At 44.3% G+C, this 248964-nt stretch overlaps 3 protein-coding genes and 11 non-coding genes across 15 annotated transcripts; all 14 read right to left on the reverse strand.

Moving 5' to 3' along the window:
- Positions 1-23459: 23459 nt before the first annotated feature.
- On the reverse strand, positions 23460-25730 carry LOC117357196 (zinc finger BED domain-containing protein 5-like). The gene is made up of 2 exons (XM_033937569.1): positions 24002-25730; positions 23460-23515 (listed from the first exon to the last, which is right to left on the reverse strand). Exons 1-2 carry the CDS (start codon positions 25728-25730, stop codon positions 23460-23462), a joined length of 1785 nt encoding a protein of 594 aa, XP_033793460.1.
- A 9649-nt stretch (positions 25731-35379) lies between these two features.
- Positions 35380-169766, reverse strand: TRAM2 (translocation associated membrane protein 2). 2 transcript variants are annotated; one of them, XM_033939725.1, is made up of 11 exons: positions 169417-169766; positions 110784-110847; positions 100907-101016; positions 97530-97646; positions 96872-96930; positions 90748-90823; positions 75543-75613; positions 60317-60421; positions 47641-47784; positions 43726-43910; positions 35380-35732 (listed from the first exon to the last, which is right to left on the reverse strand). In XM_033939725.1, exons 1-11 carry the CDS (start codon positions 169534-169536, stop codon positions 35659-35661), a joined length of 1125 nt encoding a protein of 374 aa, XP_033795616.1. In that variant the 5' UTR covers positions 169537-169766; the 3' UTR covers positions 35380-35658. The 2 variants fall into 2 exon arrangements, with proteins under 2 accessions (XP_033795616.1, XP_033795615.1); XM_033939724.1 differs by having other exon boundaries at positions 90739-90823; positions 169417-169764.
- Positions 169767-201280: 31514 nt separating this feature from the next.
- On the reverse strand, positions 201281-229475 carry XKR5 (XK related 5). Its single transcript, XM_033937570.1, has 7 exons — positions 229256-229475; positions 227917-228100; positions 216705-216883; positions 213455-213664; positions 211509-211678; positions 206359-206470; positions 201281-203191 (listed from the first exon to the last, which is right to left on the reverse strand). Exons 1-7 carry the CDS (start codon positions 229473-229475, stop codon positions 201969-201971), a joined length of 2298 nt encoding a protein of 765 aa, XP_033793461.1. The 3' UTR covers positions 201281-201968.
- A 13526-nt stretch (positions 229476-243001) lies between these two features.
- On the reverse strand, positions 243002-243074 carry TRNAV-CAC. The gene has a single exon. It is a non-coding gene; the product is annotated as a tRNA-Val (tRNA).
- Positions 243075-243366: 292 nt separating this feature from the next.
- On the reverse strand, positions 243367-243439 carry TRNAV-UAC. Its single transcript has one exon. It is a non-coding gene; the product is annotated as a tRNA-Val (tRNA).
- Positions 243440-244195: 756 nt separating this feature from the next.
- TRNAV-AAC lies at positions 244196-244268 on the reverse strand. The gene has a single exon. It is a non-coding gene; the product is annotated as a tRNA-Val (tRNA).
- A 304-nt stretch (positions 244269-244572) lies between these two features.
- Positions 244573-244645, reverse strand: TRNAV-CAC. The gene has a single exon. It is a non-coding gene; the product is annotated as a tRNA-Val (tRNA).
- Positions 244646-244937: 292 nt separating this feature from the next.
- On the reverse strand, positions 244938-245010 carry TRNAV-UAC. The gene has a single exon. It is a non-coding gene; the product is annotated as a tRNA-Val (tRNA).
- A 746-nt stretch (positions 245011-245756) lies between these two features.
- Positions 245757-245832, reverse strand: TRNAV-AAC. The gene has a single exon. It is a non-coding gene; the product is annotated as a tRNA-Val (tRNA).
- A 301-nt stretch (positions 245833-246133) lies between these two features.
- TRNAV-CAC lies at positions 246134-246206 on the reverse strand. Its single transcript has one exon. It is a non-coding gene; the product is annotated as a tRNA-Val (tRNA).
- A 292-nt stretch (positions 246207-246498) lies between these two features.
- On the reverse strand, positions 246499-246571 carry TRNAV-UAC. Its single transcript has one exon. It is a non-coding gene; the product is annotated as a tRNA-Val (tRNA).
- Positions 246572-247329: 758 nt separating this feature from the next.
- Positions 247330-247402, reverse strand: TRNAV-AAC. Its single transcript has one exon. It is a non-coding gene; the product is annotated as a tRNA-Val (tRNA).
- A 304-nt stretch (positions 247403-247706) lies between these two features.
- TRNAV-CAC lies at positions 247707-247779 on the reverse strand. The gene has a single exon. It is a non-coding gene; the product is annotated as a tRNA-Val (tRNA).
- A 292-nt stretch (positions 247780-248071) lies between these two features.
- TRNAV-UAC lies at positions 248072-248144 on the reverse strand. The gene has a single exon. It is a non-coding gene; the product is annotated as a tRNA-Val (tRNA).
- Positions 248145-248964: the final 820 nt, after the last annotated feature.

The raw sequence follows: 248964 nt of genomic DNA on the forward strand, positions 1-248964 counted from the left end.
CACCATTACGCCACTGCATCTACCCCTTTTCCTCATAGCTGTCTAGTCCTAGCACACCCATCCCCCACTAATTTAGACTGTAAGCCACTTAGACATTTTAATTGATAAGCAGGATAAACCTGGAGACTTGGATGAACTGATAACTGTTGAAATGTAAAGCTTGGATTTAATTTAGAACGTAAAACTATTATAAATTTGGATGAGGTTGGGTTTCAGTAAGGTGGAGAGAATACATTTTGCTATTTTTTTAGCTAATAGTTTTTGTTGTTGCTATCTTGGATGGTTTTTTGGGGGTTGAGGCTTGAAATAAATAGAAAATGTCAGTGCTGTTCTGAATTACAAGCAAAATTTGGTTAAATGCAGCACTGTCTAAAAACTCAAGGATCAATATTCCACTTAATTTAACCGGCCAGAAACGGCTCCTTGCTGTTTAAATTGCCTATTCAGGACTAACTAGTCATTTTCAGTAGCACTTAACCAGTTAGCGCCACACTTAAAACCATCTATTTTGGGTGCGCTCTGGGGGTGGAGTCAGCCTTTGGCTGCTTATGTGCCGATATTCAGAACTTAACTGGCCAGATCATAGGTGTTAAAACACTATGGCACACCTAAAAATTTCCCTCTCCTTCCAATGGACAGCCATGTAGCAGAGGCACAAGACAGTCTCCACCTCCTTGCTCTCACTGCTGTGATTTAAATTAAGAGCAGCAACAGCGAAACAAAGTACCTGTTCCACAGGTCTCGCCCTCCTTCAGATGTCGCTTCCTGTTCCTTGCAGCCACATCTGTGCAGAGTGGTCCTGCAGTTTTGCCGCTGCTGCTCTTAGTTTAAAGCAGAAGCAGTGGAGGTGGCAACAAGAGGAGTGAGTCAGAGATGACGCTGAATGGAAGTGGGAAACAAAGAAAGAACAGAAGCTGGGTGGAGGAAAAAGAAGATGCTGGATAGAAGGGGTGAGGGAGGACAGTTGCTGGATGGAATGGGGGAGAGAGCACACATGCTGGATATGAGAAAAAGAGGAAAGCTGCTGAATAGAAGGGGAAGAGAAAGAAGGCAGATGGATGGAAGAAGCAGAGTGGGCAGATGCTGGATAGAAAAGAGAGAGCAGATGCTGGATGGCAGGGGGAAGAAGCTAGAGTTAGAGACATGGGAATAAGAGGAAATGGTCCTGCATTGATTTGCTACTGCTGTTCTTGGTTTAAAGCAGCAGCAGTGGAGGTGGCGACAAGAGGGGTGAGTCAGAGATGACAATGGATGGAAGTGGGAAAGAGGGCTACATGGTAAAGAAAGTGGGTGCGCGCAGAGTAGAAGGGGAAAGAAAAGACAAACACTGGATGAACAAGGCAGAGAAGGTAGCTGCTGGATGGGAGAAATGCTGGATGGGATGGGAACAAAAGAGGGTGGGCACTGGATGGAAGGAACAGAGAGAAGATAAATACCGGATGGAAAAGAGGAACGAGAGTGGATGCTGAATGGAGAGGACAGCTGATGTATGGGGGAGAGAAGACACTGGATGGGAGGGGGTATGAGAGAAAGGACAAAATCTGTATGGAAGAGGGAAACAAAGTGGATGCTGGATGGAAAGGACAATTGCTGGATGGAGGAGAAATAAGATGCTGGATGGAATGGGGAGACAGGGCAAATGCTGATAGAAAAAGAGGACAGCTGTTGGATAGAAGGGGAAGAGAAAAAAGGCAGATGGATGGAAGCAGAGTGGGCAGATGCTGGACAGAAAAGAGCAGATGGTGGATGGCGGGGAGGGGGGGGGCAGAAAGCAGCTAGAGTTAAGAGACATGGGAATAAGAGGAAGTAGAATAGAAAGCTGGGGTAAGGGAAAGCTAGAGGTAGACAAAGTATAAAAACATGATGGCAGATAAAGGTCAACTGGCCCATCAGGGAAACTGAAGACTAGATTGTAAGAAAAAATTAAACCTGCAGAGGCAGAAAAATAAATTGAAGGAGGGAAAAAATGACAAATGGACAGGAAATTCTGGCAAGAAACAGATACCAGAAACTGAGAGCAATAAAAGTAGAAAAAGTAAATGGCCAGGCAACCAATGTAGAAAAAATAATTTTATTTTTAGTTTAGGATAAAGTAGTGTGGTAGCTGTGTTAATAAACATGAAAATAAATAATGCAGTATCTTTTTTATTGAACTAATTTTAATACATTTTTGGCTAACTTTCTGAGACCAAATCTCCTTCCTCAGAACAGGACACCATAATAGATGTTCTTACCTGGGGAAGGTAGATTTGGCCTCTAAAACTAATTGAAAAATGTATTACATCCAATAAAATGGTACAATTTTATTTTCCATTTTTTTGTTTTATTTGTATTTGTTAATTTGTAATGTAGTGATTCGAATATGCCAGTTTTTTAAATTTATGTCTGCTACCTTTATATTTTGCAAAGTACAGATAAAGAAACATTGCTGTTTCTTTCCCTGGTGCTCAGCATTTGCAGAGTCTGGCTTCTTAAGTGTTCAATTTAACTTTTATCTATATATTTCTATTTTTAGTTTGTGATTACTTATTCTATATTGGGTAGGGAACTATCTGTATTCTACATTTGCAAAAGATATTTTTTTGTATTTTTTTGGACAGGGTCCATCTTTACAAATGTGACTTGTATAGTTTTCCCAATAGGCTTATAGATGTTCTAGTATCCAATACAGTGGTTATGGTGCTGCTTTTTACTTGGTAGGTTCTTGTATGACATTTGTATGTTTTGGAACCACATATTTCTGTTACAGTGATATTGAACAGTACTATTCACATGGTCAATACGCTAATGCTGGACTGGGGAGCTAGGGCTGAATGAGAGCCAAATGTTAAAAGTACCTGTGTACATTCCCAGAACACTGCAAATACAAATATGTTGCATTATTTTGCTGTGCTTTGTTTTTTGGGGGGGGAAATAACACACCAATGCCAGAAAAAAAAATTATTTTAAAGCGAAAGAAAAGCCTCATACTAACGGAGAGGTGTGCCCACACTCTTCCACCCAAGCATCATCGGCAAAAAACTTTCACCTACACTAATTGCTGGCAGGTGGGAGCATGGAAATAGTCAAAAATAACTAGAGTAAAAAAAAAACCACTACAGTAGTTAGTGAAAAGCCAGGCTGATGATTAAGCCACTGCTTCAGGGCCTTGACACCAGTGCTCCAGACTATCAATTAGTGTAGGCAAAAGTTTTTTGCCGATGATGCTTGGGTGGAAGAGTGTGGGTACACCTCTCCGTTAGTCTGAGGCTTTTCTTTCACTTTAAAAAATTTTCTGGCATTGGTGTCATTTTCCAAGGAGTGACTTTTTTCTATGGTGTGATTGATTTCCCACCATTCCTCCTTTTTCTTTTTTGTTTTTTTTTTTGTACATAATGCCTAGAGTGTATCCAGTGTGTATAATACCTTCAGTAACAGAGGTACTGGGATAGGTAGCTGGTAGACAGTGAAGGAATCCTTCTCTACTTTGTTTAGAAGTGCCCCTACTATCCATTATTACTATTTTTTTTTTTAAGTTTGGTGGTGCTCATACAGGGAGAGTAATGTTCCATTACTGCATTAAACATCTAGTAGCCAAGTAAAATTCAGTGTATTTATAGTTAAACTTCAGACAAACAAGTAGGGAAAGCATGGAGCGCATGGCTCATGAAATTATATTTATCCCAGGACAAGTAGGCAGCCTATTCTCACATATGGGTGATGTCATCCACGGAGCCCGGATGCGGACAGCCTCGCAAGCATACTTGCTTGTAGAAAACTTTAGAAGTATCAAGTCAGCTGCACCACGCATGCGCGAGTGCCTTCCCATCCAGCACAGGGCGAGTCGCCTCAGTTCTCAGTTTTCCGCAGAGCCGAAAAGTCTGTACTTTAACATTCTGCGCTGAACTTCGTTCGCTTTGTGCCTTCTCTCACAGTTTGTATTCTTTTTGGTCGCAAATCGTTGTGCTACTTATTTTCTTTTAATTAAAAAAAAGAAGACTTTATTTTATTTTTCTTCGTCGACTGACTGGCGGGGCAGGCCACTCGGCCGCAGCCTGCGGGCTTCAACTTCGCAGTGGCTATCTTCCCTCCTATGTTCCGGCCAGTAACGGGCTTCAGGAAGTGTAGCTGAGCCAGCATGCAATTTCTCTCACAGACCCACACTGCTGGTGCCTCAAGTGCCTCAGGCCTGACCATAGTCCTAAGTCGTGCGAGTGCTGTGCTACTCTTCAACCTCGAGCCCTTAAACGTCGTCGGGTTTTAGTGGAAAAACTCTTCAGGATGGACTCTTCAATGACACCCTCGACTTCGAGTGCTGCCTCGGTCCCAACTTCTACCGAGGGTCCAACTGCTTCCACGACTCTGACCTCGAGTGTCATCAGACCGTTCTTGTTTGGATCGTCTTTAGCCTCGAGTACACCTGCTTTATCTTCCCCTGAGCTCCCCTCAGGTCAGATACCTAAGCAGAAAATTCCAGCGGTGGTCCTCAAGCTCTGAAAGACCTCCAAGTCGAAGCATATCTCCACTGTCACCTTGGAGCCTTTAGCCTCAGCAAGTGGTCTGGTTTCAGATGCAGATCCACATTTGCAGGCTTCTCTCCAGACCATGTTGGAGCAGCAATTTGTTCAATTACAGAGCAAATATGGTTCTGTCTCAACAATGCCTCCTGTAATCCAGCCTGGGCAATCAGCAGTCTCCCACAAGGTTGAGTCCCTGCTTGTGCCTCGAGCTGAAGTTTCACACTCTATGCAAGGAGCAGAGTCTTTGCGAGTGTCTGGTCTGGCATCTACACACTCAATGCAAGGAGTAGATTCTTTGCGAGTGTCTCGACAGGAATCCTCACACTCTATACAAGGAGCAAACATAACACAGTAACATAGTAGATGATGGCAGATAAAGACCCGAAAGGTCCATCCAGTTTGCCCAACCAGAGATTTGGGAGTGCTTCGAGATTCCTCGATCCAAACCACCGAGTTTCGATCTACAGCTTCCACCAGCAACATTGCCTGTTTCCATACATAGGGCAAAGTCTCCTCGATCCTACTCAAGACCTGTTTCCAGGCATCACTCTCGTCATCGATCGAGGCCCTCATTGAGGCATTCATCGAGGCGCAGATCTCTTTCCAAAGAGCAGCCTTCCTTGTCCAGACCTCATTCCAGACCTTCCAACTCTTCGAGGCCTCCAACTCCTTGATCGAGGTTGCCGCTTCCAGACACAGTCAGCTGCTTCCATTGCCTCCTCCAAGTCTCCATATTCTTTGGATTGCCACTTCTCCAGAGAGGCTTCACCTTTGTTCTCCACTCGAGGCACCTCGAGGTCATCGAGTCCCTCTCGAGGCAGGCCCTGGTGGATTAGCTCTCCTTCTCCTCTTTCCTTCGTCAGATGGCTGATGACCTGGAAATTCAATTAGATGCTGGTTCTAAATACTCTAAGGAGTATCTCGAGGTCATGTATCTGCCTCAACCTCCTGCGGTCACTTAAGCTTCCTCTTCACAAGCTTTTGTCTCAAACTTTCAAACGATGTCTGGAGAATCCTTATGCTATACCTGCTGTTCCAGGCAAGTTGGACGCAAGGTATAGAACTCTATATTGCAAAGGATTTGAGAATTCACAGTTATCTCACCAATCCCTCCTTGTGGAGACTTCTTTGAAAAGAACCCATCCTTCCAGGGTCTATGCTACAGTTCCTCCTGGAAGAGAGGGTAAGACCATGGACAAGTTTGGACGTCGTATTTATCAAAATTCTATGATGTCCTCCAAAGTCCTCAACTACAATTTTATCTTCATTATTTATCTCAAGTTCCTCATTGATATTCTTCCAGGCTTTCTCAAGAACCTGGATCAACATAGGCATTTCGAGTTCCATGAAGTCACTACTACTCTGTCACAGCTCAGACTGCATCTTCTCCAGTCATCTTATGATGCCTTTGAACTGTCTGCTAGGGCCACTGCTTTCTCTGTAGCCATGCGCCGCTTGGCCTGACTTCATACCATTGACATGGACCCTAATCTTCAGGATCATCTGGCTAACATTCCTTGTGAAGGCAATGACCTCTTTGATGAATCCATAGAGGCTGCCACTAAGAAATTGTCCAAACATAAAAAGTCTTTTGCTTCCATTGTCAGACCAAAGCCAAAGCCAGCTCCTGCAAAACCTTCACACTCTACTCCAGTTTTCCAAAGGCGCTATACTCCAAGGGCGCCTCCTTACACTCAAGCACCTCCCATGAAAACAACAGCAGCAGAAGCAACAGAAACCTCTGCCTTCTGCTGCGCCTAAGGCTGCGCAGCCTTTTTGACTGCTTAAAACAGAGCATAACCTCCATTGTTCTGCCTCTGTCCTCCCTTCCTCCCATAGACGGTCGTCTCCATCATTTTACCATCGATGGGAGACCATTACATCTGACCTCTGGGTGCTCTCAATAGTCAGGGAAGGATACTCTTATTTCATCAGGTTCCTCCAGAGAATATCCTTCCAATCCATCCCAGACCGCCCTTCTTCTTCAGGAAGCTCAAGCTCTGTTTCGTCTCTATGCCATCGAAGAAGTTCCTCTGGAACAGCAGAGCAGGGGTTTTTACTCCCGTTACTTCCTAGTTCTGAAGAAGACGGACGATCTGCAACCCATTCTGGATCTCAGGGCTCTCAACAAATTTTTAGTCAAAGAAAAATTTTGCATGTTGTCCCTGGCATCCCTTTACCCCCTTCTAGATCACAACGATTGGTTATGTTCTCTGGATCTCATGGAGGCTTATACTCAAATCCCCATTCATCCAACCTCCCGTCAGTACCTCAGATTTCGGGTGGGGAATCTGCATTACCAATACAGAGTGCTACCCTCTGGCCTGGCTTCATCTCTCAGAGTGTTCACCAAGTGCCTGGTGGTGGTAGCAGCAGCTCTAAGAAACCATGGTCTTCCCTACCTAGACGACTGGCTCAAAGATTTAACATCTCAGGGGGTTATTGTAGCGACCCAACAGACTACGTGGTTCCTACAAAGCTTGGGATTCGAAATCAACTTCCCCAAATCCCAACTTCAGCCCTCTCAGAATCTACAGTTCATCGGAGCTGTTCTGGACACTATCCAACTCAGAGCATTCCTTCCTCAAAGTCTGGATGCTCTTCTTCAACTCTGTCGTGCAGTGTCTTCCCGCTCTTCAATCTCAGCAAGACACATGGCCTCCACAGTGCACGTGATTCCTTTTGCCAAACTTCACCTCAGAATTCCTCAGTGGACCCTGGCATCTCAGTGGACGCAGGCTTGCGAACCACTCTCTTGACATATGACAGTCACTCCTTCGTTGAGACAGTTTCTCCACTGGTTGATGCTCTCTTCCAATCTCTCCAGAGGCTTGCTGTTTCAAACGCCCCCTCATCAGAAGGTCCTCATGACAGATTCCTTGACCTACGCTTGGGAGGCTCATCTCGATGGTCTCCATACTCAAGGCCATTGGTCCAGCATGGATCGTCAGTGTCACATCAATATGTTGGAACTCAGAGCGATTTTCAGTGCTCTCAAAGCTTTTCAACATCTTCTTCACAACCAGGTAGTCCTCATTTGGACGGACAACCAAGTCGCCATGTACTATGTAAACAAACAGGGAGAAACGGGATCTCCCTCCCTTTGTCAAGAAGCTCTGAAGGTTTGGGACTGGGAAATCCTCCACAACACCTTCCTGAAAGCTGTCAACATCCAAGGGGCGAAAAACTGTTTGTTGGACAAATTGAGTCATCTGCAACCTCATAAATGGACACTCGATTCTTCGCCTCTTCATCACATATTCTAACAAGATGGCGGACAGTTAAGTCATCTACTGTTCCGTCTCCTTCCAACTACTTTTTATTTTTTTGCTTTTCTTTTGTCTTTTTATAATTTTTATTGTTGATTTCTAATTTTTGCTTGTGTCTTTGATCATAGTTTCTTTTTCTGAGTTTCTTTTCTATTGTAATATATTTATTTTTCAAATTACTTATTGTTTGTGTGATTTGACCGTTGGTCCAGCCCGGCAGTTGAGGGGCCCTGCACTTGTGGTTTGATGGACCTTGAAGTGGCGGCGACTGAGACCTTGTTCTGATTGGGTGGTGGAGGACCGGATCTGGGTCCTTTGCTCCTGGGCGCCGACGGTTGCATGTTTCATTTTGCCCTGGTTTGGGAGTTTGGGAGGTGACAGGTTTCAGGCGGATGGCCGGAGACAGCGATCGAGCCAGGCTCCTGAGGTGAGAGCAGCACAGACGCCGCACTGCAATCGATGGACTGCATTTAGAAGAGCTGAAGGGAGCTTCCCAAAAGATCCACTATCTGGACGTACTGGATGGATCGTGCCCAGCTCCGGCGCCAATGGTCATTGCGGTCCTCTTCGCCGCCTCCGCTTGACTCCTGCGCACCCGGCTCCGAAATCCCAACATCTCCAAAGTTTCCTGCCGGTGTCGCTGTGGGGAGCGCAACAACAGCGTGGCAGAGGATTCCCTGTCGGCTCCTGCGGCGCCGGCGCACACCGGGATCGGCGCAAAGTGACTTTTCAGCAGAGGAGGAACTCTGACAGTCACTGCAGGCCTCGTCTGATGCAGTCTCCTTGGAACGGCCATTCGGGGAGGCGGCTGGAGCGCAGGCAGTGTGTCGTGTGGAGGATTGCATGGGGGAGACCACCACAGAGGAGGAGATGTAGGCATCCTGGGACTATCAGCCAGGCCTCTTCCCTGGAGAGGTCTTTTATATGAAATCATCACCATTCCTCCAGAACTGACTTGCTCTACTTCATCACCGAAGCCGAAACCGTGGATTGTAGACATTGTTTTATTTTTCTTTTTTTCCAGTTTATGAATTTTTCTTAATCTTATTCATTATTTCTGTTTTTGTCCTATTTCTCTCATTTATATTTCTCTAGAATTCTTTTGTACAACGATTCCTCCTTCTGCATCTATTCCTTTCTCCCCTCTACCTTCCAAATTACTAGGTATAATACAATCTTGTTAGAATGCTTATTTTCTTATTTTACCTCTATCTCTACTTTTCATTTCTTTATTACTCTCTAGGTACTTTAGTTAGATTGTGAGCCTTCGGGACAGTAAGGGAATTTTTAAGTACCTTTCTTACTTATAATTTAATGTATATTTTCTGTAAACCGCTTAGAACCTAACGGATGTAGCGGTATATAAGAAATAAATTACATTACATTACATTTTTTCGCAGTGGGGAACTCCTCAGATAGATCTCTTTGCATCTCCCCACAACCACAAACTGCCTCAGTTCTGTTCCAGGATATATTCTCTTCATCGCCTCGAGACAGATGCTTTTCTATTGGAATGGACGAATCTCTTCCTGTATGCATTCCCTCCATTCCCTCTCATTCGCAAGACTCTAGTCAAGTTGAAGAACGATCATCCCACCATGATTCTGATAGCTCCTCGATGGCCGAGACAACCTTGGTATTCCCTTCTACTTCAACTCAGCAGCAGGGAGCCATATCCTCTACCAGTTTTTCTGTCTCTGCTTACACAGAGTCAAGGATCTCTACTTCATCCCAATCTGCAGTCTCTGCACCTGACAGCTTGGTACCTCTCAACATAAATCCTTTTCAGTTTTCTCAACCTGTAAGAGACATTTTAGAGGCTTCTAGAAAGCCTACCACAAGACAATGCTACCATCAAAAATGAACTAGATTTTCTACATGGTGCATCTCTCTTGATAAGGAGCCTCAAGATTCCTCCTTATCCTCTGTTCTGGATCTTTTGCACTTATCCACCTCTGGCCTCAAGTCTACATCGATCCGAGTCCATCTCATCTTGCAATTGCTGCTTTCCACCAGCCTATTGAAGGGAAACCCCTCTCTGCTCATCCGGTGGTTTCCAAATTTATGAAAGGACTTTTCAATGCTAAACCTCCTCTCAAACCGCCTCCAGTGGTTTGGGATCTCAATGTTGTTCTTGCTCAATTGATGAAGCCCCATTTGAACCAATGTCATCCATTTTTTTTCCAGTGTTTTTTCCAAAGCCTCATTCTCACCCTGGAGAATCAGCTCTTCATACTCTGGACTGTAAACGTGCTTTGGCCTTCTACTTGGAACACACCAAACCACAAAGAACTGCTCAACTTTTTGTCTCCTTCGATCCAAACAAGTTGGGATATCCAATCTCTAAGCGTACCATCTCCAACTGGATGGATGCTTGTATCTCTTTCTGCTATGCTCAGGCTGGACTACATCTACAGAGTCAAGTCACAACCCATAAAGTCAGAGCCATGGCGGTTTCAGTAGCTTTCCTCAGATCCACTTCTATTGAGGAAATTTGTAAAGCTGCCACCTGGTCCTTGGTTCATACTTTCACCTTTCATTATTGTCTAGATGTTTTCTCCAGATGGGATGGCCATTTTGGCCAGAGAGTATTACAAAATTAATTCTCCTACTTTGCCAACGGTCCCACCATCCCATTCTGGTTAGCTTGGAGGTCACCCATATGTGAGAATAGGCTGCCTGCTTGTCCTGGGATAAAGCACAGTTACTTACCGTAACAGTTGTTATCCAGGGACAGCAGGCAGCTATTCTCACAACCCACCCACCTCCTCTTGTTGGCTTCTCTGCTAGCTATCTGTATTGAGGAGACTCGCCCTGTGCTGGGTAGGAAGGCACTCGTGCATGCGTGGTAAGGCTGACTCGAAACTTCTAAAGTTTTCTACAAGCAAGTATGCTTGCGAAGCTGTCCACATCCGGGCTCCGTGGATGACATCACCCATATGTGAGAATAGCTGCCTGCTGTCCCTGGATAACAACTGTTACGATAAGTAACTGTGCTGTATGTACATCTGTGAGAAGTGCTCACCAGAAAATATAAAGGAAAATTTTGCTCACGTCAACTCAGTCCTTAAGAGGTAACATTGTCTTCTTCCTTCCCTGTTCTCCTACAAGGGGTTTCCTATTTTACTTCCTTCTCTTAGCTCAGCAACACTATAGGACACTGTTACCAGCCAGCAAGGCTCCTTGAGCATCTGCACCTGACAGGTGAAACATGACGTCAAACATATGTGATAGTTTGAATTAAAATCTCTGTCTTTATCCTATATATTTGTTGGTCTGCTGTTTGTCCTGCTACAAATTTACCTCTCCCCCTTTTACGACGTCGCGTTAAGGCTTTTTTTGCTTTTTTATTTTTTTTTTTAAATCGACGGCCACAGCAGTATTAGCTTTGATGCTCATAGAATTCCTGAGTGTCGGAGCTAATACCGTCGTGGCCGGTGATAAAAAAAAAAAGCTTAATGCAGATTTGTAAAAGGGGAGACTAGCTACTTACAGCTTCTGTATGGGAAATACCTCCAGCTGTTATCTATCCATTTTTTATGCTGTGCTCAAGATCAATGGATGAAGAAAAGCAGAATTTGCTATCAATGGATGAAGAAAAGCAGAATTTGCTAACATACTTACCTTGAATTTTTATCAAAAGATTCCCGAAAAAAAAGATACAAATAACACAAAACTTTGAACAAATTTTATTGTATAAAATAAAACACTGAAAACTGAAGAGCCCTACCAATTTTGTACCAAATGGTGAGTCTTTTGTACGGACAGGTTTCTTGTTCTATAAATCAGTCTGTATAGATGAGGCATTGATCTGTGGATCTTTTATCATCTGCTGGCTTCCATGGCAATTAAGACAAGGTGATGTTCCTGCAAGATGTCCAGATTGTTTTGCTGCATCAGATGAACATCATATGCCCAAAAAAAGGCATATACAACTTGAATGCCCTCTTTGCTATAACAAAATAAAGGCACACATGGAGTGCTACATCTCCCAAGAAAGTACACTCTCCCAACAGATCACCTGGCACTATGATGGTTACAAAACTTGCCAAATTGAAGGGTGAAGAGGGGAGAATGTTCAATCTCACATTCATGACCAATCCAACCCAGATCTTAGCAGTGAAAGTCTTCTGAGTTTAGTCATTTTGTTTCTTTTTCACAGCATAAAATGTGAAAGGTACACATATTTAAACATTCACACATGATCAACTGAACACTTAGTTCTCTGAATTCACAAAACACAAACGAGATTACAAAGTATTCATCTAATTTACGTAATGGACACTACTTCATGTTTCATTGACATCAAGGTACGGTGGTCTCAGTTGTCACAGAAAAACAACACACATTTGAAAAGAATGCTTATTGCACAACCCAAGTTTCAAAGACTAAGCGATGCAAGGTTTGCAACTCAGTTTAAGCACCAAAAATGAACCAGACTTAAAACATATTACTTTCTGTCTATCAGACAACCACTGAAAACATTCAGCTTTTCAATTTCCATACTCAAGTCTACATCAACACCAGGGTCAAGAGTGGAGGAAAATGTGATTCAAATTCAGATTCATCTTGTCCAAAAAAGAAAGGACATAAATAGCCAAAGTGAATAAAAATTATAATGAGAGCACAAATCTGACTCATTTAGCTCTAGAGGCCAGCTGGAAGAAAAATTGTTAATGTCTACAAGTAAACACTTTTCTATATATTTTAAAAAAAAAAATTAGAAAACCCAATCAGCATAAAAAAATTTTCCCTTTTACAAGTAGCTATAAAACATGTTTATATATATAATACATACTTCCCTATTATACACTCACATACAAGATATAGATATCCACAAAATACATGACCTGTATATAAAATATATGGCAATGTAAAGGCACTTGTTATTACACAAAATATATTGCTATCTAAAGAATTAGAGATTGTGCAAAGAAAAAAAAAGCTGAGCACTTAAAGTCCTTTTATATCATTCCATGTATTTAAAAAAGAGAAGATATTTGGAATACATGGTTTTAGAAGACAGGCTTTTTTCCCCCAAAAGCCTGACTTCTAGCAGCTACAGTTGAAAGAACCAGTCATTGCACAGAAGTGCAGTTGGATAAACCTTTTCTCCAGTGAAACAATGCACATGAGGGATATACACAAGGAAAAATAAATTGGTTTTGTTTTCAAATTTCTGCTCTTTGTTCCTAATTTTTTAAAATCTGGTTCAATTAAACATTGTTTTTAACATGTGCAAATTGACATTATACCCATCATCTATGACGTGAACATCTAAATGTACACACCATTGCACATTTAGAATACTAACACTTATATATGTGAATGTTACAAACACGCACAAGTGTTAGCCGAGTGCTAAGCGGTACTCCATAATCTTAGCATGCAACTTGCATAGTGCACAAATGAAAGGCTGGCATTCACATGAGTCTCTCCCCCAATTATATGCACATGATATAGAATAGTATCGTTTATTACGCACTTTCATTTACACCTGCCAAAGACATGGCATTAAGTGGGCACACCTAAATGCCAGCAAGTAAATGGCAACTTACAATAGTATTCTGTAATTGAATCAGGGCACCCTGATCCTGTTACAGAATTTGCACTTTGCTCCCTAGCATTCTGGCACACTTTATAGAATTACTCCTCTGCATGCTAATTCATAGGGGGGAAAAAAAGCACACATTCTGTTTATTATCATGCCTTAACAAAAACTGAGTGCATGCAAGATTAATTTTAATGTTAAACAAATGCACATAACTGCATGTTTGTCTAACACCCACAAACCTACTCCTCCAAAAGGGGAAAAACATTTGTGACAAAGCAGGAGCCAAGGAAGACAGTTGTAATGGAACACTAATATTCTCCAATAGAAAGGAGTTTATTTACTTCAGACTGAAGTATTCCTGACTCAACATTCAAAGATGGACAAGTCTTAATAGAGAGCAACAAAAAACCCAAGGTTTTCAGTTTTGGCCAAAACCATTGACCCCAGCAGACAGCAGGTGTTTGAGCCACACCCCAACTACAAATTCTGCCCTCCCCAGGCCTAACTTTAGAAACCCTGGTAGTCTAGTGGTCTCTTCAGGGCTGGAGTGATTCCCAAGCACTTCTGCCCATGCCAGCTCTGCAATCAAAATGGTTGATGAGGCCTCTCATGGCAGTCTGTGAATCTGGCATGGGCAGGAATGACTCAGGTTCACTCCTGCCTTCAGAGGCCACTAGACACCAGGGTTTCGAAAGGCAGGCCTGGAGAGGGCCTTTGGGTGGTGGAAGGGCAGCAGGCAGATAATGGTTGCAGGGAAGGGTGTTTTAGTTTTGGCTGAATATGCACTTGCATTTTTGGCTAAAACCAAAGCATAGCTGAACCCTGATTGTGGGTGGGTTTCGATGCAGAAACTGAAACCATAATTTGATTGGATGGCCCCTAAGTCTGAAAGTGAAACCTTTTTCACATCCAAAATGGAAGACTATGGATTCAAGTAAGGCATTAGGATTTAATTTCTTTTCCAAATCCAAGCTTATTGTGATCTGCACTTAGGTACAGTGTGTGGTTTGTAGGTCCTCTTGGGCAGGAACCTATCTAAATGACTGGATTTACTAACATGTATTACCACTCAATTTGCATTTTATGAATGTTAATGCAATTAAAGTGAATTATAAGATGAGTTATTAGTAAGTACCATTGACAATAATGGGGCCTGTGTCACATAATGCAAATTCAGTTGCATTAATGCCTAATAAAATGTTCAATTCAGATTTACTAACACAAGTTAAGTAGGTGCCTCAGGCAATGGAAAGAGTTAAAGGCCTAGATGCACATAAGTTAGTCGGCAATACCGACAGGATCGCTGTTGGCTGATTCTCTAACCAATTCTGGCCAAGTGATTGATGCTCGACCGAGTTGGCATGCAAATTATTTGAGCTGAGGCTCACCCTAATCTCATCCAATCGATCGCTGTGAGAGCGATTTAAATGCATGCGCAGAGTATTCCTGTTGGTTCTTGATGAAATGTACGCATGCGCCTGTTGTTCATAGTTCATAGGCATGGTTTATTCACGCGTGCCATCAGCGTGCGTCAAAGGTGTCAGTCACAAAGCATTGTTGTCATAAAATGTGATATAAGGAATACTGGAAAAGATTTCCCTTGTCTTGGGAGTTGTTGGAGGTAGCTGTTGGACGGAGGCAGGCCAAAGTACACGCAGTTAACTTATACAGTTAACAAAAGCTGGCATTACATCGCTTTCATCGCACGATGCTCGCGGCTTCTCGTGCTGTGAAGCACGAAGAAGACAATGTGACCCGGTGATGTCACATACACGTGAGCATTGAGCATATATGGAAGGAGGTGGGGAGGTTGCAGTTTACTACGGGTAGCTTAGACGAGGGTGTTATATACTGGCCTTACACATTGATATCTTTGGAAAGAAAAGAATTGTGAGCACCCCTTATTCCATCACCACCCTTACAATTTTTTTGTGTACACTGAGATTGGGTCTGTATTAAACAGAACTTAAAACACGCGCTTTAAACACACACACTCACAATATGCATATGATAACGATATAAGACATAACACACACATAAGTTCCACTGCATATCTATATTTGTTTTTATAGTTTTATAGTATAACTTCGATACTGATTTTATTACTTTCAGGGCAGAAGAGTCGACGCTTTAAACACGTGCTCGCAATGCGCATACAACATGCATAATTCCACGGCATATCTATATTTGTTTTTATAATTTTAATAATTTTATTGTATAACTTCGATACGGATTCTATTACTTTCAGGTCAGAAGAATTGGCAAGGATAGTGAGCGACTAGTCACGAAATCACTCTTTTTTGGATCGGCAAACCCAATTGGTATTTCTTCTTCTGGTAGAAGCCATTTTGTGCATCAATCGTTCACCTACTTTGCATGGCATTTCAATACTAATCCCCTCATTTGCATGCTCGGAATGAAGAATGAGTGATTGCTTGGAAAAGCATACAGACAGAAGTTTTGTGCATCGGGTTGGGGAATCTGATCGATCGCAAAACTGGTCAAACTGGTTTAGTGACGATCATTAAGTTTAGTGCATCTAGGCCAAAGGGACTTGCCCATGATTACAAGAAGTGTTAATGGGGTTTGAACCTTGTTCTTAATTCTCAGCTCACTGTTTCAACTACTTGGCCATGCCTCTTCTCCAAGCTGGCTAGACAAATGCTAAACATATAAAGCACACAGTCTATAATTATAAATTCTTATAAGTCTTTATTACTTATCAAAACTTTATAGAAAATGTAGACATATCAGTCATTTTGACAAGTACATGCCTGCACTATGGATCCATGTTCCCCTTTCCAGAAAAGTGTCCCATTTGAGAGCAATTTATTTCTGAAAGCGGCTAAGGATATTAGAAGAACATGAATCCGTGATGGATGCAGAACTGCTGCTGCTTTCCATGAAATGCAATTCGGTGCATACTGAAAAGGACTTTTTTTAAAATAACGGAATTTGATTACAGATGTGCTTTATTTTTACCACTCTTGTTGAACTTGTCTCCAATCATTTGACATCACTTTAAAAAAAATGTTCTCATTTAAGGTTAGTGGGCAGCATAATTACTTTTGGGATTTAATCAACCCTTAAAAAGTATAAGACATTTAATCAAATGCATCCAAATTTATCATGTTTTTTACTGTTATGCTAATTGTTCTGTCTGAGAATGTTCACTGGTTGCTAGTAAAAAGGAGTAAAAATAATAAAGAAAACTCACACCACAGCCCAAGACCTGACCCACTATCCCAGTGTAATACAAAGAGGATCAAAATACACATGCTCACAGGACAACACATGCTTACAGCGAAAAAAGTAACATGGGAACAAAGAAAGCAATTTGGGGGGGAAGAGTCAATCCCACAGAATCTCTACACAAGAAAAAAGTGGTCTTTAGAGACAGATGACCTTTGAGGTAGATTTTTATCACTGTTCCCATCAACTGGAAGATAATTTCATTTTTCTAAACTTCATACTTATTCAAGCTGCTCAATATATGCTCTCTCTGATTGGAAGTCCTGCAATATCGTAATATGTGAACTGCAGTATCTCCGAACATGTGAACTACTAAGAATGTACACCAATGGGCACCTTCACCAAACTGTGTCAACTACCACCCTCATTTTACAAGCAGATCTTTAGGTTCAAGTAAGATGTAGTAATGGATTTAGTACAACCAGTAAGTATATAATGAGCTGCAGGGCATTTAGTGCCAGATTCTGTAACTGGGTGTCTACAAAGATAGATGCCTAAAGTTAGACATCTATTACATTACATTAGTGATTTCTATTCCGCCATTACCTTGCGGTTCAAGGCGGATTACATTATTACAGTATTACATATGAGGTATTAGGTCCTTTGGAGATACATAAGAAGTAGTCTGGAAATTTACTAAGATGGTAAGGATCAGAGTATTGCAGGTGGTGCATGCCAATCACACTTAGGCGACTATTACAGAATCGTGCTTAGTGGCACCTAACTTAAAACTTAGGCGCCTGTAATGTAGGCCAGGGTTTTAAAGGCCTACATTATAGGCACCTAAGTCCTTTAGAGAATAGCACCTAAGTCTAATCTCCACCCCACCCGATAGGCGCCATGAGATAGGTGCCTATATTTTGTAGATGCTATCTCCCAATTCATTTTTATTTTTTTGAATTATGAGCTTAAACAAAAACCCTATTCTTCCAAAAATACAGAAAACCAATATAACACAACCAAACATGTTCCGAACACCTCCTGCAATTCCAACTACTCCTTAGCAAATTAGAAAATGTCCCAACCTATTCCTTAAGTACTTCTTAATATCTTAACAATATGTACCTCTTATTGTCACAATTCTTATGTAATCCGCCTTGAACCGCAAGGTAAAGGCGGAATAGAAATCACTAATGTAATGTAATGTAATTAAAGCTCATAACTTGAAGTCAATTTACCAATTAAGTTAGGTGACTATTTATTTAGGCGCCTTATATAGAATTTCCCCGCTAGTGTGTGCTAATCCTTAGTGTGCCTCAGTAAAACAACCCCTTAGTTGAGCTGCATTGCCCAAAAGGAATACAGCTTAATTTCTCCTGTTCCTTCTATAAGTACTACAGAAAAAACAGAGTAGCTGGGCTTAAACTGAGGAGGAGGGGGGTCCCATTTACTAATAGTATGCTGTATCTGCTGAGGGCCCCTTTTTTAACTTACAGGCCTTGTGATAAATGGCATGAGCTTGCTGTTAATAAATGACACCCCTCCTCCTGGTGTTTAGCCCAGCACTTCTCAGCCCAGTCTTAGGGATACTCCCAGCCAGTTAGGTTTTTACAATACCCCATCATAAATATTCATGAGATATTTTCATTCATTGTGGTTATCGTGAAAACATGTCATTTGCCTTGAGAATTAGGTTGAGAACCCCTGGTATGGAATGTTTTTTAGGAAACTGGATCGAGTGCTTCATAACAGGCAGACTTTGTGACTGCTGGCTGAAATACAGAAAGAAATGTGGGAGAGGCAGGGGGGCCTCACACATCATATATAATAAGCCCCTCACAAAAGCAATATAGAAAAATGCAAGCAGAAAGAACTTGGTAAGAGAAAAAGGTACATCAAAACTCGTACTTTGGATTTATGATTCTGAAAGCCCATCAGCTATATGATGAGAAACAACTTCTAAACCACCAAACAGTTTCAGAATTAAAATCAGTTCCCTAACAGATTTTTTTTTTTTAAAGTCCTGATTTTTCATGGTTGGAAGTGGCTCCTAATGGAAAAAAAAAACTAAGGCCCTTTTCCAAGTGATCACAAAAAATGCAACTACTCCCAACAGCAAGCAGTCTCAGAGTACTGTAGGTATACCATTAATAATAATAATTGTTTCTATAGCACTACAAGATGTACACAGCACTGTATACATTATATTAAGGTACTTTCTGTCTCTAATGGGCTCACAATCTAAGTTTTGTGCCAGCAGCAATGGAGGGTCAAGTGACTTGCCCAGGGTCACAAGGAGCTGCAATGGGAACTGGACCCAGTTCCCCAGGATCTTAGTCCACTACACTAACCATTAGACTACTCTTCCATTCCAGATACATAAGAGGGGCACTCAATAATTTATCTACCTCAGTAGGAAAGTTTTCAAAAAAAATTTTGTTTTATTTTTCAAAAGAGACCTCTGATAGCTCCATATACTTCATCCAATTTTCCTGCAATGACTTTTAACCCCTTTGAAAAGAATTCTGTTTGACCTTCAAACCAGGACATCACAGCTTCCTTGAACGTCTTCATCACTTGAAAACCACTGTCCACAAAGAGATTTCTTCAAAACTCGGAACAGAAAATAATCTGTGAAAACCAGGTCAGGACTGTAGGGTGGATGGTTCAGCTGCTGAAACTCACATTCTCAGATGGTAGCCTGCGATTGTGACATGTGCACCGGCGCAATGTCATGAAAAAGCAGCATGCTTGCTGTTGAGTTTTCCTCATCTTTTCTCCTTGATTGACTCCCACAAAGCGATCATTGTGTTGGCGTAACTCTCCCTGGTTATGGTTTTCTTGTGTGGAATGAACTCCAACAGCAAAAGTTCTTCATCATCCCAGAAGACAGTTGCCATGACTTTGTCTGCAGATTTTTCTGTCTTGAACGTTTTGGGGGTGGGGATGACTTGTGCTTCCACTGTATTGACTCCATTTTGGACTTAGGATCTCTGTGATAGACCTATCTCTAGTTACCAAACGATGAAAAATATTCACTTGGTCTTCATGGAGCATCTCCAAGTTCTCCTGACAGCTCTGGAGCCTTGTGGCCTATTGACATGGCATCAGCATTCTTGGAAACTACCTTGCACTAACCTTGAACATGCCCAACTTTTCAAGAATTATTTTCTAAACGGTACCAGCTATTCAGGAAACCTTAATTCATTTGTCTGAGAAAATTAAATCCTCAAATTTCTTGCACATTTCTGTGGAAGTTGCTTCCTCAGGCCGTCCAGTGTGAGGGTCATCTTCAATGGATTCTCTATCTCACTTAAACTGCTTGCTCTAAAATTTTACTTTTTAGGATGATAGAGAAGACACACCATAAACTACAGTTTTCATGGATCTCCTTTGGCTTTTTCCCTTATTTTGTGAGAAATGTTATCACTGAATGGTGCTCCAAATCTAGCAGTTTCTTACGTGATTCACACGAGGACTCTCCTGACATCACATCTCTTAGAATGTTAGACTCGCACTGAGATGCAACTATGCTTGAGTAACCATGAGACATGTCATAACATTCTTGCTACTTTCTTTCATACTCGGATACACACACACAAACTTGTCATAGCTTCAACTGAAGATCTGGTTGGCACTGAAAATTAGAAAAATAAATGGTGATACTGAGCTGGTGGTATTTACTGTCAGCATACAAAAAAAAATCCCAGTTTCACTAAGGTGTGTCTACAACTGCAGAATTTCACTCACTGTTTTCCATGCAAACCAAAAGAATACTGTGATAAAAGGGAAACCTGCAGGCACTGAAATAAATCACCTTAAGCCTATTTCATGAGAGCACACCATACATATGCGCACATAGGGTCAGATTCTATAATTTAGGTGTGATTTAAAGAGTACAAATAGTGACTGGCCCAGTGACTACAGTTTAGGCACGCCCATTTACGCCAATTAACACCGGGTGTAAACGCCCACACCTAAATGAACATGAGAATAGCCTTACTGGGTCAGACCAATGATCCATGTGTCTGAATTGAAGAGGGCCTGGGATAGGCACTTGGGATCTCTCATAGAGAGAAAGAGATAATGGTTACTGTGGATGAGCAGACTAGATGGGCTATTTGGCCTTTATCTGCTGTCATGTTTCTATCAAGCCCAGTAGCACGTTCTCACGGTGGCCAATCCAGATACCTAGTACCTGGTCAAAACCCAAGGAGTAGCAAAATTCCATGCTACCGATCCAGGGCAAGCAGTGGCTTCTCTCATGTTTTTCTCAATAACAGACTATGGACTTTTCCTCCAGGAAAATGTCCAAACCTTCTTAAAACCAGCTACACTATCCACTCTTATCATAACCTCAGGCAATGCGTTCCAGAGCTTAACTATTCTCCGAGTGAAAAAATATTTCCTCCTATTGGTTTTAAAAGTATTTCCCTGTAACTTCGAATGTCCCCTGGTTTCTGTATTTTTTGACGGAGTGAAAATTGATCCACATGTACCCGTTCTACTCTACTGAGGATTTTGTAGATTTCAATCATATCTCCCTTCAGCCATCTCTTTTCCAAGTTGAAGAGCCCTAACCTTTTTAGTGCGCGTAATTTATAGGCATACACACAGCCTGCCCATGCCTTTCACATGGCCACGCCCCTTTTCAGATCTGTGCCTTAGAATTTATGTGCTACACTTTATAGAAAATTGTGCGTGAAAATTATAATTACACTTCTCCCTCAGTATTCGCGTTTTCAGCAATCGCAGTTTCGATTAGTCACGGTTTTTAGCTTGTTGGCTCCTCCCCCCCCAAATTACATCAGCTTGCATAGAGAAATTGCTGATTCCAAGCGTTTACAGAGAAAATCGCTGATTCCCAGAACTTTCTTCACTGAGTTTTGCCTCTCCTTCAGGAACAAGCCAGGCCTCCCACCATGTTATTCGCGGTTTCACCATATTCACAATGGTTTTTAATAGAAAACAGCGAATAGCATATTGTAGCGTGGCTGGCCCTTGAGGCTTGCAGTAACCGGCCCACGCTTACAATATTCTCACAGCGTGCTTCCCCAAGAGGGAGGAAGACCCTGTTGTGAATAAACTATCCTTTGTGAAAAAAACAGAATGGCCTCCCACAGGTAAGTTATCAAATAAGGAAAACAAATTTATTGTGTATCCGCACAAGTCCAAACAAAAAAGGCATGAAGGATCACAGTCTCGAAAAGGTAATGGCAAAAAAAATAGTGCAAGAAAAATCATACTATGTTTACCAGCCTGGTCTGGTTAATTCTTCCAAAGTTCTTTTACTAATGTCCCAGGTATAGCAGAGTCTCTGGCAGTCTTTAACTCTCAAAAGTCTTCCTTGCCAATTGAAAAACAAACTATGGCACGTGGCAATTTGCAGCACTGACTTTTCAAATGCAGTGGCAGAAGGCTGGCGGATTTGCCAAAAACGGCTCCTTGTTGTAAAGAGCTAATAACCCGCAAACCCTCCACTAAGGTGTTGGGCAAATCCTGCCCCAGCCTTCAGGATATTCCCATCTTATGGGAGATACGGCTGAAGCTGTTTCACTAAAGTCCAGTCATGGTTTGCAGCAGCCATCTTAAACCAAACCCTTCCAAGCACACAAAATACTGGGCTTGTATGCTCAGGACAAGTCTTAATTGCCCCACAGAAAAAAACATTTCATCAATGAACTCAAACAGAAAAGTTCCCCTCCAAGCCAGGAATGCCAAACATAGATTCAAACTTGACTCACTTCCATTTCCTCAATCAAATCCACCTCTGGTAAGGCAGTCTAATCCATAAGTTCTGGCTCAGCATTTACCAGCGTGGTTTCTTCTGGCTCCAAGTTCAGCATTTCTACATCATTTGGTTCAGGAGGAATTGGAGGCTCCTTCCACCTGAGAGCTTCTCCTGCCTCTCTCCTTCTCCTCGACAGCCAGCTTTCCAAATGCTGCAACGCTGCTGTACCACGCCCAGTCCTACTCAGGGGCCGGACTTCTTTCAGCTGAGGCTGCCTTCTACCCTGTTTAGCCAGCTTCTCACAAAAAGGAGTATTTAAAGGGGCCCTATCAGTTTTCACCAGGCTATGTTCTGCAGCAGGTCTGAACACAGCCTGTGCTTCCTGATCCTGTTCCTGCCTATCAGGAACACAGTGATTAGCCCGGACTAGTTTCAGTGGACGTTTCCTCCGGGGTTTAACTGGCACAAGGCTGGCATTGGGCTCGGGTTTGTGACATACCCTCCCCCTTAAACCATGACCACCCGGGCATGGTCTACCTTCCTCTGGGTTTTCCTGTAAACGGGAAAGCCTATCCACATTAGTGCTTAGATGCCCTGGCCTATGCACTACCTTAAACCTGAATGTTTGTAGCGCAAGATACCACCGGGTCAGCCTAGCATTGTTGTTTCTCATCGTGTTTAACCACTTGAGTGCCGCATGGTCTGTCACCAATGTGAATTCCTGGCCCTCTAGGTAGTGAACTAGGGTCTGCATAGCCCACTTTGCAGCCAGGCATTCTAGCTCTACTGTGGCATACATCCTTTTCTAGTGAATTCGCCCTCATCACATGTCCAAAATAGGTCAGTTTCTGTCTGGTAATCTTGCCTTCCAGGGACAACTCTTGGTTTATATCAGTGCTCCCCAACCCTGTCCTGGAGGATCACTAGCCAGTCGGGTTTTCAGGATAGCCCTAATGAATATGCATGGGTCAGATCTGCATTCCTATCATCTTCATTACATGCAAATCTCTTTCATGCATATTCATTAGGGCTATCCTGAAAACCTGACTGACTGGTGGTCCTCCAGGACAGGGTTGAGAACCACTGGTTTATATGATCAAGAACGCCAACGAAAGAGGAATCTCCAAAATTATAAGCTATACTTAACAATACCAAAAGAGATCAAACATTACAAAGACACGATAGCGATTCCTGCACAGCAAATACCACACAGGCTATCCAGTTCCTGTGGGCTGCATTTCATTTGCCATGTCAGAACTCACTACAGCAGCTTTATAGAAAGGGCCCTTAAAGCATTATTACAACATGGAGTACTACAAATTAAGAAAATAAAATTCTAGACTATTCTTCTAAAATTACAGCAGTATCCCTAGGCCAGTGTTTTTCAACCTTTTTTGGGCAAAGGCACACTTGTTTCATGAAAAAAATCACGAGGCACACCACCATTAGAAAATGTTAAAAAATTTAACTCTGTGCCTATATTGACTATATATAAAGTAATTCTCTTGAATAGGAATCAAATAAACACAAAGAAAGTATTTTATAATTACTTTATTATGAAATATTAAGTAAACAGAATAGTGAAAAATTATAAAATACTTTATTCAGTGCGAAACCTGGGCCTGTTTGGCTGAACACAAAGCTGATATTCTGGCTGGAATCAAAGAAAGACACACACGTAGCTCTTCGTCAACAGCTCTCAGTCTCTCTCTGTATTTGGTTTTTATAGCAATCATGCTTGAAAAGCTAATCTCACACAGATATGTAGTGGAAAATGGGAGCAATGTCAAAATAGCTTTGTTTGCCAGAAGGGGGAACTCCTTGGCGGTATCCAACCAAAAACTGTCCAAAGGTAGATCAGCAAATCTTAGCTTGAAACCACGATTTTGTCTCAGTTCAGTTAGTTCCTCCTGCTCCTGTAAAGTCATGTCCTTTCCACCAACTGATGCTGAGCTATAAGGGTCTCTAACCCAGTCAAGGCATTCAGTGGAGACTGAAGAGAAATAAAATGACAACTTCTCCTCAAGAGTTTTTAAATGTTTAACTATTATCTCACACAGTGCAGCAGTGTGAACACCTTGCCATTGCTTGGTGAGTGTGAACATTTCAAGATTGCCACTTTCCACGTGTTGATGCCAGAGTTGCACCTTTGAACGGAATCCATTTATTTTATCTGTACTTGTAAGCAGGTTTTCACTTCGGCCTTGCATTCGTGTGTTCAGTTCATTCAGATGATAGAATATATCTGCCAGGTATGCCAGCCTTGCACACCACTCATCACTTGCAAGCTGCTTTGCGTAATCTGACCTCTCATTTGTCAGAAACACTTTAAGTTCCTCCCGCAGCTCATACACACGAACCAAGACCTTGCCACGCGACAACCACCGGACCTCCGTATGAAACAGCAAGGTTTTATGCTTCGCTCCCATCTCCTCACACAAAGCTGCAAATATGCGACTTTTCACGGGTCGTGACTTTACAAAGTTTACCATGCACACAACATCATCCAACACATGAACTAGGACTGCTGGTAAAGTCTTGGCTACGAGGGCCTCGCGGTGTAAAAAACAATGCGTAACAATCACATCTGGATTTCTTTCCTTCACTCTGCTTACAAAGCCTTTGGTGCGCCCAACCATGGCTGCAGCTCCATCGGTGCAGACACTTGTGCAGTTTTCCCACTTAAGTCCTCCTTTTTCAAGGTATTCTGATGTGACCCGAAAAATTTCTTCTCCTGTTGTTTTTTCTGGCAATGCCTTGCAAAAAAAGAAGTTTTCTCTAATTGCATCACCATCAACAAAACACACATTGGCCAAGAGTTGAGCATGTCCACTGATATCAGTAGACTCGTCAAGTTGCAATGCAAATTTCTCACTGATACGGATCTTTTCCAAAACCACATTTTCGATGTCTGCAGACATGTCATTAATACGTCTGGAAATTGTGTTGTCTGAGAGAGGGACTTTGGCTATTTCCTTAGCTGCTTCAGGTCCGAGCATCTCCTCTACAATAGCTTTGCAGGCAGGAAGTATTAATGTCTCTGCCACAGTGTGCGACTTTTTTGACTTGGCTATAAGTTCAGCAACTTGATAGCTAGCTTTAAGAACTCTTTCATTTACCTTTGTGGTTTTTCTCATGAAAGTTGCCTGTTTCTCCGTGTTGTCACGCAGGCGAACAAAATAGTCCGCATTCTTGTTTTGAAGCGAAGGGTGTTTCGTTTGGAGATGGCGTTTAAGTTTGCTTGGGACCATAGCACTGTTAGCTAGCTTTTCACCACACACCACGGACAGTGGAGTTGGTTTGTTTGCATCTCCAGTGAAAGTAAATCCAACTGAAATATAGCTTTCGCTATATTGCCTTGCGCCAGAGAATTTGCTTGCGCTAACCATCTTTGCTTTCTTTTGACCCCCACTCATACTTGGGCTCTCATCTGGCTCCAAATTTTGTTCAGAGTCTAGTTCTTTCCTTTTCAAAAACTTGTCCATCACTGCAGTATCTCACTGTCACTCAGGACTTACTGCGCTTGTCTCCTCCAGATAGCCGCTGTCCGTCACACTCAGCACTCTTCTGATCGATCCCCGATGAGCCGGCGGATGACAGCTCCAGATGACAGCTCTGTAAAACTAAACAAGCCAGACCAGCACAGATCAATCCTACACCGTCAATCCTAACAGAAAACCATGTCTTTCAAACACACAGAACACAGAAAACACCTTCGCCTAGTATGGAATATGTCATCACAAACTAACCCCTCACCCTTTTACAAAACTGTAGTGTGGATTTTAGCCACAGTGGTAACAACCCTGACACTCATAGAATTCTGAGCATCAGAGCTGCTACCACCACGGCTGGCACTAAAAAACGCTCCACAGTTTTGTAAAAGGGGGGATAAAATAGAAATACACAGTTTCAACGCTGTAGCTCAGAGGTGCCCAAACTTTTTGAGCTTGTGAGCTACTTTAAAATGACCAAGTCAAAATGATCTACCAATAATAAAATTAAAAAACACAAAGCACACTATACGCTGAGAAAATGTTAATTATCATTCCTATTCTGGGTTTTTTTCAAAGAGGTCAAGGCAGATGACTCTATGCATTGTCACCTCAGTAACAACCATACAAAAATAGACAAATATACCCTCCATCCTTTTTATTAAACCACAATAGCAGTTTTTAGCGCAGGGAGCTGTGCTGAATGCCCAGCGCTGCTCTTGACGCTCATAGGCTCCCTGCACTAAAAACCACTATTGCGGTTTAGTAAAAGGTGACAATATTGTAAAATATAGACAGCAGATATAAATTCAGAACTGTGCATAGTAAGTGAAGGGAAGTTTTCATCTCTGGGAATTTACCCAGTTAACTATTAAGTTATTTGGGCAAATTCCTTTGAAAACTGTGGTAATACTGCCTCCACTTTGCTAAATTTAAAATAAAATCATTTTTCCTACCTTGTCTGGTGATTTCTGGTTGCACTTTCTTCTTCTGACTGTGCATCCAATCTTTCTTCCCTTCTAACAGCCTGTATGCTTTCTCTCCTCCACACCTCATTCCCTCCCCCAACTTTTTCTTCCTCTCTCCCTGACCTTTCTTTCTTTTTTTCTGTTTCTCTTCTTTCCTTCTGTTTCCCTGCCTGCCCCCTTTCTTTCTTTCTCCCTGCCGTTCCCCAAGCCACTGCCACTGCCGCTGCCATCGGGGAACAGGACCCACCAATGGATAACAGGCCCCAAAGCCGACGCCGACGCATGCTCTCCCTGACGTCAATTCTGCAATCGGAGAGGAAGTTCCGCCCAGCCAGGCAGCGATTGGCTGACCCGAACTTCCTCTCCGACTGCAGAATTGACGTTGGGGAGAAGAAGACTTATCGGCTCGATAGATTAGATCGCCAAGACAAAGTGAGTCCTGGGTGATCGACTCACTTTGCCTTGGCGAGCTACTGGCGCCCCTGCCTTAGAACACTGCCTAGGACCCTGGGGGAGCCCGGGCCCCCTGTCAGCTCCAGGCCCCTGAATGCAGGACTGGTAGTACTGCCCTGATGGCGGCCCTGCGGCACACCAGGCAACATCTCGTGGCACACTAGTGTGCCGCGGAACAGCGGTTGAAAAACACTGCCCTAGGCAACTTTCTCAAACACATGTAGAGCCACCTGGCCCCATCATCTTAGCAAACTGCCTTAGGTTTCCACTTTCTTCCTGTTCTGATTTATGAACAAGGAATCAAGTCTAATCCATTTCTAGTTTAGATTTCTCCCACATAGACAAACATACATTGAACAGCTGGAGTTGGCTGGGATTGTTTTGTAATCCAATAGATTATAGCAATGTACTTGACCATCTAATAGTTCTGGCATTCAGGAGAGTGTTTCTTACATAACTTTTAAGACCTGGCACATTGATTTGTTACAAAATAGACACTGGCCCTGGTAATCTAGCTGCTCAAAAGATTAGCACACACACAGTTGACTAATCAGTGCTCTCATCTAGTAAAACAATACTTGTTCCTCGTTTTACTCAGGATGCTGCAGAATCTGATATTGCAGGAAGAGGTGTTTTTGTATATTCTATCCCTTAAGATAATAATGCATGACAGCGCATGCAGCAGGGAAAGTAGTTTGACCATAAAATCTACATTTAAAAACTGACCCCACACCTTTATGCACCATGTAACACGGTCAACTGAAAGCTTAGGGGCTCATGCTCAAAAAAGATAGATGTCCAAAAGATGGCATCAACCGGAACTTGGACGTCTTACTAGTCAAAACGTCCAAGTGGCCATTTTCAAAACTGACTTTCTAGATGTCTTTCTGGCTGTTTTGTCTCCAGTGCATCTAAATCTTAAGGGGGCATGTTAGAGGCGTTTTGGGGAGGATTAGGAATTGGATGTTCTGCAGAGATAATCTAACTTAACCTATTTTAAAAATAAATAAGGGTAAAAAATGTGCCAAAACTGACCAGATAACCCCCCTCCTTACCCAAAAATGTAAAAGAAACAGTACATTACAGTCTGTATTACAGCTTCAGATGGCCACACAGACACAGCTCAGCACTCAGAGGAGCACTCTAAGGGGTACTGCGGTGAACATCACATTAAAAAGTCCCAGGTACACATCACTATAAACTGCTTATATTTTATGCCACCCCAAACTTACTGTACCTACATAAATGTGACAACTGCAGGCGTAAGGGTTATTATTGTGGTGTACAGTAAGCATTGGTTGGGTTTTGGAGAGCTCACCATACAATATAAGCAGGTTATAGTGACATGTATACCTGGGACTTTTTAATGTGACATTCACTGCAGTACCCCCAGAGTGGCCCTCTGAACTGCTCAGCTATCTGTGTGGCCAGTTTGCTAAGAATGCTGGCTGCTTGGATGTCCCAATGGCTTGTTTTTGAAGTTTTCATTTGAACATTTTTGCATTCGAAAATGGCCAAAAATGAGAGATGCACTAAGGGACAAAACATTTAGATAGGTCATTTTCAAAAAGAAAAAAAAAAAAGATAAAGACGTCTTATAGTTTTGAAAATGGCCATTTTCTCTACTGGATTTCTGGACATTTTTCCCAAGACGTCCAAACTCAGACTTAAGACACCCTATAGAAAATGTCCCTGTTGGTGTATTAAAAAAAAAAAAATTATATATACACAAAACACATACACATACACACACACAAGGGGGTGCTGAAATGTTCTCATCCCAACCAACCAGCTCCTAAATTCTGAGCGTTATTTTTCCATTGTAGCTGAAAAGTGTTATTTTATTTAGTTAAGTGCCAATTTGCAGAAACAAAATTCTATGTCTTGACATTGTTTTAGATCATTGATTAAATCATATTCACATCATTCTCTTCTTGGTTGAGCTGAGAACTTTTCAGCGTACAGCTTCAAGGAACACAGGCTTCATGACTGTCCACCTTTAATATCAATTCACTAGCTATTTTTTTTTTTGGTCGTTCTTGGTTCTTAAATGCTCCCACTACCAATATATATGCTAGAAAAATGTGATGCCTGTAAGGTAGATGCAGGAAAAGATACAGCTTAGTTACCATTCTCACTGAAGGGAAAGTGCTTATATTAAAGTATGGATTAGTTCAGACAGGACCCAGACACGGAGTTGCTTAGTGCAGACGTCTTTTCAGAGCCCTGAAGCAGCGATTACATGATTGTGAAACAATGGCCACCATCGGCAACAGCACGGTTTACGTTAGTGGAAAGAGCTGAACTTCTGGCAACGGCAAAGATCATTCAGACTAAGAAAATTGAATCTTATGATTTACTGAAGAACGATCTGCGAGACATTGTCCAGATAAGAATTTTTTCTTATCATTATAGTTTTGTATTCTACAAGCTATGTGACAGTGACATATCAAAGTTAAGTTAAAAGGAGGGTTTTCTTGGCCCGTGATAAAAGTTTGGAGGGTAGCTAGTGTATACAGTTCTTCCCTTCATAACCACAGAAGAGGCATACTCTTTGTAGCTTCTGAGGCCTTTTATCCTCCTTTAAGTATGATTCAGGTAGAACTTAATAGGGCAATTATACTCAGCTTTTAATGCTGGAGGATATATTGTGTTTATTAGTTCAGACAGGCACATTATTTCTAGCACAATGTATACCTTTTGCTGCACTAGAACCACTGACAGCCTGAAGCTGAACTACCAACAGCTTAACTTATACCTGAAGACGACAAAGCAACCTGCAGGGTACTCTATAGATACGAAACATACTCCGGAAAAACTGCCACAACCTAAACTAGATACAACAAAAAGGCAGAAATAGTCAAAAAGGTTCAAAAAAGGGGGCGCTCAGGGTCAGAACTGTGCACACCACGCAAGCCGCGTAAAAACTAGCATGGATAATACCATAATTAAAGGGTTCTCTCAGTGTGAGCGAGCAGCGACAGGAGACAAGCTCCAACGCTTCCCAAATCAGGTAGAGGTAATATATCCCCCAGCCGACTCTATCCTCTACAGTTGTGATTATGGGTTCCTGAAGAAGGGTTCATCCCTGAAACCAGCCTGGTTGAACCTGGGATCCTGAGGCGTCTGTAATCTTGTGCCTCAGAGATGTTCTTTCTATCTCACTTTTCAGCTAAGTTTACCATTTTTTGACTTTTTGCTGGGGTGTTGGCTGGTAGGGTTCATTTAGGGGCCGCTCAGGTTTCACCTGTTATTCACCTTAGTTGATTTATTCCTTTTGATTTGTGAATTTTCTCATTTTGATTTATTGCACACTTTGGGTGCTCAGTGATGGTGTGCGGGAGAGGGTATATTACCTCTACCTGATTTGTGAAGCATTGGAGCTTGTCTCCCGTCGCTGCTCGCTCACACTGAGAGCACCCTTTAATTATGGTATTATCCATGCTAGTTTTTACGCGGCTTGCATGGTGTGCACAGTTCTGACCCTGAGCGCCCCCTTTTTTGAACCCTTTTGACTATTTCTGCCTTTTTGTTGTATCTAGGGTACTCTATAGATAGCAGGATAAATTGTGGATGACATCAGACAGCATCAACATGGAGTTTTGCTGTAGTTGGGTACCAAACAGCACAGGCTCACTTTGTGCAAGTCACTGAGACATCTTGGCCTTGCAAGAGCACTGCCTGAAACTCAAGGATCTGCCATACAGCCTATTTAGTCTGCCTATCCACACCAACTGCTTAACTTTACAATCCCTTCTGCTCCTTTGGAGATCTGCCCTTGTTCCATGCTTGAATTCAGATATCTGTCTCCACCAGGAGGTAATACTCATCTACCACCCATTCTTTAGATTATCTCTGTAGATTATGTCCGAATCTACCCTCTTTCACCCTCAACTTATGGCACCTTGCTCTAGAAGAGTAGTGTCTCTCAAACTGTGTGCCCCAAAGAGATTCCGGGTGTAACATGAGAGATTCCAGAATTTTACCTTTTATTTTTTCAATTCCCTTCATAAGTATACACTAGAATAGATACATGTATGTCGCATATGCAAGACTCTTGTCAATGTTATGAGTGTCTGTGTGCATAAGGATATGACCGCCCAGACGAGCATCATTCTTTGATGTGATTGGTCCTTGAAAACTAACGGCAAATAATTTTATTTTTTATGCAGTAGTTATCCTAACTTGACCAACAAAACAATCAAGGCTTTGTTATCGTTTGGATCTTCTTATCTTTGTGAACTTGGATTTTCAGCTGACAGAAATTAAATCGAAAAGAACGACTGTAGATGATGAATGATGAAATGTGTGTTTGCTTGTCGACTATCGAGCTGCTGACCTCAAAAACAAGCACATCAATCACATTAATTAGCAATTCTATCTACTTTAGTTTCACTGTTGTTACAATTACCCATACAAAGCTTAAAGAACTTTGAATAACTCTCAAATTTAATTTTTTGTTGGTTTTGCAATTTTATTTCAATTAAAAATGTGCTGTAAAAAAACATTTGCCCCGTTTAGTGTGCCAGAGCTAAAAAAAAAGTTTGAGAGACACTGCTCTAGAGCCTTACTTTCCTTTGAAAGAGGCCTGTCCCCTTTGCACTTATACCCTAGAGAAATGTAAACATTTAAACTGAATCGCCCATATCCTGCCTTTCCTCCATAGTAAACATATTTATATCTTTAAGACTGTACTTATATGGTTTATGATAAAGGCTGTTGGGCATTTTAGTAGCCTCCCTCTAAACCAGTGGTCTCAAACTCAAAACCTTTGAAGGGCCACATTTTGGATTTGTAGGTACTTGGAGGGCCTCAGAAAAAATAGTTACTGTCATTAAAGAAATGACAATTTTGCCTGCAGTAAAACTCTTTATAGTTTATAAATCTTTCCTTTTGGCTAAGTCTTAATAATAATATTGTAATTTATAGCTAAAGAGACATATGATCAAGAAACTGTTTTATTTTACTTTTGTGATTATGATAAACATACCGAGGGCCTCAAAATAGTACCTAGCGGGCCACATGTGGCCCCTGGGCTGCAAGTTTGAGACCACTGCTCTAAACTATCCTGCTTATATCCTTTTGAAGATACAGTTTTCAGAAATATACGCAGCACTCCAAATGAGGTCTCAGACTTATACAAAGGCATTTTCATCTCTCTTTTCCTGCTGGCCTTTTGCACCCAAACATCCTTCTGGCTTTTGCTTTCATCTTATCTACCTCTTTCCACTGATAATGAAAGCAAGCCACATATTCACCAGTCGCCTGACTGTTAAAATTGATAAGCAGTCTAATAATTACCCATATATAAAATAGGAAAAGAAAGGAAAGGAAAGGGTGAAAAGGTTCTCTTGACAGTGATATTCAGCCACCATTTGGATAAGTTAGTTATAGACAGCCAACAGTACCCATAAATTCGGCACGGCATATATGGATTAAGTTACACATCATGGCTATCTTTTACTTAAATGGAATTGCCAAAATAGAACCAGACAAATACCTCCATGACAAAAACGAAAATCCAAACACAAAAGTTGTGAGGAAGAGAAGCCACCAACTAGGAATATGTCACCAAATGGAATCTTTAATAGGTCTGGACTCAACACGGCCAGTGTTTTGGCACCTAAGTGCCTTTTTCAAGAGTCAGCTACTTGACTTTAGCACACTTAATGATTATGTAATGAATAATATGGAATTTTTAAATAAAATGTTGTGCAGTACAATTGTGTAAACAGCCGAAAAAAACACCAAATCAGCAAAGCAAAACGCCAAACACTGTACTGGCTCAGAACTGACCCCATTCAAAACAGACTGGAGAACCACAAAGAGCCATTTTAAGGGCAGTGCAGTACAGCCGCAGAAGACAAAAAAAAAATGACTTCCTGCCCATTGTCTCCCCTGCAGTGACTGCAGCACAGTGGATAGGGTGGGAGAACTAGGGGTGTGTCACATAGGGCATGATTCTGGCTCGAGGCGCTCACACAAGCATTCCTGTGACTGACTGAATGACATCACTCCCTTGTGTGGGTGGTTTCATCTTGCTTGTCAAAAGAGTCCAGTTATCAAAGGATTTACTCAGAACTAGTGCCATTCACGACGGTTCAGTGAAAGGAAAGCAATACGGAGGCATCTGGAATTAGGGTGACGAAAGAGACAAACAGGCTTCACTCTATTTCCAAGCTCATATCCCCATTTTAATTTTTTTTTCCATTTAATTTAGTTTCTAATCCTCTCTGGATTTTACTAAAATTTTAGCTGGGTGCTGGGCCATTTCATTTGAAATGAAGACTACGGATTTATGTCCACATGTATCAGTGGGAAACCCCATAAGATTACTATCAAAACCACATGTAGTAGTTCACCGTGCCCAGTATGCACCATGTCAGAACCTCTGTCCGCTTTGTCCAGTGCAAAGCCAATAAATGGTGGTTCCAACAGAAGGGAATGTTGAATGGACTTTGAACCCGGTGATTTTTAGATGATGCTCAACAGGCATCAGAACTATTAAAAAGCAAAACTAACCTATAAGAACTAAATATGATGAGGTGTTTCTTCCACTTTTTGTCTGACTACAGTACTTACGCCAGTAGTTCCCAAACCTGTATTGGGGGATCCCCAGCCAAACAAAATTTCAGAATATCGACTATGAGACTTCCACTTACCCCGATTTCCATAGGTGGCAAAATAGCTGTGGAAATTGCAAGTCCACAAATACTGCAAAGAAATTCCCCGAAGAGCTTCCTTTGAAAGTGCGGGACAGAGGAATTAATACTTTTGTAAATCATGCATTGTACACATTCTTTGAAGGAGCACACTATGCATGCTGGGGAATTTCAAAATGAAATCCTCAAACATACTTTCACCTGTACCAAGAGGGTGGGTGGGGCAATTTTCACATACCATTTTAAACCTTTTGAAAACTGCCCTTAGAGGGTCATTTTGTAACAGGATGCCTAGGCAGGGAGGATGCATAGGATACATCTGTTTTCACAAAAGAAACACATGATATGCACCTTTAACCCAAAAAACCTCTCCAAAAGCTCCTGCACAAAGTTATACCAATGCCAGACTAATTTTATAAGGGTAATACTTATGTATATTGATAAAACACATATGCACTAAACACCAAACCCAACCCCTCTTGGTTCATTCTCACCCTTGTGAATGCTTATGGTGTGGGAGGGGTATCTATATGCTTAGATGTAGGCGCCATCTTCCAAGCACCTACGTTTACACATATTATATATACCTGGGCAGTTTTATAAGTGCCTACCTAAAATAACAGCCATACAAAAATACACAGATAGCAATAGTTTTGGGGGTAGGGTGGGGTGGTAGGGGCTGAAGGGAAGCAGATGCCTTTCCACACTTACATAAGGAAATATTTCAAGATGTATTTTCATTAATATCAACACACCTTTAATTTCTTCCCAGAATCAAGCTTTCCCCCCTACCCTTTATTTTAACTACTCCTGGCAGGTCATCTGTAAATAAATCCCCCTCCCTCCAGAAGTTTCATAGGAGAGCATCAAAGCTCACACCAAAGGAGATTATGCTGCTCCGCGACACAGGACATTTTCCTGATCCCATGAAACGAGACACACTGACATTTCATTGGCTACATTAAGCACTTTTCTTTAATGCTGGAATCAACCAGCTTTTGTCTAACTTGAAAATGGAATCTCCAGGTTCTGTTTTGTGACAACACAATGACTGGGCTTCTATATATGCTAGGGAGGGAAGGGACTTAGCCTGATGAGAGAAAACAGTCCCAGGATGCTCCACTTCAGTTGCTGCTCTAAGGAGCAGCTAGAATCGTAATCAGAATAAGAACAAAAACAGGGTTAAAAGGTGCTTATTCACAAACAGCTGCGCAGATCCTACAAGGCAAACAATGCTCATATTACAGCATCTTGGAATTCCCTTAAGGTACCCTTCATATGTGCAAAGGTGTCAAGTATATACATGGATAGCCACCAATGTGCAAGGGATAGATACTGTATATGCAAAAAAAAAAAAAAAAAAAAGGGCTCGGCATGGCATAAAGTCTGCTACCACTATGTTGCTGCTTTTACTGTATAACTGCACCCTCAGCCTCCCACCCCATACCCTTCCCCTGTTTCAGGGAACCAAAGGAAGTGGTGAATTGCAGAATCCATCTCATTTCTTTGTTTTTGGTTTTAAACAATGTAATAAGTTTAAAAAAAAAAAAAAACCAACCAACCTTGCGTATGTTCTGAAATGTTTTCCATAGTGTCAAGAACAAAAATGTAACATCTCCAGGTTCTAACACACTGCTAGGTGGGATAGACTGGATTTGGGAAACAGGTTTGGAAGGTGGGAGTGAGGAGGACAGAATGTAAATTATTCTGAAACAAACTTTTCAAAGGCACGTTTCACCCTTGGAATGCATAGGTTGCAAGAACAAAGATACAGGGTTGGTAATTAGTCCAGGGGAAGGAGGTGGCCCTCCCCCTTTTCTGTTATTCAGGTCTTTGGCTTTAAGATGACTTCGGTTTTTTGAGTCTAGGAGAGGTTCCATTCTCAGCTTTTAATAGTCCATTTTCATGATAGCCTGGAATGAGGAAGAGAATCAAAAAGAATGTCTGTTAAACAAGCACTCATCTCTGCTTTACTCCTGTACACAAAAATAAAATTATCCCAGGACAAGCAGGCAGCATATTCTCAACATATGGGTGACGTCAACCACGGAGCCCCGATGCGGACAGCTTCACAAGCAGACTTGCTTAAAGAACTTTTAGAAAGTTCACAACTGCCACACTGCGCATGCGCGAGTGCCTTCCCGCCTGACGTAGGGCGCGCATCTCCTCAGTTCTAGTTTTTCCACTGAGATGAGAAGCGCTTGTTTCTAGCTCTGTGCAAATTAGTGCATTTCTCACACCGCGGCTTTTGTTTTTTCTTCATTTTTTCTTGTTTTTAAAACAAGTCGCTGTGTGGCGCATCAAAAAAAACAACTTAAATTTGTTGGTTTTTTTGACGGCGGGGCTTGGTCTGTGGCCCCAGCCGCCAGTCTTCGACTTGGCTGAGGCCGTATTTTTTTCCATGCCTCGGCCTCTTACGGGATTTAAAAGGTGTAGCCAGTGTAATTGTGCAATTTCCATCACTGATCCACACCGTTGGTGTATTAAGTGTTTGGGCCCGGAACACCATCCAGAATTATGCGCAAACGAGCTCTGAAGAGATGTTCAGATCCAACAACTTTTCGGGGTCATGGATCCCTCCACAGAAAAGACTTAAGTTTGACCTCGGTCTCGCTAGCGAAGTCCTCGGCCTCGATAAAATCACCCTCACTAGTGAAACCCTCGACCTCGACTACACCTAAAGCCTCGTCTTCGGACAAGTCTGCGCTAGTCTTTTCAGGTACGCTGCTAATAAGCCCCCAGTCCTTCAGGCAGAGTCTCAGGCAATCCAGGCAACGAGTGTAATCGTGCCGGCCTCTTCGAGACTTCCAATGAAGCATGCCTCCAAATTTAGGGAATACTCATCCTCGAGGTCGCCCTCTCCAGAGCGCACTGCTGAACCCACATTATCAGCCTCATTGGTAACGGTGCCTGCTTTCCAGGATATGCTGGAAGCTATTCTACATAAAGAATTTAGCACTATGTTTGCCAAATTCACTCCAGTCTCGACTCTGCTCCCTGCAGTCCAGCCTGAGCATACACTTGAGGTGCAAGCAGCTGCTTCTGGAAGACCTTGTTCTTCGTCCTCCAGTCAGTCCTCATCTAGACACTCCAGATTCAAGACTCCAGCTCACAAGTCTCGACCTTCAGCTTCATCCAAGACTCACAGGTCTCGGTCCCCTGCTACCACTACAGTCATAAGGTCTCGATCTCGTTCCTCACGAGGCATCTCTCACCATCGAGATGCTTCTCCCATTCAAAGCAAGCCATGGATCCCTATCTACCTTGTTCTTTGAGGCCAATCAGGGATTCTCACACTGCTTCTTCCAGGCAGCATAGCCTGTCCAGGCATCCTACTCGACGCAGGTCTTTGTCTCGTGACCGGTGAGCTCGCACACCTCGTTCCCCAACAACTCGAGGCTCTTCGAGGCTCCATACACCTCTCTCGAGGCATTATTCGGGGGACCCTCGTCAACTTCAAAAGTCTAGTTCCCAGCAGCCTGTTTCTGCGAGGCATGAGCCGGAGCATTCGGTCTCTCAGGCTCCTCTTGGATCTCCAGCACACTCTGCCAAGCACAAGCACTCCATTACCCCACCTTCTTCACATATTGGCAGCTGTTTTGTGTCTCTGACTTTGGATCCTGATAGTCAATACCAGTACTCCAGGGAAGCTTCATCTTCTTTTTCTGTAGCACCTCACTCTCGCTCTTCTTCCCCTCAAAAAGAATACACATCTTCTGGGCCAGTGTCTTTTTCCAAATTTATTTATCAGATGGTAAAGATCTTCAGAATAATCTGCAATCTGATTCTAAATATACACCTGAATATTTGGCAGTTGAAGATGCCACATCCTCCCAAAGACACTTTGTGGCTACCCATAAAGGGCATCCTTTGTCAAAATGGAATCTCGTTACCGCATGATACATTGTAAAGGGTTTGAGAAACCACAACTATCTCACCAATCTTTAGTGGTTGCAGTGGCGTACCTAGGGTATGTGGCACCCGGGGCCCATAATTTTTTGACACCCCCCCCCCCATGTAAAAAAATATTTTTTGTAATAACCATGAAACTGAATAAATGGTCATAATAGAAACAGGCAGTGAAAATTTTATTTTATTGAACCTCATATATGTAACCATTATTCCAAACATACCATAACATAACATAAATTATGTCTGAATTGTCATGACATCAGAAGTAGTTGCAGGTGATGCTTGGGACAGTTCTGATTGTGTTAGTTCGGTTTTATGTGTTTTTTGAAGGTTTTGTAGTTTGTGGTCGAGGTCAATAGGTTGTAGAGTTGGGGGTCTGTAGAGTTGGGGGTCGAGTGTTAGGAGGTTGTCGAACTGTTTTTTTCTTTGGACGTTTTTGGTTGGAGGGTGTGTGAATGGTGCGTGAGTTCTCCTATGTCTGGTTGAGGTGGATTGAATTATTTAGCTGAAGAAATTAGTTACCCCCCCATTCCACACACACATTAATTCTCTTCCATTTTTGTTCCCATTATAAAAAACACTGCTAAGTTCTCAGAAAAAAAATACATTAAAATAAGAAGTGAAGCGCTGGGAGGCGTACTGTTCTCTCTCACAGCTAGTTCTAAGTTCTCAGCGGGAGTGCGTTACGTCAATCTAAACTGCAATCTCATGATTCTGTAGGTTTCTACCTCTGCACAGTGTTATGATGTATAGCACTGCATGATCTCTGCTATGTTTTCTTGTGTACCAACATTACCTTTGTATTGCTGACGGCAGTGGCTGTCCCATTGTTTCTTGTCTTAATAAACATGATATTAAAAAAAAAAAAAAAAAAAAGAAGTGAAAACAAAGGCCCCTTCAGATGAGAACATAACATAAGAATAGCCTAACTGGGTCAGACCAATGGTCCATCATGCCCAGAGCCCATTCTCATGGAAGCCAATCCAGGTCACTAGTACCTGGTCAAAATCCAAAGAGTAGCAACATTCCATGCTACCGATCCAGGGCAAGCAGATGTTTCCCCCATGTCTTAATAACAGACTATGGACTTTTCCTCCAGGAATTTGTCCAAACCTTTCTTAAAACCAGCTACGCTATCTGCTTTTACCATAACTTCTGGCCACTTCATTTTTAAGCTGAGATCTTTCCTTCCAAACAGAGACTTTGCTAGATGTCAAATACAGCACAAGGTAACTTCACACAGACTTAGCTGTGCAGGAAATGTGAATCTCCTCATACACCCACCATATAGTGCAAAAATGTGCAAAGGTCTGGTTTTTTTCTTTCGATCACTACATAGACTAATGCCACACAAGCAGCGCTGTTACAAACATATTCTGTAGGTCAGTGCTAAGGTTAACAGAGTTTCCTTCCTTGGACCAGAAGGAGATACTGACAAACCCCTGGAAGAGATCCCAAAACAACTACCCAGGAGCAACACCCAAAGACCCACTCAGTGTGTGAACCAGTTGAGTTGAGTGGACTAACTGGGGGGTGGAAATGGGCCCGGAGTTTGCTCAGCAGAATTTCCCAGATCACCTCTTCCTCTCAACACATTGACACGCTGCCGCCACCAACGCTAGGAACACCTCACCGGGTAGGCCAGCAATGCTATAAACTTTATAAAACACATTATTATATTTTCTTATAAAGCACATATTTTAACTGAACTCTCTGACATCCTCAGCCTTTCCATTCACAAAAATAGAAGGAAGAAAAGTTCCCATTTCCTGCTGTCTCATGTCCCCGGCCTATACAATATTTTTCTTCTGCAGAGTGCAGACCCTTCAAAAATCTGACCAAATCCTCATTTCACTTGCATTATAAAGTACTGAGGATGCCATCTGCTACTAAGACAGTAGCGCAAACTAGTGCTGCCAGATTCAGGAAAAAAAATTTCGATTCGATTCAGCCTATTGAATTGGTTTATCGATTTGATTTTCCTGCCCAATTGGGTGTTTTTTTCAAACATCCTGGTGGGTTTATTTTATAGCTTTTTCATCCCCCCCCCCCCCCTTTGGCTTCTCCTAACCACACTAGCGCTGTGGTGTAAATAAAATAAAGAAACAAAAAGGACTTTTCCTCTCTCTGTTAAATCCTAGCTCACGTTTGCGGTCTAACACCAGCTCTGGCAGGATACACATTTCAAATCTGACATATTGTAATCACAAAACAGAAAATAAAATTAGTTTTTCTACCTTTTTGTTGTCTGGTTATTTTTCTAATCTTGTTGGTCCAAGGCTCTGGTTGTCTTCTGATAACTTGCTTGCCAGGGTCTCCTTCTTTCTTCTTTCTCCGTGCTAACCATTCATCTGCCATCTCTGTCCTCCCCTTCCGTTTCCCTTCCCTCCCCCGGATGTCTGGCATCTTTCCTTTTTTTGTCTCCCTCCACAGATCCACATTTTCTTAACTACCCTTTCATCCAGCAGCTCTCCCTCCTTCCCCACCACCCCAGGGTCCACCATCTCTCCCTTTCTTTTCCCAACTACCCTCCTAACCAGTATCTCTATCCCCCCCCCTCAACACCATCCCTTGTGTCCAACTTCTCTCCCTTTCTGTTCCTTCCCTCCCTAAAAACCATGTCCATCATCTCTCTCTCTCTCCTCTATTTTCAGACCCATTATTTCTTCCCACCCAAAGTCCGGCATATGCACGTCTCTTTGAACCCCTCTCCCTTCCCTCCGTGTACTTCTACACCAGGGCCCCCCCTCCCCTGAAGGCTTGTCCCCCCCCCTTAAAGGTCTGCATCCCACCCCTGAAGGCCTGTCTTCCCCTTGAAGACCTGCCTGCACCCCCCCGAAGGCCTGCATCCCCCTTGAAGGCCTGTCCCCCCCTTTGAAGGCCTGCTTGACTGTTCCCCTTGAAGGCCTGCCCTCCCCTGAAGGCCTACACCCCCCTCGAAGGCCTACACCCCCCTCGAAGGCCTACACCCCCTCGAAGGCCTACACCCCTCGAAGGTCTGCACCCCCCGAAGGCCTACACCCCCCTTGAAGGCCTGCCTGTCCCCCCCTTGAAGGCCTGTTCCCTCCCTGGAAAGCCTGTCCCCCCCCCTAAGGCCTGCACCCCCCCCCACGGCCTGTCACCCCCCCCGAAGGCCTGCCTGTCCCCCTTGAAGGCCTATCGTCCCCCCCTGAAGGCCTGCACCCCCCGAAGGCTTGTCCCCCCTTTGAAGGCTTGCCTGCCTGTTCTCCATGAAGGCCTGTCACCCCCCCTCCACAAGGTCTGCCTGCCCGCCCCACCCTGAAGGCCTGCTGCCCCCCCCCCTACCTCGAAGGACCGCTCGGCCCCACCACCACCACGAAGCACTGCTTATTCCTCCGGCCTCCCCGCTTCATTTCTCTGGGGAAACAGCCTGCAGCAAGATCGCACGATGCCAGCGATCTTTGCTTGCTTCGGCTGTTTCCTCCGCTGCGGTCCCGCCCTTCCTCTGACGTCAGAGGAGGGGCGGGACCGTGGCAGAGGAAACAGCCGAAGCAGGCAAAGATTGCTGGCATCGCAATCTTGCTGCAGGCTGTTTCCAGACGCGACACCCGGCGCAGGGTGGGGGGACCGGACCGGACCAGGAGCACCCCCTCAGGGCTTGGCACCCGGGGCGGACCTCCCCCCCCTTGGTACGCCACTGAGTGGTTGAATCTTCTTTAAAAAAGACTAACCCGACTAAAGTATATGCAGCAGTTCCTTCAGGTTGAGAAGGACGGACCATGGACAAATTTGGCTGTCGTCTTTATCAAAATTTATCAAACAGAATTTTGAATTACAACTTTGTCTTTACCTCTTATCTAAAGTATTGGATTAAGATATTGCCTTCTTTTTTCACAGACTTACCAGAACATCATTTGCCTGAGTTTCAGCAATTACACCATACTTTGTCCCAGCTTCGTATTCACATGGGCCAAGCAGCATACGATGCATTTGAGATGTCATCACGGTTCACTGCATTTTCTGTGGCTATGAGACGTCTGGCTTGGCTGCGTATCGTAGACATGGATCCGAATCTTCAGGATCATCTCGCCAATATCCCATGTCAAGGGAATGAGCTGTTTAACGAGTTCATCGAAGCAGCCTCAAAACGCTTGTCGGAGCACGAAAAGTTTTTTGCCTCTTTTATTAGGTCAAAGCCTAGGTCCTCGGCTGCTAAAGGTTATAAGCCACCCTCATCTTATCAACGCCGCTATCCGCAGAAGTCTACACCGGCTTATTCCAGACCACCACTTCAGAAACAACCACAACAGCAGCATCATAGAAAACCCCAGACTCCTGTTGCAACTAAGCCAACGCAGCCTTTTTGACAATCTTGCACAGAGCATAACATTAATCTGTCTGCCTCTATCTTCCCCTCTTCCCATCGGAGGTCGGCTCCATCATTATCAATGATGGGAACTGATTACATCCGACCTCTGGGTTCTCACAATCATCAAGGAGGGTTACTCTCTTCAAGTTCCACCAGATCTCCCCCCCCCCCCAAGACAGTGTCCTTCCAATTTATCGCAGCTCCCCCTTCTTCTTCAGGAAGCTCAAGCTCTGCTTTGTCTACTTGCCATTGAGGAAGTTCCTCTGGAACATCAGAGCACGGGGTTTTACCCCCATTACTTCCTTGTCTCGAAGAAGATGGGAGATCTACAACCTATACTGGACCTCAGAGCTCTCAACAAATTTCTGGTCAGAGAAAAATTTTGGATGCTGTGCATGCATGGCGGTTTGTGGCGAATGCGCGCGTGGCGGTTTACATCACTTGCAGCACTTTCCTGAACTTCCTCCAGTTGGAACCTGCGGCAGTTTGTATGCGCCGGTTGCCCTTTTCACTCTACACAACTTGATTTAAAAAATGGAAAAAGGTAGGTGGGAGAAGGGGCATGCTAAACAGACAGGCAGGGGGCAGGGAGATAGATAGACAGACAGAAATAAAGACAAACACACAGAAAGACAGGGGGCCAGGGAGAGAGATAGAAAGAAAAAAACAGACAGCGGCCAAGGAGAGAGAGAGAGAGAGAGAGAGAGAAAGAGAAAGAAAAAGAAAAAAAAAAGACAGACTGACACATACAGCGACCAAGGAGAGAGAGAGAGAGAGAGACAGAAAAAAAGACAGACAAGGCAGCGGCCAAGGAGAGAGACAGAAATAAAGAAATACAAGCGGCCAAGAAGAGAGAGAGAGACAGAAAAAAAAGACAGAAAGACAGATAGCGGCCAAGGAGAGAGACAAAAAAAAAAGACAGACAGCAGCCAAGGAGAGAGAGAGAAACAGAAAAAAAAGTCAGACAGAAAGACAGTGGCCAAGGAGAGAGACAGAAATAAAGAAAGACAGACAGGCATACAGCGGCCAAGGAGACAGACAGCATAAAAAGACATACAAACAGACAGGGAGCCAGGGAGAGAGACAGAAAGAAAGACATACAGAAAGAAAAGGGGCAGGGAGAGAGAAAGACAGACATACATACAGAAAGAAAGAAAGAAATTAAGAAATGCCTAAGTCTACACATCTATTCTAGCATCCGTTAATCTAACGGGCTTAAACACTAGTATTAAAATATATTTATTAAGTCACTCAACAAAGTTAAGGATATTTTATGTGGAATTTCATGCAAATTTTTGAGGCAACTTATGCAGACAAACCTGAACACTGAAAATGTTGGCATAACTATTTCTGCAAGCAGACTCAAACACAAGCTAGATGGACAGTGGCTGAATCATGCTGCGCCTGCCTTAAAATCTTTCAACCCTTTCCTCCAGAGTACCCCCAAATCCTGTCCCAATTTCAACCATACAACTCTGGCCATATTTATGTCAGAAATTTTAAAAATAAATAAAAATATTGCTGCTGACCACGGAAGTGCTTGAAAAACTAGTGGGCCCAAAAACAAAAAAGAAAATAAGGCAGAAAGTCAAGTATCTTTATGGTGGAACCAAACCTCCCCTGTCCCCTCCCCTCACAGAAGTGCCGAGGTACTCAGAACTCACCAGATTCTTTCTTTGTGGGTTTTGTTTGCTGTTTTGTCATGGCAGTGGTTGTAGTGGTTGTGGCAGCAGCTCTCCTCCTGGCACTCTGTTCATTCCAGTATTCTCGCCAGCGTCGGAGCTGGAAGTGAATGAAACGCCACATCACCCAGGCCTGGGATAGGCAAAGGAGTAACAGCACGAACATTCTATAAAAAAACAGGGTCAGCACACAAGCTCAGAGTGAAGAAAAAGCTCAGTCTACCCCCCCTAAAGATAATTTATTCACACCAGATTTAATAAATGGCACCCAAAGTTATTTATTTAGATTTATTTCCCATCCTCCCCAAAAAGCTCAGAATGGGTTACAGCAGTGTATCTCAAACTGTGTGTCTCCTGAGATTCCAAATGTGCCACTGAGGAGGAAGAGAGGTGCCTGCCAGCTGACTTCCCTACACAGTACACAGTACAACGCAAGCACTGCCCGATTCGCCGAAAGTCTGCATGTTTTCCCCTTCTCTCTAGTGTTCTCTGGCTTCCCCCTGGCCTCCCGGTCTCACCTTTAAAGCTAATTACAGCAGCCTGCAGAGGATTGCCAGTAGGTAAAATGATTTTATTTTCAATATAGTGATTGAAATGTGTCAGTTTTGAGAATTTATATCTGCTGTATATATTGTGTGTATATGAAAAATGAATTGAAAAAATTACATTACAATTATTAAAGGGGATGGGATCTGTGGCAGAGCTTGGGTGGGCCTAGGGAGCTCTGTGGTTGGGGTATTCAGTAGATATTTGTTAGACTTAGGGGGTACTTAGCTTGAAGTAGTAGAGAAACACTGTTGTAGACAATCAGCTGGCGCCAGTGCCTCTCCTTCTCTCTTGCCCTCTTCCCTGTTGGCACCCCCTACTGGCGTCTCAGGGCCCATCTGGAGGGCCTCTGCACATGTGCGGACGTCGACGTGATGATGTCAGGCATATGTTTTATGTCATCACGGCGACGGCTGCGCACTTCTAGGTGCCTAAAGCTGTGGCCACTACGTTTAGTGTGCCTCGGCTCCAGAAATTTTGAGAAACACTGGGTTATAGTTTACATTCACAGTGTTAGAATATAGGGTTTCCATACCGTGTGTTGCAATATATCTTCATATAGGATTACTTACTGATGCTGATGTAGGGTTGAGGGAGTGACTAGGTAAAAAGGTAGGTTTTTACTGCTTTTCTAAAGTTAAGACGTCCTTTAAGGTAGAGAATGACATGGTGGTTGTTATCCGCAGGCCTTGAGCATGCGCAGATGCTCAAGGCCCAGCAAGAAGAGGAGGCCGATCTTCGGGCACCGGCACCAACGCACAGGACATGCCGGTGCTGGTGCCCAGATGATAGTAAGCAGCGGCGGGGGAGGGTGCCCAAACGCGGTGGGGGATGCCGGATCGCAGGGGGGGGGTGCCGGATCGCAGGGGGGCCTTCGGGGGGAGGGAACGTATCAAAGCAAGTTTCCATTATTTCCTAAGGGGAAACTCGCTTTGATAAAAGAGCATTTTGGATTACGAGCATGCTCCTGGAACGGATTATGCTCGTAATCCAAGGTACCACTGTATATATATATATATATATACTTTGGAGAAAAACTCTTTCAAAAGCCTTCAGAAGTGACACTCAAACAAACGACTCTTTAGGTTGAGTTATCGCCGCTAAGCTTGATATTGCTTAGAAACAACTTTATGAGGAAGACTAGCTGCAATAACTCAAGCTAAAGAGTCGTTTGTTTGAGAGTCGCTTCTGGAGGCTTTTGAAAGAGGTTTTCTCCAAAGTATATATATATATATATATATATATATATATGGTTAAATCTGCACTGCTGGTTTACTATTATTATTTATTCTAGCCCAGTTGTGAAGAAATCTGACCAAGTTTATAGGATCAATTGGGCACAAGCATTTAAATCAGCTTTTGGCAGGCACAAGGACCCTGATTCCATAAATGGTTAAATCTGTACTACTATTGATTTATTATTATTTGTGCCTAATTGATGGCAGTTAGGCGCACAAATACAAGTGTTCTATAACATTATGTCTAATTTCTGGGAAGCCCCCGACTTGCCTATACCTTTCCCAGGGCCACATCCCCTTTTGAGTTGCAGGCTATGAAATTTCAGCACATGCATTATAGGTAGGGTTGGAAAAAAAAAAAGAAAAGACACATGTTCCCACCCAATCCCATCCCGCCCCAGCTCTGCCCCGTTTTGCCCCCCCCCCCTCACCCACACGAACCTCCCTGAGCTTGGGACCGCATCTGCGTGTGCGTTGACGCGATGATATCATACGCATACATATGATGTCATCTTGTCGACGTCCGCACATGCGCAGACGCCCTCCAGACGTGGCCCTGAGGTCAGGGACTTTCAAAACCTGGAAAAACTGCTGAGTTTTTGAAATCCCTCCAGGCACCCATATAGTCCTCTAAAAAGAAGACTTGTCCGGGTTTTCCCAGACGTCTGGTAAACCTAATTATAGGATGTACAACAGATTCATGCAAAGCTCCTAATTACTGCCAATTAAGTGCTTGATCGCACTATTAATGATTAAGGCCTAATTGATTAATTAGTTTACATGTGCATATGGGATGTGAACAGAAACAAAAAGAGGGGAGTCCAACCTTGTCTGCAGTGAAAAAACCAACCAGGAAAAAACAAGCCAAAACTGCAGATATGTACAACAATGTAGGCAAAATTTATTGTGACAACCAAACTATATATTTTTATATGGTTAATTCTTGATGCCCTGTTATGGATTTTTAATATGATTACTTCTTATATATGTTGATGTAATATGATTGTTTTATATTCTTACGGGCAACATAAGAGACCTCTATATATATATTGATGATATGTCTTTCAAATGTGATGACTTAACATTTACTTGTTTGTGTTCATATAATAGTGGGTCATATGGTATCCCAATGGGGTTATTATTAAGGCTTTGATACGTGATGCCTATTTATGCGATGATCCAATATGTTAACCATTTTCTTATATATACATTTTTTTAATTTAGTACATGTTGTAATTGATTTTAACTCAATATATTAATTGTTTTCTTTTTTTCCTTTTCATTTTCTCCCTTTCTGCTGCATGATAGTTTCGCTTTATTATATACATTTGTTGTGACATATGTTTTTTCCTTTTTCTACCATGGTATGTATTCTTATATTTATTAATTTTTTTTATCAATAAAAAAATTTTTTCCCCTCTTTTCTTCCTCTTTGTTGTTTCTGTCTTTCTTCTTTTAATTTTTTTATCATCTAAACTTAATGTTATTATTTCTGTATTATCATAGCACCGTTTCCCCTTTTTCTTTTTTCTCTCCTTTCTTTGCACTACCATAATGGCTTTTTATTTCGCTCAACTTTAACACTAGTAGTCACTTATTTTCGTATTTTGACTGTTTGTTACCTTTTGTGCATGCACTTTAGTGACATTGCATGCGCACTTATCCCCCCTTGTTTTTATAACATATATACTTGTCCTCACGTTTTTTAGTAATTTATAGTTTATGGTCACAAAGATCATCTGGTTGTTTTACTTTTATTATTTGTTATCTTTTTACCTTTATTATCATTATATCTGTTTATAATATTGTATTTTTAATATTGTGTTTTATGTTATATCTGTACCTAATAGGACCCCTGATGAAGGTTGTCCGAAACACAGACCGTGTTGGGTCCCCTGTTTGGTAAAAAGGTTTTAATATATAGTTTGGTTGTCACAATAAATTTTGCCTACATCGTTGTACATATCTGCAGTTTTGGCTTGTTTTTTCCATATGGGATGTGAATTCAGATTCATGGGACCTATACAGAATCTGGGGCTTAAATGGACAAAAAATACCCATTACTTTATTAAGATACAGTTTTCAGTCTGAGCCAGCAAACCAGCATCCTCACCTGAATGGCAAACTGTTGAAATTTCCTCTTTCTGGGTCAAAAGTGTGATTCTCTGCCCGCGCCAATCCAAAACCAATGGCCAGCACAGAGAGGGTAAGGGTGAAGAGACGGGTAACCACAAACACTCCTGCCCAGGCGTTAAACCTAGAGAAGATAAGAGGCATTGATCTATCTGAACCAAACAGCACATAATACTGACAAGCATGTGTCCAGTAAACAGGTATTCTCACCAAGCACAATGGAGGAAGAGTTTATACACTGATGGCAGATACAGATAAGACCTAAAATTTGGTTTATGCTTTGTTGGCATAAAATTGATCATTTTATGTGAGAGTCAGATCTTGCTAGTGCTTGAGCCGGCTGGAACAATGGACGCTCCTGAGACAGCACTTAGAGCTCCAGGGAATGAACGAATGAGAGATTCCCAGCCGTTACATCATAATCGCACCTACCGGCTAGGTTCTGAAGCACTGCAGACTGCAGTTTCCAGCCAGTAAAATATGCTACAGTGACTTAGCTACAGACCCAGTGCTAAACTACGTAGTGTTCTAGGCAGTCTTGAAATGGAAGGAGGCTCCCTTAAGTTCTCAGCTGCTGCAGGGTGAATCTCCCTCTGATGATGCAAGGCAAAAGTCTCTCCTGAAAGTGGCTGTACACTAGCAGCTGTATAAGGCAGAGCTTTCCAATCCTGTCCTAGGGTCACCACAGCTAGTCTGGTTTGCAGAATATCTACAATGAATATGCATGAGATGAAATCTGCATGCAGTACAGATCTAGCATATGCAATCTTATCTCATGCATATTCATTGTAGATATCCTGAAAACCAACTACAGTCCCCAAAATAGGCTTAGGACTTCCCAAAGCTAGTAATGGTTGCTGTAAAGACTATGGTAGTATGGATTACTAACCTTGATGCCTCTCAGACCTCACAATCGGAAATCACCTACATCTGACAGCCTGGCTGAACTATATGTGGTTAAAAATGTAAAATTGGGAAGTTGGGAATCAGGATCAACATTCAGAGTATGTGCAAATAATACTAAAACAGCTCATCCAGTCTGCCCAGCAACCATGTGTCCACACAAATTTTCACACAGAGCTCAACACCTGTGAATGAAGGGGCCACAGTGCACAGCTTCAGTAAGACCTGGTTTTAACAGAGCCGAGGGTCAAAAGAAGAGAGCTGCCAAGCAAAATAAGAAAGAAAACTAGTAAAAGTATGCATTTACTTTCTTCCAAGACTGTCCCCATGCAATTCACTATACAGTTCAAAATTTAGCCTTTTCTCTTGTAGAGGGAACTCAAGAATACATACTCTCTGCACTAGGATCATCCGTGTATACTTTTTACATACAAGCTAAGCATGTGAGATGCTTGCCCTTCAAAATGTATAGCCAAAGACACAGGTTAGTAAAAAACAAAGTCAATATAAAAAATATGCTTTCACCAAAATAACGTGCTCGATGCAGATATCACTACTATATCTACCCAAAGGTTAAAGCATGTACAGGCTGGTTCAAACTCAAAAGGAGGAAAAAGCCTCAGAAACCAGTACTAACCAGCCACAAAAATGCCTCAAGGTAAGAGCAACAGATACCTCATTGGTATAAAAAACCCGGTGAAGATCTACGTTGCAGCATTATTGACCATATTCCGGAAGGGTCTTACGATCGTAAAAGACATTTAGCTCAGTGGGAACAGTTCTGGATTCACAAGTTGCACAGTGAGGAGCCTGAAGGGCTCAATGTAAAACTGGAATGGAATCAGTTAATTAAATCCCTTTTTTGGAGTGTTTTTCATTTGACTACTTTGTCACCAGCCCCTCTGGTTATTAATTCTTATGTACAACAAACACGCATAAGATTTACTTTTATTTTCTGTCTTTTTGGATTCCCAGTTTGGTTTTCAGTGCATCAAACTTCTGCGCGTTAACTTGCGGGTTGCTACATCACACTTAGGTGCCTTTAAAACCAACCTGTCAATCTGTGTTGCTCATCTCATGGTGCAGGGAGATATGTTTGTTCGTGCTCCCATGGAGAGGTGTGTCTTTCATGATGTTCTACTGAACAACCATCTATATTCAAGATACAGTCAAACCTCGGTTTATGAGTGCACCGGTTTGCGAGTGTTTTGCAAAACGAGCAAAACATTCGCAAAATCGGTGCCTCAGAAACCGAGCTTGACTCGATTTACGAGCGTCCCCCCCCTCCGCGATCCAGCATCCCCCCTGTGAACTGGTATCCCCCCTGCTCGTGTCGCCGCCCTCCCCCATGATCCTACATCCCCCACCGAGTACCCAAATAGCATCCCTTGCCCAGCACCAATGCACAGGACATGCCAATGCCGGTGCCCGAAGATCCTCTCTCTTGGCTGGGCTGGACTGGGCCTTGAGCATTTGCGCATGCTCAAGGCCTTCTGGTTTCGCTCTCGAATCTCGGAGAGAGCGAACTAGAAGGCTTTGAGCATGCGCAAATGCTCAAGGCCCAGTCCAGCCCAGCCCAGCCAAGAGGGAGGATCTTCGGGCACCGGCATGTCCTGTGCACTGGTGCTGGTGCCGGTACCAAATCAGGGTAAGGGATGCTATTTGGGTGCTCGGCGAGGGATGTAGGATCGCGCAGGGGGGGGGGGTGCCGGATCACAGGGGGGATGCTAGATCGCGGGGAGGGGGGATAGAGCAGCGCAGGTGGCCTCGAGGGGGGGAAATGTATCAAGTGAGTTTCCATTCATTCCTATGGGGAATCTCACTTTGATATATGAGCAATTTGGTTTATGAGAATACTTCTGGAACGAATTATGCTCGTAAACCAAGGTTCCACTGTATATATTTTCTTGAAAGTATTGGTTTTCTTCAGAGGATCGATTGGCAATTACACCCTGAGGCAGAATGGATTTGTGAAAAGCTGGCCATCATTGGTGCGCTGATTCCTTGCACAAGATAAGTATTTTTATATTTCTATCTTCTTGTTCTCACATTGCATTGCACAGAGCTGTTTTTTTTAAGGGCTCCTTTTACAAAGCCGCGCTAGCGGTTTTAACGCACGCACCGGATTAGCGTGCGCTAACCGGAAATCTACCGCCTGCTCCAAAGGAGGCGGTAGCAGCTAGCGTGTGTGGCAATTTAGCGCATGCTATTCCGTGCGTTAAGGCCCTAGCGCGGCTTTGTAAAAGGAGCTCTAAAATACAAAGGAGGTGTTTTGTGCCACTGAGGTATCTATTGGTCTTACCTTGAGCCATTTTTGTGACTGGTAAGTACTGGTTTCTGAGGCTTTTTCTTCCTTTTGAGTTTGAACCAGCCTGTACATGCTTTAACTTTTGGGTAGATACAGTAGTGAAGTCTGCACCCAGCACATTATTTTGGTGAAAGGGTATTTTTGATATTACCCTTTCCAAATTGTGCCATGAGTTCAAAGTACCTGTAGTCACTTGCAACTGCTTCTTATACAGGTAGAACTTTGCTGGAAGAAATAAGTGTGAAAATGGAATGAATTCATGTGTTCTTTTCTTCTCCGACTTGAACGCGTCCCTGGAACACTACTTCTCAGTACCATGACGAGCATATGCAATTCACAGTACACACTTATTTACAGCTGCCATAGTTATAGAGGGCATTTCCACATGAACAGCTAACACAGGCGAACGCACTTACCACCTCCAAAAAACCAATCCATTTTGCAACACTGACTCATGTCACACAGAAACCTCACACCATGGCAAATGCAAAACGCAATGAGTTCTGTCTGTAGCAGTCTAGCTGGAATATTATAGGAGCAAAGTTCTCCGACTAGGACAGTGTCCTTTGACACGGATTTCAAGATAAAGGCTTAATACCGCACTGGTGTTAGCTATTAAGGTGTCTGCAGGATGCACCCTAAAGAAAGAAGAACCCAGGGCAACACCTCAGTCATCTCACTCTGGCCTAATTCCTAAGAACATCCTGGAGGATTTCTATCTGGCACTAAAGTGTCATCCAATTAGACTTTTTTTTGTTAAAATATGGGATCTAGAGCACTTTGGGTTTCTACTATCTCATTTGTAATTACTGAGTTTAGCTTTGCAAGATCTCCCTTCTCAGAACACACACAGAGTGCTCACAATGCAAGCAACACGGAAACCTCGTGCACCGGATCCAATCAGTGGGCGCACAATTCATGAGGATCCAGTGCATTCATCCTTCTCCTGCATCCCAGTCATTTCTTTAGATGATTCAGGCATCTTCAAGGTGATGAGTAGAAAAGTTGTAATGGAGAGCTGTAGAAAATCCGACCGATGGGAACGGGCGGAAAGCACAGTTACTTACCGTAACAGGTGTTATCCAGGGACAGCAGGCAGATATTCTTGACTGACAGGTGACGGCACCGACGGAGCCCCGGTACGGACAATTTTAGAGTGATTGCACTCTAAGAACTTAGAAAGTTCTAGTTAGGCTGCACCGCGCGTGCGCGAGTGCCTTCCCGCCCGACGAAGGCATGTGGTCCCCAGTTAGGATAAGCCAGCTAAGAAGCCAAACCGGGGAGGTGGGAGGGACGCAAGATATCTGCCTGCTGTCCCTGGATAACACCTGTTACGGTAAGTAACTGTGCTTTATCACAGGACAAGCAGGCAGCATATTCTTGACTGATGGGTGACCTCCAAGCTAACAAAAAGAGGGACGGAGGGAAGGTTGGCCATTAGGAAAACAAATTTTGTAAAACAGATTGGCTGAAGTGTCCATCCCGTCTGGAGAATGCATCCAGACAATAGTGAGATGTAAAAGTATGAACTGAGGACCAAGTAGCAGCCTTGCAGATTTCCTCAATGGAAGTGGAACGGAGGAAAGCAACAGACGCTGCCATAGCTCTAATCTTGTGGCCCGTGACAGAACCTTCCAGTGTCAGGCCCGACTGAGCATAACAGAATGAAACGCAAGCAGCAAGCCAATTGGACAGGGTGCGTTTAGATACAGGATGACCCAACTTGTTAGGATCAAAGGACAAAAACAGTTGAGGAGATGATCTGTGAGGTTTGGTGCGTTCAAGATAGTAAGCCAGAGCAAGTTTACAATCCAAGGTATGCAAAGCCTGTTCACCTGGATTAGAATGAGGCTTTGGAAAAAATACAGGTAGGACAATGGATTGGTTAAGATGAAAGTCAGACACAACCTTAGGGAGAAATTTTGGATGTGTACGGAGGACCACCTTATCATGGTGAAAAACAGTGAAAGGTGGATCGGCCACTAGTGCATGCAGCTCACTGACCCTCCTGGCAGAAGTGAGAGCTATAAGGAAGACCACTTTCCAAGTAAGAAATTTGAAATGCGCTGTGGCCAAAGGTTCGAAAGGAGGCTTCATTAAAGCAGAAAGAACCACATTGAGATCCCAGACTACAGGAGGGGGCCTAAGAGGTGGTTTCACATTGAAAAGGCCCCTCATGAAGCTAGAAACCAAAGGATGAGCTGAGAGGGGTTTTCCATGGACCGGCTCATGAAAAGCAGCAATTGCACTAAGGTGAACTCTGATAGAAGTAGATTTAAGACCAGAGTCAGATAACGAAAGAAGTTAGTCCAACACCAGTCCCACTGCTAGAGACATGGGATTATGGTGAGAGCAGAAAGGACTACAGGGTGAAACTGAAAGAAGCCAAGAGAGAGATACGTTTGGCGAAGGCACAGGCGGAAGAACAAATGGCTAAAAATGTAAAAAAGGGAGATAAAAATTTTTTCAGATATATTAGTGAAAGGAGGAAGATAAAAAATGGAATTGCTAGGCTAAAAGATGCTGGGAACAAATATGTGGAGAGTGATGAGGAGAAAGCAAATGTGCTAAACAAATACTTCTGTTCTGTGTTCACAGAAGAAAATCCTGGAGAAGGACCGAGATTGTCTGGCAAAGTTACACGAGAAAATGGAGTAGATTCTGCGCCATTCACGGAGGAGGGTGTTTATGAGCAACTTGAAAAACTGAAGGTGGAAAAAGCGATGGGACCAGACGGGATCCATCCCAGGATACTAAGGGAGCTCAGAGAGGTTCTGGCGAGTCCTATTAAAGACTTGTTCAACAAATCTCTGGAGACGGGAGTGATTCCTGGGGATTGGAGGAGAGCGGATGTGGTCCCTATTCATAAAAGTGGTCACAGGGATGAAGCAGGAAACTACAGGCCGGTGAGCCTCACTTCAGTTGTTGGAAAAATAATGGAAGTGTTGCTGAAAGAAAGGATAGTGTATTTCCTTGAATCTAATGGGTTACAGGATCCGAGGCAACATGGCTTTACAAAAGGTAAATCGTGCCAAACGAACCTGATTGAATTTTTTGATTGGCTGACCAGAGAGCTGGATCGAGGACATATGCTAGATGTAATTTACTTGGATTTCAGCAAAGCCTTTGATACAGTTCCTCATAGGAGGCTGTTGAACAAACTTGAAGGGCTGAAGTTAGGACCCAAAGTGGTGAACTGGGTCAGAAACTGGCTGTCGGACAGACGCCAAAGGGTGGTGGTTAATGGAAGTCGCTCGAAGGAAGGAAAGGTGACTAGTGGAGTCCCTCAGGGTTCGGTGCTTGGGCCAATCCTGTTCAATATGTATGTAAGTGACATTGCTGAAGGGTTAGAAGGAAAAGTGTGCCTTTTTGCAGATGATACCAAGATTTGTAACAGAGTAGACATCGAAGAGGGAGTGGAAAATATGAAAAAGGATCTGCAAAGGTTAGAGGAATGGTCTAATGCCTGGCAACTAAAATTCAATGCAAAGAAATGCAGAGTAATGCATTTGGGGATTAATAATAGGAAGGAATCGTATATGCTGGGAGGAGAGAAGCTGATATGCACGGACGGGGAGAGGGATCTTGGGGTGATAGTGTCCGAAGATCTAAAGGCGAAAAAACAGTGTAACAAGGCAGTGGCTGCTGCCAGAAGGATTCTGGGCTGTATAAAGAGAGGCGTAGTCAGTAGAAGGAAGAAGGTGTTGATGCCCCTGTACAGGTCATTGGTGAGGCCCCACTTGGAGTATTGTGTTCAGTTTTGGAGCCCGTATCTGGCGAAAGACGTAAGAAGACTTGAGGCGGTCCAGAGGAGGGCGACGAAAATGATAGGAGGCTTGCGCCAGAAGACGTATGAGGAGAGACTGGAAGCCCTGAATATGTATACCCTAGAGGAAAGGAGAGACAGGGGAGATATGATTCTGACGTTCAAATACTTAAAGGGTATTAACGTAGAACAAAATCTTTTCCAGAGAAAGGAAAATGGTAAAACCAGAGGACATAATTTGAGGTTGAGGGGTGGTAGATTCAGGGGCAATGTTAGGAAATTCTACTTTACGGAGAGGGTGGTGGATGCCTGGAATGCGCTCCCGAGAGAGGTGGTGGAGAGTAAAACTGTGACTGAGTTCAAAGAAGCGTGGGATGAACACAGAAGATTTAGAATCAGAAAATAATATTAAAGATTGAACTAGGCCAGTTACTGGGCAGACTTGTACGGTCTGCGTCTGTGTATGGCCGTTTGGAGGAGGATGGGCAGGGGAGGGCTTCAATGGCTGGGAGGGTGTAGATGGGCTGGAGTAAGTCTTAACAGAGATTTCGGCAGTTGGAACCCAAGCACAGTACCGGGTAAAGCTTTGGATTCTCGCCCAGAAATAGCTAAGAAGAAAAAAAAAAAAAAAAAATTTAAATTGAATCAGGTTGGGCAGACTGGATGGACCATTCGGGTCTTTATCTGCCGTCATCTACTATGTTACTATAGTGATGTAAGAGGCACCAGGAAGAAAACCGAGACCACTTCTGTTGATAACACTGAGAGTGGCCGGTTTCCTGGAAGCATCAATGATAGAACGGACAGGCTGAGAAAGGAGTGAATGAGCCGAAGTCAGCCCGAGAGAAACCAAGCTGTCAGGTGCAGAGACTGCAGGTTGGGATGCAGAAGGGACTTTTGATGCTGAGTAAGCAGAGAAGGAAACAGTGGAAGAGGTATGGGTTCCCTGGAACTGAGTTGAAGTAGAAGGGAGAACCAATGTTGCCTGGGCCACCGTGGAGCGATGAGAATCATGGTGGTCCGTTCCCTCTTGAGCTTGAACAATGTCCGCAGCAGGAGCGGTAGAGGGGGAAATGCATATAGGAAGAGACTGGTCCAATCCAGGAGAAATGCATCGGGCGCTAGACGGTGAGGAGAGTAGAGTCTGGAGCAAAACAGGGGCAGTTGATGGTTGTGGGGAGCTGCAAAAAGGTCCACTTGAGGAGTGCCCCATTGAGCGAAAATGGACTGAAGAGTCATGGGATCGAGAGACCATTCGTGAAGTTGAAGAATTCTGCTGAGATTGTCTGCTAAGGAATTCAGTTCCCCTTAAATGTAGACAGCCTTCAGGAATAAGTGACGAGCTGTCGCCCAAGACCAAATCCTTTGGGCTTCCTGACACAACAGGCGGGAGCCCGTCCCTCCCTGTTTGTTGATGTAGTACATCGCAACTTGATTGTCTGTGCAAATGAGTAGTACTTGAGGGAAGAGAAGATGTTTAAATGCCTTGAGGGCATAAAACATCGCTCGGAGTTCCAGGAAATTGATGTGGTGTTTCTTTTCCTGGGTAGTCCAAAACCCCTGAGTTTGGAACTCGTTCAAGTGAGCTCCCCAGGCATAGGGGGAGGAATCCGTGGTGATGACTAGTTGATGAGGAGGTAGATGGAACAGCAGACCTCTGGATAGATTTGAGGATGTCAACCACCAAAGAAGCGACTGTCGAAGAGACGAGGTCACAGATATGTGTTGTGAACAAGGATCCGTCGCTTGGGACCACTGGGTCGCTAAGGTCCATTGAGGAGTACGCAGGTGGAGACGTGCGAAGGGTGTGACATGTACTGTGGAGGCCATGTGTCCCAAGAGCACCATCATGTGATTTGCAGAGATGGAAGTTTGCTGAAACACCTGCTGACAGAGATAAAGGATGGTTTGAAGGCGGTTTGGTGGAAGAAACGCCCTCATCCAAATAGTGTCCAGAATGGCTCCAATGAATTGAAGTCGCTGAGTTGGAATGAGGTGCGACTTGGGTAGATTGATTTCGAACCCCAACAGTCGAAGGAAGTGAATGGTCTGATTGGTGGCAAGCTGAACCGCCTGAGGAGAATGAGCCTTGATCAGCCAGTCGTCCAGATAAGGGAAGACTTGAAAGTTGTGAGAGCGGAGATAGGCCGCAACCACAATCAGACATTTGGTGAACACCCTGGGAGAGGAGGCCAGGCCGAAGGGTAACACCTTGTACTGATAATGATGTTGGTTGATGAGAAAGCGTAGATATTGCCTGGATGTCAGATGGATAGGAATGTGTGTGTACGCCTCTTTGAGATCGAGGGAGCATAGCCAGTTGCCCTGAGAGAGAAGAGGGTATAGGGTGGCAAGAGATAACATTTTGAACTTCTCCTTGACCAAACATTTGTTGAGATCTCTGAGATCTAATATTGGTCTGAGGTCTCCGGTCTTTTTGGGTACTAGAAAGTACCGGGAGTAAAATCCCTGGCCTCGCTGATCTTGAGGAACTTCTTCGATGGCGTTGAGAAGAAGGAGGGATTGAACCTCTTGAGCGAGAAGGAGGGACTGAGACTTGTTGGAAGCAGACTCTTTTGGGAGGCCTAACGGCGGAGGAGTCTGGAAGTTTAGGGAGTAGCCGTGGGCTAAGATCGAGAGCACCCACTGGTCGGTGGTGATTACTTCCCATCGAGAGAGAAAAACGTGAAGTCGACCTCCTATGGGCTGTGGAATAGGACAGGAGGGAGGAAGACTGGCAATACCCTGGAGAAGGGAGTCAAAAGGGCTGCGTCGGCTTAGTTTGAGGGGCAGGCTTTATGGTAGGCGGCTGTTGCTGACGAGCCTGTTGGTGCTGTTGGCGTTGCCTCCGAGGTTGAGGAGGATGAGGCTGAACCGGCCGAGCAGAAAACCTCCTCTGATACGATGGTTGTTGTCTAAATGGACGAGGAGGAGGAGGCTTCTTCTTATTTTTCAACAAGGTGTCCCACCGTGTTTCATGGGCAGAAAGCTTTTGCGTGGTGGTATCCATGGACTCCCCAAACAGCTCATCCCCTAGGCAGGGCGCATTGGCAAGCCGGTCCTGGTGGTTCACATCCAGGTCTGAGACTCGGAGCCATGCCAACCGTCTCATCGCTACAGACATAGCAGTGGCCCGTGATGTCAGTTCAAAAGTATCATAAATTGAACGGACCATAAACTTCCTGAGTTGCAAAAGGCTGGAGGTGCATTGTTGAAATGCAGGAAGTTTACGGTCCGGAATATACTTTTGAAAAGAGGCCACCTGTTGGATGAGATGTTTCAGGTAAAAAGAGAAGTGAAACGCGTAATTACCTGAACGGTTGGCCAACATCGCATTTTGGTAAAGACGTTTCCCAAATTTATCCATGGCCTTGCCCTCTCTGCCAGGAGGGACAGAGGCATATACACTAGCTCCCGTAGATTTCTTCAGGGTCAACTCCACCAGCAGAGACTCATGGGGAAGTTGGTGTTTGTCAAACCCTGGAATAGGAATCACTTTATAAAGTGATTCCAGTTTACTAGGGGCTCCTGGAATTGTTAGAGGAGTTTCCAAATTTTTGTAAAAAGTTTCCCTCAAGATGTCATGGAGGGGTAACTTCAAAAACTCTTTGGGAGGTTGGTCAAAATCCAAAGCATCGAGAAATGCCTTGGATTTTTTAGAGTCAGACTCTAGAGGAATTGAAAGGGTGTCTGACATCTCCTTTAGGAACTTGGTGAAGGAGGAGTGCTCTGGCTTACTAGCAGGATCCTGCACCGATGGATCATCCTCATCAGACGAATAATCTTCCTCGGTACCGAGGGGATCGTCAGAGTCATCCCACAAGTCAGGGTCCCGTACCGATTGAAGACGGCCCTGAGAAAGGGGAGTGGAGGATTCGGTATGCTTGGTCTTGCGTACTGAACGTGTCGATATCGTACCTGGTGACTGCACAGCGGTACGGGTGTCAGAGAACGGTACCGGATCAGAAGCCGAGTAAGCAGTACGCCGAAGAGACTTCGGCTCTGCCGACAGAACAGGCATAGATATAGATTTTTGCGGTGCCGATAATGTCGATGCCGATAAAAGAGGCTGGTCGACAATCGGCACCGAAGGCTCAGTAGGTACCGACACTGGAAGGTTCGGAGTCAGTAGAGCCGGGAGCAATTGTTGCAGTTGCTCCTTAAGTTGGACCTGTAGGATGGAGGCAATACGCTCATCCAGAGTCGGTCCCGATGGCACCGGTACCGCTTTTTTCTTGCTCGGTACCTGCAGTGCAGCTCGACGCTCAGGCGAAGTCGATGCCGATGAAGAGGCAGTAACTTCAATGGGAGCGGAGTGCTTACGGGGCCGGCGCACAGTCTGCAGGACTTGGCTCACTGCATGCTCGACTGGCGGCCCGAGAACAGTAGGGGAAGGCTTCTTAGCCGGCTTACCTACGGGGTGCGACACCGGCGATGGATCTTGCGGTGCCGACACTACCGGTGTCGATTTGGAGGAAGTTGCAGGAGTCGATACCGGTGGAACTTCCATAGCGGTACCGAAAAGGATCCGCTGTTGTATTTGCCGATTTTTTAAAGTTCTCTTTTGAAGAGAACTACAGCGGGTGCACGTTTCTGCCCTATGGTCCGGACCCAGACACTGCAGGCACCACTTGTGCGGGTCGGATAATGATATATTTTTTTTTTTTTGAACACAAACGAAATAAAATAAGAAAGAGAACAATTCTCAAAGAAAAAGAACGCGCGAGCGGGAAGGCGAGTAACAATGAAAAAGTTTTCCAACAGCCGTTGGAAACACGCGTCTTCTTAGCTCCGCGGAAACTAAGAAACTGGGGACCGCGCGCCTTTGTCGGGCGGGAAGGCACTCGCGCACGCGCGGTGCGGCCTAACTAGAACTTTCTAAGTTCTTAGAGTGCAATCACTCTAAAATTGTCCGTACCAGGGCTCCGTCGGTGCCGTCACCCATCAGTCAAGAATATGCTGCCTGCTTGTCCTGGGATAAACTAAAGACTGGGGATTAGGGGGAAGCAGGGGGAAATGGGTAGGGCTCGGGCATACCCAGTGGGGCCCGGGCACTGCACGTGCTCAGAGAAAAAAAAAAATATCTCTCTGAGCTATTGGAGAGCTTATCCGCAAATTGGGAGCTGTTGGAACAACACCCATATGTGGCTGACTCATCCTGCTTGTCCTAGGAGAACCACATTTTTGATAGCAAAGAACAAGCTGCTTGATGGCACCACAGTATTCAGACACGTTCTGGGTGGAGCCAGCAATATTTTACACTAGTTGTGAATTTTCCTGTGTATGTTTGATATCCTCTTCCTCGTCACCAATTAATATATTGCATTAAATCAGTTCCAACGCTGAATTCAGAGGAGCTTCATCTCAACTGACATGTCCTAAGGGCCCAACACTAAGGGCTCCTTTTACGAAATTGCGCTAGCATTTTTAGCACACGCACCGGAAAATTACCGCCTGCTCAAGAGGAAGCGGTAGCGGCTAGCACGGGGGGCATTTTAGCGCGTGCGTTATTCCGCGCCTTAAAGCCCTAGCTTGTCTTCGTAAAAGGAGTCCTAAGTCACTGATAAAACAACTTGAAGTACACACGACAGTACAATCTATATTGCGTAACACAGAGTCAAAGACCTAACTGAAATTGAGATACATCACATCTACTGCCTCCATCACAGCACTACTTACAACTTCTGGTTGTTTTCATCTGTGAAGTAGAAGAGACGGGCCACATGGAAGAGGAATTCTGCCACATACTGTAAGAGCAGCAGGATCAAACCCAAGCGGGTCAAACTGAGGAAAGAGAACACAGCTGAATCAGTTTCCTGCAGGCAGTGGATGGTTAAGGATCATCCTTACATTGCTCCAAAGGAAAGGACATTTGTAAATTTAAATTAATTTTCTAGATTTGTATTCTGCTTTACCCAATGTGAGCTTGAGTCAAATCACAATCCTAACTAGTTCAGATCTCAAAGCAAATGCATTTACAGAATCTATATAAATACAAAGTACAATCAAAGCACATAACACATCTAAAAAATAAAATCACAGATCAATACAATGAATGTTGCAACAAAAAGAATCCTCCTCAATATATCCCACGTTTAAAATATCTCACATAACACTAACATACATCTTAATAACTCAGGGGTCCTTTTACTAAAAACTGCAGTAAATGCTAGCATACGCTTACCACACATTAAAAAAATATTACCGCAAGACGTGCACTGGTGTCCTGCGGGAAAATGGTCAATTTGCGTGTGCACACTACATAATACAAAAATATTTTAAATATTCTGGGAAGAGAGTGTGTTAGGGAGTGGAGAGTGGGTGCAACAGTGCTAAATCAGTTAATGCGTGAGGCACTGCCATGTGCTAATTGATTAGCACAGGGACCCTTACCACTTATAAAATAGGTGGCAGTAGAGGCTCATGCGATAATTTTTTTTTTAATGGCCATGCATCAATGGTGAAATTAGCATGTTGCCATTAATTAGGGAAATCAGCCCATTTCTGGCTGCAGCAAAAGTGGCTTGTTTGGCAAAGACCTGCGGTAAGGATGCCCTAAGGCCACTTTTACTGAGGCTTTAGTAAAAGGGCCCTCCAGTTAACACAATTCTAACCCACCCCCTTTTACATTAGCTGTGTTGGAAAGGTTTGGCTCACTGGTAGAGTTTTTCCATTTGAATATTTGGGGAGATTGTAAGCAAACTGGCAAACTGAAAATAATCTTAACTGCAGTCATGGGAATTTTTGAAGCGGTAGCTCTTTTTCTAAAATATTCCCCTGATGCAGCAATTATGCAAAACAGGGCCTAAAAGGGAAATCTAAATCATTCCCCCGTGTGTTGTAATTATATAGCACTCGGGTTCAACTGCAAAGATTTATTCAATATCAGAAGATATAGAGTGATCACCTAAGATAAGTGCTTGTTTCCTACTATTTTGTGAAAATCTAATTTATAAAAAAAAGTTTTGTGATTGTAGCCCTTACAACGGAGTTTTTCTCAGACCGAGGATGTATTTCTCTGTGGCAATTGATTACTTGCCATAGAAAGTGTCCCAGGTATGCTCCTGGGAAACACTGAGGTCTTTTCTCATTTCTCACTGAGGTTTTAGATTGGAAACGTGCCATATAGAATCTCTGATGTTGATTTATCTTATGAATATTTTTTTGTGGTTATGCATAATGTAACAAACCACATCATGTAATCCGTATGTCAAACCATGTAGATTCTTAAAAGTAAATAACCGTACCAAAACCAGGGACGTTAAAATAGAATCAGGGTAATAAAGAACTGATTTTCCAGCAAATACAACTGCAGTTGTTATCATAAAAGAAAATAATTCTGAGCTAAGGGAGGGGGGAGGGGCCAACATGGCTGTGTGAATCGGCATGGAAACAGTCTGTGAATCTGGTTGCTTGCTTCGGTGTAACCTCAAGCCCAATGCCGGATACTAAAAGAAAGGAGGTGGTGAAGGTGGTTCCCTCTCCTACCTTCACTTATTCCCCCTCGCAGCAGAGACTTGACCGGTTCCTAACCACCGCCCACAGTCTGACGCCATTGGGGAGCAAGAGCCCTGCTGTGAAGTCTGGCGATGGAACACGCTGTTTCCTTCACTCGTAATTCAGACGCCATAGAATTTTCGAAGCTATTTTTCTCCTATATGGAGCTGCAATGAATTCCTGTTGAAAATTTTGAAACGGGGACTTCGTCGGATGCACGCTATTATTTGTAGTTAAGATATTGACAAAGGAGCTTTAAAGAAGATAAGTTGTTTATTTTCATGACGTTTATGAACAACAGTGCTTGTCATTTAATCTATATCAGTTGACAACAGCATCTTTTTTCTTTTGGATTGTTTCTCTTGGGACATGGTTCTCCTTTATTTATTCATTAGTGTCACAGAGTTTCTTATGAGATATATAAATACACATTGAGATATGTACTTTCAGAAGAGCAAAATGATGTGAATTGTTTGTGACAACCGAGTTCATTGAGGCTCATTATGGTCTCACAATTAGTGCCTGGTGTGCACTTACATTCACTGAACAAAATTCATTAATATTGAACCATCTCCCTGGCATTACTTTCACATGTATAGGGGAATTTTTCAAATTGCTGGATAAATCATACGGGGACAGACGGGAGAGAGGGGATATGATAGAGACATTTAAATATCTCCATGGCATTAATGTTCAGGAGTTGAGTCTTTTTCAAATAAAGGAAAATTCCAGAAGGAGAGGGAATAGGATGAAATTAAGAGATGATAGGCTCAGGAGTAATATAAGAAAATACCGTATTTTCACGCATATAACGCGCATACGTGTATAACACGCATACGCGTATAGCGCGCAGGAACAAAGCATTGCTGTAAAAAAAAATCTATATAGCACGCACACGCGTATACCGCGCATGCTGCTATAACCTCCTCCCGCCACCCCCGCTTACTCCCTCTTCTGGCCTGCGAACCGGCATCCTCCCCCCCTGCTCGCGTCACCCCCCTTCCCCGCTCTCTCCGAGATTCTAGGATTCAGAATCTCGGAGAAAGCGAGACCAGAAGGCTTTGAGCATGCGAAAATGCTCAAAGCCCAGCCCAGCTCAGCACAGGGAAGAGGGAGGATCTCCCTCGCACCGCCCAGCCCAGCCAAGCCCAGGCGAGGAGGATCTTCGGGCACTGGCACGTCCTGTGCATTGGTGCTGGTGCCCAATCGGGTAAGCGATGTCTTTGCGGTGTGGGGGGATGTAGGATCGTGGGGGAGGGGGGTGACGCGAGCGGGGGGGAGGATGCCGGTTCACAGGGGGGGATGCCGGATCGCAATGAGAAAAAAAACCCCGCATATAACGCGCATGGTTATACTCAGTTTGTAAAATCATATATAACGCGCGCTTTATATGCATGAAAATACGGTACTTCTTTACAGAAAGGGTGGCAGATGCATGGAATAGTTTCCCAGTAGAGGTGGTGGAGACAAAGACTGTATCTGAATTCAAGACAGAAATCCCACATGCCTGTCCCACACTAAGGGAAAAGAGGAGATAGTGGATGCTGTGAAGGGGAAGACTGGATGGGCCGTTCAGCCTTTATCTGCCATCATGTTTCTATGTGGCACAGAGGGCTTATTAGCATAACAACTGAAGGCTAAACAGATGCAATAATTTACAGTGGTACCTTGGTTTACAAGCATAATCCGTTCCAGGAGCATGCTCGTAACCCAAAGTGCTCGTATATCAAAGCAACTTTCCCCATAGCAAGTAATGGAAACTCAGACAATTCGTTCCACATCCTCAAAACAGGTCTATGTTGCAAATAAAATCTCACCCTCCCCTGCAAACTTTCAGTATCTACTGCAGTACTCCCCACCCCAATACCTCGGGTTTCTGCATCTAATCCAACCGTATCGGAGAACACAGCATCAGCTGCTGGCCCCCGAACAGCTTTCCCTCCTCCCCCTGTGCATTATTGCTCAAGAAAGCCTTCCTCTACCTCCAGCCCGCCTCTTTCTTTCCTGTCTCTAAGCACAAACCAGCCCCTCGCTGCCAAACCCACCTCCCTGGCTCTGGTGCCAAACTGTCCCACAACTCTGGAAAGAATGTCAGCCGCACACTTACCCTCGGCAGCTGCCTGCGCTCGTGCGATGGGCGGATGGTTTCTCCCCTCCACATTTAAGCACTCTCATCATCAGGCTACCATTACCGCGCTGCCAACATTCCAACCTAGCGCACAAAATTACCAGGGCGACGTCAGGAGAAACGCTCCAATCTGGCAGCGGGGGAAGCTCCCGTGCTTCTCTTCAACGTCCAGCTAACGCGTTGTGCGGAGAAGCCAGCCCGACGCACCAAGCCACATCCGTGATGTGGGCCAATGGGAGAGAGGCCGGAAGAGGTGGTTGTAAACAGTCGCAGTGTGGTGGAAAGAGAGCTCGGAATCACAGCCGGCATGCTGCAACTGAAGGACTCGGAGAGCAGCCCTGCTGCCAACTGAGGCCGATAGCATGGAGGTGCCCTTTACTCCCCTGCCCCCCCCATCTCCACCCTATGGTCCTTAAACATTTGTGACCCACCCCTGCAATAGTACTTCCGGGTGCTACTGCTCTCTGCCGCCAGCCTCCGGCTCCTCTCATCCGGTGCCGGTGTCTGCTGGAGGTAAGGGTTTGGAGGTGGGCTGCGAGGGAAGAGAAGCCGGTTCCTGGGGTGGACTCACTCGCTAATTGAGTCAATGCTCGTTTTGCAAGTTAAAGTTTGCTCAAGTGTTTTGCTCGTCTTGCAAACACTCACAAACCGCGTTCTCGCAAACCGAGGTTTGACTGTATTTATATGTTGAAAGGTTCCCAGGGTCAATTCATTATTGATCCCCCTAAGCTTAGGGAGTTTTTGTTTTGTTTTTTTACAATTTCATCAGTTATATCAGTCTGAGGTTCATCCTCATTCTGAAGAGATTGACAAATATTTGGAGGAGGCTTCTCTTCCTTGATTCATTAGCGAGCAAATACTTTCCCTTTGTCAGCCAATCAAATTGTAGGAAATTAAGGAGGCAATTTTGACCCTGAAGCCGGGGAAGTCCTCCTGATTGAATGGCCTCACTGCAAAATTTTATAAATGTTTGTAAGGCTATGTGGCTCCAATATCAGTAGAGGTTTTTAATGACATCCTTCAGAGTGGTAAATTGATGGGGTAACTATATTACCAAAATTGGGGTCCTACTGACCAATATCATCATTAAATTTAGATGGTCAATTTACTGGCTATAATACTGGCTAACAGACTTAATAGTTATTACCATCTAGTGGGGGAAGATTAAGCAGGTTTTATTTCTGGGAGATCCACTAGTGATAATGTGGGGAGGAATTTGGATTTAATCTGGTATGCCAAGCAGCTATTGACGTAGAAAGGGTCTTTGACAGGGTGAGTGGAATTTCATGCTGCAAATCTTGCAGCACTTCTGGCTGGGACCTAATTTTAGGAGTTGGATTTCTGCGCTTTACTTTGTACTCAATGCTAAAATTCGAGTAAATGGGATATTCTAGTACCTTTGGATTGCATAGGGGAACAATGCAGGGATGCTCCTTGTCCCCGTTATTATTTGCCCTAGTTACTGAACCTCTCACAGTGAAAATTCATAGTCACCATTTCATAACATAGTTCAAAAGGAATATAAAATATCCCTTTTTGCAGACGATAATCTTGTTGACAGTAGGGAACCCTAGATTTTCTCTTCCTAATATGCTTCAAGAGTTGCTCACATATGGGGACTCTATCTGGGTTCAAGATGAACACATTTAAATCAGAACTTCTTAATATTAATCTGGACTCTCTCACAGGATTTTCCCTTTGGTTGGGCTCACAAATATATTCAATATCCAGGAATGAAATTAACTGGAGATCTATCCTTAATTTTTAAGCTTATTTATGGTAAGCTTCTTGCTGAGTTGTACATAGCATTGGATCACAGGCACGGTTCATCAATCTTGGTTTGAGAGAACAGTGGTCTGCAAAATGATGCTCTTGCCAAAATTATTGTATTTATGTCAAACTTTACCAACTAGTATTCCCGGGTCACGCTTACAGGCCCTCCAGAAAAAAAGTATAGTATATGATTATATAAGGAGAAGACATCCACCCCGAATAGCTCTACCTGTAACGGATACATTAGTCAACACCCTCACCACTGTCAAAAAATATATCCACATCATAGAAAACTATGTATTTGTAACTATGACCTAACTGTATGAATAATTGTACTGATCTATCTGTACAGTACTAGCAACCCTATTGAATGTCCATGTTAAATTGTCCATAGGTAACTGACCCAACCTCTTGTAATGTAATCCGACCTTGAACTGAATAGGTAAAGGTGGAATAGAAAACCTGATTAATTTAACATACGCTAAAATTGCAACGGGAGAGATAGGAAGAAAGCCCTGAGATAACAGAGCCCTGGAATCCAAGTGAGAACAGCGTATTGATGAGGGCGGTGATCTATAGTATAAAAGAGGATGAGGACAGAGTAGAGGCCTTTGGCTTTGGCCAGAAATAAGTCACTGGAGATTGTGGCATGCCTATAACCTTAGCAAACTTGAGAGCTATTCACCATAATCAACTGGCCATCTTTAAGAAACATTGGCATTCTTTTGAAATATGGTATCACTCTAAGAGAACTTCTTAGTTGATATCATTAGCTTTTTGAACTCAAAGTCTTTGTATTGATGGATATGCCTTATGTTTGTAGCCCTCTGGATCTTGTGGGTAATATTAATGCTTATTTGGTATTAAGTTGAGGATGGTTTGGTCTGTTGGGTTCAAGTACTATGTGCTATTTGAGTTGAGGATTAGGGTAGGGTGGAGTTTGGACGGGACCGGGGTTCGAGGGAGTTAATGTAAAATAAAGTTTTGTTTTTGCTATTGGACCTATCATGCTCCATCCGCAACTAGAAATCCTCAAATTACTCATATTTTAATCACTGATGCAGAATGAACTAGAAAAGCTGCTCGCAGCCCAAATACAGCCACCCTCCAATACCAAACAAACTCCTTGACTGTGTCCAGGGAGAGATCATTTCCACTGGGTTTAACATCCCCAATAAATTTTGAAAAAGTTGGCTCATATGCCCTGAAATGTATAGCACAAATACAAACAGCAGAGCACTCCCTGAATTCTATAAAGGGTGCCCAAAATCAGGAACGGATTCCAGTGGCGCATAAAATATGTTTATTAAAAGATTTATATACTGCTCCTTGGGAACCATCGTAGGAAAATAAAAGAACTCCAACACCGAACAGGAAAGCATCTAAAAACAAACAAAAAAATGTGCCGATACCATTCCAGACCTCCGACTACAATTAAAATTCCTTTAAAAAAAGCCTTGAGAACATAACATAATATATAACATAACTTTATTCTTTTATATCGCCATAATCAAACAATTTCTAGGCGGTTTACACAGTAGAAGACTGGACAATCAGCGAAATACAAATAATTAAAGTCAATCAGTGAAATACAAATAATTACAATACAACAGTTTTCCTAATATATTCAATGTAGAATTTTGATTAACAGTAATATCCTCATTTAGGAAATAAATTTATCAAACAACACTGACTTAATTACTTTTCGAAATGCACCATTAGACAACATAACTCCACCAATATAATTACCCCACCAGGACTGCCGCTTACTTGCTTGAAATGCAAGGGTCCTATCCAAAAAAGTCTTATATCTGCAGCCAGTAATTTTTGGATAAGCAAATAAATTGGAATTCCTGGTTATCCTCGTTGGACTGTATAACACAAAATGAGATAAAAGGTAATTTGGGGCAAATCCCCAGACCAGCTTAAAACAGATGCAAGAAAATCTGAATAGTACTTGTGCCTCCACCGGGAGTCATTTTCCTTCAACCCAAATATCAATCGGACAGCCGTATTTTATACTATTCTCAATTTTCTCAAGATTTTCTTTGGGGCTCCCAAATAAACAATATTACAGTAATCTACTATGGATAAAACTAGTGCCTGAACTTCAAATAAGAAGATTCAGTCCAGATTCTGTATAGGACGGGCGTCCTATACAGAATCCGAGCCAGCATTACTCATCAATGTATGGACAGATCTAATAAGTTGAAGCTCCAATGATTTAATTACTGGCGCTAACAAGCACTTAATTGGCACTAATTATCATTTAAGTGATGATCTGACTTTATTGCTACTACGATTTATAATTTCTAAAGTGCTGAAAGGTGTATGCAACGCTGTATATGTACATTTAACATGTAATAGATGGTCCCTGCTCAGAAGAGCTTACAATCTAATTTAGACAGACAAGCAGGACATATTGGGGTTGGGGAATTTCTCACAGAGGGAATGGTAAGCTGGGCATAGGTATCTTATACTGAGTGGGAGGAGTTAAAAGCAGTCTCGAAAAAGTGAGCTTTTAGCTCAGATTTGAATATTGCTCGAGATGGAGAATGATGTAATGAATCAGGCAGTCTGGTCCAGGCATATGGTGCAACAAGATAGAAGGGATGGAGTCTGGAGTTGGCAGTGGGGGAGAAGGGTACAGATAGGAAGGACTTATCCAATGAACGGAGTTCGCAGGAGAGATCTTAGGGGGAGATAAGTGAGGAGCGATATTGAGGGGCTGCCGAGTAGGTCAGTAAAAGGAGTTTGATCTGTAATCAGAAATGGATGGGGAGCCAATTAAGTGATTTGAGCAGAGGGGTAATGTGAGTATGGCGGCTCTTGTGGAATATAAGTCATTGGGCAGAATTTTGGATGGACTGAAGAGAGAACTGGACTCTCTTAGAGATCACACTTCACAGGTGACCCTTTGAGGGGAGGAATGCTGGTCTAGTGTCTAACCCTCAGTAAGCCTGGTTCTAAGAGAGAGGTTGTAGAGGCTCAGCGTTAAAGATAGTTTTCACAGCAACCTGCCTCTTCCCACCCACCTTCCCCACAACCCATCCATCCCTAGGCTCAAAGTACTCTTATACTACTCTTAAATTAACCACCATAACTCCCCAGCTGATCTTAACAAGGATAATCTCCACAAACCTGAAACATACCAGTCTAACATTCCTAGTACCCTAATAGGATTTAATGAAGCAGCTCAATAATAAGATGCAGACAGTAGTCCAGCAACAAAAGATGAGCTATCCAGTCTTTTGTACAGAGTGTCACATCTATGATTATTTCCCAATTGGCGAGAAATTATGTGTGTGCTCGCTGCAAAGAGCTCCGGCTCTCAGAGAATGAGTCCATTCCCTTGAGGCTAAAGTTGCAGACTTGGAGGAGCTGAGGGAGACAGAGAGGTACAGAGAGGAGACCTATAGGGATGTTGTAGAGAAGTCCCACCTCTAGTCAGGCAGCCCCTGTGCAGCCTTGGAGGAGGGAGGTTCCTAAAAGGAGAACATCAACCTGGTGATGCAGGAAATGATCCTTTAGCCATGACCTGCCCACCAGGAGATGCAATATCCTCTTGTACCGAGGATCTATCTCCAGGAGCTTCTGCCCAGAAGGGAGGAGTTAGGACAGCTGTTGCAGTGGGAGATTCAATCATTAGGCATGTAGTTAGCTGGGTGGCTGGTGGGCATGAAGATTGCCTGGTCACTTGCCTGCCTGGTGCAAAAGTGGCGGACCTCACACATCACTTGGATAGAATATTAGAGGGAGGGGAGGAGCTGGCTGTCTTGGTACATGTAGGTACTAAAACCATAGGAAAATGTGGGAGGGAGGTTCAAATTTAGGCTCTTAATTAGAAAGCTGAAATCCAGATCCTCCAGGGTAGCATTTTCAGAAATGCTCCCCATTCCACACGCAAGACCCAAAAGGCAGGCAGAGTTTCAAAGTCTCAATATGTGGTTGAGAAGATGGTGCAAGGATTTAGATGTGTGGACTCCATCTTAACCGGGATGAAACCAGGCTGCTGGCACTAACATTTATAAAAGAGATAGAGCAGCTTTAAACTAAGATGGGCAGGGGGAAGCCGACACTCGCCCAGGAGCAGATGGATTGGTGTGGAGTATCCTTGAAGGTTACTGTTGAATCAGAACATTTAGGGAGATCCAACAGAGAGGTTTCAAAAATGGTGAAAGAAAGCCAAGAGTGCTTAAGAGGGAAGCAGAGTAAAGATGTGAAATTATCCCTGTCATCTTCTCAGCAGCCTGTAGATACAAGGAAAAAACACACAATTTGAAGTTTCTGTATACAAATATTAGAAGTCTAAAAAAATAAAGTAAGGGAGTTAAGAGTATATGAGGTAGATATAACAGGCATCTCAGAGACCTGGTAGAAGGAGGATAATCAATGAATGGGACACTGTTACCTGGAGCGGGGTTGTGCTTTTTGTTAAAGAGGGAATTGAACCAAACAAAATAGACATTCTGAGCAATACAGATAGCAGTGTGGAATCCATATGGATAGAAATTCCATGTGGGAAGGGAAGGAATATACGTGTGGGGTTATACTACCATCTCCCTGGACAGAATAAGCAAAAAGATGAAGAAATGTTTTCAGAGATTAGGAAAGCTGGTGAATTGGGCCATAGTATAATAATGGATGATTTCAACTACCACAAAATATTAGGGAGAGAGCATGTAAATCACTCATTCAAACACATACATGCCCTATATGGCGCCATGGGCAAACACTTCTACACTAGAAGGACCCCCATAATAAACCAAAAATACAACATATATCTCTGGAAAAAATTTGAGAAGTGGAGAAAAAAAACCTCAGTTTGGCTTCATTAATAAAAAATATCCACTCCTCAAAATAACATCCAAGTTGAAATCCTCCAATAGTCCTTGAGTAAATATCAATGTAAATAGCATTAAATATCACTTGAGGCACAACAGCAGTCAGAGAGAAAAACTTCCAGATTTCAAAAACACTGGCACAAGCACACCAAAAACAAGCACGCAAGTCTACTTCCAGATGAAAATATGCCCAGAGCCTGCATCACCTCTGGAGTACAGATTGAAGCAGAGGCATTGTGTAGACTCCGGTTGAGCAGCAAGTACAGCTAAGTGGATTGTTTCTTACCATTCAGGTAGTTTGTACTGGGCATATTTTCAACTGGAAGTAGACTTGCATGCTTGTTTCGTGCTTGTGCCAATGTTTTTGAAATCGGGAAGTTTTTCTCTCTGACTGCTATTGTGCCTCAAGTAATATTTAATACTATTTACATTGATATTTACTCAAGGTCTATTGGAGGATTTCAACTTGGATGTTATTTTGAGGAGTGGAGTTTTTTTTTTTTTTTTACACCAATCAAGCCCAACTGAGGTTTTTTCCTCCACTTCTCAAATTTTTTCCAGAGATATATGTTGAATTTTTTATATATTTGGGGGGGGGCCTTGTAGTGGTACCACATAGGGCATGTGTGTGTTTGAATGAGTGATTTTAACTACCCCAACATTGACTGGATAAATGCTGTATCAAGGAGTGCTAGGGAGGTAAACTTCCTAGACATCATGAATGATTGCTTCTTGGAGCAACTGGTCCAGGAACCGACAAGAGGGGGAGCTATTTTTGATATTGTTCTTAGTGGAATGCAGGACATAGTACGGGAGGTAGCTCTGTTGGGCCCACTAGGAAACAGTGATCATAACATGATCAAATTTGAGCTGATAACTGGAATGACATCGCTAATGAAATCTACTGTAGCGGCATTTAATTTTCTCAAGGGCGACAATGATAAAATTACATTACATTAATGATTTCTATTCCACCTTTACCTAGCGGTTCAAGGTGGATTATATAAGAATTGTTATGATATTAAGAATTACATATTGTTAAGATAATAAGAAGTACTTAAGGAATAGTTTGAACATTTTCTAATTTGCTAAGAAGTAGATAGTATTACAGAAGGAGTTTGGGACATGTCTGGTTGTGTTATATTGGTTTTATGTATTTTTTGAAGAGTAGGGTTTTTGTTTCTTTCTTGAAGGTTTTGTAGTCTGTGGTCGAAGTCATACAGTTTTCTTCGTTGGCGGGTGTGTGAATATTGTGTGGGTTCTCCTGTGTCTGGTTCAGGTAGATTGAATTAGTCGACTGTTCCAGTAGGCTGGGTTGTCTCCGTTTATAGCTTTAAATAGTAGGCAGTGGAATTTGAAGTGAACTCTTGCTTGTATTGGGAGACAGTATGCGTCGTGGTATGCCTCTGTGATGTGGTTGTATTTTTTCAGTGAACAGATGAGTCTTAGGGCTGTGTTTTGAATTGTTTGAAGTTGTTTTATCATGGTTGCAGGGCAGGGGATATATAGTATGTTGCAGTAGTCTATTAGGATTAGTGATTTAACCACGAGTTGGAATTGTTTTCTGTCGAAGAATTTTCTGACTTGTCTTAGGTTTCTCATAGTTGCAAATGATGTTTTTATTATTTTGTTTATTTGTGGTTACATGGAACACTCTCTGTCTATCAGCACTCTGAGGAGTTTTAGCGTGGGTTGAATGGGGTATGAGATCGAGTTAATTACTAGGTTAGTCAAGGTTGGGGGTTTGCTGTTTTCTAGGAGGATGAAGTTTGTTTTGTCAGGGTTAAGCTTTAGTTTGTGTTCTTTCATCCATGTTGCTACTGTTTCCAGTGTTCTGTGTATTGTGCCTACCATGGAGGGAGCTGGTTGGTCGAAGGGGGGGGAGTATGGTGATGTCATCTGCGTAACTGTAGGAGGTAATGCCTAGTTTGTCTAGATAGAAGCTTAGGGAGGCAATGTATAGGTTGAAGAGTGTGGGAAAAAGAGGTGATTCTTGGGGTACTCCACATGGGTTGGACCATGGTTCTGATTTTTCTTAGTTTGTTTTGACTCTGCAAGTTCTGGATTGTAGGAATCCTTTAAACCATGTTAGTACCTTGCCTGTAATTCCTATTGAGTTTAGTGTTTGTAAAAGGATGTCATGCTCTACTAGATCACAGGCTGCGGAGAGGTCGAGTTGTATGATCAGCATTTTTTTGCCTGTGCTGAGGTGTTGTCTCGCGATGTCCAGGAGTGTTCCTAGTAGAGTCTCATTGCTGTAGTTGGTTCTGAAGCAAGACTGTGTGGGGTGGATTAAGTTGTGGTTTTCTAGGTATAAGTTTAGGGCTTTAGTTACGAGGCCTTCCATTAGCTTGACGTAAAGTAGGATTGAGGCTATGGGTCTGTAGTTGGATGGTTGGTCTATTGCTCCTTTGGGGTCTTTTATGATCGCTGTTATAATGATTTCGCTGAGGTCTTGTGGGAATTGGCCATCTGTGAGTAAAGTTTGTATCCACTGTAGGAGCAGAGTGCGGAATAGAGTACTGGAGGTTTTCAATAGGTATGGGGGGCAGTGGTTAAGGTCATAGGCTGCGTGACTGTCTTTGTTATATAGTTTGTTGAGGTCTAACCATTGTATAGGTGAGAAGTGGGATCAGGTTCTGTCTGCTGCTACTGAATTTTTCTCTATGGAGGGAGTTGTGATCTCTTCTAGGTGAGTAGGTGTTCCATTAAATGAGGAAATGGTTAAAAAAAAGCTAAAAGGGTCTGTGGCAAAGGTCAGAAGTGTAAACCAGGCGTGGATGTTGTTCAAAAATACCATTGTGGAAGAGCAGACCAGATGTATTACACGTAATAACAAAGGTGGAAAGAACAGAAAACGAGAGCAGGCATGGTTTAAAGGCAAAGTGAAAGAAACTATTAGAGCCAAGAAAACATCCTTTAAAGAATGGGAAAAGGATCCCAATGAAGAAAATAAGAAGAGACATAAGCACTGGCAAGTTAGATGCAAAGCTAAAAAAGACTTTGAAGATCAACTTGCCAAAGAGGCAAAAACTCATAGTAACAATTTTTTTAGGTACATCAAAAGCAGAAAACCTGAGAGAATCCGTGGGACCGTTGGATGATCAAGGAATAAAAGGTGCACTCAGGGAGGATAAAGCCATAGTGGAGAGACTAAATTAATTCTCTGCTTCGGTCTTTACGAAAGAAGATGTAAGAAATCTACCTGAACCGGAAATGTTTTTTAAGGGTGATGAGGTGGAGGAATTGAAAGAAGTCTCGGTGAACCTGGAAGAATTGCTAAGCCAAATTGAGAAGTTGAGGATGTGGTAAGAGCAGTTAATGTAGCTGGTTTTAAAAAAGGTTTGGACAAATTCCTGGAGGAAAAGTCCATAGTCTGCTGTTGAGACAGACAGGGGACAGTAGCATGGAATGCTGCTACAATTTGGGTTTTTGCCAGGTACTTGTGACTTGGATTAGCCTCCACGAAGATGGGTTACTGGACTAGATGGATCATTGGTCTGACCCAGTAAGACTATTCTTATGTTCTTATGAGCAAGACCTGAGAAAAGCAAGTTGCAGTAATCTAAGCAAGAGGTGATAAGAGTGTGGATAAGGGTTTTGGGTAGTGTGCTCACAGGAGAGGTCGGATTTTGGGATGCACTATTCTGTAGCAATGGGCATCTAAATTGGGTCATATACAACTCAAAAGGGGGTGTGGCCATAGGAGGGGTATGGGCAGGTGTGTTCACAAAAGGTGTGCACAGTGTTACAGAACAGTGGGTAATGGTGCCCAATCTGTGCACCAGGTTTCACCTAGTGCAAGTCCTTGAGCCCAAAGTTGAATGCCGAATTCAATGCTATTCTATAAAAGAATGCTTATCCTGAAGCGCCACTTATAGAAAAGCATTGAGTGTCAAATTTTATCAGTGCTGAATTATTAATGTCATTTATAGAATCTGGCCCACTATGCACTTCCCCCCCAAATCTCCTCCCTCCCCCCCCCAAAAAAAAACCAAGCCCAAAAAAACCATATCATGCAGCACTCATATGTTGATTCAAATTGCAGGAGGCAAGCTGGCTAGCTCCTGTGATTTACACTCACCACGGATATTCAATGCCAGGCCATCTCCAGCAAGTAGCATTGAATATCCAGGGGGTTATTTTTGGCCATTAAAAAGTTAACCAGCTAAGTCAATATTCAGCACTGGCCAGTTAAGTTTATAGTGGCCAAAAACAGGACTGCTATTTACATGGCCCGTTTTGGCTGCTAAACTTAGCTGGTCAGAGATGAATATTGCCCGTTATCGCGCAATATAGCTGGTTAGCTTTTAGCCACTAACTTTGAATATTCAGTAGAGACAACTGGTTATCTCGTGCTGAATATTTGCATTTAACTGATCAGCGCTGTTTCTGTACGGTTAAATAGTGCTGAATATTAGCTAGTCAGAGTTTGAAGGTGAAACTGCAATTTAAATATTCTTCCTAGTAGAAATGAGCATTATTAATAGTAAAGTGGTTCTCTATATGCTATTCAGTAAAAAAAACACACAAACATTACATTTTTCTTCATCTCATCCACCCCAATATTGGTTGACAAATGATCTGGAAAACACTAATGAACCACAGACCCTGTTTCCAAAGGGGCTCCCATACTTATAATATAAAAAAGTAGGAAACTTACTTTAGGACATATGCACCAGCTATGTGGACCAGGTACAGACAAATATACTGCAGCTGACGTGGGATCTCCTCCTGAAGAGTGGACAAGGTGACAAAAAAAAAAGATAGATCACCAAGGTTTCCAACATGTGTCTGGATCTTTCACTAGCAGAAAAATGAGGCCCTCAAGCAGCCCTGGAATACATCTGATCTCAATTTGACAAAGCTGAATTTTTTTTCTGTTCTCCCAAAACGCCAAACCCATAAGTCACTGTAAATGCATGGAGACTGGGCTATACAAAACAGCTTTATAACAGGGCACTTATGTGGGAAGTGCAAAAAGGCCCCTATTTTAAAAAGGCAAAATAGGTACCTACAGTATGAACTTTTATAAAACAGACTCTAGGAACCAGCTCCAACAAAACACAAATGCCAGTGCAAAATTTATACCTGCTCCAAAAAAGGTGCAAATTTGTGCATGTATTGTTGTGCACCTGCCTATTCCATAAAATACTCTTGTGCATCACAAGTCACAAGTCAAATTCAGATTAGTGCTGTCAGGGCCTGAATCCCCGGCTCAAGAGCCTTGTTTTTTGTTTTTTTTAAATATCTCTATTCATTTTGAAGCTATAAGTAAGTGTAACATATAATACAATCATATTACACTATAAAAGTGGAGCACTATGTGAGATCCCTTGACAGAGCACAATTGAGATTGCATATGGGGGCTAAATTACAAGAGTTGTTACTCGGGAGGAGGGGGTGTCTCTTTCGGTATCTTGTATACATGCTAGATTGCAAAAGTTGCTACCTGAGAAGAACTACAAGTATATTAAAGGCAAATGGGAAAGAGAACTACAGCTTAATTTGGGACATTGGGATATAGCTCGAACTCTGAGGTCGACACCAGGGGTGACCCCGTGTACATGGTTAAGCGAAACATACTAAAGGGTTACATTACATGCTTATTACACTCGTACACAGTTATATTATAGTGGAGGTCTCCCTACACCATTATGTCAGAAATGTAGAATTGGGAGTCATACTTTGGGATGTGCATTTTGGACTTATCCCATTATTCAAAATTTTTTGAAAAGAATAATATCCTATATGTCAAAAATAATTGGGAGATCTTTATGTAGTTTTCCGACCCATTTTGTTTTAGATTTGCCAGAGGCTTTCAGACATTTGCCTAGGGGTCTTCGGGTGCTGTGTAGGAAGATGAGTTTATTGGCCAAAAAATGTATTTTACAATATTGGACGGTCCCTGACCCCCTAAAGTTTTGGCATTGGCGAAACCAATTACATCAGTTGGCCATCTGGGAGGCGAGAGATGCTGGAAAGCCTGAGAAGCGAAAGTTGATGTTTATGAATATATGGGAACCTTACTTACAAACCTTGCATCCTAAGGGCCATAGTGCGGTCTTAAGATGGGTTTCCTAGAGTGTATTGATGTGTCATAGTGAGGTGAATTAGAGAATACCATTGGGGGGAGGGAGGGTTTTGGGTGGGGAGGTGGAGGGTATTTATGCTTCTTATTTTATATTATTTGATGCATTGTTGTATTATACATAATGTGATACTCTTATGTTGTTTTTGATATTGTATGCATCAGTAAAAATTGTTTGAATCTAAAATTGTAATCTATGACAAATAGATATATCACCCCCCACCCCATAATTATATTCAAAAAGTACACTCAAATTAAGAAATTAAAAATATGTTCCAACTCACCCTCCCACCCTGGACGTGTATGACCAAAGAGCAAAATCAACAATCAGTCTTTGCAAAATTTTGTCAATGGCTCCCAAATCTTCAGAAACTTTTTGTAATGTCCCTGTTGTATAGCCAAAATACGTTCCATTTTAAAAACGTGACAGAGAGACTCCCACCAAAAGGTATAGTTCAATCTATCCCAGTTTTTCCAATTCCTTAGAATAAACTGTATGGCAACCCCTGTCATAATAAAGAGAAGTTTATTATTGTGAGATGATATTTGGCTTTTAGCTCTCATCATAGTGTCAAATAGCACAGTGTGGTATGTTAGTGCCATTGGATTTTCCATTACTTTGTTTACCTGATCCCAAATGGATCTCCAAAATTGATGTATTAAGGGACAATAATATAATAAATGATCCAATGCTCCAGGTTCAAGATGGCAGTGCCAGCATCTATTAGACTTGGAACTATCTAATTTCTGTAATCTAACCGGAGTCCAACACACTCTATGTAACAAGAAAAAACATGTTTGTCTCATTGATGTAGACACCGTACATCTCAACCTCCAAGTCCAGATTTGTGGCCTTTTGTTTACTTTTTGTCTGATGCAGTTTGACTGGTTGAGCAGGCTGCCTACCCAACAAATCAAACTGCGTCAAGCAAAAATTAAACCAAAAAATTTAAAAAGCAGGGCTGTAGAGCTGGGAATTATTCCCCAGTGCCATTCTGTGCGCAGTGTGTATTTGCAGTTTCTGCCTTGATCGATATTATCAGCTATTTATTGCTGAAGCAAGATCCCTGACGCAGCTCTGGCGAAACACGGAAGTTCCCTGTTGGGTCTTGTGCTAACGGCATCGGTTTAGCATGAAGTATAGCCTGTGCTTGTTCCAGGCTCTTTGGGAATAGTGGCAGCAACGGCAGCGCTTTACAGCAGCTAAGGGCTCCTTTTACAAAAGTGAGCTAAGCGTTTTAGCGCACGCACCGGATTAGCACACGCTATAGCATGCGCTAGCCGAAAATCTACCGTCTGCTCAAAAGGAGGCGGTAGTGGCTAGCGCGCGCTATTCTGCGCCTAAAGGCCCTAACGCGCCTTCGTAAAGGGAGCCCTAAGTGTTTGTGGTTTTTTTCTTGCCTTGGACTAACTGCGCTTTGTTGATTTTGAACTGTGCCTTTGTGATATTCTGAGCCTTTCCCTACAATTGTTAAAACAGCTTTTTGCACTATTTGATTGGAAGAAGAAACAGCTGATTGTTTGAATATTATTTGAGAAAGTGGAGGGGTTTTTTTTCTCCACTTTCTTTCTTTTCAAGTTTTGTTTTCATTTCTAGTTTGATGTATGATTGTGTGTGTGATTGGCCTTTCTATCATTCTTCCTTTTTTTGTGCATTTAGGGTTGTGTGTGAGTGTAGGGGGGCTTATGGAAATTAGTGGATATAGAGTAGGTATACTGTTGCTTTGATGATTTAACTTACTCTCTCCTATTATTTTGGTAGTGTTACAGATTCACTGAATCCCCTGAAAGCCCCCACCGCATGCCACACTTACTCTATAAACTGCCACCCTCCCCATGGAATTCCTAAATGCAAAAAGCACAGTTCTTCCACCAAGTTTGGGGGCTGCACAATGTTATAAAAGCCTTTTTCTACATGGAAAAATAAACAGGCCTCACACATGGAAAAAGCTTTATAAAACTTGCCCTCTTAAGTGTAAAATGTATTAAAAGCCCTTATTTTCTTACTCTTGTTCCTGTCTTATCTGTCTATATGTTCCACCACCACTTACACCCCCATGCTTTCTAATAAAATGGTTTTTTAAAACACGTAATATGTTGACATTGCAAGTAGCATACTATGCCATAATGTGTACTGTTATTTGAACATGTCCTATGTTTGGCTTATTCTAGCTGTATGTCACCTTAGGTGAATTATTATAAAAGGCGGTAAATAAATCCAGATAAATAAAGTACAAGCACACTTGTTTCATGTATTTTCCATCTAGATTTTCAAAAGCCAAATTACCTGGGTCATTCTTCTTTGAAAATTCACTAGGGTGAAGCACATGTGCTAGAAACATCCTGCTACTTTATACCAATATTTGTGTACATTACATTACATTAGGGATTTCTATTCCGCCATTACCTTGCAGTTCAAGGCGGATTACAAAAGAATTATCCAAGATGTATTACAACAAGAACTTACAAAAAAAAAAAAAAATTGGTCATTTTCAAAAAGAGTAAGAAATGGGTAAGGTTATTTGTTTGGGGTAGTTGGCTTTAGTGAGAGGTGGAGTTTGAGACTTGCGGTATTATTTCTTTTTTCAGAGTTTTCTTGAAGAGTATGGCCTTTATTTCTTTTCTAAAAGTCTTGTAGTCGAGGGATGCCGTCAGTAGATTGGCGATTTGGTTGTCTAGTTTGGCTGCTTGAGTGGCCAGGAGGCCATCATATAGTTTTTTCCGTTTGACCTCCTTAATTGGGGGGTATGAGAATGGGATGTGAGTTTTCCTATGTCTGGTTGCGGTGTTGTGGATGAGGCAGTTATTCAGGTAGTTTGGACAGTCTCCGTATAAAGTCTTAAATAGTAGGCAGTAGAATTTAAATTGTATTCTTGCTGGGAACGGAAGCCAGTGCGATTGGAGATATGCTTCTGTAATGTGATCATGTTTCTTTAATGAGTAGATGAGTCTTAGTGCTGTGTTTTGGATAGTTTGTAGTTGTTTTGTTATGGTTGTAGGGCATGGGAGGTAGAGGATATTACAGTAGTCAAGTAGGCCTAGTATTAAGGACTGAACTATGAGCTGGAATTGAGTTTTCTCGAAGAATTTCCGAACTTGTCTTAAGTTTCTCATGACTAAGAATGACTTTTGTATTGTTTTATTGATTTGCGGTTGCATGGTGCAACATCTGTCAATAGTTATTCCTAGCAGTTTTAGAGTGGTTTGTATGGGGTAGTTGATTGCGTTGATTTCAATGTTGGTTATGGTTGGTATTTTGTTGTTTTCTAGGAGGATGAATTTCGTTTTATCTGGGTTCAATTTCAGTTTGTGATCTTTCATTCAGGTTGCTATTGATTTTAGTGTTTGGTATATTGTGTTCGTCATGGAGAGTTCAGGTTGATCGAAGGGTATGAGAATGGTAATGTCATCGGCATAGCTGTAGGAGGTTATGCCTTGTTTGTCCAGGTGAGAGCTGAGGGAGGCTGTATAGAGATTGAAGAGAGTCGGGTATAGAGGGGATCCCTGGGGAACTCCGCAGGGGTTTGACCAAGGTTCAGATTTCTGTTTGTCTGATTTTACTCTATAGGTTCTTGATTTAAGGAATCCTTCAAATCATGTGCATACTTTATCTGTGATACCTATTGTATCCAGGATTTGTAGTAGAATGTTATGGTCCACCAAGTCGAAAGCAGCGGTAAGGTCTAGTTGTATGAGCATCATTTTTTTTCCTGTGCTGAGATGTTGTCTGGCTGTGTCCAAGAGAGATCCTAGTAGTGTTTCCATGCTGAAGTTGTTTCTGAAGCCGGATTGTTTGGGATGGAGTATGTTATGGTTTTCTAGGTAATTGGAGAGGAATTTTGCAACTAGTCCTTCTATTATTTTGACGTAGAGTGGAATAGAGGCAATGGGTCTGTAGTTGGCTGTTTGGTCTATCGGTCCTTTGGGGTCTTTGAGGATTGGGGTGATGATGATTTCGCTGAGGTTGGTAGGGTAGTGGCCATTTATTAGCGAGATTTGTATCCAGTTTAGAAGAAGAGCGCGGAATTTTGTGCTGGAAGTTTTTAGGAGAAATGGTGGATAGTTGTTGAGGTATGTGATAACCTCTCTCTGTAACAAAGCAGCGCCACCAGCTGAACCTTGAGGAAATTCAACGCCAAGCCTTTTGTAAGGCCTTCTTGCAAGAATTCAAATCAGAGGCAGCTTGGCTAAAACAAAGCAAAGCCACCCACTCTGCACACCAGGCCTCAAACAGCCTCCAAACTCGAGCTAATGCCAAGGAAGTGGAGTGCTTCTGAGCGTGAAGCAAGGTGACAATTATTTCAACCGAATATCCTTTCCTTAACTGTGACCTCTCAATAGCTAAGCTGTAAGACCAAACGGGGACGGATCCTCCATGCAAACTGGCCCTCGCATGAGTAGGCCTGAATGAGACAGAAGGCGGAACGATCTATCAGCTAAGAGCTGCACTAGATCTGTGTTACCATGGTCTCCTGGACCAAACTGGGGCAATGAGGATCATAAGCCTTAAGGGATGACGAATCTTGTGAAGCACCTGACCTATCATCAGCCGAGGTAGGAATATGTAGAGCAGTGCATCGCAAACTGTGTGCCTCCTGAGATTTCTGGTGTGCCGAACACACTGGCGAGGAGGAGAATCATCAGTGCCAGCTGCCTACCTACAGGACATGCCTCTCACAACGACAGGCACATCCTGTAGGAAGTCAGCCGGCACAGAAGACTCTCCTCCTCTCTCCGCAGCTCCCGGATCCCTCCATCGACGGGTCGTGGCTAGATGGGCCTCTGCGCACATGCACGTGACATCATCACGTTGACATCCACGCACTTTCAGGTGACTTCCGTCCAGGGCACTGGATTTAGTGTGCCGCCGGCCGGAAAGTTTGTGAGATACTGATATAGAGCAACCCTCAACATGGCCAATCCTGAAGGAGAGCATCCAGCCCTTCTGAACCATGCTCCTTTTGTCTGCTGAAAAACCTGGGAACTTTTGCATCGTGAAACAACTAAAATATCAGGGACCAGCTTCAATGAAGCAGTTCGCTAGCAAAACAAAAACAGATGGCTTACAACCACTGAAATTATAATGATAGAAAAATATTACTGGTTAGGGGGGTAATCATTAATCACAATTATAAGCATAGCCTCAAAAAAAACCAACAACGAGCATTGAACCAACACAAGGTTGCTACAGCGGTGTTCTTATGGAGTCTAGCAATATTATCATTGGCTTAATTAGACTGGAAAAAAGTGAGCATAAACCAAAAACTGGAAAATGCCTTTGCTCAGAAAAAAAGTCGTACCAAAAAACAGAAGACACACCCCAAAACAGTAATATATACAAAACTTGTTGCAGCAATTTTTCTCTTTGGAGTGTCACTAAAGTGGAAGAAATTGTATCTCGTTGCCCTGTAAACCCAGCTCATAGATCCCTACCAGGCAAGAGATAACTGACAGCTAAGTGACTGTTTTTTTAAATGCCAGCTATCAGCCAAGTAACTGCTTTTTTCTGAAGTGTGCTTGATGCATTTTTGATCTACTTGAGACCAGAACAAGACACGCAAATAATTATGGTGAATTTAGGAAACACCTAAAAACATACCTGTTCTTGAAGTACCTAGGTAACGAATCTGGAGAATTGCTCCCATCACAATCTCTCCCATAAATTGATCCCTTAATCTGTTAGCCACTAATCTCTAACTACGGTATATATGTTCCACTCAATTTGTAGCATCTTTCTAACCATTGTAAACCACATAGAACTTCATGGTCCTGCGGTATATAAACTGTTATTATTATTATTGTATATATTACTGTTTTGTGGGTCCTTCTATTATCTTTTTTGGTATGACTGCATTTTTTTGGGTGTGACTGTTTTTTTCTGAGCAAAGGAATTTTCCTGTTTTTTTGCTCATTTTTTTTCCAGTCTAATTTGGCCAATGATAATACTGATGAGCTCCATAAGAGCACCACTGTAGCAACCTTGGCTCGGGGCTCATTGAGTTTTTTGAGGCTGTGTTTATAATTGTGATTAATGATTGACTCCCCTCCCCCAACCAGTAATATTTTTCTATCATTATAATTTCAGTGGTTGTAAGCCAGCTGTTTTTGTTTTGCTAGTGAACAACTTTTGCATTGTGCCAGGTTGCCAAGAGATCCTATTCTGGTGTCACCCACTGGCGTGTGATCAACAGAAACATCTCTGATAGCTCCCACTTCCCTGAGTCAAATGATTTCCTGCTGAGATAATCTGCCTGAACACTGAGCTTCCCACAATGTGGGCCATTGAAATCATACACTAGAACATGCTGTTCCACCCACTGAAGCAAGAGACAAGCTTCCAATGCTAGAGCTGCACTGCGAGTCCTTTTTTTGCCTGTTGACGTATGCCACTGTGGTCACAAATTATCTAAGAACACCCTCACTGGATGTCCAGAGAGTACACTGCTGAAAGCTACCAGGGCCAACTGAACTGCTCAGAGCTCCAGGTGACTGAAAGGAATGCTGTCCTGCATCAGATTCTGTGAGCAATAAAATGAAGACAGTGAGCCCACTAACCTGAAAAGCTGGCATCCGTTGTTACTATGATCTTGTCTGCAGCAACCACAGAAGACACAGCTCGTAGTCCTAAGACATCAGGAGCCAATGAAACAAGATGGATTGCTGAAGAGGTCGCATGTTGAGTTTGACCCACAGAACCACCTCCAGAGTTGCTGCCATTGATCCGAGTACCTGGACAAAATCCCAGACCTGGGGATTCCGCAGCTGCAACAATGACTGGGATCTGGTCTTGGAGCTTGAGTCTCCTAGCCTTGAGAAGAAACACCTTGCCCTGCAATATGTCAAAGCAAACTTCCAAATACTCCAGAGCCTGAGAGAGGCTTCAGTGGCTTTGGCAAAATTGATGGCCTGCCCAAGGACTGAAGAAAAGAAATCACTTGAGATGTAGCTGTTCTAACAGGAGTCAGCCCTGATGAACCAGATGTCTAGAATGGCCGCCTTTATCACCATGACTTTGGAGACAGCCCTGAGGGTTGTAGACAGACCAAAGGGCATAGCCAAGGATGGCAAACTACAAAAAAAAATGCTGCTGAGAGGCCCAGATTGGAAGATGAAAATACGCTTCTTTGAGATCCATGGACATCAAATATTCTCCTGGACTTGCTCCTGCAATGACAGAATGCAAGGTTTCTATCCGGAAATGCTTGATATGCAGGAAGCAGTTTACTTTATGAGATTGAGCATCAGATGAAAGAAACCTCCCTTTTTGAGAACCACAAAGTAAATGGAATAGCAACCTGTTCCTCACTCCTGTGAAGAACAGGAACAACTGTCCCTAAGTCAAGAAGACTCTTTAGGGTGGAGAGAATTGCACTGTGCTTGGCAGAATGCTTGCACAGGGATTCCAAGAAAAAATCTTCTGGTTGAACAAAGAAATATCTCCTTTTACTTTTTCTGACAATTTCCAAGACCCATTGGTCCAAAGTGATTTTGACTCACTCTTCATGAAAGTGGAACAGGCGCCCCCTATCACTGAAGAGATTAGTGGACCGGAATCCCATTATTGTGGATTATGGGAGGAGGAGTGGATCTGGCAGCCTGCTGGGATGACCACCTGTCTCCCCAAAAGGACTGCTTGGATAGAAACTTAGGTCGCTCTGAGGTCTGTATCCCTTAGAGTTCTTAAGGTGAGACCTAACCTGGGAGGACCAGAAGAATGGTCTAGACTTATCCTCAGACAGACACTGCATTTTGAGACCCCCCAAATCCTTGACCAGCTTCTCCAAATCCTCCCCAATGAGGAGCTTACCCCTGAAGGGAAGTTTCGTGAAACGTTACTTCGATGCGGCATCAAGCAGATCAATGGCAGAACAAAGCAAATCACTTAGCTGCGACTGCTAAGGATATCTGCTTTGATGATCCCCTAATTATAAGATCAAACAAAGTAACCACCAAATAGGCCAATCCAGATTCCACACTGGGAATGTCAAGGAAGGCTGAAGAATCTGAATATAAAAGCATATCAGCTGCACACTGAACTCAAGATAAACACGCTTGAACACAAATAAAAGCATGCAGAGATAATTGCAACCTCAAAGGACAGTTTCAATGAAGATTCCAACTTCTATCCTGCATGTCCTTCAAGACTATACCACCTTCCACTATTTGGTCTAAATCAGTGGTTCCCAACCCTGTCCTGGTGGCCCACCAGGCCAATTGGGTTTTCAGGATAGCCCTAATGAATATGCATGGAGCAGATTTGCATGCATGTCACTTCCTTTATATGCAAATCTCTCTCATGCATATTCATTAGGGCTAACTTGAAAACTTGATTGGCCTGGTGGTCCTCCAGGAAAGGGTTGGGAACTACTGGTCTAAATAACTACATGAGCAGGCTTCATACCGCCTCAGCTGATAGAATAAGAGCTGAGGAGGTATTTTAAACATCAAGGCCTTAGGAGTGTTTTGGCATCCTACTAACTGGTAGGATACCCAATTACAAGTTACTGGCCATTTTATTGGGATTATGACATCATCAATTAATTTAAAAATACGTACATCTTCCAATTAAACTACAATTGCTTCACTAGGATCAAATGATAACTTGTATACTCTAGCAATGTTCTATTGGTTCAATTCAAGTCACATGGTTTCTGGTTAATCATACTTCATTAGTAATTTTCCTTAGCAACAATAATGACTTAGATATCACATGCTATTGAATCACAAGACATCCCAGCTGGCCTATGTGTGATACTAGGGATCTCAAAGTAAACAGCTAAGTTTCACTTCCCAAGCATTATTAAAGGAACAGTGTGAAAAATATGTTAGTTCTTATAAACAGATATTATCAGGTCAGCCTGTGCTTTCTGTTATTCATAAGTTGTTTTTATGACTTTTAGCTACAGTCGACTATTATGTTATGACTGTCACACACTTCAATATCTTGCTTTTCCAGACATTAGACTTTGTCCTGTATCAGATATTTTCTCTTTGATTCACTGTAACAAGAAAACATGTACTCTGTATACCATGTCTATACTATGCTGTGTCCAAATCTCTGAAGCATTTCTATCTTACAGCTTCACCTTTTTATATATACATATTAGTGTTTTTTAGGTTCCCAGGCAAAGGGTGTCTCATACATATAGGATTATAGGTCCCCTCATCATATATCCTGCTCGATACAATTATCACCCACACCACTAGGTGGGTAGTTTGCTTCAACATCATTCCTACCAAGGTGTCCACCCTAGGCAGCTTCAGCTTCTCTAATTTGCCCTAGGAAAGAGGGTAAAGACGTGCCAGGTCGGCCACCCTGACGTCAGCATCTGGCATCTCTCACTGTGCTATTATGAGTTCTTGCACTGGACAAGTCCTAGGTAGACACCTAGTACTGGAAGAAAGAGGCTGAGAATCAGAAGAAGAAATATTCAAAACTTACAAAGCTTTTGTTATAAAAAGGAAGACAATTCATGTCTGTGGAACATGTTTTAAAGCCATGGGATCATCAGTCTCATCCAGATGTCATGCAAAACTGAGGACACGGATTATAGACAGACCAGGATCCAAAACAGGAGGTGACAGGGGAGAATTAGGAGCCAGACCCAAGATAGAATCCAGCCGCCTTTTCTTAGGTCCAGCAGCAGGAAGACTCTACATAAGTTGGACAAATTCTGGTGAAAAAGGCACCTGAGAAGGATCAGAAGAAATCATCCCAGGAGAGACAGAAACAATATGAGCCTGAAGAATAGAACCAGAAGCTTTAGAGGGCCCTCTCTTCTCTATTAAGTGCTTCGAGGCTCGCAGGCTATGCCTGACACCCCTCCATCCTGGGCTTCTGGATGCAGCTCCTGAAGCCCCCAACCCCCTACCCTGTCCAACCTGGGGAATGGAAGACTAACCATATAAACTAAAACCAGCTTTTCTGGATGGCAGTACGCTGTGCTTCCACAGAATCACTTGATTGGCCCCAAACTGGGTTTGATTGTGCCGTTCTTATCCCCAAACAAGCATTTCAAGTTGGCAGCTATAACTCTCTCATGCATTGTTGGTATATAGCCCTAAACCACACTGTTTCACACCTCTGAACTGCTTAATATAAAAATACTTTCCTATGTCTTTCAATTTTTGTAAGCGAAAACTACATTCCCTCCCCTCCACTGATCCAGCACCACATGAACCTTAGTCATGTACCAGCACACTCCTATTGCGATCAGGAGGGGAAGCAAATCCAAGTAAAAAAATAAAAATAAAAATGCTTGGACTTCCCAGCAGTCAGTCAATATGATGAAAATATTTTTATGGCAATTAAAGATACATCTAATATAATAAAGAGCTAGCCGCGCATGCGCACTCCTATTTGCGTGTTCTGTGCGCTGTAGGTCTGTGGCCGAAGGAGTGCGCATGCGCGCTAATACGTCACCAGCCTATTGCCTCCACAAGCCGGACTGCAGCCAGACGACGATCTCCGTTCCTCCTGCCGCCGCCGATCTCCATTCCTCCTTTGCCGCCCACCCCCTTCTCTTCCCGCGGGCCCGAATGACGATTCCAGGAGCGTGTCTTCAGGGACGTGCCAGAGTAAATCAGGGCAGTAGAAGGGCCCGAAGCAGCGTGTGGAGACTGATGCAAGCGCTGCTGGAATCACCACGTTTGTAGTCCGGACCGCGGGAAGGGAAAGGGGGGGGATAGAGGAAACGCTAATGCTGTTGCACAGGGAACTGGGGGGGGGAGGGAAATGGAGGGGAAGGGAATGCTGCTTTGGACAGACAGACAAAGAGAGGAAGGGAAACACAAAGAAAATAAGAAAGACACAGGGGCAGGTGCACAGGGAATTGGTGTGAGGGGAGGGAAATGGAGGGGGATGGAATGCTGCTGTGGACAGACAGAGAGAGGAAGGGAAACACAAAGAAAATAAGAAAGACACAGGGGCAGGTGCACAGGGAACTGGTGTGGGGGGAGGGAAATGGAGGGGGATGGAATGCTGCTTTGGAAAGACAGACAGAAAGAGGAAGGGAAACACAAAGAAAATAAGAAAGACACAGGGGCAGGTGCACAGGGAACTGGTGTGGGGGGAGGGAAATGGAGGGGGATGGAATGCTGCTTTGGACAGACAGACAGAGAGAGGAAGGGAAACACAAAGAAAATAAGAAAGACACAGGGGCAGGTGCACAGGGAACTGGTGTGGGGGGAGGGAAATGGAGGGGGATGGAATGCTGCTTTGGACAGACAGACAGAGAGAGGAAGGGAAACACAAAGAAAATAAGAAAGACACAGGGGCAGGTGCACAGGGAACTGGTGTGGCGGGAGGGAAATGGAGGGGAATGGAATGCTGCTTTGGACAGACAGACAGAGGGAGGAAGGGAGACAGAAAGAAAAGAAGAAAGACACAGGGTCAGGGAGATACACAGAAAGACAGACAGGCAAAGGGGGCCAGGGACAGAGACAGACACAGACAGAAAGGACAGCGGGAGCCACGTCAGGAGGGGTGCGGGATGCGGCAGTGGGAACTTTTCCAATGGGTGCAACTGGGCGGCTGTCGGGAACCTCTGATCAGGGGCAGAGCAAGGTAAGAGTATCATAGGGATAAGAAGGAGGAGGGAGGATAAAAAAGGAAGGGATGCCTACTGCTGGACAGGGGGAGAAGGAAAGAGATGCTGATGGACAGGGGAGGTGAAGAAAAAATAACGGAGGACTAATGTTGGACAGGGGGAGAAGGAAAGAGGTGCTGCTGGACAGGGGGGAGGTAAAACAAAGGGAGAAGGGCTGCTGTTGCATAAGGAGAGCAGTGAAGGAGTGGTGGTGGACACAGTGGAGGTAAAAGGAAGGGAAAATGGACAGGGGGAGCAGGCAAGGGGTGGTGATGGACAGCCAAGGAAAAAGAAAGGCAGAGAGAAAGAAAGCGGCTAAGGAGAGAGAGAGAAAGAAAGACAGACACACACACATATGTTCTAGCACCCGTTAATGTAACGGGCTTAAAGACTAGTACATATATATGTACATTGTCTGGACACAAGGTTTTAAAACCAAAAACACCTCTAAAAATATAGAGAGCATAATCCCGGGGTAGACATATGGCTTTTGTTAGATAAATGAATGGTTTTAAGAAGAAAGCTGTTTTAAGAAGAAAGGGTTAGGGTCTATTACTTGGGCAAGACTGTGTGAAAACCAAGAGACCTCCGAGTACCGAACACTAGCCATGTCCTCTCTGTTCCTGAAGAAAACTGGTGGTGGTGTCAAAAATAGTGACAGAAAATAAAAAAGCATGGCATAAAAAACAGATGTTCCATATATGACATACAGATGGAATAAAAGTATGAAGCATTTGCACTCATGCAAAAACTTAAATCACTTTCTTCTCTAGCAATTCCTAACTTCCACTTACCATATGATACTTATCATTCTCTCTGTAAGAAACTCCCCAACCCCTATACTGTATGTCCCATTTGCTCTGCCTGTCTGTCCTAATTAGATTGTAAGCTCTTCTGAGAAGGGACTGTCTATTACTTGTTGAATGTGCAGTGCTGAGTATCCTTTCAGCGCTATAGTAGTAATATTGGGTTCATGGGGCACTACTGACTTTGTGCAAGCCTTATGCGTCCTTTGGAATATCTTGAGCTATGGGATCTCTATAATGCACTGGAGTCACACAGGCTCTTTCCTGGATACTTTCAACCAAGTAGCACATCTTGATTTTCTGACATCACTAGACACTGAATTTGCATCTGGTACTACAGTTTATTCTGTTCACAAATACATACAGACTGTATCTTGCAGTTAATAACCACTGTACACAAAGGTGAATTTGCATGACCATTTCACTAACTGAAATTGTGTCCAATGTGCTCTTAGCAAGTTACGGATGAGATTTAAGGGGAGGAAATTCGATGAAGGCTTTCCCAACTGCAAAGCTCGCTTTATACATGGAAATATAAGATTGCATTGTGGTATATGCATATAAGGATCACTTGTTCTGCGTGTACCATATATATCACTTGTTCTGCGTGTACCATATATCCTTGTTCTGCGTGTTCACGGTTGCATGGCTGTGGTATGTGCTTGTACTTTATAATACATGAATTTTACACATGTTGAATACACACACATTTACATCAACTTTGGAAGAGGTGTCAAGGCATGTATCGGCATTTGCATGCTACCAGGGCCAATTCTAGGAGCCTAGTTTAGAAAAAGCACATGTGTTGCCTTCGTAAAGTATGCTTAAAACGGGCACCTGTTTTTCTACTTGGACATAGGCATTGTCGCATAGTACAAGGGTGGGCAACCTGTGGTCTGTCATTGAATTTTATGCAGCCAGTGAGACCATTGGAAGTACACACATAAAACAATATTAACTAGAGTTTGGGCGATTTTAAATACTGTACTGTATTTTGCAAATGTTTTCAGAACAGCTACTCCAGCAGTTCCCAATGTTTTAGCTACATTTTTAATTATTTATCACAAAAGGTCTCTGGAGCTCTGTACATTTTCCAGTTCCAACTTTGGGTAATACTGTGGTCTGCCAGGGATATAATGACATTCATGTAGTTCTCTGTGTATAAATGTTGCCCACCCCTGATATAGTATTACTCCTCACGTGTACATGTAGACAATTCTCTAATTGATAGTCTTTGTCCCTGTCTGTCTGTCCTTCCATTAGGCTATCATTCCCATGCTATACCACAAGCGGAGAAGGGGTTTTCAGCTGGATTTCTCAAAGGCATTACATAGCAGAATGAAGAAAGAAAGAAAGAAAAAAAAGAACACTCACCTTCCGCACCTTCTGAAAATAGAGTTCAGGCAGGGCATGCAGCCAATACGCCAACTGACACAGGTAAAAAAACTTCACTTGAAAACTAAAGAAAAAAAAAAACAAAAACCATGAGAAATGAGCAAGGATCTCAAGCACAACTGGTCAGACAACTGAACTTACAATCCAACACCATGCCAAATGAACTCTCAAGAGCCCCGACACAGGAAATCCCAGTGCTAACTTCATAACTTCAGCCACCTTTACGAGAATAATGCAAAGCTTTCTCAAGACATATGGGAGGCTTTTACCAAAAAAAAAAAAAAAAGTTATAAATTTTGCATCCAAATTTAGTGCTTGTGAAAAGTGGTGGATTGAGGTCACCATTATATCATCCTCTCTCTAAGACAGTGGTCTCAAACCCGAGGCCCACCAGGTACTATTTTGAGGCCCTGGGTATGTTTATCATAATCACAAAAGTAAAATAAAACAGTTCTTGATCATATGTCTCTTTCGCTATAAATGACAATATTATTATTAAGACTTAGCCAAAAGGAAAGATTTATAAACTATAAAGAGTTTTACCTCATGCAAAATTGTCATTTCTTTAATATGACATTAACTATTTTTTTCTGAGGCCCTCCAAGTACCTACAAATCCAAAATGTGGTCCTGCAAAGGGTTTGAGTTTGAGACCACTGCTCTAAGAGATCCCACGTGCCTATCCCACACCTTCTTGAATTAAGACACAGTCTGTCTCCACCACTTCTTCCGGGAGACTGTTCCACGCATCTACCACTCTTTCTGTAAAAAAGTATTTCCTTAGATCAGTTTCTCAACAAGCAGTACGCGTACCCTTAGAGGATCGTGAGCCGCTTGTTGGGGTATGCGGCACTGAGCGGGTCTCCCACCCCCTTCCTCCTTAATGGATGCCACTGCCACCGGGGATCCCATGCCCTCCTTCCTACCCTCCAGCTTCATTCCCCCCTCTGCCAAAGCCAACTCGGGAGGCTTCCCTCCGATGTCAGAGCTGACATTGGAGGGAAGCCTTCTGAGTCAGCGGGGAATCCCAGTTACCTCCTTCAGGGCTGTGCAGCTGGACTGCTCCTTCCTGCCTTCAGTCACACAAGGACGTGGGCAGCGGCTCTTGCATGCTGCACGTGGCTGACCTGGAAGCCTTTTATCCGACGTCAGAGCTAACATCCAATGGAAGACTTGTGGGTCAGCCACGTGCAGCGTATAAGAGTCGTTGCCCACGTCCCGGTGTGACTGAAGGCAGGAAGGAGCAGCCCAGCTGGATAGCAATGAAGGGACTGAATGCAGCCCTGGAGCGAGCAAGTAAGGAAGGGGACATGATTGTGGGATAAAGAGAGAAAAGAAGGGGGGAGGGGGGGAAGGAGCATGTTGGGATATGGGAGGGGCATGAATCTGGGACAAAGGCTGGAAGGCAGGGAAAGGGGCACAAACTTGGGACACAGAAGAGAAGGGGCATGAACATGGGACAGAGAGGGGAGGGAGGAATGGAGCACTAACTTGGGACATAAGAGTGAGGGAATAGAAAGGGAGAATTGTTGAGCATGAGTGTGTGAGTGAGAGGGAAAGAGATGGTGCATATGGGGAAAGGAAGATTGGGCATAGAGTGAGAGAGTGGAGTGAGGTAGAGAAGCATGGGGAATAGAAAGATGAAAGGGAGAAATGTTGGATATGGTGGTGGAGAGGGAACAGAGGAGCAGATTGAAGGGGATGTGAGGAGAGGGGGAATGTTGGACATAATGATGGAGGGAAATATGTGGCACGGTGCTGGAGAGAGGTGATAGAAAGAGATATGGGCATGGGGCTGGTGGGCAGTGGTGAAAAATGCTGTACATGATCCGGGGGATGAGTGAGGGAGAAATGTTGGTTGTGGCAGTAGAAGGGGTGGGAGAGATGCACCCTGGATCTCTCTCTCTTTTCCCACTCCCTTTCTACCACTCTCTGGGTGAAGAAGAACTTCCTTACGTTTGTACAGAATCTATCCCCTTTTAACTTTAGAGAGTGCCCTCTCGTTCTCTCTACCTTGGAGAGGGTAAACAACCTGTCTTTATCTACTACGTCTATTCTCTTCATTAACTTGAATGTTTCGATCATGTTCCCTCTCAGTCTCCTCTTTTCAAGGGAAAAGAGGCCCAGTTTCTCTAATCTCTCACTGTACGGCAACTCCTCCAGCCACTTAACCATTTTAGTCGCTCTTCTCTGGACCTTTTCGAGTAGTACTATGTCCTTCTTCATGTACGGCGACCAGCGCTGGACACAGTATTCCAGGTGTGGGCATACCATGGCCCGGTACAGCGGCATGATAACCTTCTCCGATCTATTTGTGATCCCCTTCTTAATCATTCCTAGCATTCTGTTTGCCCTTTTTGCCACCACCGCACATTGTGCAGACGTCTTCATTGACTTGTCTACCAGTACTCCCAAATCTCTTTCCTGGGGGGTCTCTCCCGAGTACTGCACCGGACATTCTGTATTCGTGTATAAGATTTTTGTTACTGACATGCATCACCTTACACTTATCCACGTTAAACCTCATTTGCCATTTCTCGAGCGTGTTTATGTCACATTGCAAGTCTTCGCAATCCTTCTGTGTTTTCACTACTCTGAATAACTTTGTATCGTCTACAAATTTAATCACCTCGCTCGTTGTACCAATTTCCAGGTCATTTATAAATATGTTGAAGAGCATACACATAAGTTCTTCACCCCCTAAACTATACCGTTCCCTCAGGTTTTTGCAGCCCAAATAAATGACCTTGCATTTCTTAGCAGCCAAATTTCAGACCATTCTTCAAGCTTCGCCAGGTCTTTCTTCATATTATTCACACCATCCAGGGTGTCAACTCTATTGCAGATTTTAGTATCATCTGATAAGAGGCAAATTTTATCTGACAGCCCTTCAGCAATATCATTTATAAAAATGTTAAAAAGAACAGGCCCAAGAACAGAACCTTGAGGCACACCTTTTCCTCAGCACGACCTCCATTGACTACTACCCTCTGTCACCTTCCACTTAACCAGTTCCTGACCCAGCCCGTCACTTTGGGACCCATCCCAAAGGCACTCAGTTTATTTATTAGATGTCTGTGTGGAACACTGTCAAAGGTTTTGCTAAAATCTAAATACAACACTATCTAGCGCACATCCTCTATCCAATTCTCTGGTCACCCAGTCAAAGAAATTGATCAGATTTGTCTGACAAGACCTACCTCTAGTGAATCCATGTTGCCTCCGGTCCTGTAATCCACTGGATTCCAGAAACTTCACCATTCTCTGTTTTAAAAGTGTTTCCATGAATTTGCTTACCACAGAAGTCAGACTTCCTGGCCTGTAATTCCCTACTTCTTCCTTACTTCCACTTTTGTGGAGAGGGACCACATCCGCCTTTCTCCAGTCCTCTGGTACCACTCCCGACTCTAGAGAAGCATTGAAAAGGTCAGTCAGCAGAGCTTTTGAATGAGCCCTCTCTATACCTGTCTTAATATTAAACCATCACAAAAAACACTTTCACCAAAAGGAAAAATTGAAGGTATAGTAAACAAAAGACACAAGCAGAGACCAGTCTTAACGGAGGAAAAAGCCTCAGACAGGGGCCCACCCACCTCCACAATGGTGGAATAACGGTGTTCAGGCGATCACTTCACTGGCATAAAACCTCCTACTATAATGGTCATAGCAATGTGTCAAAAAATTGCTTTCAGAATTGAGTGATATGGAAGAAGATAATAATAACTTAACTTTCTCCTTAAGGATCGGATCCTTAAGGAGAAAGTTAAGTTATTATTATCTTCTTCCATATCACTCAATTCTGAAAGCAATTTTTTGACACATTGCTATGACCATTATAGTAGGAGGTTTTATGCCAGTGAAGTGATCGCCTGAACACCGTTATTCCACCATTGTGGAGGTGGGTGGGCCCCTGTCTGAGGCTTTTTCCTCCGTTAAGACTGGTCTCTGCTTGTGTCTTTTGTTTACTATACCTTCAATTTTTCCTTTTGATGAAAGTGTTTTTTGTGATTATTAGTGATATTCACCATATCCGAGTTTTTGTGTTAATATTAAACCATACCATGCACTGATCATTGGATGCCAGATGATCACCCACTTTCCCTGTTTGTAAGCACTAAGTCCTGTATGACCCCCATCTACGTGAGTTCCATTACCAACTGCTGGAACAGTTCTCCTTGTAGAGAATCCAGAATCTCCCTACTTCTAGAAGACCCCGCAATAGGGATACCCTAATCAACATCTGGCATGTTAAAATCACCTATTAGTAAAAATTCACCTTTTTTAAAGATATATTCTGAATGTCTATTATTAAATCTCTGTCCAATTCTTCCATCTGTGAAGGAGGCCTGTATATCACACTAATGTAAATATATTCACCACTTTCCAAATTGATCCACAGTGCCTCTTCCTTGCCCTGCAGATCCTGCAATTGTGTGGCTTTACTATGATCTTTAACATATAATGTTACTCCCCCTTCTTTTCTTCTTAACCTGTCTTTCCTGAACAGATTATAGCCCAGTATAACCTCATCCCAGTCATGAACCACATCTCCGTGATCGCCACTATCATCTTCTTCCATCTCAGCTTCTAGGTCCAGAATCTTGTTTCCCATACTTCAAATGTTAGTATATACTGCTTTCCAGACATTGCCCCCTTTTCCCAGAGGTATTCGGTGATTTACCTACCTGATAGTCCAGCATCCTGTTGCAATGTACAATGGCTGACCCCCTACACAACCACCAGTTTTAAGGATGCATGCCACCCAATGGCAGATTCCAGAAAGGGATGGCAAAACCTATAGCAGAACAGGGTGCCCGTTTTAAGCATACTTTACGAAGGCAACACATGTGCTTTTTCTAAACTAAGCTCCTAGAATTGGCCCTGGTAGCATGCAAATGCCGATACATGCCTTGACTCCTCTTCCAAAGTTGATGTAAATGTGTGTGTATTCAACATGTGTAAAATTCATGTATTATAAAGTACAAGCACATACCACAGCCATGCAACCGTACCACAGCATGATCAAAGCTCATAGACAAACCTAGTTCTGATGACGACCTCTCTCTTCTCATGACAAGAAGCCTGCCCATGAGCTTTAATAATAGAGTATGCTAGTAGTGCAGAGTGATGAGGGAAGGAGGAATGAGCACTGGTAGCAGTAGTGACATGTGTGGTTGTGTCAGAATAGGGTACAGTCATGCAAGCCTGTGACTTATAGGGAACATGGCCTGGTAATCCCCTCAACAACTCCTACTGTCATCCCCTAACCCATCAATAGTGAAATGTCTACCTTTTCCTATTCTATTCTCTATATTTATTAGTCGCCCAATCCCTAATATTAGGTTCTAAGCAACATACAAAAATTGAGACAGGTGCATAGACCAGGAGCTACAGAATTAAAACAAAAACAGATCAAAAAAGTTGTTAAGAGGTTCACAAACTGACCTGCAACTACTATTCTTATACATTACATTAGTTCTTATATGGCTGAGGGGAGATATGAATGAAGTCTACAAAATCCTGAATGGAGTAGAACGTGTACAAGTGGATCAATTTTTCACTCTTTCAAAAATGACAAAGACTAGAGGATACTTGATGAAGTTACAGCGAAATACTTTTAAAACCAATAGGAGCAAACTTTTTATCACTCGGAGAATAGTTAAGCTCTGGAACGCATTGTCAGAGGTTGTGGTAAGAGCGAATAGCGTAGCTGATTTTAAGAAAGGTTTGGACAGGTTCCTGAAGGAAAAGTCCATAGTCTGTTATTGAGAAAGACATGGGGGAAGCCACTGCTTGGATCGGTAGCATGGAATATTGCTACTCCTTGGGTTTTGGCCAGATACTAGTGACCTGGATTGGCCACCGTGAGAACTGGCTACTGGGCTTGAGGGACCATTGGTCTCACCCAGTAAGGCTATTCTTATGTTCTTATACTGTGCAGGCAAAATTCTTGAATAATCTCCTTTCAACCACATACTTACCTTCCTAGGTCCAAACTGTCACACATGACCTGTTAAGTATTATTACTCACCTAAACAGAGAATAAAGCATGAAAAAATAACATTTTACAAGATCTGTGCAGAAAGAGTGCCAGCCAGCTCAGAGATACTTACGAGAGGTAAATGTGAGGGTAGTTTTCCCACAAGCTTCGGGGATTTGATAAATATCCTTCCTAAAGAGCAAAGTGAAAGTCAGTATAAGTAAAAGAATTTAGAAAACCAGACAGTGACAGAGACAGTGAAGAAGCCACAAACTGGCCCATGTTAGAGGTCTTTAACTGCCATTAAAGTTCAAACATGGATTCACTCAGGGTTCTAAAATGGCTCCTGGTCCTTTGGGGATAGGCAGAACCAGTTCTATCTATGGGTGTGATATCCCAATTTCCCTAAGAGAAACAAGTGGGAGAAACCAAGCGAATTCTCTTACCATGCAGATATCTGGTGACCCTCATTTAATGTGTCAAACCACATTTGAAAAGTGTAGTAAGAATGCTTTAAAAAGGAAAGCAAAAATAAATCAGCCAACTATATGAGCAAATGAGGAGGATCTCCAGTTTTTAGACTTAGAATGAAAGTATTCCCAAATAGTTTTCGGCTATCAGCACTGCAAAAAACCTGGGACTCAGAAGCCAATAAAACAATTCAAACTGAATTATCCCCAAAAAACCTGTGACAGAGCTGCCATGAGGGCATTTCCTAATCACAGTTCTCCCTCTCTCGCCTGAGGCTCTGCACGATGTATCTGACAGCAAAGCCCCTCTGTGCCACTCACCGTCACTATCACATATAAGCACCAGAAGATGGAAGTCAGATGAAATGCTACCAGCTGACCCGATTCATTGAATTTGCTGTGCTTAAGCTTGGAGAGGTGAAGCCGCCTGTTGATTTTCTAAGCATAAAGCAGAAAAACACTACATTTAAAAAGAAAACAAATTAACATATTATCGCTTCCACATCTCCATCCCTTCTCCACGAGTTCTGCCTGACCCTGCCCCAACCTTGCAAGCGGATGTGTTCAAGGCTTGGGCAGATGAGGATAGAACTCGCAGCGATGGGACGGGGATGGAGACAGATTCAGTGGGGACAGGGACAAATTTGTCCCCATGTCATTCTCTCTGAAGTCAACTTGTCCCCGTGTCATTCTCTCTGAAATCAACTTGTCTAAATAATGAATTTAAAAAAGTTAAAGGATCTTTGGTTCAGGAATGAGTGACCAGTGACACCTCCCCCCCCCCCCAGCAACCTCCCCGGCAAATGTTTTACCCTGGGACTCAGGAGCCTCAATCACACTAAAGCTTATTCTCCATCTCTCAGTCTTAGGTTTCAAGTTTCAAGTTTATTTATTCTTAATGAATCGCCTATTTTAAATCACTAAGCGATGTACAAAACCTTAATACATACAGATTGAAACCTTAATACATGCAAATTAAATGTTAATGACAATATAAAGTAAAATTTTCTTAAAAATTAAACATACTTAATTACATACGTATATTAAAATGTTAGTTAGGGTATAGAGACATACTTGAATTGTGAGGATAAATAGGGAAGAAATTACAATAATCGGATAGGAAAGGAAGAGTAATAACAAAGGGGAAAACAAAAAGGAAGGGGAAATAAATTTATAGATAAATAAAAAAGCATGATAAACTATTAAAAATCATATGCATCTTTAAAGAGAAACGTTTTTAGTGTTTTTTTAAAAATGGATAGATCTTTTAATTCCCTAATGTGTTGCGGTAAGAGATTCCAAGACTGAGGGGCGAGAGTCTGTGGTTGAAGGGATTGAAGGGTATAGATAGAGGATTAATATGCAGGTCCTGGACCTGATGGGCCACCGCATGAGCGGGCTGCTGGGCAAGATGGACCTCTGGTCTGACCCAGCAGATGCACTGCTTATGTTCTTATGTTCTCCATGTACAAATGTCTTCTTTTAGTGAGACATGACATTTGATGGCTGACCATAAAGTAACACCTTTACTCTGCAGCCAAAGCTGATGTTTTCAGCTAAAATACAAGTGAGAAAGTGGGGATTTTTAGCACAATTTCTTGCTTTGGAAGTAGTTCCATGTCATCTGCACACAAAACATATTAACGCTTGTTTCACATCACAATAAGCCCTAAAATCCAGTGATTCCCAACCCAGTCCCTAAGACATTCATGGCCATATGTTAGTCAGGATTTCAACAATAAATATACAGGAGAAATTAACACACAGTGGCATGCATTTAAATCTTTGTCATGCAAACTTCATTGAGGATATTTTGTCAGCCAGGTGGGTTTCAAGGACCATGCTGAGAACCACTAATCTAATCTATCCTCTGCTTTCAGGAATTTTTTTTGACTCATGTTTTTTCATTGGTAGTTCAAGCATTCAGGTACAGTAAAAAGGACCCCTCTATCTAAAAAGCAATAGATAAGCATCTATGGTAGTTGATTTAAGAAATTTTCCTAGTAAAAAGGTTCTAGTGATGACTTAACCTGTTTGTATAGCAAGTTATTATGTAGTAAGGCCTTAAACATATATCAACCCTATAAATCAAATAATTGTTAGCAGAAAAAAGGGAAGATAATGCATTAAATAAACTAAATCATTAAACAATTAACTCTAACAATGTTAGTAACTGAATTCAAGCCATAATAACATTTAATGAATCAATAAATATTGAAAGTATTTTCCTAAAAATAAATATTCAGTTGTAATCCTTATTTAGTTGTTACATGATAGTTAATTAATTTAGTTGAGCACATCTCAATAAATCTTAGGCATATGCACTTTATATATTTTATAAGTTTCTATGCCCATTAACTTATTGAATTTTAATATAATATGAATTTCGTATAGTAAAATGAATAGTATATTCAAAATCAATTCATAGTTCAAAATATTTTTTTTCAATAAGTGTTGATTATTTTACTTTCCCTTAAAATATATAATAAAATCATAAAGTTAGGGATATTAGCAACAATAGTTAATATTAATTTAGTAATAATAATAACTATAGGGAATAAAATTAAGCAAATTAATTATTATTTGTTTGGTAGGGGGTAGTGGACATAGATGATTATAACAATATACAAGACATGAACTTGCAATGGTATATATCATAAGTGGTTCCAAAGACTGAAGTCTGTATAATTCTATGATATGTCCACCACTGTTCTCTTTAAAACACTCAATAAGGATTACAATTGAATATTTATTTTTAGGAAGATACTTTTAATAATTATTGATTCACTAAATGCTATTATGGCTTGAATTCAGTTACTAACATTGTTAGAGTTAATTGTTTAATGATTTAGTCTGTATAGCAAGTTATGCCAGGACTTATAAAGACTATTAGACTGAGAAAGTTCTACTTTCTAGCCCAAAATCTCACTTGCTTTTTGAACCTCTTACTTCTGATCTATCCCCACTATCCTTTCTATCGCCTTTACTGAAGTCAAATCTCCCTTCAGCTTTTTTTTTCACATCTAAAATAAAACCAACCCATTTAGTTTCCTCATCAGAAATCTAGAAATTCTGACCCATCACTGTTTCCCCTCTCTGGAGTCTGCCTGGGTATTTGTCCTTAAATTTGGGGGCACAAAATCTTGCCAACTGCTGAACAGGATAGAAGTTTCACAGGTGAATTAAATAGCAGAGCTGGAGCCCTCAAGTTAGTCACTCATCAGCAGCCCAAACATCCGGTTTTCACAAAGCTGCTTTTATTTTAATCTTCCTCCTGACAGCAAATTTTTGCTCCTCAGAAAGCAGGCTTTGTCCATGTCTTACAAGAATAAAACACAGCAGACTTGATCCCATCTCAGTAGACATAGGTGGACTGAGGAGGGAGGTACGTAGATGTGGGTCTGAAAAGCCCCATGTTTTGCACCTTGATGCCTCCTGAGGATGTTGCTGGCTCTAGATCTTGAAAGTTTGGTGTGGCACAAATTCTTGGGTCTCTGCTGTAACTTTAGGGGAGAATCTTCTAGAAAACAGTTTATCTTTCCTTCTATTATTTATTCTTCAGTATAATTTGTTGTTATCATTAGTTTATGATTGTTAACCGAGTTGAGCTCCATTTTCAAGGAGATGACCCGGTCTATAAACTTAATTTTTAGTTTAGTTTAGTTTAGTAGAACAGAAACCCAAGAAGCGACACTTACATCTAGGACGTATTCCTGCACCACCGCATGCAGAATGATTGCTATGAAGACGTAGAATAGAATAGTGACCAAATCTTTGATCCCATAATGATAGTAAATGGTCTCACCATCTATAAAATAAAAAAATAAAAAAAGAGTACATCATCATCATTCATCCAGAGCGTTACAGAATATTAACACCACAAACAAAAACTTCAAACAGAAGCTGTACTTTCAAAAAATATATTACATTACATTAGTGATTTCTATTCCGCCAATACCTTGCGGTTCAAAGCAGATTACATAAAAGTTTTCAGAGATTACATAAAAAGTTTATATTAAAATTTACAGGAATAGCATAAGAGATGTCATAAGAGTTACATAAGAATTACCAAAGAGTTGTCGTTATCTTAAGGTGATAAATGTTGGGTAGCGAAGATAGACAACCAAGTCTCCAACCTATTGACAACAACCCCAGACTACAAGATGTTCAGAAAGGAAATAAAAACTATACTCTTCAAGAAATCCCTTAATAAAGCTTAATACCATGATAAAGCTTAACCCCCCTCTTACCATCCCCTCCCTAACCCAAGATCCTACTTTTCCCTCTCTTGGAAACCTGCTCTGATCTAACGTTGTAACCCTTCTTCTATAACTCTTTTTGTAATCCGCTTTGAACGGAAGGTAATGGCGGAATAGAAATATGTAATGTAATAAGAATTACATGGTAAGTGATGGGTAAATAGAGGCATTTTAGCATTAGTTGGGTAATTAGAAGTGGGGTTGAGGTAGGAACTGGTCGTGTTTAGGTAGGAACTGGTCGTGTTAGATAGGTTTTATGTATTTTTTGAAGAGTAGGGTTTTAGTATCTTTCTTGAAGGTTTTGTAGTCTGTGGTCGATGACAACAGAATGGTGATTTGTCTGTCCAGTTTAGCTGCTCTGGTGGCTATTAGGTTGTCATATAGTTTTTTTTTGTTTGACATTTTTGGATGGTGGGTGTGTGAAAAGTGAGTGGGAAGCGATCCAGAGGATGGACAGAACCACTAAAAAAAACAGTGGAGGAAAATTCTTCCCTAGTGAAAAAGGTAGACTCTTTAGCAAAAACAGTAGAATTTGCTTCAATTTTTTGAGACCGTGAACAAGCAAATTGATAGTGGAATGCCGGTGGACATAATATATTTGGACTTCCAGAAGGCATTCGACAAAGTTCCGCATGAAAGACTTCTCAGGAATCTACAATGCCATGGAATAGAGGGAGATATACACAGGTGGATAGGCAAATGGCTGGAAAACAGGAAGCAGAGAGTGGGCATAAATGGGAAGTTCTCAGACTGGGAGAAAGTGACTAGTGGTGTGCCCCAGGGCTCGGTACTTGGGCCGATCCTATTTAACATTTATATCAATGACCTTGAAGACGGAATATCCAGTGAGATCATTAAGTTTGCAGACGACACAAAGCTATGCCGGACAATCAGAACGCAGAAAGATAGCGAAGAACTCCAGAGCGACTTGTATCAGTTAGAGAAATGGGCAGAGCAATGGCAGATGAAGTTCAACGTGGAGAAATGCAAAGTAATGCATTTAGGCAGTAAGAATAAGGAACACGAGTATAGAATGTCAGGAGCAACTCTTGGTAAGAGCGAACAAGAAAGGGACCTGGGTGTACTGATAGATAGGACCCTGAAGCCGTCGGCACAATGCGCCGCAGCGGCAAAGAAAGCGAACAGAATGTTAGGAATGATAAAGAAAGGAATCATGAGCAGATCGGAGAAAGTCATAATGCCGCTTTATAGAGCAATGGTCAGACCACACTTGGAATACTGTGTCCAACATTGGTCTCCCAAACTAAAGAGGGATATAAAACTGCTGGAGAGGGTGCAGAGACGAGCAACGAAGCTAATAAGAGGTATGGAGAACTTGGAATATGAGGAACGACTCAAGAAACTAGGACTGTTTTCCCTTGAGAAGAGGAGGCTGCGAGGGGACATGATAGAGACGTTCAAAATACTGAAAGACATCGATAAAATAGAGCAGAAAAACAAATTATTTACACTGTCCAACGTGACACGGACAAGAGGACATGGTTTAAAGCTAAGGGGGGACAAGTCCAGGACAAATGTCAGGAGGTTCTGCTTTACGCAGCGAGTGGTGAACGCCTGGAATGCTCTTCCACAGGAGGTTATTAAGGAATCCACTGTGCTAGGATTCAAAGGCAAATTAGATGCACATCTCCTTATGAGAGGCATAGAGGGATATGGGTGGTAAAACTACATCAGGTGTATACCTGACTGGGCCTCCGCGTGTGCGGATCGCCGGACTCGATGGACCATGGGTCTGATTCGGAGATGGCAGTTCTTATGTTCTGTTCTTATATGAAAAAGGATGATGAAATTAAGTTTCAAACAGTTAATGAACAAATGAAAGCTCTTAAAGAGGTTAATGCTGGATTGATAAAAGATAAACTTTTGGTACATAAAAAATAGAGCAATTAGAGAATTATAATAGAAGATTGAACTTGAGACTATTAAATTTCCAAAGGATAGCAGAAATTTCCTCTGTTGAATTGTTTAAGAATTATTTGGTTCAAATTTTGGGTTTTGCTCCCGAACTTATTCCTCCTTTGAATAAGATTTATTACTTACCTGGTCCTACAAAGAAATTAGGGAACGAAACACCTGCAGTAAATCAAGTACCTTTACCTCAATCACTTGAATTGGGAAATATCTCAGAAATTTTAGCGAAACATCTATTACAAAAATTGAGGAAAGAGCTACCTTGCTCATTTCATTCGTATTTCAGCAGGACCTTAATGCTGTATTGAAGATTTATTTTTGCAAGGCTCAAGCTCCTTTTATGGGACATCGTATTTGGATTTATCCTGATGTTAACAAAGAGACACAAGAAAGGAGGAAATTGTTTCTAGTAATGAGGCAAAAAGTGAAAGATCTTGGAGCCATCTTCCAATTGGTTTATCCTTGTAAAGGCCTCATAAAATATTTGGGGGAGGAAATATACTTTTTTTGTTCCGGAACATCTTAGGAACTTTCTAGATATGAAAAAGGTCATCAGGGACTAATGGATGTTATACATATGAGAGGAATATTTCCGTTAAGGCCTTTATTGATATTGTACCTAGTTGTTTGATTTTTAAGTTTTAATGTTGGATTTGCCCCCCATGATAATTTTTGGGGGTCTAAGAAAAAATGGTATTGATTCCTATCAAATAATTTGTTTTTGTAAGTATCTGTTCGTATTTCCTTAACAAGTGTAAATGCTTGATATTATTTTCAAAATGAATAAATAATAAAATTTTTTTAAAAAATTCTCTCCGGCCCTAGAAAAATACTAGAATCCACAGAAAAATTCAAAATCTGCACGCAACCCAAAAACAGCAAACACCGCACAAAGATAGATAGGGAGGGGGACTATACCAGTCTACAAGCTAACAAAAAGAAAATTAGCAGGTAAGAACCTAATTTCTCCTTCTGTATCACTTGGTAGACAGGTATAGTCCTTATGAATGGGCATACCAAAGAAAAGGTGGGACCCTCGAAGGGCCGACACCAGAACACGTTCACCGAAAATTGCATCCCAACATGCGTGAACATCTACACGGTAGTGTCTGACAAAGGATTGCAGCCTTGCAAATATCCACTGGAGGCACTAGAGAAGACTCAGCCTAAGAAACTGCCTGACCCCTAGTGGAATGAGCCTTGAGAAAGTCGGGAGCAGGCTTCTTCTTCAGAAGATAGACGGAAGCAATAGTCTCCTTGATCCAGCACGCAATAGTAGCCTTAGAAGCGCCATCCCCCTTATGAGGACCTGCTAGAAGGACAAAGAGATGATCTGATTTCCTGATCTCCTGGGTCCTCTGCACATAAGAGTAAAGGACCCAACTGACATCCAACTTGCGCAGCTGTCTGCGCAGAAGAGCACTCCCGACAACCCAACATCGGGAGGACTACAGATTGATTGACATGAAAAGGAGAAACCACTTTTGGCAGAAAGGAAGGAACATGCCTCAAGACAACCCGCTCCCTAGAAAACTCCAAGAAGGGAACCCTACAAGAGAAAGCCTGCAGCTCAGAAACACATCTAGCTGAAGTAATGACCACCAAGAAGACCGCCTTAAGAGTAAGGTCTTTCAAAGAGCTGTCGCCCAAAGCTCAAAAGGAGGGTGCACCAGAACGGACAGAATCAGATTCACATCCCAAGATGGAACAGAGGGTCGTATGGGAGGCCTGAGCAACTTGGCCACCCACAAGAAGCGAATCACATCAGGAATGGCATTCAAACGCTGACCTTTCAAGAACCCCCAAAAGGCTGACAAGGCCGCAAGCTGAACCTGGAGAGAAGACCAAGCCAGTCCCCTATCCAGACCACAAGCAGAGTCGCCTTCTGTGCCACCAAAGTGCTCCTGGTGCCTCCCTGATGATTGACATAGGCCACCGCCGTGGCATTCTCTGACAGAACCCTGACTGACTTGCCCATCAGAAAGGACTGGAAGGCTAGCAACGCCAGACGGATGGCTCTGGTCTCTAAAACATTGATCGACCAAGAAGCCTCCTCCGTGGACCAAGTGCCCTGAGTTGAGTGACCTAGACACTGAGCCCCTCAACCGAGAAGACTGGCATCCGTGAGCAGCACCATCCACTGCAGCTGATCCAGACTCGCCCCTTATACAAGATGGGGGGTCTGAAGCCACCAGTGAAGACTGCCCTGAGCTAAGCCCAGAAGCAGAACAGGGTGAACCAGACTGTGCCTCTGAGGCAACCACCTCCGAAGAAGAGCATACTGAAGAGGACGCATGTGGGCCCACGACCACCTCATGACATCGAGGGAGGCCGCCATCGACCCCAAGACTTGAAGGAAATCCTGCGCCTGAGGACACTGGGATGTCATGAGATTGCAATTTGCTCACCCGGGCCTCCAGAAGGAAGTCCTTACTCAAGGAGGTGTCAAACAGGACCCCAAGATATTCCAGGTGCTGAGATGGAGACAATCGGCTCTTTGCAAGGTTGACTACCCATCTCAGCAACTGCAGAAACTCCACCACCCGAGCCGTGACCCGAGTGCTCTCCTGGAACGATTTGGCTTGAATCAACCAGTCATCCAGATAAGGATGAACAAGAATGCCCTCTTTGCGTAATGCCACTGCAATGACTACCATCACCTTGGTGAACGTCCGCGGAGCCGTGGCCAGACCAAAGGGAACTGCACAGAACTGATAGTGTTGCCCCAAGATCGCAAAGCTCAGGAAGTGATGATGGGAGGCCCGAATAGGAATGTGTAAGTATGCCTCAGTCAGATCGAGAGAGGTCAGAAACTCCTCTGGCTGAACCGCCAGAATCTCAGAACACAGGAAGGCATATAAAGAGCCCTGTTGACCCCCTTCAAATTCAGGATGGGTCGAAAGGTCCCTTCTTTCTTTGGCACCACAAAGTAAATTGAGTACCAACTTGTGCCCCACTCCAGCGGGGGAACTGAAACCACCATGAGAAGATCCAACAATCTCTGAAGGGTCTGGCAAAAGGCCTGCTGCTTCCATGCCACCTGCGAGGAAGAAGCGAGAAAACGGTCTGGCAAGGACAGGGCGAACTCCAGAGCATAGCCGTCCTGGATCACTTCCAGAACACACCGATTGGACATGATGTCTGCCCACTGTGGATAAAAGTCTCTCAACCGGGCACCCACCGGAACCAAGACGGGCGCCAGCAAGGAGTCATTGTGCAGAACGGGCGGCAAGGGACCCAGCAGGGGCGCTACCCGCACTCTGGCAGGCCCCACAATAGGACTACATGCGCTGGAAGAACCTATCTCTTGAGATCCCAGGAGACGGAAAAGAAGCAGCCCTCGATCGAAGCGGAAACAGCGTAAATCACGCCCACGCGCAGCCTCGAGCCAGCGGCCTAGGCCTATCCTCAGGCAAACGAGGCACTTTAGAATCAGTGAGAGTCTGAACCAACTTGTCCAGATCCTCACCAAACAAGAAAGATCCTTTAAAAGGAAACTTTGTCAACTTAGCTTTGGATGCCGAATCGCTGACCAAGCGTGAAGACACAAGGTACGGTGTGCTGCCACTCCTAAGGCCAGAGCCTTGGCAGAAACTCACAAGAGATCATACATGGCATCCAAGAGATAAGAAGCACCCAATTCACTTTTGGTAACTTCTTGCCTTAGCAAGTCCCAATTCTCAGATTTATCATCAAGTACATGCTGGGCCCAACGAAAATACGCCTGAGCCATTAGCCTGCCACACATAGCCTGACAAGAGCTGTCACATCAAAACTCTGTTTAAGGAGGTTCTCCAACTTATGCTCCTCCGGGTCCTTCAAGATCACACTGCCCTCAACAGGCACAGTATGCCGCTTAGAGATGGCCGAGACCACCGCATCCACTACAGGCGAATTCAGAGTATCCCTATCCCCGTCCGGAATGGGATACAGGCGAGCCATGGAGCGCGCAAAGTGAAAAGGGGCTTCCAGCACCTGCCACTGTGCGAGCATGATGTCCCAAATATCCTGATGCAAAGTAAAAGAGCGGGAAGCAGAGCGAATCCCCTTAAGCAAGGGGTCCACCGTACGTGGGGGCTCCGACAAGGGGTCCTCAAAGTGCAAAACCGAGGAGACCTGAAGGATTAACTCATAGAGCTCTTCCCACTGAAAAATGCGCACCACAGACACATCTTCGTTGGCTGGAGGATGCTCGAACCCCTCGCCAGCAGAATCCAGTCCCCCAAGAGGATCCTGGAATTCTCCCCAAGGGTCCAGGTCCTTATCAATCACCTTGTGCTCCTCTGGAAAAAAATCCTCATCCCAAGAGACCCTCGGGCGTTTGGATAAGAGAGGAGTAGAGAGTGGCAAAACCGCCGCTGCATGAGGCCGCACTGGGGAACACATCAAGTGTAACCCCCCTCCCTCCCCCGGAGTGGACATGGAACCTCCTGCCACCAGCACATAAGTTTTACAAAGTGCTAAAATAAATTCAGGGGGGAAAACCCCTGGCGGCCCCAAGGGACTTTGCCCCTGTGTTTCCAGAACAGGGGGAAGGTCACCTGAGTTAACTGAAATGAATGAGGAGGTTCCCGCCGAAATTGGACCTGAAACCGCCAAAATCGGAGCTCCTGCGGCATGTCGTGTCTGAAAATCCTGGGACTTTCCTGACACTGAGGCCGTGGAACAGACCGCCACAAAAAGGGAATCCCCAGCCGAATCAGCAGTAAGGGAATCCTGTGCTCCCTGACTGTCGGCAGCTGGGAAACCCCCCCGCGTGGGTTTGGGGGAAGCCCGGGCTTCCCCACGATCTGAAGCCGAACCACGAGGCACATGTGGCGGGATGCCCTGGGCACTGGCATCCGCTGCCAACGAGGCTCTCCACCGCTCCAGCCTGCACAACGCTTGCACAGGCCGGCCACGAGTACCTCACGCCTGGAGCACAAGGAGCACTTTTTCTCTTTAAAAGAGCTCATTGTGCTGAAAACCGCCCTAGCTGTAAAGAAAGTGCCGGTTAGTTGAGAAATACACAGAAAAAAGGCAGTTATAAAGGGAAATGAGCTCTTTAGACTGGCACACCTTAGGATTTTTTTCTTTCTTTTTACTTAGTCAGAACAGACTCCACGGTTCTCAAAGCTGGAGGGCTGACCAATCAGGGGGCCAGGCTGCCTGCTGAGGCCCACTATAAAAATATGGGGAGGTGGAGGAAGGTTGGGGGAGGGTCCCAGCATGAGACCCACCAGGTTTAACACCCCCGAGATCGGACAGATCCCCAAACAGAACCCACCCAAGCTCTATCTGGCACAAAAAGGGGAACCAGGAGTCCACAAAGTTCCAACAGTGCTAAGAGGGGAGCTGAAAAGCCTTACCACCTGCTACCGGAGACTGAGGAAAACTGGAGTAGCAAGAGAGGCATGCTATACTGATATACAAGTTTGATCTCAGTCTCCACCTGCTGGTAGCAGTGAGGCATATTACCCATTTGTAAGGACTATACCAGTCTACCAAGCAATACAGAACATATCTATTTTCTCTATAAACCATTACACATTTACAGGGATAGCTCAATGTGAAGATTGCTCCCATATCCAGGGCCTGTGGTCTCATAATTAGAAATTGTTTTAGTCTTTTCTGGGTAGATCTAGAAACGACTGGATATATTCATACTATGCATGTCACTTTACTAAATTCAGATCCAGTGTTTGTCTCCACTCTACCGAGTCGCCATTCCACACATTCACCACCATTTCTGCGAAGTATTCCTTAGGTTACTTCTGAGTCTATCCCCTTTCATCATCATCCTATGCCCCCTTATTCCAGAGCTTCCTTTCAATTAAAGAGACTCGCCTCCCGTGCATTTATGCCATGGAGGTATTTAAATGTCTACCATATCTCATCTCTCTCGCCTTTCTTCCAAAGTATATATATATGGACATCTTTAACTTTGTCCCCATACGCTTTATGACAAAGACCATGGACTAACACCGTCCTGTTTAAATCTTTTTAAAGGTGTAGTCTGTACATAGTACATAGAGTACATAGTAGAGAATGACACGGTGACAAAATTCATCACCGTCCCCGTCCCCACAGATAACCGCGGGAAATAATCCCATGTCATTTTTTAGTGTCTGTTTCAACCTCAATCCTTCTACACCAGCATTCTTCAAAGCAAAGCTTGAGGGTCAGTGGTTGTGGCCATTCATACTCCGATTCTTCCCTGTCTCCTTAAAGAATGACATGAAGATGGTTTCCCGCGGTTATCCGCGGGGGCGGGAACGGTGATGAATTTTGTCACCGTGTCATTCTCTAGTACATAGTACTCTAACCTCCCCAACCCCCCCCCCCCTTTTTTTTTTTTTACTAAGCCAGGCTAGAGGTGTCTACCGCGGCCCGGAGAACTATTTATAGTCTGCCTTTAACAAGGCGAATTACAAGTGCACATACATAATAAAATAAACAAACAACAAGACATACAAAATATCTCATTCATCTATTAGAAAGCAATGTCATTAATTACATTTCATTTTACAAACAAATGACGTTTCAACAATTTCTTGCAATTACACAAATCTTTCTGCTGCCTAATGTAAAACGGACGTTTGTTCCATTTTGCGGGACCTACGCAAGAAAAGATACTAGATCTTACTGATTCCAAGAGCAACTGCTTTCGAGTTGGAATAATCAGATTGGAATGTTCTGCAGAACGTAGTACACAAGAGGGTACGTAAGGTGAAACACAATCTTGCAAGTATTTGGGTGCCAACTTGATGCATGCTCAGATAAATCAACAACAGCAACTTATATTGAACTCTATATTCCAGTGTTCTTCAACCACCAGTCTATGGACCAGTGCTGGTCCACAGAAATTTCCTGCTGGTCCACAGGGCCAGCATGTGCATCAGGCCCAAAACAGTGTTCTTCAACCGCTGGTCCACGGTGCGATCGATGCGGCGTTATCTTTGAGCCAGCTCCCTCTTCCTAACTGATTCAGTGCACAAAGCCACGGGCAGTGGTTCCTATGGGCATCCTGCGCCTGAACCGGAAGCCTTCTCTCTGACATCGCAACGTCAGAGGGAAGGCTTCCAGATGAGGCACGGGACGTGCAAGGTGCAATTAGTATTATTATGGGGTGGGGTCTGGGGTGGAGATTGGGTAGAGATGTGCGGGGTCTGGCCCACGACTTAGCCCAGTGTTCTTCAACCACTGGTCCACGGACCAATGCAGGTCCACAGAATAATTCTTTTATTTCTGCCAGTCCATAGGTGTAAAAAGGTTGAAAAACACTGCTATATTCCATCTTCAACCAATATAGCGTAACATAATGGGCAGATTCCTGTACAAAAGAAATAGGTCTAGGAACTATGAAGAGAAGCTAAAATTTTATACGTATCAGTACATTCCTTACCTGGTATTGACAGACTAATATTATATTGAGGTAAGATAAATAAGAAGGCCGTTTTAGCAGTCACCTGTAAAACAAAGCAAAAAAAAAAAAAAAAGAATCAAATCAGAGTAGTTTAACATGTGAAATTCTAGAGTTCTTGCTCAGCAATTAAAACGAGAAGTACTATTTTTGAGGTTTTCTTGTATTATGGTCTCACCCTGTTTTTTACATCTTTCCCAAGTCCGCTCTTCAGCTGCCTATGCTGTTCAAGTTTATTTAAAATTTCTTATACCACCCAATCAAGCCTTCTAGGTGGTGTACAAAAACGCCAAAACAATGCGCCAAATAAAACACAATTTAAACAGAAACAAACCAGGGGAAATGACAATTTTTAAAGACATTGACGAACGGGAACAAAAGGGAAGAAGGGTTAGAACTACAATTGATAGAGAGAAAGAGAACACGCAAAGGGAAGAATAACAAAGGGAGGGGAAACTGAAGGTAAAAACCTTTCTTGAATCTAAGTCATCCTTAAAAGGACAGTTTAAGCATCGAGGAAAAGAAATGTCTTTAACTTCACTTTAAAATTGGCATGAGTTGTTTTTTCATGTAAGCAATTTGGGATATTGTTCCAAAGAGAGGGGGCACTAACGGAGAAAATTGTAGTCCTCAATGAGGGGATAGTAAGAAGGTTGTGAGCTTTATATCTTAAAGTCCTAGTTTGATTATATGGGATAAGTAAGTTATTGATAAATTCTGGCTGGTTATTTGCTCTAGTTTTAAAAGTTAGTAGAAGAATTTTATAGGTGATCCTATGTTCTATTGGTAACCAATGAGCTTTATTTAAAAGAGGAGTAACATGGTTGTATTGTGCATAATCAGTTGAAAGCAGCCATAGCTAATTTTCAAAACATACAAAACCCAATCCCAGCCAAAAATGCTGCCCAATGCAGTGTACAACATAAAAATCAGAGTCGCCAAACCATCAGAATAGACTGACCAGTACTTCATCAGATTCCTAAACCATAAAATCTGTGATAAGGGGCGGCCCTATAATGAGGCCACTTGAGGCGGTGGTCTCAGGCAGAGGCATTTTACCACTAGCCAGACTGCCTGTTTGACAGCTTTCATTCCTCCCTTTCTGCAGACTTCAATCTCTGCACTCCTCCCCGGGATTCTCCTGTTCCCTCCCGCAGAGGATGGTGGAGGGTATGAATGAGGGAAAGATGAACTCACAGGACAGCAGAGGGGAGCAGCAGGAGGAAAAAAAAGATGTACTCGGGAGGGTGGAGGGGGGCCAAAGGTGGACAGGGAGAAATGGACTAATAGGAGGTGGAAGGTGGACAGGAAGAGATGGGGGAGGGCAGGGAAGAAGGAGAGGTGGACTGAGGAGGGCAGAAGCGAGCAGAAAAAGGAAAGAAAGATAGATTCAGGGGAGTGCAGAGGGGATTTAAGGGTGCAGAAGAGGGGAAGGAGAGATTTCAGACTCAGGGGAGGGGGTAGAAGGAGATGCTGAGTTACAAGGGTGGAGCGAAGGATAAGGAGAGAAGATGCTAGGAATGGTAAATCCATATGGGAGGGTTGTTAAGGGGAAGAGTGAAAAAGATAGTGAGTACAAAGAGTAGATATGTTATAATGGGGAGCAGATTTAAGATAAAAGGGAATAAGAGGTTGGAAATTGAATGAGATTGAAAAATGAGAGCTAGGGGCTGAGAGAAGTTGATAAGTAGATGAAAAATGAGGAAGAAAATAAATAAATTAATGAGAAAGCATTACAAGAAAGATCAACGTGTCAGAGACACATGTAGTGAGGGAATAGAGTAAGACAGGAGAGAGGAGAAATAAATGGACAGCTGCTGCTGGAAACAAAATTAGAAGACAGGAAAGCAGAAAAGAGGAACTCAAACCAACGTGATGGAAAACTAAAATGTCCAGACACAAAAAGGTAGAAAAAAGTTAATTTGCATTTATTAACTGGAATATGTAGATTTCTATATACTATGTTCAATACGAAATGAAATGCATTTGTGTTTGTTTCTCCAGTGTTGTGGTATATGCTGAGCATAACTTCTTCGGATTCCCAATTCAGTTTTTATTTTCATATTTCTATCTCTAATTCAGGATTCCTTATTCTATATTTGGTAAGGGTCTGTCTGTGTTTTGCGTGTGATAACGGCATGATATTTGTTTGCATATAGTTTCTGTATTGAGATCTATAGCAGTCCCACCTGCTCTGTTTTGCTTGTTGTAGACGTTCTGGTGTGTTATATCCGGTGTAATATTTGCAGTGCTGCCTATTCAAAGGTTACTCTTGGGGGAATTCAATGCCACTGTGCAATGTAGAATTTGTGCAGAATTTTGTACTTGGCTTGCAGAATTCTGCAAAGATAACAAAAGGCAGAAAATTTGTCAGGTTTCTGATAATCCTCCCATGCAGCACACACCCACAGATTGCTAGTGCAAATCCCCTCTCCTCTACCCTGCTTATTGTGTCCTCCTGGATCCTGTGTCATATGGAAAAAAACAAATAGCTGTCTATCAGACCATTTCCTCCTTGTCTGTTGGCCTGGATCCAGCTGCTGTACAAGGTTCCGCATGGTTCAAACTTCAAATAAAGAGTGGGCCCAGGCCAGCAGAGGAGGAAGTGATTTGATGTGCCACTGCTTGTTTCTTCCTTATGCCACATTATCCAGGAGGTAAATGTGGTAATGTGAAGGCAAGGAGAAAAAAAATAGTGAGAAAGGGGTTGGGAGCTAAGGGTAAAGAACTAGTGGCAGAGAAAGGTAGGGGAAAGAGTTTAAACTAGATCAGGATGGGGAGGGTAGAACCTGAAGTTAAATTGGAGTGTGAGAGCTGGGCAGGATGAACTTGGAGAGCAATATTACTGGTGAAGGAAGAAACTGGAAGTGTGGATAGACCTTATAACTGGGGAAATTCTGCAGAAAAGAATTACAAATACAGATGCAGAATTTTAATACACTGTACACAGAATTTTTCATCTTGTACTAAATTCCCCCAAGAGTAATTAATAGGTAAGGTTCTTGCTGTTTGTATGTTGTATGATATATTTGCTCAATGTATGTTGATTTTGGATGTCATCAGGTTTTGCATTTCACAATGTGCCTGGTAGAGAGATTTATGTTGCTATTATTCTGATCAATGTTAAGAGATGGTCTCCCTTCGGCCACCTCTTGATTACCTTCTATTAAATGTTAATCTTCAGGCCCTCAGAAATGCCACCAGATGTTCAACCACATTTCATAACACCTGGCTTTGTGCATTCAATCTTCACCGGGTCACTTTTAACATTGTTTTCTTAACTTAGATTAAATAGAATGTATTAAACCTTCAACTTTACACATTTGTATAGTATACCTGCTGTATTCATACTTAACTTAGGTGGTAAATGGTAAGGGACAAGTACGCCAACATGTTTTACCCTTAGGGGGTTTCCTCAGGGCTACAATCCCTTAACTAGAGTTTGGTTTATGCGTCGCAACCACCCAGTAAACATATGTGTATATGTATGTGTATATGTGTGTATGTGTATATGTGTGCACATGTGTGTGTGTGTGTATATGTATGTGTATATGTGTGTATATGTGTGTGTATGTGTATATATGTATGTGTGCGCATGTGTATATATGTATGTGTGTATGTGTGCGCATGTGTGTGTATGTGCATGTGTGTGTATGTAAATATGTGTGTGTATGTATGTGGGTGTGTGCATGTGTGTGTGTATGTATATGTGTATGTGTGTGTGTGTATGTATGTATGTGTGTATGTGTGCTGAGGGGCGCCTTCTCATCCTTCGTCTCAGGCAGCAGATGGGCCGACCCTGTCTGTGTTCACATCTTGTCAGGTAATAAGTAACCACAAAATATAAATTATACGGAACACTCAAGAAACCAGACTCTTCATATAGTGTAACACCAGAGAAAAAGAAGGCAATGTGTGTCCTCCCGTATTGTGCAAAACATAAAGATAGCAAAGACGTCAGTTTGCAAATAACAAATTGACAAATACAAATAAAACATAGAGAATGGAAAATGATACCTTGTTATTGGATTAAATATACTATATTTTTCAATTAGCTTTCAGAGACCAAAATCTCCTTCCTCAGGTCAGGACAGTATACTACTGTTATGGCATCTAATCCTGACCTAAGAAAGAAAGTTTTGGTCTATAAAGTTAATAAAAATATATTAAATTTAAATTAATAAAAAGTTAACACTTTATTTCCATTTTCTATGTTTACTTATTATCTCATATTAAAGTGCAGCTACCATACTACTTTATCTTAAACTAAAACTAACATTATTTTTTCTACCTTTGTTGTCTAGCTATTTACTTTTTTCAAGTGTGTTGGTATGAATCTCTGGTTTCTGTTTTCCTGATCTTGTCGGGATTTTCTATTTTGTCAATTTTTTCTCCTTCGTTTACTTTTATCTTTCTTCAATTTATTTTCTGTTTCTGTTCAGATAGCAATGTTACTTACCGTAACAGTTGTTATCCAGGGACAGCAGGCAGCTATTCTCACTAGTGGGTGATGTCTTCAGACAGAGCCCCGGTACGGACGTCTCACAAGCACGTGTTGCTTGTAGAAACTTAAAGTTTCTAGATGCCCGCACCGCGCATGCGCCGGTGCCTTCCTACCCGGAGATCCGGGCGTGTCTCCTCAGTTCAGGTAGCTAGCCTGAGAAGCCAACCCAGGGGAGGTGGGTGGGACGTGAGAATAGCTGCCTGCTGTCCCTGGATAACAACTGTTACGGTAAGTAACATTGCTTTATCCCAGGACAAGCAGGCAGGTATTCTCACTAGTGGGTGACCTCCAAGCTGACCTCAGTGGGATGGAGGGGGAGTTGGCGACTTAAGAGAATAAATTTTTCAATACTGTTTGGCCAAACTGTCCATCCCGTCTGGAGAGGGTATCCAGACAATAATGTGAGGTGAATGTGTGAACCGAGGACCAGGTGGCAGCCTTGCAAATTTCCTCGATTGGTGTTGATCTGAGGAATGCTACTGAGGCTGCCATTGCTCTGACCTTATGGGCTGTGACCTTACAAGGAAGTGATAATCCAGCCTGGGCATAGCAGAAAGAGATACAAGCCGCCATCCAATTAGAGATGGTGCGCTTTGATACGGGTCTTCCCAACTTGTTAGGATCGAAGGAGACAAAAAGTTGAGGAGTGGTTCTGTGTGGCTTGGTGCGATCCAGGTAGAAAGCCAAGGCACGTTTGCAGTCTAGAGTGTGAAGGGCCGATTCTCCGTGGTGAGAATGAGGCTTAGGGAAGAATACTGGAAGTACAATGGATTGGTTGAGATGAAATTCGGAGACCACCTTAGGCAGGAATTTCGGGTGAGTGCGGAGGACCACCTTGTCATGGTGGAATACTGTGAATGGTGGGTCCGCCATCAATGCCTGGAGTTCGCCGACTCTGCGAGCGGACGTAAGGGCTACAAGGAAAAGCACTTTCCAGGTGAGATACTTCAGAGGGGCCCTGTTGAGTGGTTCAAACGGGGGCTTCATGAGGTGGGAAAGGACTACATTGAGGTCCCAAACTACTGGGGGTGGTTTGAGAGGAGGGTTAACATGGAAGAGTCCTTTCATAAATCTGGCGACCACCGGATGGGCCGAGAGGGGTTTCCCTTGTAGAGGCTGGTGGAACGCCGCAATAGCGCTCAGGTGGACTCGTATGGATGTGGACTTGAGCCCAGATTGAGATAGGTGTAGGAGATAGTCCAGCACGGAGGATAAGGAAGCTCGCTGAGGTTCCTTTGACTTAGAAACACACCATGAGGAGAATCTGGTCCATTTCTGGGAGTAGCATTGTCGAGTGGCGGGCTTCCTGGAAGCTTCCAAGACCTCCCTCACTTCTTGTGAGAATTGGTGAGGGGTTACGTTGAGAGGAACCAAGCTGTCAGGTGGAGAGACTGCAGGTTGGGATGAAGTAGTGATCCTTGATGTTGAGTAAGTAGTGAAGGAAACACTGGCAGTGGTACTGGTTCCCTGCTGCTGAGTTGAAGTAGGAGGGAGAACCAAGGTTGTCTGGGCCACCGAGGAGCTATTAGAATCATGGTGGCCCGTTCGAGTTTCAGCTTGACCAGAGTCTTCCGGATCAGCGGGAATGGTGGGAACGCATATAGAAATCGTTTCCCCCAGTTCAGTAGAAAAGCATCTGCCTCGAGGCGATGAGGAGTGTAAATCCTGGAGCAAAACTGAGGCAGTTTGGCGTTGTGGGGAGCCGCAAAGAGGTCTATCTGAGGCGTCCCCCATTGCGTGAAGATTTGGTGAAGGGGGTTGGAATGGAGAGTCCATTCGTGCGGTTGTAGCAGACGGCTTAGTTTGTCTGCTAAGACGTTGTTCTCCCCCTGGATGTATACTGCTCTGAGTAGGGCGTTGTGGCGCACCGCCCAGTCCCAGACTCGTAGAGCTTCCTGGCAAAGGAGGGCCGAGCCCGTGCCTCCTTGCTTGTTGATATAATACATGGCGGCCTGATTGTCTGTGCGAATGAGGATTACCATGTCGTGGAGTCGGTGTTGGAAAGTTTGGAGCGCATTGAAGATGGCTCTGAGTTCCAATAGATTGATTTGGTGTAGTCTTTCCGCACTGGTCCAGAATCCTTGGGTGCGGAGACCCTCCAGGTGGGCCCCCCATGCGTAGTTCGACGAGTCGGTTGTGAGAACTTTCTGATGGGGGGGAGAGTGCATCAGCAAACCTCTGGATAGATTCGAAGAGGTCATCCACCAAAGTAGAGACTGCCGAAGAGCAGGTGTGACTACGATGCGTTTGGACAGTGGATCGGATGTCTGATTCCACTGTGATGCCAGGGTCCACTGGGGGATCCTGAGGTGGAGTCTGGCAAAGGGTGTCACGTGTACTGTGGAGGCCATATGGCCCAGGAGCACCATCAGTTGTCTCGCCGGTAGGGTTTGGCGAGTAGCCACCGACTGGCAGAGATGAAGAAGAGACTCCATGCGTTGCCGGGGCAGGAATGCTCGGAGTCGGGTGGTGTCCAGGACCGCTCCGATGAAGGGGAGGGACTGGGCGGGTTGTAGATGAGACTTGGAGAAGTTGATCTCGAAGCCCAAATTCTGGAGGAAGTAGGTTGTAGCCAAGGCCGCTGAAGTGACCTCTGGGGCTGACGGGGCCTTGATGAGCCAGTCGTTGAGGTATGGAAACACCTGTAGACCCCTGTCCCGGAGTGCTGCGGCCACTACCACCAGGCACTTTGTGAAGCTTCTGGGGGACGAAGATAGGCCGAATGGTAGCACTCGATACTGTAGGTGCAGATTTCCCACCCGAAATCTGAGGAACTTTCGGGAGGCCGGGTGAATGGGGATGTGAGTGTAGGCCTCCTTGAGATCCAGGGAGCATAACCAGTCGTTCTGCTCGAGGAGGGGGTATAGAGAAGCCAAAGTCAACATGCGAAACTTCTCTTTGACCAGGAACTTGTTGAGGGCCCGAAGGTCTAAAATGGGTCGCAGGTCGCCCGTTTTCTTCGGGACGAGGAAGTACCGGGAGTAAAACCCTCGGTTCAATTGGTCTGACGGGACCGGCTCGACAGCCCGAAGCTGAAGTAAGGTTTGGACTTCCTGAAGAAGAAGGGCGGTCTGCGTCGAGCTTGAAGGATACTCTCTTGGAGGATGGTCCGGGGGGGCCCGGTGGAATTGAAGAGAGTATCCTTCTCTTATGATGGAGAGGACCCATAGGTCCGTGGTTATGGCCTCCCATCGGTGGTAAAAAAGATGGAGGCGGCCCCCTATGGGAGAGGCCGAGGTTATGCTCCCGGGAGGGGCGTCAAAAGGGCTGGGGAGCCTTAGGTACAGCCGGTGGCTGAGTTTTTTGCTGAGACTTCTGGGGAGGTTGTCTCTTCGCAGGCTGTCTCGCAGCAGGCGTTTATCTGGGCATGTAACGCCGCTGGTAAATCAGGGGTGGCCTGGAAGGTCGAGACTGTTGAGGTTTGGGTTTGGGCCGCAGGATGGATTGAAAGGATTTTTCATGATCCGACAGCTTCTTGGTAACAGTTTCGATAGACTCATCGAACAGGTCAGCTCCAGCACATGGTACGTTGGCGAGTCTGTCCTGTAGGTTGGGATCCATATCGATAGTACGGAGCCATGCCAGGCGACGCATAGCTACCGCGCTTGTGGCGGCGCGTGCCGAGAGTTCGAATGCATCGAAGGAGGATTGCATCAGCTGGAGGCGTAATTGGGAGAGGGAGGCTACCACTTCCTCGAACTCGAATCGGGCTTGGTTGTCTATGAACGGAGTGAACTTGCGGAGCACCGGCAAGAAGAACTCCAGATAGGAAGAGAAAAAGAAGTTGTAGTTTAGCACCCGTGACGCCATCATGGAGTTTTGGTAGAATTTTCTACCAAATTTGTCCATCGTTCTCCCCTCTCGGCCCGGCGGTACAGAGGCGTAGACCTGGGAGGGATGAGAGCGTTTAAGGGAGGACTCGACCAGTAGGGATTGGTGGGAGAGTTGAGGGCCCTCGAACCCTTTATGGTGCACGATGCGGTATCGAGCATCGAGTTTGCTGGGGATCGCCGGTATGGAATACGGTGTTTCGAAGCACTGCATGAAGGTCTGGTCCAGTAATTTATGCAAGGGGAGCCGAAGCGACTCCGTTGGAGGGTTAGGTAAATGCATGGTGTCCAGATACTCTTTGGAGTATCGGGAGCCCGTGTCAAGGGTCACATCCAGATCATCCGCCATTTGTCGGAGGAATGATGAGAAGGACAATTGTTCCGCCAGCGTCGGTCTGTGGGACGGGCTGGAGGCGGAGGAGGCCTCCAGGTCCGTGGACATCGGGGAGTGACAAGGAGAATCGGGCACCGGTGTCTCCTCGTACTCCGGGCCCCTCGGAGGGGACACCTCTGATGAGGAGTATCCCCTACGTTGCAGTTTTTTCTGCGGTGACACCTCCGAATGGCGTGAGGAGTGCCAGGATGAGTGTCTCGATCGGTGCCCGTCTCGGTGGCGGGACGGGGATCGGGATCGTCTGTGCATCGCATGGTCTCCCGAGGCCCCCAAGTGGATAGGGCTGGAAGCAGTGGATCGCAACTGGGTTTGCGATGCGGGTTCTTGCGATGCTACCCAAGTCTGGTAAGGAGTACGGAAGAACTCTTCCTGACTATGCCCAGGGCTTCGAGTATCGATCGGGGGTCTGGTCCCATGTTGGCGCGGAGGCGTAATGGGTTCTAATGGCGGCATATCGGTAAGCGAGGCTTGCCGCGTGGGCATCGCCGCCCTCCCCCGTTCGTCCTCGTCGGTTGCCAAGGTCGAACGGCGTGGGGGAGGGGGAGGGGGCGGACCGCCCCTTTGGACCGGTACCGGGAGGTCACCCTGTATGGCAGCGATGAGCCCGGGTCCGATGGTCTGCATGAGATCAACGAATTGAGCTTCCAGCACGGACCGTAGCGAAGCCGATAAGGAGGGATCCGCACCGAAAGGGGGTCCTCCTGCACGGACATCGCGCTCCTTCGAGGCCGAGTGCTTCTGCTTAGTAGCTTTCGGCACTTTGATGACCATTGGTGGCACTGTGGAAGGAAGAGGTACCTGAACCGAGGAGACCGGGGCAGGCACCGACGTCGAGCTCGTGGATGGTGTCGGGTTGAGCGATGCCGGTTTCACCACACTCGATGCAGGAGGGGTCGATGCCGGTTTCGCCCGAACCGGGGAGGTATCAGATGAAGTGGAGGCTGAGGGATCCTTAGCTGCGTCCATCTTGAACATCGATTCCCACAATAGGCAACGCCGCTTGAATGAGCGTGCCGTAAGGGTAGAGCAAGGCCTGCACGATTTCGGGATGTGGTCAGGGCCCAAACACTGCAAACAGCGCCAGTGAGGGTCCGTGAGTGAAATCGCGCGTTGGCACTTGCTGCACTTTTTAAACCCGGTGATTGGCCGGGACATAGGCCGGAAAATCTCCGCCGCGAGGTCGAAGCCAGTGGGCCTGAGCCACGTGGCCGGCCCGTTCGACCCGCCGGAGGAAATAATCTTCTTTTTTTTTTTTTTTTTTTTTACTGAAAAAGAAAAGAACTGTTAACTGTAATTAAAAGAAAGCAAAAACGCGGACAAGGAAGGCAAATTTAACTGAATTCAGCTAGCGCATGAAGAAGTTGAACTTCTCAGCTCCGCGGAAAAGAAAGAACTGAGGAGACACGCCCGGATCTCCGGGTAGGAAGGCACCGGCGCATGCGCGGTGCGGGCATCTAGAAACTTTAAGTTTCTACAAGCAACACGTGCTTGTGAGACGTCCGTACCGGGGCTCTGTCTGATGACATCACCCACTAGTGAGAATACCTGCCTGCTTGTCCTGGGATAATTAGTGTTTTTCTTACTAATTCTCAATTTCTGCTTACTGTGTCTACTAGTGCTGCTGCCTGATGATTTGGTTTGGCAAAAAATCAAACTCACCGATTCAAGTGAGCCCCAAGACCCGTTCACGTCTTTCCCTCTGCCACCGCCGCCCGCTGGAATCGTTCCCATCTAATGTAACTTCTGGTTTTGCAAAATTGGAAGTTACATCAGAAAGACTTGGAAGTGCTGAGTGGACCTCGTGCTGGCTCTCTTCTTTGCGCCGCAAAAGCATTTCTCCTCTCCTCCCACGATTCCACAGTGTAAGTTTTAAAATCGGGCAGCAGGGCTGGACAAGCTGAAAATTGGGCTGGGCAAGCTGGGAATCGGGCAGGGGGGCTGGGGAAGCTGAGAATCAGGCAGGGTAGCTGGGGTAGGTGAGAATCGGGCTGGGGGGCTGGGCAAGCTGAGAATTGGGTAAGGGGGCTGGGCAAGCTAAGAATCAGGCAGGGGGGCTGAGGAAGCTGAGAATCGGGCAGGGGGGCTGGGGAAGCTGTGAATCTATGTTTCTAACTAATTTTACAGCTATGTTATAGTTTGGATGTTCCTATTTTTGACATTATATTGCCTTGGTTAAATAAAATGTTTAAACTTAAAAAGCTTTGTCATTGAAAGTGAATCAAATCAAAAAATCGATTCAATAGGGTGAATCGAATTGAAATTTTTTTTCCTGAATTGGGCAGCACTAGTGTCTACCTACAACTTGCAACCTCTTTCACTCAGCCTGGCTCCATTTCATTTTCTCTTATTCTCACTTCTTCCCATCCAGCATCTTCCCTCTCTCCGCCCCCACTTCCTTCCAGCAAGAGCCCCTCTAACCTCCCCACTTCCTTCCAGCATATGGCTCCTTCCCCGACACCTCCACCACTGCTACTGCTTCCCCAAACTAGCAGCAGAGCAAAACAAAATGTAAACATTGTGGGGCCACACTGTACTTACCTGCGGCTGCTGGTTCTGCCTCAGAATAAGAAGGGGCGAGGCCGGCAGCTGCAGCAAGTGCAATGTGATCTTCAGGTTTTTATTTTGTTATTGCTGCTGATTTGGGAAGGCAATGGCAGACAGAAGCAGTGGAAAACAGAAGCTGCACGGTGGTTCGCTGGCTGCATATCTTCTTATGAAAAGGTTCATGGCCACACAGTTTACAGGGATCATTGGCCAGAACACCCCCCTCTCCCCCCCAAAAAAAATAAAGGCCACAAGTTCTTCACCTAACACAGCTGTCCCTATTTCACCATACTGTAGATATTTTTGTTACAGGACCCCTTTATACCTTACTAGGCAGTATCTGTATACCTTCTCAGTGCTCTACTTTATACACTTCCCCCTCCGTATTCGTGGTGGTTAGGGGCAGAGCCGGCCTGCGAATAATATTCGGGCCGGTTCTGCCCCTAACCACCGCTTCCCCCGGCTATTTTAAGCTCTGAAAGCCCCCCTTTAAGCCTTACCTGGTGGTCTAGCAGGTTTTCAGGCTTCCTATGCTCCTGCCCCGTGCAGATCGTTCACAGGAAATGGCTGCCTTGAGCTCCCGTAGTCTCTTGAGCCATTTCCTGTGAGTGATCTGCATGGGGCAGGAGTGTGGGAAGATCGCTCCTGCCCCGAAAACCCGCTAGACCACCAGGTAAGGCTTAAGGGGGGGCTTACAGGGCTTAAAATAGCCCGAAAAATGAAAAATAAAATTTTTTTGTTTTAAAACCGCGAATAATCAAATCCGGAGATACGGAAACCGTGAATACAGAGGGGGAAGTGCATATATGAGAGGTGCTTGGGATTTAAAGTATGGCTTTTATTTAGTTCAAATTAACAGTAGCACATATTAATTTAATAATTTTTAAGGCAGATTAAAGAAATATGTAGAAACTAGTATTTTAGCCCGTTACATTAACGGGTGGTAGAATATATGTCTGTCTGTCTTTATTTCTGTCTCTCTCTTTCCCTCCCGCTGTCTTTCTTTCTGTCTGTCTCTCTCCCTGGCCCCCTTTGTCTGTCGGTCTTTCTGTGTCTCTCCCTGCCCGTGTCTTTCTTCTTTTTTTTCTGTCTCCCTTCCCCCCGCTGTCTGTCTTTCTTTCTATCTATCTGTCTCTCTCCCTGCCTCCTATGCAGCAGCATTTCTCTCCCCCCACTTCCCTGTGCAGCAGCCACAGCAGTATTACCTCCCCCTCCATTTCCCTGTGCAGCAGCCACAGCAGCAGCATTCCCTCCCCCTCCATTTCACTCCCCCCACACCACTTCCCTGTGCAGCAGCAGCGTTTCCCCTACCTCCCCTTTCTCTTCCCGCGATCTGGTTAGCTCCCTTACTGCCTCCCCCCTTCCCTTCCCATGGTGCCAACAAACCTGCCGATTCCAGCAGCATGTGCAGCACTGTACACACGCTGCTTCAGGGCCTTCTACTGCCTTGATTTACTCTGGCACGTACCTGATGACATCATCAGAGATGCGGCAGAGCAAATCAGGGCAGTAGAAGGCGCCGAAGCAGCATGTGCAGAGTGCTGCACACGCTGCTGGAATCGGCAGGTTTGTAGTCGGGACCGTGGGAAGGGAAGGGGGGGGCAGTAAGGGAGCCGGTCAGACGTAAGCTTGACTCCTATGACTGAATTTTGGCAACTTTGTTTTTAGACTACCCTTAGGCGAACGGCTCCCTTAGTTACTTTGAGAAGTTTATTTTTATTTTAAAAGCCGCCTTCACGGCTCCTCTCTAGATCCCTGCCTGCATCGGAAGCCTTCTCCGACGCAGGTGCGGCTCGAGAGAGGAGCTTCCACTGCGGCTTTGTCTGTTGAAAATCATCCGTTCTGCCAAAAAAGTCTTCTCCGACTCTGGTGAGGTTCGATAGAGGAGCCGCGGCGGGGGCTTTGAATAAAAAAATGAACTTTGTCTGGCCGGAGCTGGCAAGCCCGCTGCGAGATAAAGAGATGCATGGTAAGCACACATGCGCACTCTGCCGGCAACAGAACTACAGATCAGGCAACATGGCGTTAAGAGTGCGCATGCACGCTTAGCGTTTTATAATTATAGATTTACAATCTCGTATATACATAGGCCCAGATTCTCTATATGGCGTTGATATCGGCGGCCTTCTAAAAAGTGGCTGCTGATCATGTGTCAATCATGCAATGGCACCATATAGTGAATCGCACCTTTGGGAAAGATAGGCACCAGAAATGTAGGCCAGGGATCGCGTCTACATAAGCGTTTTACAGTACCTACCTCCACTTCTGGCGTTAAGCACTGTAAAGCGCCTACATAGACACCATTCTAGTGCTTATCATTTAGGGCTCCTTTTACAAAGCCGCATTAGCAGTTTAACGTGCGTAATAGCGCCATCATTGAGCTGGCGTTAGTTCTAGCCGTGTAGCGCGGGTTTAGCGCGCGCTAAAAGGCTGCGTGCACTAAAACCGCTAACGCGGCTTCCTAAAAGGAGCCCTTAGATACCAGTAGGCACTTTTAACTTTGCTGTTTTTTATGACATTTGTCAATTAACAAGCATTGATAGGGCGCCTACCAATGCCTAAATTTGGTTGTATATGTTTTAAAGTGTTGTTTGGAATGGCGCCTATCTACTTGACCTCATGTTTTGAACGATACAAAACCAATAGGATTACTCGAGGGCAATATTTATTTGTTCTCCCGACTATCAAGTCTTGTCGTTACAAGAGATTCTTCGATAAATTGCTCGGTTTTCAGGCAGGTAAAATGAACTTATGGTTAAGTACCATTATCTCTCAGGCTCACTCATACATGTCTTTTAGGAAATTACTAAAATCTGATTTATTTGATAAATTTGTAAACTGATGTTTTAGTATTCTGATTGATAAATGTACATTGTTTTAATAGTTGTATATTTTAGTGGATCTTAATGTACTTTTAGTAAACTGTATTTTATTCATTGATTGTATAATTTTTAATGTATGTGAACTGCCTAGAACTATGTGGTAGGGCGGTATATAAAAATAAAATTATTATTATCATTTAAGTTTATGTATCTACCAGGTAGAGTTTCCCCCTTAAAGCATAGCGCTGAGAAGATATACAGGTACTGTCTAATAAGGTATAAACAGATCTTGTAACAATTTAACATTAATACAGCACCTGGTTGTAAAATGCTTCTTAAAAGGCCTTATACATCTTAAATCTCCTTTACAGCTTCCAATCTCAGCAAGGGATTTGAATTTAGTTCTGCACACTCTTATGCTGCCTCCATTTGAAATGCTGGATACAGCGAAATAAAGTTTTCCTTGTTAAGAATTTAGGTTCTTATCACTATCACATCTGCAAGGCAGACTGGTGAGCTACAGGCTTTATTAGTTTATTACCTTTATGACAAGGTTATCCATGGGAACACATCCTCGTTTTCTCCTGAAGGTGGCATCAGAATATTATTTTACCTACTTTTTGTCTCCTTCTACATGCAGACGAGACAGCAAGCCCCTTGAACTACAAAGAGCTTTATCTACATATTTGAGACGAAGCTCAATATAATCTAGGCCATCTTAATTTTTATTTTTGACTTATCGCACTATTGCAAATCTGAAGCCAGTTACAAAGTGTACATTATCCATTTGGACTGCTTCCTGCATTCATTATTGTTATATAAAATTTGGTCATTCAGACTCTTCTTCTATTCTGCATATTATAGCGCATTGTCACTGAGCCATGGCTAAGACAAGAGCGTACCGGTACTTACTGAGAGTTTCACCTAAGCAGCTACGTGGACCTCTACTCATACGTCATGAAGCACTATTGTATAAATGAAGTCTCCAATGCAGACTCCAATTTTGAAAGAGTCATAATAACATAAGACTAGCCTTATTAGGCCAAACTAATGGTCCATCTAGCCCAGTATTTATTTTATTTATTTTTAAATTTTCTATACCGTCTAATCCTAGGCAGTTTACATAAAATCAAACATACATAATGCTTAAAACAATGCAAAGAGACAAAACATTAGGATTTAAATTCACAATAAATCTTCGATAAAGGTGAGTCAGACCCTATAAAAAAAAGCAATAACGAACAATTGTGTTTTTAAGAATTCTCTAAAAGTTCCTCTGTCGTCACATTTCCTTAACTGTCCTACCAGCGAATTCCATAGTTTTACCCCAGCACAACAAAAGGTCATTATAAGAGTTTCTACATATTTCGGATTACAGTGCTCCCCCGCGAATTCGCAGTTGGCGGTTCGCGATCCCAGTCATTTGCAGTTTTTTCTGCCCGTGAATGACCGGGCAGGGGAGGCAGGAGAGGGCAGCTGGAGAGGCAGGAGAGGGTAGCCGGAGCACCGGCGAGTGAAGGAAATCACTTGCTGTATGCTCTTACCACCTCTTCCTGTACTAAAGTCGGGCCTTATCAATCAGGAGCTGCGAGTCAAAGCAGCTCTTGATTGGTGAGGCCCGACTTTAGTACAGGAAGAGGCGGTCCGAGCATACAGTGATTTTGTTACATGTTTTAATATTTGTAATCCGCTTTGGATAAAGGCAGAATAGAAATAATAAACTATAAATAGATTTGATTTAAATCAAATCCATCCTGGGTTAAATGCTACTTATGATATGCTTCATTTTTACTTTTACCTTCTTTACCCTTTACATTAGCCCACAATCATAAAAAGGGGAACTATTTATTATTGTATTTCCTTTTTGTTTTCTAAATTATATTACTATCATTTGTTTCTGGAACAAGTAGATACTTGAATATTTTCTTAGAATACTGAAAAATTAAGAAGATAAAAGCCTAGACCTGCCTATAGACGCACTGCCAAGGAAATGACCCTGGTGTTCTTCTGCTGACATCACATCAAGATTCAAAATGGTCAGTGCAGCAAAGCCAGGAGATATCAAAACAACATATCGTTGATGGGTGTCAATTTCAAAACAAAGTCATTCGAGTTACAGTAAGTCAAGCTACAAAGTACAAGGACTGCCTGTATCCCAGTACACAGTGTTAAGAAAACAAAAACCTATTGGCAAATCCAAGACAGAAACAAATAAGGTATTTTATACTGGTTAAAATAAGTGTGGTAGGGGATATGTCACTACATAAGCCTCTATACTACCATTCAACTCCCTGCTTAAGGAGACAGCTGTGACAAGAACATTGGTACAAGCAAGAAAGTGACCCCGATACACTTGGTGGAGGGGGAGAATATTCCTGCATGCAAATTATATCACAATCCATCAATGCAGTTTGACTTATCTGTAAAACCTGGAAAAGATCATGGCCTTGTGGCTCTCCTCTTTGCAGATACTGGGATCAATCAACTCAAAGACCTCTACTAAATTTTCTCATTTACAGATGTCAAGAGCAGACAACTGTATGGATGGAGCACCTGCAAAACACCAGGCCTCCACTCTTGAAATACCTCCCTCCCCCACCTCATACTTGAACCAGGCTGGCTCAAGAATCTTCTTTCAACAGCCTATGCATACCTATCACTTAAAAAACAATATTTCCCTAGTAGTGCAGCTACACAGGCCAATGCAGAAACCTTGCATGAGAATCATGCACTGACCCTTTGCACAGTTTCCTAATACAAGAGGAACACTGAAGTTTTGCTCCTCAATGCAGTAACCAAATAGACCTAGCACAAAAAGTGTGTCCAGTGGACCTTCCTATGTTATAGCTCATATATGCACTCTGGCCTGCGCTAGCAGCAATTTATGTGTTCACAAATCAGCAACCGGAGTTCCATGTGCACACGTCTGCTATTACGTAATGCAGCAGCACGCCAGGGATATACTAACATTCATATGGCCCTGTGTATAAAGGTTGCCCACCCTGCTCTTTATGGAACTCATAAAAATGTGTGTGACAGTATGCCTGCAGTAAAGAGAAGAAACAGGCGGCATGAAATCCTCACCATTGCTTTTTATTCCTCCTTAGACTTGGTGTTAAAGCCCCACCATTGAACTCAGCTTGTTAGTCTTCTGTACACTTCAATGCATCTGTGCTGAATAGCTAACAGCTTCATCAGCATGGATGTAAATATGCTGTGCTCCAATACCTGGCACAAAGTTTTGTGCACAGTTAGCTGAAGCGCAAAATTCACTTTTGCATTATGCACCCACAAAATTGTGAGATAAAAGGTGAATTAACCTGTGTGCAAAGTCCAGCACACTTTTCTACAATCAGCAACACACTGGGATCAAGGAGTGTCACATAAACAGTGCCTCCTCTGCAGCAAGATCATGCAGTGAATCTCTGCAACTTCTTAACACTTGCCTGCAACTTCTGGGAGTCTAAACTAAGAGCTGGAAGAGTTACTGAAAACTCAAACAGGGAAATTCTATAACCAGAACCTAAACATAGGCGTCAGTAGGTGCCCTGCTGATGCCTAAGTTATTTACAAAACGCCGCCAGAAATAGCAAAAAAATGGCAGTGTTGAAGCACTTACCAACGCCTAAATAAAAGGCGATTGGCATCACGGCTGGGTAGCCACTTTAGGCTGTGAAACGTCAAAGTAGGTGTGGCCAATGCCAGAAGTGGCGTTGGACAGGCTAAAGCGGCTACCTAGCTGCAATTCACAGCAAGATAGGCGGCTGAAATGTAGGTCTGGAAAACTCTGGCCTACATTTCAGTCGCCTATCTATGCCGCCACAGGATCCTAAAGTCAGGCCGCAGCAGCCATAAGCTGATCATGGCAAGGGAAGCTATCCCCGATCAGCTGAGCCGGTAGTGCTCTCCTGGCTTCGGGCAATCCTGCCAGCTCAACTAATGGGGGGGGAAACCCTCCAAACCCCCATTCGAAGTCCTACAGTAGGAGGGATATCCCACCATCTCCTGACAGAACCCCCTGAAGCATCCCCTACAACCACGATAGGCAGGAGGGATGCCAAGTTCTGCCTGCAGGCCCCACTGAACCCATGACCCGCCCCAACTGCCGATACTCCCAAATTCCCACCCCGACACCCTCTCATACCCCGACCCCCCAAAGGTCGATAGTCCTGACACCCCTGTAAGCCCCAACCCCCCCTCCAACTCCCCTATACCTTTTGCTGTTAGGACCAGCCAGAGGGATGCCTACACCTTCCGGTTGGCAGGCCTGCCTCTTCACAATGGCAGGCCTTCCCCTCCCCGGATGCACCGGGGAGGGGCCTAAGGCCCTTATAAGCCCAGGTATCTAAGGCCCCTTCCATGAGAAGCCTTAGGTATCTGGCCAATCGGAATCTTAGGCCACTCCCAGTGCATCCCAGAATGCACTAGGAAGGAGGTCTAAGTCTCCGGTTGGCCAATGGGTGGGGGCATTAGGCACCTGGATCAATGAGGGCCTTAGGCCCCTCTCTTGTGCATCCCAGGATGCATCAGGAAAGGGAAGGCCCATCATTGTGAAGAGGCGGGCCTGCTGGCCAAAGGGTGTAGGCATCCCTCCAGCTTGCCTTACAGTACAACATATGGGGGGGTGGAGCTTGGGGGGGGTATAGCAATGTTACTTACCGTAACAGTTGTTATCCAGGGACAGCAGGCAGCTATTCTCACTAGTGGGTGATGTCATCAGACAGAGCCCCGGTACGGACGTCTCACAAGCACGTGTTGCTTGTAGAAACTTAAAGTTTCTAGATGCCCGCACCGCGCATGCGCCGGTGCCTTCCTACCCGGAGATCCGGGCGTGTCTCCTCAGTTCAGGTAGCTAGCCTGAGAAGCCAACCCAGGGGAGGTGGGTGGGACGTGAGAATAGCTGCCTGCTGTCCCTGGATAACAACTGTTACGGTAAGTAACATTGCTTTATCCCAGGACAAGCAGGCAGGTATTCTCACTAGTGGGTGACCTCCAAGCTAACCTCAGTGGGATGGAGGGGGAGTTGGCGACTTAAGAGAATAAATTTTTCAATACTGTTTGGCCAAACTGTCCATCCCGTCTGGAGAGGGTATCCAGACAATAATGTGAGGTGAATGTGTGAACCGAGGACCAGGTGGCAGCCTTACAAATTTCCTCGATTGGTGTTGATCTGAGGAATGCTACTGAGGCTGCCATTGCTCTGACCTTATGGGCTGTGACCTTACAAGGAAGTGATAATCCAGCCTGGGCATAGCAGAAAGAGATACAAGCCGCCATCCAATTAGAGATGGTGCGTTTTGATACGGGTCTTCCCAACTTGTTAGGATCGAAGGAGTGGTTCTGTGTGGCTTGGTGCGATCCAGGTAGAAAGCCAAGGCACGTTTACAGTCTAGAGTGTGAAGGGCCGATTCTCCGTGGTGAGAATGGGGCTTAGGGAAGAATACTGGAAGTACAATGGATTGGTTGAGATGAAATTCGGAGACCACCTTAGGCAGGAATTTCGGGTGAGTGCGGAGGACCACCTTGTCATGATGGAATACTGTGAATGGTGGATCCGCCATCAATGCCTGGAGTTCGCTGACTCTGCGCGCGGACGTAAGGGCTACGAGGAAAAGCACTTTCCAGGTGAGATACTTAAGAGGGGCCCTGTTGAGTGGTTCAAACGGGGGCTTCATGAGATGGGAAAGGACTACATTGAGGTCCCAAACTACTGGGGGTGGTTTGAGAGGAGGGTTAACATGGAAGAGTCCTTTCATAAATCTGGCGACCACCGGATGGGCCGAGAGGGGTTTCCCTTTTAGGGGCTGGTGGAACGCCGCAATAGCGCTCAGGTGGACTCGTATGGATGTGGACTTGAGCCCAGATTGAGATAGGTGTAGGAGATAGTCCAGCACGGAGGATAAGGAAGCTCGCTGAGGTTCCTTTGACTTAGAAACACACCATGAGGAGAATCTGGTCCATTTCTGGGAGTAGCATTGTCGAGTGGCGGGCTTCCTGGAAGCTTCCAAGACCTCCCTCACTTCTTGTGAGAATTGGTGAGGGGTTACGTTGAGAGGAACCAAGCTGTCAGGTGGAGAGACTGCAGGTTGGGATGAAGTAGTGATCCTTGATGTTGAGTAAGTAGTGAAGGAAACACTGGAAGTGGTACTGGTTCCCTGCTGCTGAGTTGAAGTAGGAGGGAGAACCAAGGTTGTCTGGGCCACCGAGGAGCTATTAGAATCATGGTGGCCCGTTCGAGTTTCAGCTTGACCAGAGTCTTCTGGATCAGCGGGAATGGTGGGAACGCATATAGAAATCGTTTCCCCCAGTTCAGTAGAAACGCATCTGCCTCGAGGCGATGAGGAGTGTAGATCCTGGAGCAAAACTGAGGCAGTTTGGAGTTGTGGGGAGCCGCAAAGAGGTCTATCTGAGGCGTCCCCCATTGCGTGAAGATTTGGTGAAGGGGGCTGGAATGGAGAGTCCATTCGTGCGGTTGTAGCAGACGGCTTAGTTTGTCTGCTAGGACGTTGTTCTCCCCCTGGATGTATACTGCTCTGAGTAGGGCGTTGTGGCGCACCGCCCAGTCCCAGACTCGTAGAGCTTCCTGGCAAAGGAGGGCCGAGCCCGTGCCTCCTTGCTTGTTGATATAATACATGGCGGCCTGATTGTCTGTGCGAATGAGGATTACCATGTCGTGAAGTAGGTGTTGGAAAGCTTGGAGCGCATTGAAGATGGCTCTGAGTTCCAGTAGATTGATTTGGTGTAGTCTTTCCGCACTGGTCCAGAATCCTTGGGTGCGGAGACCCTCCAGGTGGGCCCCCCATGCATAATTCGACGAATCGGTTGTGAGAACTTTCTGATGGGGGGGGAGAGTGCATCAGCAAACCTCTGGATAGATTCGAAGAGGTCATCCACCAAAGTAGAGACTGCCGAAGAGCAGGTGTGACTAAGATGTGTTTGGATAGTGGATCGGACGTCTGATTCCACTGTGATGCCAGGGTCCACTGGGGGATCCTGAGGTGGAGTCTGGCAAAGGGTGTCACATGTACTGTGGAGGCCATATGGCCCAGGAGCACCATCAGTTGTCTCGCCGGTAGGGTTTGGCGAGTAGACACCGACTGGCAGAGATGAAGAAGAGACTCCATGCGTTGCAGAGGCAGGAATGCTCGGAGTCGGGTGGTGTCCAGGACCGCTCCGATGAAGGGGAGGGACTGGGTGGGTTGTAGATGGGACTTGGAGAAGTTGATCTCGAAGCCCAAATTCTGGAGGAAGTAGGTTGTAGCCAAGGCCGCCGAAGTGACCTCTGGGGCTGACGGGGCCTTGATGAGCCAGTCGTCGAGGTATGGGAACACCTGTAGACCCCTGTCCCGGAGTGCCGCGGCCACTACCACCAGGCACTTTGTGAAGACTCTGGGGGACGAAGATAGGCCGAATGGTAGCACTCGATATTGTAGGTGCAGATTTCCCACCCGAAATCTGAGGAACTTCCGGGAGGCCGGGTGAATGGGGATGTGAGTGTAGGCCTCCTTGAGATCCAGGGAGCATAACCAGTCGTTCTGCTCGAGGAGGGGGTATAGAGAAGCCAAAGTCAACATGCGAAACTTCTCTTTGACCAGGAACTTGTTGAGGGCCCGAAGGTCTAAAATGGGTCGCAGGTCGCCCGTTTTCTTCGGGACGAGGAAGTACCGGGAGTAAAACCCTCGGTTCAATTGGTCTGACGGGACCGGCTCGACAGCCCGAAGCTGAAGTAAGGTTTGGACTTCCTGAATAAGAAGGGCGGTCTGCGTCGAGCTTGAAGGATACTCTCTTGGAGGATGGTCCGGGGGGACCCGATGGAATTGAAGGGAGTATCCTTCTCTTATGATGGTAAGGACCCATAGGTCCGTGGTTATGGCCTCCCATCGATGGTAAAAAAGATGGAGGCGGCCCCCTATGGGAGAGGCTGAGTGCAGAACGGTGTCGGTTATGCTCCCGGGAGGGGAGTCAAAAGGGCTGGGGAGCCTTAGGTGCAGCCGGTGGCTGAGGTTTTTGCTGAGACTTCTGGGGAGGTTGTCTCTTCGCAGGTTGTCTCGCAGCAGGCGCTTGTCTGGGCATGTAACGCCGCTGGTAAATCAGGGGTGGCCTGGAAGGTCGAGACTGTTGAGGTTTGGGTTTGGGCCGCAGGATGGATTGAAAAGATTTTTCATGATCCGACAGCTTCTTGGTAACAGTTTCGATAGACTCATCGAACAGGTCAGCTCCAGCACATGGTACGTTGGCGAGTCTGTCCTGTAGGTTGGGATCCATATCGATTGTACGGAGCCATGCCAGGCGACGCATAGCTACCGCGCTTGCGGTGGCGCGTGCCGAGAGTTCGAATGCATCGAAGGAGGATTGCATCAGCTGGAGGCGTAATTGGGAGAGGGAGGCTACCACTTCCTCGAACTCGAATCGAGCTTGGTTGTCTATGAACGGAGTGAACTTGCGGAGTACCGGCAAGAAGAACTCCAGATAGGAAGAGAAAAAGAAATTGTAGTTTAGCACCCGTGACGCCATCATGGAGTTTTGGTAGAATTTTCTACCAAATTTGTCCATCGTTCTCCCCTCTCGGCCCGGCGGTACCGAGGCGTAGACCTGGGAGGGATGAGAGCGTTTAAGGGAGGACTCGACCAGTAGGGATTGGTGGGAGAGTTGAGGGCCCTCGAACCCTTTATGGTGCACGATGCGGTATCGAGCATCGAGTTTGCTGGGGATCGCCGGTATGGAATACGGTGTTTCGAAGCACTGCATGAAGGTCTGGTCCAGTAATTTATGCAAGGGGAGCCGAAGCGACTCCGTTGGAGGGTTAGGTAAATGCATGGTGTCCAGATACTCTTTGGAGTATCGGGAGCCCGTGTCAAGGGTCACATCCAGATCATCCGCCATTTGTCGGAGGAATGATGAGAAGGACAATTGTTCCGCCAGCGTCGGTCTGTGGGACGGGCTGGAGGAGGAGTAGGCCTCCAGGTCCATGGACATCGGGGAGTGGCAAGGAGAATCGGGCACCGATGTCTCCTCGTACTCCGGGCCCCCCGGAGGGGACACCTCTGATGAGGAGTATCCCCTACGTTGCAGTTTTTTCTGCGGTGACACCTCCGAATGGCGTGAGGAGTGCCAGGATGAGTGTCTCGATCGGTGCCCGTCTCGGTGGCGGGACGGGGATCGGGATCGTCTGTGCATCGCATGGTCTCCCGAGGCCCCCAAGTGGATAGGGCTGGAAGCGGTGGATCGCAACTGGGTTTGCGATGCGGGTTCTTGCGATGCTACCCAAGTCTGGTAAGGAGTACGGAGGAACTCTTCCTGACTATGCCCAGGGCTTCGAGTATCGATCGGGGGTCTGGTCCCATGTTGGCGCGGAGGCGTAATGGGTTCTAATGGCGGCATATCGGTAAGCGAGGCTTGCCGCGTGGGCATCGCCGCCCTCCCCCGTTCGTCCTCGTCGGTTGTCGAGGTCGAACGGTGTGGGGGAGGGGGAGGGGGCGGACCGCCCCTTTGGACCGGTACCGGGAGGTCACCCTGTATGGCAGCGATGAGCCCGGGTCCGATGGTCTGCATGAGCTCAACGAATTGAGCTTCCAGCACGGACCGTAGCGAAGCCGATAAGGAGGGATCCGCACCGAAAGGGGGTCCTCCTGCACGGACATCGCGCTCCTTCGAGGCCGAGTGCTTCTGCTTAGTAGCTTTCGGCACTTTGATGACCATTGGTGGCACTGTGGAAGGAAGAGGTACCTGAACCGAGGAGACCGGGGCAGGCACCGACGTCGAGCTCGTGGATGGTGTCGGGGTGAGCGATGCCGGTTTCACCACACTCGATGCAGGAGGGGTCGATGCCGGTTTCGCCCGAACCGGGGAGGTATCAGATGAAGTGGAGGCTGAGGGATCCTTAGCTGCGTCCATCTTGAACATCGATTCCCACAGTAGGCAACGCCGCTTGAATGAGCGTGCCGTAAGGGTAGAGCAAGGCCTGCACGATTTCGGGATGTGGTCAGGGCCCAAACACTGCAAACAGCGCCAGTGAGGGTCCGTGAGTGAAATCGCGCGTTGGCACTTGCTGCACTTTTTAAACCCGGTGATTGGCCGGGACATAGGCCGGAAAATCTCCGCCGCGAGGTCGAAGCCAGTGGGCCTGAGCCACGTGGCCGGCCCGTTCGACCCGCCGGAGGAAATAATCTTCTTTTTTTTTTTTTTTTTTTTTACTGAAAAAGAAAAGTACTGTTAACTGTAATTAAAAGAAAGCGAAAACGCGGACAAGGAAGGCAAATTTAACTGAATTCAGCTAGCGCATGATGAAGTTGAACTTCTCAGCTCCGCGGAAAAGAAAGAACTGAGGAGACACGCCCGGATCTCCGGGTAGGAAGGCACCGGCGCATGCGCGGTGCGGGCATCTAGAAACTTTAAGTTTCTACAAGCAACACGTGCTTGTGAGACGTCCGTACCGGGGCTCTGTCTGATGACATCACCCACTAGTGAGAATACCTGCCTGCTTGTCCTGGGATAACAGGAGTATCAGCTTTTTTTGGGGGGGGGGCATGGGTTCAGGGAGCCTGAAGGCAGGAGGGAGTGTGCCTCGCTCCTACCTATTGTGGTTGGGGGGGATGTTTCTGGGGTTCCAGCAGGAGGTAGTGGGCATCCATCCTGCCGAGGGACTTCGAAGGGGGTTCCGGCAGGAGGGTGTGGGTATCCCTCCTGCCCATGTCGGGAAAAGGCTCCTGCTGCAGTCGCTCAGCTGATTGTGGCAGGGGTATTCTCCCCCCCAGTCAGCTGAGCTGGCAGGACTCCCTGAAGCCACAGCTTCGGGGGAGCACTGCCGGCTCATCTGATCAGAGATAATTTCCTCTGCTGCGATCAGCTTATGGCTGCTATGACCTAAATTTAGGATCCCACAGCGGCATAGATAGGCAGCTGAAATGCAGGCCAGGGTTTTCCAGACCTACATTTCAGCCGCCTATCTTGGCTGAATTTAAGTGGGATTCTGTAACCGGCACTATCCGCATGATTGATAGATGATTGGCGGCTGCTTTTTAGGCAGTCACCGACATAGACGTCGGTTACAGAATCTGGCCCAAAATGCCAGCAAGAACTTTTTATAAGCCAGGTGTAATACCCCATCCCCCCCCCCCATTTGCTGTTTTTTCAATTAGTTTGTTCATGAGGGGAGGGGTTTATATCTTTATCACTTCTTTCTTACTTCTCTTACTCCAGACTTTTCTCAGCGTTTCCGGGGGAAGCGTCTCCAAATGGATTACTGCTGTGCATACCAGGACAGTAATAAACCTCACTCCTAAGCCATGGTATGTGCAGTATGATCTCAATCTCTCAAATGTACTGCTAATGCTTATCCTAGTACTTGCGTTCCTTTGAAGCTCATAAGATGCAACATGTATTGGCAACTTATCCAGGTATGCTTGAAAATTGTTTTAAATTAAGCCAGTGGAACCAAAACAACGGGGAGGTATCTGTACTCTTTTGTCATATTGTTTTAGTCATGGATTGCATTTCTTGGTACTTAAGGATCCTTTCTTGCTGTACATAATTCACAGAGCAATTGCCTGGGACTGACATATCTATGATCAATGTTGTTCTATTTCTTTATCAGTTGGAATGGGGATATCCCAGGTGATCATAACATCTAAAGAGAGAGAGAGAGAAAGAGTGAGAATGTGTGTGTGTGTGTGTCTTGATTTCAACATCATCTAAAGTAGGCTCATGTGAATATAACAGTAAAACAGGGTAATATTGAATAAGAGTTTTGGAAGCACTGTTCTACGCTGAAAGAATAAATGCACGTCAAAGGCAAATTATCCTTGCAGTAAGACAGATCCCTGCTATTTTCCAGAATAATTTGGGCTTCCATAAAATAACACACACCAGGACCTTGGACTCACTCTGTTGTTTTCACTGCTCCCTCTCCCCACCCACTGCCAGTCTTTTTATTCAACTACAGATTCAAGTTGGAGTGGGCTTCCATTCCTAGCATGTGCTAGCTCAAGCAGCTGACATTTGCAGCTAAGGGATCAAACACCTTACTTTATATCAGTGGTCTCAAACTCATGGCCCGCCAGGTACTATTTTGAGGCCCTCGGTATGTTTAACATAATCACAAAAGTAAAATAAAACAGTTTCTTGGTCATATGTCTCTTTAGCTATAAATGACAATATTATTATTAAGACTTAACTATAAAGAGTTTTAACTCATGCAAAATTGTCATTTCTTTAATAAGACATTAACTGTTTTTTTCTGAGGCCCTCCAAGTACCTACAAATCCAAAATGTGGCCCTGCAAATGGTTTTAGTTTGAGTTCACTGCTTTATATCTTTCTTGCACAACACTTCCAATTGCACTAATGCAGATAATAATAATAATTTTATTTTTTATATACTGCAATAAACTTCTCCTTCCGTATCCGTGGCGGTTAGATGCAGAGCTGGACCGCGAAGTGTGAAAAACCACGAATAACTTTTGGGCCGCCTCTGACCCACCTCCGCCTCCCTCTCGCCTTCCCCCTGGCGCCCAGACCTTACCTGGTCGAAGATGCCTGTTGGCCCGCCCGTCCCAGCGCTGGACTCGGTAAGAACAGAAGTGGCACCAACTATCGGCAGTGGACCAGGAAGAAACCGAGGAAGGAAAGAGCGGTAAACCTGGATGTGAAAAAGCCACTGGGAACTCCCAAACAGGTACTGGCAGTCCTTGGCCTCAGCTCTCAGCCTGGTATTTCATTCCCAGTTTGCGCGAGCCTTGACGTCCTCCATGCTGGATAGGCTAAGATTGAAGGGGTGGGGGGAAGGAGAGGGGGAGGATAGGTTGAAAGCAGAAGCGCATGCGCACCGCAGCTTCACAGGCAAGAAAAGGGGGTGAGAGGATGAGCAGCGGAAGTGCAACTTTTCATTGGTTGGGTACGGAGGACCATCGCCACTAGCAAGATGCTTTGCTAAAACAGAGCGAAGAGGCGCCCGTACTGGGGGTAGATGGGGAGATCCGGAATGTAGCATTTCCTGTTTAAAAAAAAAAATAAATTTGCGAATAGCCAAATCTGCGGATACTGAAACCGCGGATTCGGAGGGAGAAGTGTACCACAAACAGTTCAGAGCGGTTTACAGAGGAAGAGATTGTATACAGACAGCGATATTACAAAATATTTTCAAAATTACATTAATATGTTAAGACTAATCAATTTTTCCTGGAAGTGTTTTAGAATACTTTATGGTAGAAATGGAGTCAGAGAAATTTGTTAAAGAGATAAGTTTTGATTGGCTTCCTTAAAGTTTGGTAAGAAAGAGCGTTTGAGATAAAGTTGGTTAAACATTTATTCCATTTGGCTGCTTGGAATGATAATGTTCTATCGAGGAATCTCTTGTAGATACAGCCCTTCAAGGATGGGAAAGTGAACAAGTAGGCACTACGTGTACAAGTTGTGCATGGAAAATCAAAATGATGAGATAGATAGATTGGGGATGAACCTGTTATGGTTCTGAAGCAAAGGCAAGCAAACTTAAAAATAACCCTTCTATGGGCAGCCAGTGTAGGTTTTTGTAATATGGGCTTACATGATCTGATTTCTTGAGACCGTAGATGAGATGGACTGCAGCATTCTGAACGATTCTCAGTCGTTTGATGGTTTGCTTAAAAGATCCCAAGTCTGGCGTCACGTGCCTGTTTTCAAGATGGCTGCTTAGTGATTTTGCTCCGCTACAGCCCGCCGCATCAATCGCTTACAACTGCCTCAATTACACTTTTTTCAGGTCGGTGTCCCTCTCCTTAACAGTCGGAATGTCTACTAAGTCGGCTAAAGCCGAAACCGCCGCATCTGCAGGCATGCCCGCTGCGCACAACGTGTCCAAACGATCGAAGCACGAGCCGCCATCCCCGATTAAGGCCTGCTCGTCTGACTCAGCAGAGCATGGCGCTTCTATTACAGCTGACCTACAAATCCTCTGCGGCCTCATGCAGGAGAACCTGGCTGCCACAGCTGATATCAAGAACGAAATCGGTAACATCATAGGCCAATTAAAACATCATAATGCTAGAATTGACCTCACTGAGGAACGGCTGGCAGCCCACGATTCCCAGCACTTGGAAATACAGAGAGATCTCTGAAAAATCACCCTGCTGCAAAACGATCTGGAGGACATCTCTAATCGTATGCGCCGGAACAACGTGCGTCTGATAGGCCTTCCAGAACATACAGAAGGTAAAAATATCCTAGACTTTCTACATACCTTTATTCCTAACATTTTGAAGATTCAATTTACCCCCCTCCCCCCCGCTGGAAATAGAGCGCGCCCACCGTGTGCCCTCTGGCCCTCCGTCTCCCACCAGACCGCCTCGACCTATAGTTCTAAAAATACTTCGCTACCAACAGACGCTTCAGATACTTCAGACCGCAAAAACCATCCAGACACTAGCTGTGGAGGGCAAAAGGATCTTATTCGTTCCTGACCTATCTAAAACTTCAGCACAAAAGCGCAAAACCTTTCTTTCCATGCGGCCATGTCTCAAGAGCATTGGAGCGCAGTATGGGTTGTTTTACCCCGCCAGACTAAGATTAACCTACCACAATACTACAAAAACTTTTGATGATCCACTGGAACTTCAGAAATTCCTTGATGACAACGTCAGCGACATGACCTGATTTTTCTACACCTGTTTGACCTACTCTTATTGAGGCCCAGTTCATATATGCTCCCTTGGGCTGGGAGTGAACTCTCTGAGTGCTTCTTGACAGCATGCGATCCCATTTTTGGATCTTCGTTTGTTTCCTGTTCCTGATTAAATGCAGCATAATCAACCGTTTACTTTTCTGTTAGACTTCCTTCCTTTTTTCAATCCTTCCCTTGGAGTGCACTGATCATTTTTCCCCTCATCTGGATATACCTTGACACCTGCACTTTCACTTGCTGAGTTCCTTGATTTACTCTCCAATGTTTACTCATGGTCCATATAACTATTGTATCCCTTAACGTTAAGGGTATTTCTAGTCCTATCAAAAGGAAGAAAATACTCCACTATTTCAAGCACCTTGGAGCGGATATTTGTCTGATTCAAGAATCTCATCTTGATTTGGAAGAAGCTCAAAAATTAACTGGTGGCTGGATTCAACACTGCTTCGCCGCTCCAGCCTCGGGGAAGAAAAATGGTGTTATAACTCTGATTAGTAAATCCCTTAACTTTCAACTTTCTTCTCATAAATTTGACTCTGAAGGTCGATGGTCTCTCTTGGATGGACTTATTGATGGTCAGCCTATAAAGCTTCTCAACATCTATGCTCCGAATGCTGACGATCCTTCCTTTTTCCACTCTTTCCACACCATCTGCAACTCTTCCCTGACCACGAACACCATAGTTGCTGGGGATTTCAACTTTCCCTTAGACCCCTTCATAGACAGATCCTCTTTATGCCACCCTTCCAAACTTAGAGTCAGGTCTGTGGTCACCCAACTAATGTCAACTTACGGTTGGTCGGACATATGGAGAATACTTCACCCCACTTCCAAGGATTTCACGTTCTACTCTGCACCCCATCAATCATTTTCCCGGATTGATTATATTATGGGCTCTAAAGACATTGTCAGTATAACCAACTCTGCGAAAATCCATGACATCACCATCTCAGATCACGCTGCTGTTTCCTGTACTTTAAACTGGACTCATATAATCAAATCTAGACAATGGAGACTGAATAATTTCCTTTTACAAGACGACTCCTTTCTATCCCATATCAAACACGAGTCTCAAACCTTTTTTCTTAATAACATACCTTCAGTTCCTGATTTTTCTACTGTATGGGAATCCTATAAAGCTTGGTTCAGAGGTGAATCGATCAGCTTTGCAGCTGCCCGTCTCAAACAAAGAAAATCGACTCTACTTCAACTTGAAACTGACATTCATAGCTATGAGACCCAGCTATACCATCGCTTTGACCCATCCACTTATAAGAAACTATAACAACTAAAATTTCAGTATAACGAAATATTTAGCTCACTTGCCTCTGCATCAATATTCAGGCGCTCCGTAACGTATTATACATCTTCTAACAAGTCTGGTCATCTTCTAGCTATTTATTTAAAGAGAAGACACACCAAACAACGTATTACTCACATCAAGAATACATCAGGTCACCTTCATACTGCCACCAAGGACATCTTGGAAGACTTCCGAGTCTTCTATGAAAATTTATATTCCTCTGAATCGTCTTCCACTGAACTTTGTATCAAGGATTTTCTCCAATCTCTCGACCTACCTTCCCTCACTACCACTCAACAGCAATCCCTAAGTCTACCTCTCTCTCCAGAAGAAATTATCAAAGCCATCTCTCTACTCCCTTCAGCTAAGACACCAGGTCCTGATGGACTTACTCCTGAATTCTACAAGTCTTTTTCCTCATGTCTGACCCCACACCAGCTTACCTACTTCCAACGTCTTATTGACTCTCCTGACAGCTTACACCGATTCTTAGAAGCAAACATTATTGTTATACCAAAACCGAACCGCGATCCTCAACTGGTGAAGAACTACCGTCCAATATCGCTTCTAAACTTGGACTATAAAATTTTTGCAAAACTTTTAGTGTTATGATTAGAAAAAGTTATACCTACCCTGATCCACAGGGACCAGGTGGGCTTCATGAAAGACAGATATGGTGCTGACAAAATACCAGACTTTTATGTCATGTTCTCCATTCCACTCTGTCCAACGCTCAATCTTCGGTAATAGTCTCCCTAGATGCGGAGAAGGCCTTTGACAGGGTGGAATGGAAATACCTTTTTTGTGTATTATCTCATTTTGGCCTTCCTCCACCATTCATTCATATGATTTCTCTGCTATACCATCACCCCATGGCTAAGTTGATTGTTAATGATGACACCTCGATTCCTTTTCAACTACACCGTGGGACCAGACAGGGCTGCCCCATGTCCCCTTTATTATTTAACCTTGCTTTAGAACCCCTCCTTGCAGCCATCCGTCAATCTTCACTTATTAAAGGTATCACGATTGCCCATGTGGAATTCAAAGTCTCAGCCTATGCCGACGACATTCTTTTGTATTTAACTGACCCGCACTCTTCCCTACCCTCCTTGGTTCAACTTATCTCTTTCTTTTCCACCATGTCTGGATACAAAATCAACTGGGACAAGTCAGAGATAATGTCTCTTAATGATTCATGTGCTCCCTTTTCCATTACATCCTGCCCATTCACTTGGCATAAAGTATCTAGGCCTCCCATTTCACAAAGATATTTCCTCCTCTACTCAAGCTATTTCAAGTAGACTCCTTTCTCAAGTTAAAAATGCTCTATCCTCCTGGTCTCCGTTAAATCTCTCTTGGTGGGGGAGATTGGACACATTGAAAATGATGATAGTACCAAAAATCACTTACATTTTCACCATGTACCCCCTCATGTTTCCTCTTTCCCTCTACAAACAACTGGAGAGCCTTATGCTACGCTTTCTCTGGAACAATAAACCGCATCGCATCTCCCTCTCAAAACTGAAAGCCTCCAAACAATCCGGAGGGGTTAACTTCCCTGATCTTCAAGGCTTTCCTTTTGAGACAGGGTGCGTTATGGCTCTCCTCCTCAGACTCCTCTGATATTCCTAATTGGCTTTCCGTAGAGATAGCGCTTATGCACCCTTACCCATTGCTGAGACTCTTAGGTACCTCTCTACTTAGGACTCTCCCTCACAATCCCATTATTTTAACCACCTATAAACTTCTTATGGAGCTTGATCATCAACTAGACGTCCCATGGTGTACCTCTATCTACTGCCCTATTTGGAATAATCGTCAGTTTCTGATAGATAAAAAACCCATTGCATGGCCTACCTGGTTCACTAAGAACATCTGGTCTATAGGATCCATTTGCCACCCTGATGGTTCATGGCTCACTTTTGATGAGTTAATGACGTCTTTTTCTCTTCCAAGCGCTCAATTCTATCACTGGTTGCAACTACGCTCTTCTATTAGACGGTCAGGTTTTCCCACTTCTGTCTCCAACTCTATTCCTACCCTATATACTCTCTCCAACCAACTCCTAAATCTAGGACACACCGCCTCGCATTTCTACAAACTTCTCAAGTCTTATTTCCCTAATCCAACCACCCCCCCTCTTGAAAACGTGGGAACGGGAACTAGAAATAACCATCACTGAGGAAATGTGGTCCCACGTCTTCCACTCTACTTTACACACCTCCAGATCGGCGGCATTTCTCCAAAGCATGTTTTTCCTTCTACCTAGAGCCCCATGGACTCCCATCAAATCACATCACATAAATCCCTCCTATTCAAATAATTGCTGGACATGTCACAAGGAAGAGGGATCTCTGAAACATCTCCTATTCTCTTGCTCAGCGATACGCTCCTTCTGGAATGAAACCTGGGACACTATATGCTCTATTTTCCATCTTAATATAGCTCTCACTTACCAAATGCTGCTTTTGAAATCCTCAGCATTTGAACCTCCACTTCCTGAAGATGATGCCTATTTGCTAGATATACTACTCTCTTTAGCTCTCAAGATTCTCCTTGGCTCCTGGAAAAATCTTACTTTAGTTTCCCACTCTCACTGGTGGAACTCAGTTTGTCTTACTTACCGTACTGAAGCTTATCTAGCTAAATCCACCAACAGATTCTCTCGCTTCAAAATCAGATGGAACTCATTGCCCCTTTTTCTTCATGTCTCTCCTTCCTGACCCTTCTATCCACCTTATTCTTTGCCTTTCTCCTTCCCTGATATTCCCTTTGATTTATGCTGCTCAGTTGTAGTGTTTATGGTTTATAGGTTATGAGTTATACATTTGTTTTGTTTACATTCCTTTTGCTGATGGAATCATATAACCCCTTGTTTGTGCATATGCATATTTCAGTACATGCTTTGTATAACTCTTGTTTTTCAATCATCTGAATGTACTTGTTTAAAAATTTTTCAATAAACAAACCTTGACTAAAAAAAAAAAAAAAAAAAAGATTCCAAGTCTAAGATACTTAAGATCAAAGATTGAACTAGCAGTCGAAAAGAGAAATCAGAAGTGTTTAATGGTACGAAGTTTCCATAAAGTTAAAAAACATTTTTTAACCTGAGAGTTAGTGTGTGCTTGCATCCAGTCCACTCTGCCCTGCTAGTGCACATATTTTTATACTGGACTAATTTGCATTCTATTTGATTACTGCATTGGAGAGCCAGATTTCTACATTAGAAAACTGTGCATTAAATGTTAGAGCACATGGCTCTAACTCAAGCTCACTGTGTCCACCCCTAAAGTGTGCTGACAGTAGCACATTATCCTGTCATCTGTCACACCGAATGTGTCTGCTTTCCAACTTTCATGTCCTCATCTGCCTCCCTTCTCTCACTCGAACTCAGTGGCTTCTGTTCTCAGCTTAGCCTTCTCTTTGATCTGGACTTTATTTGCTAAGGAATGGTTTCATCTTGTCTGCTTTTTCTGCATTTGCCAGCCTTCGTCTGACATACAAGTTCTTGTCTCAGAATGATGAGAACATATCAACAACTTAGTGGCCTTAAGAAACAGGCAAAAATGCTTAGTCCCTTCCATGGCCACAACAATCTTGAAAGTAGCACGTGAGTTTCCTTCACCAGTATTTGTTCCTCATGGGAGTGTGTGGTGCTGAGGCTGTGGGTTCAAATCCCTCACTGTTCCTTGTGACTCTAGGCAAATCACTTAATCCCCTCATTGCCTCAGGTACACTAGACAGAGTTTGAGCCCACCAGGACAGATAGGGAAATGTCATAAAGTACCTGAATGTAAACCACTTAGGATATAAGTGGTATATAAATAAATAAATGTAACCACAGCTCAAGATCCTTCTAAATTTACATCATCTTGTCTCATAAGATCTGCACAGCTACAATTTGTGGCTTTTTTCAGACCAACCAGTCTGCTTCATTCTAGTGCTTTTCTGCCTTGCGATCTCAAGAAAGGACAGACAGGATGAATGTTAGGTGTCACCTCCTGTGGAATAATAGCCACTCAAATTTTCTTCACCTAACCACTTGAACTCGTATTACTTCTGAAAGAAAGCCCAGAAACAGGCAAATTTAGGAAAACTTGCTTCTTCTGGTGAACTCCATTGAGCAGAAACCAAATGTGGCATTGCATCTCATTTTAAAAGGAATCACTTTCGCTGGTGAATGGAGACATCTACTCTTATGTGTAGGGTGGGAGAGATTTATATGAGCTTGCTTTCTTTAAATCTTTGATTCTGACATGCAATCTTATAAAGAATGCTTTGCTGCAATGCTCATTCATAAATGTTACTGCAATTGGGGCGGAGGGGGGGCAACATTGTTCCTTATTTTTAAAATCTTGAGGGGGTCAATGTATTTTGAGGAAATAGATATTGTTTGCTGCATTCAATGGCTGCTGTTGACAATAAAAATTATTTTAACATAAAAAAGAATCACTTTCTGTTATAAGGCTATAACCTGGGGTGAGAAAGGGAGGGATAACATCCTGGAAGCAAAGGAGACTGCAGTTATATTTAGATCTTAACTGTCATCTCATCCTTTGTATGTGCAACCTGAGAAAAATGGCAAAATATTAGTAAAAATCCACTCTAAATAGAGTTCTCGCTTTAAAAGCTTTCTCTCCCCCCTCCCCCCCCCAAAAAAGAAGAGAATTCTTCCCCACAGAATTAATTAACAGTTAAACATTCAGCTTACAACCAGGTTTTTGTCTGGTCCAAAAGGCAAGTTTCTGAAAAGGGATCCACTGTGGCAAGACAAGGCACAGCAGCGAGAATGACTCCACTCAGCAGCTATGGCTTTCACAGGCTTTTTTGAGAAGAGTAAATAAACCAGCCCTTGTCTCCAGGATGCCTTCACCTTTCCCATCAGCAGAACTATGCCACTCAGAGACCGGCTCGCTGCCAAGTTCCTGCCTGCTTCCACACCGGCACCAGCTGGAGCTAGGAATCCACTGAGTAGAGTGCCAGCTGGCAGCAAACTGAGGAGTCAAAGTCAGCAGGGAGTGGGTGAGCAACGAGCAGCTGTTTGCTGTGCTTTTGTCCATGTTTATTAGCAATATGAGATTCCCAGATATAAATGAGTTATCCCCAGGCCTAACATACTAGTTGCAACACTGCTGTCGATACGGTCTGCATAAGATATGTGCTAGCAGTGGTGCAGTTATTAGCTCAATATCTCAAGTCACTGAAAAGAGGCCACCAGAGCACTGGCATAATAAAGGAGAGGCAAGAGAGGTGGGGGTGCATGCACCTCTCCTCTTCCCTTTCCATATGCCCCCCCTTTGGGTTCCACTTTAAGTCTTCACGGCTGCAAGCAGCATCTCTTACCTGCTGTTCTCACTGGCCTCATCCCTCTCTCCGAGGTCTCTTCCTATTCACAAGGACTTGGAAGTGATGTCAGAGAGAAGGATGAGGTCAGCATCAGCAGCAGGTAAGAGATGCTGCTCATGCCGGGAGAGGTGGGGCACACAATGCAGCCAGCGCAAGCTTCTTTCGCTATGCCACTGGCCCAGAGAACTTTGGCAGTGTTTAAATCTGGCAGCTACACAGCAGCTGCAGCCAGAGACCTGCATTGAGACAGAAATATACCGTATTTTTCCCTCCATAAGATGCACTTTTTCCACCCAAAAAGTGGGTGGAAAAGTGGATGCGTCTTATGGAGCGAATACACTTTTTTCAACACCTCCCCCGGGTACCTTTTTTTAAATGCTGCTTCCCCACGCTCAGCCCCGCTCCTTCCTCAGCCAAGATCCACAGAGCTCCGCCTCTCTGATTGTTCTGTTGGGTCAGAGCAGAAGCGGCCAAGGCAGGTCCCTAGTACCTGGCAGTATCCAGTAGCCCCGCCGTAGCCAATTATAATGCGCTGCCGTAGCCAATTACGATGCGCTTCGGGATGGTGCAGCTGGCCCCGCCCCACTAGACATTTATGTTCCTTCGGGCCGCTCTCTTCTAAGCTCTGTGGCATGCACATCCCCCTGCATTGCCGCAGAGCTCCGCCCCCTGCCACAAGTTAAGCCTGGCCCCACCCCCTCTCCCCGCACGTTCCCGCTCTGCACCAACTCATTGCTCCTCTGCCAGCTCCATGGCGTACAGTCAAGGCGGAGAGAAGAAAGTCTACGATGGTGAGTAACGGGGACGCTGTGGCCTCCAGACTCCGCAGCAGCAAGGGAGATGGGCTGCTCCACTGAGCCCAGTGGGAGTGGGGGGAGTGTCATGGCGCTCGTAGCGCTTGTGATGAAAGGGAGGAGGGTGGAGAGGAAGTCTGAGGCCCTGAAGCACAGGGATTGTCTTCTTTATGGAGGGAAGCCAGGAAGGAAATGGAGGGAGGAGAGGAGGGGAGGTCTGAGGTTCTAAAGCATAGGGACCGTCTTCTTTATGAACCAAATTTTTCTTTCTTGGTTTTTCCTCCTCTACAAATGGGTGCGTCTTATGGTCAGGTGCGTCTTATGGAGCGAAAAATACGGTATTCTAACTCTGCTTAATCAGAGCACAAGTCTTATAATGCCTAGAAACCTCTTCATTTCTATTGTGGCAACAGGAATTGTAATACATATGGCATCCTGTGATAAACATATTAGAAAATGTGCATCATGTTCCTACTGCTTGACTATACTATGCTAATTGTGGAGTGGAGAAGCCTGAGAACCTGGAGAACTGGGTTTGATTCCCACTGCAGCTCTTTGTGACTCTGGGCAAGTCACTTAACCTTCCATTTCTTCAGATACAAAATAAGTACAGGTACAAGATCCTTTATCTGAAATTCCAAAAACCGAAAAGCTCCAAAACTTGACACAAACCGGAAGTAGTCAATTTTCCACAATGTGACACACCCTGAAACTAATGCAGGTGCGTGTGTTTTTCCTGTTCTCTGCGCAATTCAAGTCGGAGGGCTGGAAAAATGGCAAAGAGAGCTACAGATTCTACTCAGGGTAGCAATTTTATGGTCTTATGATTTTTCTGACTTAACATGACCATTCCAAAAACTGAAATATGCCTCATCCCAAGGATTTCAGATAAAGGATCTTGTACCTGTATATAATATGTAAACCGTTTTGAGTGTAATCATAGAAAGGCAATATACAAAGTCCCATCCTCTTTCACTAATTCCTAAAACTTTCTGAGAGGAGAAACAAATGGTGCATTCATAATCCTTAGATGCTTCCCAGTCACGAGTCTTTCCCTACCAGGAGAGAAATTGATTCAAAGGCCCCAAGCCCTTAACCCTTTTTCAGACTACAAACAAAGCCACACAATAGCGACAGGTTGGGATTATTCAAACATGCTCACTAAAAATACTAAAAAAGAAAAATAAGTAATAATAATAATAATAATTTTATTCTTATATACCACGAAAGCCATGAAAGTTCGAGGCGGTTTACAACAAGAAGCGCTGGACAATCAGCGAAGAGGTCACAATTCAAAGTCATCAATACAATCTACATAATGGAAGAAAAGGTTCTCAAAGTCATCAATGCAATCTTACATAATGGAAGAAGTGGGAAGCTATATAGATCTTAAGGTTACTGGTTGAATTAGCAGAGGTATAAAAATTCTTAGTTTACAAACCGACTGAACAAATTCGTTTTTACCAGTTTTCTAAAATTTGTTGTAAAGAAAAAGAAATAAATCTCCAAAGGTATTGTAAAGTTATATCAACATACTTATCTATCTGGTAAAATTCACATACACTCAGAAATATGTAATTTGGCCAAGAGCCAGAGCTCCTATAGCCAAACCCACCACCCAATCACTGTATATGGAATGTTATAGTAATTTCATAAAAGTAATTCACTTGTTCATTTGTAAAATTGAAAACAAGGCTTTCACTTAGCTTTTGGGAATTAACAGGTCCCGACATGGACCATGTTTCGAAAGACTTTGTCCGACATAGACCATGTTTCAAAAGACTTTTGTCAAGGAACCCAAAAGTGAGCTTCTAACTTTACAAAATGCCAAAGTAGTCAGGCAGTGTGATGTCAAAATGTGTTATTCTGTAATGTAGAAATCTCAAACCCGATGTTTTTTTGATTGCGTTACTGCTTCATTAATGTGGCCTCACGTTACTACTTCATTAATGGCTGGGAGGAATGGAAGGGAAGGGGGCGGGTGCAGTGCCTGACATGAAAGGGGCTGGGTGCAGTGTCTGGCAGGGGAAGGAGGGAGGGAAGGGGGCTGGATTCAGAGCCTGGCAGGGCAGGGCATTTGAATATTAAGCCACTCGACTTATATTCGAGTCAATCATTTTCCCTCCTTTTGGGGGGGAGGGGACTTATATTTGAGTATATATGGTATTTGGATTTTCAAAAGACATTTGACAAAGTATCTCATGAAAGACTTCCGACGCAAATTAGAAAGTCAAGGGATAGGAGGTATTATGTTTTAAGAACTAACTCAGGCTTCCCTGGGCCGCATTGGCCGAAAAAAAATTTTTCTGGGGCCACACAAACACTAACACTAGCCGATGAGCAAAAAAAAAAGGTTGAGCAGGTCCCAAATTTGCAATCACTAATATAGAAGATGTACGTATCTAATAATAAACCTTCATTAAAGGGACACTGTGGAAAGGAACCCCAAAAATCAGTAATACTTATCCTGGCTGAGTGATCCTCCATGTGCACCGCTGACAGTGGGAACAGCCACAGGCTTTCGCATCCCCACTCTGATGAGCAGGGATGTGCACTCCTGGTTCTCCCATTCACTTCTATTATAGCTACGGTGAGCCTCTTCAGAGGTGAGCCTCATTAAGAGCGGGGATGCTGAATCAGCTGTCAGAAGCGCACGTGGAGGATCGTTTAATCAGGGTAAATATTACTGCTTTTTTGGGCCTCCCACTTTGAGCTTAGGCTCCCTCAAAATGAACATCTCCCCTGTTGTAGCTAGTAGGGATCCCCAAGCCTCATCAACTGACAGCCATCTCCTCCCCCCTCCAACTTCCCAAGTTCTGCAGCTGGCAGAAATATTGCAGAGTGGCTGCCTTCCCTCCTCCCTGCCCTCCCCCTTTGGCTTTCATGCATGCATAAAAGCAGGGGCAGCTTGAGGATATTGCCATTGGCTGCAAAGCTTGGAGATTTTGAGTTGCCAGACTGGAGGAAGATCTCTTCAGTTGGCAGGGTTTGGGAATCCCCACTAGCTCAAGTGTTTATAAATTGCACTCAGGCAGGGAGAAACTTTGGTGCCCATCCACTAATTTTGGGCTCGTCCCTCCCCCAAATCAGCTTTATATGACTAAGCCACTGAATACAAAAATAATTATGATGCACATATCCCAAAGCTAACATATTCTAGTTAATAAATTCAAAATAAAACCATTTTTTCTACCTTGTTGAATGGATGTTTTGTTATTCCATCATCTTGGTCTTAGTTTCTCTTTCTGCTTTTTCTCTATCTTCAACTAATTCTCTTTCCAGTGTCTGCTGTCCATTTTTTTCTCCTCTTCTCTCGTTCCATTTCCTTCCTATGCCTGTCTCCAATGTATTGATTTTTCCTTTTCAGCTTTCTTAACTTTTTCTTTTCTTTTCTGCCTCTGTCCACTCAAATCTTGCCTTCTTTCTCACCCTTCTTCTTTTTAAATGTTCAGCTACCTCTCAATTCTCCATCTTCTCTCAGTCTCTAGCTCTCCCATTTCCCGTCGCACTCTTTTCCCAGCCTCCTGTTCCCTTCTATCTACTCCCCATCGCCACATTTCTACCGCTGTACTCACTGCTCTCTCACTCATCTTGTCTTCTCCATTTTGACCTCAACACATGGCTCACCACTTTAAGAATCCCCCATCATCTCTCCTCTGGTCAGGCTATAATTCCCTGTCCTTTTCTTTCCATCTCATAGCATCTTATCCCAGCTCTCTTCCCTCCTGCCGTCCTATGGGTCCATCTCTGCTCCTTTATCCCCATGGTCCAACATCTTGCTCCCTCTCTTTTCTGTTTTTCTTCTTTCCTCCCCCACCTTGATGCTGAACAAAGAAATGGAAGGGGGGGGGGGGAAAAGAGAGATGCTGCATCTCTCTGCCTTCCATCCACAGGCCTAATATTTCTCCCTCCCTTCCATCCCCAAATCCAACTTCTCTCCCTTTCTCTTTCCAACTGCCCCCATCCCAACTCTCCCCCTGCCTGCCTGCCTTCCCCAGGTCCACCATTTCTCCCTTTCTCTTCCCAACAGTTCTCCCTTCAAGTATCTTTTTCCCTCTTCCTCCACACCACCCCAGGTCCAACTTTTCTCCCTTCAGACTATTGCCCGCCATCTCTCTGTTTCTGGCCATCATCTCTCTGTCATCTGTTTCTGGCCCTATAAGCTCTCTCCCCACATCCAATCTAGCACTTCTTTTAATATCCTCCCCCTCTGTACTTAAAAAAAAAAGTCCAGGAGGCTTCCTCGGCTCAGTATGTTTTTCCCCTTCTCTCTCCCCAATTGCACCATCTCTTTCCCTCTCTCAGACACCCAATTCTCCCTTTCTATTATCTCCCTCACCTATTTTCTGAGCCCACAACTGGGACACGATTGAGGTCTACAAAATCCTGAGTAGTGCAGAACGGATAAAAACAAATTGATTTTTCATCCTTTCAAAAAGTACAAAAGCCAGGAGACACTCAATGAAATTACATGGGAACATTTTTAAAACAAACAGGAGGAAATATTTTTTTTTTACTCAAAGAATAGTTACCGGTATGCTCTGGAACTGGTTGCCAAAGGTGATGTTATAGCAGTTAGTGTAGTTGGATTTAAGAAAGGTTTGGAGAAGTTCCTGGAGGAAGTCCATAGTGTGCTATTGAGACAGACATGGGGGAAGTCACTGCTTGCCCTGGATTTGTGTTTCTGTCAGGTACTGTGATCTGGATTGGCCAATTTCGGAAACTGGGCTGGATGGACCATCGGTCTGACCCAGTATGGCTGTTTTTATGTTCTCTCTTTTGTCACCAGAAAGTTACCTTATTCCCAAATGCGGCCGAGGCCACTCAGGCCTGGAGCAAGGCTTTACTACAACTTTAGCACAAAGTGGCTACTAATGGAGCCACTGTGTTTTTTCTTAATTCCCGTGCAAGTTTAATCATTCATATTAGGGGAACAAGTATATCTTTCAGGATCCACTTCAATTATATCCTTTTCTTGCTGATAAAGGTTTTTCCTGATAAATCATTACCTTTGTGTTAAAGTGTCAACACTGTGCTTAATGTGGGGTTAATTGCGATCAACATGGAAATATGCTGCATTGCTGTAGATATGACCTTTTGTTTCATTTTATCAGCCCCCTTCCTCCCTCCTTTGCTCCCTGTTGCAGACCATAGATGATAAAATAGAACCACTTCCTTGATATTTTCATAGTTTAAATGTTATTAGACATACTGTAGTTTATTTTTTCTTGTTTGTTAGCTGTATATTTGAAATTTCAATGTAAAAAAAGTACATGATCAGATGGAGTCAATCCATAGTGTGGCTACTAAAATCTGACTAAAGTAGCAGATCCAAAATGTTGAGCATGGCCAATTTTTCATGTCATAGGTCCATATAAGTCAGTCTGAGGCGTAGCCTAGTGGTCTGTACAATCTGAAAAAGTTGCGTTTGAACTTCTCTCCCCCTCCCCTATACATAAAAGGACGGGGGTTCAGATTTTTATATTACATATCTTTCGCTCTTGCATAATTCATTAAAGCCTCTCTTTTTGTTTCCAGTGACTTTAGTCACTGCTTTCCAGCGATGGTCAGTGGTCATAAATGGTCAATGACCTTTGTCATAAAGCATATAGGGATCCCCTTTAAAAGATCTAAATAGGTTATTAAAAAATAACTGTTATTGTTCTTTTAAAATTCAATAAAAAATTATTGGAATCAGAAAGAAAAAAATGTTCCAAATAAGAATACGTCATACAATAGACTTAGATCCCTCCATGCATAAATTCACAGGAGGCAGACATCTTTCATTTGAAAGGAAGTTCTGGAAATGAGGGGGCATATAATATTCTAAGAAACAGCCAGAAAAGTTAAAGGTCTTAAAAATATATTGTTTTCTTGACCGGACTAATAGGGATAAATTAGATCAGGGGTGCCCAATACGTCGATCGCGATCGACCGGTAGATCGGGAAGGCAACGTGAGTCGATCGTGGAGCCCATCCCGTGATAGTCTCGTGTTGCCATCCCGATCTACCGGCCGATCAGCCAACAACGCCGGGCATCCAGTTTAGTCTGGTTTTTGTCATTTCAGTGGGGGGGGGGGGGGCGGCGGCGGCAGCAGCCTGAAAAAGAAATCATCCTGGCTAGGGTCGGTGTCATGCTCCAGAGCTTCTACAACCTTCCTATCTGGCCTCTCCCTTCTACTTGCATCCGGCCACACCCTCTGCTCCCCGGCTCTCTTCGGCAACTCAGCAGCAGCGATCGACGCAAGCTTCTGACGTCAGGACCTACCCTCTGCAAGTCCCGCTTGTTTCAACTTCCTTTTTCTACAAAAGTGGGACTCGCAGAGGGAAGGCCTCAATGTCGGCAGCCTGTCTTGATCACCGTTGCTAAAGAGGGCCGCAGGGCAGGGTGTGTGGCAGGATGCAGGTGGAAGGGAGAGGGCCAGATGCAGGACCTGAGGGAGGAGAAGAGAGAGGGGAGGGAAGCAAAAGGAAATATTTCATACCGGGCTGGGCCGGAGTGGAGGGAAAAATTCTGGCTACATGAAAAGGGCGGAAAGCTGAAAATGGAGATAGTGACACAAAGAAGAGAAAGGGTAAGCAGGACCTAAGGATAGAGATACAGAGGAGGAGGTGAAATAGAGACATAGAAGTAATGCTGAAAAAGGGAGGGGGGGAGGAGATAAAGACATTGAAAGGGCAAATGGTGAACATGGGGTAAAGACAAGGACAGAGACAAATGAAGATTCTGAAAAAGTGGTGAGATAGGGAAATGATGGTGATGCTGGAAAATAGGTGGAATGGTAATTCTGACACAGAAAGAAAATGCTGGATCAAGGAGAGATGGGTCTCAGGCTGGATGGAATGGGGAGAAATGCCTGGTTGGCCCGGAACTTCCTCTCCTACGTCATAATTGACGTCGGGGAGCAGAATGCTGGTCAGCACAACGCTTTTGCAGGGAGAGCTTGGGGCGGCGGTGGCTTGGGGGCTGTTCCCTGATGGCGGCAAACCGAGTGGCTTGGGGGGAGGGTAGGGAGAATGAAAGAAAGGGGGCAGGCAGGAAAACAGAAAGAAGGGGGAACAGGGAGACAGAAAGAAAGGGAGGCAAGGAAACAGAAAGAAAAAGTTGGGGGAGAGAATGAGGTCTGGAGGAAAGGAAACATACAGGAGGCTGAAAGAAGGGAAGAAAGATTAGATGCACAGTCAGAAGAAGAAAGTGCAACCAGAGACTCATGAAATCACCAAACAACAAAGGTAGGAAAAATGATTTTATTTTCAATTTAGTGATCAAAATGTGTCCGTTTGAGAATTTATATCTGCTGTCTATATTTTGCACTATGGCTCCCTTTTACTAAACCACAATAGCGCTTTTTAGCGCAGGGAACCTATGAGCATTGAGAGCAGCGTGGGGCATTCAGCGCAACTCCCTGTGCTAAAATCTGCTAGTGTGGTTCAGTAAAAAGGGAGGGAGTATATTTGTCTATTTTTGTATAGTTATTACTGAGGTGACATTGCATAGAGTCATCTGCCGTGACCTCTTTGAAAAAACCCCGGAATATGAATGATAATTAATATTTTCTCTGCCTTTCAGTGTGCTTTGTAGGTTTTTTTTAAAAATTTCATTATTGGTAGATCATTTTGACTTGGTCATTTTAAAAGTAGCTCGCAAGCCCAAAAAGTGTGGGCACCCCTGAATTAGATCCTAAAATGGAGCTGTAAGCCAATCTGTTTTTTTGGAGGGAAACTTCATGCCACTCCTGGCTTTTTGGAAATCTCCTGCCTTTAGACACTTGTAAGTGCTAATTTCAAAAGGAAGAAAACTGGCCTGCAAAAAGATTAGAATGCCATGGGATACAACTTCAAATGACTAGGGCCAGGATTCACTAAGCAAACCGATCGTGTACCGATCGGTTTGCGAGCCCTTAGCGAGCAGATTTCCCTCCAGCCTGATTCACTAAAGTATTTAGCGATCCCCTCCTGATCCGTGCATGCAAATGAGGGAAATGGCATGCAAATTTGGGAGGGCAGCGATTCGCTAAACACTTTAGCTAACACCGATTGGGCTTGCCGATCAGAAAAGAAGCGACTGCTGAAGACCAGTCACTTCTATCCTGGCCGACTCTCCTGCCCTTTAAAACCATGGGCTCACAATGCTTTTTAGCAGAGCAAGCCCGTGGTTTTAAATCCACCACTGACGCTGCCATTGGGCCCGATGCTGCCCACCTAGTCCCTGCAAATAGGACAGGAGGGATGCCAACTCCCTCCTGCCATTGCGAAACCGCCATCGGCCCAGCCCACCCCTCCCCGTACTCTTTAAAATTATGCCATATCTACAACTACTAACCCCCCTCCCAACAAATACCTCTAACCACCCTCCCTCCCCATACTCCCCAAAAAATTTGCCCCGCAGCAGCGTCAAAAATAATTATGGCAGGAGGGTTCCCACTCCCTCCTGCCATCGGTCCCACCCAAAAACTAAGGTAACGGCAGGAGGGATGCCAAATCCCTGATGCCATCCCCCGAATGCCCCTCCCCACCCCTGGTCCCCTCCCTACCCCCCCTCACCGTACATTTAACGGAGCAGGAGGGGTGCTCAATTCCTCCTACTCCAATGCCTCCCGCAACGAGTCTGGGGCCTTAGGCCATGCTCCAGTGCATCGTGTGATGCGCAGGGTGGGGCCTAAGGCCCTGATTGGCTGAGGCACCTCGGTCTCCTCCCTTGGCAGAGGCCTGGGGCGCGTCAGCCAATCAGGGCCATAGGCCCTACCCGGTGCATCACACAATGCACCGGAATGTGGCCTAAGGCCTCAGACTCATTGCCGGAGGCACTGGAGTAGGAAGAATTGAGCACCCCTCCTGCTCCGTTAATGGTACGGGGAAGGGGCATCCGGGGGGGATGGCATCAGGGAGTTGGCATCCCTCCTGCTGTTACCTTAGTTTTTGGGTGGAACTGATGGCAGGAGGGAGTGGGAACCCTCCTGCCATAATTTTTCTAAATGCGGCTGCAGGGCAAATTTTTTTAGGGGGGTTCAGGTCACTTGTTGGGAGGGGATTTAATTTTTTTTTTTTTTTTAAATCGGGCAGCTATTTTGCATATTTAAAACACGCAAAATATCTGCCCGATTAAAAAAAAAAAAAAATTTAAAAAGCCGGCAGAATCCCTGACAGTAGTGACAGGAGGCTGTTTCTCCTGTCACTACTGTCAGGGCTTTAGCGATCCATGCAGTCGGTTGGGGCGTGCCTCCAATCGCCCCCATTTGCATGTAGATGGTTGGCGAATCGGTCGGCCTACCTGCAATCACACATGGATCAGAGGGTTAGTGAATCTAGCCCTAGGATAGGACAAAAAAACTTTCAGACAGTGCCCGTGTTGCTCAATTACTACATCTACTGAAGCTCTGCTTAAAAAGAAAAGCTGCATCCTTTACGCATCTATGTTACCAAAGATTTACTACTACTACTACTATTTATTATTTCTATAGCGCTGAAAGGCGTACGCAGCGCTGTACATTGTAACATAGAGTAGACAGTCTTTGCTCAGAAGAGCTTACAATCTAATTTAGACAAGACATTTCAGGGTTGGGCAGGTTATAGTGGGTATAGGTATCTGACAGCAGTGAGGGGGAGTTTAAGAGTTGAAAGCAGTTTCAAAAAAGTGGGCCTTTAGCTTGGATTTGAACAGGTCACAGAACAGGTAGAAACAGCTTATGTCAATTACAAACTGTACCTTCAAGGTACTAGAAGACATTCTCTGCATAATTTTAAGTTCTCTGAAACCCTGGGGTCAGGGCTGGCCCAACCATTAGGGTGGGGTCAGAACAAAGCAACAAGACCCAACACCCACACAAACTCAAAAGAAGTAACAGGAAGTATACCAGCAAGGAGGGTGGTCAATTTTCAAACTGCTCATTTACCCAGAATATCTGGGAGAGATGGTGTTAAGTGATTAAGACTGCTGGAAGATCATGGGCTAGATTCACGAACCTGCCTGATCGGGACTGACCCATGCCCGATCTGGGCAGGTTTGATGGATTCTCCAAAGTCTAATATGCAAATTGGGGCGATTGGAGGAACGCCCCCATCAGCCGGCATGGATTGCTGGTATGCGATCCCGATGCATGCGCAGACCATCTGTAGATGGTCTGCGCATGAGTCTAGACCCGTCCGAGCCGCGACTTTTTTTTAAACTTTTTAGCCCAAGGGCTCACTGTGCAGGGAAGGGCTGGAGAGGTTTGGGGCAGCAGGCAGGAGAAAATCGGGGCAGAGCAGGGTGGCGATTTGGGGTGAGCAGGCAAGAGAGATCAGGGCGGCAATTCAGGGCGAGCAGGCAGGAGAGATCGGGGCAGAGCAGGCAGGAGAAATCCAGGGAAGAGCATCGGGGCGGCAGGCAGGAGAGATTTGGGGCAGCAGAGATCAGGGCGTGCAGAAAGCAGGGCAGAGAGCAGGGCGTTTGACTGGTCTCCAGCAGTCGCTTCTTGGGTTGATTGGCCAGCCTAGTCGGTTTTAAAAATTTGGTTGGTGAATCGCGTCCCTGTCTACTTTGCTTGCGTTTCTCCTCATTTGCATGCACGGATTCAAAGCGGATCGCAGGAGAGGTTAGTGAATAGTGCAGGAGGGAAATCTGGTCATAAACCGATCGGTTTGCTTTGTGAATCTAGTCCCAAGGAGCCTAAAAGTTAAATGGAGGAGGCACAATGCTGACAGTTTATTTAGTGTGTGTTAATACCCTTGCACTGGCCCTGCCCAGAAGAGCCAATTCACTGAGCAATTCTCTTAAAACTGTTTTAGAAGGGACACCAATTAAATACATGGCACCAATGCAACAGGATACGAGTGATGACAGACTTAAAATATGCAAATATAGAAAATGAAAACCTACTGTTCTGCATCACAATCAAGGCTTTGATTACAGCTGACATAATGGCTCACAGTTGACAAAGCTTCAAGTTAAGGCTCAAGAAACATCCTTGCTTATTAGGGGTGGCCCCTGTTTCCCCATCTTTATTTAAAGGCCTTGCAAAAACAGCTGAAAGCTTGGTTCACTGATCTAACCTAACTACACATTAACATAAAACAGTGTCTCGCAAACTTTTTTGAGCCGGGGTACACTAAACCTAATGTCCCCGGCTTGAGACACCCAGAAGTGCGCTGGGGTCGGTGTGATGACATCATACGCATGTGTGATGATAGCGCGCCAATGTGAGCGCATGCGCAAAGACCCTTCAAACGGGCCTTGCTCTGAGAGGAGAGAAGGAGAGAAGAGCCGGTGGGAAGAGAGAAGAGCTGAAGAGAAGGGCTGGCAGAGAGAAGAGGTGCCGGCGTCAGGAAATTGCTTACAGGGCGTGCCTCTTCGCGCCGGCATCTCTCCTCTTCCCCAGTGTACCGCGGCCCACCTGAAATTTCAGGAGGCACACAGTTTTGCGATACACTGACATAAAAGAACAATTACAAAAATATTCAGACATAAAGAAGAAACCAGTCCTGACTGCATTAAGAACACAAGCATAAAAGGTTACTCAAGGTGGTATATATAAAGTGAATGAAGGCTATAAGAAATTTAATTTGAATACCTGTTGGGGCAGCCATCGGAAAGCAGCGCGGGGCCGAGTAGGAGAGAGTAAAGCTTGCTCCTGATGTCTGTGCTGCTGATCTGTGCGCCGCTGGCCGGGAAATAAGACGAGCGAAGGATATATGCTGGACCACCAGGTTAAAAAAGGGGGCAACACCATCGGACAGATGGGTGGGTGGGTTTAAAAAAAAAGGTGGTGCAGCAGCGGGTGGGCGGGTTTAAAAAGATGGTGCGGCGGGCGGGTTTTACAATGGTTCTGGGGGTAACAAAATTTGTACCTTCACTTCATAAGACGCACCGAATTTCCACCCACTTTTAGGTGGAAAAAAAATTGCGTCTTACGGAGCAAAAAATACGGTAACTTGTCTTCAGCACACCTAACATTTACATGGCCACAGTTACACCAGCCATAGACCTGGTGTAACTGCAGTGGCGTAAATGCAGCAAAGGGACGCAGGGCTTGTATTCTCTGAGTTGTGTGTACTCCTAAGTGGCAGCACCACTCGAGCCCCACCCATGTGAATACCTCCCTTTATTTACATGTTATGCCACACACACATGCACCCTTGCTTAGTAATGCTTCATCACTTTGCTGCCACTTACCCACGTGTAGCATACATTTCCCTGAGACAGTGCTGGGAGTCTGTAAATTTACATGTACAAGTGGCACATTACTATGGAGCACCCAGTTATAGATTTGCCATTTTAGGGCTCCTTTTACAAAGCCGCGTTAGCGGTTTAACGCGTGCTAAACTGCCGGCCACGCTAGACGCTAACGCCAGCATTGAGCTGGCGTTAGTTCTAGCCGCGTAGCGTGGGTTTAGCGCGCGCTAAAAAACTGCATGCACTAAAACCGCTAACGCAGCTTCGTAAAAGGAGTCCTTAGATGCATAGGGGAACACAAGCACAGCATATGTTTTATTAAAACGTTATACCGCTTGTTCTTACGACAGGTCTAAGTGGTTTATAAATATACAAAATTTAGGAAAAGAACTCCATTTAAAACAGGCCAGACCTAATTCCTCTAAAACATACACCCAAGAACTTACATATCTAGATACAATTTACAACATATCTCTTATACTTATGCTAAATTACAGGATGTCTGCTAACAGTCCCGATTTCTCTAGTATATATGAATTAAATCAGATAAAACTGAATCGGCTCCAAATGCTTCCTGAAACAAATGGGTTTTCAACAGTTTTAAAAGCCTTAATATTTTCTTCCAGCCTTATATCCCGTGGTAAAAGATTCCATAAAAATGAAGCAATAAAAAGCTTTCTTTCTAGTAGCTTCCCATTTTACCCTATTTGCCGATGGAAGGACTACCGTAATCTATTATCTTGAACTAGTCTTTAAGCCCGTTACATTAACGGGTGCAAGAATAGATGTGTGTGTGTGTCTGTCTTTCTTTCTTTCTCTCTCTCTCCTTGGCCGCTTTCTGTCTTTCTTTCTTTCTGTCTCTCGCTCTCTTTTGCCGCTATCTGGCTGTCTTTCTTTCTGTCTCTCTCTTTCCTCGGCTGTCCACCACCCCTTGCCTGCTCTCCCTGTCCAGCATCTGCTAGCTCGGGCAGCCTCAGGGCTTTTGCTAGGCCGGCCCTTCTCGTATTATCTAAGTAGGCCAGCCTAGCAAATGCTCCACGGCTGCTGCATTTACTGGTCTGGAGGTGAGAAGAAGCGTCCCAGCAACGGCAGCGCAGGAGTCAAACCGCCACCGCCGTGAGCTACCCCACACACCGCAAATCAAATTCGGCACGGAGGCGCTTAGGGTTTTATTATAGAGGATAGACCTCAAAATTCTTGATGGTGCATAAGGGATCGTCAAAGAATGTAAATAACCAGGTTGCTGTAAGTAAAAAGTAGAGAATTACACAAATTTGTCCTCATCCTCGCAAGAACACAATTTCAGTCCCCGTGAGTTTTGTTGCTGTCCCTGCCTCATTCCTGTAAGCTCTGCCTTAACCGCACAAGCCTCAAATACTTATGATTTTAAAGTGTTTGAGGCTTGTGCAGATGAGGATAGAGCTTGCAGGAATAGGTCAGGGTCAGCAAAAGAACTTGCGGTGATGGGGACAGGGAAAAATTTGTCCCTGTGTCATTCTCTAATAAAAAGCTCTCTGTATCAAAATTAGAGCTTTGCAATTAATTCTATAAAAGTTTGGTAACCAATGAAATTGTAGATAAAGTGGCGTTATTCTATCAAATTTCCTTTTTTGACCCAATATTTTTAATTGCAGCATTTTGAAGTGTCTGCAATCTTTTTAGATAGCACTTTGAGAGACCTCCATATACAGATTATAATAATCCAATCTTGATATCAATGTGTGCAAGTCTTGTTTCTTGAAAGTACCCTCTAACTGCCCACAGAGATCTCAGGGAATAAAATCCTCTTTTAATTAAGGCCAAAACTTAACCCCTCTTTTACTAAGGTGTGCTAACCGATTAGCATGAGCTAAATGCTAACGTGTCCACAGACTAACATGCATGCATTAGCGTTTAGGATTTAAGTGCTGTCTCCTCATTGGGGCATATATAAAAGCCTAGCACTCTTTCTTGTGAAATATAATTTATTTTTCGTTCTTTAAGGTGACTAATAACTTATCTTATTATGGTCTTCTGTTGAAGGGTATCTTAGCCAACATGTTTCACCAAACGGTTTTGTCAAGGATGTGACCCGTGGTCAAAAGGGATAGCGTATAGCTGAATAAGGGGGTTACAGCCTTGACAAAACCGTTTGGTGAAACATGTTGGCTAAGATACCCTTCAACGGAAAACCACAGTAAGTTATTAGTCAGCTTAAAGAACGAAAAATAAATTATATTTCACAAGAAAGAGCGCTAGGCTTTTATATATGCCCCGATGAGGAGACAGAACTTAAATCCTAAAGACAATGAATGGAATGAGTCTTAGGTGGTGTTTCTGAGGGTCTTTAATAGACCAGCATTTCATTGATAAGAATGTGAATGAGAATAGTTGGTGGAACAAGAGAACTACTTGCTCCATAGTTGAAATAGTTACTGAGAGGGTGACACAACATGGTAGATTTGGGGGTGGGGTGCTAGATAAAAAAATTATAACTGCTGTTCTTAATGGGTTATTTTTTTGTTTATTTGTTGTTAATCAATCAGTGACCTTATCTAATTTAACTGAAATGGATGAGTAACTGGAGGGTGTGTGTGAGCCAAGTGGAAAAAATGAGCTGATTGTCATCTGCATAGATTAAAAAAAAAAATAAAGTGAACCCTGATGGGGAAAATGAAACTATGGGCTCCTTTTACAAAGCCGTGGTAGCTTTAACGTGCGTGACTTTTAATCGCATGCTAACCCCCGCGCTAGCTGAAAAACTACTGCCTGCTCAAGAGGAGGCGGTAGTGGCTAGCGCATCCGGCAGTTTAGCATGCGCTATTATGCGCATTAAACCGCTACCACGGCTTTGTAAAAGGAGCCCTATATGTTGCTAAATGCAGGGGTCACTATGGGCTCCTTTTATTAAGGTGCGCTAGCGTTTTTAGCGCGCACTAAACCCACGCTACGCGGCTAGAAGTAACGCCAGCTCAATGCGTGTGACAATTCAGCGCGCGCTAAGTGCATGCCAAAACCGCTATTGCAGCTTAGTAAAGGAGCCCTATGTGCACTCGATGGATACCTGGACTGTTCTTTCCAAGAAATTGTCTGTCTAAGGGGGAGAAGGACGGGCCTGGATCCTGGTGTTTGTTATTTGCTCCTTCGGGGAGGGGGGAGAGTGGTGAGGGGAAGGAGGGATGATTTTCAGTTTGCGGGGAGGGGTGAACTGTTATATGGGCAGGGGGCTGAGGGGGATCATACCTCTCAGCCTGGGGACAAGGGGAAGACAATTGTTACTGCACTGTTGTTAATTGTATGGCGTTGATTCGTGGCTTTATGGTTATATGTTCTGTTCCTATGGATGTTGAAAAGTGTTTATTTGTTTTGAAAACTTCAGTAAAAATTTTAAATAGTTAAAATTTAAAAAAAAGTTAACCCAAGAGACTGTAATAGAAGGGTAAGTGGGGACAGGAAGATGTTAAAAAGTATTGGTCCAAGGACTGAGTAGAGTGGAATTGTTAGATGTGTAGCTAGGAAGTCAGACTTTTTTTTACAGGTGCAGGTCAGACTTTTTTTTACAGTCTGAGCCCTGAAAATGGCAAGAGATGGATCAGAAACAAGTACCGGTATGCGTATTTTATCCCACATTCATATTGTATGAGTGTAGGTCTTCTATATTTCAGTGGGGAATAAGACATCTTATAGTGGAATCTAGCAAGTAAAATGTACAACTACTGGACTGCTGGTTCAGTATTGCCTTGATAATAGCCTGTATGTATAAATGGCAGAGACACAAGGTAGATTACGATCCTGAAGTGGAAGATTTAAGCCTTGTGGACAGTAACTTTAAACTGATTTTTTATTTTTACTTTACCTTTTTTTTATTTTTACCTTTTGGTTTAGTTGGTCTTGGTTTAATTTGGTATGTTGTGTTAGCTTTTATTTTGGGGGCATATTTTATATTCTATATTTAATATTTATATTAGTTTTTATATTTTATATCTTATGTTTATATTCTACATTTATAGTTAGATTTTAGTTTGGTTTATATATGATTTGAGAGGGGCTGTGTGGATAGGCATAGAGCAGTGGTCTCAAACTCGCGGCCCGGGGGCCACATGCGGACCCCCAGGTACTATTTTGAGGCCCTCGGTATGTTACCATTGTTCTGGAACATTGCCTGCCTCACTGCTGTAACCTCACACAAGTGCTTTCCTGCATCTATACGGTTCATAGTCTTAAGCACGCGCCGACAAACGAGCGCCAACAATTCAGCGCAAGACTTCAGCGTGCCGCAGGAAAACCTTATTTTAAAGGGCTCTGACAGGGGGTGTAGGTAGGGAACCCCCCACTTTACTTAATAGGGATCGCGCTGGCGTGGGGGGGGGGGGTTAGGGGGTTGTAATCCCACATTATACTGAAAACTTAACTTTTTCCCTATTTTTTAGGGAAAAAGTTAAGTTTTCAGTATAATGTGGGGGGTTACACCCCCTACACGGCAGCGCGATCCCTATTAAGTAGAGTGGGGGGATTCCCCACACACACACCCCGTCGGAGCCCTTTAAAATAAGTTTTTCCTGTGGCACGCTGAAGTCTTGCGCTGAATTGTCGGCGCACATTTGTCTCATCACCGTAAAACTCTATAGTTTATAAATCTTTCCTTAATTGCTTCTGATAATTTCAGTTATACACAGCTGAAAGCAGTGCAACATGCAGAAAGTGAAAAACTATAACGGATTTTACCTCGTGTAAAGTTGTCATTTCTTTAATAAGACATTAACTATTTTTTCTGCGGCCCTCCAAGTACCTACAAATCCAAAATGTGGCCCTGCAAAGGGTTTGAGTTTGAGACCACTGGCATAGAGTGAATGTGATTTGAGATTAGTTCAGGAGGATGCATTGTAACACCATGTCAACAACCCATGTAATTAGCTCCGGTTTTGTTACACCACTACAGACGCCCATGATTTGTGACACTATTGGAAAGCTAATGTAAATGCTCAGATTTGACTGTTCCACTACTAATGACTGTTCCAGTCATTAGTAGTGGCATATAAGCTTGAATAAACACTAATAAACGTATCTGTTAAGCAGACTGGATGAACCACACAGGTCTTTTTATCTGCCATGATTTACTATGTTACTATGTTTACTCTTTCCAAAAATACATGGACTAAGAGGAACACAATGAAATTCCTAAGTAGTAAATTTAAAACAAATATGAGTCGAGTTTCTTTCATTTGAAAGGAAGCTCAGGAATGAGAGGGCATATGAAGTTGAGGTGATAGTATTTCCTTAGATTACTCCTGAGCCTTTTTTACAGAAAGAGTGGTAGATGCGTGGAACAGTCTCCCAGTAGAGGTGGTGGAGACAGAGACCGTCTCTGATTTCAAGAAAACCTGGGATAGTCACATGGGATCTCTTAGAGAGAAGAAGAGATAACGGTTATTGCGGGTGGGCAGACTGGATGGACCATTTGGCCTTTATCTGCCATCATGTTTTTATCTATTTACCCGTGTCCTCCCAAAAGAGTCCAGAACGGGTTAGAGGAGTACATTCATAGTATGTATAGGAAGGACAAATTTTTAGTGAGACATACAGACTTTAAAGCAGGGGTGTCCAACCTGCGGCCCAGTGAAGTATTTTGTGCGGCCCCTGTCAAGGACGATGCAGTGTTTTCCTCTGCTGCTCCCAGATGTTTACCGTCTTGCTGCAGAGTAGCCCCAGAAACATTTTTTTTGACCAATGTGGCCCAGTGAAGCCAAAAGGTTGGACACCCCTGCTTTACAGCATTTACAGCAAAGGGGTTTAGATTACAGCAAGTACAGTACAGACATAACATGCAGACTTACAAATACAGACTTAGGGCTCCTTTTACGAAGGAGCATTAGCGGGTTTAACACGCGCAACTTTTCATCACGCGCTAACCCCCACGCTAGCCGAAAAACTCCCACCTGCTCAAGAGGAGGCAGTAGCAGCTAGCGCGACCGGCAGTTTAGCGCGCATTATTACGCGTGTTAAACCGCTAACGCGCCTTCGTAAAAGGAGCCCTTAGTGGACATAGGGTGGTTTAAATTGCAGCATTTTCAGTATAGATATACTTGGAAGTGAAATAGTTTTTCTTTGCAGGTGGGTGCATCTTTGTTGTCCGAGAATGTGGTAGTAATTCAGGTTATATTTGCGGTGGCATGCGAGCTTTAGCGAGATTCCGTTTGGAAAGCTTCCCCCCCCCCACACACACTTTCTTAATGGTGTTATTAGCATCCATTTCAATGCACTTTGCGACCATGTCTTCTCCTGTGTGCACTGATCAGCAAGTAATGTCTGGCGGTAACCTTGTGGTGAAGCTCAAAGTAGCTCTCTGCATCGGCCCCTTGGAAAGCTGAGCATGCTTTCCCCACTTGTTGGTTTGGTTTTATTAATATTTGCTGTACTACTTTTACTATGGTAGGTCAAAACAATTTACAAACTATAAAAAAATATACTTAAAAGAAAATAACTACAAAATTAAATAGAAAAGCCTACAATAGTCATACCAGGCAAAGCAGGAAGATAGAAAAAGGGGCATCAAGAATAAAAGGAATTAGGAATCAATGGTCACTGTATCAGTTTAACAGGTTAGCAATCTAGACTCCAAAAAGCCTGACTAAAGAGTGCACAGTTACAGGATCCGAGGTAACATGGTTTTACTAAAAGTAAATCATGCCAAACGAATCTGATTGAATTTTTTGATTGAGTGACCAGAGAATTAATCAAGGGCAATTAAACTAAAGGAAACTAACCTTTAGAAGGTAAAAAAAACAACAACCCACAAACACCTCCCTACAAATGAGGGCAAAAACCCTTAGGTCAACTACTGAGTTCACATAATGATCAAATTTAGACCGCCTGAAATGGACAGATTTTCAAAATTTGTGAGAATTTTTAGCAAAAAAGTCAAAATTCTTATCTTAAAACCATCGTCATGTTCTCAAGTCCTGGAAGGCTCACAAACCCTCTGCCTTTCATCCATGAAATCCAACACGTGTAGAGAATATGCCACAGTTCTGTAACTAGCTCTGCTCTCAACAAAAGCCCGTGCATTACCTTGTTTCGCACAAAGGCTGCGTCAGGAGAATATCAAATCTCGCTTCCAAACGCTCACTGTCACTGGACACAAAATTGTGTGTTTAAACGCCGAGCAAAGTGGTATATAAAACATAGCAAACTTTACTGTATTGGAAAAATCTTTAATACAGTTGGCCCTGGACAATGAGCGTTTGGAAACGATATCAGATATTCTCCTGACACAGCCTTTGTGCGAAACATGGGCTCTTGTTGAGAGCAGAAGTTGGTTCATAGTCTTAAGCACACGAGGACAAAGGCGCGCCAACAAACGAGCGCGGACAATTCAGCGCAGGACTTCATCGCACCGAAGAAAAGCCTTCTTTTAAAGGGCTCCAACGGGGGGTGTTGGTGGGGAACCCCCCCACTTTACTTAATATTGATTGCGCTGGCGTTGGGGGGGGGGGAGTTGGAGGGTTGTAACCCCCCACATTATATTAGAAACTTAACTTTGCCTTAAACTCTCCAGTAATCATCTGATTACTGGAGAGTTTAAGGGCACTTTTTTGTAATTTAATCATGCTCAAAATAGGTCTAGACAAAACTATCTTAATTTTTGCCCCAAAGTTTTAGGTTTTGTTCCATTATGGCAGAAAAACATCTAACTTTAGGAATGCCCAAGTCCCGCAAAAGCACGTCCCCAACACACCCCTTTGAAATTTGGATAAACTGCAGAGAAAGGCATCTCAAATCAGTTTTGAAAATTTCAACAGATGCTTTATAATATTTTTCAGACATTTTTCTCTTTTGAAAATGAGCTCTGTGTTGTTTAATTACTGCAGTTGAGATCTTAACTTTGCTTTACCCTTGCCTTAGGAGTTGTACATTAAGCTTCAGCTTAAGCCTCCAGGAGGAATGCCCACTCCTTTCTGCCTGAACCCTTGAAGCACCCACCCCCAAAAAAATGTCTGCGGCAGGAGTGCCCCATCATCCCCCAAATTTCCTTAAGAATCCCCTGCCAACCCTCCCCGAACACCCCCCCCCCCGTACCTGAGACCTAAGACTCCGATTGGCCCAGGTGCCTAAGGCCCCTCCCTGGTGCATTCCAGGATGCACTAGAAAGGGGAAGGCCTGCCATTCTGTGCAGGCGGGCCTGCAGGCAGTGGGCATCTATCTTGCCAGCCATCAAAGAAAGGTACAGGGAGCGTTTGGGGGATGATGGGGGCCCACGGCAGGAGGGAGTGGGCATCCTTTCTGCCCAGGGATGTCTCGGGGGGGGGAGGGGGCTAGCTGCAGGAGGGAGTGGGCATCCCTCTTAACGGCCAACTTTGCAGGGAAGACGGGTTTCCTGCAGCAACCCTAAACTGAGCGCCGCAGGGAGATTCCCTTGTGGCAATTAGCTGAATGGCAACACAATTCTGTAACCGGTACCTGTGTCATGGACGCCATCTAGAGAATCGGGGTGGTTAGGCATCTGTCCATGAAGACAGATGCGACTCTATATAGGTTGCCGATGTGCGGTTCTCAAAAGCCGCTTAGGTGGCTGCTGAGACTGGGTATACTATACAGAATCCGGCCCTAAATGCCTCCAGTTCCTAACAAATTTGTGTTGCAAGAAGTATAAGATTATGCTGAATAAGGGATGTAGCATATGTTATAAGTTAAAGACTGTTACTCAAACCCAACAGTTAGTCAAATATTACCCACTCCACACTACTTGTCACAAATGCCACTTCATCCAAGGACAACATATTAACATATCTTTCACTGTCTTATAAAACTTCTGTCTACAATCTCCTTCACTTTCTAAAAATAAAGTAGCACAGATCTCAGTTCACCAGAATATCAAAAAGCATTGAATCATCTATATTTAATAACCCTTTGCCCCTGAAAAAAACCCCGACATTTTCAAGCAGGTCACAATATTTTGTATGCCATTTCTTATTTATAGCTCGGATTCAGCTGGTTCTTCTGGCTCCTATTTCAGATTTTGTGCAGTATGTAAAAACTCAGTCTCGTTAAGGAAATGACTTTTTTTTCAGGTCTGTATTTAGGAGGAGGAATTGGGGGAGGGGTGACGAGACTACACATTTTCCTTCCCGTCTCCCAGCTGGATACAGGGTCATTTCTGTATGAAACGTGGCGTTGGGCTGGAAGTTTGGAAGTTAAGGGGGGGGGGGTGAAGAACAAGGAACCCTTTTCAGTGAAAATTCACGTTGGGATGGGGAGGGGGGCCCTGATGAGCTGCGGCTCGGGACAGTGGCGCAGAGCTCAGCAAAAGGCCGAATTCCTCAAATGCTCAGCCCCGATTGCAGGAGGGCTCTCAGCCGGCCAGAACGTCGGGGGAAGAAGAAACAAGGGAGAGTAGGAGGCACTTCCCGCGGGGTCCCAACAAGCAGGGGAAAAGGGGAGGGGGGAAGAGAAAAAAACAGAACATTTCGAGAGTTAAGGCTATTTTGTTTTTATTCGGGGGGAGGGGGGGTGGTTGTGGACGGACGAAGGACTAACAACTGCTGAACTTCCTTTTCAATTAATAGCCTTTCTGATTTGCACAAATAAAAGCAATTAGAGAAAGGAAGTCAGACCAGGCCACGGAGGGAAATGAACTGAAGTTTTACAATTACTTGTTATGTCTGCCAGACCTTTATCCCCTGTCTAACACTGCCCCCTCCCCCCACTCTCTTTTCGGCTTTGATTTCTGGCTTTTAACAATTGCACATTTAAAGAACTTAACCCCCCTCCCCCTTCTCCAGTTGCAGAACTACTTTTGGGTACAAGTTCAGGGACAGTCCCGCCTGCAGATTTCAGCTCCAGGCCAGCTAAGGGCAGTTTGTAGCTCCTGGAGGCCCTGGGCAATTATTTTGTTTGCAACCCCTCAACGCCAGCCCTATTCAGCTCGTCTAATATGGGAGGCGAACTTTACAAAACTCTGCTTTCATGGTTGACGTATCATTCCCACTCATGATGGGATGCAAAGGGAGTCACACCAAGTTCAGCCATACCCCCCTTTCCTACTTCTGTGATAATTGTTTTAACATTCCGGATGCACCCAGCCTCCTCCCCTCCAAATTTTTATACCCTCGAACGTAAGTTTATGCTGCTCCATCTGCCGAAGCACAGAGCCAGGACTCCTCCGACGGCCATATCCAAGTACTTACGGTAAGAAGCAACTTCCTGGAGAATGGGGGAGGGGGGAATGCCGACCTCATCCCAACTCAAATAGACGCCTGGTGCAGGGACAGGCGAGCAAACAGCTAGTCTCACCTCGAACATGAGTCCGATGAGGATGCACACCACGATGCAAAAGCCGATGTCGGCGTGATTGTGGATGACAAACTCCTGGCTGAAAAGTGGGTAACTTTTGGTCCTCCTACGGAAAGCCATGACCCAGGCCGACTTGTCCCGGTGCAGGAAAACCCCGGTCTTGTCTGTATACACTAGATCTGTTCTCTGCTCAAACTTCAGCTTCTTCCTTCAGCCAACTTCTGCAGCCCTGGAGCAGGCGCAGCAGTACATGCCTCTAATTTAACCCTTTTCCTGCCAGATCAGCCCATAACCAATGCTTTTACTAAGAGCTGCTGGCTATTTTTTTTCTCTTTTGCTAGATCTGGTCTGGTTTTAGGGTGGGGACCCTTTAAGGGGCGATCCGCTCCCGCCTCTACCCCGACGAGGGCAAGCACCGACCCTTTTACCTTAATAGGAAGTGAAGACTGCCGGGTGTGGGAGCTGTAGCCTTTTTTGTTGTTCTTTTGAAATATTTTGGGGGTTGTGGTTGGATTTCCATATTTTAGTGAATTTATGCCGGTTTTGTTTTAGGAGAAACTGAGCAAGGTTGCTGGTGTAAAGAGGGGCAGATCAGAGGGGAGGCTGGAGCAAAAATGTTTTTAGACTAAGGGCTGAGCCAAAAGTAGCAAAAGATCGAGTTTGTGGGGCCTAGGTAAAAATAAGATTCTCTGGATCGTCAAAGTACCACTTTGACGAGAGTGTAATTTTTCTTTGGTAGCCCTGTTTGTTTTGGTATGAGGCAAGCCCCCATGCTGCCCTAATATGTCTGTCTCTTTGCCCTGTCCGACTCCCTGACCTGCAGTTCTCCACCTCTGGAGGTGGGACTAAGCAAAAGAGGATAGAGCAGGTCTTTGCTTCTAGGAGGGCTGTATCCACCTGTTCTCCATGGACAAGCAGTATAAGTCAGCCACACTTTTGGTGACGTCATCTACGTTCCAATTCAGAATTGCTCTCCCAGAGCTCAGGTGAGGTTTTTGGGAGTCTTATCTGAGCATGTGCAGGTAGCCCTATATATACCTGTGCTGGCCCTCACTAATCCAGTTTAGTTCATCCGCCCTTCCCAAATGGACGGATCACGCTCTCTATTCAAAAAGAAAAGGAAAAGAAAACGATGGCAGAAAGAACAGAGAAGCCGGCAACAAAACTGGGTTTCAAGAAATGCCCGGACTGCAAAAGGAAAATGAGCTCCACGGACCCCCACAAGGTGTGTGTCCGTTGCCTTGGGGAAGCTCACCTCATGACTGCTTGCCCTCTATGTCTAAAAATGTCTCCGAGGGCTCGAAGAAACCGGCTCCAATCCCTACAGAACCCGGGAGAAGACCAACGGAGGAAGGAAAAAACCCAGCCAAAAAATGCACAAGGAACCCCTCCGGCACACCCGACTCCAACAAGAGCTTCCCCGGGACTCCAAGCCGCAGACCCGACTTACCTGCAGCCTGAAGATGCCCAACAACAGCAAGGCAGACTGCTCCTGAAGTTGTCCGGCCTGCTAAAAGCCTCCCCAACGACTGCCCCGAGGATCGGGCCACTGTCTGGCCTGCCGAAAGTCTCCCCGACGGCTGCCCTGAGGATCAGGCCACCTGTGGGAGCACAAACCGCAACAGCAGCGGCCAAGGGTCTCCTATCCCCTCCGCCTGCTTGCTCCAGTGCGCCGACACAGCACGGCGCCATGCTGCGTGCAGCCCGTAACCAACGGCTGCCCCAACTCCAGCTCCCGATGACGTCAGCACGCCGGGATCCACCTCCTTAAAGGCACCAAAAAGTAGCACAGCCTAAAGACAGTGCTTTTTTAAGCATGACTGCTGACTCTGCCCATCTACACAGCCAAGACACAAGAAACAAGCACCAAAATTGCAAAAGTAGAAGAAGGAAGCGATACAGGACAACTTCCGCCTCCTCCTCCACCTCTTCCTCCTCCTCTGCCTCGTCACAGACACCACCATGGAGCCAGGAACAGGGGCAGGTCTCGCCAATGGGAGGACCACACACACATCGCCAGTGCCCCCGACCAACCAGCCGCCACCATGGACCACCAACAACTACTCAATCTATTCAGATTCATCTCACAACAGCTGACAGGAAATCCCGCACCAAATGCAGAACAAGTGCAGCAACCATCACCGGCAGGGAGGCATGGAGCAGAGACAGCGGCATCACACTCACCGGCCACAGGCGGCTACGCCTCCGACCACAGTGAGTGCTACCAGCAAAGCTACGCTTCAACAAAAAGCAGCCCACATACATCAGCAACCAGGGAGACCCCAGACACAGAGCCTGTGACTAGGACATCAGAGTCTGATACTCCCGCAGAAAACCTCACCTATCCCAAGTTGCTCCAGAAGGTGGTCACCCAGCTAGCACTTACTCCAACACCGGAGCCAGAGGCGACAAACGAAACACCGGGACTGCTAAAATACCTGAAAGTGCAAAAAGCCACAGCGACACTACCAGCTCACAAGCTGCTTACTAGATCACCGGGATGAGATCTGGAAGACCCCAATGTCAGGCACCGCTGTGTCCAAAAAACTAGACCAAAAATACCAAATCAGTGAGGCACCAGACTTTGACAAACCACAGCTCCCTCACCAATCTATCATAGTAGAATCTGCACTCAAAAAAGCTAAGAGCAACCGCCCTCATGCCAACGACCCCCAGGCAAGGAACACAGGACCTTGGATTCCACCGCTAAAAAGGTCTACCATGGCTCCATGCTAAATGCAAAAATTGATACTCACTTATTCCACCTTATCCTGTACAACGATGCCCTCCGGAGGAGAGTAGCGGAAACCTTGGACACGCTACACCTGGAGGGAAAAGCCTGCATAGCTCACGTACTGCAGGATATGGAAGAATGCGGAAAACATATGATAAAAGCGACCTTTGACGCATTCGAAACCTTGACCTGTACAGCTGGAGTAGCCATAGCAGCCAGTCGCCTGGCATGGCTACGAGCCTCGGGGCTCTGAGAGGATACCCATGAGCGTATCGCAGACGCGCCATGCTCAGGGGAGAACTTATTCAGAGACAAAGTGACGGAAGCAGTGGACAAAATGAAGGAACATTGCACTACTCTCCAAATCCTCTCTTCAGATGGCCTTATAAAAGCTGCGGCACCAAGACGGCACAACACCAACCAGTACCGCCGACACAACACCAATGTAAGGCGGTATGACAGCCAGACCAGATGGCTGTCACAGACAGAAAGCACAACAGCCCAGCGCCCATTACCAGCAAAGGCAGCGCCAGAGGGAACGAAAACAGCACAAGCCAACCACTTCTACCGGCACGAAGGCGGGGGCCCAGCTTTTGACTCATCAACAGCGCCCCCCACCCCAGTAGGGGGGCCCACCTCTCTGTTTTCCACGAGGCCTGGGAAAGGATAACAACAGACAAATGGGTGCTGCGAATCATAAAAAATGGATACCGCATCAGATTCCACACCCACCCACCTTCCAACCCACCAAAAAGAAACTGCAGGGAACCGCAGCCAGAACTCATCTCCAGAGAGATAAAAGCTCTCCTCCAAGCAAGAGCAATAGAGCCAGTACCCAGGTCACAGCACAACCAGGGATTCTACTCCCATTATTTTCTCATCCCCAAGAAGACGGGAGGGTTCAGAACCATCCTAGACCTACGAGGCCTGAACAAGCACGTAGTCAAGGAAAAATTCCTTATGCACTCCCTGGGGATAATCCTACCATTAATTCAAAAAGACGACCGGCTGGCCTCTCTGGACCTTCAAGATGCGTATTCACACATCCCTATGCATCCCTCCCAAAGAAAGTTCCTACGATTCAGGACCCTAACTCAGCACTTCCAATACCGGGTCCTACCCTTCGGACTCTCCTCTGCACCGAGAGTCTTTACAAAGTGCGTCACCGTAGCAGCGGCCCACCTCCGCAGAGCGTCATATGCGCGTGTTCCCTTACCTGGATGACTGGCTGCTGGTGGGCCCATCAGCCTGGCAAACGGCAGCAGAAGTCAATACAACGATGTCACTCCTGCAATCCCTGGGTTCCTCATAAACACAAAAAAATCAGTGCTACAACCTACACAATAAATAGAATTCATAGGGGCAAGGATCTGCACACCCCTGAATGCAGCTTTTCTGCCCCACTCAAGGGGACAAGCAATACAAAAACTGGTTCAGCAAATATCAGAGTCATACACAGTCACAGCAAGAACAATACTATGCCTCCTGGGCCATCAAGCAGCCTCCATACACGTTGTCCCACTCGCCAAACTCCACATGCGACCCCTCCAGTGGTTCCTCAGAAAGAATTGGAACCATCACACACAGCCCCTGTCTCACAGAGTCACAATGGACCAGAAAACCCGCAACAATCTCAAGTGGTGGACACAACAGAATTTGTACAGGAGCAAGATTTTCCAGCAGCCACAACACCAACTGACACTCACCAAAGACGCCTCAAAACAGGGGTGGAGAGCCCACCTCCTCCATCTGAGAACCAAGGGCCCCTGGTCACCATCAGAGGCCAAACAACACATCAACCTGCTGGAACTCAGGGCAATTGGGAATGCCCTACAAACCTTTGCCCCTTGGATCTCCAACAAGATCTTACTGACAATCAGGTGGCAATGTTTTATATCAACAAGCAGGGAGGCACAGGCTCACTCACCCTCTGCAGGGAAGCCCAGAAAATCTGGACATTCGCCATATCAACCAATACTCTCATCCACGCCACCTATCTCCCGGGCCTGAACAACGCCCTGGCGGACAGCCTCAGCAGAAAGCTGGACCCCCACTAATGGTCCCTCCATCCAGAGGTAGCCCAGGATCTCTTCCACAAATGGGGCCTCCCCACAAGAGACCTCTTCGCCGCAGAGGACAACAAGAAGTGCCCTCAATTTTGTTCCAAAAGACCGGCACGATACAGTCAAACCAAGGACACTTTCTCCATACATTGGGGGAAATGCCTGCTCTATGCCTTTCCCCCCATACCACTCATCCACAGAGCGCTACAGAAGATCAGGCAGCAGGCAAGTGTGGTTCCCCTTCCTACATCAACTGTCGGCACGGCCGCCAATCAGCCTGCCGCTGCGACCGGACCTCATCACCCAAGACCAGGGACAAACTCTACATCCCAGACTGAAAATACTAGCAGTGACAGCATGGATGTTGAAAGGCTAATCCTGGACCCCTTCCACATGTCAACCGGGGTGACTGAGGTACTGCTAGCAGCCAGGCGCCCGGCAACTAGAAAATCATACATACTCAAGTGGAAAAGATTCCACACATGGTGCGCCTCGAAAGGAGAGCACTCACCTGCCAGGTCCCAGCAGTACTCCAGTACCTACTCGACTTACCCATGACAGGCCTCAGAACATCCTCCATAAGGGTCCACTTGAGCACTATATCAGCGTTCCACAACCACATCAAGAACATGACCCTAGCCACACACCCGCTAGTGTCCAAGTTCATGAAAGGACTTATCAACCTGCACCCTCCAGTATGCCGCCCACCGCCAGCATGGGACCTGGGCATCATCCTCCGCAGGTTAACAGTGCACCCATTCGAGCCATTAGAGGATGCGCCAATCAAATTCCTCACCTGGAAAGTAGTCTTTCTAATTGCCATTACATCAGCAAGGCGCATCAGCGAGCTACAGGCCCTGGGGACATACCCTCCATGCACACAGATCCTTCATGATCACGCAGTGCTGAGAACTCACCCAAAGTTCCTACCAAAGGTAGTCTCACCTTTCCATGTAAACCAATCGATAGTGCTCCCTTCCTTCTGCCCAGGACCACATGCCAACAGCACGGAACAACTCCTACATACCTTGGACTGCACCCGTGCACTTCGCCTATACATTCAACGAACACAACCCTGGCGAAAGGCAGTGCAACTATTCGTCTCCTTTGACCCCAACAAACCAGGAACACCAGTGGGGAAACGCACTACAGTATATCCAACTGGATCTCAAACTGCATTGCCTTCTGCTACGAGCAGGAGGGAGTATCTCTTGAGGAAAAGGCCACAGCACACCAACTAAGAGCCATGGCCGCAACATTGGCAAACCTCAGCAACACGCCACTTCAGGACATTTGCAGAGCAGCCACATGGTCTACCCCACACACCTTCACCACACTATTGCCTGGATCGCCCGTTGCAGACCTCCAATGACTTTGGCCTCAACATATTACGCATGGTGACCAAAACAGACACCAATACCTGGACTAGCTGAACAGGACTATTATCCTGAATTAGATAGAAGAGACTGTTAGACAGCTTATACTCTGCCATGTTGGCATGCACGTGTTAGCACAATTTGCACAGTTTGCTTTTTGCACAATAAAAAAAAAAGGTGTTACTCAAACACCACGTTGGTGATGTATATTAGTTATAATTGTTATCTGTTATTGAGATACATAATCTACCATGTTGGCAGATTAAAAAAAAAAAAAAGAAAGGGAGTGTTGGTCAAGTTCTAAGGACCAAAATAAAGTTCCTATTGTTTACAATGCATAACCTCGGACTGGTCTCAGTAATTGGGGTTTTGTCTCTGTCCCTCACCTGATATCTATGCAGCCTCACCTCTCAACAGCGAGGTAGCAGGGACGCAGAGGGGACCATCCCCGACAGGGACCCCGTCCTTTTACACCCTCTGCACCCCGCAGCTGGAGAGTCACCAAAAGTGGGGCTGACTTATATTGCTTGTCCATGGAGAAAGCAAAGTTACTTACCTGTAACAGGAGTTCTCCGTGGACAGCAGGATAAGTCAGCCACACTGACCCTCCCTCCTCCCCTATGGGTGATGCTGCAATAAGACTCAAGCTAGGGAAATCACTAGATTAGTGAGGGCCAGCACAGGTATATATAGGGCTACCTGTACATGCTCAGATGAGGCTCCCAAAAGCCTCACCTGAGCTCTGGGAGAACAATTCCGAATTGGGAACGTAGATGACATCACCAAAAGTGTGGCTGACTTATCCTGCTGTCCACGGAGAACTCCCATTACAGGTAAGTAACTTTGCTGATCCAGCCTCCTGTTTCCAGGAGGGCAGCATCTACCTGGATCCAGCTCCTTTTTTTTTTTTTATCTAGGAGGGTTGCATCCATCTAGATTCAGCTCCCTATATTTCCAGAAGGGCTGCATCCACCTGGATTCAGCCCTCTTTTACTTCCAGAAGGGCTGCATCCACCTGGATTCAGCCTTCTTTTACTTCCAGAAGGGATGCATCCACCTGAATCCAGCCCCCTTTGTCTCCAGAAGTGGTGCATCCACCTAGATCCAGCCCCTTTTGCTTCCAGAAGAGCTTTATATATCTGGATCCAGCTTTTTTTCTCTAGGGAGGGCTGCATCCACTTGGATCTTGCTTTCTTTTCTTCCAGAAGGGCTGCACTCATCTAGATCTAGCCCCCTTTAGGAGGGCTCTATCTGCCTGAATCCAGTCCCCTTTGCTTCCAGAAGTGGTGTATCCACCTGGATCCAGCCCTCTCGAGACTACGACAGGAACTCATGGCAGCCATTTTGGATGAGTGATCTGCATGGGGCAGGCGTGTAGGAAGATTTTTCCTGTCCCAAAAGACTGCTAAACCACCAGGTAAGGTCCGGGGAGGTCCAGGAGGTGGGGGTGATTACGGTTTTAGGAAATCATGAATAATCGAAATCGTGAGTCCTAAAACCGTGAATCGGGAGGGGGGAGTATATTTGCTTTCTTAGCAACCGCCGCACATTGAGCTGAGGGTTTCGACGTATCCTCAACAATTACACCTAGATCCTTTTCCTGGGCAGTAACTCCTAACACAGAACCCAGCATCACATAGCTATAGTTCAGGTTCCTCTTTCCCACATGCATCACTTGACGCTTGCTCATATTAAACGTCATCTGCCATTTTGACACTCAGTCTTCCAGTCTCACAAGGTCCTCTTGCAATTTTTCATAATCCTCTTGTGATTTAACAACTTCATGTCATCAGCAAATTCAATTATCTCACTAGTTATTCCCATCTCTAGATCATTGATAAATATGTTAAAAAGCAATGGTCCCAACACAGACCCCTAGGGAACCCATTTACTTTTCTCCATTGAGAATATTGATCATTTAAACCCACTCTCTGTTTTCTGTCTTTCGACCAATTCTCAATCCATAAAAGGATATTACCTCCTATCCAATGACTTTCTAATTTCTAAAGTCTTTCATAAGGTACTTTGTCAAATGCCTTTTGAAAATCCAAATACACAATATCAATCGGTTCACCTTTATCCACATGTTATTCACCCCTTCAAAAAAATGTAGTAGATTGGTAAGGCAAGATTTCCCTAGACTAAAACCATGTTGGCCTCCTGTCATTAATCCATGCTTACATATATGTTCTGTCATTTTGTTCTTTATAAAAGAGTCAACCATTTTGCCCAGCATTGATGTCAGACTCACTGGTCTATAATTTCCCAGATCATCTTTGGAACTCTTTTTAAAAATTGGCATCACATTGGCAACCCTCCAGTCTTCCGGTACTATGCTGGTTTTTAAAAAAACACTACAAATTATTTTAAAGAAAACTTACAGCTTCCTTTGCTTCCAGAAGAGCTGTATACACCTTGGATCCAGCTTCCTTATGTAGGAGGGCTGTATCCACCTAGATCTTGTTTTCTTTTCTTCCAGAAGGACTGCACCCACCTGGATCTTGCGCTTTGGTCTTCCGGCATAGCTCTTGAGTGCTCAGCTTTGCTGAAGTGCGGTTCTTCAAATGTAGTCCACTTGATGCTTTTGCAGTCACAGAAACCCTCTACTATGGCTTCTTATGCTAAAGTCTGGAAGGCTTTCCATCAGTGTTGTGCTAAGGACCAGGTGGAGTCTGAGAGGGCTCTCATTTTGGTGATCCTAGAGAAGAGTTTAACAGTGGCTTCCCTTAAAATTCAGGTTGCAAGCCTTTCGTGCTTCAGAGCACACAGAGGCTCTAGTTTGCTTACTGCTCATCCAGATGTGAACAGATTTATGAGAGGGGTGCTTCGTTTGTGGCCTCCCTAGTGTCCTCCTTTCCCTTCATTGAATCTTAACATCATTCTTCAGGGCCTTGGGGAAGCCCCATTCAAACCACTGAAGGATGCTACTCTTCTGGATCTGTCAATCAAGACTGTCTTTCTGGTTGCCATTGTCTCGGCATGGTGTATTTGGAGCTGCTGGCTCTTTCTTGCAGGGAATCCTTTCTCCGTATTATGGACACAGGAGTTGTTCTATGTACTGTACCTTTCTTTTTACCGAAGGTAGTTTCCACATTCCACAGGATTGAAGCGAAAGGATCAGATCTTGTACAAGTTGGATGTCAGGAGAGTTTTATTCCACTATTTGGCAGTCTGGGCAATTAAATTGCTGAATGTAGAGGCCATTCTAAAAAAACTCCCAAAAAAACCAACAACGAATTTTGGACCTTCTTTTGAGAATGGATATTTCCCTGCTGCCTACTTTCTGTGCCTAGGAACTTAGGCCAAAAGGGGACTTCCTTTGATTATACCCCTCCACGTCCAGTGAGTTTCCATTTTTTTCGTAGGAAAAATAGCTTATGAAAAAACTGGAAACTCACTGGACTAAGTGTATAGCCCTTGATGGAGACTACCTTGTTAAACTTGCTTTTTTACCAAACTTTTCAAACAACCCTCATAATTCAGAGAAAAGCAACAAAAATGGCTTGGGATTTGTAGCACAAAATGTATTTATTTTACTTATTTATTCAATTTTCTATACTGGTCTCCCAGAGGAGCTCAGAATGGTTTTTTACATGAATTTATTTAGGTACTCAAGTATTTTTCCCTGTCTGTTCCAGCGGGCTCATAATCTATCTAATGTACTTGGAGCAATTGGGGGATTAAGTGACTTGCCCAGGGTCACAAAGAGCAGTGTGGGTTTGAACCCACAACCTCAGGGTGCTGAGGCTGTAGCTTTTAACCACAGACTTGAGGATGTACACCAGTGGTTCCCAAACCTGTCCTGGGGGACCCCCAGCCAGTCAGGTTTTCAAGATATCCCTAATGAATATGCATGAGAGAGATTTGCATATAATGGAAGTGACAGGTATGCAAATCTCATATGCATGAGATCTATTTGCTTGCACTGCTTTCATTGTATGCTAATAGATCTCTTGCATATTCATTGGGGAAATCCTGAAAACCCGACTGGATTGTGGCCCTTGAGGAGGGACTTTGACACCTCTGGAGAGACAGGGGTGATATGATACAAACTTTCAAATATTTGAATGGTATTAATATACAAACCTTTTCCAGAGGAGGGAAGGTGGTAGAACTAAAGCAATGGTTCCCCAACCCTGTCCTGGAGGACCACCAGCCAGTCAGGTTTTCAGGATAGCTCTAATGAATATGCATGAAAGAGATTTGCATGTAATGAAGATGATAGGAGTGCAGATCTGCCCCATGCATATTCATTAGGGCTATCCCAAAAACCCGACTGGCTAGTGGTCTTCCAGGACAGGGTTGGGGGCCACTGAACTAAAGGACATGAATTTAGATTGCAGTGGGACCAACTCAGGAATAATGTCAAGAAGTACTTTTTCACAGAAAGGGTGGTAGATGCCTGGAATGCATCTACCACCCTCCCGCGGGAGGTGGTGAAGATGAAAATGGTAACAGAATTCAAAATTGTGTTGGATAAACACAAAGGAATCCTGTACGGAATCAAACAAGCTTAGTGGTAATTAGATGACAACACTAGTAAGTTAGAAGCAAAGTCAGTGCTGGGCAGATTTCTACAGTTTGTTCCCTGAAAATGGCAAGGCAGTGAACATCACATTACAAAGTCCCAGGTACAGATCTCACTACAACCTTCTTATATTATATGATGAGCCCTCCAAAACCCGCCCAAAAGGGTCTTGGAGGGCTCACCATACAATACAAGCAGGTTATGGTGAGATCTGTATTTGGACTTTTTAATGTGACGTTCACTGAAGTACCCCCTAGAGTGCACCTCTGCTTTGCTCAGATGTCTGTGGCCAGTTTGCTAAGAATGCTGGCTGCTTGTAGGTCCCAATGGCTTTGTTTTGTGTGCATTTTTCATTTGAACATTTTCATATTTGAAAATGGCCAGAAAAGATAGACACGTGGAGGGGCATAATCGAAAGGGACGTCTAAATCTGTTTATGTCCATTTCGCAAATCGTCCAAAGTCAAAAAGAGCCTAAGTCCCTTTTTCAAAAGAGACGTCCAACGTCTTTTGACTTTTGAAAATCGTCCAATTATACGTCCTGAAGATCTGATCGTCCAAGCCGCTAAAACGTCGATCTTTTAAAGCACATTTTCGTCCAACTGTCCATCCAAGTCCAAAATGTCTAGAACAAGCCCTGTTGGATGTGGGAGGGGCCTGCAGAGTGATGGACAGAACACCCAGACAGGGCACCTAAATAGTGGGGTACCTTACAGGGCACTGCTGTGAACCTCACAAACAGGGTGCCATGATTTCTCCTCACTACAGCTCCCTTATAGGTGACGGTGAGCCCCCCCAAACCACCTCCAGAATCCACTAGACCCACTTATCTACCACCCCAATAGCCCTTATGGCTGCAGGAGCCACTTATATGCCAATAAAAAAGGGTTTGGGGGGTATATAGGGCAGTGCACATGTTTAAGTATCAATGCAGTGATTACAGGGGCTTATGGGCATGGGTCCTCCTCTCTATGGGTCCCTAATCCACCCCCAAGACAACTTAAGCTGCCTCTGTGCTGGACGACTAGGCTTTCCTATGCCAGGCGGCCAGGTGATGATGGTCTGGAGGCCGAATTTTAAAGTTGTGATTAAAATTTTTATGGGGTGGGGGGGCTCGGTGACCACTGGGGTAGTGTGTGGAGGTCTGTTTTATGTGTTTTCAGTGCATATCTGGTGAGTTTAGGTGGGTTTTTGTGACTTAGACCATGTTTTAAATGGTCTAAGTCACAATGTCCAAGTTCCATTGATTGTGGGCTGTACCACTTTTGGTTATACATGCTGTACAACTAAGTCTAAGCCGGCCCACGTCCCGCCCAACTCCCGCCCTCGACACGCCTCCCAAAACGCCTCGTTTAGCTTTGGACATTGAGCGGCACTATGAGGGCCTAAGTCATTTAGAAATACGTCCAAAACCTAGTTTGATTATCGGCGCTTGGACGTTTTTGAGAAATGTTTGTCCAAGTGCCGACTTAGGCCAGTTTTTGGACATTTTTCTCTTTCGATTATGAGCCCCACAGGGTTAAAATGTCTAGATAGGTCATTTTTGAAAAACAAACAAACCACAATATAGATGTCTTGTGGTTTCGAAAGTGGACATTTTCTTTATTGGATTTTTAGACATCTTTCCCAAAACATCAAAACTCAGACTTGAACATAGAAACATAGAAATAGACGGCAGATAAGGGCCACGGCCCATCAAGTCTGCCCACCTCAATGACCCTCCCTATCTATCTTTGCGGATAGATCCCACATGTCTATCCCATTTGGCCTTAAAATCTGGCACGCTGCTGGCCTCAATAACCTGAAGTGGAAGACTATTCCAGCGATCAACCACCCTTTCAGTGAAGAACTTCCTAGTGTCACCGTGCAGTTCCCCCCCCCTGATTTTCCACAGATGCCCCCTTGTTGCCGCGGGACCCTTGAAAAAGAAGATATCTTCTTCCACCTTGATGCGGCCCGTGAGATACTTGAATGTCTCGATCATATCTCCCCTCTCTCTACGTTCCTCGAGTGAGTAGAGCTGTAACTTCCCTAGCCGCTCCTCGTATGGGAGATCCTTGAGTCCTATTGAAAATGTCCTATTGAAAATGCTTCTTTATGTATAAAGTGGGGGAGCTCTCAGGTGGAGGTGGGAGGAGATGTAGGGATAGGGTGTGAAAAAAATTGAGGTAGTGTCAGGGATAGGGTGGAGAGCTGGCTATGTGGTAAGTGGGATTTTTTTTTCCTTTATGATAACTACTAGTGTTTAAGCCCGTTACATTAACGGGTGCTAGAATATGTCTGTCTGTCTTTCTTTCTTTCTGTGTCTCTCCCTGCCCTTGTCTCTCTCTTCCTTTCTTTCTTTCTCCCTCCCGCTGTCTGTCCTTCTTTCTTTCTCGTTCTCTCTCTGGCACCCTGTCTGTCTTTCTTTCTTTCTGTCTCCCTGCCCGCTGTCTTTCTGTGTGTCTGTCTTTCGTTCTAATGCGCTGCCTGCCTGCCTGTCTTTCTGTCTCTCCATGGCCCCCTTCTGTCTCCCCTCCCCCAAAGCAAACCAAGATTGCTCCCAGGCCCCCTTTCCCTCTCCGTCCCCTCCACTTCCCTGTGCAGCAGCAGCATTTCCCTCCCACCCTTCCCTGTGCAGCAGCAGATTTCCCGGCCTTCCCTGTGCAGCAGCAGCATTTTCCACCCTTCCCTGTGCAGCAGCAGCATTTCCAGGCCTTCCCTGTGCAGAAGCAGCATTTCCACCCCCCCCCCCCCCACACACACACACACTTCCCTGTGCAGCAGCAGCATTTCCCACCCTTCCCTGTGCAGCAGCAGCATTCCCGGCCTTCCCTGTGCAGAAGCAGCATTCCCCCCACACATACACACACACTTACCTGTGCAGCAGCAGCATTTCCCGCAGCCTCCTTCCCAGCCGCCGCGTTTAAATTCACAGAAAAGCACTGCACCGCACTACTGCTGTCTTCGGCGTCTTCTATCCACTGCGGCCAACCCTAGCGGAAACAGGAAGTAGTCAGAGAGGGCGGGCCACAGTGGACCCAAGACGGCGAGCCAGCAGTAGCGCAGTGTAGCGCTTATCTATGAATTTAAAAGCGGCGGCTGGGAAGGGGGCTGCGGGAAGGTTTTGGCAGTGAGTGAGCCGGAGAGAAGGTTTTGGCTGTGAGTGAGGGCGGGAGGGGGGAGTCACCAGCTGTGCTGTGGTGCATGCGCCTCAAGCCGCCGCCACGGACAGACACAGCACATGGCAGGTCCCCACATCCTCCTAAGTGCGCATGCGCACTTAGAGGATTATTATTATAGATAGGAGGGCAAGATCAAGGCATAGACATAAGACATTGCTTAGGGCCCAGAGTTTAGGAGGGGCTCACTCAGGTGTATTAATTCATGGATCTTGAGGTAGATTTTCCTTGGTCAGTTGTTAGCAGAAAGATCAGTGGGGAAGGGGGTCATAGCAACTTGCTGACCATAGAAATCAGTGTGTTCTTTCCACACCTTGCACATTGTCCTCTAGTTAGAAGAAAGAGTGAGCAAGTAGCACTTCTTATCTGCTGCTTCCTCCAATGATGGATCTCCTCTGCAGAGCCACATTTGTGGGAATTTTAAAATGCATTTATTTATGTATTTCACAAAGGGTGTGGGGGTGTCTGGTATACTTGTTTGTCTAGGACCCAGCAAAGGGTTAATCCTCTCCTATGGGGGTTTCTTTGTGTAATTTGTTTGGTTTTAAACATTTTGACTATGAAGCCAGTAGCAAAATACTGTATAACTAAATTACAAAAAAATAAGATAAGGGGCAATTTAGCTGAGGTTGGCTTCGCTGAATTATCTAGTAAGAGAAATCCCCCCCCCCCCCAAGCACCCAGGTCAGAATATTTTGCATACCATTTCCGTATTTCTAGCTTGAGTCAGTTGGTTCTACTGACTCCTGTTTGGGTTTTTTTCAATTTCTGTGCTATATGAAAAAGCTCAGTTTCGTTAAGGAAATGACTTTTTCATTTCTGCATTTAGGAGGAGGAATTGGGAGGGGGGAAGTGGAATGAGGCCACTCTTCTGTTTTAACTTCCTGTTTCCCAACTGGATACAGGGTCATTTCATTTGAAATGTGGCTGTGAACTGAAAGTTTGGAAGTTGAGGGGAGAAGGGAAGGGGGTAAAGAACAAGGAAAGCTTTTCAGTGAAAATCCCTATTAGGGTTGGGAGGGGAGGGGGCTGATCTAATCTAATCTAATCTAAACCTGATGAGTTTCTTGCTCAGGACCAGAGCTCAGTAAAGGCCCACATTCCTCGCATTTTTAGCCCCAGCTGCATCAGGGCTCAGCCAGTCAGTTTCTCTCTCTTTTTTTTTTTTTTGTCTTCTCATTTCCTGCGTGAAGGGATTGTGCAAATCCCGCCCCCCCAACAAGAATCAAAGCCCGCAGCTTGGGAATTTATTGGGGGGGAGGGTGGTGGAGAGAAGGGTAAAATATGGCAAAATCAGCTAAACTGTCCTCTGCAGTTATTAACAAATCTCTGCTTTAGACAAACAAAAATAATTAGGGAAATGATCCCAAGCCAAAATACAGGGAAGTAGCTGAACTACTGTATGCAGTAACTTATGTCTGTGAATCCTTTATCCCTAAGTGATAGCTGCCCTTGCCCCCAAGGCAAGTCACTCCAACTTTCCCCTCTTATGACTCTAGCAGTATGGATTTAGAATTAATCGTTTTTTCCTTTCCCGCCCTTTAATATAAGAACATAAGAAATGCCTTCACCGGATCAGACCTTAGGTCCATCTAGTCCGGCGACCTGCACATGCTGAGGCCACCCTGTTTACCTGTATCCTTCAATGTGATTCGCAAGAAGGTGTGCATCCAATTTGCCCTTAAATCCCAGAATGGTGGTCTCCCTCACAACCTCCTCCGGGAGAGTATTCCAAGCGTTCACCACTCGCTGTGTGAAACAGAACTTCCTGACATTAGTCTTGGGCCTGTTGCCCCTCAGTTCTCTTTAATTCCAAGATTACTCTTGGACAAGAAGTTAGTTCAGGGACAGTCCTGCCTGCCTGGGCTTCTGCTTTCATTACTGAAATAACCTTCACTCTGGACTGCCCTAATACTCTCCAAGATGTATGGGAGGCGAGGCACAGACAAGTCGTCCTAAGCAAGATGGTTGTGCCATTGAATCTTGACAGCTCAGATATTTCCAGGTTAATATAAAAATAATGTGGTACATTTTTATTGGACTAATACACACGGAGGGTGGAAAGAATTACACAAAAAGTTGAGAATATCCATCTGGGGGAAAAATAACTTTTCAAAAATTTAACTGAATGAGATGAAACTTGGCATAAGGGGAAGTAGTAAAAAGATAAATTGAATTAAAAAATGGGCCACATCAAATGGCAGGCCCAACAATGTAAGCAATTGGGTGGATATTGAATAGGAAAGAGTAGGGCCTGCTCCCCTTATGCACCTACCTAATAAGGGAAGAATTTTAGGGTGCTTAGAAGCTGTTAAATACTACATTACGGATATGGAGAGTGGTTCAGGGCTTTGTTGGTAGGGTGGAAAAACTCATGGCTTACTCCTCTCCATTTCAACACACGGATGATATGTTTTCTGGGTGGGATGTAAGGGGATGGTCTGTATGGAGCAGTTAGTGGATTAGACATACAGCGCTGCACATCAAAACACATAAGAGATAGGCTCTTTGGAGAACATCAAGGATTTTACAGGCTGACTCTTTAAGACCTACAGGCCGGTGAGCCTGACTTCAATTATAGGGAAGATGGTGGAAGCTATGATCAAGGACGGCATTTGCGAGCACATCGAGAGGAATGGCCTACTGAGAACAAGCCAGCACGGATTCTGTAAGAGAAGGTCGTGCCTAACGAACCTTCTGTACTTCTTTGAGGGAATAAGCAGTCGGGTGGACAATGGAGAACCCATAGACATCATTTACCTCAATTTTCAAAAGGCTTTTGACAAGGTGCCACATGAAAGGCTGCTTAGGAAGCTGTGGAACCACGGGGTGGGAGGGGATGTGCACAGATGGATCAAGCACTGGTTGTCGGGTAGACTGCAGAGGGTCGGAGTGAAGGGCCAATATTCTGACTGGCGGGGAGTCACGAGCGGTGTGCCACAGGGATCGGTGCTGGGGCCGTTACTCTTCAACATATTTATCAATGACCTGGAAAAGGAGGCAAAGTGCGAGGTTATAAAATTTGCAGACGATACCAAACTGTGCGGTAGAGTTAGGTCCAGGGAGGAGTGTGAGTTCCTGCAAAGGGACCTGGACAAGCTGGAAGACTGGGTAAACAAATGGCAAATGCGCTTTAACGTGGAAAAATGCAAGGTCATGCATATAGAGAAAAAGAACCCGTTGTTCAACTACAAATTGGAGGGGGCATTGTTGGGAGACAGCAGACTTGAGAGAGACTTGGGTGTGCTGGTGGATGCATCACTGAAGCCATCTGCACAGTGCGCAGCAGCCTCGAAAAAAGCCAACAGGATGCTGGGCATCATAAAGAGGGGCATAACAACCAGGACGCGGGAAGTCATCATGCCATTGTATCGAGTGATGGTGCGTCCACATCTGGAATACTGCGTTCAGTATTGGTCGCCACACCTCAAGAAGGACATGGCGGTACTTGAGAGTCCAAAGGAGAGCAACGAAACTGGTAAAAGGGCTGGAACACTGCCCATACGCCGAGAGGTTGGATAGGCTGGGGCTCTTCTCTCTGCAAAAAAGGAGGCTCAGGGGAGATATGATAGAGACCTTCAAGATCATGAGGGGCATAGAGAGGGTGGATAGGGACAGATTCTTCAGACTGAAGGGGACAACAACTACGAGGGGGCATTCGGAGAAACTGAAGGGAGATAGGTTCAAAACAAATGCAAGGAAGTTTTTTTTCACCCAAAGGGTCATGGACACTTGGAATGCGCTATCGGAGGAAGTGATCAGGCAGAGTACGGTACAGGGATTCAAACAGGGATTGGACGGATTCCTGAGGGATAAAGGGATCGTGGGATACTGAGGGAGGTGCTGGGATGTAAGTATAGAAAGCTAACCAGGTAATAAGTATAGAAACCCAACAGGTCGTGCATGTGCAAGACCGGAGGGTTAGGACTACGATGGGAAGATAGGACTTCAATGAGAAACCAAGGTGGCAATGGAGCCCCTTCTGGTGATTCAGACAGGTCGTGACCTGTTTGGGCCGCCGCGGGAGCGGACTGCCGGGCAGGATGGACCTATGGTCTGACCCGGCAGAGGCACTGCTTATGTTCTTACCTGTTCCCGTATTAACATGTTAAGAGCTATAACCAAAGGTTGGGGGTTTTGAGGGAGCCCTTGGGGGGGCAAAACTTGCTTTGAGAGGTTAAAAGGTCCTACTCTGCAGAAAGAGAGCATCTAAGCAATATATCAATGCCTTAACATTAGGACAGGGGAACCACTGAAATATATGTTACATTACATTAGTGATTTTTATTCCACCTTTACCTTGCGGTTCAAGGCGGATTACAGAAGAGGATTTCTGGACAGATCCAGAGGTGTTAAAGAGTAGAGCGGGTTGCTTCAGAGGATTGAAATGTTTCATTCAGTGTTAGTTAGTCTTCATGAATTTCTTGAATAGCGAGGTTTTTATTTCTTTTCTGAAAGTTTTGTAGTCTGGGGTCGCAATTAGTAGATTAGAGTTGATGGTCTAGTTTTGCTATCTTTGTGACTAGAAGGCCATCGTACAGTTTTTTTCCGTTTGATGTCTCTGGAGGGTATATGAATGGTGTTTGGATTCTCCTGTGTCTGGTTGTGGTAGTTTGGATTAAACGGTTGTTCAAGTAGGCTGAACTGTCACCATTTATGGATTTAAATAGTAGACAGTAGAATTTAAATAGTATTCTTGCTTGAATTGGAAGCCAGTGTGAGTCAAGGTATGCCTCGGTGATGTGGTCGTGTTTTCTTAGTGAATAGATTAGTTTCAGAGCTGTTTTGTACAGTTTGTAGTTGTTTTATCATTGTTGTAGGGCAGGGGAAATAGAGGATGTTGCAGTAGTCAAGGAGACCTAGGACTAGGGACTGGATAATGAGCTGGAATTGTTTGGCTTGAGAAGTGGATCTGGGCAGATCAGTTGCTATGCAGGAGTGGGAGACTACATAGCACCACACTAGCTCTTTTGGGATTGGCTTTTACCTTATTGGAAAATGGATATAAGGTGCTTCTGAGATGGTATTACAGATGCTTTTTGCTAAAATGAAGGGTGGTGGGGATGGGTGATGGAGGGGTTATGGGCAGGAGGAGACATAACTACATTTGTGATAGAGCTGTGGAGTCATATTAGAATATTGGGCCTCAGTTATTTGGCTGCTGTCACAAATTTTGGGATAACATTTCTAAATCACTATGATCTTGATTGGGAGGATGGGGAAATAAATTTTTCTAAGCTGTTACTGACAGCTCTTGGTTAGCGCTAGTGGCTGCATGGATTGGAAATTGGTGGTGGCTAAAATGGATGCTTGGCACACCTTATATAAACTTACAGTTCTGAAATGCAATAGATGGAGAGTTTTGCTAGGACATGGCGTAAATTTGAAGGTTGGGAAAAATCTTTGATGTAATTTGGGATGATTGAGGTAACTGTACTATGCGAGGGGTGTGGAGATTGGGGAATTCTATTGTAACAGGATGGTGTGCTTTTGGATTGTCATGCTTGGGGGTGAGCGCATCAAAGAGCAATGGTTGTTTGCCCAAATTTTGTATTCCGCAAAGCAATAAATGCTTGTTTCTATTATTGTAAAACTTTAATAAAAGCATTAATTACAAACATAGACCACATCAGAATAGTGGTTCCAGAGAAATAAGACCACTCTTCACCCACTCGCAAATTGTCCACCATGCATTTCTGTGGGAAGAGGTGTTTCAGTTTCTGTAGTAAAGAAACTTAGAGGGAAGTGTAGAAGTTAGATAGAGCAAGGCAGTTTTAAAATTGATACAATTCTGTAGTCTGAGCAGGGACTGTATCTTAAATGTGTTGATGTAAAGTGCTGTGTATGTCTATCAGCACTATAGAAATGTTAAATAGTAGTAGTAGTCTTCCAAACCCCCAAACTTTCCCTACCCCCAAAACTACTCTCTTACAACTCCGGAGTCTTAATGTGTGTATCAGATGATAGTGAAGGGTTGTAGATTTTTTAGGAACTAAACAACGTTCTGGGGAAGGATATTCCAGAAAGATGGGCTCCATTTTAACCAGGGTGAAACTAGGCTGCTGGCATCAACATTTTAAAAAGGAGAGAGAGCAGCTTTTAAACTAGAAACTGAGGGGAGGCCGACAGTCTCTCAAAAGTGCATGGTTCAGAACAAGGTATCTTTGAAGGATATCACTAACAGAGGGAAGATACGGCATTCTGATAATGAGGGTGCAATAAAGGCCATAGACCAGGTATCTTTAACTAAGTCCACATTTCTTCCTGTTGGCTCAGTCACATCTAATAGTTTCAAATGCCTATCCATGGGACCAACTGGAGTTGAGGTCGGAACTTTATATTTTACTTTTCTCTTTCCCATCGTTTAAAAAGGAAAAAGTCTAAAAATGTTACCTCAAATCAGAAAATGATATCTTCTCAAACAGACTTCCCATAGGTGATATAGCTCTTCATGACTCCCAAGAGGCCTAGCATGCCCCTTTGGCCACGCCCTGCAGCCGTGCGCCACAGTCTCGGTGACCTTTTCAGTTGAGGAGACAAAGGACCTGAATAACGTCAGGTGGTATGCTCTTTAAAATCGCCAAGCAACAAAGGTAAGAAAAATGATTTATTTTCAGTTTAGTAATTAAAACATGTTGGTTCTGAGAATTTACTTCTGATGTCTATATTTGCCACTATACAAGTATAGAAGGAAATGTGAGGGGGACCCTATATGCGATTAAAAATTTTAATTGTGATTAATCTTAATTAATCAATGTGCAGCCCTTATATCTTTCTATATATACATATATATACACAAATATATGTTATATATATTTAATATGCTTTCCTTTTACAGCAATACTATGCCTTGTCCTATGTTAAAAACTAAAAATGATTAAATAGTATCTTTAGACATGTTTATATAAGTTGAAAGAGGTTATATTTTTACTTTGCTATTAGAAAACAAACTTTAAGATGTACATATTAGAGTGTTTAACAAGGAAAAGCACCCTATGAAAATATCCCCCCCCATGGGGTAAAGGGGCAGATCTGTGGAGAGGCCAAATGAAATATATGCCAGAATTTCATTTTGAAATCTTGTTCTTTACCCTTTTAAAAATCAGCTTGTAGACCCATAGGCATTTTTTTCAAATTACCCTCCTGATATCTCAGGTCTAAATGTTCTGACCTGTAGAATATACTGGGATGAACAACAAAAGTTACAGACTCATGGGACAAAAACAAGCTCACAACCTCTCTCAGATGAAGAGGATCTTTTTTAAAAGGTAGAGCTTTTCTTTGATTCATACAACCACAATTTTTCTCCTTGTTTCCATTCTCAGCTACATGCCAGAAATGACTCCACTGGTTACCTGGCAGTAAAATAGGGAAGGCTACTTGGGGTTATATCCTCATAAAATAACATAACATCAAAACTAGAGTGCTTATGGATGTGGTTGGTGATTGGTTTGTGTAACCCTCCAACTAAAAAGGTGTTCTGCTGCCTTAAGGACCATCATCACTTCAGGCTCCTGTTTTCACAGAACTTTCTTGTACAGTTGTCATATCACTTCCTCTATATTAGGAATAGGTTGAACAGTAACTTGGATGAAAGAATATAAGTAGTCAGACTAATGATCCTTTTGAATCTTCAACAGTAGTTAGTCCAGATCATTTGACTGGCTAGTGGTCCTCCAGGACAGGGTTGGAGACTGCTCTAGTGCCATGTAAAGCTGTAAGCTGATAAAAATTAGAGATTTAATTGTTTCCATTGTGATACAAGGCTTTCTGTACAACTTATATGATTCCTCTGAGGGATGTGCATTTGTGAGCATGCATTTGGTTTATTTGGGCACATAAAAACTTAGTGTAAGCACATTGCGCTTATACATGTGCACCTATGAATTGTGTATACAACTCGATTATGTGTGCAATTTGTTGCATACCCATATTCTGCGTGCAACTTAATTGAATAAACTAATTAGCACCAATAATTGGCTTAACAAGCAATTATTGGTGCTAATTAAAATCATTTATAAGTTATGTGCGAGTGAAAAGGGGGGCCCGAAAATATGCAGGTCATGGGCAGATTGGGGCCATTACTTGCAGCTATGCGTGTAATTACAGAATATGGGAATCAATACCTAAATTTAGGCACAGGCATATGCATCATGTTTTCCTTGGTGTAAATGGCCATGCCTAATGGAAGATTAGGTTCTTACACAGATAATCTTATTTCTATTAAAGGACATTGGAGTCTGTATTCTATGTGAATATCCTCTGGTCGTGAACTGCTTGAAGAAGGATGTCAATCACATCTTTCAGCTCCTCTTCCTTCACTAGTGGAGTATTGTGCGCTCTTCAGTTTGTACCAAAGCAATTGATATCCACTATAATGGAACTTACCCCCCCCAAACACAGTATATTTCTTTTCTGCTCTGTAACTCATGAAAAAGAACAGTAATTAGCATGAACTAATAACATAGGTGTACCAATAAACCACTCTGCTATGTGTAACTAACATAAACATATATGGAGCTCAAAAACTTAAACTTTTTGCTTTATTAACCATATATGATTACATGTTCTTCCAACTGATAGGAGAAAAACTCCAATTCTGGACTATAGATTTATCCGAGGCAGGAAGCAGGCACATTGGAAACTGACAGAGTGGGCCATACAAACTCCTATGTCCTTTAACAGAAAGATTATCCAGGTAAGAACCTAATCATTCATTCTGTAGCAAGGACATTGAAGTCTATACTCTAGGTCAGTATTCTTCAACCACCGGTCCATGGACCAGTGCTAGTCCACAGAAATTTCCTGCCGGTCCACAGGGCCAGCATGTGCATCAAGCCCAAAACAGTGTTCTTCAACCGCCGGTCCACGGTGCAATCGATGTGGCGTTATCTTTGAGCCAACTCCCTCTTCCTGACTAATTCAGTGCACAAAGCCACGGGCAGTGGCTCCTATGCATGTCCTGCGCCTGAACCGGAAGCCTTCTCTCTGACATTGCAACGTCAGAGGGAAGGCTTCCAAATGAGGCACGGGACGTGCAAGGTGCAATTAGTACTATTATGGGGACGGGGTCTGGGGTGGAGATGGGCGGGGTCTGGCCCATGACTTAGCCCAGTGTTCTTCAAATGCTGGTCCACGGACCGATGCCGGTCCACAGAATAATTATTTTATTTCTGCCGGTCCATAGGTATAAAAAGGTTGAAAAACACTGCTCTAGGTGATGTACCAAAACAGTGGCAGATGCCTAGGGTGCGACAGATAAGACTGCTCACAAAACCGAGGACCCAAAAGCGGCCTCCTCCCAAGCTGCCACGTCCACTCTGTAGAAGCTTGTAAAGGTATCAAGTCCCTTCAGGATGATGCTAAAATTGCATGTTGGAAAAGGCTGGCCTAATGGAGGCCGCAATCTGTGCGTCCCCTTCAAAGATTTGGTCACATCTGGATGAGATGCCAGCAAACCCTTTCCCACTCTAGCTCAGAAGCACGAGAGGTACTTTGAGAGATGCCCCTGCCAGGCCTTTCTCTAGTCCGGCCTGTAGAAATGCAAGAATCACTGAAATTGGAGCCTTCCAGGCCTTAGCATAGGCCATTAAAGGCCATTGGCTTTTTAGCTCAGAGAAGAGTAGAAATGACTACCTCCTTTGCGTATTAGGACTGAGCGCTCAATAGCCATGCCATAAAACCAAAGCGATCTGGGTTCTCCCAAGTGAGCTGGACCCTAAGGAGCCCCATATGAACCGGTAGCTTGATGCATCTGTCCTAATGGAGCCATATTAGTTCCATATACCATTGTGAGGCCAATTTGGGGCTACTAGGCTCAAGTCCCAGGTGAGTCACGATTCTGCGAATGACCTGGTACACCATGGGCCATGATGAAAACACATAAAGCAGCCTCTCTTCTGGCCAGGGCTGAACCAACAAATTCAGCCTTGTGCTTCCTGATTCATCTCTTCAGCTGTAGAAGCAAATCTTTTTGGCTGAAGCCTTTATGTCCATTGCTGACTTCCCCAGCATTGCACAATGAAGTCAAATGCTCTTTGAAATAGTGACCATTCTCCCAGGTCTAGGGTGTGCCAAATGAGAAAGTTGACCTGCACATTTTCCACTCCTGCTACATGAGCCTGAAGGTGAGATTCCACTCACATGAACAACATCCAAGCCTCCAGACATAATGGAGCACTCTTGGTGCCTCTTTGTCTGTTCACATAAGCTCTTTGTCTGTTCACATAAGGCATTGTCCAAGAACACTACCTTATTTTCCAGATCTTTTTCCAAAGACCTTATTGCTAGCTTAATGGTTCACAGTTCCAGATGATTTATAGACCATTTTCTCTGATGGAGAGACCATTGGCTCTATACCAGGTACCTGCCATAATGGGCCCCCGCAGCTGAACAGGCTAGCATCAGTTGTTAGGATCACCCATGAGGAGATTCGGAGAACATCCCTTGATACGTCTACTCGGAGCCACCAGTGCAAGCTGTTCCTTGCTTCCACTACTTCCAGGGTGGCTGCCATCAAGCTTAGGACTTGAAGGTAATGCCAGGCATTGCAGTTTTGCATTATTAAGAGTTCTGCAATCTGCTTCCTGAGCTTCTGTTTGCGTGGTTCAGGAAGAAAGATGTGGCCCTTCGCAGTGTCGAAGCAGACTCCCAAATACTCCAAGCATTTGGTCAGCTCCAGATGACTCTTCTTGAAGTTGACTATCAAGTCCAGATCCTGTATGAGATTTACAACTTGCTGTACTACATGCTCTCCCTCCGACTTTAATGAGGCTCTGACTAGTCAACTGTCCAAGTATGGGTGCACTTGTATTCCCATTCTATGGAGGTGAGCTGTGACCATTACTATCACCTTGATGAAGGGTTGAGCCGCAATCTAGAAATGCCTTTGCAGGACATGGAATCTCAGGTATCTCCTATAGACCAGGAAAAAGGGAATATGAAGATATGCCTCCATTAGATCTAGGGAGGCTAGGAATTCACCCAGTGCCACCATCACAATTATTGACCAGACAATCTCCATGTGGAAGCATGGTACTTTCAGGATAACATTTATAGATTTCAGGTCCAGAATCAGTCTCCAGTCTTTGGTGCCTTTTTTAGGAACTATGAAGTATCTGACAGTGCCCGATTCTCCGTCAAGGACTGGTTCTATGGTTTGAATGTCTAGTAGCCTTTCATCGTTACTTGGACCCTGGCTTCCTTTTCTGGCCATCCAGCTGGAGAATCTAGAAACAGATCTGGGGGAGGGAGATAGAACTCGATCTTGTGACCCTCCTGAATAAGATCTAGAACCCAGAGGTCTGAGGAAATTTGCTCCTATACCCTCTAGAATGCCAACAGTCTCCTGCTGCCTTGGTGTCATTGTCTCCTTGGAGACAGGGCTGACATAAGATCATGAGGGTTGCTGGTATCTACAGCTGCCAAACCTGTCTGGATCCCTGATAAGATCTCTGAGTGGAGGCACCTATGTAGTACTGGAGGAAACATTATGAGGAATGAAAATTGCCTCTTCCTCCCCCCAGTGAGTTAACGAGGTCTGCTGTCTGGTAGAGATAGGATGGCAAGCCATCATACTGGCCATGAAGTCGTCTAAGCCCTTTCCAAATAGCAACTGTCCTTTAAAGGGCAGATGACCTTAGAGGCTGAATTGCCCACCCATTGTCTGATCCAGAGCATCCTGCAGGCAGAAACAGCATATGATGACACCTTGCTCATGACTCTGATGATTTCACAGAGAGCATCCACCACTTAGCCTACCCTCTCTAGAATCAGCTAGGGCCATGCATTCTCCTCTGCTACAAACTGGTGTGGCAGACATTCGCAACAAATAAGACTGCTGCTGCAGCTTTGATCCCCATAGCTAGCACTTCTAATTGCCTCCTAAGAACCACATTCACCTTGCAGTTCTGCTCAACCTTTAACATCATGCCTCCCTCACTAGGGAAGGAGGTATGCTTTGTTACTTGAGCCACCGTGGAATCCACCTTTGGCTGACTAAACAGCTGCTGAAATTCCTGAGCCATAGGGTAAAGTATGAACATAATCTTGGCTTCCCTTAGGGAGCCTTCTGGAGACTTCCATTTCTCAGTGACTAGCAAGGTGATGTCTAGGTTTGCATGAAAAAGGTAGTCTGAGCATTTGTGCTGCTCATAATTGTGCACTGTGAGCAGTTCAGAATACACCTCAGCTTGCTTGCAGAAGGAAAAACTGAAGAAGGCACTATACTCCACTGGTGTAGGAGCTGAACGATGTGATTGGCATCTTTCTGCAAGCAGCTCGCAACCAGAGGATATTCACCTAGAGTACAGACTCCTATGTACTTGCTAGTTGTGGTTCTTGAGTGTAAGCTCTATTTTATAAACTGCACCTAAATTTAAGCGAGGGTTATAGAATAGTAATCTTTCAGTGGTGATTTTTTTGGGGTGCCATATATAGAATTTAGCCCATAATGCATGACTAATAATGCCCTGAAAAATCGGAAAACAATTGTTTTAAATGAGCATGAAGCAAACTTTGTTTTGGCCATGCACATCCCTAGTTCCTCAGCAATTTTAGAGCAAGAAAGGCAGTCATTCCCTCATACTGGAATGGCACTATCAACATCTTATAAGAATACCCTGTTACTGAAAGCAGCTACTGGGAAAAGTAGAGCCCATGAAAACAATATCTGAATTTGCAGGAGTTCAGCACCAAGTGTGAACATGCAAGGACGGAGATGCACTAGAGAGAAGGGGAAAATCCAGTAGAGATGTGAAAAGATGAAGTAATAAAAAAATAGCATCAAGGGACACTATAAGAGTACAAGAATCAGTAAAGGAAATAACATTGTTTAAATAAGAAAGGCAATTTTGAAAGCTGGTTATGCAGATAAATAAAAGTTATAGGGATATGTATTCATTAAGGTACATTCATTTGTTTTAGTGTATATTTAAAAAAGCACACAATAAATTGATTACAAATTAACAATAAATTAACTTCCAAATTAACAAGCCTTAAATTATTTTAGAAAGCATGCATGGAAGGAGCTGAATGTCTGAAAATCAGGGAAAAAAGTTAAAAAAATGACTTGAAATTTTTTTCTGTGCACTTCCTTAGCAATTTACCAAGGCCTGTCTGAAAATTGCCCTGCTCAAGGTGGCTAAAAAGCAAGAATGGGGTTCACAATACATGCACTTTTGGATGAATTGAAGAGAGCAATTTCTTTGGGCACATATGTATAGGTCAGAGGAAGTAAACTAAAGCAGACCAGACCCTCCATACATCCTTCCTTTAAACCAAAGACCTTTCAAATGTGGGAACCTGCCAAAACCGTCTTGCTAACATAAATAGTTCCCGCAACTATATTGTCCACGAGAAACTACTAAACTAGGATACTGTATTCTCAAGAAATTGCTAATAACGGGAGAAGTCGCAGAACCTATCCTGTTTTATAATTACTCCCATAGAATTAAAGGAGTATAGAATTACTCAATTACTGTTAGTGTTTTGGATACCAGCTTCTAAATAAATACTTACTGTAAACTTGAATTCTTAAAATAATTTATAAATATTTATAGTTAACTAATTGAATATATAAAAAGTGCTCAGAGTCTTATCTCTTGCATGCGAGCCACAATGAGATCATAAAGGGACCATCATAACACTTTTATGTCCCTTATTTTGTATACATGCTGGTCTGCTGTTATATGGCCATCACTCTAGTGCTTACAAATTTATCATACGTTGTTAAAGGAATTAATAAACATATTGCACTTATCTTAAAGGATGGTCTGTTCCTGTGGCTCTGCAGGCTGGCTTTTCAAATAATATGTGAAAAATGCTTGATGCGATAACGGTGCAAGCAGTGCAAAAGTGCAAAAATATGGAGTGTTCTCAGTTTCCCATATTTAATAAAGTTTCCTTAACTCCTCAACTCAGTCCTGAGTTTCGCCAAAAGTGGCTTCTTCAGGAGGAGTGTATACTTATAATCGTTAGGAATTGCCTAACCAAAGACGCTAACTCTCAGTTTCATCCAACGGTTGAATGAAACTGAGAGTTAGCGTCTTTGGTTAGGCAATTTTAAGAATTCAAGTTTACAGTAAGTATTTATTTAGAAGCTGGTATCCATTATACTGATTATAATTACTCCCGAGTCCCAACATCCATGTTAACTCGCAACTAATTGTCAAACTGTCAACTCTTATTATGTATGTAAACTTGAAACTGCTAACTCCTATTATGTATGTACACCTGTAACCCATTCTGGGCTCTTCTGGGAGGACAAACTAAAAAATTGAATAAAAAAATAAAGTAAAACTAATGGTGCATACTTAGATTTTTTAGAAGTATGCACACCATTTTATCCCTCCCCCCCCCAACTGCACAAATAGTAAGTACAAAGTATGGAGTGCTTATGCATTTGGGGAGCAATTCTGTAACTGTGTGCCTATACTGTATATTAGTGTATCACAAACTGTGTGCCATGGCGGGTGAGATTCCAGGTGTGCTTCGAGACCCCAGCGAGGAAAGGCGCTGGTTGACTGCCTACAGGACACGCTTCTCACCGCGAGAGGCACACCCTGTAGGCAGTCAGCCGGCACACATGCATCTTCTCTTCTCTGTGCCTCTCCAGCTCCAATACTCCCCTCCCCCCCCAAACACTGGTGGCTCAGGGCCCCGTCTGGAGGGCCTTCGCACATGTGCAGATGTTTGCGTGCTGTCATCACGCTGACATTCATGCATTTCCGAGTGCTCTCCAGCTGCGTCCCAGAGATTACTATGTCACCGAGTAAAAAAGTTTGAATGACACTGCTGTATATGCTGATTGACACATATTCTATAAAGGAAAGTGGGTGCCTACTTTTCTCTGCAGAATGCTAGCATAACTGGATATATATAGAAACATAAGCGCTAAGCATAAGTCCTTAGGCCAGGGGTGTCCAACCGGCGGCTCAAGGGCTGCATGTGGCCCCGTGAAGTATTTTGTGCGGCCCTGGTCGAGGGCAATGCAGTGTTTTCCTCTGCTGCCCCCGGGTGTTTACCGTCTTGCTGGCTTCCTCCTCTGTCTTGCTGCAGCATTTGTGCGGCCCCAGAAAAAATATTTTGGGCCTATACGGCCCAAGGAAGCCAAAAGATTGGACACCCCTTCCTTAGGCCATCCATAATGCTGCCGTAAGTGCTCCTAAGTTTTGGTGATACCCACATATCATGTACTGTAACTTACAGTATGCTTCAAGTTACATGCATAAATGAGTCAAGCCCATGCTCTGCCATGCATACACCCACCTGAATACTATGTGCTATTTAAGTGATATGTAAATGTTAGCACCTGCTTTATAGAATTACTCCCTTTAGCATCATTCTAGACCAGTCTAGACACATAGGTTTATGCACTAGCAGATGGAGTTTATGCACTAGCAGATGGAGACTTAAGAACTTTTGTTTTCAAAATGATTCTCTAAGAACCCTGTGCAGCCAACAAGTATTTCTGTCTCCAGCACAATTGAAGCCATTGTGGCCGCTTTGATCACTAAGGCTAAAGCTTCGAACTCTCTCTTGAGAATCATATCCACTATACAATCCTGCATATTCTTTAACACCACACCTCCTTTGCTTGGTAGAGACATGTGTTTGGTAACCTACACTACAAAGGAATCTACCTTGTGCTGAGCAAACAGTTGGTGACACTCCTGTGCCATCGGATATAGCCAGGCCATAGTCCTGGCCACTTTAAGTAACCTGGCGCATTCCAATGCTCCGTGCCAATACATTGATGTCAGGATGCCAGGGAAACATAGAAGACTGGACTCTCTCTCCACGTATACTAGAGGAGAGAGCAGAAGTCCATGTTTAAATCCCATAGAGAATCAGCAATAAGATCCAACAGAGCCGAGGGTCTGAACAGAAGGACCATTGGATTATCCCCATGATCAAGGGCTACCACAAGTTCTACCCCTGTCTGTCTTGCATCTCCTGAGAGGGAGGGCATGCCCTGAGACAGCAAGGATATAGTAAGAGACCATTCTCTGAATCACCCTCAGAAATGTTCCCTAGCTCCTGTCCATCTCCAGACAGTGCGACAGACACACCCTGGGAGCTCCTACCCCCTCGTGTGCCTTCAGAAGTGCTGCCAGACTTCCCGTTGGAAGGTTGACTGTCCTGAAAGGCTCTCCAAATCAAATTCTGGAGAAAATGCCATACTAGGCAGCACTGAGTCTCCTATAGAGGACTCCAGCTTGCGTCTATTGGGCTCCACAGCTGCAGACTTCAGGCTGCTTCTCCTCCATGCAGGCAGAGCTGTACCCTTGATTAGGGAAGCTTTTAGCACTGAAATGAAGCACAAAAACTGTGAAAAGACCGAAAAACACCAACAAAAATAAAGAAATGGGCAGATCAGAAAGACTCCTTCAGGCTGGCATGCAGAAGGAAGCATATGAAGAGGGCAGCAGAGCCCTCTGATAGAGGGATTCAAAAGCCAGAGTGAATTTCTTCTACACAGCTAGCGGGCACTGGGATATTACCCCCTCCATCCAGAATGACACACCTATTACACTAGAAAGAGTTTTCTGGGAAGGCGTTTGGCAAGAACATAAGAATTGGCGCTGTTGGGTCAGACCAGGGTCCATTGTACCCAGCAGTCTGCTCACGCGGCGGCCCTTTAGTCAAAGACCAGCGCCCTAGCTGAGACTAGCCCTACCTGTGTATGTTCTGGTTTAGCAGAAACTTATCTAACTTTGTCTTGAATCCCTGGAGAGTGTTTTTCCTCTACGACAGTCTCCGGAAGAGCGTTCCAGTTTTCTACCATTCTCTGGGTGAAGAAGAACTTCCTTATGTTCGTACGGAATCTATTCCCTTTCAATTTTAGAGAGTGTCCTCTCGTTCTCCCTACCTTGGAGAGGGTGAACAACCTGTCCTTATCTACTAAGTCTATTCCCTTCAGTACCTTGAATATTTCGATCATGTGCCCTCTCAATCTCCTCTGTTCGAGGGAGAAAAGGCCCAGTTTCTCTAATCTTTCATTGCAACTCCTCCAGCCCCTTAACCATCTTAGTCGCTCTTCTCTGGACTCTTTCGAGTAGTACCGTGTCCTTCTTCATGTACGGCAACCAGTGCTGGAAGCAGTACTCCAGGTGAGGGTGCACCATGGCCAGTACAGCAGCTTGATAATCTTCTCCAATCTGTTCGTGATTCCCTTCTTTAACGTTCCTAGCATCTTGTCCCGATGATCGCAAAACCAGTTTTACTGGTTTTGCGATCGTTCCCCAACCCAATTCACTAAACTGCTCACTGCTCAATCTCCTATCCGATCCGATCCACCCATGCAAATGAGTAAAACCCCATGCAAAATAGCCAAGCGATTGATTCACTAACAATTGCTTGGTTTGGGTTTTACTATCATAAAACCTGACTGCTATAGACCTGTCGGTAACTGTGCTACCGACAGGTCTGCCGTTTTTAACTGGTCTGCCTGTCTTTTTTAATTAATTTTTTTTCCACGGCACAGATATTTTGCGTGTGTTACACACGTCCTATATCTACCCCGTTAAAAAAAAATGGCTGGCCAAGCACAAGATTCAGAAAACAAAGAGGAAAACCAAACACTTCCATAGGATACCATGGAAAATAACACAAGTTTCATCATTACCAATGCATTAGTGGTGCATTGTACAATGTAAACTTTTCTGCAAAAATAAAATTATTCTTGAAAGGCATATCTTTCTTCTTATTATGTATTGCTGTTTTCTACCTGAATATACAGCTCCTTTTAGAGTTTTTTTAAAAAGCAGCAATGTATATTTCAGGATGGCTTTAGCAAATGCATCAGAAAGAAAAGAATGGAGTATAATATGAGTAACACTGGGTTTTACTAAGCAGTGTAAAAGCATTTTACTGCAGGCTGGCAAGGTAAGTGTTCTGATGCTCATAGGAATTTAATGAGTATCAGAGCATTTACCTCACCTGCTTAGTAAAAGGAGCCCTAAATGTAAATAATGCAGACTTTCTACAGTAGAACATGTAGAACTGGGAGTCATAATAATTTTGTTAGAAAAACCAAAAAAATGATTAAAAAGAAGGAAACCCCCCAGGAAAAAGAGTTTTATGCTTCTGCTGAAGCCAGCAGCAGAATGTTATAAGGTCAACGAGAAGGTACAACTGAATGCTGAGTCAACAAAGGGAAGTGGATATCTCAATATGTCACATTTTCTGTATGACACTTAAATCAATGACCCGTTCAAATAGCACCCATGCCTCTGAAGACATGACAGTAATTGAAGGGCATGGTTAGCAAAACATTATCACCGTTAAATATTAAGTTGTTTTCTTACTGCTGATCTCCAGAAATCGGACTGCATTTGGTTGACAAATCAACATGGTTATCAGGTTTATCAACGTGATCTAAATTCATAAAACGAGATCAACATTTTAAAATATGGGTGGAAGGAAAGACAGCACATTGCTCCTGATGACATGATCAACTCATGTATGTCAACATGGTATCTTGTGACAAAAAGACGTTCCTATTAAGATGCTTCCTCAATGTTTCCACAAAAATACCTGTCTGAATGCCCTGGGATATGCTTAAATTAGGGCATCAGAAGAGGGACAGTAACCATTTTATATGATCATTCACTACATAAGGAATAGCATTACAGATTAAAGGAAGTCCTTTTTTTAGTGCTATTGGACACCATATATTTCTACTTAAGACTCATTCTCTTACATTTCTGTCTGTTAGCTGACAAAGCTTTTTCCTTGCTTTTGATTTTCGTAATTCCAGCTCCTGGCTTATTGGCTCTGGTTTTGGTGTTGAGGTAAAGCATGGGTCTTCCTCTAGTCTATCTCTCCCTGCCATAGCTGCTGCCATCCCAGTGGTCATAAAATTCTTATATGGCATCCTAAAAACTCCCTCGTTCTCCATAAATTCTGAGGTATCTGTAGACGAAGTGGACTCTTCATACTGACTAGCGAGGCCCAGAACTATACTTCTTCTGAAATTATTGTTTGAACCAGAATTTGTTATTGGGCTCATACATGTTACTTGGACAATCTCATCCTTAATGTCATGCATGTTAGAATGCCTTGCCAAATGTTTATCATCCTCCAGTATTAAGACAACTTTATTCACCTGCTGAACTGCACCAGTATCTTCATTTGAAGACACCATCTCTTCTGTATTGATGCTATAGTACAATGTAGAACTACCACATTTCTCAGCTCCTCTTGGTTGTATCGCCAAACTGTCTGCTGCACCAAATTTTCCTTCAGTGAAGACAGCTGTTGTGCCATCTTTCACTCCATTTACCATATAATTATCAACTTTGCTTGTCCATATATCTGTGGCATCATGTTTCCCTCTTATGGCTGACAGTGTGTTGAAACACTTTATATCTTCACATTTACCACTTTCTAGGCTGACATAACTTGAAGATTCACAAATATCCACAGCTTTTATCTTCTTTCCCTTGCAATTTTCTGTCACCGAATCAAAGTTCGGCACCACATGGCAATTTTGAATGGAAGACAAATAGTTTTCTATTAATACATGGCCAGTATTGGCAGGTTTACACTCTAGCCATCTATGAGGAAAAATGTCTCCAAAACCACTGTCTCCAAAGGCTGAATTTATCTTGGACACATTTCCAGTTTTCAAGGCCAGTTTTAACAGCAGCCAGTGGTGATGGTTGTCATGGGTATCTATCCACGTTACAAGGCCCTCAGGGTCTACACCTGATGCTGGTGCATGAGCTCCATGTGATTTTGCACACACTACACCTGATGCTTCATTGTGTTCGCTTTGGTTGACAGATTGCAAATCACATCCATGGCTGGCTTCCTTACATACTTGGCCAAGCTGTTTTCTTCTGAAGCAATGTGCAATTTCATTGGATTTAGGGTGCAGTAGGCTGTAATAAATTATCAGGGCTGCACCACCTACAAAATAAGACAATAATGTCATCTTTCTTCATCCTTTCCAATACATAAAAGTTTAAAACTATTGTGCTGTCTGGAGCAATGGAAGTCTGGCAGTCATTTCACTAACAGCACAAAATTAAAGACAATCATAAAAACAACAAAGTACATCAAAACTCATAAATAACATAACCATCATCATAATTTTGTAGGTTTTCACAGTTGCATTTCTTTTTTAAGATTACTTCTAACCATGGCATTTTAACAGAATCAACTAAAATACTGTCAGCTTGTGTATATACTCAAGCAGCAGCAGCAGCAGCAAAGTACACAAATGAATGGAAGTAATCCAAATGTGAATTTTTGTCATCTCATTGCTAATACTTGTTTTCTCCCAGATGGCAAAATCAGCATTAATAATCCAATTTCTGTGGCAAAAAAGCTGAATCTCAGGAAGAAAAGTAGTGTGCAGAACAGGCCCACCTATATTAATTTTCTTCCTCACAAATTGAGGTTGTGGGGTGGTAGACTTAGGAGTAATGTTAGGCATTTCTTTTTCACGGAGAGGGTGGTAGATGCCTGTAATGCCCTCCTGAGGGAGGTGGCGGAGAGGAAAATAGTGACAGAACTCAAGAAAGCATGGGATGAGAACAAAGGATCTCTAATTAGAATATGATTGGTATACATTGAAGTACTAAGGCTGGTACTGAACAGACTTATGGTATATGGCAATTTGGTTTAGGATGGGCTTGGGAGCCCCAGTAATTTGGAACAGGAGGACAGTGCTGGGCAGACTTTCAAAGTCTGAATCCTGCAAAAGTCTCAAATCGTTTGGATAGGCTGGAATGAGCTTCGACAACAACTCCAGTAGTTGGAACCCAAGGACAGTACTATACAGAGGTACCTTGGAATCCGAACTTAATCCATTCCAGAACCCTGTTCAAGTTCCAAAACGTTCGCGCTCCAAAACAATTTTTCCCATTGAAATAATAAAAACTGGATTAATCCATTCCTTGGTCCTACAAGTTCAGCAAGATCGGGCCCCCCTGGCAAAGACAGCAAGATCGGGCCCCTCTGGCAGAGACAGCAAGATCGGGCCCCCACCAGCACAGACAGTAAGATCAGGCACCCACCGGCATAGACAGCAAGATCAGGCTCCCCTGGCATAGACAGCAACATCGGGCCCCCACTGGCATAGGCAGCAAGATTGGCAACGGCAACTGCATGTGGTGCTCAGCCCAAAGCTTCCCTCTGACATGAACTGCCCAGGCGGAAAGCATAGTTACTTACCGTAACAGGTTTATTCAGGGACAGCAGGCAGATATTCTCACTGATGGGTGACGTCACCGATGGAGCCCCGGTACGGACTCTTGAAAAGTGAATCACAACTTTAAGTTTAGAAAGTTTGTGATTAGCCCGCACCGCGCAAGCGTGTGTGTCTTCCCGCCTGATGTAGGCGCACAGCCCCTCAGTTAAGATAAGCCAGCTAAGAAGACAACCTGGGGAGGTGGGTGGGTTGTGAGAATATCTGCCTGCTGTCCCTGGATAACACCTGTTATGGTAAATAACTGTGCTTTATCCCAGGACAAGCAGGCAGCATATTCTCACTGATGAGTAACCTCCAAGCTAACTAGAAAGGGATGGAGGGAGAGTTGGCCTTTAAGAAAACCAATTTTGCAAAACTGACTGGCTGAAGTGACCATCCTGTCTGGAAAAAATTTCCAGACAGTAATGTGAAGTGATGGTATGAACTGAGGACCAGGTAGCAGTTTTGCAGATTTCGTTAATAGGAGTAGATCTGAGGAAAGCCACAGAAGCAGCCATAGCACGGACTTTGTGAACAGTGACACGACTCTCTAGAGGCAGTCCGGTCTGAGTATAGCAGAATGAGATACAGGCAGTCAATCAGTTGGATATGGTCCGTTTGGTGACAGGATGACCTAACTTGTTAGGATCAAATGAGATGAAGAGTTAGGGAGATGTTCTATGAGGCTTTGTCCGATCAATGTAGTAGGCCAATGCACGTTTACAGTCCAAAGTGTGCAGCGCCGTTTCTCCTGGATGAGAATGAGGTTTAGGGAAAAAAACTGGAAGAACAATGGACTGAGATGAAAGTCCGTAACTACCTTTGGTAGAACCACTTTATCATGGTGAAAAACTGTGAAAGGTGGATCTGCAACCAACACTTGTAGCTCACTGACCCTCCTGGCAGAAGTGAGGGAGATGAGGAAAAACTACTTTCCAGGTGAGAAATTTGAGATGAGCTGTTGCCATTGGTTCAAATGGTGGTTTCATCAACCTGAAATAAACTACATTAAGGTCCCAGGTGGAGGCTTGAGAGGTTGTTTAACATTGAAAAACCATTTCATGATTCTGGAGACCAATGGATGAGCAGTGAGAGGCTTTCCCTCAACTGGCATGTGAAAAGCTGTAATAATGCTGAGATGGACTCTGATAGATGTAGATTTAAGACCAGAATCAGACAGATTCTGGAGATAATCCAGCACCAATTCCAATGACAAGGCAGCTGGATCATGAAGATGATGACGGAGACACTAGGAAGAAAACCGAGTCCACTTTTGTTGATAACACTGTTGAGTGGCAGGCTTCCTGGAAATGTCAATAATAGTGCAGACAGGCTGTGAGAGATGCAATGATGTCAGCCCGAGAGATACCAAGCTGTCAGGTGTAACGATTGCAGATTGGGATGAAGAAGAGCTCCTTGATTAGGAAATATTGGAAGAAGTATAGGTTCCCTGGTGCTGAGTTGAAATAGAAGGGAGAACCAATGTTATCTGGGCCACCGAGGAGCTATGATTATCATGGTGGCTGACTCCTGCTTGAGTTTGAAAAGAGTTTTCAGGATGAGAGGAGTGGGAGGGAATGCATAGAGGAACAATTGCATCCAACCCAGAAGAAATGCATCTGCTTCCAGGTGGTGAGGAGAGTATAGCCTGGAGCAGAAGCGGGGCAGTTTGTGGTTGTGAGGAGCTGCAAATAAGTCTACCTGAGTGCCCCATTGTGCAAAGATGGACTGAAGATTAGGTTCTAAGCAGAATAGACATTTCTAATAAATATATAAATATATAAATATGAGATTATCTAATCTTTCTGGAATTCATATTATATATTGCTTTTATATCATTCAGTCGTAATTAGATAGCAAGAATGAGTGTGATGATCCTCACCAATAATGAATCCAGACATGACAATACTGTTCACCCACATTTCATTCCACAGCATCCCCTGCTCAAAGTCTGTGGCCAACAGCAAAAGAGAGACATTTTCTATTAGCATTACCTGTAGGTAAAAAGACAGACAAAAAAAACACAATTATAAGGTGGTCGATTCTAAAATGAGAATATGTACTTACCCTTGTAAGCTCTTTTCCAGTAGATATGGGAGACATTCTAGACAAGTGGGTTGTGTCCCAATGGCCGCATGCCATATGCAGAAAGAATCCAATCCAGATTTTTTCTGTGACTCTGCTCTACTTCAATGTGCTCTCTAGCTCCACCTACAATTACTACCCAAGCACCGACAGCCATCTTACAAACGTGAAGCAGAGACACCTATGGCAATGAAGTCCACAAACAATTGTTCTGCTCAAGAATAAACATGAGAACAATAACTGGAAACAGGTAACAAATACATCAAAGGAGCTCAGAAACGACACATGCATAAAACAGTGACATATATACAGAGTCTTCCCAGCCCAAGGGCTGACTAACATTCAAGAATCAACTTGGAGAAGCATAAGTGGACAGTAGGAAGACGCAGGAAGGATAGGGCGGGAATCTAGAATGTCTCCCCTATCTACTGGAAAAAAGCTTACCAGGGTAAGTACATAATCTCTTTTTCCAATGCAACAGGGGACACATTCTAGACCAAGGGTGGGCAACTCTGGTTCTCGAGAGCCGGAATCCAGTCGGGTTTTCAGGATTTCTCCAATGAATATGCATTGAAAGCACTGCATGCAAATAAATCATGCATATTCATTGGGGAAATCCTGAAAACCTGACTGGATTCCAGCCCTCGAGGACTGGAGTTGCCCACCCCTGTTCTAGACCAATGAGACATACCAAAGCAGTCCCTAAATGCCAGGGCAGGCTAACTGCGCCCGAAGACAGAGTTCTGGCTCGCTGCCACATCTACTCTGTAATACTTGGCAAATGAGTGCAAAGAGGACCACTTTGCTGCCGTGCAGATTTCCTCAGGGGAGACCACACTAACTTCAGCCCACAATGAAGCCATAGTCCTAAAAGAATACAAGATAGGAGACTGAGTCCTGGTCAGAATATAGGCTGATGAAATGGTCCTATGGATCCATCTGGATATCGTGGCTTTGGAAGCAGGATCGCCCCGCTTGACAGAACGAATCAGCACAAACAGATGGTCTGAGTGATGGAACTCGTTAGTGACCTCAAGATAGCGAAGATCACTCTATGTACATTTAGCTTCCTCAAAATGCAATCCTGTTTCTTAGAACCTGTAGGCTGAAAAACCAGGCAAACTCACTGCTGGATTCACATGGAAAGCCGAAATCAACTTCGGCAGGAAAGAAGGAACCATGCGCAAGGAAAATCCAGACACCGAGAATCGGTAGAACAGCTCTCTTCAAGAAAGAGCTTGAAGTTCTGAGACATGGCTTGCTGATGTAACAGCAACCAGAAAGCCAATCTGGAAAGTCAAGGCTAAGAGGAAAGCATCCAAAGAGAGCTATGGTAAAGCCAGATACCACCCTGTTGAGGTCCCACAAAGGGAAAAGTGGTTTAATCAGCTGTCTAATGCAGAAATCTGGCAATGGCAGGGTGAGACACCCAAGACTGAGGATGGTCCTGGGCTCTGAAACAAGAGCCCAGTCATTTGGACATGAAAGGATGCCACAGGGACACCTTTATCTAGAATAGCCAGAAGAAAAGCGAGAACCACCAAAATTGGAGTGGAATATGGCTCGATCCATTCCTGGCCACACCAATGCTGGAAAGTCTGTCATGCCTTAGCATAGGCAGATACAGTAGCTGACTACATAGACTTGAGAAGCGTGGCAATAACTACCTCTGAATAGCCTGTGTGCACTAAAGCTGCACACTCAAATACCATAAGAGCAAAGTGACCCAGGTCCTCCATAGAGACCAGATCCCGAGAAAGCAGGTCGAGGGGCACAGAACTAAAGGCTGCAACCTCTATGAAGATGCAGATCTGTGTACCACAACCCATGAGGCCAGTCTGGAGCCACAGAATGGCATGGCCCGTTAGGGTCGCTATCTGCCGAATGACTCGGCCTATCATGGGCCAGAGAGGAAAGACATACAGGAGAATCCACTGAAGCAAAGTCCTTTGGGATGACAAGTACAGTGGATTCCCTGCCCCAAAAGCTGGCATCTGTCATCACTATAACCCAGGAGTCAATACCCAGTGGTACGCCCCTGAAGAGCGACTGTGGGAGAAGCCACCAAGCCATGCTGGCCTGAGCCTCCAGAGTCCAAGGAAGACTAGACTGTAACGAGAGAGGAAAGCATGCTAGACAGGGCACCTGTGTGCTCTTGCCCAAGGAACCATATCCAACATAGCTGCCAGGAACCTTAGGATCTGAAAGCAGCCCCATGCCGATGGAGCAGGCTCCTTCAAGAAGGAAGAAACTGTGAGAGCACAGCTACCGTCAACTTGCCTCTGTAAGATAGATGCAGCCCAGAGGTCAGATTTCTCCATCTGAAGCTCACAATTCAACCAAAGCCCTCCAGAACGGGAATCACCAGATCCACTATATGGCGAGCCTCGGCCAACGAGTGAGCTCTTATCAGGCAGTCATCCAAGTAAGGGTGTAATGGCAGACTCATGTTCCGTAAATAAGCTGCCACGACCAGCATCCCTTCAGTGAAGGTACGGAGAGCCGAGAACTGGCAAGATATTTTTGTTTTTTAATCTAATCTTCCATTTGTGTCGCATAAACCTGAGGGCTCTAGGCGACTTACAGTGAAAGGAGATTAGGGTGATGATGAGCTCAGTGCTGTGTTGTTTTCTGAAGCCGTACTGGGATGGGTGAAGGCAGGAGTGTTGCTCAATGTATGAGGCTAGCTGTTTACTTACATTTGGTTTCTAGGATTTTGGTGAGTACCGGAATGCCAGTGATAGGCCTGTAGTTTGAGGCAATTGAGAGATCAGCTTGGGTTGTTTTTGGTATAGGGGTGAGAGCTATTTTTCCCATTTCTTTAAGAAGATGAACCTGGTTCAGGGAGCTATTTAGAAGGTATTGATTTGGCGGGGTGGCATTTGAAAGTACGGATTTAAGGTTTTTAAACATGAAACCACAAGCATGCGTGTTGTGGCTGGAAATATCAGTATGAGCATGTAAGCTTCCAAGAGATCCAGAGAGGCGAGGAACTCTCTTGGGTCCACTGCTGCAATGACAGATCGCATTGTCTCCATGCGAAAGCATGGAACCATGAGAGCCGCATTTATGTGGTGGAGATCCAGAACAGGCCCACAATCATTGGATCCTTTCTCAAGCATGATGAAGTATATGGAGTAGCCGCCTGAGCCGGCTCTATAGCTTGAATATCCAGCAAGCGTTGTACAGTGGCTTGCACCTTGAGCGCTGTGGCAGGTCCCAGGCATGTCCTATTTGAAGCCTGACCGAAGAATGTCCAAGACCCACTGTTTGGACATTTTTCAGGAGGGAGAGCATAGGGGGTCATGCAGAAACCTTCAAAACTGCAAAATTCAGACACCCCCTCCCCCAAAACAGCCTTTACTCACTGTGTCCTATGCTGTAAATGTGTTGCAGCTTGCCAGAGTTCTCTTATAGTAGCTGGAATCAGAGAACCACTGCCTCATGCCTGGAATGCCTCCATGATACTGATCTTCGGGCTGCCAGTCAGACTCTATGCCTGACTACACCTCCACCCCTGCAGACCAACGGATGTGCTCAGCAACGGGTAGAGGTGCAGACTGGATGACAGGTACCCACCAAGAATTGGTCTGTCAGCTGCAGACTGAAGTCTGTGAGTTCTCCATGCAGGCAGAGCTTAAGAATCGCTCTAAGCACAAGAAATCCTGAAAAAGGGGACAAAAAAACACCAAATAAAATAAAAAGGGGAGAGCAGAACAAACACACTCCAGCTGGCATTCGTGTAGAAGGGGAAACCGTAGGTAGAGCTAGAGAGCACACTGAAGTAGAGCAGAGTTACAGAAAAAATCCAGATTGGATTCCTTATGCATATGACACGTGGCCATTGGGACACAACCCACTTGTTTAGAATGTCTCCCCTATTACACTGGAAATGGTGTTATAACTTCAGGCACTTAAATGGCTTTTGTGTTAGAATTGGTCTGCACCTGAAAAAGAATTGGTGAAGGCTTTCTGAATGCAAGGCACAAGCTCCTCATATGGGGTGATGTGCTGAATTATTATTATTTTTTTTCTATTTGTACTTTCTGTATGTTTGTAATGCTATCCAATTTAAACCTTATTGATTTTGTTCTGATCTGTATGCAAGTGACAGCGGTAATTAATAAATTAAATTATTCATAAAAAGTATTTCCTAGTGTTGATTTTAAATTTCCCTCTTTGCAGCTTAATTAAAGATTGGATTAAAGAGGAACCACATTTGTTAAGGCATAAACACCTGGATTATATATATGGCGCCTGAAGTTGGGCACCAAAATTTGAGTGCTCTGCCAAGATGTGTGTGCCACTATTGGGTGGCAACAACCAATTATTGATAATTGGCTACAATTAGAATGTGCGTGTGCATCTGGTTGTGCACTATATAATAATGCAGGGTGCCTAACTAAAAAGGGGGTGCAGTTATGGGAGAGGCATGTCAAAGATGTTCCCAAAAAAATAACCATGTTCATATAAAATAATAGCTTAGTATAGGGGAAAACACCCTCCAGGGATTCAAGACAAAATTGAACAAGTTCCTGCTAAACTGGAACGTACGCAGGTGAGGATGGACTCATTTAGAGCACCGGTCTTTGACCTGGGGGCTGCCACATGAGCGGACTGCTGGGCACGATGGACCACTGGTCTGACCCAGCAGCGGCAATTCTTATGTTCTTATACCCAACTTGGCCAGCTGTATTTATACCAGTTTTCAGGAGTTTGGCTCCCAAAGTTAGGTGCGCGATCCACACTTAAGCACTATTCAACAAAGGGCACACGTTCTTTATACTTATAGAACAGTGCCTGGCAATCTTTTCCACTGCCAATCTTTTTGCACCATTTATAGAATCCCAGGAGGCTGCTCAGGTTAATAGAGGAGCATTTGCTATGGTTGCAGTGGAATAGGGGCTCTCTCTTGTTTTGCTTCTATACTTTGGAAAGAACACTTACCATATAGAAAATGGTGACCCTATACCTGGAAGGGCTGGTCTTGAAATTAATGTAGCAGAAAACATAAATTGCTCCAAGGATAATGTTAAAAAGCTTCCAGTGAAAAGGTTGTGATATAATGTCAGTCTGCTGAGCTACAAGCCAAAAAGACATCACTAACCAGTGCATACCTGCAAGAATAAGAGAGCACGTGAAAGGCTGTGCAACAACAGCACTCTGTAGTTTATGTGACTTAACAGTAAAATAAACAGGTCAATATAGACATGTATTGTATGTCACCTTAGCTACAAGGTATTCATTCGGCTATACTTTTAAAAGTTATTTTTCAAATAAAGATTATAAATCACACAATCCAATCTATTCACTGTGATATACAGGGTAACATATTCAAAAAGGCCCTGATTCTATAAATGGCACCTAAAACAGGCACATAGCACATGCCAATCATGAGTTAGGCATCATTTATAGAATCACGCCTAGCAGTGCCTAAATTGGACTTAAACGCCAGTAGGTGTCAAAACCTTAGGTGCCCCCTATTTATGCCAGGGTTTTCTTGGCCTTAGTCCCATTTAGGCACCTACAAGTAAAACACACCCAAGATCCACCCACCACCTACCTCTAGCCATGCCCCAGGGAGACCCCTGCCCGGTTAAGCCACTTTGAGCTAGTTAGCCAGTGATATTCTGCCAACAGCTGATTTATCAGGGCAGAGTTTTGAATGTTAAAATTACATTCTCCATCAATGAGTATTCAAATCAACTTGACTGTGATTGGACACACGTGAGTTCAACTTTACTTATTTGTGCCTTAACAGAGACAAAGAATGTGAACATTTTTTATTTTATTTTAAAAAGTTTATATACCGCATATATCCTATGAGGTTCACAAAAAAATACATAAAAATTTGACTATACAAACATAATAATAATAAAGGCAACTCCTACATAACTTGAAATAACTTCAGAGTGCACAAACAAAGTCCTTGACATACTATAAGCCAACTTCTCAACCACAGTCAAACCCCATCACATAAATGCATTACTTATGTTCTTTCATGGTGAAAGTGTAGAGTGAGTTGTAAAGATCAGTAAAACAAACTCTTTGCTTTAATGCATCTTGAATTATATATTTTAGACAGCAGAATGTGAAAAATGTACTAGTGTGTGAAGAATTCTGCAAGGCACTGTACTTAGAAATTTAGCTTAGTACAAAGGTACAGGCATGGACATGTCTGACGTCTGCTGCCATACTGTTTCTTGCTGGCCATCGAGAAATAAGGAAGAAAATGTACACTGCTTCTACTGCCTGGTCCTGCTGTAGTCCTTCCTGACCTCTGGTACCACCTGCAATGACACTGTCTGCTACCTCGCTCATACAATCTGCTATTTATGAAAGGAGGAGGTGGGGTGCCTTCAGTTTTCCACTGCTGCTATTTTAACAGTACAGATAGAGAGAACTATCTGTGTGTGTGTTTCTTTCTTGTAGCTTTTCTTGTATTGTAAATCGGCTGGATGTTCAGCCTTATCTTGCTATGAACCGCCTAGAATCTTTTACTGGTTTGGCGGTATACAAAAAATAAATTATTATTATTATTAAAGAGAGGAAGGCAGCAGGCAACAAACTGGTAGGTTTTTATAGAAGTCTAAGATTCTTAGCTATATCACTGTCATTGCTGTTCTCAGTTACACTGAATCCCTGCTTTTTTGTTAAGAGCAAATGCATGTGGCTATATCTTCATCATTTTGGAAATAAACTGAGCAATGGTGCATCTTATGCGTAACTTGTGCATTTTGCAAGAAGGGTGCCTACTAACAGATTAAATGACACCAGCAGTCTTCCACAGCATTTTTCAGTGAGATGTTTTGGGGGAAAAAAAAAAAAGAAAATGTTCTGCTAACAGAGGAAAGGAAGAAATTACATAATAATTAAGGAAACTCAGACCCTACCTCCGACAGCAAATATCCAGAAATGATGAACTCTGGTGAAGACAATCAAAGCCACAATCCTGGCCCCAAGCATCCCCAACCGCCATAGGAGCTGGCAGAGCAGGGCAGCCAAGGGCATGTGCAGGTGACCTGGTTTCATGAGACATGTGAAACGATTGTATGACACCAGAGACCAAGAAAGAGACAGCAGTGACAGCCCAGCACTCACAGCTGTAAAATAGAAAGCATGAAGATATCCCTGTAAAAAGATGCCAATCAAAAGAAGATGAAGGTTGTTTCAGAGAAACAGGCAAATCATTTTCAGGTGCCTCTCTAGTCAATAATCACTCTGTAAAATGATATCCACAGTCCTCTCTCTGCTCATTGCTAGAGGGTATCAGCCAAACCAAGGGCTAGATGCACTAAACAAGGGCGGTAAAACCGTGTGGGTTGCTGTGGGTTGATTATTTGGCCAATTCCAAAACAGAAATTGATGCTCAAACAAGTTTGAATGCAAATGATTTGCGCAGAGGTTCGCTGCAATCCCTGTCTGATCTCGTCCGATCAATCACTGTGAGAGCGCCTCTCACACATGCGCAGAATAGTCCAGTTGATACAGCGACATTGTACACATGCACCATAGGCATAGATTAATATAGTGCATGATATGCGTATGTCATTGCCGCACATCAAAGGCATTAGCTGCAAAACATTTTTGGTGCAAAGCGCTTTATAACGGCAAAGTAGAGATTTTTCTTCTTTCCTTCTTTTGGAGCTGTTAGAAGGAGCTTTTGGAAAGGAAAAGCGAACAGTCGGGTGGCGTTTACAGAACAGTTTTACATTGATTGTTTTGTGTTTTCTGGTTGCCATACAGCAAGTAGCAGCCAATGCAACACTGTGACGTCATTGAGGCCGTACAGAGGGGGCAGAGAGGTAGCAGCAGATTATGCAAATGCGGGGCATAAATGAGGGTGGTACTGTATAAAGTTCTGGCCTTCTTTTGTTGGTACCCATATTTTTGCTGCCGTCTCTTATATTTTACAGTTTATGCTGTTAATGGGCACGAATAACACATGTGCTCACAACGCACATATAACACACTTATATGTCTCTACTGCATTTTAAAAATGGTTTTTATGCTATAAATGTTATATATACTCTTAATTTCAGGGCTGAACAGTAGGTAACACACAGTTAAATCGGTTTAGCGATGATCATTAGACGTTCGGAGACTTTAGTGCATCTAGCCCCCAAGTCTGAAATCTGCTACCACATATTCACACCAGGAGTGACCATCAGGTAACATTCCATAATCTGAATCTTGACCTCATATCCCTCATGATGTGCAAGGCAGAAGGAACACAGCTCAGGGTTTTTTTTGGCTAGGATGGTCCTATAGTACTGAGACTATACTTTGTCCCAGCATTGAAACTATATATGCATGTGTTTGTACAGCTTTTTGTTTGGTATCTAAGAGGGACAAAAAAAAGCAAATAGTGATGCTAACCACTAAAATAAAACAATTGTGGCTACAGTAGCAGTCTACTTTGGATGACGATTCCAGCTGGAGCCACCAACGCACAGGCACAGGATAAATATGGACTAGTGAGGCTTCCAGGGTAGAGAATGACACAGGGACAAATTTTTCCCTGTCTCCGTGGGAACTAATTTTCCCATCCTATCTCACAAAGTTCCTTTCCTGTCCCATTCCTACAAACTCTGTCCTCATCTGCACAAGCCTCAAACACTTTAAAATCATAAGTGTTTGAGGCTTGTGCGGTTAAGGCAGAGCTTACAGGAATGGGACAGGGACAGTGACAAAACTTGTGGGGACGGGATGGAGAAACTGAGTTCCTACAGGGACGGGGAAAAGCCCACCAAAAAAACATGCCCCCGAGGCCTGTAGTGGCTGAGAAGCTTGAACCGTCCCAGCCACTAAAGCAGGCAGCAGCAGTAAGGGAGTCCCCAGCAGCATCGGAGGTAAGGGAAACCTTATTTCCCTGACCGTTGGTGGCTGGAGGCTTACCCGCTGTCAGCTGCTGGTGTGCGAGGCACTCGCAAAGGGAATCCCTGGATGCCGGCACCTGAAGCCAATGAGGATTCCCCTTTGTGGTGGACCTGTACACCATAAGCATAGGCCAGCCACATCAACCTCGCGTCTAGAGCACAATGAGCAATTTTTCTCTTTAAAAGTGCTCATTGTGCAATATGCGACCTAGCTAAGGGAAAAAGTGCTGGTTAGCAATAAAAAGCAATAACAATGAATTGAATTTATTTCTGTTAGAACAAACTCCACTGGCTCTCTAAGCCAGTGTTCTTCAACCGCTGGTCCTTGGACCGGTGCCAGTCCACAGAAATTTCCTGCCGGTCCACAGGGCCGGCACGTGCATTGGGCCCCAGACAGTGCTCTTCAGACACTGGTCCATGGTGTGATTGATACAGCATTGTCTTCGGGCCGGCTCCTTTTTCTTCAATGCTACAGTACACAAAGCCGTGGGCAGAGGATCCTATGCGCATCCTGTGCCTGAACTGGAAGCCTTCTCTCTGACGTCACAACGTCAGAGGGAAGGCTTCCAGATGAGGTGTGAGATGCGCGAGGAGCCACTGTCCATGGCTTTGTGCACTGCAGCACTGAGGAAACGGGAGCCGGCCCGAAGACAACGCTGTATCAATCGCACCGTGGACCAGTGGCTGAAGAGCACTGTCTGGGGCCCAATGCACGTGCCGGCCCTGTGGACTGGCAGGAAATTTCTGTGGACTGGCACCGGTCCACGGACCAGCGGTTGAAGAACACTGGCTTAGAGAGCCAGTGGAGTTTGTTCTAACAGAAATAAATTCAGTTCATTGTTATTGCTTTTTATTGTTAACCGGCACTTTTTCCCATATGCCTTGCCGGTATCAGTGGCAAGGCTTATAGCTGAGGCACCGCTAGAAAATTGGGGGGAGGTGGAGGAAATGGGGGGGAAGGACTCAACTCATGATCTGTCGAGTCTGACACCCCCGAGGTCGGATGGAACCCTGAAAGGGTCCCCCCCAAGCTCAATCCAGCACCAAACAGGGACAAGAAGGCCATTAAATAACTTCCAACAGGCCTACACTAACCCAGGGAAGACTGGCACAGCTTACCACACATGCTGGATACTAGAGGGAAGCACAGCTATTAGTATTACAGCCAAAGTTTTGTCTCTGTCTCCACCTGCTGGTCAAGGTGAGCTATTACTTATCAGTGAACTGTACCGGTCTGGAGAGATGCTAAAGAATGTTTATTTACCTGGAAAAGCATCTGACTGCTCTGCTGCAAGGTAAATGTATGTCTGCAGCAACAGGTGGGGCAGTGCTTGAAGAAGAGCTTCCAGGAGTCGCAGCACTGCCAGGTCTCCCTGCTTCAAGACCAGATCTCCATTGGTGGGAGGTCCTTTTCCTCTAGCTCCACACAGTATATCCCAGTGCCTGGACAAAGAAAGAGACTTCTTCAGTGCAATATGGCAGTAGTGGGGTAACCATACAAACTTCTGATACCATGCAGACTTCTATCTAACACATTGAATATGATAGTGCAAAATGTTTCCTCTATCAGCCAACATACCCGCTTTTCAACTTACTGCCCCAAAATCTGGAAAATTGTGGTCTGGAAACTGATGTCATGTACCTGCTTAATTCTCCATTTCTTGTTATTCTTAATCATCACCTACTTTGAGCAAGCCAACAGCTTGCTCACAACCTTGAAATGGTCATATAGGGCATCAGCCACATAATCCACTTCAGTGATCAAAAATGGAAGAACTTTATCCACAATAGAGTTAGGATTGTGATAGGCTCTGGTAACAAAAGATGCCACCGCGCTCGCTTTCAAACCATAGGCTGTGGAATCGAAAAACCATTTGAGCACAAATCTATTCTGTGGTCTTGAGAGTCCTTCAACCTTAGCATAAGCTGAAACTGTGGACGACTTCTTAGACTTAAGCACAACACAGCAGAATAACCTTTGTGTCCAATGCTGCACGCTCAAGAGCCATGCATAAGAGCAAATAAACTTGGGTCCTCCATGAAGACCAGACCCTTCATAAGCAGGTCTGGATGGGCGCTCAGCCACAGGCTGCAACCCTTACAAAGATGCATCAGATCTGCATACCACAGTCTGCGAGGCCAATCTGGAGCCACTAGAATGATGCAGTCTGACTAAACCACGATCCGCTGAATGACTCGGCCTATCATGGGCCAGGGAGGAAAGACAAAGAGGAGAAGCTCCTGAGGCCACGGCTGCACTAGAGTGTTGAGACCCTAACTTCCGGGCTAGGATCTTCAACTGAAGAAACAATCTGTTTTTTTGTTCTTTGCCATGGCCATGAAGTCTAAGCAGGACTTTATACAGTACTTGTATTGCTGGCTATCTAGCAATGACTGAAGTATTGCAAAGGAACAAGTTACATATCATATTGCTGGCTTTGTAACAGTTATGGAGAAGGATTGACGGGTCTATACAAGTCTGCCAATTGAGGATTTTTAACCAGCTTTAACAAGATCACTGCGAGAGCTCTACATAAAGATGGGGGTATGGACCCTGTAGCTATAAGAGAATTAAACACAGTAGTTAAATTAGTTAAACAGTAGTTAAACAATTCTATAAACGGCACCTAGCATACATATGGAGAAGGAGGGTGTTCAAGAAAAAGGAGTGGCAAAGTAGAAAGCACGATGCTTAGCAAACTGAAGCTGTGCTGATTTGGGTTTGAGAACCATGCGATGATCATTTACAGAACGGAGAAACTAGGCAGGATAGTATGGTATGGTAAGGGCTGCCAGATAGTGGGGAAGGCCTATCTATCCTATGGGCACTGAATGTAAGTGAGAGAAGCTTAAATATTACATGCTGTGCAATAGGAAGCTAATGATGGCTTTGAAATAGTAAGGAAACATGATCAAAACTCCGGGCATGACATAATAACCTAAAAGCTGTATTCTGGATAGACTGAAATATTTTTAGGTTGGCACATGAGCTATGTTCCCTCTAAGCCAGTGGTCTCAAACACGCGGCTGTGGGCTGCATGCGGCCCCCCCGGGACTATTTTGCGGCCTGCAATCTGTCTTCGACTAAAGCAGGGGTTTCCAATCTACTTCCCTTCCAACTGCCCTCCCCCAAGCCATCGCAATCGGGGAACAGGCCAGCGCCTGAGGTCTTACTTCTCCCTGCCCTCCCCCAAGCCACTACCATCGGGGATCAGGCCGCCACCGCTGCAATTGGGGAACAGGCCGCACCGAGGTCTTAACTCTCCCTGTTTATCTTCCCCAGCTCGGAGCTGACCAATTCTCGCCACTCAACGTCAATTCTAACGTCGGGGAGGAAGTTCCGGGCCAGCCAATCGCTGCCTGGCTGGCCCGGAAGTCCCTCCCTGACGTTAGAATTGATGTCGGGTGGCGAGAATTGGTCGGCCCCGCGCTGGGGAAGATAAGCAGGGAGAGTTAAGACCTCGGCGCGGCCTGTTCCCCGATTGCGGTGGTGGCGGCCTGTTCCCCGATGGTAGTGGCTTAGGGGAGAGCAGGGAGAAGTAAAGAAAGAAAGGGGGGACAGGGAGACAGAAAGAAAGAAGGGAGACGGGACACAGACAGAAAGGGGCATGGAGAGAGAAAGACAGAAAGAAGGGGGCAGGATGAAAGAAATAAAAAGTTGGGGGAGGGAAGGAGACAGATGCCAGACCAGGGGAAAGAAAGAAAGGAAGGAGGGAGAGAAAGGAAAGAAAGAGATGTCAGATCATGGAAATAGGGACAGAAGAAGAGAGAGAAAGAAGGGAAGGTAAGACATGGAAACGTAGATTTTGAAAAGAGAGCAGTTAGTGCCAAAGATGGATGCAAGGCGGAAAGTGAAGATGGAGAGAAAACCAGTCAAAGGACAAGAAGACCCTGGAAACATAGTTAAATGCACAGAAAAATAAAGTCACCAGACAACAAAGGTAGGGAAAATGATTTTATTTTCAATATAGTGATTGAAATGTGTCAGTTTTGAGAAAGGAAAGATATTAAACTTTAAATGTGAGGGCTGCAGAAAAAATAGGGTACTTGGAGGGCCGCAGAAAAAATAGTTAATGACAATTTTGCACAAAGTAAAACTCTTTATAGTTTAGAAATCTTTCCTTAACTGTTAAAGGAAAGATTTATAAACTATAAAGAGTTTTACCTCATGCAAAGTTGTCATTTCTTTAATAAGACATTAACTATTTTTTTCTGCGGCCCTCCAAGTACTACAAATCCAAAATGTGGCCCCACTAAGGGTTCGAGTTTGAGACCACTGCTCTAAGCTGCGCACATGAGCAATCGCTCATAAATTCTATGAGCGTCATTCACATATTATACATGATTGCTCACAAAAATATCTGCAAATCTGGAAAATTGTTCACAGGAAAAAAAAAAGATTTTGAACTTGTCGCTCACATAAGAAAAAATATGCCTGCACCCAGCCAATCCTTAGAGGGAGCATTGCACATGAGTAGCCTAAATATACTATATTACAGTAATCTAATCTAGTAACCAATAGAGAGAGACTAAGTGAGTGAAAAGTGTCATAATCAAAATATTGACTAAATGATTGTAATTGTTTAAGAACAAGGAAATTGGTCTTACATAGGCTGGATATCTGCAGCATAAAGATGAGTTGGGAGTCAAGGACTATTCCTAAATAGCAGGAGTGTACAGGTGTAATTGAATTCCCTAGAAGATTTAGTGTTATGGTAAGGGTGGGGAGACCTCCAGTGAATCAGCAGGCTACTGTTTTATGCTTATTCAAAACTAATTTGTATTCATAGAGCCAATCAGAAACTAAGCAAAGGCAATCTTGGAGGAGACCAATCTTAGGGTTAAAAGGGTTCGTAGGGAAGAGTAGCAGAATATCTTCTGCGTAGAAGTGAACTGATAGCAGTAGTTTGAATAAAGGTGGCAAGGATAATAATAAATGGATTAAAAAGAAGAGGTGATAGAACTGATCCCTGTGGAATCCCGCAAGTCAGAAGGCAAGGGGAGGCAGTAGATGAAGTAGCGATTACATTATAGAACGATCGGAGAAGAAAGAAGAGAACCAGGCAAGAACAGAGCCAGTCAGGCAAAGTGATGAGATGCGTTAGTAGCAAAGAATGGTTGATTAAGCTACAGGCTGCGGAGAAATTGGATGAAATGGCAAGAATAATACTATGGTTGTCTAAATGAGAGTAGATTTCACTGAGTAGTGTTGCAAGAATTGTTTCAATACTAAAATGAGCTTTGAAACCCAACTGTCTAGGGAGAAGGACAAGAGATTTTTCAGAGAAAGAGGTCAACTGGGTATAAACTATTTCTCCAGTATTTTTTCTACTGGTCTGTAATGACCCAGGATTTGAGGGTCGAATAAGGGTTTTTCTTTAGTTTAGTGTGAAGTATTGCACATTTACAGGGAGCTGGTATCTGTCCAGATGATAGGCTATTATTTAGTAATAGTAGGATCTTTGGAAGTAATTGTAATTCAGAAAAGTTAGAAAGGGGTTTACAGAGCAGTAGATGCCTCATAAGTATGACGCATTTCAGACATTATTTTTGAAAAGGACTGAAGGGTCTGCAATTGGAACGAACTCCATGTGGATAAACCAAATCAGGGTGGTGACTGCTGCAACGAAAAGCACAACAAAGAGACAAGAGAGATGTCTATACCAACCATTGGTCACATTTATTCAAAAAACCATATAAGAAATCTAAAAGTCCTAAGTCTTTAAAAAGACCATATAAGGTCCCAGATGAATGGAATCCCAGGATCCGGGTTTCGGCAAACAAACTTGCCTTCCTCAGGGGACAACGTTTGAAGTCTTCTATTCCTGTTTCATGGTAGTCCTATTAATAAGTTTTAGGTTGAAGAAGCCTTCACAAGAGACTGAAAGAACTGATTTGCATTCTTATTTGCATATACATAGTAACATAGTAACATAGTAGATGACGGCAGATAAAGACCCGAATGGTCCATCCAGTCTGCCCAACCTGATTCAATTTAAAAAATTTTTTTTTTTTTTTCTTCTTAGCTATTTCTGGGCGAGAATCCAAAGCTTTACCCGGTACTGTGCTTGGGTTCCAACTGCCGAAATCTCTGTTAAGACTTACTCCAGCCCATCTACACCCTCCCAGCCATTGAAGCCCTCCCCTGCCCATCCTCCTCCAAACGGCCATACACAGACACAGACCGTACAAGTCTGCCCAGTAACTGGCCTAGTTCAATCTTTAATATTATTTTCTGATTCTAAATCTTCTGTGTTCATCCCACGCTTCTTTGAACTCAGTCACAGTTTTACTCTCCACCACCTCTCCCGGGAGCGCATTCCAGGCATCCACCACCCTCTCCGTAAAGTAGAATTTCCTAACATTGCCCCTGAATCTACCACCCCTCAACCTCAAATTATGTCCTCTGGTTTTACCATTTTCCTTTCTCTGGAAAAGATTTTGTTCTACGTTAATACCCTTTAAGTATTTGAACGTCTGAATCATATCTCCCCTGTCTCTCCTTTCCTCTAGGGTATACATATTCAGGGCTTCCAGTCTCTCCTCATATGTCTTCTGGTGCAAGCCTCCTATCATTTTCGTCGCCCTCCTCTGGACCGCCTCAAGTCTTCTTACGTCTTTCGCCAGATACGGTCTCCAAAACTGAACACAATACTCCAAGTGGGGCCTCACCAATGACCTGTACAGGGGCATCAACACCTTCTTTCTTCTACTGACTACGCCTCTCTTTATACAGCCCAGAATCCTTCTGGCAGCAGCCACTGCCTTGTCACACTGTTTTTTCGCCTTTAGATCTTCGGACACTATCACCCCGAGGTCCCTCTCCCCGTCCGTGCATATCAGCTTCTCTCCTCCCAGCATATACGGTTCCTTCCTATTATTAATCCCCAAATGCATTACTCTGCATTTCTTTGCATTGAATTTTAGTTGCCAGGCATTAGACCATTCCTCTAACTTTTGCAGATCCTTTTTCATATTTTCCACTCCCTCTTCGGTGTCTACTCTGTTACAAATCTTGGTATCATCTGCAAAAAGGCACACTTTTCCTTCTAACCCTTCAGCAATGTCACTTACATACATATTGAACAGGATTGGCCCCAGCACCGAACCCTGAGGGACTCCACTAGTCACCTTTCCTTCCTTCGAGCGACTTCCATTAACCACCACCCTCTGGCGTCTGTCCGACAGCCAGTTTCTGACCCAGTTCACCACTTTGGGTCCTAACTTTAGCCCTTCAAGTTTGTTCAACAGCCTCCTATGAGGAACTGTATCAAAGGCTTTGCTGAAATCCAAATAAATTACATCTAGCATATGTCCTCGATCCAGCTCTCTGGTCACCCAATCAAAAAATTCAATCAGGTTCGTTTGGCACGATTTACCTTTTGTAAAGCCATGTTGCCTCGGATCCTGTAACCCATTAGATTCAAGGAAATACACTATCCTTTCTTTCAGCAACACTTCCATTATTTTTCCAACAACTGAAGTGAGGCTCACCGGCCTGTAGTTTCCTGCTTCATCCCTGTGACCACTTTTATGAATAGGGACCACATCCGCTCTCCTCCAATCCCCAGGAATCACTCCCGTCTCCAGAGATTTGTTGAACAAGTCTTTAATAGGACTCGCCAGAACCTCTCTGAGTTCCCTTAGTATCCTGGGATGGATCCCGTCTGGTCCCATCGCTTTGTCCACCTTCAGTTTTTCAAGTTGCTCATAAACACCCTCCTCCGTGAACGGCGCAGAATCTACTCCATTTTCTCGTGTAACTTTGCCGGACAATCTCGGTCCTTCTCCAGGATTTTCTTCTGTGAACACAGAACAGAAGTATTTGTTTAGCACATTTGCTTTCTCCTCATCACTCTCCACATATTTGTTCCCAGCATCTTTTAGCCTAGCAATTCCATTTTTTATCTTCCTCCTTTCACTAATATATCTGAAAAAATTTTTATCTCCCTTTTTTACATTTTTAGCCATTTGTTCTTCCGCCTGTGCCTTCGCCAAACGTATCTCTCTCTTGGCTTCTTTCAGTTTCACCCTGTAGTCCTTTCTGCTCTCCTCTTCTTGGGTTTTTTTATATTTCATGAACGCCAACTCTTTTGCCTTTATTTTCTCAGCCACTAGGTTGGAGAACCATATCGGCTTCCTTTTTCTTTTGTTTTTATTGATTTTCTTCACATAAAGGTCCGTAGCCATTTTTATCGCTCCTTTCAGCTTAGACCACTGTCTTTCCACTTCTCTTATGTCCTCCCATCCTAACAGCTCTTTCTTCAGGTACTTTCCCATTGCATTAAAGTCCGTACGTTTGAAATCTAGGACTTTAAGTATCGTGCGGCCGCTCTCCACTTTAGCCGTTATATCAAACCAAACCGTTTGATGATCGCTACTACCCAGGTGAGCACCCACTCGAACATTAGAGATACTCTCTCCATTTGTGAGGACCAGATCCAATATCGCTTTTTCCCTTGTGGGTTCCGTCACCATTTGTCTGAGCAGAGCCTCTTGAAAGGCATCCACAATCTCCCTACTTCTTTCCGATTCCGCAGACGGAACATTCCAGTCCGCATCCGGCAGGTTGAAATCTCCCAACAGCAGAACCTCCTCTTTCCTTTTGGATATCCACAATCAGATCCTTATCAATTTGCTGTGATTGAGTCGGAGGTCTGTAGACTACACCCACGTAGATAGAAGTTCCATCTTCTCTTTTCAGAGCAATCCATATCGCTTCTTCCTCTCCCCAGGTCCCTTGCATTTCGGTCGCTTGGATATTGATCTTTACATAGAGAGCTACTCCTCCACCTTTATGACCATCTCTGTCCTTCCTAAAAAGATTATATCCCGGTATGTTTGCATCCCATCCATGTGATTCACTGAACCATGTCTCTGTGATAGCAACAATATCTAGATCTGCCTCTAATATCAGGGCTTGCAGATCATGAACTTTGTTGCTTAGACTGCGAGCATTTGTGGTCATCGCTTTCCAGCTATTTTTCAGCGATAATCTCCTTCTTCGTATGGATTTTTGTGTCGTTTCACTTTCCGTTGCAATACTAAGAAATGAGTTGCTGATATTGCTTATGTTGCAGCCTTTACTACTATCACATCTTTTCTTTTGCCGGGGGTGGCCTTTATAATTGTCCTTCGTACATACACCACCCCCACCTTCTAGTTTAAATGCCTGGAAAAATATTGTCTAAATTTCTCTGCAAGGTTTCTTTTTCCTGCTGTAGTAATATGTAGCCCATCAGTGCAATATAGCTTCTTGTCCTTCCATGTATTTCCCCATCCTCCTATGTACCTGAAGCCTTCTTGATGACACCAGGCTCTGAGCCATCTATTAAAGTCCTCTGTGTTTTTCACTCTTTGCTCTCCTTTTCCATATGCAGGCAGTATTTCAGAAAAAGCTAAAGTCTTTACAAAAGGTTTCACGCCCTCACCAAGCTCCCGAAAAGCTTTCTGTGCTGCAAGTGTGGAGTTGTTGGCCAGGTCATTTGTTCCCAGATGGATAACAACATCAGTGTTAAAATCCTTAGTTTCTTCCTTAACTATAGTCAGTATTTGCCTGGAACTCCTGGTAGCTGAGGATCCTGGAAGACATTTCACTATTTTGGACTCCTCGCCCTGTGTTCCAAGGTTAATGCCTCTGATGATGGAATCCCCCAACAGTAATAGTTTTCTGTTTTTGGCTTTTTTATTTGTACTTAGGGTGCTCTTGTTCTCTTGAGTTTCCTTCATTGGTTCCAGTCCCACCTCCCTTCTGTTTTCCTGAGTATCGCAGTGCACTAGTGGAGCGAAGGAATTCTGTAGAGGTAATATTAGTGAAGGTGGATGTTTCTGTGTTACATGTCGCAGTCTTCCTGAGCCTACTGTGACCCATTTATTCCTGGGCTGTTTTATTCTTTGAGGTAGAGGTGGTAAGTTGGTATGATTTTGTGGAGTGATGGAAGCTGCTTTAATTGTATTCAATTCCTGTTTAAGTTTGCAGAGCTCCTCCTTAATACTGGCAAGTTGAAGACAGATGGGGCAAGCCTTAAGCCTCCAAATAGTATGTCTTGGAATTAAAGCACCACAGTGATTGCATAGAATAAAGGTCATCTTGATTGGTTGTGAAGTCCTGATTATATGGGTCTCTATATATGAATAGTGGTCCCTGGGGTTGGTGGGACTATAAGTAAGACTACTAGTAAGGCAGAAATATAGGCTCTATACCACCTAAAACACAGTATTTTAAACAAAACTGCAGGAAGAAGAAATAAGATTTAACAGAGGAAAGAGAAGGATTTTTTTGTGCTTTTTTATATTTTTTTTTTAGTAAGAAACAGGGAGGAGAAGAGAAATTAAGCAGATATAATGCTGAAAACCAGTGAAAAGAGCAGAATATGAAATGGTAACTTAGCTTTTAGAAGTTCACAGTGCAGCCTTGTTATTTTTATATACTGCCTAACCAGTAGTTCATAGAGGTTTACACAATAGGTGCTCAGTATACAATATAATAATAACATCATACATAATAAATTCTAAGTAACTAATACAAGCATTAAAACTAATGAATAAAAAAAACACAATATAAACTGAAATAAATATAGATAAAAAGATTAAAATACATTATAACTACGTGATAATATGAAAATCAGTAATGTATATTATATTGTTTAAATAAGTGGGTTTTAAGATCTTTTCGAAACTGATAGTAAGTAAGAAATGGAGAAACGAGAAGATTCAAACATGAATTCATTAATCCTGCTTGAACAGGGAACAGAATTACCTTTGGAAGTAGAGAGGAGACTTTGGAAGAGTGGAGTGTGAACCAAAGAAATGTGGGAAATTTCCTTGCACAGGGCTTTATGGTCCAAGGACATCTGGACGGACTGAGAGTGACCTCACCCTGAGGGTAAAGAAAGGCTACTCATAGGACTCTCACTGCACACAGAACATACCTGAATTTTTGGAGACAAAGACTCCTTAGGTAATCCTCAAGGGGATGAATGCTGGCCTTTGGGCCTAACCCTTGCTTGTGATTACCAGCCAGAGAACTGGGGGGACCATAGGTGGTCCAGACCTCATCCTATGGGTAGGTAGTGTAGTGGCTTGGAGACTTGGCCTATGCCCATGCCCACAGGTAGGCAGTGAATTCTTACTGCTGGCCACTTGGAAACAATTCTTATGTTCTTGTTGCTTCTTCCTCTTCTAAAAGGGTATGAGAAATAGGCTAATATTGAACTTTTGGTGAGTCTGCCCTTTTCACCCTGAAAGGGAAGACACTTTTCCATAAGGACCTAAAGGATAGAAAGACCCCCCCCCCCCAAGACACATCTTACACCCCCTGACGGGACTTGCTGGGGAAAGACTTCATGACTGAAGGCTGGTCCTGTGGATTGTCCTATGGATATAGAACTCTTTTAATCTGTTAACAAGCACACAAATCTATATGTCTATATTGTAGAATTACCCCAATGTCATTTCTTTACATCAGTTCAATTTGCAGCTATTCCCAACCCAGTCCTCAGGGCACACCTAGTCCCTTAGGATTCTCGGGATATCCACAATGAATATTCATGAGTTGGATTTGATCATGCCACCCCTCTCCTCCGCAAATCACATTGGCTACCTATTACTCATCGTCTCTCCTATAAAATACTCCTCCTCACTTTTAAAACAAAAAACTCTAACCAACCGGCATTTATAGTTAAACTTTTGATCCCTTATTCATCATCCAGGACCCTCTGATCAAAGAATCAAAATTTATTCTCCATACCATCAATACGGGAACTATTTTACGATACTACTTGCAAATCCATCTTTTCTGTTACCGCCCCCTCTCTGTGGAATGCTCTTCCATTAGACTTTCGATTAGAGAACTCGCTTGAAAAATTTAAAGCCAAACTTAAAACCTTCCTCTTTAAAGATGCCTTTATTCTTTAGTATTAGCTTCAACCTCTTAATTCCTTGATTCATGTGAAGCTTTGAAACATCTAATACTTCTTTTGAAATCATTCCCTTCCTAATGTTTTTGCCACTCCCCATTTACCGTCCTTTTTTATTAATTTTACTTCGATATATTTTAAACAACCTTTCCCTCCCCTACTTTCTTTCCGTCTCATGTATGTTAATCCGAATTTGTCTAGTATTTTTAATATTTGATAAAATATTGCTTTTATTTACTTATTTTAATTGTCCCTTACAATCTTTTTATATTGTATACTGTCTAGACATTTGTTTTGATAGAATGTATATCAAAAATAAAGAAACTTGAAGGCAAGGGAGGAAGTGTATGCAAGTCTATCTCATGCACAACCCTTGTGGATGTCCTGAAAACCCAATGGTTGGTTTATAGTATGTAGTAGTTGCCATATAGCAGTTGCACAAAGTTGTTTGTTTTAACCAATCACAGTGTTGCACTGCTTCTGCCTTAGAGGAATGGATGACTAAAGTCCTACAAAATCAAGAGCAGTTCCACTGAAAGACATGTTGGTATCTCTTACCGCTTTTGGATCCCCAGCTGTAGAAGATGGACTATAGTCAGAGACCAAAATTCTTTGTGCCCATCGGTCCGAAACCAAATGAAACTCAGGCCCTGAACCAGACAGGCAGGCAGGAGAAGGGCGAGGGTCCACTGGCCCCACATGTGTTGTCCCAACTGAAAATAGTGGACTATTAAGCCAATCTCTGCAAAATAAGGGACAAGCCCATTTAAAACACAAGAACGCATATCAAGAGCTCCATTAGTTCCAAATATTTTAAAAGCTCTGTCAAATAGAAAACCTTACTGTAGATGACATCATATTAAACTATCAACACAGCAAAAAGCTAACACATGCAGTACATTTTTCTTCAGTTCTGAGCCCCACAGTTGCCAATGTTCAGTAGAGGATGGTGAATGCTGCCAGTGTACATTCTAATCCTCAGAAGAGCAAGTGGGTAAGGATCTTGCAAGAAGGAAAACACTGCACTTACAGTATGTCTCCAACTGCTCTAAGCAATGAACACGCAAAACACTTAAGCAGAGTTAGGGTTTCAGCTGCCTTCTGTCTTGGGAATGAAGTAATGTACCAGGATCTGCTCACATAACCCTGGTCTTGTATCTCTCCTTTTATTAGATTTCCTTACACATCCAGGGTGTGTGGATGGGGAAGGGAAATGTATTTTGAGGATTAAAATTACTTAATTATAATATTGTAATCACATATGTCTTATTGTATTAATAATTGGGAGGAGGGTGGGAAAAAATGATTGTTTTATGTATTACTTGTGTAATTAACAGTGCATTTTATGCAGTGTTTTATGTTCAATTAATTGTATTGCACTGTCAAAGTTTGAAAATCAATAAAGATTTTAAAAAAAACCAACAATGGATTCCATATATGAATCCAAGATATGTGCCAAACTAAATTAGCTAATGAACCAATTTGTGCCACTAATTGGGTGCTAATTAGCACCAATCTGAATTTGTGCGCACATCTTACTATTCTATGACAATGTACAACCAAAGCCCATAGCACGCAACCCACAAGTGAGTGTGGCTATGGGAGGTGCATGAATGGGTCAGGGTGTTTCTACAATTTGCCTTCAGTGTTTTGCAATACCAAAGATGTGCTCCTAAATTGGGCGCTGGAAGTTACACCTGGTTTTGGCAGGCGTAAGTCCTGGTGCCCAAATTTGGTTGCTGAAATCAGAACTCAATGCTGTTCTATAATAGGCGCTCATCTATGAGTGTACATTATAGAAAAGCGTTGAATAACAATATTTGAGTGCCATTTACAGAATCTAGTCGGCACACAGATGGATCTTTTCTCTGGTCAAGTGCCACTATCGCCTCCTGACTCCCGGTCATTGCAAAGGAACCAGAATACCCCAAGGAGAAAGCTGCGCCCTGGGACAGTAAAGGCCTAGAATCTGACCTCCATTCGTCCCAGTCCTGCATCTCCTGGTCACCCAGGCTATAAGCCAGGTTCCTTAGCTGCGGAGAGGTCTCTTGGAGTGAGATCACTCCCTGGTCCAAAGCCAGCATGCCCATAGGCAGTGCAGTGTGTCCCAGACCCATGAGCTTTCCACAGCACATTAACAAACTTTGGGGTAAAACCCTGAACAAGTAACCCCATAGACCCCTGCAGGACCTCAGACTAGCTTCTCTTGGTTCCACAGCATTCATGCACGTGTGTTTCGCACCTTCACTGATTGTGGGCTCCAGGAGGGATTTCTTTCCTGCCAATTGGGTTCCCTGAAGTTCCCCAACCCTAGGGCACTCAGAAGAAGCTAAGCCCAAGGCTCCAGCCCCTCCTTTGCAATTTCATTTTTGTTTTTATTTAAATTCTTTATTTATTTTAAAACATATAGAAAGTGCATTAAAAAATACAATTGGTACAATTCAACAGCACTTATAACTAACAAATAGTAATATAAATACCTTTCCCCCCCTACCCTCCCGCCCATCCCAGATGTGTATAAACCTCTATGAAAAATGGAAGGCATTGTACTAGTGAATGGTTGTTACAAAATTTGTTAATGGGCTCCAAATCTCATTAAATTTTTTACAATGACCAGTTAATTCCGAATTCATATGTTCATATTGATAGAATAAGCACAGGGATTCCCACCAAAAAAAAAAATTCAGTCTATCCCAATTCTTCCAATTTTTGTGATCATATGTACAGCAATCCCAGTCATGACAATAAGTAGTCTATTCTTAGCTGCAGAAATTGGAGACTTGGATTGTAATATAGTCCCGAATAGAACAATATCATATGACATTGGAATGGAAGTGTCCAGTATTCTATTAATTGTAACCCATATCGACTTCCAGAAGCTGAATATTAAGGGGCAATAGTACAACTGGTGATTCAGTGTCCCTATTTCAAGATGACAGTGCCAGCATCTATTAGACTTTAAACTATCTAACTTCTGCAAACGAACAGGGGTCCAAAAAATCCTATATAACAGAAAAAACCCAGGTTTGTCTCATAGATGCTGACGCTGTACATCTCATTCTCCAAGACCAAATCCGTGGCCATTGAGTAGCAGAAATCTCTTGCTTTATCTCAATGCTCCAAATATCCCTTAGGCTCGTTTTTGGTTTCTTGTTCAAATATTCCGATATTAATTTATTCTACTTGGCGACCTGATGTCCTAGGAAATCTGTCTGGAAACATAAGCCCGGTAAGCTATACTGATTATTTAAATTTCGCCAATCAGGGAACCCTTTCTGAATGGCATGCTTCAGCTGCAACCACTTATATGCTTGAGACTTTATAATACCGAATGATTGTTGCAGTTGTGAAAAATCAAGCATTTTCCCATTTGATAATACATCATCGAAAGTACGTATACCTGCCTGTAGCCAATGTTTCCAGAGGATCTTAGACTCGCCAATTTGAATCTTGGAGTTCAACCATAAGGATTGACACGTAGATTGTTGCACTGGTACAGATGTTAAATTGTTAATGAATTTTAAAGTTTTCCATGTGGCCAGAATACTATTATCCTTATATATACGGGGTAACTTGATACTCAAAATGTGTTCCAACTGTAATGGGGAGAACAGTTGTCTTTCTAAGATCAACCAATCCAGAAGATGCTCCAAGATTTCAGGAAGCATACAATACATACCCTGCTGCATAATGAATGCTTGATGGTATCTATAAAAATTTGGTAAATTTACCCCCACCCCCATTGTGGTTTTTGTAGAGATACTAAGGCTATTCTAGCATTTTTACCCAGCCAAACAAATTTAGTAAGAATTCCATTCAATTTTTTTTATAAAAGGACCCTTGAAAATAAACCAGCAACATACTCATTTGGTAGCAAACTACAGGTAAAATCATCATTTTGATGGTTTGGACTCTCCCCTACCAAAAAGGATGTACTGTAATGGGTTGCAATGCTCACACATTTCTTAGACTTTCAACAGCAAAGATTTTTCATTTACTGTCATTGTGTCTTCCAATGTTTTTTGAATCATGATAACTAAATATTTTATACTCTCTTCCTTCCAAAGGAATGGGAATGGATCAAATAAGCCTTTTATACAATGCACATTTAACGGAAGTACCTCTGATTTGCTCCAATTTATTTTGTATTTTGTATTTATTTTGCTGCCAAGCCACGCCCCCGCAATTTCATTTTTGACAATTTTGGAATTACTCAAGATTGTAGTGCCCTTTTATTGAAGCAACAAAACTGATGCTGTACTAGCATAGGATCCAGCTTTGTGAATACTTGGTTTTCAGGATAGCCCTAATGAATATGCATGAAGCAGATTTGCATGCCTGTCACCTCCATTATATGTAAATCTCTCTCGTGCATATTCATTAGGGCTATCAGGAAAATCTGACTGGCTGGTGGTTCTCCAGGACAGCTTTAACCCCAATCATTTTGAACAGTTCGCTCCTATGGGTACAGCAAAAGCAACTGGAAAAAATCATAGCCAGAAGTCTTTAGGAAGAAGCAACGAAAGAGTGGAATTACATCAATTAGCAGAAGATTTGGCACTGACACCACTGGAATTATGCTAATTAAAACACACTAATCCATTCTCCATTCTGACAGCCTGAAGCCTTCTATTGTTAGATGTCCCCTGCTCTCTATTCCCCCTCCCGAACATTGCTCCTCCTTTATACTGGCAACTCAATCATATAATATAAACCTTTTTCATTCATGCTTGTTACAGTCACATTTGAAAAGAGTTACTATTGGAAGCTCATGCTCAATCAACAACAAACCTTTTCCTAGAAAATGCATCATCAATTTAGGAGGATCAATAAAGCTGCACTAAAAATCTTTTGCTTTTTTTCCCCCCTCGAGCAGTCGACTTGCAGAGAACTTAGATCTCCGCAAGGGGGTGGTGCAGGCACAGGGAAAAGCACGCGGGGTGGGACTTAGGGAAAAGGGCGCTCAATTCGTATCTAACTGACAGTGAACAGTTTGCCATAAATACAATCAATATTATCACAGTCCGAAGTTTTCTTTTTACTAAGAGGCTACCCTTTTCTAAATACTGTATATAGTAGCAGTACGCGGGAAACTGTGCGCACGCGGCTTCTTTCGATCTTATTTCCAGCGGATAACGGGGCAAACCCGGTGCATGCATATAACCAAGGGGTGGAGACACAGGCTGACAGTCGGAAGCAATGAGGTGGGGCGCGCTCGGTTTATGCAGTAGGCTGGCAGGACTCACGCGCGCTTCTCTCGGCCAGAATAATCAGGAAGGAGAACGCGGCGAAGGCGGCAGTCCCGCGTGCAGCTGACATCCTTGGAGCACAGCGTGCCGCCTTGGTGCAGTGACAGTACAATCCTTAGGCGCGCGGCGACTCTTCCCACCCCTTAAAGAGGTCGGCACCCACGTCAACCCAACCAACAGTCAGGGAAACCTGAGTCACTGTACCATACGCTGTGAATTAAACAGGCAAATCCATGCCTGATTTCGTTCAATTCATTGCAAAGGTTCGGTCGCCTTTTTTTTCCTTTTTTTTTTTTTTAGGTATTCCACTTAAAACATGAAGAATTACAAAGAAGACATAATCAATGTGGTAAGCCCAGGACAGGGTCATCTGGCTGACTGAAAATAGATGGCACACTTAAAGATATAGGTATTCCTATTCTGAACAGACTTCCTAAGAGAAGCTCATGATGACACAGCTTGAACATAAGAAGTTGCCTCCGCTGGGTCAGACCAGAGGTCCATCTCGCCCAGCAGTCCGCTCCCGCGGCGGCCCATCAGGTGCATGACCTGTAAGGTGACCCTTTAGTCCCCTTTATCCTTCTATCTTTACCCTATCATAACCTATCTCTACCTCTATCTGTATCCCTCAATCCCCTTATCCTTCAGGAATTTATCCAATCCTTCTTTGAAACCCGGTAGTGTACTCTGTCCTATCAAAACCTCCGGAAGCGCATTCCAGGTGTCCACCACCCTCTGAGTGAAAAAGAATTTCCTAGCATTGGTTCTAAACCTATCCCCTTTCAATTTCTCTGAGTGCTCCCTTGTTCTAGTGGTTCCCAGTAGGCTAAAGAATCTGTCCCTTTCTACCTTCTCTATGCCCTTCATGATCTTGAAGGTCTCTATCATGTCTCCTCTGAGTCTCTGCTTTTCCAGGGAGAAGAGCCCCAGCCTTTCCAACCTGTCTGCGTATGAAAGGTTTTCCATACCTTTTATCATTTTCGTCACTCTTCTCTGAACCCTCTCAAGTATCGCCATGTCTTTCTTGAGGTACAGTGATCAATATTGGACACAGTACTCCAGATGCGGGCGCACCATCGCGCGATACAGCGGCATGATGACTTCCTTTGTCCTTGTTGTAATACCCTTCTTAATAATACCCAACATTCGGTTTGCTTTCTTCGAGGCTGCTGCACATTGTGCCGTTGATTTCATTGTTGTGTCCACCAGCACACCCAAGTCTTTTTCAAGGGTACTTTCCCCTAGCACTGATCCCCCCAATTTGTAGCTGAACATCGGGTTCTTTTTCCCTATATGCATGACCTTGCATTTCTCTATATTGAAGCTCATTTGCCATTTATTTGTTCACTCTTCCAGTTTGTTTAGGTCCCTTTGTAGGTCTTCACAATCTTCCATGGTTCTAACCCTGCTACAGAGTTTTGTGTCATCTGCAAATTTTATAACTTCACACTTCGTCCCCGTTTCTAGGTCATTTATAAATACATTGAACAGCAGCGGTCCAAGCACCAACCCCTGTAGAACATCACTCGTGACCCTCCTCCAGTCCGAGTGGTAGCCCTTCACACCAACCCTTTGCTTTCTGCCTGCCAACCAGTGTTTAATCCATCTGTATACGTCCCCTTCCACCCCGTGGTTCTACAGCTTCCTAAGTAGCCGCTCATGAGGTACCTTGTCAAAGGCTTTTTGGAAGTCAAGATAAATGATGTCTATGGATTCCCCTTTGTCCATCTGGCTGTTTATACCTTCAAAGAAGTGCAGTAAGTTCGTTTGGCACGATCTTTCCTTGCAGAAGCCATGCTGGCTCGCTTTCAGTTGTCCATTTTTTTCTATGTGCTCATAGATGCTGTCTTTTATCAATGCTTCCATCTTGCCTGGAACTGAAGTCAAGCTTACAGGCCTGTAGTTCCCCGGGTCACCCCTCGATCCCTTTTTGAAGATAGGTGTGATATTTGCTATTTTCCAGTCCTCCGGGATCTCCCCAGTTTTCAAGGATAGGTTACAAATTTGTCGGAGTGTTTCCGCTATCTCGTTTCTTAGTTCTTTTAGTACCCTTGGGTGGATTTCGTCCGGGCCTGGTGATTTGTCACTCTTCAATCTATCTATCTGTTGGAGGACATCCTCATGGCTTACCTCTAATTCCGACAGTTTTTCTTCTTGATCTCCACTTATGATCTCTTCGGGTTCTGGTACATTGGATGTGTCCTCGCTCGTGAAGACTGATGAGAAGAACTTGTTTAACCTGTATGCTACCTCTTTTTCCTCCTTTACGACTTCCTTTCTGTCTCCATCATCCAACGGTCCTACTTCCTCCCTCGCCGGTTGCTTCCCTTTAACGTATCTGAATAACGTTTTGAAGTTTCTTGCTTCCCCAGCCAGCCTCTCTTCGTATTCCCTTTTTGCTTTCCGAACTACTCGGTGACATTCTTTTTGGTGTTTTTTGTGTTCCTTCCAGTTCTCCCCGTTCTGGTTCTTTTTCCTTTTTCGGAACGATTTTTTCTTGTCATCTATCACTTTCTTCACTTCATTTGTTATCCATACCGGGTCTTTTGTTCGATTTTTTTTTGCACCCTTTCCTAAACCTGGGGATGTACAGGTTTTGTGCTTCTTGCACCGTGCCCTTGACCAGGACCTTGCACCGGGACCAGGCTTTCTCTACGTTCTCCATCCTTTTTGGGCCGTTTTTTCGTTTCTTCCTCACTATTGCTCTCATAGCATCATAGTTCCCTTTCTTGAAGTTGAGCATTGTCGCTGTGGTTCTCTTCACTTTTGATATTCCTACTTCTAATTTGTACTGAATCATGTTGTGATTGCTGTTTCCTAGTGGTCCTACTACTTCCACATTCTTTGCAGGACCCCCTAGCCCGGGGGTCGGCAACCTGCGGCTCCAGAGCCGCATGCGGCTCTTTTCCACCTTTGCTGCGGCTCCGGTAGTGTGTCACGCAGGCATGCAGCTTAAGTCCGGCGTCGCGGCGGGAAATAGCCATGCTGAGCAGTGAGCTCAGCACATACACAGATGAAAGCCTTGCTTGCTGATTGGTCCGGCGGCCCCGCCCCGCCGGACCAATCAGCAAGCAAGGCTTTCATCTGTGTAGTGCTGAGCTCACTGCTCAGCATGGCTATTTCCCCCGCGACGCTGGACTTGTAAGGTGCCTGAAAAAGAAATCATCCTGGCCGGGGTCGGTGTCATGCTCCGGAGATCTACAGCCTTCCTATCTCCCTCTCCCTTCTACCTGCTTCCGGCCACATCCCCTGCTCCGCGGCTCTCTTCGGCAACTCAGCAGCAGCTTCTGACGTCGGGGCCTACCCTCTGCGAGTCCCGCTTGTTTCAACTTCCTTTTTCCACAAAGGCGGGACTCGTAGAGGGAAGGCCTCGATGTCGGCAGCTTGTCTTGATCACTGCTGCTGACGAGTTGCTGAAGAGAGCCGCGGAGCAGGGGGGTGTTGCCAGGTGCAGGTAGAAGGGAGAGGGCCAGATGCAGGACTCGTGGGTGAGGGAGCAGAAGAGAGAGAGAAAGAGAGAGGGGAGGGAAACAAAAGGAAATCTTTCATACTGGGCTGGGCCGGAGTGGAGGGAGGGTGGAAAGATTCTAGCTATAGGGTGCAGTAACAAAGGAAAAGGGGGGGGGGAAAGCTGAAAATGGAGATAGTGACACAAAAAAGAGAAAGGGTAAGCAGGACCTACTGAATAAGGATAGAGATACAGAGGGGACATGAAGAGAAGGTGAAATAGAGACATAGAAGTAATGCTGAAAAAGTGGGGGGGGGGGATAAAGACATTGAAAGGGCAAATGGTGAACATGGGGTAAAGACAAGGATAGAGACAAATGAAGATTCTGAAAAAGTGGTGAGATAGGGATATAGGTGAGATGGACACAAAGAAGGGTGATGCTGGAAAATAGGTGGAATGGTAATTCTGACAGACACAGAAGGGAAATGCTGGATCAAGGAGAGATGGGGCTCAGGCTGGATGGAATGAGGAGAAATGCCTTGTTGGCCCGGAACTTCCTCTCCTACGTCAGAATTGATGTCAGGGAGCGGAATGCTGGTCAGCGCAACACTTCTGCAGGGAAAGCTTGGGACGGCGGTGGCTTGGGGGCTGTTCCCCGATTGCGGTGGCAGCAAACCGAGTGGCTTGGGGGACGGCACGGAGACAGAAAGAAGGGGGAACAGGGAGACAGAAAGAAAAAGTTGGGGGAGAGAATGAGGTCTGGAGGAGAGGAAACATACAGGAGGCTGAAAGAAAGGAAGAAAGATTGGATGCACAGTCAGAAGAAGAAAGTGCAACCAGAGACTCATGAAATCACCAAATAGCAAAGGTAGGAAAAATGATTTTATTTTCAATTTAGTGATCCTGTATATAGCATTAAGATAAGAAACAATATATGCAGTGTTAGATTTGTTTTATAATGGTTTTGCGGCTCCAAGTTTTTTTTTCTTTTCGAAAACGGGTCCAAGTGGCTCTTTATGTCTTAAAGGTTGCAGACCCCTGCCCTAGCCCTTTGTGACCAGACAGGCTCAGTGCCTGTCAGCGTCCCAGTTAAGCCAGAAAGTAAAATAAAGGGTAAACCCAGGAAGGGAGTTTACAAGATCCGTCCTGGCCCTGATGATGATAATTTACCCGGCAACCACCAGGGGGAGCCTGAGTTGGCTGAGAAGTTATTAGGTAGTGAGTATCTGGGTCACCACCGGAGGAGCCTAAGAGCTACCTTGTTCCCTGCTGACTCAGCTAGGTTAGGGCGTGTCCCTAGGATAGAAAAGCCAGCAGTGGAGAACAAACAGGCAGGCAAGCTAGGGAGAAGGTTTAGGCATTTTCTCCCTGAGGATCTCCCTGGGCCAAACAGGAGCGACCAAGCCACACCTATGGAGGTAGAGGAAGCTGGATATGCCCTGAATGAATCTTTGTCTGACATAGAGCTTCCTATGGAGATACAAGAATCTTTGCCTACAGATTTGGAGCATTCTGTTGAAGCCATGGAGGTTGGTTTATACACCAGCCACAAGCAGTAATCTACAAACAGTGAGTTTTGTTTTGTAACTGTTTGGTTTTTGGGACTGTTTTGTTTAAGCTTTACTATTTTGGTTTTTTCCTTTGTGAAGCTGGAAGTGTCTCTGGGGAGAGGTTTGCTGACACCCACGGAGGGAATTTTGAAAGCCTTTGAAAAGCTTTTTTCTTGCAAACCTAAGACACTCTCCTAATCCTAGCAGAACTGCAAATTGCTGCTAGAGGCTTTACCTGTGAAAGTGTGAACTGCTTGAAAGTGATACACAGGACTGGAGTTTGATTTTAAACCTGATTTGGAATACAGGCAGTGCTGGCTCTGGGGAGAGCCTTGACTCAAATAATACTGACTGTGTTTAAAGACAAGAAAAGTTGGGATTTTCTTTTGTCTACATTGTTTTTTTGCCTTGTTGTGAGTTTTGCCTGAAGCATTATTATCCTTATTTGAGGCATCCTGACATATTTTTATTTACCAAGTAAAAGTGAAGTATTTTACATTTATCCTTTCTTGGTGTTTGATTTTTGATTATTGTGAGTTCCACTGGTGTGTCAATCCGTTCCTGCAGGGTGACTCCAGGCCGGGTCACATGCTGCTGTACTTACTAGGTTTAGCCACTAGAGGTGCCGTTGAGTTCCGGTCCGGGACAGCGGCTGGGCTACACCGTTAAGGATTAGGTCGAGAGTGGCATCCCCTCGCGTTGATTCCTTGACAAGCTGTTCCATGAAGCAGTCCCTCACAGCCTCTAGGAATTCTGCTTCCCTCGCACAGTTGGAGCTTCCAATACTCCAGCCTATCCCGGGATAATTAAAATCACCCATTACCACCACACTTCCGCTTTTGCACTCCTGCCTCAATTCTGCTTCCAGTTCTTTGTCATTTGCTTCTGTTTGTCCAGGTGGGCGATAGTACAGTCCCAATTTTATGTCAGCATTGAAGGAGTCTGGGACTGGTTTTCCTAAGTGTTGAACTAAGTTTTCTCTTTAATAAAATGCTGAATTATGCTTAGCTGCAGACCTAACTTATCTCATGTTCTAGCCTGCACTGGGTGTTTTAGCTTGGGCATTCTAGTTTCTTATGGCTATCTCAGCATACACGATATTGTATACCGCCCTCCTGGACATGTAACAGAAAGACTGCAGGGCTTAGATAAGTGACCTGCTAGTGTGAGCTTAGGACCAATGATTGTTAAGAAAAGTAACACGTGAAAAGTTTTTTCTAGAATTCAGTTGTATTGCCAGAAGAATGTATAAATATCTCTGAAACTTCTTGGTTTCGGGACTTCTGAAGCCAGCTTGGGCTCAGGGATCCGCATTTGCTGAATAAACATCTGTGCTTTCTTCAAGTCTCTAAGTTTTGTGGCTGACCAAAGTGACCTTTCAGCATCAGTAGAGCACCTGCTCCGGTTCATTGCAGGAAAAAAAGCACTTGGAACTGGAGGGGTGGAAACTTAATAGCTGCCCTCCATTAGTGATTTATAAGATGCCCTTACCAACTCTTCACTCATCCAGTTTCTGGAGGGAGACTTTCAACTTACAGCCTAAAGCACAGGTGTCAAACTCAAGACCCGCAGGGCAAATCTGGCCCACTTGGCCTTTTTATGCGGCCTGCAGTCTGATGCCCCCAGTGTTATCTTGTGGCCGGCTCCCTCCTCCTCACATCCGCAGTGTGTACGAAGCTGCGTGCAGCGGCTCCTCGCGCGTCCTGCGTCTCATCTAGAAGCATCCCCTCTGACGTTGCGATGTCAGAGAGAAGGCTTCCAGTTCAGGCGCAGAATACACGAGGAGCCGCTGCACATGGCTTCGTGCACACTGCTTGTTGTATGCACCGATATATTAGGCCAGGGTTTTCCTGGCCTAATTTATCAGTGCCTAACTACAATGCCTGATGACACCTAAGTCAACCACACCTATTCTCCGCCCCTAACTATGCTTACTTTTTAGGTAGGCAATTTTTTCTTGTACAATCGCACTTTATTCTGGGACCAGTGGGTTATTTCCATCTACCTGCCAGGACTTTGTAAGAAGCATCAAACTTCAGAGATTGAACCCCTCCCCATCTTACCTCATTTCACTGTCGCTGTAAAGCACAGTTACTTACCATAACAGGTGTTATCCAGGGACAGCAGGCAGATATTCTCTACTTGTGGGTGACGTCATCCATGGTGCCCCGTCACGGACAGCCTTTCAAGCATACTTGATTGAAGATCTTCAAAGTTTGCTAGTGCTGCACCGCGCATGCGCGAGTGCCTTCTCACCCAAGTTAGGGCACGCGTCTCCTCAGCGTGGCCTCAGTTCAGATAGCTAGCAAAGAAGCCAACCAGGGGAGGCGGGTGGGTTGCGAGAATATCTGCCTGCTGTCCCTGGATACCACCTATTACGGTAAGTAACTGTGTTTTATCCAAGGACAAGCAGACAGCATATTCTCTACATGTGGGTGACCTCCAAGCTAACCAGAAAGGGACGGTGGGAGAGTTGGCAATTTAGGAGAACAGATTTTTGCAAAACAGAGTGGCCAAAATGGCCGTCAAGTCTGGGAAAATATCCAGACAGTAGTGAGAAGTGAATATATGAACCGAGAATCAAGTGGCAGCCTTGCAGATTTCTTCAATAGGAGTTGACCTGAGGAAAGCTACAGACGCCGCCATCGCTCTGACCTTATGCTCTGTGTCTCGACCCTGCAGAGGGAGACCAGCCTGAGCATAGCAGAAAGAGATACAAGCAGCCAACCAGTTGGAGATGGTTCACTTAGAAACAGGACGCCCCAACCGATTGGGATCAAACGTGGGGGAGCAGTCCGATGAGCCTGGGTGCGTTGCAAGTAGAAAGCCAACGCATGCTTACAGTCCAGTGTATGAAGCGCCACTTCATCAGGATGAGAATGAGACTTTGGAAAAAACACTGGAAGAACAATGGATTGGTTGAGGTGGAAATCCTTATCATGATGGAAGACAGTAAAAGGCGGATCCGCAACCAAAGCCTGCAACTCACTGACCCTGCGAGCAGACGTGAGAGCAATAAGGAACACTAACTTCCAAGTGAGATACTTCAAATGAACCCTATCAGTCGGCTCAAATGGAGGCTTCATCTACTGAGCAAGGACCACATTGAGATCCCAAACCACCGGAGGAGGTTTGAGCGGAGGATGGACATTGAAAAGACCCTTCATGAACCGGGAAACCAGAGGATGAACAGAGACAGGTTTACCATCCACCGGCTGATGAAAAGCTGCAATGGCACTGAGGTGGACTCGAATATATGTTGATTTGAGACCAGACCGAGACAAGTGCAGCAGATAATCCAGCACGGAAGACAAGGAGGCAGATTGCGGCTCCTTGTGATGCATAGCACATCAAGAAGAAAATCTAGTCCACTTCTGAGTGTAACATTGACTAGTGGACTTTTTCAGAGAAGCCTCGAGAACATCCTGTATAGATTGTGAAATCTGGAATGAGGCAATCATGTCAAGAGGAACCAAGCTGTTAAGTTTAGAGACTGCAGATTGGGATGAAGCAGAGAACCTTGACTCTGAGTAAGCAGAGAAGGAAACACAGGTAGAAGCAGAGGCTCCCTGGCACTGAGTTGAAACAGAAGGGAGAACCATGGTTGTCTGGGCCACCGAGGAGCTGTCAGAATCATGGTGGCGTGGGCAGACTTGAGCATGACGAGAGTCTTCAGAATCAGAGGGAATGGAGGGAACGCATAAAGAAACAGGTTCGTCCAATCCAGAAGGAAAGCATCCGCCTCGAGTCGGTGAGGAGAGTAAATCCTGGAGCAGAAACGAGGTAACTTGTGGTTGAGGGGGGATGCAAACAGATCTATCTGCGGAGTCCCCCACCAAGCAAACACCTGACGCAGAGTCGAGGAATTGAGTGTCCATTCGTGAGGTTGCAGAAGGCGGCTCAATTTGTCTGCAAGACAGTTCTGCTGGCCTTGAATGTAGACCGCTCTGAGAAAGATATTGTGGTGTATCGCCCAATTCCAAATCTTCAGAGCTTCCCGGCTTTAGGAGCGAGGGGGGAGGGTCAGCTGAATCGGGAACCGATTTTTTTATTTTGAAACAATTAAAATTGATTCACTCGAAGTGAATCAGTGAACCGATTCAAATTGTGAATTAGGCAGCACTAGTGGAAAGCACTTTCTGCCCAGGTTCCTGAAGTGCAGTGAACAGCTCCTGAGGCTGAGGAGTTTCAACCCCCACCTTTGGGGAGGTGGGGTCTGACATGCTGCATCACTGATGACATCAGCGCCCATACTGTGGAAAGCTCCCCGGGACTGCCCCTGTTGCCAGGGACTAAGGGAAAGTCTGTGCTGCAGTTGGTAGCCAGCAGTTTCCATCATTGCTGGTAGCTGAGGCAGGGAGGTGGGACACTTCTGGGATTGGTTGCCAACTGCCTTGCACATGGCTGAACTCCAGAGCTTAATGGAGTTCTCAGAGAGGGAAGAAGTTGTGAGAGGCAGACCCAGGTACTGCAGAGGTTTTTCCCGACATGAGGGTCATCCCAGGGGGGGGTTTTAGGGAGGTGGGAAAGGTCTGCAGGTACCCAAGAGGGAAAGAAGCATCGAGTTTCTTTTCTTTTTTTTCCAGATTGGGAGGTGGGAGGGGCAGAGCCCTCGTGGCTGCAGGAGTTCTCAGAAGTTTCCCTGGAGCAGGCTTACCTGATTTGTCCAAGATGGGAGCTCCAGAGAGAGAGGGAACCCCTATCGGCTACATGCAGGGACTTACCTTGATCATCTGCATGCAAGAGCTCAGGGCAGGGTGCAGAAGGGGGGAGTTGCTAGGCCAGTGCATCCTGGAGGCTCCTTACATATGCTGATTTTACATCCTCCATTGCTGCCTTCCGATCAGGCTGGCTTGTGCAGGCTGATTCTCAGGCTTCATTTCTTTTCATGAAGTCTCTCAGTGCCCCCTTCCTAAGCTTGCGTGCGTGTGGTGACAGGCAGGCACAATGCAAGCAGGGCTGGTTCAGATTGCGTACATGCGGGCACAGGCAAGCACAATGCAAAAAGAACTGGCCCTCATGCGCCGGATCCAATCAGCGGATGCACAATTCATGAGGATCCAGTACATTCATCCTTCTGCATCGCAGGAATTTCTTTGATTCAGGAATCTTCAAGGTGATGAGTAGAAAAGTTGTAATGGAGAGCAGTAGAAAATCTGACTCATGGGAATGGGGCTGTTAACTAGGCAGTGAGCCACCATTTGCTCCCCGATTCTGTAAGATATGTGTTCTTTGCCTAAATGATGACTAAAAGAAGCTACCCACCCACTCTGTCTAGCTCGCTGACAACTATAGCACACACCACGTGCCAGAGCTCTGGCATCATCCAGGATAACGTTCAGTCGATTGGGAAGGGTATTTTTTTTCCTTTACATAGCACCAGAAAAGAAGAATGCTGTTTCTGCCTGGTTTCGAACCAGGGGCCTTTTGCGTGTGAGGCAAACGTGATAACCACTACACTACAGAAACCCAAACTTGTTTTGGGATTTCTGATGCTTGAGATATGATATGAGAATGTAGGGACAGTTGTTTTATGGCCATGAGGATAAAGCAGGCTGTAAAGCTAGGCAGTGGAGCCTTCATTTCCTCCATGACTCTTTAGAAGAAATGTGTGATATTTGCATAAATATTAGCAGAGGGAGACTAGCCACTCCATTCTCTCATCCACGAAATGCATAATACCAAGCCTTCCTTTCCGGTGGAATCTTTTGTCTCATTCAGTGCTGTTGTTGCTGATGTTCTCGTCAGAAAAGGAGAACACTGTTTCTGCCTGGTTTCGAACCAGGGACCTTTTGCGTGTAAGGAAAACGTGATAACCGCTACACTACAGAAACCTAGCTGCCAGTGATTTTTAACACTTGCACACCTGTGCAAAAGCATTCCTCACGGCTTCTAACTCATTGGTCCAGGGTATGGCAAAAACACCTTTCATTTCATCCGTGACTTCTTGTAAGCTGCGTCTTTTTTGCGTACCTCATGTAGAACATCATGCCAGAGAGAGGGAAATCATGGGATCTCTCTACGGGCTCTGCCGAGAGCCAGCCTCGAAAACTCCTTTCCCCGCAATAGAACCCATGGAGAAAAAGGAACTAGATCGGGTGCTGGCGCCTCAAAGAAAGTCCTCCAAACTGACGCATGGTCAAAGAGAGAATGAGGTAGCTATCGATGGGTTTCCTGCAGCAAGGAAAGCAAAGACGAGGTATGATGCCACCACTTCCACAGCTAGCCAGATCCAATAGAGTACCAGAAGTGTGCATGAGAGAAATGAACATTAACGCAAGCGGGTGAGCAGAATGCTAGTGTGGCCACATGCAACAGTGAAGTGGTCACGCTTGACGCCAGCGAGCTTAGTAGAGTCCAAAGAGCGGCACAATATAAGTGCGCATGAGATTCAGACAGAAGAATGTTATCGGCCCAGGTAGAGAGAAGCTGAAGCCCGCAGGAGGAATAAGACTTGCGACAAGACATTAGATAGCTTCAAAGAAGAAGGAAAGGGGATCTGTAAACTATCACGCCTCACTCAGAGCAGTATTGGTTGACCTCCTCAAATGCAAGGAGGAAAAAGAAAAAACACAAAGCCCCAAGCATCCTGTTTCTGCCTGGTTTCGAACCAGGGACCTTTTGCGTGTTAGGCAAACGTGATAACCACTACACTACAGAAACCTGTTAGCTGCACTACTTTAGACTACTGAGGAGTGAGATGGGACAGCACGTGCAGCTGTTAAAGGTAAGGAGAACAAAGCAGGCTGTTCAACTAGGCAGTGAGCCACCATTTGCACCCCGATTTTGTAAGATATGTGTTCTTTGCCTAAATGATCACTAAAAGAAGCTACCCACCCACTCTGTCTAGCTCGCTGACAACCATAGCACACACCACGTGCCAGAGCTCTGGCATCATCCAGGATAACGTTCGTTCGATTGGGGAGGGTCTTTTTTTCCTTTACATTGCACCAGAAAAGGAGAACGCTGTTTCTGCCTGGTTTCGAACCAGGGGCCTTTTGCGTGTGAGGCAAACATGATAACCACTACACTACAGAAACCCGAACTTGTTTTGGGATTTCTGATGCTTGAGATATGATATGAGAATGTAGGGACAGTTGTTTTATGGCCATGAGGATAAAGCAGGCTGTAAAGCTAGGCAGTGGAGCCTTCATTTCCTCCATGACTCTTTAGAAGAAATGTGTGATATTTGCATAAATATTAGCAGAGAGAGACTAGCCACTCCATTCTCTCATCCACGAAATGCATAATACCAAGCCTTCCTTTCCGGCAGAATCTTTTGTCTCATTCAGTGCTGTTGTTGCTGATGTTCTCGTCAGAAAAGGAGAACGCTGTTTCTGCCTGGTTTCGAACCAGGGACCTTTTGCGTGTAAGGCAAACGTGATAACCGCTACAATACAGAAACCTAGCTACCAGTGATTTTTAACACTTGCACACCTGTGCAAAAGCATTCCTCACGGCTTCTAACTCATTGGTCCAGGGTATGGCAAAAACACCTTTCATTTCATCCGTGACTTCTTGTAAGCTGCGTCTTTTTTGCGTACCTCATGTAGAACATCATGCCAGAGAGAGGGAAATCATGGGATCTCTCTACGGGCTCTGCCGAGAGCCAGCCTCGAAAACTCCTTTCCCCGCAATAGAACCCATGGAGAAAAAGGAACTAGATCGGGTGCTGGCGCCTCAAAGAAAGACCTCCAAACTGACGCATGGTCAAAGAGAGAATGAGGTAGCTATCGATGGGTTTCCTGCAGCATGGAAAGCAAAGACGAGGTATGATGCCACCACTTCCACAGCTAGCCAGATCCAATAGAGTACCAGAAGTGTGCATGAGAGAAATGAACATTAACGCAAGCGGGTGAGCAGAATGCTAGTGTGGCCACATGCAACAGTGAGGTGGTCACGCTTGACGCCAGCGAGCTTAGTAGAGTCCAAAGAGCGGCACAATATAAGTGCGCATGAGATTCAGACAGAAGAATGTTATCGGCCCAGGTAGAGAGAAGCTGAAGCCCGCAGGAGGAATAAGACTTGCGACAAGACATTAGATAGCTTCAAAGAAGAAGGAAAGGGGATCTGTAAACTATCACGCCTCACTCAGAGCAGTATTGGTTGACCTCCTCAAATGCAAGGAGGAAAAAGAAAAAACACAAAGCCCCAAGCATCCTGGTTTCGAACCAGGGACCTTTTGCGTGTTAGGCAAACGTGATAACCACTACACTACAGAAACCTGTTAGCTGCACCACTTTAGACTACTGAGGAGTGAGATGGGACAGCACGTGCAGCTGTTAAAGGTAAGGAGAACAAAGCAGGCTGTTCAACTAGGCAGTGAGCCACCATTTGCACCCCGATTTTGTAAGATATGTGTTCTTTGCCTAAATGATCACTAAAAGAAGCTACCCACCCACTCTGTCTAGCTCGCTGACAACCATAGAACACACCACGTGCCAGAGCTCTGGCATCATCCAGGATAACGTTCGTTCGATTGGGGAGGGTCTTTTTTTCCTTTACATTGCACCAGAAAAGGAGAACGCTGTTTCTGCCTGGTTTCGAACCAGGGGCCTTTTGCGTGTGAGGCAAACGTGATAACCACTACACTACAGAAACCCAAACTTGTTTTGGGATTTCTGATGCTTGAGATATGATATGAGAATGTAGGGACAGTTGTTTTATGGCCATGAGGATAAAGCAGGCTGTAAAGCTAGGCAGTGGAGCCTTCATTTCCTCCATGACTCTTTAGAAGAAATGTGTGATATTTGCATAAATATTAGCAGAGAGAGACTAGCCACTCCATTCTCTCATCCACGAAATGCATAATACCAAGCCTTCCTTTCCGGCGGAATCTTTTGTCTCATTCAGTGCTGTTGTTGCTGATGTTCTCGTCAGAAAAGGAGAACGCTGTTTCTGCCTGGTTTCGAACCAGGGACCTTTTGCGTGTAAGGAAAACGTGATAACCGCTACACTACAGAAACCTAGCTGCCAGTGATTTTTAACACTTGCACACCTGTGCAAAAGCATTCCTCACGGCTTCTAACTCATTGGTCCAGGGTATGGCAAAAAAACACCTTTCATTTCATCCGTGACTTCTTGTAAGCTGCGTCTTTTTTGCGTACCTCATGTAGAACATCATGCCAGAGAGAGGGAAATCATGGGATCTCTCTACGGGCTCTGCCGAGAGCCAGCCTCGAAAACTCCTTTCCCCGCAATAGAACCCATGGAGAAAAAGGAACTAGATTGGGTGCTGGCGCCTCAAAGAAAGTCCTCCAAACTGACGCATGGTCAAAGAGAGAATGAGGTAGCTATTGATGGGTTTCCTGCAGCAAGGAAAGCAAAGACGAGGTATGATGCCACCACTTCCACAGCTAGCCAGTTCCAATAGAGTACCAGAAGTGTGCATGAGAGAAATGAACATTAACGCAAGCGGGTGAGCAGAATGCTAGTGTGGCCACATGCAACAGTGAGGTGGTCACGCTTGACGCCAGCGAGCTTAGTAGAGTCCAAAGAGCGGAACAATATAAGTGCGCATGAGATTCAGACAGAAGAATGTTATCGGCCCAGGTAGAGAGGAGCTGAAGCCCGCAGGAGGAATAAGACTTGCGACAAGACATTAGATAGCTTCAAAGAAGAAGGAAAGGGGATCTGTAAACTATCACGCCTCACTCAGAGCAGTATTGGTTGACCTCCTCAAATGCAAGGAGGAAAAAGAAAAAACACAAAGCCCCAAGCATCCTGTTTCTGCTTGGTTTCGAACCAGGGACCTTTTGCGTGTTAGGCAAACGTGATAACCACTACACTACAGAAACCTGTTAGCTGCAGCACTTTAGACTACTGAGGAGTGAGATGGGACAGCACGTGCAGCTGTTAAAGTTAAGGAGAACAAAGCAGGCTGTTCAACTAGGCAGTGAGCCACCATTTGCACCCCGATTTTGTAAGATATGTGTTCTTTGCCTAAATGATCACTAAAAGAAGCTACCCACCCACTCTGTCTAGCTCGCTGACAACCATAGAACACACCAGTTGCCAGAGCTCTGGCATCATCCAGGATAACGTTCGTTCGATTGGGGAGGGTCTTTTTTTCCTTTACATTGCACCAGAAAAGGAGAACGCTGTTTCTGCCTGGTTTCGAACCAGGGGCCTTTTGCGTGTGAGGCAAACGTGATAACCACTACACTACAGAAACCCAAACTTGTTTTGGGATTTCTGATGCTTGAGATATGATATGAGAATGTAGGGACAGTTGTTTTATGGCCATGAGGATAAAGCAGGCTGTAAAGCTAGGCAGTGGAGCCTTCATTTCCTCCATGACTCTTTAGAAGAAATGTGTGATATTTGCATAAATATTAGCAGAGAGAGACTAGCCACTCCATTCTCTCATCCACGAAATGCATAATACCAAGCCTTCCTTTCCGGTGGAATCTTTTGTCTCATTCAGTGCTGTTGTTGCTGATGTTCTCGTCAGAAAAGGAGAACACTGTTTCTGCCTGGTTTCGAACCAGGGACCTTTTGCGTGTAAGGAAAACGTGATAACCACTACACTACAGAAACCTAGCTGCCAGTGATTTTTAACACTTGCACACCTGTGCAAAAGCATTCCTCACGGCTTCTAACTCATTGGTCCAGGGTATGGCAAAAACACCTTTCATTTCATCCGTGACTTCTTGTAAGCTGCGTCTTTTTTGCGTACCTCATGTAGAACATCATGCCAGAGAGAGGGAAATCATGGGATCTCTCTACGGGCTCTGCCGAGAGCCAGCCTCGAAAACTCCTTTCCCCGCAATAGAACCCATGGAGAAAAAGGAACTAGATCGGGTGCTGGCGCCTCAAAGAAAGTCCTCCAAACTGACGCATGGTCAAAGAGAGAATGAGGTAGCTATCGATGGGTTTCCTGCAGCAAGGAAAGCAAAGACGAGGTATGATGCCACCACTTCCACAGCTAGCCAGATCCAATAGAGTACCAGAAGTGTGCATGAGAGAAATGAACATTAACGCAAGCGGGTGAGCAGAATGCTAGTGTGGCCACATGCAACAGTGAAGTGGTCACGCTTGACGCCAGCGAGCTTAGTAGAGTCCAAAGAGCGGCACAATATAAGTGCGCATGAGATTCAGACAGAAGAATGTTATCGGCCCAGGTAGAGAGAAGCTGAAGCCCGCAGGAGGAATAAGACTTGCGACAAGACATTAGATAGCTTCAAAGAAGAAGGAAAGGGGATCTGTAAACTATCACGCCTCACTCAGAGCAGTATTGGTTGACCTCCTCAAATGCAAGGAGGAAAAAGAAAAAACACAAAGCCCCAAGCATCCTGTTTCTGCCTGGTTTCGAACCAGGGACCTTTTGCGTGTTAGGCAAACGTGATAACCACTACAC

Source organism: Geotrypetes seraphini, chromosome 3 (genome assembly GCF_902459505.1).
Source record: "Geotrypetes seraphini chromosome 3, aGeoSer1.1, whole genome shotgun sequence".
Lineage (NCBI taxonomy): Eukaryota > Metazoa > Chordata > Amphibia > Gymnophiona > Dermophiidae > Geotrypetes > Geotrypetes seraphini.

Coding starts and splice junctions, on each gene's coding strand:
- LOC117357196 (XM_033937569.1), bottom strand. CDS start 25,730: ATGGACAAGTTTTTGAAAAGGAAAGAACTAGACTCTGAACAAAATTTG. Junction 23,516..24,001: donor ATTTTCCACTACATATCTGT/GTGAGATTAGCT, acceptor CTTTCTATAAAG/CTGCTGTAGTGAGTTCTGAC.
- TRAM2 (XM_033939724.1), bottom strand. CDS start 169,536: ATGGCTTTCCGTAGGAGGACCAAAAGTTACCCACTTTTCAGCCAGGAG. Junction 101,017..110,783: donor TATTAGTCTGTCAATACCAG/GTAAGGAATGTA, acceptor TTTATTTTATAG/ATGGTGAGACCATTTACTAT. Junction 35,733..43,725: donor ACCCACAAAGAAAGAATCTG/GTGAGTTCTGAG, acceptor TCCTCATTCCAG/GCTATCATGAAAATGGACTA.
- XKR5 (XM_033937570.1), bottom strand. CDS start 229,475: ATGGGTCTGGGACACACTGCACTGCCTATGGGCATGCTGGCTTTGGAC. Junction 216,884..227,916: donor CAGCTGGGGATCCAAAAGCG/GTAAGAGATACC, acceptor TTCTTTGTCCAG/GCACTGGGATATACTGTGTG. Junction 213,665..216,704: donor GCAGTCAGATGCTTTTCCAG/GTAAATAAACAT, acceptor TCTATTTTACAG/CTGTGAGTGCTGGGCTGTCA.